The sequence below is a fragment of the Callithrix jacchus genome, chromosome 18 (genome assembly GCF_049354715.1).
Source record: "Callithrix jacchus isolate 240 chromosome 18, calJac240_pri, whole genome shotgun sequence".
In the NCBI taxonomy this organism is placed as follows: Eukaryota; Metazoa; Chordata; class Mammalia; order Primates; family Cebidae; genus Callithrix; species Callithrix jacchus.
The window spans coordinates 7,572,412-7,860,769 of record NC_133519.1 but is presented as its reverse complement, the minus strand read 5'-3'; the positions used below and the strand labels follow the sequence as shown (position 1 = coordinate 7,860,769).

At 44.6% G+C, this 288,358-nt stretch overlaps 3 protein-coding genes and 1 long non-coding RNA gene across 27 annotated transcripts; 2 read left to right on the top strand and 2 right to left on the bottom strand.

The window, feature by feature from the left end:
* Positions 1 to 67,521: 67,521 nt before the first annotated feature.
* Positions 67,522 to 112,291, top strand: ACP6 (acid phosphatase 6, lysophosphatidic). 6 transcript variants are annotated; one of them, XR_013529181.1, is made up of 11 exons: positions 67,522 to 68,123; positions 80,073 to 80,201; positions 80,322 to 80,452; positions 80,793 to 80,872; positions 84,533 to 84,620; positions 85,439 to 85,571; positions 87,149 to 87,249; positions 89,447 to 89,542; positions 90,838 to 90,938; positions 91,241 to 91,406; positions 110,660 to 112,291. XR_013529181.1 is itself a non-coding variant. In XM_035278940.3 (10 exons), exons 1-10 carry the CDS (start codon positions 67,905 to 67,907, stop codon positions 110,795 to 110,797), a joined length of 1,281 nt encoding a protein of 426 aa, XP_035134831.3. In that variant the 5' UTR covers positions 67,522 to 67,904; the 3' UTR covers positions 110,798 to 112,291. The 6 variants fall into 6 exon arrangements, 3 of the variants coding, with proteins under 3 accessions (XP_035134831.3, XP_035134832.3, XP_035134830.3); XR_013529180.1 differs by lacking the exon at positions 110,660 to 112,291 and adding an exon at positions 95,660 to 97,695; XR_013529179.1 differs by lacking the exon at positions 110,660 to 112,291 and adding an exon at positions 92,078 to 92,278.
* Positions 112,292 to 115,884: 3,593 nt separating this feature from the next.
* BCL9 (BCL9 transcription coactivator) lies at positions 115,885 to 206,884 on the bottom strand. Of its 15 annotated transcripts, none has more exons than XM_078355249.1 (10): positions 142,788 to 143,003; positions 138,470 to 138,536; positions 135,626 to 135,708; positions 130,464 to 130,775; positions 129,176 to 129,492; positions 127,777 to 127,966; positions 126,490 to 126,589; positions 121,015 to 123,256; positions 119,568 to 119,828; positions 115,885 to 118,243 (listed from the first exon to the last, which is right to left on the bottom strand). In XM_078355249.1, exons 4-10 carry the CDS (start codon positions 130,514 to 130,516, stop codon positions 117,126 to 117,128), a joined length of 4,281 nt encoding a protein of 1,426 aa, XP_078211375.1. In that variant the 5' UTR covers positions 130,517 to 130,775; positions 135,626 to 135,708; positions 138,470 to 138,536; positions 142,788 to 143,003; the 3' UTR covers positions 115,885 to 117,125. The 15 variants fall into 15 exon arrangements, with proteins under 15 accessions (XP_078211375.1, XP_078211382.1, XP_078211373.1 ...); XM_078355256.1 differs by having other exon boundaries at positions 129,398 to 129,492; XM_078355247.1 differs by lacking the exons at positions 138,470 to 138,536; positions 142,788 to 143,003 and adding an exon at positions 206,711 to 206,884.
* Positions 130,557 to 206,884, bottom strand: LOC128930109 (uncharacterized). Of its 5 annotated transcripts, XM_078355263.1 has the most exons (4): positions 142,788 to 143,003; positions 138,470 to 138,536; positions 135,626 to 135,708; positions 130,557 to 130,775 (listed from the first exon to the last, which is right to left on the bottom strand). In XM_078355263.1, exon 4 carries the CDS (start codon positions 130,761 to 130,763, stop codon positions 130,557 to 130,559), a length of 207 nt encoding a protein of 68 aa, XP_078211389.1. In that variant the 5' UTR covers positions 130,764 to 130,775; positions 135,626 to 135,708; positions 138,470 to 138,536; positions 142,788 to 143,003. The 5 variants fall into 5 exon arrangements, with proteins under 5 accessions (XP_078211389.1, XP_078211388.1, XP_078211390.1 ...); XM_078355262.1 differs by lacking the exons at positions 138,470 to 138,536; positions 142,788 to 143,003 and adding an exon at positions 206,711 to 206,884; XM_078355264.1 differs by lacking the exons at positions 138,470 to 138,536; positions 142,788 to 143,003 and adding an exon at positions 143,744 to 143,961.
* Positions 206,885 to 221,194: 14,310 nt separating this feature from the next.
* LOC108588975 (uncharacterized) lies at positions 221,195 to 222,986 on the top strand. Its single transcript, XR_013529051.1, has 2 exons — positions 221,195 to 221,490; positions 222,683 to 222,986. It is a non-coding gene; the product is annotated as an uncharacterized LOC108588975 (long non-coding RNA).
* The last annotated feature ends 65,372 nt before the right edge of the window (positions 222,987 to 288,358 follow it).

Sequence of the window (288,358 nt, the reverse complement as noted above, 5' to 3'; positions counted from 1 at the left end):
CTACTTCAGAGGAGCCAATTTAACTCATAATGTCACTGACTATAGTACCTTAACATTATAGAGCTCAAGCAACTTTTAAAATCGGATTCCAGCCGAAAAAGTCATTTTGCATTCCAGTATGAATGCTATCTCCTCCAAGTACAGCCCCAGCCACAGGCTTGAAGGTTCTCTCCCCTGCACAGGGCCCCCGTAGTGGCAGAATGTGCCCGCAGCCAGTATAAATGGCAGGGAAAGAGAGTTCCTAAAGTTTCTAGTGTTTGAAGTGGGTGCCTAAGTGTCCCCAGCAGCAAGGAGAGGAGCGTTTGAATGCTTCCTTCCTTCCTTCAGCGATGCAAGTCCTGGAATGGTCATTGTGTGGAATGGACATTCACTGAGCATGATTTGTATTCTGGGAAGGGCCTATTTACTTAATTTGATGAACTGGAGAATGCTAGAGCTGAAAAGATCATTTAAGGTGAACTAATCCAAGCTGCACACTTTATAGAGGGGGAGACAGACACTAAAGACTTGCCTCTGGCTACACAAAATGTGTGGCAAAGCCAGGGTATGAACCCAGATCTGCCATGGAGCAGGTCACTTCGTCTGAGTTCAGTTTCTTCATTTGTTTAGTGGGAATGACCAGGCCTCCCCAACTCCCAGGGTTGTTGGGAGGGTCAAGCAAGGACATGCTTATGAAACCTTTATAAACTGCAACATGCCATGCAAATGGAAGTTCCTTTTGCTTCTTCTATTCCCAACTGCCTCTCACTCCCCTCTACACACTTAGTGGTATAATACAGGAGCCAGGATGTGCGATGGCCGGATCCCAGGAGAGCCCAAATCCTACTAGCCCACCAGCCTAGGAAGCTGTGGGGCCTGTTAACACTTGACCTGTTTCCCTGTTTTTTTTTTCTGACCCTGAAGCTGACATTTCTCTTTGGACAGGCAGCAGAAAACATGCTTGCTCTTCTCACTCAGAGAGGGCCACCCTCCTAGAAAAAATTTGTAAGTTTCAAAGAAGATGTGCTTGCATAGGACAGCACCAGAAACAGCGCCAGGTGCCTGTCAGAGCAATGCTGGGAGGCCTTTGGCCTTACCCAGTAAGAGGCTGTAGAAAGCAAGGGGTTCTCAGCAGAAATCCCTCTTGAAATGAGCTTTCCTCCAGGTGCCACCTTTGTGCCTTCAAATACGCTGGTTTAGGTTGTATATACATGTTCCACCTAATCAATCTTGCAGATATTTTTGCAATAAATTTAACAATATTCTTCAATTGTTTGTCATTGATGGGTCATTTGTTTTTCAATTACTCGGTGCCATTTTTAGAAATGTCCTATCAACTACCAGCATTCAGTTACGGCATTCTATTGCTGGCGTGAGCCCACACATCTGGGTGTACTTTCTTATAAGAAAGGCTTTGGCCGGGCGTGGTGGCTCACACCTGTAATTCCAGCACTTTGGGAGGCCGAGGAGGGTGGATCACGAGGTCAAGAGATCGAGACCATCCTGGTCAACATGGTGAAATCCCGTCTCTACAAAAAATTAGCTGGGCATGGTGGTGCGTGCCTATAGTCCCAGCTACTCAGGAGGCTGAGGCGGGAGAATTGCCTGAACCCAGGAGGTGGAGGTTGTGGTGAGCCGAGATCGCGCCATTGCACTCCAGCCTGGGTAACAAGAGCGAAACTCTGTCTCAAAAAGAAAAAAAAAAGAAAAGAAAGGCTTTACTAAGTTTGGATTGGTTGATTTTCCTTGTGGTCCAGCTGATTACAACACCTCTCTGCACAGCACATTCACAAGACTGCCCATAACAGCAATGACTCTGACAGAAAAACCATGTGTCAATGTGTTACCTGTTTTAAAGCATCAAACAGCTGTGAGTGAAAATCATAATGGGAGATAACATTTATGAAGCCGTGAATGAATGTATCAGGCTCAGTACTGAGCATGCCACTTGAATAATCTCATTTAGTCCTCACAGCCTTCTAAGGTGGGTTGACTATTATTATAAATATTTGTATTTTACAAATGAGGAAACTGAGGCTTAGATAAGTGATCTGCCCACGGTCCTACAGCTTGTAAGCAGAGGAGGTGGAATTTGGTAACATTCATCTGGGTCAGTGGATTTTGTATGTGAAATTCCTAAACATGATTTAAAAATAAAGGTGCACTTAATTGCATAGTTGATAAAAAGTGCTCCTCAGTGAACAAAATGGAAAAATGTTCTGAGCTCTTGTTTTAGCCCAGGAAGGCATTTACTGTGATATGATATGAGTCTTGTGGGCCAGAGAGGACCTTGCATGTAGCAGCCATTGATGGTTACTCAGCTCTGCAGGACAGTCTGAGGTACCCCAAGAGGATAAAGCTGGGCCTCTACCCAGCATTACATGACTCCGAACAACAAGAAATTATGGAAGGACAGGTGTGGTGGCTCACACGTGTAATTCTAGCACTTTGGGAAACTGAGTCAGGAGGATCCTTTGAGCCTAGGAGTTTGAGACTAGCCTGGACAACATAGGGAGGCCCTGTCTCAAAAAACAAAAAACAAAAACACAAAATTATGGAAGAGTTCCAAAGAGCACTATCCTGCCCAAGTCACTTCTGTGTTTATTTGCATAGATGCCTGTTAGGTCTGCAGGCACGGGCTGCTTGTAGGTTCAGTGCCAAGAACAGCACCGGGTATTGTGTCACATACAACATTGTGCATTACCCGCTTCTTCACCCTCTCCTCCTGTGGCTTCTTCCATCTCCCTCATCTCTTCCAGGAGGCCTCCCTATAAGGTTTTTTGTTAATATGCTCAGTGAGTAGGGAGCAGTCAGGACAGGGAGGTGGGTTGGAGCCACGATCGTCTCCCTGTCACCACAAGTACAGCTGAGACTGTGCCCCATCCAGTCACACTCTGACAGCAGCTGCCACAGCAACCACACCCTCAGCCTAGTTTCCAAGAGTCAAAGTGGCTGTCCCCAGTGCCCCCTGGAATGTTGATAGAGCTGAAAACTCAGATTTAAAAATGACTCGATAAAAAATTGACTGAGTCAGAGCTTAAAGACTGTGCCTTGCTCAGCAACGCCGCCATTCTGCTTCTGCTTCCTTCTCTTATCCAGTACATGTTCTAGCCGTTATAGTCAGGGTAAGGACATCACACATGTGAGGTAATAATGTGACGGTCCTTTAGAACTTCTTTGGAAAGGATCTCAGTAGACATGTGTTGCAGACACACACGTACGCCCAGAAGATCATAGGCTCATGTTACACAGATTATGGGGTGATCGCATGGCTTTTGTCAAGCTTTGAGTTTTATTAAATACTAATCTATAAAAGTTCATCTTCTGCTTGAGGGATCCCTACATCTGGAAATGAAAGACAATATCTATCGTTATGAAAACACAAAGTTATAAAAATCACTGGTAGAGCCAACACATAAATGAGAAAAAAGATTTAAATGCTACCACTCCAGAAAAGCCACCAAATCACAATGATAAACAATGAGAGAAAAAAAGAAACAAAGGATATAAAAATCAGTAAGAGGAGAACAATCCAAGATAGCTGATCGCTAACATCTGGAGATTGCAGCTCCCAGTGAAAGCGCAGAGAATGAGAGGATGTCACACTTCCAGACAAATTTTTGTCGCTCACAGACCAGAAGATTCCCAGTGGAGGAGCCCCACGGGTAGCCAGTGCGACTCTTGTGGCCGGTGCAGCGGTTTAAAAAAAAAAAAAATCAGAAAACAATTATTAAAATGACAAGAATAGTCATCATCTGTCAGTAATAATCATAAATGTAAATGGATTAAATTAACCACTTAAAAAATCAAACTTGCCATGAATGAGTAAAAAATCATGACCTAGTCACATGTTGCCTACAAGAAACTCACATCACCTGTAAAGATACGTACAGACTGAAAGTAAAGGGATAGAAAAATATATCACAAGCAAATGGAAACCAGAAGCAAGCAAGAGTACTTATACTTGTATCAGATACAACAGACTTTACGTCAAAACAGTAAAAAGATGGACTTTTCTATACTGCATGTTAAAAAAAACCACTAAAAAGAAACAAAGTAGATCATTATATAATAAAAGTAAAGGGATCAATTCAGCAAGAGAATATAGCAATTCTAAATATATATGGCACCAGAGCCCCCAGGTCTATAAAGCAAATATAATTAGATCTAAAGGGAGAGAGAGACTCCAATATGGTAACAGTTGGCAGTTTCCATGGTCTACTCTCAGCACTGGACAGATCATCTGGAGAGAAAATCAGCAAAGAAACGTTGGATTTAAACTATGCTTTAAGCCAAGTGGACTTAATGGACATTTATACTTTTTTAAACTTTTATTTTAAGTGCAGGGGTACATGTGCAGGTTTGTTACACAGTAAACCTGTGTCATGGGGGTTCATTATATGGATTATTTCATCACCAGGTATTAAGGCTAGTTCCCATTAGTTACTTTTCCTGATGCCCTCCCTACTCCCATCCTCCCCCCTCCAGTAGGTGCAGTGTCTGTTGTTCTCCTCTATCTGTCCATGTGTTCTCATCATTTAGCTCCCACTTGTAAGTGAGAATATGTGGTACTGAAATTTCTGTCCCTGTGTTAGTTTGCTAAGGACAATAGCCTCCAGCTTCATCCATGTTCCTACAAAGACATAATCTCATTCTTTTTTATGGCCGCATAGTATTCCGTGGTACATATGTACCACATTTTCTTTATCCAGTCTATTCTTGGTAGGCATTAAGTTAATTCCATATCTTTGCTATTGTGAATAGTGCTGCAGTGAATCTATGCATGCATATGTCTTTATGGTAGAATGATTTATATTCCTGTGGGTTTATACCCAGTAATGAGATTGCTGGATTCAATAGTAGTTCTGTTTTTACCTATTTGAGGAATCGCCACAATGCTTTTTACAATGGGTTGAACTAATTTACACTCCCACCAATGATGTATAAAACCCCAGGTTGAAGTGATTCTCCTGCCTCAGCCTCTCAAGAAGCTGGGGTTACAGGTGCCTGCCACCATGCCTGGCTAATTTTTGTATTTTTAGTAGAGATGGGGTTTTGCCATGTTGGCCAGGCTTGTCTCAAACTGCTGACCTCAGGTGCTCTGCCCACCTCATCCACCCAAAGTGCTGGGATTGCAGGTGTGAGCCACTGCACCTGGCCATGATTTCAATATTTTAAAATTTGTTGAAACTTATTTTGTGTCCTGACATACGGTTTATCCTGGAGAATGTTCCATGTGCTGATGAGAACAATGTTTATTCTGCAGCAAAAAATTGACAAATGGGGTCTAATTAAAGATTCTGTATAGCAAAAGGAACTATCAATAAACAACCTACAGAAAGGAAGAAAGTTTTTGCAAATTATATTTCTGACAAAGGTCTAATATCCAGAATCTATAAGGAACTTAAATACATTTTCAAGAAGAAAAACCAAACAACTCCATTGAAAAGTGGACAAAGGACAGGGACAGTTTTCTTTTTTGTTTTGAGCTGAGTCTCGCTCTGTCACCAGGCTGGAGTGCAGTGGTTCAATCTCAGCTCACTGCAACCTCTGCCTCCTGGGTTCAAGCACTTCTCCTGCCTCAGCCTACCGAGTAGTTGGGACTACAGGTGCGCGCCACCATGCCCAGCTAATTTTTGTATTTCACAAACTACAAAAGATTATCAGCGACTGTGGTACAATAACTATACTCTGAGGCCGGGCGCGGGGGCTCACGCCTGTAATCCCAGCACTTTGGGAGGCCGGGCGCGGGGGCTCACGCCTGTAATCCCAGCACTTTGGGAGGCCGGGCGCGGGGGCTCACGCCTGTAATCCCAGCACTTTGGGAGGCCGGGCGCGGGGGCTCACGCCTGTAATCCCAGCACTTTGGGAGGCCGGGCGCGGGGGCTCACGCCTGTAATCCCAGCACTTTGGGAGGCCGGGCGCGGGGGCTCACGCCTGTAATCCCAGCACTTTGGGAGGCCGGGCGCGGGGGCTCACGCCTGTAATCCCAGCACTTTGGGAGGCCGAGGGGGGTGGATCGCGAGGTCAAGAGATCGAGACCATCCTGGTCAACATGGTGAAACCCCGTCTCTACTAAAAATACAAAAAATTAGCTGGGCATGGTGGTGTGTGCCTGTAATCCCAGCTACTCGGGAGGCTGAGGCAGGAGAATTGCCTGAACCCAGGAGGCGGAGGTTGCGGTGAGCCGAGATCGCGCCATTGCACTCCAGCCTGGGTAACAAGAGCGAAACTCCATCTAAAAAATAAATAAATAAATAAAATAACTATACTCAGAAAAACTGGAAAATCTAGAGGAAATTGATAATTTCCTAGACACATAAAACCTGGCAAGATTGAATCAGGAAGAAATAAAAAACCTAAATAGACCAATAATGAGCATCGAATCAGTAATAAAAAGTCTCCTGACACAAAGAAAAAGCCCAGGACTGGATGCCTTCATTGCTGAATTCTGCCAAACTTTAAAAGAAGAATTAGTACCGATTCTCTTCAAGGTATCAAAAAAATTCAGAAGGAGGGAATTTTCCCTAACTTATTCTTTGATGCCAGCATTATCCTGATACAAAAACTCTTAGATCTGATAGATAAATTCAGTAAAGTTTCAGGGTACAAAATCAACATGCAAAAATCAGTAGCATTTCTATACACCAATAATGAACTATCTGAGAAAGATATCAAAAAGGCAATCTCATTTACAATAGCTTTTTAAAAATACTGAGGAATAAATTTAACCAAGAAGATGAAAGACTTCTACAAGGAAAATTACAAAACACTCATTAAATAAATTTAAGAGGACACAAACAAATGAAAAAAACATCTTATGCTCATGGATTGGAATAATTAATATTGTTAAAATGTCCCTACTACCCAAATCAATCTACAGATTCAATGTAATCCCTATCAAAATACCAATGCCATTTTTTCATAGAAATAGAGAAAACAATTTTAAAATGTGTATGGAACCAAAAAAAAAAAGAGCCTGAATATCCAAAGCAATTGTGAGCAAAAAGAACAAAGCTGAAGGCATGACACCACCTGACCTCAGAGTGTATCACAAACATATAGCAACCAAAACAGCACAGCATTAGTATAAAAACTGACACATAGATCAGTGAAACAGAATACAGATCCCAGAGGTAAATCTACATATTTATAGGCTACTGATTTTTGACAAAGGCAACAAGAATGTACACTGGGGAAATGTGACCTTCAATAAGGTGCTGGAAAATTGGGTATCTGTGTGCAGAAGAATGAAATTAGACCCTTATATGTCACCATATTAAAAAATCAGCATCAGACGAATTAAAAACTTACACTTAAGGTCCGAAACTATAAAACTACAAGAAGAAACATATGGGAAACACTTCAGGACATTGGTCTAGGAAAAGATTTTATGGCTAACACCTCAAAAGCATAGGCAACAAAACCAGAAATAGACAATGGGACTATATTAACCTAAAAGCATCTACACAGCAGAGTGAAGAGACAGTCTGTTTTATGGGCAAAAAATTCACTAACCATTTGGCAACTGAAACAACTCAGCAATTAAAAAAACAAATAGTTATGCTAAAAAGTTGATAAAGAACATGAATAGACATTTCTCCAAAAAACTAAATGGCCAACAGATATATGAAAATTGATATACGTTATATACTATGAAAAAGTCTCAGTATTACTAATCATCAGGGAAATGCAAATTCAAACCACAATCGCATATCATCTTACCTCAGTTAGTATAGCTATTATTAAAAACACACACACACACACACACACACACACACACACCAGATGCTGGCAAGGATGTGGAGAAAAGAGAAATCTTATACACTGTTGATGGGAATGTAAATTAGTACAGCTACTATGGAAAACAGTATGGAGATTTCTCCAAAAAACTGAAAACAGAGCAATCCTTTATTACAATATGATCCAGCAATCCTCCTACTGGGTATTTATCCAAAGGAAAGGAAATCAGCATATTAAGGTGTTACTGTACCCCCATATTCATTGCAGCACTATTTCCAATAGCCAAAATATGAAATACACACAGAAGGGGTCTAGGTTGGAGGAGCCCAAATGTTCATCAGCAGACAAATGGATTTAAAAAGTGGTATGTATGCACAATGGAATACTATTTAGCCCCCAAAAGAATGAAATTATGTAATTTTCAGCAACATGGATAGACCTGGATGTTAGAAGGTTAAGTAAAATAAGTGAGGCACAGAAAGACAAATATTGCATGTTCTTGCTCATACATGAGAGTTAAAAAGTTGATCTGGTTTCATGGATGTACAGAGTAGAATGATAGACACCAGAGGCTGGGAAGCGGAGTAGGGGTTGAAGGGATGAGGGCAGGGCTTGGGGAGTAGGTGGGTGGAGGGAGATTAAGAAAGATTGACTAATGGATATAAATATACAGTTAGATAGAAGGAAAGTTCTAGTGTTTGATAGCAAAATGGAGTGACTATCAATGACAGTAGTATGCTGTATATTTCAAAATAGCTAGAAGATTTCAAATGTTCCCAACACAAAGAAATGACAAATGTTGGAGGTAATGGATATTCTAGAAACCTACATTTGATCATTACACACAGTCCTTTAGCTTTTTAATTGTCATTTGCTTGCCTCAACATATCACATGTACCCCATAAATATGTATAAATATTATATATCAATAAAGTTTATTTCTTCCTATCCAGCAGGTACAATTATGAAAATAATCTGGGAAGATACCCAGAAAGAACAATATTGCCAATTACTGAACCTTTCCCTAAAAAGTGAAACTGCAACCCCCTTTCCACTGGGCCAACCAGTCCCGCCCCAGTTGTTTTACTGGGTGGTGGTGGAATCTATAAAGATAGGGCTGAGAGCGTCTAAAGCACCTTTATCTCTAACCTTTGATCCTCCAGCCTCAAAAGGGATAAAAGGCAGTGAGTCCACAGTTCTGACGTCCTTTGAGGTTACAGTTCAGCTCCTCCAGCCTAGGCCCCCTCTATGTAATAAATATATGAAAAGTAAATGGAAAGGACATATATTAAGAACACAGGAGTGGGAACCTATGGGCAAGGGAGAAGGATCGAGAGGGGATAAAGAGGAAAATTGAATAAAAATTTAAAAGGTACTGGAATAAGCCAACAATTATAGGGAGTACCTGAGGAGTGTCCTCAACTCTATTCCTGAAACCTGAGGTCCAACAGAAACTAAAAATGAATAAATAAATAACATTGCATCTTTCAGAACTAAATTCTGAGAGAGTGCTCTGGACTGAGAAAAAAAGAAAATGGCGCTATCACTCAAGTTGACAGCCACTGGTTATTTTGGGAAAACTCACCCATAGTTACACCTCAGCTCTGACTTGATATATACCCCCCTGCAATTATTATATAGTGGAAGAAAATTCAAATCATTGTAGAAAATTCTTCAGCTTTTCTTTGTCAAATGCATAGAAATACAGTGGAAAATGCCAAGAAAGGAAGAAATAGCTAAGTGTGTTCCTGGCACATAGCAAGTCTTAATAAATAATTATTGCATAGCTACCCACATTCAGTAATGTATATTTTGTATAGGGCATGTACTATAGACACACTCTTACTTATGCATATTTCATTTATATTTAATTGCATTCTTTCCTAAACTGTTAAAATTGTATTTTCTTTCTTCATTTGTATAACTCATAAAATCTTCCCTCTTTGATATCTTTCTTCCTTTAGTTTTTTGTTTTGAGACGGAGTTTCGCTCTTGTTACCCAGGCTGGAGTGCAATGGCGCGATCTCGGCTCACCACAACCTCCGCCTCCTGGGTTCAGGCAATTCTCCTGCCTCAGCCTCCTGAGTAGCTGGGATTACAGGCACGCGCCACCATGCCCAGCTAATTTTTTGTATTTTTAGTAGAGACGGGGTTTCACCATGTTGACCAGGATGGTCTCGATCTCCTGACCTCGTGATCCACCCGCCTCGGCCTCCCAAAGTGCTGGGATTACAGGCTTGAGTCACCGTGCCCGGCCTCTTCCTTTAGTTTTTAAATTGTTATTTGCTTGCACAAAATAATGTCCCAGAAATTATTTCCCCAGCCTGTTTTCTTAATGTATCCCTGTCCATTTCCTCCCTTTTCTATATACACACACTCACGCATCCCACATAGCACAGTCTAGTCTCCTTTACTTTAACTTCCTACAGACAGCTGAACATATACCTTTTATCAGAATTTAATAGTTATCCATAAAACATTCAAGTATTTAATTTATTTATTTCATTGTAGACACAATTAATCGTGTTTTTCTTTATGCTTAACAAGCCCAATGATAAAAACCTTGAGAGGCAACATATAGGTATTAACACAAGAGTAAATGTATTTACAGCAAACATTGTTTGTATAAAATGAAAATATTGCCGGGCACCGTGGCTCACGCCTGTAATCCCAGCACTTTGGGAGGCCGAGGCGGGTGGATCATGAGGTCAAGAGATCAAGACCATTGTGGTCCACATGGCGAAATCCCGTCTCTACTAAAAATACAAAAAAAAAAAAATTAGCTGGGCATGGTGGTGCATGCCTGTAATCCCAGCTACTCAGGAGGCTGAGGCAGGAGAATTGCCTGAACCCAGGAGGCGGAGGTTGCAGTGAGCCGAGATCGCGCCATTGCACTCCAGCCTGGGTAACAAGAGCGGAACTCCGTCTCAAAAAAAAAAAAAAAAAAAAAAAGAAAGAAAGAAAGAAAGAAAAAGTTCTTTTATGCCTTACATAACTAAAAATGGGTGCTTTATGGAAATGCTAAGATTATTTTTAAGACAAATTAAAAATGCTTACAAATAGAACTTCTTACCTTTATCTCTCAATATCTAAAATAACAGGTTTTTTTTTTTCATTATTACTGAATGTCGGTCCAGTCATTGGCTAAATAGTCACCTGAGAGCCACACACCCCTGAGTCTTAGGGGAAATAAATATTTGTAAGTAAAATGATGGCTGTAACAGTGCCAGCTGCTTCTCACTCTGGCTCGTTACTAGTTTTATCGTTGTTTTCGCCTTTCTCCCACTCTTCAAGTCCAGCCACCTCTGATAATGAGCATTCACAGGTTTGTCATTTGGCTCTCTATGCCTTTGACGCTCTTTGTCATTAGGCTAAAGCTTCCTTCAAGGCCCAGCCTCAATATCAGTTCCTGTGTCAGGGGCCCCAGTAATCCACAACAGAATTAACCATTCTCTTCCCTGTGTTGCTTGGGACTCCTGTGGCACTTTCCCCCCAGGGGTGTGTATTTCCCTACCTGACTTCGGTTTCAGAACTCCTTGAAGACAAGGACCATGACTTATTTGCCATTGCATTCCCACACATGCTTGGCATATTGTAGGTGTGTAATAAATATTTCTTTCATGGATTTATTGAGTCATTTCTGGTCTGCATTCAGCGTATTTTTTGTATCGCTACTAACTAATGATGCCCAGCCTCACTCGGCGGAAGTGGACGCCAGCCTCACTCGGCGGAAGTGGACGCCAGCCTCACACGGCGGAAGTGGACGCCAGCCTCACACGGCGGAAGTGGACCACAGCCTCACACGGCGGAAGTGGACGCCCCCCTCACTCGGCGGAAGTGGACCACAGCCTCACTCGGCGGAAGTGGACGCCAGCCTCGCACGGCGGAAGCAGATTGTCCTCACTCTTTGTTAAGTCTGCTTCCTGGCAACAGCAAGCAGCCTTTACCTCCCATAGATCCCTTTGTTTCTCTGTTTACTGCTCCATCTCTTTTTGTGTTTCCCTAGAAGTGAGAATGAGAACAAAACCTCTTTAATGCAAACGATTTGCAAAGATTTATCTGCCGAAAAATGTTTTTGTAAAAATTCAGTTAAGCTTACCTCATATACTTGAGTAGCTCTCCCAGCAATGCCTAGCACAGCTTCTGACTCAAAATAGATTGGATCAATTGCTTTTATTGGTGCTATAAAATTTCCAAGGAAGTTAAGATAATTCAGATGGGAAAAATTATACATTATTGGGATATTATTTCATGGGTACATACATGGGGCTGGAGAGGTTAAATGATAGAAAATGCTGTGCTTCCCATGTCATTACCAACAACCCTCATAAGCTACTGAGAGTTTTGCTTTTTTTTTTTTTTTTTTTTTTTTGTAGAATGGGTCTTACTACATTGCCCAGGCTGGTCTTGAACTCCTGAACTCAAGCAATCCTCCTACCTCGGCCTCCCAAAGTGCTGGGATTATAGGCATGAGCCACCACACCTGACCTACTGGGAGTTTTGACATATGCTACTGTGGTAAACTTGTTTCATAAATTCAGTAAAGATAGACTTCAACTCAACCCCAATTTTGAAGGACAGCATCAAAATGGAGGAAAGTAGATTGTACTGAACACAGAGCTGCAGCCAGCCCCACATGCCCCTTTTGGATGGACCCCCAACCTCCAGCTTGCTTCGACTCACTAGTAACACAAGGAGAGCATAGATTTAGAACATTTTTGCAGTAGGAGGGACTTTAGAAATCATTTAGCAAAATTTCTCCAGCCCACAGACCTTAGAAGCTCAGGCTTACACTAAAGGGGCAATGGGAGAGCCAGTGCTATTTTCAATATTTCAAAAAAGTCTAGTGGAAATCATGCATTTGCCAGCAACTGTACAAAAGCTTTTGAAAGGTAGACTTATTTATGTTTGCTTTTAGTTAAGGTTTTGTCAGTTCCGTATTACAAAATTGTTTTTCTCTTGCTGACTTAAGTCTTTGAGTAATAAAGATGGAAAATAACCCATCTGTTGAGTATATACACAAGGGAAATGCAATCAGCACCTCAGAGGAATAGCTGCACTCCCATGTTAATTCACAAGAGGCAGGTTATGGAAACAACTTCAGTGCTCATTGATGGATGAATGGATTTTTTAAATGGATGCACACACCTGTGCACACACACAAAATGGAGTATTACTCTGTCTTTAAAAAGAAGATATTGCCATTTGTGACATATGGATAAATGTGGAGGGCATTATGCTAAGTGAGATAAGACAGACAGGGAAATGCTGTATCATTTTATATAAAGAACCTAAAAAATGTTTTAAGTCAGAAAAATAGAAACAGAGTAGATGAGTGGTTACCAAAGTGGGGAGGGAGGGAGGAAATGGGGAGAAGCGGGTCAAAGGATACCAGTTTTCAGTATCCTTTGAGAATGAATGAGTCAAGAAACCTAATATACAGCACAAGGACAATAGTAATAATGCATCATTAGACTGTATACTGAAAATTTGCTGAGAGTAGATTTTGGGGGCTCTTACCACTAAAAAAGGGTGAGGGAGGCTGAGGCGGGTGGATCACGAGGTCAAGAGATCGAGACCATCCTGGTCAACAAGGTGAAACCCCATCTCTACTAAAAATACAAAAATTAGCTGGGCATAGTGGCACGTGCCTGTAATCCCAGCTACTCAGGAGGCTGAGGCAGGAGAATTGCTTGAACCCAGGAGGCGGAGGTTGCGGTGAGCTGAGATCGCGCCATTACACTCCAGCCTGGGTAACAAGAGCGAAACTCCGTCTCAAAGAAAAAAGGGTGAGGGTAACTATAGAGAGTGGCAGATATATTAATTTGTTTGACTATAATAATCACTTTACTGTGTATATGTATATCAGAACATCATGTTATTTACCTTAAATATATACAATAAAAATAACTTTTTAAAAAGATGGAAAAATAATTTATTAAACAGCAGGGTATTTTGAGCAGATCAAATCTTTTAAAACTTAAAGTCCATGCAAAGAGAAATAGAAGAGTTTCGTGGTGGAGAGAAGTTTGCAAACTACTGACCTCTTCTAACCCTCTCACTTTATAACTAGGAAAGGAAACGGAGGTGGAGTGAGATGTTGGGTTACCTGACAAGCTAGAGGCAGTCAGGGTGAGCTGGATCCATAGCTCCTAGGCCCGTGATCTTAGGGCTCTATTTGGTTTCCTTCCCTGAACCTGTCTTTGGTTCCAGATCTTCCTGACATCCTTGGATGGCTCAGGGAAGCAGAGCACACCGCACCCTGGAGGAAGGAGACCACTGAGATCCCAAGAGCAGGAAAAGCTGGAGACCAGCGACACCCACTGCCCAGATCGTGCGAGGACCGCGAGTGTCCCAGGCAAAGGACCTCAGAACTGGGGCTCGTGGGGACAGTGTGGATGATGAACGGAGGTGGCTGAAGGAAAGCACACTGAACAGGAGTAAAAGATAAACAGCCTTGTTTCCTGGAGGCAAGCCTTTCCTCGTCACAGGGGCACTGGGAGTGTCAGACACTGCACTGGCTTGTGATGGTGTATCACTGGCCCTGCGGGGTGGGCTGAAAAAGCAAGTGAGTTGGTAGAGACCTCAAAGGGAAGCAAAGGGAAAGACGCAGAAAGACTCTCAGTTGTGCAGGGGACAAACTTGCCTCTTGAGATTTCCCTGGTCACCTCTCCCATAGTACCTGATTCCTGCCTCTGTGAAAGAAACCTGATGTCAGCCTCTGTGGCTGAACCCATGGCTGGGGTCACCCAAAAGTGGGGGCAGGGAAGTTCCTGCAAGAGACTGTCCTAAATGATTCTGGGATGGGGCAAGTTGGGATTCCAAAGAAAGAAGTACTAAAATGCCAAGGTGATTAGTTAAAAGTATTTGCCGTATCAGGTGAACTGTATATCATAGGGGGCTGCAGAGCATCCTCCCGAAGGACGGTGAGACAAGGGATGTCCTATCTAGGTGTGTCTGCAATGAGGTCAGGGCATGGAGTCTGTATGAGGGTTTAAGGAGTTTGACTCAGACTGGGGCTAGTCTCTTTCAGTGTTTTGGGCAAAACCTAAACCCCTTTATCAGTGCCTGGAAATGTTCAAGGGCCCCACGTGGGTTCAAGCCTGCAGGAGAAAACGTGCATCTGGCTGGGAGGGCTGTGCAGGTGCTCTGTTTCCCAGTAGGACCAGAGAAAAAGTGGGAGGAGTTGGAGGACCCTACAGTAGTGTTTGTTTTACTCCAGGTACTGGTTGAGGCACCTTGTATGCATATTAAGTCATTCTTTCATCACAAGAACCCTATGAGTATACACTACTATCATCCCTATTTTATAGACGGAGAAATGGAAACAGAGAGGTTAAGACTCTCATCCAAATCCATGCAACTAGTGAGTGGCAGAACTGGGATTCAGATCCAAGCAGCTGGCTCAACGTCCACACTTGTAATCACTGAGGTGATTCATACCTTCTATTGAAATGTGCCTTTTTCCTCACAGACTCAGACTGTGGATTCTTTTTTTTTTTTTTTTTTTTTTTTGAGATGGAGTCTCACCCTGTTACCCAAGCTGGAGTGCAATGGTGTGGTCTCAGCTCACTGCAACCTCTGCCTCCCAGGGTCAAGCTATTCTTCTGCCTCAGCCTTCCGAGTAGCTGGGACTGCAGGCATGTGCCACACACACATCTGGCTAATTTTTGTATTTTTAAGAGAGACAGGGTTTCACTACGTTGGCCAGGCTGGTCTCAAACTCCTGATCTTGTGATCCGCCTGCCTCGGCCTCCCAAAGTGCTGGAATTACAGGCGTGAGCCACCATGCCCGGCCTCAGACTGGATTCTTAAAGGTCAAGAACTTAGATTTACTCACTGCTATATCCACTCTGCTTAGCCAAGTACCGGACACATGGTATGTTCTCAACCAAAGTATTCTCTTTCCCCTCAAATCCTCTATATTTCTATTCTAGGAGCCCCCTGAGCCATCATAGATTTTATCCCATCAACCCCACTTCAATCCCTTCCACCCAACAGGCTTGCTCTCTCATAAGCAGGGTCCCCTACTCAGAGTATTTATTTCTCTTTTCCCTTTCTCCCCTCCCCAAACCCTACAGGGCCTTCCATCTGATGAGGTCCTGCCATCAGAAATACTAATTTATGCCAATGTTAATCACTTATAAGTTATTTCCTCTCTTGGTAGAATTCACTATCCCAAGTAGAAAAAATTCCAAATCCAAGAATTCAGACAATCCATCAGTTCAATCTGACTCATTACTGTCCCCTTCTGAGACTGTCCCCAGGTCATGGACTGAATGGGACCTGCTGCTTCCTTCAGTCAGTGTGATCACAGCCTCCTGTGGTGGTGTCCCACCTGGGAGCTTCCTCCAGCCCTCCTCCCTAAGGACATTCCCCTCATCTGCTCCCCTACTCACTGAGCAGCCGACAGAACTGCAAGGACTGGAATTCAGCTGTCCTCAGCAGCTGCTGTCCTCTCTCCTGATGGCTAAGCCGCCCACCTGCAGTATTCTGCTGGAGGCATGCAGGGATGTCTGGGGGGCTGACATGAGACAAGGTGGTTCCACAACCCCACCCTTGGGTGGCGCAATCAGCCTCTTTGAAGAAATCTGGCTAAGAAGCCATGTGGGGAGAACTGGTGAGGGAAAGTTTGACCCTGTAAGAACGGAAGCTCAGAGCCTTGTGTCTCCTGAATGAGCCATGAGATCTCTGAGTGGCCTCAAATGGCACTACCCAACCTCTGTCATCTCTCCTTGTTACCCAAGAACTCTCTGAATGTGGGAATTCCCCCGCCCCAGGCCTCCCTGATGCAATGGAATAAGCATGGGATTAGCAGCCAAGCGGGAGAATTTGCATTCTGGTCACACCATGTACTGAGTGTGTGCCAGGCATTGTGTCAGCACTGTACGTGTATGAACTCACTGAATCCCTGCACCAACCCTAAGAGGCTGGCAACTAGCATGTCAGTCTCTCAGCCTTGGCATTTCTCCTCCCACTCTGCACTTCCATCTAGCTGCGGCCTTACACTGCTCCCCCATCTCAGCCAGGCTTCTGCGAAATCATCTCTGCCTTCTCACCCCTTGTTTGCTTGTCGTCCCACTGCAGTCCTCTCCATTTTGATTGTATTGGCAAAGTCCCATAATGATCTTCATGCTGCCAATTTATATGTGTGTTTTCCTCATTTTATGTCATCTCTCTGTGGCAGTTGATGAAGTTGACTGCTCTCTCTCATTCAGCTTCCAAAATACTGTGTTTTCCCCGACATTCACCTGTTGTCCTTCAAAATCTAGTTCAGATTCCACATCCGTCAGGAAACCATCTTTGATTTCTGGCTCTCTTCTCTCTAGTTGATGAGTCTCTACTTTGTGTTATTATACATCTGAACACTGTACTTCCTTCTTTGCTGTACTTACCACATTACATTGTAATTTTTTTTACCCATTTATGTCCTCTGTGAGGCAGGGAACTCCTTTGAGGGAAGACCATCCTCCATCCCAGTCTGTTATTCATAGCAGGTCCTCAATACATTGCTTATGGCGTAAATTCACAAGTGGGTCCGTTGCTGAGGAAGGCCAGGCATATGGAAAGCTCATTTAATCTGTTTGCTGAGGACAGACAAATACAACTATAGCTATTGGTTGGGAACAGGACGACATGGTAGAGGAGTGTGGTTTTGTGTGTGTGGTTTTGTTTGTTTAAGGGACGCCTAAGACCTGAGAGAAGTGGTCTCAGGAGAGAGAAGGGGCTTTTAGAAAAGGGGAGAGCAGAGCACGTTTGCAGCCTGAGTGGGAAAGACCGTGCAGTAGGAGGAAACCTGGAATGAGTGGGAGAGTGGTTGAAGCAGGAGCCTGTGAGGATAAGCCAGGAGGGAGGATAAGCCCCGGGAGCACAGGTGAAGGGACGGCCTCTCCTGACCAGCTGGGCCCTGCCTTGTGCAGCTGCTGCGAGTGCTTGACCGCTCCCTCAGCTGGGATTGCCACTTCCTCAGGCATCAGCACGCCCATTACCACCTCAGCTGCCGCCTCTGCAGAGACCCAGGGAACAGGTGCTGCTTGTCCTCTTGGTAATTCCCGAACTCTGCAGGTGGCAGGGTCACACCCAGATGTTAAAAATGCCTCTCTGAGGCCACAGCACAGAGCCACCATGTGCCCCTGGGGTCCTTACAGCTGCCCCAGCGCCAGAGCTCCTTTGCTGACTTGCTCTTCCTGCTTCATGTCATTCTCTGCTTAGCTGGAGGGCCTGGCAGGGCCAGAGGACATCGTGGGTGAGATCCTGTTGCTACCAGAAATGGGTCCCGATCTAGATCCCAAGAGAGGGTTCTTGGCTCTCACAGAAGAAAGAATTCGGGCAAGTCCATAGCGTATAGCAAGTTTATTAAGAAAGTAAAGGAATCAAAAAATGGTTACTCCACAGGCAGAGCAGCAGCATGGCCACTCAGCTGCTTATGTCATTGTGACTTCTTGATTATATGCTAAACAAGGTATAAATTATTCATGAGTTTTCCAGAAAAGGGGTGGTCAATTCCCAGAACTGAGGGTTCCTCCCCTTTTCAGACCATAGAGGTTCACTCCCTGACATTGCCATGGTATTTGTAAAATGTCCTGGTGCCGGTGGGAGTGTCCTTTAGCATACTGATGCGTTATAATTAGCGTATCATGAGCACTAAGGATGACCAGAGGTCATGCTCGTCGCCATCTTGGTTTTGGTGGGTTTTGGCTGGCTTCTTACCACAACCTGTTTTATCAGCAAGGTCTTTGTGAGCTATATCTTGTGCCAACCTCCTGTCTCACCCTGTAACTAAGAATGCCTTAACCTCCTGGGAATGCGGCCCAGTAGGTCTCAGCTTATTTTATGCAGCCCCTATTCAAGATGGAGTTGCTCTGGTTCAAATGCCTCTGACACTATTACTTTTGCCTATCCTGGGCATAAAATGGTCCAAAGAAACACAAACAAAATGTGACTCAAACCTCTTGTAACTCTGCTGCTAAGGGACTTGTACTCAGCGCATTCCACTGTTCCGGGCAGGCACCCTGCTTTACGAGAGCGGATGTTTGTGCCATCCCTGTCCGGCAGGTGTGGTTACCCATGAATGCACCCATCCCGCTATCAGGTAAGCCGTCCACACGATGACTGTAGCCATCCTGCCACACTCCTACGAGCCCGAAGCGCAGCATGTGTCGTTGCTAACTGCTTTCCCAGTCCGAGGGCTGTTACCATGAATGCACCCATCCCGCTATCCGAAGGCAGCATGTGTCGTTGCTAACTGCTTTCCCAGTCCGAGGGCTGTTACCATGAATGCACCCATCCTGCTATCAGTAACTGCTTCTCTATTACGTAATACCAGAGCTCAGCTCCCTTCCACAGCTGGGACCAAAGGCCTGTTGGTGTTCTCAGGTGCTCTGTGTGCTGGCCGTAACAGAAACAAAGTGGTCACATGTACATTTAGTTCAAATGGGCACTCTGGCTAACTATCTACAGGGCTTGTGCCTGCTAAATAGCCTGCTTGGCTACCAGGAAGGCTGTCGCAGCTGCCTCATCCCAATCCAGGCAAGGGGGGTGTTGCCGCTTCTAAACCTATAAGAGAATCACATGAGGCCATGTGATTCCATGAGGCCATGACACATGGTGGGGCAGCAACACTGTGAAAATCTATTGTCAGCCTCCCATGAAAGTCAACTGTTCCTGACTCTCTGGAGCGATGTCGATGAAGAAGAATGCATTGTCCAAGGCCACCACACAGTGGCACCATCCCAGTTCCATTGTCATGCAGTCCATCAGATCTGTGATGGAAGGTGCAGCTGCGTGCAGAGGGGCTGTCACCTTATTCAGTTCCTGATCACCCACTGTCATCTGCCAGGTCCCAGCAGGCTTTCCCACTAGCCAAACCGGAGAACTGTAGAGGCTGTGGGTGCCACACACTATTAATACCTCCTCTAACTTCTTAATGGTCTCAGTCATCTCCGTATGTCCAGCTGGCAAACAGTATTGATGAATGAAGGTAACCTATGGGGGTTGTGGCAGAGCTTGGAGCTGGTGATGTGTCTGCCTGTGCAGATTTTCTATACAGACTCAGAGTCTGAATTCTCTGGCTGCCGTGTGCAAGTCCAGCCCATTCAATATGTCCATCCCCAGAATATATTCAGGCATGGGAGAGGCATACACAGTATATAGGCAAGGAGCCAAGCAGCCAGCGCCAAGATGCAAAGACACAGATGTCGCCTTCAGTGACTGGCCCCCATAGCCATCAATGAATGCACCTTTGCCCAGAAACAGATCTGGGTTCAGGGACAATGGACTGCCAAGTCCACACATGGCCTCTGGTTGTCCAGTGCTCCCCACAAGCTGGGCTCTTTGGCCCGTTCTCTCGTCCCATGGAAAAGGCTTTACGCTTTGGCCTGACTGCAGCAGGTGCTCTTTGAACTGAACCCTTGGTGGGACCGGGTTGTGTAGCACCGTCCTCCTCCAGAATGCCTTGCACTAAGTCTGTACCTGACGTTACCGGCTTAATTCCTGCAACTCAGTGAGGGCACAGGGACCATCGGAAATGTATTCCACCATAACGGGGGAGGGTCCCAACAGCTGTCCTTTCCGATGGATCACTGGGCAAGCCTGCCACAGAGGCTCTTCCTCCTCCCCGCACTGTGTCCTACAGCACAGTCACAAACGCCCATCTGACTCTGCTGGCAAAGGCACGTTCCTCCTGGGCGCTGTGCCCCTCCAGGTACTTCAGCTCCTTCTCTATACTTTCAGGAGACCTGTCCATTGCCTCCCACGTTCCCACTGGGACCCATCCAAGCAGCACCACTGCCACTGGGTACCACAGCCCATGCCGTGGCCACATAGCTGAACTGGGAGCCCTAAGGGGCTGACGTCACCAATTGTTAGGTCCAGGGTCAGGGTCCAGCCCATGCTTAGGTCTGAGGGGAGTGGATGGGTAGCTGAAAGAACACTTGGCGGGGGCCATAGGGAGGTGAAACAGGGTTTTATTCAACAGCTCTCTCGTCAGCAGCTCTCTTGCACTGTTTGCTCTGTTGCCGGTGCTTGAGCCAGCTGCTCCCATGCACAGCTGCATGGCTGCCTCTCTCCTGCTTTCGGGGTCAGCAGCTTAACTCTCTGGGCAAAAGCTGGTTGCTGGCTCCCCCCGCATGCCTGCAAGACAGACTGCTTTGACTCTCTCTGTCTCTGGATGCCAGCATGCTGAGCCATGTCAAGCCACGCCCAAGAGCCAAGCCCAGCCCTGTGCACAGCATCAGCAGGGCAGTTATACCTTTTCAAGCAGTAGTGGCTCCAAACCAGGCACGAGCTTACACAAACAGCTTATAGAACAAGTGGATATGCGCCTGCACCCTAAACTTTCTGAGTCACGCTAGCCCAGATATCTGCCTCTGCCTACTGTTGACCGAAGCACATCCATGTACCTTACAAGATTAGGTGTCAATCAGTAAAGGCACTCTGTATGTTGGGTCAGAAAACAAATATGGGGCCAGGTGCGGTGGCTCACGCCTGTAATCCCAGCACTTTGGGAGGCCGAGGCGGGTGGATCACAAGGTCAAGAGATCGAGACCATCCTGGTCAACATGGTGAAACCCCGTCTCTACTAAAAATACAAAAATTATCTGGGCATGGTGGTACGTGCCTGTAGTCCCAGCAACTGGGGAGGCTGAGGCAGGAGAATTGCCTGAACCCAGGAGGCGGAGGTTGCGGCGAGCCAAGATCGCGCCATTGCACTCCAGCCTGGGTAACAAGAGCGAAACTCCGTCTCAAAAAAAAAAAAAAAGAAAAAGAAAACAAATGCTCAGAAAGGTGGAAATAGCTGGCTGGAGCTGCAGCTCCTGCAATTTAAGAAGGAGAAACTGCTCCATCGCAATAATCAGGGAAGGGAGACAGAATTTCACAGAGCTCTATACTCAGTTATTCATTTCACAAATATTTGAGTCCTGCTATGTGCCAGACGCCGCGCTGGACGCTAAAGACAGAACGGTCAATAAAACAGACAAAATCACTGCCCTCAAGGAGGTTCCCGCTAGCGTGGGGGTGTCAGAGGTGTTTGAACTACAGCAACTCCGTCTTGAATAGGCTCTGGGTAAAATAAGGCTGAGACCTACGGGACTGCGTTCCCAGGAGGGTAAGACATTCCAGTCACAGGATGAGACAGGAAGTTGGCACAAGATGTAGGTCATAAGGACCTTGCTGATAAGACAGGTTGCAGTTGAGAAGCCAGCCCAAACCCACCAAAATCAAAAGAGTGACAAGAGTGACTTCTGATCGTCCTCTGCTACACTTCCACCAGCACCATGACAGTTTACAGATGCCATGGCAACGTCAGGAAGTTACCCTATATGGTCTAAAAAGGGGAGGAACCCTCAGCTCCTGGAATTGCCCACCCCTTTCCTGGAAAATTCATGAATAATCCACCCCTTATTTAGCATATAATGAATAAATAACCATAAAAATGGGCAACCAGCAGCCTTGGGGCTGCTCTGTCTATGGAGCACCCATTCTTCATTTCTTTACTTTCTTAACAAACTTACTTTCATTTTACTGTATGGATTCACCTCAAATTCTTTCTTGAGTGAGATCCAAGAACCTTCTCTTGGGGTCTCGATCAGGACCCTTTTTTGTAACAAGGAGATTAAAAATAAACATATTGTGAAAGAAAAATAAATCTCAGGACCCCAAGATCACGAAGCCAAAAAGAAAAGTGAAGCTGGGTGCTACATCGGGCAAGCCTGCCTCCCATTTTATTCCTAAATGAGACAGTTACAAATATAAGACAGCTGCGAACCTCCTTTATGATTTGGCCACTAGGAAATTCCTCGTGAGCCCCAGGGTCTTTACCCTAAAAGGGATCTGTTGAGTTTTACCCTGACCATGTAAATTGATAGCTTACCCTCACAGGTGCAGGACCAAGGACAGAACTCAGAGTCACCCCTCTGCTCACCTGAGACAAATGCCTATCTGAATGCTTCCTCTGATGTAAAAATGCAGATTCACTGAGCCAGACTCTTCTTCTACCCCACTCGTCAAGTGTAAATTTTATATCCAGTGAAAGACTGCTCAAAAAATAAAAAGAATACAACCGTTTGTCTCTTATCTACCCACACCTTTAAGAATATTCTTCTTTCCCCGATAGCCACCCTTTCCGCTTTAAATACTGATGCCCTCAAAATTGTCTTTGGAGAAAGGCATAGAGCTGCCTCCCAGGCACACATCCTTCACCTTGGCAGAGAAAAAACTTTCTGAATTGACCAAGACTTGTCTCAGATATTTTTGGTTTAAAATAAGTGGCTTGTATCATGTATTAGAAGGTGATAAATACTATGGAGAAAATCAAGTAAAGATGTGGCATCCAACCTCTAAGACGTCCCCCAGTTCCTCACCTCCTGGAAACACAACTTGTATTTCTTCCCACATTGAAAGGAGCTGGCCTGTGAGACCAATATGTCATGGCAAAAGTAACGGTGTATGACTTCCAAGGCTAGATTATAAAAGATACCGCAGCTTCTGCCTAGCGGTCTTAGATTGCTTGCTCTGGGGGAAGCCAGCTGCCAGATCATGAAGCACACTGAAACATGCCTGAGTGAGAGGTCCATGTAGGGAGAACAGAGGCCTTCTGCCAACAGCCACGTGAATAAGCCATCTTGGAAGCCAATCCTCCATCTTGGTTGACATGTGACTATAACCTGGTAAGAGATCCCAAGCCAGAACCATTCAGCTAAAGCACTCCCTAATTCCTAACCCCCGGAAACTGTGCAAGATAGTAAACGTCTGTTGTTTTAAGCTATTAAGTTTGAGGGTAATATGTTACACAGCGATAGTTAATGAATACAAAAGGGAACCAGGAGTGAAGACAAGGTGGGGCAGGGTGTGACATTTAATATAGGATGATCAGAGTGGTCCTCACTTAAAAGGTGACACCATAAGCAGAGGTTTAAAAGAGGTCTGGGAGCTAGGCCTGCACGCCTCTGGGGAGAAGGATCCCAGGCAAAGGAAAAAGCCAGTGTAAAATGCTTGAGGAGCGAGTCTGCCTAGATTGGAGGAACAGTAAGGACAGTGTGCTGGAGTGAAGAATACAGGGAGAGAAGTCAGAGGTAAGTCTTAAGAGGTCTTGAGGGGAAGGGCAGTGGCTGATCATAAAAAATGCCTATTGGATTGAGCTCCATAGACGTCACTGTGGACCCTGACAATGGCAGTTTCAGGGAAATCATGGAGATGAACACCTGCTTGAAGAGTTCATAATGGAAGAAAGGAATTGAAGACAGCAACTCTTTCAAGGAGTTTTGCTATAAGGAAGAAAAGAGACATCAGATGCAGCTACGGAAGAAGTGGGGTCAAGCAAAGATTTATTTTTTTAGGTTGGAGAAATAATGACGTGGGCGCGCTAATGGGAACCATGGATGATGCCAGATGATAGAGGCAAAGATAAGGAAAGTTCCTAAGCAATCTCCTTGAGTAGGTGAAAGGGGCTGGGATCGAAGACACAGGCAGAAGAGTCAGCCTTACAGAGGAGGCACAGGGTTCACCTGTGGTAGACGCAGGAAGGCAGCCTGAGGAACATGTATCGCAGGAGTGGCTGCAGTGGTAGAAGTCGGTGGCCGTTCTCGTCTAATTACCTTTGCTTACTGGAGGAAGTCAGAGATTTTCTTGGCAATATACTGATAAAAACTATGAATAAAATGAACCTCTAGCCAGTAAGTAAGAAAGACAGGAAAAACATACCTTAACATCATCTGAGTTTACCAAAAAATGGCCTGGCACACAGAAGAGAATCTACAGAAGTAGAATCAGAATTATGAATTAGACCAGAGCCCTGGTAAGCCACTTGCCAGACCTAAGAGTTTTTATCAGTTCTTTAGCATGTCTACTTTGTATCCTTTACAATGTGTGCATGCATTTATGTGTGACTTAGCCATATGGTAAAGGAATAAAGTTCTAACTTTAGAATATGGGCTCAGCTATTCTTTTTTTTTTTTTTTTTTTTGAGACGGAGTTTCGCTCTTGTTACCCAGGCTGGAGTGCAATGGCGTGATCTCGGCTCACCACAACCTCCGCCTCCTGGGTTCAGGCAATTCTCCTGCCTCAGCCTCCCGAGTAGCTGGGAATACAGGCGCGCACTAGCATGCCCAGCTAATTTTTTGTATTTTTAGTAGAGACAGGGTTTCACCATGTTGACCAGGATGGTCTCGATCTCTTGACCTCGTGATCCACCTGCCTCAGCCTCCCAAAATGCTGGGATTACAGTCATGAGCCACCGCGCCCGGCCGGGCTCAGTTATTCTTAATTAAGTCAGTCATCTTCATAAGGTCCCAAGGTAAAGAGATACTTTTCCTATAAAGAGGGATCTGGATTGGATGGACCTTACCCAACTTTCAAAGTGGTTCAGAGGCATCCGGAGTGGCCAGAACCAGCAAAGACAGACAATCCCTTGAGGTTTTTCCAGGAGGGCATACCGTATTGTATATAATCACTCAATGTTATATTCAAAATCATCCCTCCATTTACACCCAAACAGTGTGGAACTTTAAAAGGCATCACTCTGTCTACAGTTATTACAGTGGGCAATCATTAGCTCCAATTGGTCCTATTAAACCCCCATTCAAACAGAACCAGTGGCAGGGTGCCCTGCATACTCTGACATGTGTCGATAGGCCTGAACTCCCTAAACAGGAAGGCTGGCTCAGCTCCTCCACCCTCCCTAGGCTCTCTCTACCTCCCCTTTGTTTTGTTAACTGAGGGGAGCATAATTCTTTTTTTTTTTTTAAGACCCATCTAGGAAAAGTTAAATAGCCTGCTGATTTTCCCTAAACATCAGGAGTTATTTTCAAGTCTCTTTAGGTGGCACTGGGGGAGGCTGGTGGAGAAAGCGGTAGAGGGAGTGTTTGACTTATGTTTGAGAATTGTGCTACAATAAAGAGATTAAAAAAAAAAAAACAGATTCCTTCTGCATGTGACTTTTATTCAAACACAAAGCTTCTCTTTATTTAAGAAAGAATCCTCATTGTACTGACACTGTGTATTTCCAAAGCCCTCAAATTAAATTATAAGAGAACTGAGAAAACTGGGCTATTAAAATATTTGAGTTATTTACTGAAGTTGAGTGAGGAGAAAAAAAGACTGTTCCAGCTTTCTTCAACCCCCTACTCACTACCTTGCTTCCTTCTCCCCCTCCCTCTTTCTCTTGCTGTCACTTTCACTCTCTCTCTCTCTCTCCCAGTCCCACTCCGACAGGGGAAATAGCTTTTGGAGAGTGGTGTGAGGGGCCCTTGGGAACAGGGTCCTGCCAGGACTTTAAGTGACGGCCACGAGGACCCTCAGACGGGGAGTGGGATTTGTCCTTCATCCTGTCGTTCTATTCCTCCTTTTCATGACATTTCAATTGGAGTCACTCAGTCCATGGGCACTGCGTTCCCTCTATGCCCAAAGCACCATGATCTATAATTGAGAGGAGGAGAGGCTTAACGAATTGAAAGACAATAGTCTCTTTATAAAGAGAAATCATATATGAAATCAGTAAAGCACCAGATTTAACAAGTCTTTATTAAAACACCACATCATGTTAAGGGAGAGGGGAGGAGAGAGGGATGGAGGAGAACTAAGATTTATAAGTTGCCTCTTCTTTGCCAGGCCCACTGTGCTGGAGGATTCACATATGATCTCTCACGTACTCTCCAAAATATGACACAGATACAGACCCCACCCCTTTCTTTAGATACAGCCTGTTGCCCAGTCTTGAGTGCAGTGATGCAATCTTGGCTCACTGGAGCCTTGAACTCCTGGGCTGAAGCAATCCTCCTGCCTCAGACTCCCAATTAGCTAGGACTTCAGGTGTGTTGCCACACCTGGCCAGTTTTTTAAAAATTATTTTTCATAGAGGTGAGGTCTCACTATGTTTCCCAGGCTGGTCTTGAACTTCTGGATTCAAGGATTATAGGCATGAGCCACTGTGCCTGACCCAGATGATAGAATTTTAAAGATTGACAGGGACCAGGTGCTGTGGCTCAAGCCTGTAACCCGAGCACTTTGGGAGGCCAAGGTGGGTGGATCACCTGAGGTCAGGAGTTTGAGACCAGCCTGGCCAACATGGCAAAACGCTATCTCTACTAAAAATACAAAAATTGGCTGGGCGTCGTGGTGGGTGCTTGTAATTCCAGCTACCTGGGAGGCTGAGGCAGAAGAATCACTTGAACCCGGGAGGCAGAGGTTGCAGTGAGCCAAGATTGTGCCATTGCACTCCAGCCTGGGCAACAAGAGTGAAACTCCATGTTTAAAAAAACAGCAACAACAAGATTGACAGGAGAGGAGAGAACACTCCAGGCTAAGGGCAGAAATCCCTGGAGCCAGGTCAGAATTAAAGACTGGGTTGGCAGGGCTTAGGGAACAAACTCAAGTCACCCTACCCACAGTGCAGTGGCCAATTGTGGGGTAGGGTCCTGCACTTACTGGGAAAAAAACACTTAGATTTAGGACTTGTTAGGGAGAAGAGTCTTAAACTCACTGCCATCCAATATCAATTAAAATTGATATCAGTAGTCCACAGTGAACTGGCTCCCTGGAGAGCTGCTTTTCTTCCTTTTTTTTCCCCTTTTAATTAAAAAATTTTTTTTCCTTTTTGAGACAGGGTCTTGCTCTGTTGCCCAGGCTGGAGTACAGTGCCGTGATCTCCACTAATTACAACCTCCACCTCCCGGGTTCAAACAATTCTCCCACCTCAGCGTTCCTAGTAGCTGGGATTACAGGCGCACACAACCACACCTGGTTTGCTTTTTTTTTTTTTTTTTTTTTGTATTTTTTGGCAGAGACAGGGTTTTACCACTTTGGTCAGGCTTGTCTCAAACTCCTGACTTCAAGTGATCTGCCCACCTTGGCCTCCCAGAGTGCTGCGATTACAGGTGTGAGCCACTGCACCTAGCCGAGAATTGCTCTTCTTGAGCTTTGCTGTAATGAGTTCCATCCCAGTGGCTACCATGAGAACTGGCGCTGAGGACGCTTTTCACGGTATTACACAAGATCTTCTTTATGGCATGCCTTAAGAACATTTTCTTTCTGGTTTTTAACCTCATGACCCCTGTGGCTTGGGAATGTAATAAGCTGGAGAGGAATTCCTAGAGAGGAAGCTTGGTATCAGTCGGTGGCCCACCAACAGCCAAGAGTTGGAATCATTAGGGATACATTTTTGTAATCTCCTTGTTCCTCATCCTTATTTTCCCTTTCTTTAATTCTTCTACTTTTAATTTAATCTTAACTGTATCTGCATAAGCACTAAAACTTTTTTTTTTTTTTAAGCTATCTCCTACAGGAAGGAAAATCTTTTCTAGAATAAGGAAGAGAAGGAGGAAAAAAGAAAGAAAGAAGAAGGTAAAGAAGGTCAGAGACTACTAAAAGTCCAAGGAACCCATGAAGTCCTAAGTCCGATAGAATGACCAGTTCTTGATAAGCATGGGGCAGCAAAACAAACGTCAAGAATAGAAACCTGTTCAGATCAGAGCATCAGAGCTAGTTGGTTCCGGGAGTCACGAAGCATCATGTGCTGTTAGGAGGAGCTCCAGAGAGCAGAGCCCTGTAGGAACCATAAGCAAGGACTGTTTGATCCCCATCCATATTTTCAAGCTTAATGACAGAAAAAGAAGGAAAATAGGAGAGAAAAATGTCTTCTCTGTGTTGCTACTCATTATTAGGAATGTTTGGAAATGCTGGTTTATACTATTATCCTCGGACTGAGCTTCTGCTTCTAATAGTGTCAGTGATCTTGTTGCATGTATGGTTTTAAAACGTGTATGTTTATGGAGCCCAGAAGTACTCAAATTCTCTGGCCTTTTAATACACAAATAACAATAGCTGAGCCCCTAGCCTCCAGGGCTGCAGAAAATCCCTTTAATCAGGTTCTCCTTCTCAAGTACCTCCAGTGGTCACTGAGAAAAGCTCCCCAGTTCCATAAACCCTCTGTTTGTCACATGTCATCTCAGCCCAAGCCTCTGCTCCTCCATAATATTGAGGTGCCATGCTCCTGCTTTCACCTCTTGCTATCTTGTAACGTGCGGAATAGCACCTCCCTCCACATGCAGTGCCTTAAATACGCATATCGCTGTGTTCCTTAGCTCCCCAAATGTGGCTAATCTGAACCTGACCTGGGTGTGTAATAAATGTCCTTGGAACAAAGACATACAGCAGCGAGTAGCTGACAAATGCCATTATATCTCCATGCCCAGAATCTAGACCCAATTTCCACCAGACCCAAAGATCTCCCTCTTTATCAGTTCGAAGCCCACCTCATTTCTCTGTCTCTGTAGAGCACCTACTGTCTTCTGTACTAAATAAAACCACGTGGCACAACAAACAGTCCACACCCTCTCCTCTGTTATCTGGCATGCAGTAAAGAGACAACCAGGCCTGTGCGTCACACCTGCCATAACCTGGCCTCCTGCTCCTAGTGTGCAAATGCTTGAGCAAAACCCCTATGCATTTCACATACACAGAATGCTCAGAATACCACAGCTCAAATCCATGGGTAGAAAAGAATGTCCTAAATCTGCAGGTCACACTCCGATAATAGATCCAAATAGAATACTTAGCAGGTTTCCCCAAGGACAAATTAATTCCTACCTTATGTCTGCCTGGCCAAACAGATCACTTACAAGATTCTCTCAGAACAAAAGCGTCTCAGAGCAAAAGAAGGATCTTCTTAACACACTCCAGCATTCCCACCTGAGGGCAAATACTGTTTAGGGGCCTCTAGTTGGCGGTTTTCCAGCTCCATTCATGCTAAGATTGACCCTCTGCTTGAAAACCTGTTAATTACCGCTCTATGACACCTTCCTTGTGTCTATTCCCGATTCTGGTTCTAATATCCTTAAAGGTAGCAAAGTCTTATGCACAAAACTTAAATATATGAAAATGTCCAAACCAGCTGGTAAGCTGAAGCATTATTGTCAATGCACTGCCGTGATATCACAGGCCCTGTGATATCTTGTCATTCATGTTTTTTTTTCAATAACAACTTGATCATTTTAGTTTGAAGCTGCGTCTTCGTATATAGTTGAGTTGAATAGAGAATAAGTCGTTTTTTAACTTTCATGATAGGTAGAAACTGAATAATGAATCAGTCCTGACAGCAGTATCACTCCAGTCATCCTAAGACTAAAATACATCAGCCTTCTAAAGCTTGGACACTCCTGGGATACTGATGAAACAGATCCCATGAAGCTGAAGACCAGATTCCATATTTATAATGAGCTCCCAAAATGTGGCCATGACATGAAGACCTTCCTGGGCAACCTTCACCCAGCCTCCCTTTAACATGTCTTTAGCTACAGCAGCACATAGGTGCCAGGGAAGAGATACTTTTTGCCAAATAACGAGGATCTTGTCATCAATGTAGCTTGAATAATAGCACTCTCACCTGTAGAAACCCTACGACTTATTTTCAGCTCTTGATTACTTGTTGCTGCTGTTTCTGGCTATCATTTTTTGAGTTGTTACCAAGTGCTAATCTCTGTTATAAGCTGTTTTTGTATATTATCTGTAATCTTTAAGAAAATCCTGTGAGGTGGACATTATTTTCATATTTTAAAGATCACACGGGCCGGGCGTGGTGGCTCACGCCTGTAATCCTAGCACTTTGGGAGGCTGAGGTGGGTGGATCACCTGAGGTCAGGAGTTCAAAGATAACAGGCCAGTTCAGGAAGATTGAATGCCTTGTCTACAGCCACATAGAGGTGGCAAAACTGGGATCCAAATGCAAATCTGTCTAGCTCCAACACTTTCTTTCTTACTCATGTTCTGAGCATTTCTTGCTGGCTTATCAGAGAACAAATATTAGCAGCCATCTGTATAAATGGGAATCCATTAAAGAGAGGTACCACATCATAACATGAGCAGAGAAAGTGTAATATAAAGAATTATTTACCATGACAGAGAATGAGAGTAAGGAAGAATTATCTAGGAAAAAGTGAAGGCGAGCACTGATAACTCAATGATAAGAAGACAATTCATTTGTAAAAAAAATAGACAAAGGATTTGAACAGCTATTTCACCAAAGATTTAGGAATGACTAATAAGTGCATGAAAAGGTCATCAGTGCCCTGTCTGAAGCCAGCACTGGCTGCTTCAGTCCAGTCAACTGCAATGTGGAAATACAGGTATAGAATTGCCGAATCACCAAGTTCCCCCCCAAAAAGCTAGAAATTCAGATTTTGATCTAAGATTTTCCTTTTTTCCATGTTGGAAGCAAATTCAAAATATTTCTTTTTTCTTTTTCTTTTTTTTTTAAGATGGGGTTTCACCATAATTGGTCAGGCTGGTCTCGAACTCCTGACCTCAGATGATCCGCCCACCTCAGTCTCCCAAAGTGCTGGGATTAAAGGTGTGAACCACCGCGCCTGGCCAAAATATTTCTTAAAACATCACATAGTTGAAATAAAGCCTATCTCCAGGACTGGTACGGCTTGATTGTGACTTCCTCCATAGGGTCTCTATCTGGGGAAGGACGTGGGAGAGACAAAGTTTCAGGAAGATGATTCTGGCAGCAGTATGCCCGGTCTACACTGGAGAGGAGAGGGTGAAGCCAGGGAAGACTAGCAACAAGTCCAGGGATGGAGAGGAACAGACCTGACTAGGGTGGTGGCACAAACGAGAGCATGTCGTGCTCATTCTTCCCTCCACAAAGCAGCTGGACAAGACCCAACCAGAGACGGGATCTCTGCAGCATTGTTTTCCAAGGGAACCTAGCACAGTCCAAGTGCTGCCTCCGTTCTACGGACTGATTCACCTACCTGTCAGCCTTGATCCCACTCTCCTGAGGTGCCTGAGGATCTCGCCACTGTCCACATGGCACCGAGAAGGAAGTCTGCCTGCCAGTCCCAGAACTGCCATTGGCTCAATCTGTTACCTTACGCAAATGGCAGGCATGGGGAGCCTGTTGCTCCATCTGGGTGCCCAAGGGAAATCCTCTGGATCACCCAACCTTCCTCTCAGAGAAAGGAAAGGGAGCAATAAGGAAATATTTGCCAAGCCCTCCATACCCACCTGTTTACTGAGAGAGGGAGAGGTGTCATGTTAATTATTAAGGGCACCAATATGAGCCAAAGGGAGTCATGGAAACTTCATTATTATGCACGGTATGTGACTGTCTTTGGAATATTCTGCTTGCTTGCTTTCTAATTTCCTTTTCTTACGTGAGTCTTTCTCCCTCATAAATCTTTGCATCTCGGTGTTCTGTTCTCTCCTCCTCTGTGTTCTGAACTAGGAGTTCCCACAAACCCTCCGTGGTGAAATGGGCTTCTCCAGACACCGCAGGCTCCAGGCGGCACTGCACAGGGTTACTGCTCATGAAGGCGGGTGACAGCCTTCGGCCTCCACCCTCTGGAAGGGCCTGCTGAGTGAAGGCCCAGTCAGGGAGGGAAGGGAGGGGAGGGATGGGGGCTGTTGAGGAGAGTGAGGTGGGCAGGGAGTCCCCCCACCTCTCCCAGCTGCCCAAGGAAACACTGTCTATCTGTTTCTCTGGAACAAACCAACCAACAAGCCAGGAGCTTTCTGTGAATCCGACAGCGGGCTGAGCACAGAATCCTCCCAGAAGTGGCGCTTAGCCCAGAACTGGCAGCAAGTGCCCTGTAGAGGGAGTCAGATGCACCCTGCCTGAGAAGGAAACTCTAATGTCCTGCCTGAATCGGGTACTTAGAGGGGCTTAGCAAATGATGCCAAGGGGTTGGTGGTGGGGTGGGGGGAAGGAAAGAAAAGAAAAGCAGGGCAACTGATGTCTTCATCACTAAAAGACAGAGAGAAGGCTTCCTTTGGTATCAAGAGGAGTCTAACAGACACCATTCTAATTAGGCTGCATTTCTGTGGCAGACGCAGTGCGCACGGGCGGGACCAGCAGTGGGGTGTGCGTGTGGTGGGCTCCGTGTGGTGGGCTCCGTGTGGTGTGCGTGTGGTGGGCTCCGTGTGGTGGGCTCCGTGTGGTGGGCTCCGTGTGGCGGGCTCCGTGTGGCGGGCTCCGTGTGGTGGGCTCCGTGTGGTGGGCTCCGTGTGGTGTGCGTGTGGTGGGCTCCGTGTGGTGGGCTCCGTGTGGTGGGCTCCGTGTGGCGGGCTCCGTGTGGCGGGCTCCGTGTGGTGGGCTCCGTGTGGTGGGCTCCGTGTGGTGTGCGTGTGGTGGGATCCGTGTGGTGGGCTCCGTGTGGTGGGCTCCGTGTGGTGGGCTCCGTGTGGTGGGCTCCGTGTGGTGGGATCCGTGTGGTGTGCGTGTGGTGGGCTCCGTGTGGTGGGCTCCGTGTGGTGGGCTCCGTGTGGTGGGCTCCGTGTGGCGGGCTCCGTGTGGTGGGCTCCGTGTGGTGGGCTCCGTGTGGTGGGCTCCGTGTGGTGGGCTCCGTGTGGCGGGCTCCGTGTGGTGTGCGTGTGGTGTGCGTGTGGTGGGCTCCGTGTGGTGTGCGTGTGGTGGGCTCCGTGTGGTGGGCTCCGTGTGGTGTGCGTGTGGTGGGCTCCGTGTGGCGGGCTCCGTGTGGTGTGCGTGTGGTGGGCTCCGTGTGGTGGGCTCCGTGTGGTGGGCTCCGTGTGGTGGGCTCCGTGTGGTGTGCGTGTGGTGTGCGTGTGGTGGGCTCCGTGTGGTGTGCGTGTGGTGGGCTCCGTGTGGTGTGCGTGTGGTGGGCTCCGTGTGGTGGGCTCCGTGTGGTGTGCGTGTGGTGGGCTCCGTGTGGTGGGCTCCGTGTGGTGTGCGTGTGGTGGGCTCCGTGTGGTGGGCTCCGTGTGGTGTGCGTGTGGTGGGCTCCGTGTGGCGGGCTCCGTGTGGCGGGATCCGTGTGGCGGGATCCGTGTGGCGGGCTCCGTGTGGCGGGCTCCGTGTGGCGGGCTCCGTGTGGTGGGCTCCGTGTGGCGGGATCCGTGTGGTGGGCTCCGTGTGGCGGGCTCCGTGTGGTGGGCTCCGTGTGGTGGGATCCGTGTGGTGGGCTCCGTGTGGCGGGATCCGTGTGGTGGGATCCGTGTGGTGGGCTCCGTGTGGTGGGCTCCGTGTGGCGGGATCCGTGTGGTGGGCTCCGTGTGGCGGGATCCGTGTGGTGGGATCCGTGTGGTGGGCTCCGTGTGGTGGGCTCCGTGTGGTGGGCTCCGTGTGGTGTGCGTGTGGTGGGCTCCGTGTGGTGGGCTCCGTGTGGTGTGCGTGTGGTGGGCTCCGTGTGGTGGGCTCCGTGTGGCGGGATCCGTGTGGTGGGATCCGTGTGGCGGGATCCGTGTGGTGGGATCCGTGTGGTGGGCTCCGTGTGGTGGGCTCCGTGTGGTGTGCGTGTGGTGGGATCCGTGTGGTGGGCTCCGTGTGGTGGGCTCCGTGTGGTGTGCGTGTGGTGGGATCCGTGTGGTGGGCTCCGTGTGGTGGGCTCCGTGTGGTGTGCGTGTGGTGGGCTCCGTGTGGTGGGCTCCGTGTGGCGGGATCCGTGTGGTGGGATCCGTGTGGCGGGATCCGTGTGGTGGGCTCCGTGTGGTGTGCGTGTGGTGGGATCCGTGTGGTGGGCTCCGTGTGGTGGGCTCCGTGTGGTGTGCGTGTGGTGGGATCCGTGTGGTGGGCTCCGTGTGGTGGGCTCCGTGTGGCGGGATCCGTGTGGTGGGATCCGTGTGGCGGGATCCGTGTGGTGGGATCCGTGTGGTGGGCTCCGTGTGGTGGGCTCCGTGTGGTGTGCGTGTGGTGGGATCCGTGTGGTGGGCTCCGTGTGGTGGGCTCCGTGTGGTGGGCTCCGTGTGGTGGGCTCCGTGTGGTGGGCTCCGTGTGGTGTGCGTGTGGTGGGATCCGTGTGGTGGGCTCCGTGTGGCGGGATCCGTGTGGTGGGCTCCGTGTGGTGGGCTCCGTGTGGTGTGCGTGTGGTGGGCTCCGTGTGGTGGGCTCCGTGTGGCGGGATCCGTGTGGTGGGATCCGTGTGGCGGGATCCGTGTGGTGGGCTCCGTGTGGTGTGCGTGTGGTGGGATCCGTGTGGTGGGCTCCGTGTGGTGGGCTCCGTGTGGTGTGCGTGTGGTGGGATCCGTGTGGTGGGCTCCGTGTGGTGGGCTCCGTGTGGCGGGATCCGTGTGGTGGGATCCGTGTGGCGGGATCCGTGTGGTGGGATCCGTGTGGTGGGCTCCGTGTGGTGGGCTCCGTGTGGTGTGCGTGTGGTGGGATCCGTGTGGTGGGCTCCGTGTGGCGGGATCCGTGTGGCGGGATCCGTGTGGTGGGCTCCGTGTGGTGTGCGTGTGGTGGGCTCCGTGTGGTGGGCTCCGTGTGGTGTGCGTGTGGTGGGCTCCGTGTGGTGGGCTCCGTGTGGCGGGATCCGTGTGGTGGGATCCGTGTGGTGTGCGTGTGGTGGGCTCCGTGTGGTGGGCTCCGTGTGGCGGGATCCGTGTGGTGGGATCCGTGTGGTGTGCGTGTGGTGGGCTCCGTGTGGTGGGCTCCGTGTGGTGTGCGTGTGGTGGGCTCCGTGTGGTGGGCTCCGTGTGGCGGGATCCGTGTGGTGGGATCCGTGTGGTGTGCGTGTGGTGGGCTCCGTGTGGTGGGCTCCGTGTGGTGTGCGTGTGGTGGGCTCCGTGTGGTGGGCTCCGTGTGGTGGGCTCCGTGTGGCGGGCTCCGTGTGGTGTGCGTGTGGTGGGCTCCGTGTGGTGGGCTCCGTGTGGTGGGCTCCGTGTGGTGTGCGTGTGGTGGGATCCGTGTGGTGGGCTCCGTGTGGTGGGCTCCGTGTGGTGGGCTCCGTGTGGTGTGCGTGTGGTGGGCTCCGTGTGGTGTGCGTGTGGTGGGCTCCGTGTGGTGGGCTCCGTGTGGTGTGCGTGTGGTGGGCTCCGTGTGGCGGGCTCCGTGTGGTGTGCGTGTGGTGGGATCCGTGTGGTGGGCTCCGTGTGGCGGGCTCCGTGTGGTGGGCTCCGTGTGGTGGGCTCCGTGTGGTGGGCTCCGTGGGGTGGGCTCCATGGGCTTACTCCAGGAATCTGCCTCTAGCACACAAGGTGCCAGGCCTTAATTTGCTCTCCCTGTTGCTCCTGCTTCTGAAATGTGTTGGAGCAGATACAGCTGTTTAAACTGGCAGCCCTGTTTATCTTTGTGTTCCCAGTGTCTAATATTTGAGTACCTGAACTGAATTTAAATTGCCATCAGCTTAACTGCACAATAATAGAACAATTTCAGGAAGATGGTGGGTGGGGCCATATTTGGACCACTCTGCTCTCTCATACAGACCCCTGGCTCCCCAGGCCTTCCGCCAGATATCAGAAGAAGAGGGTCTGTGCTGGGCCTGGTTTTTTTGGCCCTGAGGAGCAACACAGTGTAGTGGGAAAATCCTGACTTTCAGAGTCAGACCCGACTGGATCTAAGTGTGAGCCCCTCACTTACTAGGTGTGGGACCGGCAGATGTTTTCAAAACTGTCTGCACATCAGTTCGCTCATCTTTAAAATGAAAATATTAGTACTTATCTCAGAACCTATGTATTTTATTTAATAATATAAACTATTTAAATCACACATAGACATTTAATAACATGGAAAATGCATGATATATTAAGTAAAAAGAAAAAGGTAGTTATAGAACATTGCTATAGACTGAAATAACACCATCGTGTGGCTGCCCCAAGTTTTCTGTGGTGTTTGGGTCCACTGCTACCACACACACATTGCACCTGTTGGAAATGTGTGGGTTGGAAATGCACATGTTGGAAATGCGTGGGTTGGAAATGCACATGTTGGAAATGCGTGGGTTGGAAATGCACATGTTGGAAATGCGTGGGTTGGAAATGCACATGTTGGAAATGCGTGGGTCCACCTACTACACGGGTCCCTATTCACTTCTGCTGGTTTTCGTTGAGACCATTCCCTCCTTATCGCTATTGCTCTCCAGGGAGGAATCGCTGTATCTTTAACCACCTGCTTGCTTTTTTCCTCTGGGGGTTGGCATTTCATGCCTGCGAGTAAGGAATACTGGTGAGCTGACGAGAAGAGCTTTAGACTTGACAGTTTCAGGTTTTATACACATATGGACAAAAGGGAATTAATCTCACCTAAGAAGCTAAAGACACAACCCTGTCACAAATTAATATTTAAACAGTAATTATCTCTTCTATAAAATGATAGGAAAATGCATTGAAATGGGCTTCCTGGTGCCCTGTTGTACTCTGTTGAGAGCAAAAACGGATTCAACCCTTTGGAAAACTATCCATCAAGAGCACTGAAAATGGCATAACTAGCTGGGCACAGTTACCCCTGCCTATAATCCCAACACTTTGGGAGGCTGAAGCAGGAGAAGTGCTTGAGCCCAGGAGTTTGAGACCAGTCTGTACAACATAGAAAAAAAAAATTAGCTAGACATGGTGGGATTCATCTGTAGTCCCCGCTCCTTGGGAGGCTCAGGCGAGAGGACTTGTTAAGCCCAGGAATATGAGCTGCAGTGAGCTACGATCACGCTACTATACCCCAGCTTGGGTGTCAGAGTGAGATTCTGTTTCTACAAAAACAATAACAACAAAAATCATACTCTCTAACCCAATAATTCTACACCTGGGTGTCTATCCTAAGAAAATAATTTAGAATACATAAAAACCTTTATTGCACAAAGATATTTATTGTAGCATTACTTAAACTAGTAAAAAACACTAGAAAAAAATACTAGAATAAGTACTCATTGTTCAAGGGGCAAGTATATTATGATATACCCAAAGGATAAAACAGTTACTTACAATTATGGCAAATGGTCTCCAAAGATGGCTGCCAACATTGGGAATGATGTTTTTCTTTCTATTCATCCCATTCTATAAGAAGTAAGACTAATTTTGAATTTGGAAAAAATAAACTTTATTATTTCAAAAGGATAGAGTTTGTGTTAGGTAATTTCTAAAATCACTTGTCACTGTTTGGGTTCTTTGGAGGCAGATGCTGAGTTGAAGTTTGGGTGTAAGATGTTCATTCAGGATCAACACCTGCGAAAGTTAGAAGGCAGAAGGAGGATTAAGCAGAGGAAGAAATTAAACTGTAGTACACGCCCGAGAGAGCTTTAGAACAAACACTGCCTACAATGGGTCAAAACGGCCTGGCTTTTATATTCTCACCTCATTCAGACACCAAATGCACCCAAAGGGGTGTGACCAGAGGTGAGGGGCTTTCTGTGCTGAGACCAAATCTGAAGGAGCTACCGCTAGAGGATGTCTGCTAATTGCACTCCTGGCAGCTGGGGCTGTAAGTGTTTCCTGGAAAGGAGACCTGAGTGGGGCCTTTCCATGTCTGTTACCTCCCTCCTAGGTCTGTGTTTCATGCTCCAATTTCAGACGCTTATGTGTTGAACAAACACATTAGCAATAATAATATAATCTTACATAGCGCTTTTATGATGCTCTCACACATGGCATGCTTCCCTAATACAGAGTGCTGAAACAAGGCGTCTGAAGGATAGTTTGTTTGTTTTTTGTTTTTTGTTTTTTTTTAGCAGTGGAAGGGATGGTGTCACAGAGTCTGCTGGAGCGGATCCCTTGTGGCCTGGTAGCCAAGTCAGGGACTTTGGAATCTGTACTGGGTGCACTGAGAAAACTCAATTGGGTTTTTTTTTTTTTTTATTGAGTAGAGGTGAGGAACTCGGATGTTGAAAAGTGAAAAAAGGAGAGAAGGAGAGGAAGAAAGAGGAAGAAAAAGACGGAGAGAGAACAGGAATATTGCTTCATTATAAAAATGGGTATTAATAATGGCCGATCAATATTTTGTGTATTTAAAATGGAGAACTCTATAAATATTTATTGAGTTTACTTGTTACAAATCTGAGTTGAAGTCCTGGATATCCTTATTAATTTTCTGTCTCGTTGAGTCTAAATCTCATTATGGGTCTTATGTATCTGGGTATTAAGATCTCTCATTGTTGCATTTGAAGGATAGTTTTTTAAGTACTGAGAGAACGATCCAAGATGGCTGATTGCTAACATCTCGGGATTACAGCTCCCAGTGAAAGCACAGAGAACGACTGCACTTTCAGACAAATTTTTGACACTCATGGAGCAGAAGATTCCCAGTGGAGGAGCCCCACGGGTCACCAGCGCGACTCTTGTGGCCGGCGCAGCGGTTTCTCCGGCACCTCAGTGCGGCAGCTCTTGGTGCAGAGTAAACAGGACTGGTTCCCTTTCTGACCGAGGTTTGGAGCTCCGGGAAGGCAGAGTCGCCTATTACGGACTCAAGAAGGAAGCCAGACTGCAGATTCCCGGGCAGAAAAGCACCATCTGTTTTGGCCAGTGCAGTGGGTTGCTCATATTTCGGCCCGGGGAATTAACAAGTTGGACATCCACTCAGAGACCTAATTTGAAAGTTGGTGATTACAAAGATGACAGGTGGATAAATTTACAATGATGGGAAGAAACCAGCGTAAAAAGGCTGAGAATACTCAAAATCAGAATGCCTCTCCCTCTAAAGAGGATCACAGTTCCTCATCAACAAGGGAACAAGGCTTGATGGAGAACGAGTGCATCCCGTTAACAGAATCAGGCTTCAGAAGATGGATAATAAGAAACTTCTGTGAGTTAAAAGAACATGTTGTAGCCCAATGTAAAGAAACTAAGAACTTTGAAAAAAAGGTTTGATGAAATCCTAATGAGAATAGACAATTTAGAGAGGAATATAAGTGAATTAATGGAACTGAAGAATACAATATGGGAACGCTGAGAAGTATGCACAAGTTTAAACACTCGAATTGATCAAACAGAAGAAAAGATCAGAGGTCGAAGACCAACTTAATGAAATAAAACGAGAAGACAAGATTAGAGAAAAAAGGATAAAAAGGAATGAGCAAAGTCTCCAAGAAATGTGGGACTATGTGAGAAGACCTAATTTATACGTTTGATTGGTGTACCTGAATGCGACAGAGAGAATGAATCCAAGCTGGAATATATTTTTCAGGATATTATGGAAAATTTTCCTAACCTAGCAAAGCAGGACAATATTGAACCCCAGGTAATACAGAGAACACCACAAAGCTATTCCTCAAGAAGGGCAACCCCGAGGCACATAATCGTTAGATTCACCAGGGTTGAAACGAAGGAGAAAATACTAAGGGCAGCCAGAGAGAAAGGTCAGGTTACCCACAAAAAGAAGCCTATCAGACTTACAGCAGATCTCTCAGCAGAAACTCTACAAGCCAGAAGAGAGTGGGGGCCACTATTCAACATCCTTAAAGAACAGGACTTTCAGCCCAGAATTTCATATCCAGCCAAACTAAGCTTCACAACTGAAGGAAAAATAAAATCTTTTATGAACAAGCAAGTACTCAGAGATTTTATCACCACCAGGCCTGCTTTACATGAACTTCTGAAAGAAGCATTATATATAGAAAGGAACAACCAGTATTAGCCTTTCTAAAAATATACCAAAAAGTAAAAAGCACCAACATAAAGAAGAATTTACATAAATTGATGGATAAAACAGCCAGTTAATATCAAATGGCAGTAACCCTAAATTTAAATCAACTAAATCCCCCAATCAAAAGACACAGCCAAAACCCAACGGCATGTTACATCCAGACCTGTTTCACATACAAGGATACACAAAGACTCAAAACAAAGGGATGGAGAAAGATTTACCAAGCAAATGGAGAGCAAAAATAAATAAATAAATAAATAAAAAGCAGGAGTTGCAATTCTCATATCTGATAAAATAGATTTTAAAGCAACAAAGATATAATGGTAAAAGGATCAATGCAACAACAAGAGCTAACGATCCTAACATGCAGATACATAGAGACTTAGATTCAATGAGACAGAAAATTAATAAGGATATCCAGGACTTGAACTCAGATCCGGAACAAGTAAACCTAATAAATATTTATAGAGCTCTCCACTTTAAATACACAAAATATACATTCTTGTCAATACCACATCACACCTACTCATAGGTTTAAATGAAATATTGATTGGCCATTATTAATACCCATTTTTTAGAATAAAGCAACATTTCCATTCTCTTCCTCTTTCTTCCTCTCCTTCACTCCTTTCTTTTCTTTCCTTCTCTAAAAATAAATAAATAAAATCAAAATTAAAAAAATAAAGTACTGTACAGATTTTTAATGACATTTGCTTTCACCACTCTTCAGTAAGACCGTTTCATCAGAGTAGTTAAAATTGTGAAATAGGTAACATTTTGCTGCTGCTTCTCAACACATCACTCTCCTCCTCATAGCAACTCTTCCCCTTTTCCCTGTCAGACAGTTATTGCTCTAATATTGGTAAAAGTCTCTTCACTCATTGTAGCACCCTACCCCAAACACTCCTTCGGGTAGCTCACTCTCTTTTCTACAACTAAACTTCAACTGGCTGAAATTAGAAAATGGCTAATACATTTATGAATACATGTTCTGTGACTAATGACAATGTGCTATTCTTTGAAACATTTCATGTTTGCTTTTCAAAAGTAATTCCTGGATATAACACCAAAAGCACAGGCAACAAAAGGAAAAAAATTGGTGAGTTGAACTTCAAAATTGAAATCTTGTGTGTCAGAGTGTAGCCAGATTATCAGGGAACAAACCTCTCGAATACCAAACCGAGAAAGGAAGTGGGTTTTTATTCAGCCGGGAGCTGTGGGAAGCTAATGCCTTAATCACTGAGCTCCCCGGGAAGCAGCTTCTTTCCCCTTTTATATGCTTCTGACTCTAAAGGAGAAACTGAGGCAAAACTGGGCAAAGCTGCCTGGGAGGCTGTCCTAGCCATCTGCCAACCTAAACACACTTCCCAGTCAGGGAACCAAAGGTAGCAGGATTGGTGAGGAACAAGCCTCTCGAACACTGAACTGAGAAAGGAGGTTACTTTTTATTTGGCCAGAAGCTGTGGGAGGCTACAGACTTAACCACTGAGCTCCCCAAGAAGCAGCTTCTTTCCCCTTTTATAGGCTTACAACTCTAAAGAAAAAACCAAGGCCAAAGTGTGTCACTGTCCATTGGCTGGACAATTGACCTCACAATCTTTGGCTTCATTGATTTGCTAGTTCATTCACAGTGCGCACAGGAATAGGCAGGGGAAGGGGCTTACAGAGACAAGACAAAGATAGTAAATCATTAGTTGGCAGAGGTGTTTCCAGAAGGGGGTCTGGATCGTGTAAACATAAAGAACATAACCCAGTGCCAGGCTCTGGCTGGTAGTAATAACATTCTTTGCAACACTTTCAAGGCTTATAAATAGTTTAGATGCTGCAAACTGAAAAGGAAGTTATCCTCCCAGTACTTGGGCCTCATTATGGCCTGGTTAGTGGCGTCAGCAAGTCGCTTAACCACGGATTCCAGTTCTTTAGTATTTTATCTCTCTTTATCCTCCTTCTCATCCAGAGGGAGGAGATGAAGGCCTGTGAGGAGAAAAATGGGGAGGGGATCTCCTCTCTCAAGAGGACACTATTTTAACAGAGTGAAAGGGCAACTTACACAATGGCAGAAATATTTGTAAGTCATATATTAAATATTTGATAAGGGATTGATACCTAGACTATATAAAGAGCTCCTACAACTCAACAACAAAACACTCACAAAATCCAGTTAAACACTGGGCAAGTGACTTGAATAGACATTTCTCCAAAGAAGATATACAAATGTTCAAAAATCACATGAAAAGATGCTTACTGTCAGTAATCATTATTAAATTCGAAATCAAAGTCAACAAGATATCACACCATACCCATTAGGGTGGCTGTTTAAAAAAAACAGCAAATAACAAGTGTTGACAAGGATGTGGAATAATTGGAAACCTGTGCATTGGGGCTGGGAATGTAAAATGCTATAACCATTGTGGAAAAGATTATGGTTGCTCCTTAAAGCTAGACATAGAATTACCACATGATCCAGTAATCCCACTTCTGGGTATGCACTCAAAACAATGGAAGGCAAGAAAAAAACAGACATTTGTGCACCCATGTTTACAGCAACATTACTTACAATAGACAAAAGGTGGAAAAAAAACCCAAATGTCCATCAACAAAATGTGATATTTACATGTTATTCAGCCTTAATAGGGAAATAAATTCTGATGCATGCTATAGCATGGATGAAACTTGATGACATTCTGCTGTATGAAACAATCCAAACACAAAAGGACGAATATTGTATGATTGCACTTAATATGAGATACCTAGAATAGTCGAACTCATAAAGACATAACACAGAAAGGTGGTTGCCAGAGTCTGGGGAAGAAAGGAATTGGTATAAAGGAAATTTCTGGAGCTGGAAAGTGGTGCCAGTTGCACGACAATTTTTTTTTAAAAAAGTGATTCCTACTGACTGGCAACGCTGTAAGGCCATTGGAGGATAAGCTGTCTGAAAGCACAGGCTACATGGCATAAAATCCAGAATTTGAAATTAGACAGACATGAGTCCTAGTCCTAGTCCTCTCTCTACTAATACATATGAGCAATCAGAAGTTGAGTAACATATGCCAACTTTCCAAGCTATCATTTTCTCATCTCTAAAGTGATGTTAGTGACATCTACTGTAATGGTCTCTGTCTATTCAGTATCCATTTTCCTTTCACATAGTAGGATGCCAGATTTCCCTAGAGAACTACACTTTCCTCACCGTTAGTCCATAAGGTTTGACTGCCTGAGTCCATTCCCTAGAAATTGAAGAGGGCATATGATTCAGGTCTAGTCAATCAATATACTCCCTCTTTCTGGGCACAGCAATTGGTTTAGGAATGAGCTTGAGATCTGAGGAAATTCCAACAGAGGTAATTCCAGAACTTTTGCTGGAGCAGCAGAAAAAAATTTTCTCTTTTGACAAGGGCTACCAACAAGATAGAGAGTAATCGTGGCAGTCCTGGCAGCCATTAGTGACTATGAAGGGAAAGCCTACCAGAGAATAAAGAAGACACAGAAAAAATAGAGCCAAGAGATGGAGAGTGAGAGCATCCAGATAGTATCATGTACTTCCTGGATCCAGTAGCACATGAAGTCTACATCTGTATGTTTGGTTACATGAGCCAATATATTTGATTTTTTTTTTTGTTTATGTCGTTAAGTTGTCTTTTGCAACCAGAAAAGTCCTAACACACTTATCTTTCTTTGTTATTGGAGGCAGTACATGTAATAATTATACAGCAGCCTGGCACATTGTACTCTGTCCTATTCACCTCTGAATCCCACCCAGGACATGGAAAGTGCCCAACACATTGTGTTGGATGGATGGAAAGAGCCAAGAGAACACAAAATTGGGAGTTCTGTGTCTGACCCACACTGTGCAAGCTCAGAGTATGAGTATAAACCCAGCAAAGCATTGTGTTTCCCTGGGGAGTGAGTTCCCTCTTTCATGAAGTTGCAACTGGCATGATGTGCTGGCAGACTAACACTTTACAAGTATACGGTCATCACTTCAGAACAATTAAACTGAATACTTATTCAGTGCTTAGTATGAGCAAAGCACTGGTGAAAACAGTGGAAAACAGAAGCAGGCAAATGCAATCAAACACATGATAAGGTTTATTAAGAGGATCACCTGTCATGGTTTGAATGTCTCTCCCAAAGTTGATGTGCAGCAAACTTAAACTCCAGTTGAACTATATTGAGAGACGAGATCTTTAAGAGGTGATTAAGTCATGAGGGCTTTGCTCTCATGGACAGATTCACGCCATTAGGAGTAGGTTTCTGATATAAAGGAACCTTCCTCTCCTGCTCTCTTTTGCATACTCTCTTGACCTTCAGCCTTCTACAAGGGGATGATGAAATACAGACTCTTCCCAGATGCCAGTGTCTTGATACTGGACTTCCCAGCCTACAAGACTGTGAAAAAATAAATTTCCTTTCTGATAAGTTAACCAGTATGTGGCATTCTGTAATACCAACCTAAAACAGACTAAGACAGCACCAAAAAGATTGGAGTGTAGTAAACGGAAGTCTGTCACTCTGCCTGTAGAACCAGGGAAGCCATTTCTCAGGGAGGGTGGTATTTGAGCTGGGTCTCAAAAATGAGTATGCAGACACACTAACATTGCCCAGGAAAAGAACACCTATGAGCAGATATAGCCTGTCCTGTTTTGGGATTTCAGGAGAGTGGGCCCATTTAGCACTCCTATGTAAATTAGTCTCTGGAAGGGGCTTGAGAAATCTCAATTAGGCATTAGTTTGTTTTAGTTTTTTTCCCACCGATTCTACCCACTTCCTCCTTTGAGAAAAAAAAAAATCTTCCCCTATAGCAAACAATATAATGTTAGTTTGAAAATCATCATATCAAAGTATGATGCTTGTAATTATTTGAAAAGGAGTTTAATCAACTAAGCACTGCAGTTGGAGGAGGGATAGGGATTCCTTTCCAGGTAATTTAAGGGATCCCAAGCTCATAACTATAACACGGCTGTTTCTAGGGTTCATGGAGAACTAGTCTTTCCAAGGCCAGCGTCCCATTGATTTATTCTGCCAAAAGCTCTGGGCTCGTCCATGAAGCAGTGACTGTGGGGTTAGATGAGTAACAATGAATTGGACACTTAAAATCACCACATCTCACCTCAAATGAGCCATAGCTGCAGAAAGAGTATTTCTTTAAAGAAAAAACCATAATTCCTACCAAAGAGGTAGAGTGATTTCATGGATTTCAAACCAAAAATACTAAAATGACATTATCTAACAGGAAGGCAGAGAGGGCTCCTGAACTTAGAGACACTTGGAATGACAGTCTGAGTGTCTTGATATAATAATGACCTAGGCTGCCATTTTCTCTTATTAGTCTGGTTACTAGCAAACTATAGATCCCTCAAAAACCAACTCAGTACCATATGACCTAGCAATTCTACTCCTAGGCATATACCCAAGAGAAGTGAAAACATGTGTATGCTATTATATATTAGATAATGCCACGTGAGTGCTATGTGAATAGCAGAGAATAATGTGCTATGTAAATAATGCTGTTCACAGTATCTGTCAACAGATAAATGGATAAATAAAATGTATATTATACTGTGGAATATTATCCAGTCATAAGAAAGAAGTACTGATTCATGCCACAACACAAATAAAGCTTAAAAACATTATGCTAAGTGAAAAGAGCCAGATACAAAATGTCACATAGTGTATGATTCCATTTATATAAAATGTCTAGAATTAGGAAATCCATAGTGACAGAAAGTAGGTTACTGGTTGTAGGGGTTTAGGACAGGGAAGAATGAAGAGTGACTGCAAAGGGGCTTCGGATAATAAATGTGTTCTGGAATTAGATAGTGGTGATGACTGCACAATTTTGTGAACATAATAAAACCAGTGAATTGTATTTTTGAAAGCATGAATTTCATGGTACATAAATTATAGCTCATTTAAAATACGAAATGATTCAGATAGGTCCAAGTTCCTGAAAATGTCCCTGAGCCTCATGATTAGAACTAACCACTCCCTCCTGTGAACAACCTTTAGATCACACTTTTATCGTGGATATATGCAATTTTTCATATATGCCAGCCTCCTATGAAAATAGCAAGCTCTTCGGAAGCAGAATTGTGTCTTGTCTATGTCTGTATCCTCAACTGGGCGCGGTGCTTGAAATTCAGCACATATATATGTTAAATTGAAGAGATTATTTTCCAAGATTTAAAAAATCTGCAGTAATATAACCAATCCATTTATAATATAATAAGTAGTACATATAAACTGTGTGTAAGTCTTTTGTGATATAAAAATGCAAGAGGTATGGTCTCTACCTTTGAGGAACTTATACCTTTTTGATAAAAATAAGTAGGCTGAAATACCTACATAACAAGGCAGAAAATAATTGCTATGTGAACAGCATAATGATCCATATCTAATAGTTCAAAGAAGTTAAAATTATACCTTGAGCATGATAGGGAAGATGTTTTTAGAGATGGTTGTATGAGAGTGAGCTTTAAGGATGTACAAGACATGAAAATGAAAGCTTCAGCTAAGGCACATTCAATAGCTAAGGCACATCCAATGTGTTGGACCAAAATGCAAACACTTTTATAGTAGGTGGTAAAAAGGGGTGGAGGGCTCGGTAACTCTTAAATGGTCACCCACATTGATGGCATGAAGGGGTGCTGAATTGGAGATCAGGAAGACTTTTGAAAAGGATTTCTTTAGAGAGAAGTATTGGGTTCCAAGAATTCTATCCTTCTCATTATTGGGGAAAAAGAGGAGAGGAGGGGAGGGGAGGGGAAACAAGAGGAGGGGACAGGAAGGGATTTTTCTAGTTTTGTAGTACATTTTCAAGGCAAGTAGTGTGATGCCTCTGGCTTTGTTCTTTTTGCTCAAAATTGATTTGGCTGTTTGGGGTCTTGGGGTGTTTTATGGTTCCATATACATTTTAGGGTTGTTTTTTCTGTTTCTGTAAAAAATATCATAAAAATTTTGATAGAGATTGCATTGAATCTGTGGATTGCTTTAGGTTTTGTCTTACTCTATTTATGTTGTTATAAAGGAATACCTGAGGCTGATAATTTATGAAGAAAAGAGGTTTATTTGGCTCATAGTTCTGCAGGCTGTACGAGAAGCAAAGTGACAACATCTGCTTCTGATGAGGGCATCAGGATGCTTTCAATCATGGTTGAAGGTGAAGAGGAGCCAGTGTGTGTGAAGATCACATGGCAAGAGAGAAAGCAAGAGAGAGAGATGGAGTGAATGCCTCTTTTTCACAATCAGCTCTCATGGCAACTAGTAGAGTGAGAATGCATTCACTGTTTGCCTATGACATAATCTTATATCCCCATAGCAAGGGCATGACTCTGTTCCTGAGGAATTCACCCTCATGACCCAAACACCTCCCATTAGGCCCCATCTCCATCTTTAAGGATCAAATTTCAACATGAGTTTTGGAGGAGGCAAACATCCAAACCCTAGGAGGCAGCATATAATTAATAATATTAATTCTTCCAATCCATCAACATAGGACATCTTTTCATTTATTTGTGTTTTCTTCTCTTTCTTTTGTCTGTGTTTTATAATTTTCAGTTTACAGGTATTTCACCTCCTTAGTTAAATTTATTCCAAATACTTATTTTTTTTCTAGTTATTGTAAATGGGATTGTTTTCTTGATTTCTTTTTTTGAATAGTTTGTTATTAGTGTGTAGAAACCTGCTGATTTTTGAATGTTGATTTTGTATCCTGCAACTTTACTGAATGTGTTAAAGTTTTTGGTAGTCTTTAAGGTTTTCTTCATATAAGATCATATCATCTGTAAACAGAGACAATTTAACTTCTTTTTTCTCAATTTGGATATACTTAATTTCTTTTTCTTGCCTAATTGCTCTGGCCAGGACTTCTAGTACCATATTGAATAAAAGTGGTAAGAGTGGGCATCCCTGTCTTAGTCCTAATCTTGGAGAAAAAGCTTTCAACTTTTCACCATTGAATATGTTATCTATGGGCTTATTGTATATGATCTTTACTGTATTGAGATACATTCCTTCTATTTCTGATTTGTTGGATGTTTTTATCATAAAGGTTTATTGAGTTTTTTCAAATAACTCAAAAAAGCATTTTCAAATGCTTTTTCTGCATCTGTTGAGATAATCATATGGTGTTTGTCCTTCACCTGTTATTGATTCATACATGTTGAACCCTTCCTGCATCCCAGGGATAAATCCCACTTGATCATGGTGAATGATACATTTTATTATTTATTTATTTATTTATTTATTTATTTATTTATATTATTGTTTTAAGATGGAGTGTTGCTGTGTCACCCAGGCTGGAGTGCAGTGGCATGATCTTGGCTCACTGCAACCTCCCTCTCCTGGGTTCAAGTGATTCTCCTGCCTCAGCCTCCCAAGTAGCTGGGACTACAGACATGTACCACCACACCAAGCTAATTTTTTGTATTTTTAGTGAGACTCAGCCTAGTTGACCAGGGTGGTCTTGAATGCCTGACCTCAGGTGATCCACCCATCTCGGCCTCCCAAAGTGATCAATGATCATTTTAATGTGCTGCTAAATTCAGTTTGCCAGTATTTTGTTAAAACTTTTATATCTATGCTCAGCAGGGATATTGGTGTGTAACTTTTTTTCTCATAGTGCCCTTGTCTGACTTTGGTATCAGGGTATTGCTGGCCTTGTACAATGATTCTGGAAGTTGTCCCTCTGTCATAGTCTGTTCAGGCTCCTGTAGCAAAATACCTTAGAGTGGGTGATTATGAAACAGTAGAAATGTATTGCTTATAGTTCTGGATGCTAGGAAGTCTAAAATCATGATGCCAGCAGATTTGATGTGTGGTAAGAACTTGCTCTGCTTCAAAGATGGTGCCTTTTGCTGCATTCTCACATGGTAGAAGGGGCAAACATGATCCCTCCAATCTCTTTTATAAGGGCACTAATTCCATTCACAAGGGCACAGCCCTCATGACTTAATCACATTCCCAAAGGCCCTACCTTTAAATACTATCACTTTGGGGATTACGTTTAAATGCATAAATTTTATGGGAAAGCCAACATTCAAATATAGCACCCTTCTATTTAATTTTTTGGAAGAGTTTGAGAACTGGTATTAGTTCTTCTTTAAATGTTTAGTAAAATTCAGCAGTGAAGCCATCAGGTTTTGGGCTTTTCTCTGATGGAGGACTTTTTACTACTGATTCAATCTCCTTACTCATTATTCTGTTCAGATTTTCTATTTCTTCAAGATTTAGTCTTAATAGATTATATATGTATAATAATTATCAATTTTTTCTAGGTTATACAATTTGTAGGCTTATAACTGTACCTAGCAGTCCTATAATCCTTTGTATTTTGATGGTATAATATCAATTGTAATGTCTCCTATTTCATTTCTGATTTTATTTATTTGACTCTTTTTATCTTAGCTAGTCTAGTTAATGGCTTGTTAGTTTTGTTTCTCTTTGCAAAACACCTGCTTAGTTTGTTTATCTTTCCTATTGTGTTTTAGTCTCTATTTCATTTCTTTCTGATCTGATCATTTCCTTCCTTTTACTAATTTGGGGATTCATCTATTCTTCCTTTGGTAGCTCCTAGAGGTGTAACATTAGGTTATGTATTTCTTCTTTTTTGATGTAGGCATTTATTGCCATAAAAGCCCCTCTTTGAACTGCTTTTGCTGCATGTATACATTTTGGTATATTGCAAGTCCATTTTCGTTTGTCTCAAGATAGTTTCGACTTTTATTTTAATTTCGTCTTTGACCCATTGGTTGTTTAGGAGCATGATGCTTAATTTCCACATATATGTGAATTTTCTGATATTTCTTCCCTTATAGATTTCTAGTTTCATAACACTGTCATTGGAGAAAGGTATTTAATATGCTTCTATCCTCTTAAATTTGCTAAGACATGTTTTATAGCCAAACATATTATCTATCCTGAAGAATATTCCAGTGGACTTGAGAAGAGTGTATGTTCTGCTGCTATTGTATGGAATACTCTATAAAGGTCCGTTTGTTCTAAAGTGTAGTTCAAGTTCAATGTTTCCCTATTGATTTTCTGTCTGGATGATCTATCCATTGTTGAAAGTAGGGTATTTAAGTCCCCTGCTGTTGCTATTACTATACTGCAATCCATTTCCCTCTTCAGATTTACAAATATCTTTGCCTTACCTATTTGGGTGCTCCAATGTTGGAACACATATATTTACAATTGTTATACCTTTTGATGATGTGATCCCTTCATTATTGTATATTGACTTCCTTCATCTCTTTTTACAGCTTTTGACTTATAGTCTATTTTATCCAATGTAAGTACAGCTACCTATACTTTTGGTTTCCATTTACATGGAAATTTTTTTTTATTTGCTAAGGGGCTTTTTAATTTATTTATCCTAATTATATTTTAAGTTCCAGGGTACATGTGGAGATCATGCAGGATTGTTACATAGGTATACACATGCCATAGTGGTTTGTTGCATCCATCCCCCTGTCATCTACGTTATGTATTTCTCCTAATGTTATACCTTCTCAGTACCCCCACCCCCTGCTATCCTTCCACTAGCTCCCCAACCCCCAACAGGCCCTGGTAATATTCCCCTCCTTGTGTCCATGCGTTATCATTGTTTGGCACCTACTTCTGAGAACATGTGGGGTTGGTTTTCTGTTCTTGTTTCAGTTTGCTGAGATTGATTTCCAGCGTCATCCATGCCCCTGCAAAGGACATGAACTCATCCTTTTTTATGGCTTCATAGTATTCCATGGTGTATATGTGCCCTACTTTCTTTATCCAGTCTATCATTAATGGGCATTTGGGTTGATTCCAAGTCTTTGCTGTTGTAAACAGTGCTGCAGTGAACATACAAGTGCATGTGTCTTTATAATAGAACTATTTATAATCCTTTGGATATATACCAAGTAATGGGATTGCTGGGTCAAATGGAATTTCTATTTCTAGATTCTTGAGGAATCGCCACACTGTCTTCCACAATGGTTGAACTAATTTACACTCCCACCAACTGTGTAAGAATGTTCCTATTTCTCCACATCCTCTTCAGCATCTATTGTCTCTAGATTTTTTGATGATCGTCCCTGTAACTGGCATGAGATGGTATCTCAATCTGGTTTTGATTTGCATTTCTCTAATGACACATGATGATGAGCTTTTTTTCATGTTTGTTGGCTGCATAAATGTCTTCTGAAAAGTCTCCGTTCATATCCTTCACCCACTTTTTGATGGGGTTGTTTTTTTCTTATAAATTTGTTTAAGTTCTTTGTAGATTCTAGATATTAGCCCTTTGTCAGATGGGTAAATTGCAAAAATGTATTCTGTTGGTTGCTGTTTACTCTAATGATAGTTTCTTTTGCTGTGAAGAAGCTCTTAAGTTTAATTAAATAACATTTGTCTATTTTGGCTTTTGTTGCCATTGCTTTTGGTGTTTTAGTCATGAAGTCCTTGCCTATGCCTATTTCCTGCATGGTATTGCCTAGGTTTTCTTTTAGGGTTTTTATGGTTTAGGTCTTATGTCTAAATCTTTAATCAATCTGGAGTTAATTTTTGTATAAGGTGTAAGGAATGGGTCCAGTTTCAGCTTTCTGCATATGGCTAGCCAGTTTTCCCAACACCATTTATTAAACAAGGAATCCTCTCCCCATTGATTGTTTTTGTCAGGTTTGTTGAAGATCAGATGGTTGCAGATGTGTGGTGTTATTTCCAAGGCCTCTGTTCTGTTCCATTGGTCTATATCTCTGTTTTGGTACCAGTACCATGCTGTTTTGATTATTGTAGCCTTATAGTATAGTTTGAAGTCAGGTAGCATGATGTTTCCAGCTTTTTATTTTTTATTTTTTTCTTAGGATTGTCTTGGCTATGTGAGTTCTTTTTGGGTTCCATGTGAAGCTTAGGGTGTTTTTTTTTTTCCGGTTCTGTGAAGAAGGTCAATGGAAGTTTGCTGGGGATAGCACTGAATCTATAAATTTACTTTAGGCAGTATGGGCATTTTCACAATATTGATTCTTTCTAGCCATGAGCATGGAATGTTTTTCCATCTGTTTGTGTCCTCTCTTATTTCCTTGAGCAGTGGTTTGTAGTTCATCTTGAAGAGATTCTTCACATCCCTTGTTAGTTGTATTCCTAGGTATTTTATTCCCTTTGTAGCAATTGTGAATGGGAGTTAACTCATGATTTGGCTCTCTGTTTGTCTATTATTAGTGTATAGGAATGCCTGTGATCTTTGTACATTGATTTTGTATCCTGAGACTTTGCTGAAGTTGCTTATCAGCTTAAGGAGATTTTGGGCTGAGATGATAGGGTCTTCTAAATATACAATCATGTCATCTGCAAGTAGAGACAATTTGACTTCCTCTTTTCCTAACTGAATACCTTTATTTCTTTTTCTTGCCTGATTGCTCTGGGCAGAACTTCCAATATAGTGCAATCAAATTGGAACTCAGGATTAAGAAACTCACTCAAAATTTCACAACTACATGGAAACTGAACAACCTGCTCCTGAATGACTACTGGATAAATAATGAAATGAAGGTGGAAATAAAGATATTCTTCGAAACCAATGAGAATGAAGAAACAACATACCAGAATCTTTGGGACACATTTAAAGCAATGTCTAGAAAGAAAGTTATAGCACTAAATGTCCACATGAGATGAGGATAGATCTAAAATCAACACCCTATCATCTTAATTAAAAGAACTAGAGGAGCAAGGACAAACAAATTCAAAAGCTAGCAGAAAACAAGAAATAACTAAGATCAGAGCAGAACTAAAGAAGACAGAGACACAAAAAACCCTTCAAAAAATCAATGAATTCAGGAGCTGGTTTTTTGAACAGATTAACAAAATAGACCACTAACCAGACTAATAAAAAAGAAAGGAGAGAAGAATCAAATAGATGCAACAACAAACGATAAAGGGGATATCACCACTGATTCCACAGAAATACAAACTACCATCAGAGATTACTACACCTCTATGCACATAAACCAGTAAATCTAGCAGAAATGAATAAATTCCTGGACATTTACACCCTCCCAAGACTAAACCAGGAAGAAGCTGAATCCCTGAATAGACCAGTAACAAGGACTGAAGTTTAGGCAGGAATTAATAGCCTACTAATCAAAAGAAGTCCAGGACCAGACAGTTCACAGCCAAACTCTATCAGAGGTACAAAGAGGAGCTGTTACCATTCCTTCTGAAACTATTCCAAACAATGCAAAAAGAGGGAATCTTCCCTAACTCATTTTATGAGACCAACATCATCCTGATACCCAAACCTGGCAGAGACACAAGTAAAAAAGAAAATTTCAGGCCAATATCTATGATGAACATAGATGCAAAAATCTTCAGTAAAACACTGGCAAACCGAATCCAACAGCACATCAAAAAGCTTATCCATCACGATGAAGTCAGCTTCATCCCTGGGATGCAAGGCTGGTTCAACATATGCAAATCTATAAGTGTAATCCATCATATAAATGGAACCAAAGACAAAAACCACATGATTGTCTCAATAGATGCAGAGAAGGCCTTTTACAAAATTCAACAGCCCTTTTTGATGAAAACTCTCAATAAACTAGGTATCAGTGGAATGTATCTCAAAATAATAAAAGGTAATTATGACAAACCCACAGCCAATATCATACTGAATGGGCAAAAACTGGTAGCATTTCCTTTGAAAACTGGCACAAGACACGGGTGCCCTCTCTCACCACTCCTAGGCATGGAATATGTTTTTTCTATTATTTTACTTTCAATTTATGTGTGTCCTTACAGGTGATGTGGTTTCTTGTAAGTTGTGTATATTTGTTTTTTTCTGATCCGTTCAGCCATTCTGTGTCTTTTCATTGGGTAATTTCAATGGAGTCATTTACATTCAAGGTAATTAATGACAGGTAAACACTTAGTACTTCCATTTTGTTAATTGTTTTCTGGTTGTATTGTAGATCCTTTGTTTCCTTTTTCTCCCTTGATGTCGTCTTTTATGATTAGATGATGTTCTCCAATGGTATGCTTCGATTCCTTTTTATCTTTTATGTATCTACTATAAGTTTTTGCTTTGTGGCTACCATGAGACCTACATTAAATTTCTTATAGTTGTAACAGGCAATAAGAAGTTAATGTTAATTACAGAAAATAACTACACTTTTACTTTACCCACCCCCACATTCTATGTTTTTGAGGTCACAATTTACATCTTTTTATACTGTATATCCCTTAAAATTATTGATGCTATTATTATTTTTAATATTTCTGTTTTTAACCTTCATACTAAAGATAGAAGTGATTTACATATCATTACAGTTTTAGAGTGTTCTGAATTTGACTGTATACTTACTTTTCTAGCAAGCTTTGTTCTTTCATATGTCGTGTTACTATTACTAATTAGCATCCTCTTTGCTCTACATGAAGAATTTCATGTAGAGCATGTTTTGCATTTCTTGTAAGATAGATCATTTAGAATGAACTCACTCAGCTTTTGTTTATCTGGAAAAGTTTTCATAATTCTTCTATTTCTGAAGGACAGCTTGTTGGATGTAGGTATTCTTGGTTGACAGGGTGTTTTTTTTTTCCTTCAGCACTTTTAATGTATTATCTCAATATTTCTCAGCCTACAGGATTTCTGTTGAGAAATCCACTGATAGCCTTTTAGAAATTCCTTTATAGATGATTTGCTTCTTTTCTTTGCTGTTTTCAGTGTCCTCTTTCTATTTTCGATGTTGACAGTTTGATTATAATATGTCTTGCAGTCTTATTTGACTTGAGTCTAATCAGAGTCCTTTGACCTTCCTGTACCTGGATATTTCTTTTCCAGATTTAATTTATTTTCTGCTCTTATTTCTTTAAATAAACTTAAATTTCTCTCTCTTTCTTTCTTCTTTTTTAACTCCTACAATTTAAACACTTGGTTTTTTGTTTGTTTGTTTTTTGAGACAGAGTCTCACTCTGTTGCCCAGGCAGGAATGCAATGGTGTGATCTTGGCTCAATGCAACATCTGCCTCCCAGGCTCACTGCAACATCCACCTCCCAGGTTCAAGTGATTCTCCTGCCTCAGCCTCCTGAATAGCTGGGATTATAGGCATGCGCCACAATGCCCGGCTAATTTTTGTATTTTTAGTAAAGACGGGGTTTCATCATGTTGGTCAGGCTGGTCTCGTACTCCTGACCTTGTGACTCACCTGTCTCAGCCTCCCAAAGTGCTGGGATTACAGGTGTGAGTCACTGTGCCTGGCCAAACATTTGCACTTTTGGTACTGTTCCACAAATCCCATAAGCTTTCATCATTCCTTTTCACTCTTTTTTCATTTTTCTCTTCTTACTGCATATTTTCAAATAATTGTCTTTGAGTTTGCAGATTCTTTCTTCTATTTGATCAATTCTGCTGTCAATGCATTCTATTGATTTTAGAATTTAATTCATTGTATTTTTCAGAATTTCAGTTCCAGAATTTGGTTGCTTTTTCATAATTTCAGTCTCTGTTAAATTTTTTGTTTTGGCCATTGTTTTCTTGGTTTCAATGAATTATTTCTCTGTATTTTATTAAAGTTTGCTATACTTAAAACCATTATTTTTAATTATTTATACAGCAGTTTATATATCTCTATTTCTTTAGTGTCAGTTACTCATGTTTTAATTTCTTCCACTGGTGATGACATATTTTCCTGATTATTCTGGATCTTTTGTGGCCATTGCTGGTACTCATTTGAAGAAGCGGAGACTTATTCCAATCCTTGCAAACTGGCTTTGTTTGGGAAAGCCTTCACCAGTCAGCAAGTCCAGAGATTCTGGGCAGTCCATCTAGTATGGCCTGTTGGCATACTTGCTGTGGAGTCTTTGGGCGAGCAGGCCTTGTGCCTGGGTCAACAAGTGGACAGACCTGGTGCCTGGGTCCACGAGGTTGAGCCTGGATGCTGGATCCACTGAGGTAGATGTATTGACTGGGTCTGCAGAGGTGAGCCTGGAGCATAGGTCCAAGGGCAGACCTAGAGCCTATATCCATGTGGGGTGGACTGTAGCCTGGGTTCATAGTAGTTGATGTGGCACTGGGGTGAGCCTTGAACCTGAGTCTGTAGGGGCTGGCTAGGCCCTAGGATGGGTCTGGAGCCTGGTCCACTAGAATGGGCCCAGAGCCCGAGTCCATGGGGGCTGACCTGGCACTGGTATAGACCTGTATCCTGAGTTTATGGGGTCCTGGGTTTTGGGTCCATGGGGCTGGCCTAGAACCTGGGTATTTAGGAGTAGTTCTGGAGCCTAAGTCCATGAGGATCAGCTTAGCATTGGGGTCTACTGGGACAAATCTGGCCCTTACATCTGCTAGAACATGGGACTACAGGGGCCAGGCTGTAGTGTGGGGCCACAGGGATCAGCCTGGCATTATGCAGGCCTGAAACCTGTGCCTGTGGTATCAGCCTTGTGCCTGAGCTGTACTGACCTGGCACTGGGATGAGCCTAAGGCCTTGGGCTGCATGGGCTGACATGGCTTTGGGCTGATCTTAAACTGGGGCAGGCCTGCAGCCTGGAGCTGCAGGAGCTAGTCTTATGCTACACAGGCCTGAAGGCTGAGTGCTGGCCTGATGATTGGTGCTGTAGGGTTTGGCCTAGTTCTGGGATAAGCATGAGGCCTGGTGCTATGGGGCCTGGCCTGATGCTAGGTTAGGGGGCATCCAGAGCCAGGGACCACTGGGACTGCTTTGACCCTGGAGTAAACATGAAGACTGAGTCTTCAGGGTAGGCCTGGAACCTGATCTATGAGGCCTGGCCTGTCACTGTAGTGGGCTCAAAGCCTGAGGCATGGCGGCCAGCTAAGTCTTGGGGCCAGACTGCAGCATAGCGATGTTAGGGTTGGTCTGGAAATTGAGACTGGGGAGCAGGCCTGCAGCTGGGCAATGTAGGATCTGTCCTGTCAGGATGGGCCTAGAATCTGGGGCCGTAGGGGCCTGCCCCGTGCTGGGTTTTATCGGTGGGCCAGTATAGGAGTTCGAGGCAAAGTCTGATGCATATTTTCCTCTTCTTCCCCAAAGTGAAGGGTATCTCTCTGCTCTTTGCTGCCTGGTATGGAGGGAAGGGTGATGTGGGTAAAGTTGTCCTTACTATCCTCTTCAATGTGTCTTTTCTTATTTCCGAGGTGCTATAATCTCTCACTTGGTTTTCTTCACTCTTGTGAAAGTATTTTTATGCATAGATAGTTTTTCAGATTGATGTTTCTGTGGAGAGACTAGCACTGAAAAGTTCTTTTCTGCCATCTTGCTGATTAAGATACTTAGTATGTTTTAAATAAAAAAATTCATAACCATAAGTAAAATGTAAATATACTTGCACATATTAAAATAACTTATTCCAATATAAAAATAAAATATTGCTTACATACCATATACAGTTTGAGTTTAAAAATAGAATTATGATTTCTTAATGTGTACTTAGTCCATCAATAATGTCATCACTGAGCTGTGAAAAGCTTTCCAGCACTGAAAATCTCTTTTTGAATCTATGATAGTTAAGAGAATGATAAAAATATAGTTACAAATTGCTCTTAAATATTTTTCTCAAGCCTGTAATCCCAGCACTTTGGGAGGCCGAGGCGGGCGGATCACGAGATCAAGAGATCGAGACCATCCTGATAAACATGGTGAAACCCCGTCTCTACTAAAAATACAAAAAATTAGCTGGGCATGGTGGCGCGTGCCTGTAATCCCAGCTACTCAGGAGGCTGAGGCAGGAGAATTGCCTGAACCCAGGAGGTGGAGGTTGCGGTGAGCCGAGATCGCGCCATTGCACTCCAGCCTGGGTAATACGAGCAAAATTCCATCTCAAAAAAAAAAATATATATATATATATTTTTTTTTTTCCTCGAATCCACTGCTGTGGTTTGAATGTGTCCCCCAAAGTTCCTATGTTGGAAACTTAATCCTTGGTGCAAGTATGTTGAGAGGTGGAACCTTTAAGAGGTGATTAGGCCATGAGGGCACCACTCTCACGAATGATGAATGGCATTATTACAAGAACCTGTTCCTTATAAAACGACAAATTCAGGCCTCCTTTGCTCTCTCTCTCGGATGATGCAGCAAGAAGGCCCTCACCAGATGCCAGTGCCTCAATCTTGGACTTCTCAACCTCCAGAGCTGTGAGCCAATACATTTCTGTTCATTATAAATGACCCAGTCTCAGGTATTATGTGGTAGCAGTACAAAATAGACTAAGACACCCATTGTCTACAAACAATCCTATCTCTTGGGTAATATCTTTGAGGAGATTTTTTGTGGGCCAGGGTTGGGGGAGTGGTGGGAAAGATTTCATTTCTTTGCAAGAACAATTTTTTTTATTGTTAACTGTTACAGTTTGAATGTTTGTATCCATCAAAAATTCATGTTGAAACATAATTCCAATGCAACAGTATTAAGAGGTGGGGTCTTGAGAAGGCGATTAGGTTATGAGGGCTCCACTCTCATGGATGGGATTAGTGCCTGTTAAGTGTCTGAATGAGGCAAGTGAGGCCAGTTATTGAAACAAAGAAATTTAATCGGCTCCTCGGCGAGGTTCCATGGTCCCGGGGAAAGGGGCCAGAGAAGTCGCACCTGACTCCTCTTGGGTGTGGGGTTTTATAGGGAGTCAAGGCGTTTGATTGGCTGTGGAGAAACAGGACATGGACGGGGCAAGCTGCTATTTGTAGGTAGGCAGGATTTCCATTGAGTGGGCTATGCTATTGGGCAGGTTTGGGCGGGGCTTCTTTTAAATTTTGGCAGGGTTTTCCAATGGCAGGCTAGGTGCCAAGTGCAGAGTTTAGTGTTGAGTGCAGATTCTGGTGATGTAGTTTTCAGGTGTGGAGAGGGATGGGCGTGTCTGAGCTCCTGGCAAGGCAACCCGCCTTACAGTGCCCACAAAAAAGGGTTTGAGGGAGTGAGTTCTTCCTATTAGCCCTTTTTGCCCTTTTGCCCTTTTATCATATGAGCATGCAACACAAAGACCACCTATAGAGCAGAGAGCAAACTTTCACCAGATAAGAAATCTGCTGGCAACTTGATCTTTGATTTCCTGGACTTCAGAACTGTTAAAAATAAATCTATATTATTTATAAATTATCTAGTCTTCAATATTTTGTTACAGCATCCTGAATGGACTAAGATGGCAACAGTTTTTTTTTTTTTTTTTTTTTTTTTGCTTCAGAGAAAGTATTTTTGGTTTGTCTTTAATTTTCCATATCATCTTCCATAAATGATTCTAATACAGACACACTTTATTAATACCAATAGTGTTCCGTTTATGTCTATTTGTTGGAAAGTCTTTGTGATAGGTAAGAATTATTCTTGTATCAGAAGCTTTGCTTTGTTTTCTCTTTTTCCCGAGGATTATAAAGGCATAGAAGACAGTTTTCTAAACACATTTGCCTATACTTGATTCCCAAATTTTAATAATACATGTCTTTGGTATGTCTCAGGATATAAATGTTTCAGATTTCAGATTTTTTTTAACTTTGAAATAATAGTATCAAACCAACAGAAATACCAGCATTCTAGTAGCCTTTAAAACAGCATGGAATATCAGAGTGGTGGAACATTGAAAACTGGTATTGTAAGTCACTCTTCTGTGGGCAACGGGAGCCATTAAAGATGTTTAAACAAGAAAATTACAAAGATATATAGACACAGACATACTCTGTTAGAGTTGTAGGAGTTGTAAAGAGTATTAAACCCACCTCCCTCTGTCTAAAGGTCAGCAACTTCGGCATGAGTCACCAACAATGCACACAGGACGTTGATTAATGAGGACAGGAGAGATTGGAGAAAGGCCTAGAAGACATCTATTATTCTCCCCTCGTCATTCATTTGCTCTCTTTTAAAAGTAAAAACAGTTATCTGAACTTCCTTTGAAGAATTGCCTGAACTCCCTAGTAACTCATTTAGTTTGGGTGGGTTTGACTTCTCCTTCAACTCCAGGGACCATAGGAAATGATTGGTTCCAGAATTGAACATATATCTCAATCTGGCAAAAAATTCTGAGGCCCAGAATTTCTGCTTGTATGGGGAAAAGAGCTCCAGTTAGACTGCTTGAGTCATTGTGTAATGAAGGGGTGAACTCTGAGTCACCAGTTTGAGTGGGAGATGGAGCTGCAGGCTGCAAAAGAGATCAAAAACCAGTATCATTGAGCTTCCATCCAGCTAAGCCTGAAGGTAGTTCTCCTGAAATTTTCAATTGTGTGGGCTAATCAATTCTTTTGTCTTTTTTCCTGTTAAACCAGCTTGAATCAGTTTTTCTGCTACTTGCAACAGAAAGAGTCCTAAGTGATATTAAGAAAAAAAACAGGAAGCCATTCATCAGGACTGAGGAAATGGGAGGAAAGAGACTTACTGGAGAAAAGTCACAAAGGAAAGTTTCAGTCTCTCATCTTAGAGGGGCATTGTCCATGCTAAATATCACACAGATTACCACCTCCTCCCTAAGATAATTAAGCATTATAATATCTGTAATATCTGTGGCTTATAGTGTGGGCCTAGATGCCAGACAAACATGGCTTCAGACTCAGTTCACTCAGTGTCTGCCACTTAAGATCTGCACCTTCTTGCGCAAGTTACTTCTCTGTTCTCTACCTTCAATTTCTTCCTTTACAAAATGGTGACAGCACCTACAACTTGCATTACTGTAAGGATTAAATGTCACATTACATAATGCCATGAATATGGTAAGCACTTAATTCAATTACTATTATTGATGATTTTTCTTTTTCCAAGCTTATTGGAGATATCATTTGGGAAAATAATTTGTTGGAGGTGAAACTACCAATCTTATCTGCTTCACCATCTACCTTTACCTCCTCCTCTTCATTTTAATAGAAGAGATGACCCTTAATGAAAGATGTGTCCCTTCTGTCCTGCTCAAGGGCGACCCTTCCTTCTTTATCACACCTCCTCTCAACTCCTTAGGAAGTTTTCTCTGCTGATTATTTCTTCTTGTTTCCCCTCCACTGGGAATTGTTCCCATTGTCTTAGTTCATTTTGTGTTACTATAAGAGAATATATGAAGCTGAATAATTTATAAAGAAACAGGGTTTATTTGGCTCATATTTTGGGATGGCTGGAAAATTCAAAGTTGGGCATATGCATTAGGTGAAGGCTACAGGCTGCTTCTACTCATGGTGGAAGAGGAAGGGGAGCTAGTGTGTGCAGAGATAATGAGATGAGAAATGAAGCAAGGAGATAAGGAGGTGCCAGGTTATTTTTAACGACCAGCTCTTGTAGAGTGAGAATTTATTCACTTCTGAGGGAGGGCACTATTATACTGGAGCGAGCATAGAAAGTCAACACCAAGACAAAAGTACGCCAAATTGCAGGGTCTTTATTGCAGGCAGCCACGGAGGACTTGTGTCTCTCCAATCCATGGCCCTGAAAGGAGGGCGTTAAGACCTTTTATGCCCGAAAACCACCTCGGGGGTGAGGGTGAGGGGCGGGGGTGGGGGTGAGGGGTTTCAGACATTCTGAAGGCCAGTGGATTCCGTAAATCACCTCCCGGGCAGAGATGAGGGTGAGGGGCTTTGTACATTCCGATTGATACTTAAGTGGTTTACATAAGTCAAGATAAACATTAGTTTACACATTGCCTGGGTAGTGGTGGAAATTACAGACCTCAGTTACTTATTACAAGTCACAGGGGCTGAGATGGCATGGGTTTGGACTGCTTGCCTATAACGAGGCGGGTGGATCACGAAGTCAAGAGATCGAGACCATCCTGGTCAACATAGTGAAACCCCCCCGTCTCTACTAAAAATACAAAAAAATTAGCTGGGCATGGTGGCGCGTGCCTGTAATCCCAGCTACTCAGGAGGCTAAGGCAGGAGAATTGCTTGAACCCAGGAGGCGGAGGTTGCAGTGAGCCGAGATCGTGCCATTGCACTCCAGCCTGCGTAACAAGAGCGAAACTCCATCTCAAAAAAAAAAAGAAAAGAAAAGAAAAAAGAAAACATTAGGGTTACAGAGAGCAGTTTCAACAGAAAGCCGAGGTATGGTTGAGGTAAGCAGTTTTATGGGGCTTTTACCATGTCACAGGCATCAGTCTGTCACTCATGAGGAATCTACTGCCATGATCCAACACCTCCCGTTAGATCTAACATTGGATCATATTTCAACATGAGGTTTAGAGGGGACAAACATCCACACTATAGCACCCACTGCATAAAAAGCATCTGCATACTAAAACTATCCCCTCTTTGACTGTCTATCCATAGTTTTCAATGTGTGATCTGAAGAGCTTCTGTATCAGAATCACCTGGGTGCTTGTTTAACATGCAGAGTTCCAGGCTCCACCCAGCTATAGTAAGACATATTGGTACTCTCGTACCTACATTCTAACAAATAAGCCAAGTGATGATGATGTACCATAAGATTGGAGAAAACTGTTCTCTATTGGGCTCTCCACGGTACCTGGCAATCCTCTGGCTACGTAGCTAGACCCTTTCTCTTGTGTATACTGTGGGTTTTTACTTTCTCACATTCTTCCAATTGACAAGAGTACCAATCACAATCCCTCTAAGTCATACTCTGATTTTGCACAAAAAAAAAATCAAAGAAAAAGCCCCATAAATCTTCATGCCATAAATGTATTTTACTCATGCCTGTTTTTTCTCCTTTCCCTGCTACAAACACGGAAATACAGACTTTTCCTTTCTAAGGCTAAGAATGCCATTTCAGCTTCTTTCTCATCTTCTCCTGCCCTTCTAACCACTTCATCGGATCTATTATCACATCTCTCCTTATCTGCAGACGTATTTCTATCAACATTTAAACATCTATACAAGCGTCTCTCATCTTCAAAAGAATTCTTCCTTAATTTCATGAACCAAACACTTCCAGTCACTGCATTTTTTCATTCCCTTTTCTCAGCTAAACTTCTTAAAGACGTTTACACTTACTTCCTGCTTGCATTCCATCTCTGCCCAACTATTGGATTAGGACGCCACTATTTCACTGAGCCCACTCTCACTTAAGCAAGGGAAGATTGCTTCGTTGTTAAATTTGGGGGACACTGAACCTTACGTTACTTGACTTCTCAGTTCCATTTGATACTATTGTCCATTCTTTTTAATTGTCCATTCTTTAAAATAAAAAAACAAAAAACCTTTTTTCTCTTGTCTTTCTTGATACCTATGTACCTTAGAACTTACATATTCAAAATTAACTTGTTAATTTCTGCTTAGTCTTCTTCCCAGGTGAATGGCATCATCTGCAAGTTGCCCAAGCCGGAAACGTAGAAGAGTTACCTTTGATTCTGTGCTCCTTCTCACTCGCCCAAGCCGGAAACGTAGAAGACTTACCTTTGATTCTGTGCTCCTTCTCACTCGCCCAAGCCGGAAACGTAGAAGACTTACCTTTGATTCTGTGCTCCTTCTCACTCAGCTGCCTCCTCAATGTTTCACAGCTGGATTGCTGCAACAGCCTCCTACTTCCTGCCCTTTCTCCAGTTTTGCTCGCATCCAGTCCAGAGCAGTACTCTGGAGGGAAAGATCACAGCTATACTGGCCACTAGATTCTAAATATTTGCTATAGATAAGTTTGAAATTAGGCACCAAGCTTCCTGACAACCAAGGCAAAATTGAAGGGAAAGTAATCCTCATACTTAGAGCTTGTTCTAATTCTAACACTCTAAACCAAATTTCTCAGAAGGAGATTTATAAAGGAAGCAATAAACGATGTAATGAACAGTGCCTCAACAACGTTCCTAGGATATATCCTGTAATTTTATTGGCAATTATTTATGGAGTACTTCCTCCAAGCCAGGCACCGTGCTCACCACTGGGGATCAAATAGTGAATGTGCTTGTTTCTTATCTAATCTCATTATTAAAACCACGTTTTTGCATAATATTAAATGCAATCCTCTGAAGACAATTTGGCTGGGAAAGGGCTTATTTCCCAAAACCAGGATCAAAATAACAGCCCCTTAGTGTTCCCCCACTTCCTCCAACCACCCTAACCCCCACCCCCCATTCCACATGGTCCTGCCCTAGGTCAAAACTTCCAGCTCCCCCGGCTGCTCCCCCACCCCTGTCTCTTAGATGGAATCTCACTTGGTCACCCAGGCTAGGCCCAGAATTTCTGCTTGTATGGGGAAAAGAGCTCTTTATTTCCAGTTAGACTGCTTGAGTCATTGTGTAATGAAGGAGTGAACTCTGAGTCACCAGTTTGAATGGGAGATGAAGCTGCAGGCTGCAAAAGAGATCAAAAACCAATATTATCTGAGCTCACTCTCAACTCACTGCAACCTTTGCCCCTTGGGTTCAAGTGATTCTCCTGCCTCAGTAGCTGGGATTACAAATGTGTGCCACCATACCCAGCTAATTTTTGTATTTTTGGTAGAGATGGGGTTTCACCATGTTGCCCAGCCTGGTTTCAAACTCCTGACCTTAGGTGATGTGCCTGCTTCAGCCTCCCAAAGTGCTGGGACTCCAGGCGCGAGCCACTGTGCCCAGCTCAGCCTCTTTTAAATCGTAGCTCACTACCACTACTATCACACACAAAATACGTCTGCGCTCCCCATGGTTTGTCTCAAATGTGTCCAACAGTGCTTTTAACACCACATGAAATCTGCTATTTTCCACCCTCACTTACTCTGGTTTATTCTGGAGATCTGCTGCTGAGTCGTTCCCCACACTCCCCACACTCCTCCTCCAACACAACACGTGAGCCCCAACAGGACCACTGCTGTATTAGTTCATTTTCATACTGCTATAAAGATAGTACAATTTATAAACAAAAGAGTAAATTTACTCATAGTTACACATGGCTGGGGAGCGGGGAGGCCTCAGGGAACTTACAGTCATGGTGAAAGGGGAAACAGGCACCTTTTTCACAAGGTGGCAGAAGAGAGAGAAGAAGGAAGACTTTCCAAACATTTATAAAACCATCAGATCTCGTGTGAACTCATTCAGTCATGAGAACAGTATGGGGGAAACTGCCCCCATGATTCAATCACCTTTCTCCCTTGACACATGGGGATTACAGGTCCCTCCCTCAGTATGTGGGGATTGTAATTCCAGATGAAATTTGGGTGGAGACACACAGCCAAACCATATCCATTGCTGTTGTTCATGCAGGCTAAAGGTATTGCTTGTGATGACTGCCCAGTCTGTGCTGAGGCTGCCAGAGTGCAGGATGGGGACTCAGGTTGCTTCGTCCATGACTGCAGAAGATATTGGCACCCAGAGGCCAATATTACATTGCCCTGAAGTTGCTCTGATGGACTAAAACTACCAAGGCTGCTGGAGGGCCCTCAGACACTACAACTGTACCATGTTTTTGCTGAACGTTCGAGAACAGTTCTTCTCAACCACTAGGGTTACATTTCATTATAGTTTCCAAAGCAGTGCTGTCTGGTTCTCCCTGACGCCCTGTTGAGACTAAAGTAAAACAGTGTCTTGGTCTGCTCGGGCTGCCATTACAAAATACTACAGACTGCATGCCAAAAACAACAGAAATGTATTTGCTCACATTGCTGGAAGCCAGAAGTCCAAGGTCAGGGTGCCAGCGTTGTCAGGATCTGGCGAGGCTCCCGATTTGCAGATAAGTTGCCCGTCTTCTCACTGTGCTCACATGGCCTTTCCTCAGAGCATGGGTGTGGAGAGAGAGATCCTTCTTTCTATTCTTATAAAGCCACCAATCCTACTGCATTAGGACCTCACACTTATGTCTTGACTTAACCAAAATTGTTACTGGAAAGGGGTCCTGATCCAGACTCCAAGAGAGGGTTCTTGGACCTCAGGCAAGAAAGAATTCTAGGTGAGTCCATAGAATAAAGTGAAGTTTATTAGAGAGAAAGAGAAACAAAAGAATGGCTACTCCGTAGATAGAGCAGGGGCATGGGCTGCTCAACCGAATATACTTATGGTTATTTCTTAATTGTATGCCTAACAAGGGGTGGATTATTCATGAATTTTCTGGGAAAGGAATGGACTTCCTGGAACTGAGGGTTCCTCCCCACTTTGGACCATATAGGATAACTGCTGACCAGGCATTCTTAAACTGTTACCGGGCGCTGATGGGAGTGTCCTTTGGTATGCTAATGCCTTACAATGAACATACTATTAGCAGTGAGTTTGACCATAGGTCACTTTCATGAAATCTTGCATTTGGTGGTTTTGGTCAGCTTCTTTATCACATCCTGTTTTATCAGCAGGGTCTTTTTGACCGTATTTTGTGATAGCAGTGCTGCTGATCTCCGACCTCATCCTGTGGCTGAGAATGCCTAACCTCCTGGGAATGTAGCCTAGTAGGTCTCAGCCTCATTTTACCCAGCCCCATTCAAGATGGAGTCACTCTGGTTCAAATGCCTCTGACAAAATCACCTTCTAAAAGTCCTATGTCCAAATACAGTCATTTAGTGGGTACGAATTTGGGGGAGACACAACTGAGTCCATAGCAAATAGTATTCAATTTTTCATCACATCAGGACACCCAATAAGACTCTTAAAAGTGAGTCCATTGGCTGTGCTAGGGAGAAAATTGTGACAATATGTAGTGTTCCAAAATGATCCTCCCTGCACGAGGGAACACTCAGGACCTTCCAGCTTGGTGAACAGAATTTGCTCTCAGGCCAGGAGCCATGCTCTGTAAGTATGCTGTCTTTACATCCGGGCCAGCTTGATCCGAGGATAGGAGTTAGAATGATTAAAGGAATGGCTGGATGGCATACATGGACTGTCCTCACGAACGTGTCTCCTCTGTTTGGCCTTCACCTTGAAATAGACAGATAATGGGTTCCAGATTGCATCCTCTTGTAAAGATCTTGGAACACAGGCTTGGGGTACCTGTATATTCAACAGAAATCAGTCTAGCAGGTGGTAAGGCTGGCATTTTTCTGTGTTTTTAAGTTCTTAGTCACTGGGACAACACCCACAGGCAAGGCCTGGCTTTTTCCACAAGAAATATTCTGGATGGAAGTAAACACAGCAGTGAGCTTAAAATTCTACATGCTTACAAAGACTTAAGCTTGAGAATTTTTTTAAAACAGAGAAGGGAGTAGTATATGGCTAAATATGAAGTTCCCAGTCTGTGTTTCGCAAATGGTAATCACTCGGCAGGTGTCTCAGCTCCTAGCGTCAGCAAGCAGGCTTCCAGGACTTGAAAGAAGTCTACATTCAAAACGACTCCCCTCCACCACCCAATTCTACTCCTGTGCTCGCATTTCTCCCTACCCCTGCCTGGCAAACTCTATGGCCTCACAGATTCACTCCCACTCCACCGTCTGACCAGGCACGTCCGTGGGCCACCCACGCCTGGAAACCCGCGGGCTGGCCGGAGGGGCGAGGCCTGCTGCCGAGGGGGGCGGGTACAAGCCACTGCCTGGGAGCCCCGGTGCGGCGCAGCCTTGTGGGAACTGTAGTTCTCGTAACTCTGAGTCTCCAGGCCAGGCGTCACCGCAGGACTCGTTTTCCCGTGCTCCTGTGCGCGGGTCCACTTGGGACAGGTCCCTGGGTAGGTAAGGAGGTGGGTAGGAGCTTGCTTATAGAAAAGTGGAATCGAGTCCTCTGTGTTAGTGGAGTCGCTGCCGGCGAGGAACTCAGGGCCGGCGCCGGTCCGTTGAAGAGTGCTGGAGGCCAAACTTGAAATACAAGTTTAAGGTTCCCCATCGGGGGAAAGATAAGATTCAGATCTCCCCCGGCCCGGTGTGCAGCAGGAGCGACCAACCCCGACCCGTGTGAAAGCAGGGAACCTTCGCTGTCGCCACCTCGTGTTCTCTCCCCACGTTCCCACTCGGGGTCTCCCTCAGGGCTGGGAGTCACAGTAGTCCCCGCTTGTGGAGGGGCCGGATGTACGCACCCGCAGGTTCCCGCTGAGCCCAGGCGCCCGCAGAGGTCCTGCGTTCGCCTCCTGCAGCCTCAGCCCGGGAGGACGGCGAGGGGCGAGCTGCCGCCATGATCACCGGTGTCTTCAGCGTGCGCGTGTGGACCCCGGTGGGCGTCCTGGCCTCGCTGGCCTACTGCCTGCACCAGCGGCGGGTGGCCCTGGCCGAGCTGCAGGGGGCCGACGGCCAGCGTCCGGTCGACCGCAGCCTGCTGAAGTTGAAAATGGTGCAGGTCGTGTTTCGACACGGGGCGCGGAGTCCTCTCAAGCCGCTCCCGCTGGAGGAGCAGGTGAGAGGTCGGCCATGGCCGGGGCTAGTGGGGCGAGGACTGTGTCCTGGTCAGGCGTCTCGCCCGAACACACATCTTCAGAGCTTTACTCGCCCGGAGTGGGGCAAGGGTTGCGTCCAGACGAAGGGAAAACAGTAGCCAGTACCTCCCCCGGCTCTGGAGCAAAGGACCTGCTGGGGGTAGGACAGCCCGGAACTTCCAGTTTTGCCCTGATGGCGCAGCCAGTAGTAAGCGCTTCTTAAGGCGCATGGGGGTCGCCTGGGGATCTCGTTGCAGATTTTGATTCCGTAGGTGTGGAGTAGTGCCTGAGGTCAGCATTTCTATTAAGTGGGTGAACTTTAGTACCGCGGTGCAGTGCGCTTCTGTGTGACCATTTTGAAGGTGGTTTCTCAGAGCTGAAGGGACTTTAGTGACAGGAACCACTCTTAACTGAGATCACAGTGGTTAAGAGGTCGATGCCTTTGGAAACAAACTTTAAAACAGCTTTTTCTTAGGGTTTGCTTGAGGCCATTTGAGATCTGAAGGTTTGTGTGTGTGTGTGTGTGTGTGTGTGTGTGAAATGTTGTATTCTCTAGGGTTCTCCTTTTCTATTTCACGTTACTAATCCTACAGTGGAAGGGATTTGAGGTCTGAAAAAATTAAAAATGGTCTAGGTTGTGGCTGTAATGTCTTAAAATCTGTCTGGTTTTGTCAGGATAATTATGACAGGCGTGAATAGTTTTTTTTTTTTTTAATGATTGTCTTTCCTGGATGTGGCTTTTCATAACAGAAAGGCCTAGTGAAGAGCAATAGGCAACCCGAAATCCCAGACCCCAGGTGTCACACCTGTGGAGTGCTTTGGTGTCATTGGTCTTCCAGGTTGATGTTAGAGCAGGTCAAACAGATTGTCCAAAATTGAGGTTACGTATACTCTTCATAATCACAGTTGCTTTCTAGAACCCTTCAGGATTGTGTCTTTACATTGTACAACTGGAAACCCATTTTTCTAAGTTGGCTGCAATGAAATTAAACTTCTTCTTTTTTTTTTTTTTTTTTTTTTTTTTGAGACGGAGTTTCGCTCTTGTTACCCAGGCTGGAGTGCAATGGCGCGATCTCGGCTCACCGCAACCTCCGCCTCCTGGGTTCAGGCAATTCTCCTGCCTCAGCCTCCTGAGTAGCTGGGATTACAGGCACGCGCCACCATGCCCAGCTCATTTTTTGTATCTTTAGTAGAGACGCGGTTTCACCATTTTGACCAGGATGGTCTCCATCCCTTGACCTCGTGATCCACCCGCCTCCGCCTCCCAAACTGCTGGGATTACAGGCTTGAGCCACTGCGCCCGGTCAAAATTAAACTTCTAAAGCATTTTCCACATTAATAAATACATTTGGAAGGCACTTAATTCTATTACCAGGTTTCTAGTTAGCCTTTCTCTGGCTATCCCACTTGCTCTCTGGTACTGGGATTTCTTGTTTCCTTTTGATTCTTTGATCTTTTTCAGTCTCTTACTTTGCCTTTTTATATTAGATCACTAAATTTTCCTTATAATTTTGTACACAGCCTGTCCCTGATGCCCCGCTCCCCCCAGTTCTTCTCTGTTTAGTCTTGGTACAGAAGGACTGGAGAATCATATATAGGTATAGATACTGCATTCACATACAAGACAAAGTTATCAGTAGTACTGGAGAGTAAAACTTGGCATGTATAGGCCTAGACCTAGTATGTACACTATGTATACACCCTGAAGGCCCTAGGAAAAGATTTAGATGATTTTAGAGGTTTATTCCTAAAGGAGAGTGGTGCTGTGGTGGGTGTCTTCTGCCTTTTCGGTTGAAGGGGCCATTGTAGCTTAGAATCCCAGCTTCATTCATTTTCAATCTGTGTAGCCACAAAATAGCATCCGAATCCAGGGCCTGACTTTGCAATTAGAGAAGGCATGTTACCTCTCCTCTCTGCTCATATTCTCCAGACTTCAGGCAGATGCTTTAAACATCTTTGGTTATCTAGTATAAAGTCTTGTGCATGAAAGTCAGGGGTGACCACCTCTCTTTCAGTTTGGGCTGTGAACAAATATTAGCCTCTTAAAACTTGTGTCTGGATATTCTCTGTCAGGTGTTCATTTCAAGATTCAATTTGACAGAGGTTGTTACCGGGATTTTTGTTTGTTTGTTTGTTTTACAGAGTCTCGCTCTGTTTCCAGGCTGGAGTGCAATGGCCGATCTTTGCTCACTGCAACCTCTGCCTCCTGGGTTCAAGCGATTCTCCTGCCTTAGCCTCCCAAGTAGCTAGGACTACAGGCCCGCGCCACCATGCCCAGCTAATTTTTGTATTTTTAGTAGAGACAGGGTTTCACCATGTTGGCCAGGATGATTTCAATCTCTTGATCTTGTGATCCACCTGCCTCAGCCTCCTAAAGTGCTGGGATTACAGGTGTGAGCCACTGCATCCAGCCATTATTGGGATTCTTTTAATCTTCTTGGTTCTGTCATTAATTATAGTCAGAAGGGACTGCCTGGTAACAATATTTTTGTCTTTGGTACATGTTTCCTGATTTCTGACTGGTTTATAAATTAATATATGTGACAAGTCACTTCAGTTATCTCACAAATTCTCAGAAAGTAGCATGGTTTAAAACTAGATGTTTTGGCCAGGTGCAGTGGCTCACACCTGTAATCCCAGCACTTTGAGAGGCCAAGGCAGGTGGATCACGAGGTCAGGAGTTCGAGACCAGCCTGACCAAGATGGTGAAACCCTGTCTCTCCAAAAATTAGCTGGGTGGGGTGGTGGGTGCCTGTAATCCCAGCTACTCAGGAGGCTGAGGCAGGAGAATCAATCACTTGAACCCAGGAGGCAGAGGTTGCAGTGAGCCAAAGCGAGATCGCACCATTGCCCGAGACTCCATCTGAACAAAGACAAAAAACCCAAAATTGGGTTGTTTTCTTATGGCTTGAATGGCTGTTGGTTTAACCTGTTTTGTTAAAAGATTGTGCTTTGGAAATAAAAATATGGAACTTGATTGGCCATTTTTTTTTTTCTGATCATGAGACCGGGTCAAAATGCATTATCAAAAGAAAAGACTTGGCACTGCTTTCAGGCTTCCCTCAACTCCCCTGGGTGGCAAGATGGCCTCCACCCAGGGAGGTTTCTCTGTTTTTATAAAGTCCAACCTACCTAGCTTCACTGTTGTTTAGGACATCTGGGTCATTATTTATTTGGTCCTATAGATGAGCTGGGAAACATAATGTCAGTATCTTTCATGGCTTAGTACCTTTCCAAACCTCAGCTAAGAAGTGGTATTCAAGAAGCAGCGCATGAGGGATGTGCAGTCCCCCCATTCTTCTGGGTCAATGGTTCTTAACTTCAATGGAACACTGAAGTCAACTGCGAAGCTTTAAGAAACACATTTGCCAGGGCCTCCCTCCCAAGAATTCTAATTTAATTGGCCTAGTGCATCCAGACAATGTAAAAGACTGTCTGGTGAAACATGAGAATTAGCTGGACTGAAGAGCATTAAAAAAAGTGGAGACCCTGCTTTTTTGGGGGATAATCTAGATGTGATTATCCCAGGGTAGGACTCAGGCATCGGGAACTTTTAAAAAATGTCCTAGGCCGGGCGCGGTGGCTCAAGCCTGTAATCCCAGCACTTTGGGAGGCCGAGGCAGGTGGATCACGAGGTCAAGAGATCGAGACCATCCTGGTCAACATGGTGAAACCCTGTCTCTACTAAAAATACAAAAAAAAAAATTAGCTGGGCATGGTGGCATGTGCCTGTAATCCCAGCTACTTAGGAGGCAGAGGCAGGAGAATTGCCTGAACCCCGGAGGCAGAGGTTACGGTGAGCCGAGATTGTGCCATTGCACTCCAGCCTGGGTAACAAGAGAAAAACTCCATCTCAAAAAAAAAATAAATAAATTTCCTAGTCATACCAGTGTACAGACAAGGTTTAATACGATTGCTTTAAAAAAAAACTGTATACCTGGTAGGTTTTTGTTTACCTTTATGTCGATTTTTTTCTTTTATTTGAAATTTAGCATATGAATCCCAGTAGAGAATTGCCTTCGCTGAAATGTGCTTTGGTAAGAGACTATCATTCTGTGCTGAGAAAACTAGGAGAAACAATCCCACAGAACTCATTTCTGTGACTACCGAGAAGATGTTCATTATATTACTTTATCGTCTTTATGTGGACCCTTGGGAGCAATTTGTTAGCATTAGAAATGGTGAGCACTGGTAAAGTGTGTGGAAACAGACTGAGGTCCTCATCAGAAGCAAATGCTGGCTCCACGCTTCTTGGAGAGCCTGCAGCACTGTGAGCCAAATAACCTCTTTTCTTTATAAATTACCCAGCCTCAGATGCTCCTTCATGGCAACACAGAAGGTCCAAGACATTATCGTAAGGTTTTTAGACATCTTACACTATGTATAAGACGTGGTGAAATACTAATTCAAAGCACAGACAGTCCGTGATTACAATAGTTTGACGTACAACTTTTCAACTTTACAATGAGTTCATTGGGATGATTAAATGCATTTTCAACTTAAAAAAAAATGGTGTGCTTCTCCTGAACAATTGGCTTGCTTTTGTCTTTAGCCTAGCTGATCAAGTTTCTTTCTTTACTTAAAAGGAAGCTGGATACCAAATCTGTGGCCCACCTATGGTAAGCCTAAAGATCTTCATGATATACACAGTTTAGTAACCGTGTTACTGCTTCTATTTTTTTTTTTTGAGTCGGAGTTTCGCTCTTGTTACCCAGGCTGGAGTGCAACGGCGCGATCTCGGCTCACCGCAACCTCCGCCTCCTGGGTTCAGGCAATTCTCCTGCCTCAGCCTCCCGAGTAGCTGGGATTACAGGCACGCGCCACCATGACCAGCTAATTTTTTGTATTTTAAATAGAGACGGGGTTTCACCATGTTGACCAGGATGGTCTCGATCTCTTGACCTCGTGACCCACCTGCCTCGGCCTCCCAAAGTGCTGGGATTACAGGCGTGAGTCACCGCGCCCGGCCTCCATTTTTTTTTTTTTTGGTCCCTACATTTGTTTGCTTTTGTGTTTGTTACCCACTTTGAATTGGTTGTTTTAGTATATTTTAATTTTTGCTGTATCTACTTTGTTACCTCTTGAAGATGGGGTATACATAAAATAAGTAAAATTATCAAGTTAGTTTTTGCTACTAACTGGAAGCTGAAGAGCAGGAACGAGAATGAGAGTGTGTATTTGGGGTGGACACTATTGTATGAACCAGACGTGTCGTCTGTCTTGAAAATCTGAAAGCTTGCACTCTAGACTTGATGTAACCTCGACTCCAGCCTTCTAGGAAACAGCGAAGGTCCTCTCTTGGTGAATGTGCCTGACAGGTTTCTCGGTGAGGCTGAATGGCTGTGCAGACCTTGTGTCGGGCCCTGTGCTGGACACTGGAACTACGAGGATGGATAATTCAATCTTGCCTTTAAAGGAATTTTCAGTGTGATAAAGGAGAGAGGCAGCAGACATCAATTAAGGGAGTATGCTGGGCGCACTGGGAGCGTGAAGGAGGTGTCTCCAAATGTCCAAAATGGAAATCAGCTTTCCACTTGTTTTTCTGTCTTGGTTTTAGTTTTAGTCAAGGAGTATCTCCATTACTAGGCTCAAAAATCAAAGTAGTCTTTTTTGGTGGTGTTCTTCTGTGTTTACCTACCGACACCCCCCATCCTGCCCCCAAATAAAGCTTTTACCTACTCACTTGCCAAGTCTAACTCAAATGTCTTACATCTACCTCCTCTATTCCTTCTGCCTTAGATGAGGCCTTAGGCTCTCATGTAGACTATTGATAACGTCTCAACATGGGCTTTTCTGCCTCTAGTCTTCGCATTCCAGTTGTGATATATGCTGCCGGCTTTCAAATTCACTGTGGAGCTCCTAGACTACGTAAGAGGATGCTGAGTGGCCGGGGCTGTGGGTTCCCACTCCTCCTTCAACTGGAGGAATTCTAGTTTTTGCCTTTATATATACACATCTAAAGTTAAACTTTACTTGGTATTTTCTGATTTAAAAATTGGATAACCATTCCCAGGTTGAGGCAAACCAAACCACTTATTTACCATACACATTCTTCCCCGTCTCTGCTTTGCTCAAGCTTTCTAGTTATTTTTGGAATTGTGAATGCCACCCTTTATAAGTATAGGTATTTGCTTGTCTAAATGCTATTCATTTGAAATGCCATTCCCTCAATGAGACTTCTAAATCCCCAGCCAGAAGAGAAGGTCTGTATTGCCTTTGAACTGCTGTGGCCTTCATATGGTTTCTTGCAGCACATGTCAGCTTCTGTTCCCATATTGCTGTCATTTACATTCTCAGCTTCCCGTTTTTCTTTTTTTTTTTTTTTTGAGATGGAGTTTCGCTCTGGTTACCCAGGCTGGAGTGCAATGGCGCGATCTCGGCTCACCGCTACCTCTGCCTCCTGGGTTCAGGCAATTCTCCTGCCTCAGCCTCCCGAGTAGGTGGGATTACAGGCGCGCGCCACATCGCCCAGCTAATTTTTTGTATTTTTAGTAGAGACGGGGTTTCACCATGTTGACCAGGATGGTCTCGATCTCTTGACCTCGTGATCCAGCCGCCTCGGCCTCCCAAAGTGCTGGGATTACAGGCTTGAGCCACCGCGCCCGGCCCCGTTTTTCTTGAGTTACTTGAGAACTCAGGAAAGGCAGGGTCAAGTTTCCTCAAGATGGGTATCTTCCACAGGAGCTGGCAAATTGTTGGAGCTGTTAATTGTACCTGCTGTGTGTGAGGCCCTTTGCTCAGAGGTCCATAGATGACCCAGGCTCTGTTCTCAGGAAGCCAAGTCTACTGAACAGGACAGACCAGTAGAGGAGCTCGTTTAATACCTTTGGTAAAGGTGACTAAAGAGAGCCACAGAAGCTGCTGTGAAAGCATACGGCCGTGATCACGATTTCTGGAAACGTTTAAGTTGAGTCTTATGGAATGAACAAAAGTCTTAGATGAATGAGGAAAGAAAATTCCAGTCGTGAAGAAACATGATGCTGAAAGGCCATGAAATATGAGAATGGTGTTAAAGGACACAGAGTTGTGTGACTAGAGAGTAAGTGTACAGAATAGGGAAGAAGTGGTGGGGGGCTGGGCTGTGAGAGGAGGTGGGGTCACATGAGCCATGAACCATCGTAGGGCTTTTTATCCAGAGGAGTTACAGGGTCAGAAAGAGGGAGCAGTGACTCACTGTGAAAGAAGGAAGAAAGCCTCTCTCTGAGCACCTGGTCCTCTGATGTGCAGAAGGAGGCTCAAGTGTTGGAGATCAGGTGCCAATGGGACTGCCACATGCCTTTGGGAAGAATGGAGGGCTGTCTCTATTGCAAAAAGAATCTCTGAGACTCCCTGCAGCATTCTCCTGGGCTAGTTCTGGGAGAGATGAAGATAAATACGATGATATGTGACATAGTAGATTTCCAAATGTTAGTTTTAAAACTAAACAAAGTAGTAGGAAATTGAGTTAAATATTTTTTTTTTTTATTGTAAGTGTTGTAGGAATTCAGATTTAGAAGATGACCATTGAAAGCTAGAGTGGTCGGTGATGGGGAAGTAAGACTTGAGCTATCCTTGAACATTGAAGACAACATAGATGGGCAGTTGGTAACAGGAGTCCCTCCAAGCAAGGGAAGCAAGCTGGAAGAAGATGCGGAAGCAGTGGGCAGGGTCTGGGTTGGAGGGGAGGAGAGAGGCAGTGAAGCTGAGGACAGGGGCTGGGCAAAAGAGTAGAAGTCCTTTGATTAGATTTATTTTTTTAAGAGATGGAGTCTTGCTATATTTCCCAGGCTGATCTTGAACTCCTGGCCTCAAGGGATCCTCCCACCTCAGCCTCCCAAAGTCCTCGGATTACAGGCATGAGCCACTGCACCCAGCCACAATGTAGAAGTCCTTGAAGGACAGATGCTTACCTCTGTCATTAGGAAAACACTATTGATATAATGAAAGTAACTCAGCAAGATTAGGTGATTTTGAAAGATACAACGCATTGTTATTTATTGTAGTCACCATCCTGTGCAATAGATCACTAAAGCTTATTCCTCCTGTCTAACTGAAATTTTGTACCCTTTGATAAAAATCTCTCCTTTCCCCATTCATCCCCTTCCCCAGCCTCTGATAACCACCATTCTACTCTCTAATTCTGTGAGTTTGACTTTTTTAGATTTAACATATGTAAGCATACTTGGAAGATACTGCAGGTTCAGGTCTAGACCACTGCAATAAAGCAAATATCGTAATAAAATGAATCCCACAATTTTTTTTGTTTCCCGATGCACATAAAAGTTATGTTTACACTATTCTGTAACCTATTAATTATGCAATAGCATGTCTAAAAATGTATATACCTTAATTTAAAAATGCTTTATTGCTAAAAAGTGCTAGTGATCACCTGAGCTTTTGGTGAGTCATGATCTTTTTTCCAATGGAGGGTCTTGCCTTGATGATGATGGCTGCTGACTGATCAGGGTAGTGGCTGCTAAATGTTGGTGTGGCTGTGGCCATTTTAAAAAATAAACTGATTTTATTTTATAAACATTTTATAAGGTTTTTTAAATACAATAAAAATTTTATTTTATGAAAATAAATTTAAAAAAGAAAGTGAAGTTTACCACATTGACAGACTCTTCCTGTGATTTCTCTGTAGCTTCTGATGCAGTTTCATAGTATTTTACCCATAGTAGAACATCTTTTGAAATTGGAGTCAATCTTCTCAAACTCTGCCACTGTTTTATCAATTAAGTTTATGTACTAAATCCATTGTAATTTCAGCAGTGTTCACAGCATCTTCACTAGGACTAGATTCCCTCTCAAGAAACCCCTTCTTTGAAGTAACTTCTCATGCATTCATGTTTTATCATGAGATTGCAACAATTCAGTCAAAACTTAAGGTTCCACTAGGTTCTAATTCTAGTTCTCTTGCTATTTCCATCACATCTGCAGTTATTCTTCCACTGAAGTCTTGAATCCTTCAAAGTCATCCATGAGGGTTGGAATCAAATCTTCCAAATTTTTCTTAATGTTGCTAATTTGACCTCCTCCTCATAAATCTTAATGGCATCTAGAATGGTGAATTCTTTCCATAAGATTTTCAATTTACTTTGCCCTGATTCATCAGAGGAATCACGATCTAGGCAATAATAGCCTTATAAAATGTATTTCTTAAATAACAAAGACTTGAATGTCAAAATGACTCCTTGGGCCATGGGCTGCAGAATGGACATTGTGTTAGCAGCACGAAAACAACATTAATCTTGTACATCTCCATTGGAGCTCTTGGGTGACTAGATGCATTGTCAGTGAGCAGTAATATTTTGGAATCAATTTTTTTTTTTTGAGCAGTAGGTCTCAACAGTGGGCTTAAAATATTCAGTAAACCATGCTGTAAATAGATGTGCTGCCATACAGGCTTTGTTGTTTCATTTATAGAGCACAGTCAGAGTACATTTAGCATAATTCTTAAAGGCTGTAGGATTTGCAGAATAGTAAATAAGACTTGGCTTCAACTTAAAGAAACCAGCTGCATTAATCCCTAATGAGAGTCAGCCTGTCCTTTGACGCTTTGAAGACAGGAGTTGACTTTTCCTCTCTAGCTGTGAAAGTCCTAGCTGGGATCGTCTTTGGATATAGGCTGTTTCTTCTGCATTGAATATCTCCATGTTATCAATAACTTTGTTTCACTTACTTATTGTTTGTGTGTTCACCAGCGTAGTACTTTTAATTTCCTCCAGTAACTTTTCCTTTGCATTCATAACTTGGCTAACTGGTGCAAGAGGCATAGGTTTTGGCTTAGCCTTCTACATGCCTTCCTCACTAAGCTTAATCATTTCTAGCTTTTGATTTAAAGTGAGAAACTTACAACTCTTCCTTTCACTTGAACACTTAGAGGCCATAGTAGGGTTATTAACTGGTGTAATTTTAATATTGTTGTGTCTTAGGAAATAAAGAGGCGGGAGGAGAGGGAGAGAGATGGGGGAAAGCCAGTCAGCAGAGCAGTCAGAAAATACACAACATTTATTGATTTAAGTTTGCCATCTTATATGGATGTGCCTTGTGGCACTCCGAAACAATTAAAATAGTAACATCAGAGATCACAGAGTTCGGGATCAGCCTGAGCAACATAGCAGAACATGTCTCTACAAAAAAAAACACACAAAAATTAGCTGGGTGTGTTGGTGTGTCTGCCCGTACTCAGCACTACTCGGGAGGCTGAAGTGGGAGGATGAGCCGAGATCCTGCCACGATACTCCAGCTTGGGTGACAGAGCCAGACCGCATCTCAAAAAGAAAAAAAAAATCACAAATCATAGATCACCTTGACAAATTTAATAATGGAAAAGTTTGAAATATGATGAGAATTACCAAATTTTACACAGAAACATGAATGAGCATATGCTGTTGGGAGAATGGCACTGATAGACTTGCTCCGTGCAGTTACTATAAACCTTCAATTTGTAAAAAATGCAATTATCTATAAACAGCAATAAAATAATGTGTGCCTATGTTGCTAAAAGGTTGACTTTACATATTTTCGCCACATAAAAATGAAAGTATGGGCCAGGCGCGGTGGCTCATGCCTACAATCCCAGTACTTTGGGAGGCTGAGGCGGGTGGATCACGAGGTCAAGAGATCGAGACCATCCTGGCCAACATGGTTAAACCCCGTCTCTACTAAAAATACAAAAATTAGCTTGGCATGGTGGCACGCACCTATAGTCCCAGCTATCCAGGAGGCTGAGGCAGGAGAATTGCTTGAACGCGGGAGGCGGAGGATGCAGTGAGCCGAGATCGCGCCACTGTACTCCAGCCTGGCGCCTGGTGACAAAGCAAGACTCTGTGTCAACAAAAACAGAAAGAAAGTATGTGAGCTGATGGATTTTGTTTACATTAGTTAATCATATATCAAATGTAACATATCAAAACATCACATTGTACTCCATAAATATATAAAATACACAATTATTTGTCAGTTAAAAATAAAATATTTAAATGTAACTAAAAAGAAATAAATTTTTCCAAAAAGGTTAATTAGGTGGCTATGGATGGATGGACTGTGCAGATACAAGGGAACAGTCTGTCAGGCTTTTGCCTGCATTAATAAGGTTTATGTGCTACAATAAGATCATGAAAGGACCATTGGGAGGGACTTTTCTTCTAGCCAGTGATCAACAGGGCTTGGTGTGGGGATGGTGGAGCCACAGGTTTGAGGTTTGGGGCCTAGGAGAACTGTGGTAACATTGAGAGACATAGTAGATTGGGAAGAGAAGCTGGTCTATGGGATTAGAAGAGAAGACTTGTTTTTAAAATTGAAATCATCGCATCTGACGCCATGAGTGTCAGAGCTTTATGGACAGTTGGAGCTATGAGACCTATGGCCACTAGTGAGGTTTTGAAATCAATACAGCACAGTTGGGGCAGGAGCCAGATTGCAAGGAATAATGGAAGATGATGAACAAGCCACGTTTTCTTAGATGGTAGCTTTTTCCGTGAATTGCATGAAGGAGGAGAAATCTGTAGTAGGTACAGAGATATTAAGTAGAATCCTTAAGCTGGGATAGGGCATAGAAACCTCCAGATTAACTCCTTATAAATTTGTTCGCACATATGGCCACCGATATATTTCTTTCATCCGTCTCTTCATTCGTTCACCACGTATCTGCATGCCCGGCATTCTGGCCACTTCTCCCCTTTGCTTCAGTGTGAGCAGCCCCTTAGCAGTCCTTACCAGGGTAGCAATAACAGGACTTGGCCTAAGGACATCTGGAATAATAAGTCACTGTCTTTTCTTCCCTTAATTTTAGCTAATGTTTCTTTCCTTCCTTCCCATGGGAAGGTTGTAGGCCTAGTTGTCAGTGATTCCAGCCATGTGTTCTAAGTGCTGCTAGATGTTAATGATGTGAGTTTCAAGAACCATTTTTAAACAATGTGTTTGTTGGTTTTTTGTGGTCATAACAGGTAGAGTGGAAGCCCCAGCTATTAGAGGTCCCACCCCAAACTCAGATTGATTACACAGTCACCAATCTAATTGGCGGTCCGAAACCACCTTCTCCTTACGACTCTCAATACCGTGAGACCATCCTGAAGGTGAGCAGTGCTTCCTTGCTCTGGGGAGCCCCACTGCAAAGCTTGGGAGGTTTTCTCTGGGCTGAGTTCAGCTGGCGGTCAGGTGTTTTCATTCTTCCTTCTCTTTCTTCCCTACTTCAGGGGGGCATGTTTGCTGGGCAGCTGACCAAGGTGGGCATGCAGCAGATGTTTACCTTGGGAGAGAGACTGAGGAAGAACTATGTAGAAGACATTCCATTTCTTTCACCGACCTTCAACCCACAGGAGGTCTTGTGAGTGATGTTGCACTTGATTTAAGGTCTTGAGCATGAGGATACCTGTCCTGACACCCCAAGATGGTTCCCACTCTCACCCAAGGTAGTCTGGGGGACAACTTGTCATGATGCAGTTACCCTTATGTCACAGGATCCTGTGAATGGGTGGTTCCTGGAGGTCGCATTCATTGGCCTTCGAGTCTCTTAGGGGCAGACATCCCACAGAGAAGTAAAGCATTCTTCCTAGCCCCATAGCTCTCCTATGTACTCTTGAAAGACACCTGGAGCCTCTGTGGAATAAAGTGTATATATTTAAATATTCCTTTTATGAGTGTCACTATCTTTTAATTTTTTTCAGTATTCGTTCCACTAACATATTTCGGAATCTGGAATCCACCCGTTGTTTGCTAGCTGGGCTTTTCCAATGTCAGAAAGAAGGTTCGTATCTGAGGTCCCAAACTCAGTCTCTGTCCTGAGGGGCTCTTGCTTCTCACTTTCAAAGCCCCTGTCTCTTTCTTGGTTCCTGTTCCATTGATTTTCTTTTTCTCCTGCATGTGTGACTTCCAGTGTGTGCCTAGTCCAGTGGGTCCTTCCCTGTCTGGCCTTATGCTCCCCCTGCTAGCCTGCCCTCAACAGCCCCAGCAGCGTACCAGCTGCTCTGATCTGCCTCTGGCTCCTGGCTTCTCCCGTCAAGCTTCTACACAAGCTGCACAAGGCAGTCCTAACCATGTTTTAGGAACAATCGAGGGGGCTTTTTGTTTAGGTGAGACACTGCTGAAAAGGAAGGACACTGAGCTGGGACCCAATACTGCTACCACTGTCCTAATCTTGGTGACCATGCATAACATAAACAGCCCTTCCTAGCTGAGAAAGTCCATCGAGTTTGGGTTTCCACACACTCAGCCCCTGAATGGTTGCAGTCAGTGTTCCCAACCTTTTCATCCCCAGGGACTGCGTTGATTATTTCCCCTTGTGCATCTCCTGTGTGGAGGGCCTTTGGTCATCACATGAAGCTGCATTGGTTCAAATTTACATTTAATCTCTGGTCTGAATTTCAGATCATCATGACCTCACTAAAAAGGTGCCATAAAGCAAAGGTTCTTGTTACTTTGCTTAGCTTTTTGGCAATATCTCAAATAGAAACCAAATTTCCATCACACTTTTTAAGAAATATGTAGAAGAGCAGAACCTTCAGGAAGGGGAGTCTGGTTTCGCCCCAGCTGGGTGGGATGCTGCTGCTAATTCTGGCTGCAGTTGGCTGCTGCACACCGACAGTGTGTGTCTAGGTAACAAGGCAGGATGGCTTCCCTCTTACTTCTTGGGAGGCCTTGAATTATCCACAGCACCCGATCTTCTGAAAGCTCTCAGTTGCTCAGCTTCTAAAAGACAAGATCTTTCAGACACATCGGAAGTGCTACTGAGAAGGAAAGATGTTTCTTGGTGGCAACATTCTCTTTAGCAGGTCCCAGACTGAGAATACCCCAGGTTTCTGGCAGGGAAGGAAATCTCTAGCGTCAGGCATGGCTGTCTGGGGAGCAGCTCCCTGCACTGCACCCATAGGTATTGGGACTCCAGTTTGGCTTTATTCCTAGCGACTTCCATGCCTTTCCTATAGGAAGGAACTTGAATAAGGAATCCCAGAAGGTGCCGCTGTTAATGGAAGTGGTGCAGCTGTGGGATATTGCTTTAGGGGTAAAATCCTAGAAAAATCCCAGAAGTTACATATGAGCTAGAGCGAATCAGGCTATGGGGAGAGCTGGAGATTGTTGGTCTGCCTACTCGGCCAGTCATTCGCTCTCTGTACATTTGTCCACTCAAGTGTGCCTTATTTATCATAAGCTGTGGGTCCAAAATCCAGACACCAATATCAGACTGCAGGCAGTAGAGGTGTCTAATATTATTAGTGTTATATTACAAGTTTAAGTCATAGTTATCCTATCAATAAAGGACTTAGTACAGTCATTCCACAGTATGCAAAAGGAATGGGTTCCAGGACAGCCCTCACCTCTGGCAGTTACCAAAATCTACGGCATCTCAAGTAGCTTATGTAAAATGGCCTAGCTTTGCATATAACCTACGCCCTTCCTCCCATGTACTTCAGATAATCTCTAGATTACTCATAATACCCAGTACAATATAAATGCTGTGTATTATCCTGTACTGTTTTCTAATTTATGTTATTTCTATTGTGTTACTTTGTATTGTTCTTTTTTTCTGAAATATTGTTAATCCATGGTTGCTTGAATCATCCGTGGATGTGGAACCCAAGGACATGGAGGACCAATTGTCTGCAGCAAACTCTGTTCTAAGAACTTCAGATATATTAACCTGTTTAATTCTTGTCATGATCCTATGAGTTAGGTATCGTTATCCCCTTTAACAGATAAGAGAACCAAGGCACAGAGAGGCTAAATGACTTTCCCAGGGACACAAGACTGGTAAATAGTAGAATTGGGATTCAAACTCTGGCAGTTTTGGGTCCGAATCCTGCTTTTTCCCTTTATGCTCGGCGGTTTCTTTGAGGACATGTATATCTGGAGGCAGCATTTGATTTGTCCTTTTCACAACGCATGCTGCAGAACTGCCGGGATTCTTCAGAGGGGTCTCAGGAAGTACAGGAAAGGAGGGGATGGGACACACGATGGACTGCCTTGGATCTCCACCTTGCAGCCTCTCTCCTTTTATTATCAGACTTTACATTGTAGTTGCAGGGTGGGGAGGTTCTGTTGCTTATATAGTTCCACCCCTTCCATTTACAGACGAACCCCAGAGAATGGTAGTGACTTCCCCAAGCAACTCGGCTGGTTCGTTGTAAACTGAAGGCTAAGCTCATGACTTTCAGGCTGGCTTCTTCTCCTGTCCAGACCAATGATGTGTGTGTGAATTCTGAAATTCTAGTAAAGTTATAGGATACTTTTAAAGCCCTTCGTTCTGACGATCAATAATTTGGGAATATATATCTCTTTGGGACTTCGATTCAGCTGATCACACTTGTAGAGTGATCTCAGTGAATCTCAAATTGCTGCTGGGAAGCTATTTCTTTTTCTTTTCTTTTCTTTTTTTTTCTTTTGAGACGGAGTTTCGCTCTTGTTACCCAGGCTGGAGTGCAATGGCGCGATCTCGGCTCACCGCAACCTCCGACTCCTGAGTTCAGGCAATTCTTCTGCCTCAGCCTCCTGAGTAGCTGGGATTACAGGCACGTGCCACCATGCCCGGCTAATTTTTTGTATTTTTAATAGAGATGGGGTTTCAGCATGTTGATCAGGATGGTCTCGATTTCTTGACCTCGTGATCCACCCGCCTCGGCCGCCCAAAGCACTGGGATGGGAAGCTATTTCTTTTGCCATCAGGCTTGAGAGGTGTGGAAAAAGAACCTACCGCAGGCACTTGCCATCTCTGGCACAGAGCAAAGCATGGAAAGGTGTTAGAACACCTTCTTTTGGCATCGATGGGAGGAGACAAGAGTACCGAGGAGCTCTGAGCAGCAGTGAGCTGCTTCAAGTACAGAAGAAACATTGTTTGAAGTTTATTTGGTTAGATCTTTGGTTAGACCAGCAATTCATCTAGAAACCTGGCATTTTATTTTGGGCAAGGCTATGAGGTCTGGGAGGATCTGTGGTCTTGTGTCCACCTGTCTCAGTTTGTTATGTGATAAGTCACCATACTGACCTCTAAGATCAGGCTTCAGGAAGCAAGAAAGTATTTTAGTTCTGATAAAGTTTTTCTTTATTAGAGGGCCCAAGTGCTGGCAGTGCTTTCCAGCAGGGATTGTTTGGAAGGGGTCAGGGAGTTGCCAGTCTGATTCAGGTCTATCACCTGTGCTGGTCTATTTGTGGCCCAATAGAAGGGCTTGTGCTAGGCAGAACAAGCCTGCTGCGACTTACTTTTTCCATTGCTCAGAATATAGGAGACCCTCTACGGCAGGGCCAGGCCGTGTTGAAGGCATTCACTCTCCTTAAGGAGGAACCTTGATGATCTGCCTCTCGGAGCAGATCTGTGCTCCGTCTCTGTAGACAAAGAGAGAGAAGAAGCGGGTGGAGATGCTGGAAAGAACAAGCTGAAGCTTCTGCCTGCCTGTGCTCCCTGCATTTCTTCCAGGACCCATCATCATCCACACTGACGAAGCACACTCGGAAGTCTTGTATCCCAACTACCAAAACTGCTGGAGCCTGAGGCAGAGAACCAGGTAACTGCCTCTGGGTTCTTGCTCACCAGCAGGGGACAGCCTTTTACCACTTTTGCTGGCAGAACTCTGTACTGAGGGCCTGCCCAGGCTAACCCTACTGGTGGATAATGGACGGGAAGGTTTAAATTACACTTAGGTGTGACATCAGCTGTCTTGGAAGGGAAGAAGTCTTGTTCACAGTAACAGACGTGTGGTGAAGGTCCGGAATGCTGGGAAGAGCTGCATGCTGGGCTAGAGAGACCATACATACAGCCACAGGTGGGGCTTTGCCATGTACAAAGTCTTATCCTCCTGACAACCCCTCTCAGGTGGGGCAGGTGAGGAAACCAGCAGGTTAAATGAAGGAGGACTGAGACTGTCTTTGACCGGCAAACCAGGTGCACAAGCCCAGGAAGGCACAGACTGCCCTTTTCTCACCAACATGTTTCTGTGTAGGATAGATCAGTTTGGGCTGACGACATTTTCAGTTATCAGGTATCTCTAGGCTACACTAAGACTATATGGTATTTATTCCATAAAGAAAAGAGAATGTTGTTTTCAGACAGAAGGGCCTTGCCTGCATCCTTTTTGATATAATGCAAATGCTAGAGGGAGATCTGGAAAATTCGTCCTTGTATCCTCACCATGGTAGTTGCTAACGTATGTTTACAAGTCATTTGACCTTGTAGAGCCTTGGTTTATTCTTCCATAACACTGGGATAGTGCTGGCTAACCCCAGCGCGTTGTTACAGGGACTAAGTGATATCCTAAGTGTGAAGCACATTTTGTAAACTGTTAAATCACTATAGAATATAAAGCATTACTCTTTTTTTGGTCAGAGGCCGGAGGCAGGCTGCCTCTTTACAGCCAGGAATCTCAGAGGATTTGAAAAAGGTGAAGGAAGGGATGGGCGTTGGCAGTAGTGATGGCGTGGACTTCCTCATCCTCTTGGACAATGTGGCTGCTGAGCAGGTGAGACCCGGGGTTGGGGATCCTGCGATAATATGTCCCTTGGTGGGCTGACTCCTGAGTTAGAACTGGGTGGAGAGAAGTGGGCAGAGGCCTGGTTTGGAGGCAACTGTAATAGCACCTGTAGATAGAATGGATGTGGGGACTGAGGGATAGGGAGCAGTGGAGGAAGACTCCTCATGCAGTTAGGAACACAGACGCTGAACTCTCTCGAGTAGAACTTCTTGAGGCGTGTTCCCCAGAACACCTGATATGCAGGAGTGTGTTTGGGCAGGTGGGGGTAATGGGTTGGGGAATGGGTAGGGTCTAGGAATTTTGGAATCCCTTTGTATCCTATCACTTCTTGAGAGTACTATATGTACATCAGCATATTTAAAAAGTATGACATGCCCTTAATAAAGAAAACTGGTTGATTTTTAATCTGTTTTCCTCAAGCTTATTTAGCCATGTAATCTTTTTTCTGTAATAAATACATAAAGAAGACTAACAATGGGAAATGTTTCTCTAGATACAAAAGTTGGCAGTGGCTCACACCTATAATCCCAGCACTTTGGGAGGCTGAGGCGGGTGGATCACGAGGTCAAGAGATCGAGACCATCCTGGTCAATATGGTGAAACCCCGTCTCTACTAAAAATACAAAAAATTAGCTGGGCACGGTGGCACGTGCCTGTAATCCCAGCTACTCAGGAGGCTGAGGCAGGAGAATTGCCTGAATCCAGGAGGCGGAGGTTGCGGTGAGCTGAGACTGTGCCATTGCACTCCAGTCTGGGTAACAAGAGCGAAACTCCGTCTCAAAAAAAAAAAAAAGTTGGATACCCAAAGATGTATAGGATCCTTCCTCTTTCTCTTGTGAAAATAAAATGACAGTGTACCCTGAAGGTAGAAATGCACCTTGCTCTTATGAGTAAAACAGGTTTAAGGTTAGAAGTAAAGAGTTCGTATCATGTATTTGTAGGGCATAGTTTTTAGAAGTCATTTTGGGGAAAATGAAGGTCAAGTAGGAATTTATGAATTTCTTGCTTTGTATTTTATTCATATTTTTTTTAAGTTAAAGAATACAGGCCAGGTGCGGTGGCTCACGCCTGTAATCCCAGCACTTTGGGAGACTGAGGCAGGCAGATCATGCTGGTCAGGAGTTCAAGACCAGCCTTGCCAATGTGGTGAAACCCGTCTCTACTAAAAACACAAAAATTAGCCAGGTGTGGTGGCGCATACCTGTAGTCCCAGCTACTTGGGAGGCTGAGGCAGAAGCCTTCACTTGAACCTGGGAGGTGAAGGTTGTAGTGAGCCATGATTGCACCACTGCATTCCAGCCTGGGCAACAGAGTGAGACTGTGTCTCAAAAAAAATTACAAATGCTTCTCATTTTGGAGTGGATGGGGAGCCATCAGAAAGGGAAGACACCCCCTTTTTTCTTCCTGGCCATCAGATATCTAGTAATAGCTTTGGAAGAGCTTTAGAGACATAGCTTCTTGAGCTAGGAGAAGATAGGCTCCTGCAGGTACCATGGAAGTTGATCAGCTGCTAGAATCAGTATCTGAGAAGCGTTTTTTTCTGAAACTACCTGTGGCCCTTTCAGGCACACAGCCTCCCAAGCTGCCCCATGCTGAAGAGATTTGCACGGATAATTGAACAGAGAGCTGTGGACACATCCTTGTACATACTGCAGAAGGAAGACAGGTGAGGGGCCTCTCATGGCTGGCATGACCTCAGGCTTGGTCAGACATCCAAGTGTACGGGGCAGAGGAGTTCATCAGGCCCACTCCACTCTGTGCATAAGGAGGCTGAACCTCACTCTGTCCGCCTGCCAGTGGGCCCCGGTCCTCGCCCTTCTGCAGCTGGGACTAGTGCCCTAGTGCTTCTGTTTCCTGTTATGTGGAACCGGGAGCCACCCGCCTCCTGACTTTATCACTTGCCCTTTCCTTTCACTTTAAGGTTTAAAGGATTTGGGTGGGGGGAGCTGAAGAAAGAATATTTATTTCTCTCTTTATTCATCATGTTACAATTTACAAATGATTTTCACATTCTCACTGTGAGGCGAGTGAGATACCTTTCCCCCTGGCTTTGTAGATAAAGAAACTGAGGCTGGGAGATACTGCCTACCTGGTCTAGGCCCAGCTAGCAAGTGGCAGATCCAGAACTTGGTCCCAGATCCACTGACTGCCTGTTCTGTGTTTTTGCTGTATTACTAGCACTTAGTAGGGTTCTATTTCTAGAAGGTCTGTTTCCTGACTACCAGAATGGAAAGTTTTTTTTTTCCTGATTGATTGAATGCGTTCAGCTTGCACTAAAGATACGTGACTTGATAGAGGAGGGGAGGTAGGAAGTAGTCCTGGGAAAGTCGGGGGAAGGCACCTAACAGTTCAAGAATCTGCATGGCTGGTTGCCTAAGGATAAGAGCCCCTGACTGCATTCTTTCCACTCAGTCAGTATGTCCACTTGCGTGCAGGCCTAGGGCATCCAGAAGGTTCCTGCCAAGCTACATAGCTTCCTGCCACTCCCTGGCACTTGCCAGCTTCCCTTTTCTGTTTGTGAAGGGGCTCCACCATACCTAAAGTATTACTTGCTGCTCTCTCCTTTATCAACAAGAACAACAACAACGACACACACACACACACACACACACACACACACACACACACTCTCTCTCTCAGTAAATATTTTAAGCTGTGTAGATCATCCAGTTTCTGTTACAACAACTCATCTCTGCCCTTGTAACATGAAGCAACCAAAGACAGTATGCAAACCAATAGACACGGCCGTGTGCCAATAAAATTTATTTACCAGAGTTGGTCAGAGTTGGCCCGTGGTGTAGTTTGCTTTATTCTGGTGTAAATCATTTTAAACAGGACCTTGTCTATTGTCTTTTTCATTCCAATTAGCCCTGGTTTTGTAAAACTAACATAACTTCAGGGACAAATAGTTACAACCTCATGATGCCATCCAGCTTGGCTTTGCCTGTGTACGTTCTTCTGAAAAGCGTATGTTGCGTAGTGTGGGTCGCCTGCTCTTCATCCATTGCTGAAACACCCTGACTTATAAAGACGGCCGTTTACCCAGTCACCACGAATAGGGATTTGTCTAAGCCAATCATGGCAACCTTGTTTTCATTGGTCAGTGACTGGCTTCTGGGAATTCTGGGAGGGGTCTTTTTTTCTCTTTGATAAAAAAGTAAGAAGCACAAAAAGAGAAGACAGGCCCCTGAAGGCTCCGTGGAAGCTGATCAGCTGCTCTGATGAGTAGATAGATGAGAAACATTTCTTTCTTCTATAGTAAGTGGACTTTGCTCACTATGTGAGTGAATGTGCTTTCACCTGCGGTAGTCACCTGTGGTCGTGATGTGACAGGCCTGAGAATGGAAGTGGTGGAGCCACAGAGCCAACCCAGGGAGCATGACCGCCGAGCGTCTTCTGCTAAATAAATCAGATGTAAATGAGAAATGTCCCTATGGTCTAAACTCCAAAAGGAAGAAGGCTGGCACAGAGGAAACAACATTTAGAATGTTCTTGTTCCTTCTGATTATTTTTCTAAGGGCCTTCTGGAATTCCTGGAAATTATTATCCCCTCTCCTTCCCAGCTTTGTCGGCTTTCTTCTTTCATTCCTCAAGGCCTAGTTGGTTTATCCGGGTCTCCCCTCCCCGCTCCCGAGCCCCTCCCATCTCAGTTGTTCACAACAGGTCTTTGTGCTGGTGCTTGTGTTGTTGAAAGCCTTTGCCCACAGAGGACCCCCGACTGGACGCACTGCCGTTTCTCTCCTTCTGGCCCCTTGCTAGCCCTTATGCATTACTTGCCTTTTTCTCAGCTCCGTCTGATAGAACTTAGAGGTCCTGGGGGAAGAATCAGCTGAGTGCCCTTAAACGTTGTTCACTTTTCACAGGGAAAGTCTTCAGATGGCAGTAGGCCCATTCCTCCACATCCTGGAGAGCAACCTGCTGAGAGCCGTGGACCCTACCACTGCGCCGGACAAGATCAGGTACCTGGCACAGCAGCCCTGCTTTGTGTACCTGAGGGCCGTGGGGACTTTGGCTGCAGACAGGGAGCCCAGATCTTAGTGAGGCAAGAACCAGGTTGCCAGTGACTGAAGGGAGATGTTTAACCGGCCCCAGTCTCAAAGAGGTTCACAACCTTTTGACCTTTTTTCCTGCTGTACCCCTCCTATCATGTTTTCAAAATTTTATTTTAGTGAAAAGAACCTCAAATTTATTCTTGCTTTCTCTCTTGTTTTTAATTAATTGAACATATATCAAACAGTAGGCAATTATGATGTCACACTGGTTTGTTATTAGTCCAAAACAAAGATAATTGCTTAATGGATTGTGTAGTTTGAACCATTTTCATTGAATGTAAAGAAGGTATGATATCCATAAGGCATTTAAAAATGTTGGAAGTGTGCTTTGGGAGGCCAAGGTGGGTGGATCATGAGGTCAGGAGATTGGGACCATCCTGGCCAACATGGTGAAACCCTGTCTCTACTAAAATATGAAAAATTAGCTGGGCGTGGTGGCATGCACCTGTAGTCCCAGCTGTTTGGAAGGCTGATGCATGGGAATTGCTTGAACCCGGGAGGCAGAGGTTGCAGTGGGCTGAGATTGCACCCCTGCACTCCAGCCTGGCGATAGAGCGAGACTCCGTCTCTAATAATAATAATAATGTTGAAACTGGCTCACGAGCCTCCATTGCCACTCTGTAGCCTTGAATCCGAGGTTGGGACTATGGCTGTGGAGTATTATGTGTCCTAGGCACAGCCTCACCGTTGTCCAAGAACTTGTCTGATTCTCAGGCTCCAGACTGATCTACTGAATCAGGAGCTGCAATTTAACAAGATCCTCAGGTGATTGATATTCAGCTGAGTTTTGGAGAAACGCTGTTGTGGGATTACGCGTCGCTAGAAGCTCATGATGGTGTAAGAGGTGTAGGGACAGTGAGTTGAAACGGGAACTCTGGGCTGAGATTTACCGCAGCAGATCTTCAGAGCGCCGTATCCTGTCCTCCGCGGCACCTGCACTGACAGCACATTTTTGCTGGCTTTGCTGCCTTGCCACCCTCCACCTTGGATCTTTAGAGTACACAGGATCCAAGGCCAGTCTTCTACGCTGGGGGTCCGTGGATAAAATCCTTGATCTTTCCTAAGAGATGGCTACTGGTGTCAGGCAGATGTAGATTAAATGGCACTCTGATTACTGATGAAAGCCATTTGGAGGATTTGTTGTGGGCCAAATGGGCTTATGAATATTCTTTTGAAATAAACTTAATTTCCCAAAACTTCAGGCGTCCCCAAGAAGGAGCAGACCTTGCCCTACTAAAGTCGTCCATGGCTGAGAGTAGGAAGAGCACTCCCGCAGGCTGCAGGACCCACAGAGAGAAGGGAGGTAGGGCGTAAGCCACACACGCGCAGTCTCTTTGAAACTCACCAGGGAGGAGTGGGTGGGTGGCAAGGAGGAGGCCTGGAGAGTTTCTCTGGTGGGGACCCTCCTCATGAAGACATGGGGAGCGAGACCAAGGGTTCTTCCCACGATCTACGACAAAGGAGTTTGCTGAGTCAGGCTCAGCTGATTTCTAGAGGTCACCTGGTTTCTGAGGCAAGCGTGTCTTACTTAAAAAGGAGGCGGGCCGCATCCTGACCTTCAGAGTCCTGAGATAGGGCATTGTGGAGAGCTGTTTCCTCTTGCAGAAAGCTGTACCTCTATGCGGTTCATGATGTGACCCTCATACCGCTCTTAATGACCCTGGGGATTTTTGACCACAAATGGCCATCGTTTGCTGTTGACTTGACTATGGAACTCTACCAGCACCTGGAGTCTAAGGAGTGGTTTGTGCAGCTCTATTACCATGGGAAGGTAAGTCCTCTGAGGTGGGCTTGGCTGGGGGTGAGGCCCCTCCCTCAGAACCCCCCCACCTGAGTTAGCACCAAGTCTCTGTCCTCAGGCCCAGTGGAGTCCTCCTTGGCACAGTCAGCTCTCTGAATCCCATAGGGCGACTCCTGGCTGTGCCCCAGGGGTCAGTCAGAACGGGGCAGGATGGGGCTTGGGCCTGATCCCAGTTTTGTTACAGACTCCTTCGAGGAGCAGCGTCCCCCTCCTCTTCTCCTGAGCGTCCCTGTCAGGATGTAGCCTCCTGGCTGTGAGGCCTGTTTTGGAGATTGTTGATGGTGTCCTCGGGAAGTGATGTGTGCTGTGGGCACCTGTGGTGTTGGCCCCTTCATCAGGGCTGGCGTCCAGGGCAGAGGCCAGCACGTGCCCCAGGGATGAGCCTATTGGTTCTCCCAGCTCAGGGATATAACTTGACTGTCTCTTCCCAGTCAATTCCACAAACACTTTTTGAGTGACTTTTATAAGTAGGGCATAGTGCTTTTATTCTGGAAGCTGACCAGGTAGTGGGGCCTTCCTGTCTGTACAATATATGTGCACACTTATACCACGTGGGTGAGAGCCTCTCAGAACTTTGGGCTCAGCTGGAAGTAGAAGGACAGGCTCCTCAGTGGAGCTGCTGAGTTACGTCTCTTCCGCAGGAGCAGGTGCCAAGAGGTTGCCCTGATGGGCTCTGCCCGCTGGACATGTTCTTGAACACCATGTCGGTTTATACCCTAAGCCCAGAAAAGTACCACGCACTCTGCTCTCAAGCTCAGGTGATGGAAGTTGGAAATGGAGAGTAGCTGATTTATACAAGCAGGATGTGCTGATTTTAAAATAAAGCGCCTTTATGCAACGCCTCCTGCTTTGTGTGTTTGGGAAGAGGAGGGAGCAAGGGTGATGCACTTTAATATAAGGTAAGTATGTTTCCCTTCTGTGGGTATATTAAGGTTTCTTCCTGAAAGCAAAGGGGGTATAATATTGAGACCAAAAGGTATTTCTCTCTTTTGTGAGTTGGTTTCTAAGGTTAGACGCCAACCTGTGTGTGACACGGGCTGGGGACATCATGACCCTGTAGAACTGCGTTGGTTTTGGACTTTAGTTCTTTTCTCCTAAGTCAATTTCACATGTATTGCGCTCCCTACTAAGTCGTGGTCATTATAAAGGTGAAAACATTCTGCCCTCAAGTTGCTGCAGTCCAGTGAGAGAGGCAGCTAAGTAAATCAGTGACACGGTGCAGTATGTTTTAGGCTGTAATAGGTATTCGAGGGGCTCTTTGGATACGAGAGGAAATCTCTGGCTCGCAGGGCAGGGGATGTGGGGAACAGTGAAGGAAGGCGTCTGAGAAAATCCCGCCCTGATCTGAGTAGAGGGAGGTGGGTAGGAGTTCACCAGGAAAGCAAGGAGGAAAGCGTGATGCGTGTAGGGAAAGGACAGGCTTCAAGGCCAGGGAATGTGGCTGGCTGGTGAGAGGGAACCCTGGGTGGGGAGGCCCAGCAGGAGAAGCAGGAGGGACACTGGGCCCCAGTGGTTGTAGTTCCCATCTCAAACTGAGGGCCAGTTATAATGCCCTCAAGGTCTCATGGCACTGTGGGCCCTGGGACTCTGCAGTGGTGGGACTGGAACCACCCAACATAACAGCTCGTCCCTAACTGTGCCCCTAAGAGCACCTGACGACCCTCCTCCCCTTGTCAGTGTCCCATTCTTCCCCAGGATCTATTTCAACCCATCTCTGACTTTAAACCACCAGTCCCTTTACCTCTCAGAGAAAACAGAAACACAAAAGCCTCTCCACTTCCTCCTACCTTAACATTGACAACTGCAGATCAGGGAGCCGCATATCTCAGGCTCAGCTTTCTCTTCTGAGCTTCAGACACTCTTGTCCGCTTGGATTTCACTGGCACAAGACGTTCCATGGCAGAATCAAACCCCTTTCCTCCTGGACCTGCTGCTCCCACGCACTCCACTATCCACTCAGTTGCCACATCAGGAATCTGCCTTTGTTTTCTTTGTCTTACATTTTCCTATGTCTAATCAGTTACATTTTATCAATAATGCCTGTTTATTTATTTATTTATTTATTTGAGGCGGAGTTTCGCTCTTGTTACCCAGGCTGGAGTGCAATGGCACGATCTCGGCTCACCGCAACCTCCGCCTCCTGGGTTCAGGCAATTCTCCTGTCTCAGCCTCCTGAGTAGCTGGGATTACAGGCACGCGCCACCATGCCCAGCTAATTTTTTGTATTTTGAGTAGAGACGGGGTTTCACCATGTTGACCAGGATGGTCTCGAACTCTTGACCTCGTGATCCACCCGCCTTGGCCTCCCAAAGTGCTGGGATTACAGGCTTGAGCCACCGCGCCCGGCCTGTTTATTTCTTTAATCTGTCCACATATCTTCATCCTCAATCTTCAGTATTCCTTCTCATCCTCAGTCTGCTGGTTGCTGTATTTCTTATTTTACTATGAAACTAAAAGAGATCAGAAGGAAACTTCCATATCCCCCCACCCCCACCCCCTAAATCTGCTCAGTCGCACTGGTGCTTTCATGGCCTGCCTTCCTTCCTCTTACTAAGAATGAACCAGTCCTCCGCCATCCAAGCCCAGCCCCTGGCTTTGCATGGATTCCTACTATTGTCTGTTTTCCGGATGTCGATTTTTTCTCCTGACCGGTTACTCCATTAGCATGCAAATATGCTGCAAAGTCTCCTGTCTTCAATTTTTTTCTCTGCATCTTTGAACGGCTGTGCTCTTTTCCTTCTCTTCTTTATAGCAGAACTCCTCAAAAGAGTTGCCTCCTCTGATTCTTCCCTTCGAGTTCTCTCATGAACCAACTGCCATTAGCTATTCACCCCCACCGCTGCATGGAAACTGCTCTTGTCAAAATCATCAATGGCCTCTGCATGGTAAATCCAATAGCCAGGTTTTATTCTTCTTTCTAAGCGTCTCATCAGTATTCCTGGACTATTTCCTTCTTTTGGCTTCTAGGACAAATACTCTCTTGGTTTTCCTCCAGTTTCTCAACTTTGTTTCTGTTGAATCTACTTTTTTCTAATCTGTAAGTGTCGGGGGGTCCCAGGGCTAACTCCTTGGACCTTTTTCCCACCTTTTCCCCTACACTCACCTACTAGGCGATCTCAAGAATTTCCAGTTTTAGGCTGGGCGTGGTGGCTCACACCTGTAATCCCAACACTTTGGGAGGCTGAGGCAGGCAGATCACCTGAGGCCAGGAGTTCGAGACCAGCCTGGCCAACATGGCAAAACCCTGTCTCTACTAAAAATACAAAAATTAGCCGAGCATGTTGGTAGGTGCCTGCAATCCCAGCTACCTGGGAGACTGAGGCAGGAGAATTGCTTGAACTTGAGAGGCAGACTGAGGTTGCAATCACACCATCGCACTTCAGCAATGGTGTGCAATTTCTGTGCCTGTTCAAATCTACACCTTCCACTGGCTTTCCTGTCTGGGTAAATGGCACCACCATTCACCCTGTCGCTTTGGCCAAGAACGTTGGAATTGCCCTTGACTCCTCTCTTTTTCTCATATTCTACCTCTATACATGGGTAACTCCTGTTACATGTATAGCTCTCTTCACATTATATCCAAAATTGACCACGTCCCAAGACTTCCATTGCTACTGTCTTCTTTCACCTGGATTATTGTAAAGGCCTTGTAGCTAGTCTTCCTGTTTCTGCCCTTCCCGTCTGCCCATCTATTCTCAACGTAGTGTTGCTAGTAGAACAAAGTCAGATCATGCCACTCTTCTGCTCAAAATTCCCCATTGGTTTCCCGTCTCAAACTAAAGGTCAGTCGTAATGCCCTGAAGGCCCTGTGACATCTCACTGCATCCCAGCCATACTAGCCAGCTTACCTTCTTCTTCTTTGCTTGTAATAGAAACTTTTTATTTTCTTTGTAGTTGACAGGTAATAATTGTATATATTTATGGAATACAGCGTGATGTTTTGACAGGTGTATGCATGAGAGAATGATCAAATCAAGGTAATTCACTTACCTATCATTTCATCTCCTTACCACTTTCTCGTGGTGAGAATGTTGAAGATTACTCTAGTAGTTTTCAGGTATACAGTCGCTGTGGTTTGAATGCATCTGTCTTCTCCAGATTTTATGTTGACACTTAGTGGGAGGTGGAGCCTAACGGAGATATGTAACAGATTAATGCCGTTGTAAAAAGGGCTTGCTGGAATGGGTTCCTTCTCTTTGCTTTTCTGCCGTATGATGACAAAGTGATTCTCCTCTCTGGAGGATGCAGCCATAGGCACCGTCTTGGAAGCAGAGAGACCAGGCCCTAACCTGCTGGTGCCTTGATCTTGGACTTCTCAGCTTCCAGAACTGTGAGAGAAGAAATTGTTCATTGTAAATTACCCCATCCGTGGTATTCTGTTATCGCAACACAAAATGGACTAAGACAACAGTATACTGTTGTGAACTGTGGTCACCATGCTGTGCACTGGATCACAAACACTTCTCGGCCGGGCACGGTGGCTCAAGCCTGTAATCCCAACACTTTGGGAGGCCGAGGCAGGTGGATCACGAGGTCAAGAGATCGAGACCATCCGGGTCAACATGGTGAAACCCTGTCTCTACTAAAAATACAAAAAATTAGCTGGGCATGGTGGCGCACGCCTGTAATCCCAGCTACTCAGGAGGCTGAGGCAGGAGAATTGCCTGAACCCAGGAGACGGAGGTTGCGGTGAGCCGAGATCGCGCCATTGCACTCCAGCCTGGGTGACAAGAGTGAAACTCCATCTCAAAAAAAAAAAAAAAACACAAAAAAAAACCTTATTTCTCCTGTCTAACTGAAACTGCGTACCTTTTGACGAGCATCTCCCTTTTCCCGTCATCCCATCCCCTCCTTACTGTCCGTGAAGACGGAGTATGCCAAGTAGCCCTTAGCCACGTCTGCACCTCACGGTGAGCGCAGTTGACGCTCTGCCTGGGATGCTCTCCCAGGCCTTTGTGTGGCTAGCTCTCCGCTTCATTCAGATCTCAGCTCATCATCATCATCTTAGACATGCCCTCCTTTCATCTCCTGCCTTAGGCACACTCTGTCACCTTCTCTCCTGGGCTGAATTGTGTTCCCCCAACATTCCTGTGCTGAGGTCCTAACCCCTGGTGCAGTAAGCCCTCACTCCACGCAGTCAGTAGGCTCTTGGACACGTCGACATTCAGCGGAAGGACAGATCCCAGGTCTTTGAATAACACTGCTTTGTTCAACGTCGTTGTCCTGTAACACTGATGAGAAAAACGTTGGTTTTCTAATATGTTGTTTTACTTAAAGTTACAGTTTCCAAGAACCTATCAATGATATTGAGGACTGAGTGTACCTCAGATGTGACTGTATTTGGAGATAGGGCCTCTTAAGAGGTAGTTAAGGTAAAGAGTTAAGGTCATATGGGTGGGCCCTAATCCATTATGACTGGAATCCTTATAAGAAGAGGAAACAAGGACACAGACACAAGACAGAGGATGACCAAGGAGAGAGGCCAAGGAGAGATGCCTCAGAAGAAACCCGCCCTGCTGACATGTGACCTGGGACTTGGAGCCTGTAGCACTGTGAGGAAATACATTTCCATTGTGGAAGCCACGAGTCTGTGATACTTTGTTACAGCAGGCCCTAGCAAATGAATACACTTTGTTCTGTCTTTTTCCAGCCCCCACCCCCGCGATATTTGTCAGTGCTGGATATTACATATTTGTATATCTACATGCTTATTTCCCTGACTAAAATGGAAGCTCCATGAAGGCAGGTTTCTTCCTGTTCACTGATGTGTCCTCAGCACCAGGAAGAGTGCCTAGTGCATGCTAGTGCTCAGGCATTTGGACATGTGAATGACACATCTGTCACTTCTCTCCGGGGCCCATGGCCACCCTTCTAGGTACCACGGTGGCTTCCTAAGGGGCCACATTTGCACGTGCTTTCCATCACCCGCTGAGACCTGGCCCCTGCCTACCTCTCCAGCTTCACCCCTCACATGCCTCCCTAGCCAGATCCATAGTATGTTTTAAAAAAAAGTCCCACTTCTCTGCCCTCTTTACCTTGGCGCACATTTTCGCATCACCTGACCCTGACACACATTCCCTTTTCCCGTTTAATCCCTGATTATCTCTAGGCCTTCCGTGTTTCTGTTTGTCCCTTTTGTCCTGCAATAAAAGGCTGTTTGTCTTGTCTTTTACTGTATTTCTAGAACCAGGAACAGAGACTGTACAAAGTGAACCTCAGCAAAGATTTACTGAATGAATAAATGAGTTCAAAACTGTAAGACTTAACTCTTCTGTCGGCACCCAGGACGCTTCTGTGCACTTTCCCTCCACTCACCACTAGGGGGAAGCATGGAGTAAAGGAAAACTAAGGCTTTCACCGGGTTCAAATTTTGACAGCGTTATTTATTTCTTTGCAGCGCTTGGATAGGTGTTTCTGAGCCTGTTCTTCCTCTCACGTAAAAACGGGCTTAATGGTACGTACTAATTAGGTTGTTGTGAGAATTAATTGAGGAAACGTCTAAGTGCCTTCAAATGTTCTTGTTTTCCCTTTTCTCTTTCATCCCACTTCCCAGGAGATTCTGGACTGCGGCAGGTTTCCCAGGCGGAAGGGAGCCTTTGGGGATGCCCCCCTTGCAGGCAGCGCCCCGTCTCCGCTGGCCCTTCCCGGGGCACTGTTCCTGTGTGCAGATTTGTACGGAAAGATCCCTGGTTCCCTTGCTCAGCAGTTGTGTGACTGTGGGCGTGCCACTTAATTTCTCTTAGATTGTCCCAGCTGTAAAGCAGGGAGGTTAATGTTTATCTGCCTGAGGATAGAAAGTACAGTGTGAAACGCTCTTCCCAAACTCCCACCCTCTCCTTGCCTTGACTCCCTTCTGTGAGGGGCCTTAGGGTGCTGTGGAGGTTTAAGAATTCCCATGGGAGGCTCTCACCCGTGTATGGCAAAGGAAAAGGCTTCCCCGGACAGAGGAGAGTGGTCATTCCCCTTCACCCACGGAGCCGGGCTTGCCAGGGAAGTCTGACTTCATCTGCGGCTCCCCGATAGCTCTTCCCAAGGGTCTTGTGGCTCATCTTACAGAGATCCTGGCTCTGGCAGGCCCTGGGATGAAGGACTGTCACTCGACAAGACCCTTCATTGCCATGTGCCGATTTCCCTGTAACACTTTCACGTGGATCATTAAAAACAATAGCAAGGGGACAGAAATCCTTGAAGGGCCCAACTGAAGAGGGAGGAGGAGAGGGTTCCCGTCCTACCCTCCCCTAGTCTTCGGCGCCGGGACCTGGTGTGCCAACCTGTTTATTTTCATTGTAGGAAACTCACTCAGGTCTTTGTCAGTGGCACCTGGCACCCCTCTTCCTCAGCTGGAATCCTCTAGGGCACTGCCATTTACCTGCAGAGGAGGCTGGGCAGGCTGTGGTGGACAGTGGCGGGATCTCGGCTCACTGTAACCTCCACCTCCTGGGTTCAAGCCATTCACTTGCTTCAGCCTCCCAGTTAGTTGAGACTACAGGTACCCACCACCACACCCAGCTAATTTTTGTATTAGAGACAGAGTTTCACCGTGTTGGTGTTGGCTGGGATGGTCTCGATCTCCTGACCTCGTGATCCACCCACCTCAGCCTCCCAACGTGCTGGGATTACAGGCATGAGCCACTGTGCCTAGCGGGGATCTTTCTTCAGTTTGGGAGCTAGAGCATGCCCTGGGGCTGCTAGGCAGCGAGGAGTCCCTTCTGCTGGGTGGGGAAATCCCCCTCAGAGACCACTGTGTGTTCTTTTCAGACGCTGCCCTCTGGTGGCCAAGAGGACCTCGCAGTCCAGTCCCTCCCAGTCCATCCTGCCAGCTTCGGGAAACCTGGCCCCTGTTTAAGGCTGGCTGGAGACAACTGAAAAACACTTTCCCCAGTAGGAATCTTCTCAGGATTCCGCTTTCCATGTGGCCTTTAAATCAAATGTACCTTTTCCTGAGGAAATTGGGAGGGGGGCAGTGGCCCACAGTCACCATGTCTGAGAACTCAAGAGACCATTGGCCTTGGAGTCGTGTGCTTTGAGTTGAAGTCCTGCCTATAGCTATGACCTGTGTGACTCTGGGCAAGTCCTTTAACTTCTGCTGATGAACTGTGTGTCTTCATTTGTGCAATCGGACTCTCATGTAGCATCTCCCTCACGGGATTATCCTCGGACTCACATAGATTAGGTATGGCAAGCACTTCCTAATATGAAAAGTGTTATGCACATAGAAGGCATTGCCCCTGCTATGCCACAGAAGCCTCTTTGTGGCTTCTCTAGAACGTTCCTCAGGGCTGTGGGCAGTGGATGCCTGGACCTTGACGTCTTGCCCCTGGGAGGTAAGATCTTGGTGGCTGAAGACTAGGCTGTTTGCAGGGTGCTTAGGCCACATGAGGGATAGTGAAAGAAGCACGTACCTTGGAGTTAAGAGCCAGGGATTTGGATTCCAGATTTACCACTTTCCTGGGCCCTGTGACCTTGGGCAGCTCCTTTAGCATTGCAGAGTTTCTGTTTATCCACATGGGAGGATGGTGATACTATGTGCTGTGGGTAGTGGAGGGGGATGTAAGCAAAATAACCACATGAAAGAGTATGGAAGGTGGTAGCACCTCAAATACAAATTTTGAACATGCATCTTCTTGTATTTGGGCTTCAGGAAACTAGAGTCCAGCAGCCTACTGTGTGCCAAGAAGTTCGAGTCGCTCTGTGTTGTACAGAGATTTTTAGAGAAGGCCAGTATGTGCTTTGAAATCAAAGGTACAGCTCGGTAAACCAGCAAAGGGAGTGTGCTGGGAGGTGGGGGCCAGTGGTGATAGAGCTGTTTATATTGGTGGTAAAGCAGGGCATTTTTCTCTGAGGCAAGCCTTTCACAAAGGAAAATCTGGATTTGAGAGAGGTTAAAAGTCTCACAGGTAAGGGAAACATGTAAGGAAATGGCCTGCGCTGAATCACTGCAAGGGACAGTATTCATCAGAGAATTAATTTGGAAGGAAACAGAGTGTGAAATAGCAGCAAGGCTTTCAACTTTGGGCACCGTGGCCTTAAAAACCCAAGCAGTGCTTCAGAAGCTTGCCAAGACCCAGTCTGGGAGCTACCTCCGGAAAAGCAGCTGGGGGATGCCCAGAGACCACAAATTGCTGAGCTTGGGAGGAACTGATTGAGTGTGTAATTAAGGGGAGGGTTGTATAACACTTGGGTGAGTAGAACTTGATGGGGTCAAACCAGCAGGGCTTCTGGGAGATGACAGGGCAGTCCCTGGAGCTGGTTCCAACTGAAGCCAGCTGCATAAAGGTAGGCACGGCTTACCTGAGCCTTGCAGAGAGAAAGATGGAAGAGATCAGGAAGGGGAAAGGTTGAGGGAATGGTTGTTCTCTAGGTCAAATGTTCCAAAATGCTGAATGAATACCTCAGGGGTTCAGTTCTAGGAGTAAGATACCATTATGGAGCAGTGGGGAAAAATCCCTAGAAACTGAAGATCAGAGAGGCTGTGGCTTGGCCAAGGTCATGTAGCACCATGGAGATTTAATGGATTCTGAACTGCGATTGTGCATCTGGAGTGCATCTTGGCCAGGTGGCTGACACCTGCAATCCTAGCACTCTGAGAGGCCGAGGTCAGAGGATCACTTGAGCACAGGAATTTGAGGCTAGCCTGAGCAACATGGCAAAACCTCATCTCTCAAAAAATGTAAAATTTAGCTTGACATGGTGGCCAGTGCCTGCAGTCTCAGCTGCTCACAAGGCTGAGGGGGGAGGATGGCTTGGGCCGGGAAGTCAAGGCTGTGGTAGCCCGTGTTCACGCTACTGCACTCTAGCCTAGGTGACAGAGTGAGACTCTGTCTCAAAAAAACAAAAAGAGGCCGGGCGCAGTGGCTCACACCTGTAATCCCAGCACTTTGGGAGGCCGAGGAGGGCAGATCACGAGGTCAAGAGATCGAAACCATCCTGGCCAACATGGTGAAACCCCGTCTCTACTAAAAATATAAAAAAAGTTAGCTGGGCGTGGTGGCATGCCTGTCGTCCCAGCTACTCGGCAGGCTGAGGCAGGAGAATTGCTTGAACCTGGGAGGTGGAGGTTGCGGTGAGCCGAGGTCACGCCACTGCACTCCAGCCTGGTGCCTGGTGACGGAGTGAGACTCTGTCTCAAAAAAAAAAGAAAAAGCAAAAACAAAACAGTGTATTTGTATGTGCCACGCTGATATTGAAGACAGAAAGGGAATGGTTTGGAGTATAAAGGGGGTGTCCTTTGATCATGTATGGGGATCAGGAAGGGAAATCTTTTGTAGTATATCTGTGGACAGGATGGGTGTGTATGGGTAGGATACTGAAGCACTTAGGCAGGCTCACCACTGCTTCATTACTGCAGCCCCAATCCCGGGTGTGTGGAACAGGCCCCGCCCACCTCGCTAGCCTCATCCTCTGCCACACTCCCTTTTGCTCTGCCCCTAGATCTTGAGGAGTCGGTGCCCTCTTGATATTAAGATCTCAGCTTAAATACCACCCTCTCTCACACGGGAATGTTTGCTCGTATGTATATGTGTATATTTAATTGAGTGTGTATTTCTGCAGAGACAGTAGAGTCCAGTGGTGAGACACACAGGCTCCACAGACAGACTGCCCAGGTCGAGGCTCTGTCCTTTAGGGTCCGTATGACCTGGAGCAAGTGACAACTTCTCTGCCTTTTAATCTGCAAAATAGGAACAAGAAGAGTTCTTATCTCATAAGGCTTAGTGAGGAGCATACACATGAAGCATTCGGAACAATGGCTGGCACACAGGCAAGCTAAAACATATTAGCAGTTACCTGTTCGTAAGGGCTGACTGTACTGTGTCCTTGTCTGCAGAAGGCAGGAAGCCTGTCTGGTTGGCTCACTGCTGTGTGCGGTGAGCATGCTGTACGCTATCTGGAGAGCACGACCTGGCGTGGAGTAGGGGCTCAATGTGGACTAATTGCATTAATTTGCTGAATTCATGAAGAAACCAATTCAGTGGTCGGTTGTTCTTCAGGGAGGGGTTCGTGTTAGGCCTTTGCCCTGTTGGACTTGTTTTTTCAAAAAAACTTTGCAGGGCCGGGCGCGGTGGCTCACACCTGTAATCCCAGCACTTTGGGAGGCCGAGGCGGGTGGATCACGAGGTCAAGAGATCAAGACCATCCTGGTCAACATGGGAAAACCCTGTCTCTACTAAAAATACAAAAAATTAGCTGGGCATGGTGGCGCGTGCCTGTAGTCCCAGCTACTCAGGAGACTGAGGCAGGAGAATTGCCTGAACCCAGGAGGCAGAGGTTGCGGTGAGCCGAGATCGCGCCATTGCACTCCAGCCTGGGTAACAAGAGCGAAACTCCATCTCAAAAAAAAAAAAAAAACGGTGTGGAGACTGGTCACATTTACTGAAGACATAAAACTGGAGAAAATCACTTCCTGGATGACTGAATGAAGGAATAAGTGATAGATGTCTTAGATATGTTTGTGCTGATACCACTCTTGGATCCTAGGCCAAATATTTTAAGATTCAACTTAATGGAGAAAAATGCAAAAGGCTGATCTTGGGTCCTCACATTCAATTGCCCACAGCTGGAGAGGGTTTTAGTGAAGCATCTGTTCAGTGTGAATCAATAGTATGCTGTGTTCCTCGAAATTCTAAATGTGTAATGGCTCTCCTGGTACTGGAATGAAGGAAGTGACATTCCACCCTGCACAGCTCAGAGCACAGCCAGGGAACCGTGCTCAGATCTGAGAGCCAGACTCGATAGCAGAGCTAGACAAGCTTGTCAACTGGAGAAAGAAAGGCCCTCAAGAGGGAGGGATTAAAGACACTGAGGGCATATCAAATCTTTGATTCATGTAGGACTGAGGACCACGCGTAGAACAGTATTGTATAAGTTACAGGGATATATAGACTTGAAATCAACATAAAGAAAATCTTGAAATAATCAGAGCTGACCATGGATGAATTGGGCTACCTTGGAGGGTTCTTTTACTGGAGGATTATAAGCTTATACTGGCATTTAGTATCGTAGAGGGTCACACACGGGCCAGTCCCTGCCTACCATGAGAATCTGAGGTTCGAGGATTCCACGGCATCTTTCATTCCCTGTGAACGGTTTGACTAAGGGTCCAGCCTCATTTTGTTTTTCATGTGGTCAGGGATGGATTTGGTCCTCTAATTAGATGATTCTGAACTTTAAGAGCAGGAGAGAAGTGCTTGAGAATCTGGTGACCCCAGTGTAACCCTATGACAATGTTGCTGTTACTCCCACCTTGGGCTGGCTGTGCTTGGGAACTCCAGGGATTAGCAGCTCTTGAAAACACCTTCCTGCTGTGGCCACCACCATCCCATCGTGGAACTTCCACTGTGGAACTTCTTTCGCTATGGCTTTTCTATGCTGTCTTTCGGCGCCCAGGAGAGCAGCAGGAGGGGTCCCTGGGTGTCCTTTCTGAAAGAAGAATCATGATTTTCTGTTCCAGCTAGAACCCCCTTACTGCCATCGCGATTTTCTGTCACAGCTAGAACCCCCTTACTGCCATCGCGATTTTCTGTCACAGCTGGAACCCCCTTACTGCCCAGCTGCTGTATCTTGTGAGCTTTCCTGTTTTCTGACCAAAGCAGCCATTTCAGATGTTTTTGCATTGTAGCCTCAGGCACCTCTCAAAAAATGCGCTGATAACTCGCTAGCCATACTCGCATGATGAAGCAGCCAGCTCCAAGATCCAAGTCAAACATCCAGGGAGAGGCAGAGGCAGGAGTCAGACTTCTCCGTTTGACCTGGGGATCAGCGTGGTTTTCCTTCCATATCTGCACGCCTGTCCTGCGAGATGTATCCCTTTGTCGCTTTGCTTTATCTGCTTCACCACACATGGTACCTTTCTCCTCGCACTCTGGCATCTTTCTTTCCCCAGAACTCACCGCTACGTGTGCTTTGGTTCCTGTCCTGCTTCTTGTGATCTTTCTGCCAAGGATGGCAGGACCTTTTTTGTGTCTTCAATCCTGCCCACTCAATTGGTTCCTTCCTTTCTGTCTCAAATTAGTAGTATTTCTATTGTCTTAAACTTTGCTTATTTCTACTTTGCTTCTACCCACTATCCCATTTCTCTTGCCTGGTACTACCAAACCTACCGAGCATGTACAACGCGGTATCTCTTTGTCTGTTTCACACTTAAACCCCTCCCCTTGCCAGCTTAGCTTTCCCTTTCTTCTGCTCGACCACAGCTACACTCTAGGAGACCAATACGTCAGTTTCAAGAACCATCCTTAGTGCCCTCACCTTTTTTGATTGATAGCAGTATTTGGCCCTGCGGACCACCTCCTATTTCTTGAAAGCCACTCCCCCAGCCCCTCAGGACTTACGCAACTCTATACTTTCCCAGCTGCCTTAGTCACTGATTCTTATTTATCTGGACACCCATTTCCTCGTCAGTTAGATGGGAGAGGTGGGCTAGATCATTTCTGTTTTCTTCCTGTTCTGTGAGTTTCAGTTTCTTTTGCTGGAACCCCTTCCCACCTGCAGCCTGTGCCAATTCCTCATGACTGGGTTCTTGGCCCTCCACTTGGCTGTCTTATTCTCTCACTCCCATAGAGAAATAATCTATATTCATCTCCATGTGGAGGAATTCATATCTCCATAGCTAGTCCAGCCGCTCACTCATCCCTGACCCTGAGCTCCAACTGTCCACACAAAGACACCACCTTGTCACTTCAGACCCACCCCTCCCCCAACCCCAAACAAGGACTTCTCCCCAACTTCCCCCACTTTTATTCATGATAACACCAGAGGCTTGGGCAAGATAGGGACAAGGAGGGGAAGCTAAGGGCCCTTAAGCCGTATTCTGAGAAGAATATAATGGAGAAGTAAAAGACAGGCTCGGTGTCTGGGGGAGAGCATTTAATAGAGGAGAGAGAGAAAATGAAAGCATTTAAATCCAAATCCCTCTTTCCTCACAAGTCTTTCCTAACAAGGAAATCTACTTTAAGCCATGAATGGCCCAACATTGCTGGGAGGGACTGAAACCTTAGAGTGGTGAGGACAGCACCTGGTGGCTTTCAGTGACTTCAGATCCTCCTATTCGGTCTTGCCCCGAGGCAGATAAAGAAGTTATAGATGTCACTTCAGACAGTAATCTGAGAAATGAAGATACTCTCAGATTTCTAGTCTCAAAGAACCAAAGTAAAAGGCAAATGTGGCCCTAGTTTTTAAACCCCACTGATAGACTTCAGAATTTGAAGACTGGAGAGGCTCCTTGTTCTAGAGTGGACCTTCAGAAAAGGAATAGTCTGAGAGCACTTATGAAAGAAAGCAGTCATCACCTTTAGGAATCAGTCCTTGGCTGAACTATTTCCTTTCTCGTTTGGGTTAACAGGCCAATACACAGAAGAGTCTCAAGTCCCAAAATCTTTTGGGTTAGGCTGCATTTCCCTGTCTTCAGTGTGGGCAGCTTCCTTTTCTTTCATGTCGTGACTATGCTTGTAATCGTGTATTCACTGTTTGACTTCAATAGACTCTGGGTTAATGAGTGCAGGGTGTGACCACCCCCGACCAGTTCACTGCTGCGTCCACAGTTCCTAGCCTTGTAGAGACTGATGAATCAATCAAAGAACCAGTTACACAATGGGTAGATGGAGAATGTGAGCTGGATGATAATAGGTAGAATGATAAGTGAATACGCAAATACGTTTTTTAAAAATTTAGAAATTAGTGAATTGATGTCACTCTGAAGATTAACTCCAAGAATAAAGTCTTAGAACAGGGGAAAAGCTTTACGACAGTGGGTTTCACAATAATTTCTTGGATATGATACCAAAAGCACAGGTGAGGAAAGAAAATATAGATGAGATCGATTTTATCAAAATTAAGAAAAACCTTTTGTGCATCAAAGAACAGTCATCAGCATGAAAAGGCAACCCATGGAATGGGAGAAATATTTTAAAATCATTTATCTGATGAGGAGTTAATATCCAGAATATATAAAGAACTCCTGCAACACAGCAGCAACCAGAAATCCTAATCAGAAAACGGGCTAAAGACTGGAATACACATTGCTGCGTGGAAGAGATACAAAAGGCCAATAAGCACATGAAAAGATGCTCCACATCCCTAGTCATCACGGAAATGCAAGCTAAAACCACAATGAGAAAACAAACAAATTTAAAAAAAAAACAAACGTTGACAAGAATGTAAAATGGCGCAGCCCTTGTGGAAGACAGTATGGCAGTTCCTCCAAAATTTCAGCATAGAATCACCATGTAACCCTGAAGTCCACTTCCGGGAATCTACCCAAAGAAGTCAAGGCAGGGACTCATGTTCGCAGCAGTGTTATTTACCATAGCCAAAACATGAAAGGAACCCAAATGTCTATCAGCGAATGAAAGAAAAAATGAGGGCCGGGCACTGTGGCTCACGCCTGTAATCCCAGCACTTTGGGAGGCCGAGGCGAGTGGATCACGAGGTCAAGAGATCGAGACCATCCTGGTTAACATGGTGAAACCCCGTCTCTACTAAAAATACAAAAAATTAGCTGGGCATGGTGGCGCGTGCCTGTAATCCCAGCTACTCAGGAGGCTGAGGCAGGAGAATTGCCTGAACCCAGGAGGCGGAGGTTGCGGTGAGCCGAGATCGCGCCATTGCACTCCAGCCTGGGTAACGAGAGCGAAACTCCGTCTCAAAAAAAAAAAAAAAAAAAAAAGAAAGAAAAAATGAAATGTGGTAGAGACCTACAATGGAATATTTTCAGCCTTAAAAAGACAGAAAATTCTTTTTCATTTGCTTTGTTGGTGTGAAAAAAGAATTCTGGCTCAGGTTATACCATGGATGAAACTTAAGGATATTATAGGAAGTGAAATAAGCCAGGAGTAAAAAGACAGTAATAATAATCATACGATTCCACTTATAGGAAGTACATAGTCAGATTCTTAGAAATAGAAAGTAGAAAGGTGGTTGCCAGGGTCTAGGGGGAGGGAGAATTGGGGGGTTATTGTTTAATGGGGCCAACCTTAGAATTTTACGTGATGAGAAGTTGTGGAGGTGGATGGCGATGATGATCGCACAGCAATGTGAATGTACTTAGTGCCGCAGCACATTAATGTACACTTAAAATGGTTAAAACGGTCGGTGTTTTGCTATGTATTTTTTACTGCAATTTTTTTAAATGGGCAAAAAAAGCATCTCGATTATAAGCACTGGGCCTTTATCCTAGGTCCTTACGTCAGTTTGATGAAAATATTCCCAGCTTTGCTTTTGATAGAAAAGTTAGAACCAATGTAAAGATGGTTAGGATATGTTTCTAAGGACTTTAAGATTCTGGAAGAGCAGATCAGAATGAATGTTGAAATTAAATAGGAATCATTGTAGAATTGTGAACAGAGGATAACAATAGGCAAAATAATATACAGGATTGGGAGTGATGACTGTTTTACATGAAAAATCTGTTGAGGTTTTCATTTCCTAAAATTCCATTATAACTCCATAGCAGTCAAAAAAAAAAAAAGAAAGAAACTTTTGCCTTTGCCTATTAGTGAAACTGTGCTCAGATAAAAGAAATAGTCGGCCGGTCGCGGTGGCTCAAGCCTGTAATCCCTGCACTTTGGGAGGCCGAGGCGGGTGGATCACGAGGTCAAGAGATCGAGACCATCCTGGTCAACATGGTGAAACCCCGTCTCTACTAAAAATACAAAAAATTAGCTGGGCATGGTGTCGCGTGCCTGTAATCCCAGCTACTCAGGAGGCTGAGGCAGAAGAATTGCCTGAACCCAGGAGGCGGAGGTTGCGGTGAGCCTAGATCGCGCCATTGCACTCCAGCCTGGGTAACAAGAGCGAAACTCCGTCTCAAAAAAAAAAAAAAAGAAAAGAAATAGTCTCACCATGCTCTCTGCTGATCAGATAGTACTGGGGCACCAAACACTTTATTTCTTCTTTGAAGGTATGTGTAAATGGTGATAACACAAGATAAAACTGTGAGGGCAGTTAGGAAACTCAAAACCTGATGCCACTGGCCTCGATTGATGGACCAGGGCGTTTAGCTCGGGAAAAGGAAAATGCAGAAGGACGTAAACAACCGTTTTCAACTGTCCGAAGCGCTGGGATGACAAAGAAGGACTGCTCCTATTCTGTATTTACTCCTGCAGTCAGAATCGAGACAAATGGGCAAAAAGCTAAAAGAAGCCTGATTGATTAGGCGGCAGAATTGTCTAAATATTAGAGCTAATGATGTTCAATGGAATGGCCTCCATGTTGGATGGCTGAGGTGGAGGTGCTGGCCACCTGTCAGGGACACTGTAGGGCAGGAGGTGGCCCCTTCCAGCACCACGATTCTCTTTCTTTCAGCTTCTCAGTCTCAAAATCACTAGAGCGTGTTTGATTCCTACCTCTTCTCCACATCTATCTCCATCATTGCCCCCCTATCTAATGAAGTCTTGGGGTTCTTCCTTCACAGCTCTCTTCGCTTCAACCTTTAGTCTCTATGGCATTGCCAGGAGCCTCACCCCTCAACCCCAGAACACGTGCGTGCTTCCAGTCAGCTCTTCCAGCCTGTCCCTTGCTTCAATCCATCCTGCTTGCCCCTGCCAGGCTCATTTATAAAATACTTAGCATGTAAGTCCTCTGACTAAGTCCAAAGAGTGGGTCCCAATTGCTTCCCATGTCAAGATGAAATTCTTTTTCTTGGCCTTTGGGGCTATTCATTCTTCCCTCCCTTCTCAATTTCATTCTATTGCTCACGTGATGGGTTTTGTGTAAGCTGTTCCCTTTGCTGTCATCTGCCCTGCTCGTCTTTATCCGTCCATTCCCGCTGCTATTCCCTCATTTGTCTTGTCTCATGTGTCCTCTGCCCCCAGCCTCATTATAGGGTTCATCTCATGTACCACAACCAACATGAACAGCATGAGATCTGTGCTGGCCCCCTAAGCTCAGACAAATCCTTCTTCCCTCTCAGTTATTTAACAGCTATTTACTGATGCTTGATAGAGTGCAGGCGCTATGCCAGATGCTGGTAAACAGGTGATGGGGAAGAAAATTTTGGCTCCTGACTTCACGGAGTGGACATGATAAAATACATAATTGCTACGAGGGATACAAACAGGGCATCTGATACAAAATGATGGTGTGTGTGTGTGTTGGGGACAGGTAGGTATTTGACAGGGTACTCAGGGAAGGGCTCTCTGAGGAGATGACAAATAAACTGAGACCTGAGGGGCATGGAGGAGCAGCCATTGGGAATGGCTGGAGTCAGCTATGCCAGGCCAAGAAACCGGTGTGGCTAAGGTCCTCCAAGAAGGCCTCGGCATGCTGGAGACACTGAAACTAACATGGCTCGGCTGCAGCCTAGTGAGCAGGCGGAGAAGAGCATGAGGCAAAACTGGGGAGCCACCAGGGCCTGGCAGGCCTGCTAAAAATCTTGGGTTTCATACTTATTACATTAGGAAGCCATGAAAGGGGCTTAAGGAAGAAAGTGGTGTATGTGATTCATACTTTTTTTGTTGTTTGTTTTTGAGACAGACAGAGTCTCACTCTGTGGCCAGGCTGCAGTGCAGTGATGCGATCTCGGCTCACTGCAGCCTCAGCCTCCCGGGTTCAAGCGATTCTCCTGCCTCAGCCTCTTGAGTAGCTGGGACTACAGGCACGCACCACCACGCCTGGCTAATGTTTGTATTTTTAGTAGAGACGGGGTTTCACCATGTTGGCCAAAGTAGTCTCGATCTCCTGACCTTGTGATCTGCCCGCCTCAGCCTCCCGAAGTGCTGGGATTACAGGTGTGAGCCACTGTGCCTGGCTGATTCATACTTTTTAAGGTTACTTCGTTTATATTGTAGAGAATAGATGGAAGAGCTAGAGTGAAAATACTGGTTAAAGAAAAGCTAATGTAATAAACAAGGTGAATGATAGTGACTTCATCTAGAGTGATGGGAAGTACATGGGTTTGAGGTATATTTTGGAAATTGTCAGGAAAGGATTTGCTGATGGTTTTATATGAGGAGTAAGGAATTAGGAGTGACTCTCAGGTGTCTGACATGAAAACCAGGAGTAGACATATGTCATTTACCGTGCTGGGGAAGTTGCATATGGAGATAAGATTTGGGAGAAATTTAGAAGTTAAGTTTAAGACATGTCAGTTTTGAGGTGCCTGTTAGATAATTTCTCTCCTGGGCCAAGCGGTGCCTGGTTCAGCCTTTGTATGGATGTGAGCCTTGTATTTCCTCATTGGTATTATCACACTTTTAAATAATGACGATTATATTTTAATGGGTTTGCAGGCACCAAGTATAATAGAAATGAAGAAAACTCTAGGGCTTCTCCAGCCTCACTTACAAGGAAAAAGCAAACTCCTCTTCATCGCTGTGTTGACATTTCAAAACCGGCATTTATCGAGACCATCCTGGCCAACATGGTGAAATCCCGTCTCTACTAAAAATACAAACAATTAGCTGGGAGTGGTGGTGTGCACCTGTAGTCCCAGCTACTTGGGAGGCTGATGTGGGAGAATGGCTTGAACCCGGGAGGCGGAGGTTGCAGTGAGCTGAGATCGCGTCACTGCACTCCAGCCTGGTAACAGAGTGAGACTCCATCTCAAAAACAAAACAAAATAAAACAATCTGGCATTTAAGTATTTACACTCTTTCATCTATTAAAGGTACATATACATGTATATAAGTAAATCTATATATGTATATGTGTGTATAAAGGTTTTCAATAGCTCGACTACTCGAAGCTATCCTAGAGAACTTGACCAAAGCCCCAGGAGACCATCTGCAGTCTGGAGAACAGAATAAATCACAGTAATCCACCATCCCCTGTAACCAAATACATTCTGACTGAACCCAATGGCAATGGCTCAGTTTCTAGCAAGGTGCCAGGCCCAGCCCTTTCTTCATTTGACGTGGAGAACTGAGCAGCCAGAAGCCAGTACTCCAGAGCCCTTACAGCGCTGCTGAAAGCATGGCCTCGATCACAGAGTGATTCATGGCGATGGACAGGCGTCTCCAGGGAAAACAGCTCACGTTGTAGCTGCTGAGCTTCCGTGTGGGAAGTGAGGAAAATGGAGGCTCCTGGAAGCTTGGCAAAGATGAGAAACAAACATGAGCTCCCGCGGTCTTTAATAAAAGGAACTTTGGCTGTAGAAAAAAAATATATTGAAAACGTAAATTCACCCTCAACACTAATTAATTGGACACTGGATACCACTGAGATTTGTAAGCTGTTTCTGCCCTTGACCCTGCCTCCAGCCTCTGGAGAACGGAAGAGTGTGGCTAGCACAGAGCTGCGGGTCAGACCCTCACGGGAGGGGTGGCTGGTCCAGGTGCAGGTGGTTAGGGTGTGAGAAACCCAGCCTCCCAGATCCGGACAGCAGTGCACACAGCCGGCTCCAGTGAAGACATGCTTCCTAGCGCTGGGTTTCTATAATCTGTTCTTTGGAACCCCAGGGCATCTGCATAATTGTTTGGGGACACTAAGGGGGTATTTTGCAAGAGACGTCTTGAGTTATTTCACGTTTGGTGAAATCACGGAATTTTCCCATGCTTTAACTATGTGTGAGGAAAGAATGTCTGATTCTTCTCTTTATGTTCTCTTCCTATGGTTATACGTACACTCAAGGTCTTCCTCTGGCAGTGCTGGTTACCAAGCACGATTAAGCACTGGACAGAAAGTTAACAGCTGAGGTGGGGTCACCTATAGGCAGAAAACAGATTCACGTCCATTTAAGAGTAACCCAGATAAGAAGCCATGGTAGATAGAGACAACTGTTACTCCGACCCTCATAGCATACCTTCCTTTTAAGATTACTTGTATGATTTAGCCCCCTCCAATAGGAAATGTGTGGCCACACACTGGTCTTGTGCTTTATAAACTTATTGCTTTAAATGCGTTATTAAAATCTTACCAGCCAATTAGGATGCCATGACGTTTCTTAAATGTAAGGGTTTGTGACTTCGAAAAAAATTTCAGGTCTGAGTTAGAGAAAAGATAGTGGCAGTGAGGCTCAAGTTGTCTAAACAGCATGGGAAATAAGATAGCATTCGATGGTATTGAAAGGATTTTGTTGAGTAAGCACATTTTTGCAAGTGATCTTCCTGTAGTTCTCCCGCCCACCCTCAGTCTATCTTCCACATCCCAGCCAATAAGATCACCTGATCCCTTGCTTAAAACTTGGAAGTTCAAACTCTTTAGTGGGCCACGCGGGGCTCTGTGTGACCCACCCTCTCTCTGGGCTTACTTCTCACTGCTGCCTCCCTTAAAGAGGCCATCCCATCAGCTCCCATTTCCTCTGCTTCAGTGCTCACCACCATCCTCCAGGAATGCTATCTCTTTAAGAGTCAGTTCAGGCCGGGCGCGGTGGCTCACACCTGTAATCCCAGCACTTTGGGAGGCCGAGGCGGGTGGATCACGAGGTCAAGAGATCGAGACCATCCTGGTCAACATGGTGAAACCCCGTCTCTACTAAAAATACAAAAAATTAGCTGGGCACGGTGGTGCGTGCCTGTAATCCCAGCTACTCAGGAGGCTGAGGCAGGAGAATTGCCTGAACCCAGGAGGCGGAGGTTGCGGTGAGCCGAGATCGCGCCATTACACTCCAGCCTGGGTAACAAGAGCGAAACTCAGTCTCAAAAAAAAAAAAGTATTTTACATTGTTTTAGGGAAAATGCTACATACTCCTACTTAGTCCTAAAAAAAAAAAAAAAAAATGCGGCCCGGCGCAGTAGCTCAAGCCTGTAATGCCAGCACTTTGGGAGGCCAAGGCGGGAAGGATCACGAGGTCAAGAGATCCAGACAATTCTGGCCAACATGGTGAAACCGCGTCTCTACTAAAAATACAAAAATTAGCTGGGCGTGGTGGCCTGCGCCTGTAGTCCCAGATACTCAGGAGGCTGAGGCAGGAGAATTGGTTGAACCCAGGAGGTGGAGGTTGCAGTGAGCCGAAGTTGTGCCACTGGACTCCAGCCTGGTGCCTGGCGACAGAGTGAGACTGTGTCTAAAAAAAAAAAAAAAAAAAAATGCTATGGGCTAGGCACAGTGGCTCACACCTGTAATTCCAGCACTTTGGGAAGCTGAGGTAGGCGGATCACTTGAGGTCAGGACATCGAGACCAGCCTGGCCAACATGGTGAAATCCCGTCTCTACTAAAAATACAAAAAATTAGCTAGCCAGGTATGGTGGCAGGTGCCTATACAATCCCGGCTACTCAGGAAGCCAAGACAGGAGAATCACTTGAACCTGGTAGGTGGAGGCTGCAGTGAACTGAGCTGCGATCGCACCGTTGCACTCCAGCCTGGGCAATGAGTGAAACTTCGTCTAAAAAGAAAAGAAAAATGCTGTGACCGACACTCCCTCCACCAGTTACCCCTGAAGCGAACAAGTCATCACTGCATTCCCTCCATTCAGTCCCCAAATTCAGGAGAGGAAGGAGAGGAGACTGGAGGGGCTCTCACAGGATTATGTTAATCTGAAACATCTTCATCACTTGCACTGATTATTATTTTTTTTTTGAGACGGAGTTTCGCTCTTGTTACGCAGGCTCGAGTGCAATGGCGCGATCTCGGCTCACCGCAACCTCCGCCTCCTGGGTTCAGGCAATTCTCCTGCCTCAGCCTCCTGAGTAGCTGGGACTACAGGCACGCGCCACCGCGCCCAGCTACTTTTCTGTATTTTTAGTAGAGACGGGGTTTCACCATGTTGACCAGGATGGTCTCGATCTCTTGACCTCGTGATCCACCCGCCTCAGCAAAAAAATCTTGAATCATAACAATCCTGCAGGATGCCGGATGTGCACATGTACCCCAGAGCCCAAAGTACAATTAAAAAAAAGAAAAATCTTGCATCAGTTCTCCATACAGTCCAGCTTCTCAAAATGTGATTTTATTTTATAACAATCTTAGTAAATGAAAATTATCATATGTAGACCCTAAGTAAATCTGGCTTGTCAGAGATTATCGTCATGAAATGCTGGCATATGCTGATAAAGTGAAGGAAGATTTATGATGGGGTATTTTAGAAACTCAGGTGGGGAAATGGATCTGCACTGCCGCAAGTTCTCCAGCAGGGGGCTGCGGGGGAGGGCCGCACATCCAGCTGCCCGCAGCCACAGCCAGGTTTCTTGCTAGCCCTCTAAGTGGGTACCCGCTCTGCTCTGTGGGTACCTTTTATGCCTTGACTCCTGGCGCGGGAGAGTAACAACAGGACCACGCACCATTAGTGACTCCAACACTATTGGGTACAGCAAGGAGGGGAGCTACCCAAGAGCCAGACCAGTAGACAAGTACCAGGTGGGACCCTTTCTTCAGGTTCTCATCTTGTGCTGCCCATGCTTGGCTGTTAGTCTGTTCTCATCTAAATACTTTAAAGCCAGAGAACCCAGAAACATGGCTAGGATTGTGAAACAAAATCTTCATTTTACTCTCCTGATTACCACATGAAAATTTCACCACCCGGCACCAACAGATCAGATTGAATCAGAATTCTTAAACTTGGGAGCTCAGTTTCCTCATCTGCAAATGAGCTGATTACCACTAATTTCACAGGGCCCCTTAAAAATCAGCGAGATAAACGTGCAAGGAGGTGACTGGTGGAGTAGGTACTCAAATGTTCATCTCCACATTTTTTGTTGTCTGGGGCCCCTGTGTTACTGAGAAGACAGTGCTGTTGAAAAGCAAGAGAAAACGGCTCTCCAAAACCGTTGTCAGAGAGAAAAGCCCAGACTGCGAAACTCCAGCGGAGCCTAGTTTGTACAGGTTCGTCTGCAGTGACTGTGCACCTGCTGCTCCTCGCTGAGATGCTCTCACCTAAGAACGCCCACTCACTGAGCTAAAAACACCTACAACAACTCAAAGAAATACACACGCCAGAACAGAAACAACTGCACAGGAGCACAACAGCGAGTCCATGAGATACATACCTTGCAGGGTACACACGGATGTGATGAAGATGTGTGTGGCGGGAAATGAACAGTGCACAAAAACCGAGCAGGGTTAGCAGAGGTGACGGAAGCGGGTGAGGAGGTGGGAAGGCAGAAAGGACCGTAGAAACCCCTAGACTGTGGAAACCCATAATTTGTAGGTATCGTAATAATATTACGATACCCCTCAACGAGACCCAGGGACAGCTCATAGCTTATTCAAATAACTAAACATGCAACCTTTGGCCTTTGAGTTACTTCATACCACTAAATTGGTTCTCACAAACATTCCTAATAAAGACCATTACTTGCCCTAGAGGTAAAGTTCAGCAATGGGATCACAGCTGCTCTTCTGCTGTACCTAGGATTTCATGACTGAGACACGAACAGTACAGGATAAACGGGCATGAGGAGTTAGTCCTTAACAGCATGGAATATGGTTTATTTGAGAAGGTACTTTCATTTGCTCTCCCTAACCATCACCTTATTGATAACTCCAATACAAAGAGTCTACGCCTCTGGGTCACATGGTAACCGGTATGCCCAGTATTAAACTACCAGGAATCCAAATGATCAGAAAAGACAGTTCAGTTTTGTAAGAAACAATATATTTTATTTTTCTGACACCACAGCTCTGGCGAGTGGTTTTGTACCAAATTTAATGGAGGTTACACAGAACGTCTTACGCATGGGAGCGGGAGGAAAGGTAAGGAACCACAAACTTTAAAACGAACAGAAACAAAATCCTGGATAGCTTTTAGCATCTGTTCCACTCCCACATTGATAAAAATTCACTCGGGACCTCCTCATAAAAGGAGAACAGAAAAGAAGGTGGGCCGGGAAGGGTACGACGGGGAAGAGAAAGACTAAGGGAGAAAAAGATCAGAGAGCATCCCAAGGACAGACCTTCCCTCCCAGAGCCAGGAGGACGCTCGGCACAGAAGGCGAGGCTTTGCTAGATTTATTTCCCCAAAATAACACTGTGTATTGCAGCTGCCAAAGGGAAAGAGAGAGGGAAGCAGAGGGTCACCAGCGGGGGGCACAAGGGAAGGAACCACTTAACTGAGGAGACAGCAACATGGGAGAGAAAACAGAAAAACGTGCCAGTGGGTTGGTATGTGGGGAGACAGACGGTGCTGAAGAGCACTTGAACTGAAAAACAAATGTCCTAAATGTCATTATTTTTAAAAAGAAAAATCTCCCCCCTCCCCCCACCCCTCGCTGAACTTAGTTCCTTTTTTTGTGCTTTTCATTAATACTCTGCTCTGAGGTCATAGTTTGGTTTGTCTATACACTGGCGTTGAAAGAAAATAGTCCAAAGGTCTGAAGATGGATTCTCCACCTAAAGTAAACAGCCCAGCATTCCTGTTCTCCTGTTGCCCCAAAGACTAAAGTCTCTGCTAAAATCCCTTTTACAATATAGTACAGTACACAAAAAAATAAAGCCCAAATCGAAAAACAAAAACAGCAAAGAATCCTGGGAGAAGCCAGTCCAAAGGACGTAAACATACGGGGAACGGTGCAGCACATGACGGATGGCAATTCTCAAAGCACGGCTACAGATTCGCAAAAGTAGGTGCCGTCATGGGATACCCAAGTCCACAAAAATAATTTTTAAAAAATAAATCTTAAAAAAACACACACCTGTTGATTAAATGAATAATTTGTTTTCAGGTAAATCCATACATTCTCGAGTTCCCCCCTCCCCCACAGCAGCCCTCGGGTCTCTGTTCTCCTATTGCATGACCAATTGGGAAGTACTCCTGGAGCTCCCTCCAAGCAGGACCTGGAATCTCATCTTGACAAGGATCGGCACATCCAATCTTAGCAGCTTAAAACATCATGTTTCCTGGGTTGCCCGGTCCTTGGCTGAATCCAGCCATGCCCACGTCAGCAGCCATGCCCCGGGGCCTCATCTGTGGGGGGATCATGATGTTCTGTTGGGGTCCCATCATGCCCTGCATGGACATTATCATCCCTGGAGAGCCCACAGGCCCAGGGTGGCTGTAGAGCCCAGCAGGCCCCCGATCCTTGCCAGGAATCATGCCCACGGCAGCGGCTGGATTGCTCATCAGGGTGGGCTGGCCGGGCATTGTAGATTGTGCTGGTGACATCATCCGATGGTGAGGTCCCATCATGCCTTGCTGGAGAAAGGCTGGTGGTCTCATGGGGTTGTGGCCTGGCATGGATGGAGCCGTACCAAGAGGGATGTCCGGAGTTCCCACTGGCCCTGGACCTCCCATGCCAGGTAGTGCTAGTCCCATTCTGGGGGCTTGGTCGCCCATCATCCCCTGCATGTGTGAAAACCCAGGTCCAGGACCCTGGGGCTGTTTGCGGCCTGGAACTTCCCCTCGAGGGAAATACTGCAGCGTCTGGCTGGGCTTCTCAGATGGAATAATGCGGGAGAGATCGAACTCAGGTATGCCGGTGGCTCCAGGTCGGATGACCTCCTGCAGATCTGGGTCTGTGAACACTGAAGGCATGCTGTTCCCCAGGACAGTGAAGGAGTCAGGACCCCCGGGGCCTCCAGGCTTGCAAAGTGCTGCATCTGCGGAGCTTTGGGGCAGGTTGCTGGGGCGGCCCAGGGGGCCTTCTCCTGGGAAACCCATCCCTCCTGGGAAGCTGCCCTGACCCCCACTGGGGCCATTGTGAGGGAACGGAACCTGCTGTGGGGGAGACTGTACTGGAGGGAAGCCCTGGGGGAAGCCCATCCGTCCTTGAGGTACCATCGGTGGCTCCTGGGACCCATGCCCCATGATAGGATTGTGTGACATCAAGCCAGGCCCCATTGGGACCCCATGAGGAGGTATGTTGGGTCCCATGGCATTTGGAGAGGGCATCTGATTGGAGTGAGAAAGTGGCTGGGTCATTCCCATTGGGCTGAGGGTTGGCATCGGAACCACGGGGTTTGGACCTGAAATTCGAGGATTCTGTGTATTAATGCCCATTCCTAGAAAAATAAAGATACCAAAGGAATCAACTTAACCCAAAATCAACTCAGAAAAACTGTAATAGATTAACAAAAAAAAACCCATTGTGCATCCAATGTGCATAGTACAATGCTGGGGAAACATAGCACACACGACCCCTGCCGTGAGTAAGATCATAATACATCTGGGGGCATAGGAACCAAGAGCTCTACAAGACATACATTATTGCGTCTTAAACCGTGATTCAGGAATGTGTAGAGGACAGCAAGGGAGAAACTCTCATGTGTGAAAAGTTATAAATTAGCACACAAATGAGCTTCATCTTCCTCACTGGAGACATTTCACACAGGAGAAAACAATTTGCCTGAATGACTTAAGTGCGTCCTTTTGGAGACAGGATTAATCAGTTCTACAATTCCAATGATGGGAAATCGTAACACAGAAACTAAACAGGTCATTTTTCGATTGGCATTTGGCATTATTTTATGGGGCCTTAAAGAGAAAGCATTTAAAACTCGAGATTACATAAAATGTTCAAGAAGTAACTTTTAATAGAAACGGAAAGTAACACATTCTGTACAGTCTCTGGGACATCGAAGTGCTTGGTCCCTGTGGAATTACCACTGGGGGTGGTATAGGGCTTATGCTGTGCCTGGAACATGTGCTACCCGGGTTAATTAGAGTTCCTGATAAATCAATAGCATTTGTAACAATCAGAATAGAACTGGAACCAGAAACTCATGGCTGAAAAGTCACGGTCTCTGCTGATCACTTTCACCATCCTGAGGCTGTTCCCTAGTCAGGGGGCAGAGGTCAAGGGGAGGGGTGAGTACAGGAATGAAGGTGAACAGAATGTATAGGGAAGGAAAGGATTTCATCATCTCCCGAGCCCTCAAAAAAAGGCTGCTCTAGGAAACGGGGGCTTTCCGCTGTCTGAAATCCTGTGCCTGCTTGTGGTTTGAGGCTACTCTTCCAGGAAAAATACTTGAGAACTAAAGACATTCCAATCAGCCTGTTAGAAAGAAACTGCTCTCAATATTGCTACAGGAGGACCAGAGGAGAAAAAAACGAACAAAAACACGCCCTCAAAACCACCCAGGTACACAGAAGCATCAGAACTATAAAGAAACCTGCTTTCTCACAAACAAATAAGGAATCAAGCTAATAAAAAATTATCTTCCTCTAGCCAAGACACTTCCATTCTGCTGAAACTACTTTAGACGGGACATTTTTTCTACTCGTTGAACTTCCACCTATTCAGGTGTACAGCTACTGAGAAAATGCTTCCAGAGGTTTCTCTCGGGTCTAGCACTCACTCCACACCCTGCCTTTCTGATTTCTTACCTGGCATATTATTGATTGATGGCAAGTTGGGAGAACGTGCTGGAGGGGAGTCGTCGTCTGAGCTGGCCACGGTCTTGATGGCGTCATGGTATAACGGGGTGGAACTGGGCATGGCAAACTTGGACATTCGCGACATCATGATAGAGAGTGGGTTCTGGGACAGGGTGGGCTCTGGAGGCATGGTGTAAGGCGTACTAGAGGGAAGACTTCCAGGGACATTCACAGAGGCAGGCTGGCTGGCTGCAGGAGGCGGGGGGCCACCTAAAAGGAAGCAAAGTAAAACGGGCAGGGAATTAGATTCCTTTCGAAGGCTACTGGGCCCTCTGATATGAACTAGCAAGGCCAGGAATGAGACAGATGAACAGGACAGTGTTATTAGACCCCAGACACAAATCATTAATCTTCTAGTCAAGCTTCATGTGAGTGCAGAGGGAGACCGCAGCGTGATACGGGGCGACAGATCAGCAGATGTGAAGACGAACACACCAGGAATGTGTTAGAAATATTAGTTCAAGCTTGGGGAAAATACGGTGTGCAGACGACCATTTCACTGAACAAAATGTGAAACAAATGGATCTCTTGCCAATCACAATTTAGAAACTGACTGAGGTGTTAGTGTGCCACAAAGCCAGACTAGTGATCTAACCCCAGGTACTAATGACATCACGCTACACACATTGTTAATTTCCACAACCAAGACGTTTGAACCAAAAAGGTCCGAGGGGGCTTTTCCGCTGTACTGCTTCGGTGAACTGCTCCCCCGCAGGGAGACACTTTAGCTTGGTAGGATAAACCTTCTGTCTTGCTCTGATCCTAGTCCTTCTCAGGTAGACACAGCACCAACGTAGTATTTACATCTCGGCGCTACTGCCACTGACCACCTCTAGTCCCATTCACAAAACCATCATCATCAGAATCTCTCCCAGGAAGAAAGTACTCCTAAATTGTAGCTGCTCTGTGAAAACAGCGTTCTACCAAGGAGAAGATTGTGGTAACTGTTTTTGTGGTCGGCAGAGATTTACGAGACCCACACAGGTCTTAGAGCAGCTTCCTCTCTCTCTGTTTAGGATTACACCCAGAATCTCTCGATCCAGGGGAAGCCCCTTGCAGTGGGTCCGGTATTTAAAGAAGCCACATTCATCCACTGTCAAGGCATATTATTTATACTCACTGTGCAAATGTAGATACTGGGTTGAACCCAACACATATTCCCCATTTCCCTCTTTTAGCAATCCCATCTGACAGACGTATTTTTTGCTGAGATTGGACACTTCTGCATAACCCCGTGGAAGCACTAATTATGCACCTTGCCACAGATATGTCCATTTCAACAAAGGCTGCCTCCTCTGGCTACGTACTCAAAACACCGGTTTTCTTAAAGTAACCACATCAGGCTCCAGTGGTCTCCAGCTACAAGGTGCAACTGTGAGGATGCAAGCATACTGACCTGACTCTACATTCCCCAGCATGGCGGGGGAGGCCATGGTGAGGGGTGCTTTATGGTTTGGAGGGATCCCAGGACTTGGAAGGGGAGGTTTTGGAGAAGAGGTCCATCCAGGTGATGGGGCAGGAAGTGATGGAGACTTGAGGTGGACAGGTGAAGCAGCAGCAGACCCCAAAACAGGGGGGGACTTAATGGAAGCAGCGGCAGCTGGGCCCGCCAGCATGCCTGCCAGCTGCGATGGAGTCTGGGGGGACTTGAGGTTCCCCGAGGGTGAGCCCAGCATTGGTGACTGGACTTGGTGCATCGTGGGAGACTTCAGAGGGTTCATGCCTGGGGAATGCACCTGGCTGCCTGCCACAGATATATCCAAGGGCTTCCGCCCCAGGCCGCGCTGAACTGAAGGAGCTGTGTTGAGGCTGGCGGGGTTACTGGGAGGGTTGAGAGGTAGTGGTGGCATATGACTGAGCCGGCTGTTAGTCCTTTGGTCGGGCCCAATTGGTTCTCTGAGATTCCGCAAGCCACTGTTGCTGCCTGGACCCTGAGACATGGGGAGGAATGGTCTGGGGCCCATGCCATACTCCTGCTGGGGGTGCTCACCAAATGGCAGTGGCACCATCTTTTGCTGAGCAGGCAGCATGTCAGAGCTGCCTGGGCGTAATTTCAGTATCTCCTCTGGGCCCGCCCCGGCCTCTCTCATCTTCTGAGGTATCATCTGAGAGTTGGATCCCATGTTGACAGTTAGACTGACATCTCCCTTCATCCCACTAGGAACCATCCCAAACTCAAGTTCCCGACCAGGGCCCATCTGCGGAGGCATTCCTTTTGGAAAGTCTCCCCTAGAAGGACTCAGAGGGCCCTCTACGGGTATTCGAGGGAAAATGGGGTTATTCCCAGGCTCCATGTGGCGCTGGGAGCCTGGAATCATCCTGTTCATCTCCATGCTGGGCCTGATGCCTTCCATGGTCATCCCTGGGGGGAGACCCAGCTGTTTCTCTGCCAGCTGCTGCTGAAACATCTCTTCAGACAATCCTTGGGGGTTTGGGAAGCGTTCCCCTCGGCCAGGACCACTGAAGACGCCCTGGCCAGGAGGAAAACTTCGACCGTCTGGGATTTTTGGCACATCATCTGGCCAACTGACTCCAGAAAGACCTGGTCTAGATGCAGGGTTGGGGACATTAGGCCCTTCCATTTCAGAGTTTATCATGCCTGCAAACCCAGGGAGGCGCATCTGGCTCCCTGGCATGTTGGGGTGGGGAGCCATGCCCCTCGGGGGCAGAGAATGTGGCATGTTGATACCATCAGAAAACGGCTCTGCACCCCCAGGTGCCCAGCCTTCACTAGGGGTCATCTGGTAAGGAGGGGGGGGCCCTCGGACCACTCCCCGAGGCCCATGCTGATGGACCATCATGTCCTGGAGGGAACACTGCTGGACAACCACTTGTTCCTGCTTCCTCCTCTTCTCTTCATAAAACTCCTGCTGCAGTTTTAGCCACGCTATCTGCTCGGGAGTCATATGGTCAAGGTGGTCGGGTCCTATGGTCCCAGACTGGGAGTTCATAGAAGGTGGAACCATTTCATCTGGAGAAAAGGGCACATCTCTATGTCCTTGAGGGCCGAATGGAGCTCCCACATCTGTCCGGGGCCCGGGTCCCTTACCTAGGCTTTGGGACTGGGCCATCATGGCCTGTATCGGCCCTTCTGGTTTTTTCTGAGGCCCATCTAATACCCCAGGATTCTGCTGGGGTCCCCCACTTTGTGCTCCTGTGAATTCTTTCTCATCAGGAAAAAGCATGCGCTGGATATCTCTGAGAGTTTGTAAGGAGCGCTCCCGGTGCTCCAGCTGCTCCTGAGATAGGCCGTCGGGATTCTCTCCCAGGGTTGGAGGCTCGCCACTGGACACTGGTGGAGGCGGAGGGGCTTTGGGATCTGCTGAAGAGCTATTGCTTCCCTGGGAGACAGGGGTCACTGCTCGATTGTTGGGCGTTGAGTTGGGCCCGGTACCGTCTGGGGGCAGTGGAGTGGAGCTGGCAGGACTTCCTACGGAAGGAATCAGTTTGTTTTCTACGCCGGGACTCTCCCGGTCCAGGGGACGCGGGGCTGCGGCAGGCTTGGGTGCTGGTGCCGGAACGGGTGGAGTTGGCTGCAATCTGGCATTCTGGGAAGAATTCTGGTCCTGGTTGGCTGGAACCGGGGGCTGTTGTGGGAGAGGTTTTGGATCATTCCGAAGGGCCGATATCTGTGTGTTCTGAAGACAAAGATTTTAAAAATCATTGGTAAACTGAACAGGAGGGTAATTTAAAAAGCAAGATACGTGATGAAGGACTTGTCCCCAGTCACACAGGTCTACGCTGACACTAGCTGCAGAAACTGCTCATGCACAACCCCCTTTTGGACAGGAAGACATGTTGTTTTTTTTTTTAAGGTTACTGTCAAATGGCATCCTCTTTCCCTTGCTGAAGATTAGGTTTCAGTAACTTAAAAAGTATGCCAGAGGAGAGCCACTCTGCCAAAGGGAATACATTTGAGTATCTATTTTGAGGAACAGGTTTGAGATCACATGTCTACTATGCGTTTCTGATTCAGAGAGAGATTAGTTTCTCAGTATGTGGGAGGCTGTACCTAACACCTTTTTCTTTTCCCTGAGTACAACTGGGTATGTAGACTTCTCATTGTCAATCAAAAGGTCTGACGTTGCCATGTGAAAGAGAAAGCGAACGTCACTTGCGGCTCCGTACTCCACCCGTGAAGGAAGCAAGGAGAGGGCTGCTCATGTCAGTGTCTCCTCTGGCAGGATGACTACTGAGGCGCTCCCCTCCTGGAGTTTCCAGGGGGGCCTGACATCTCCGGTTTCTGTTTCGGGTTCGTGATAACTGACTGCCATGTTTCATAAGAATCTGTATATTACCTGTAGTGAGATAATCTGCAGGCAGGAAGCTTCTGTGGAGAAATCTGAGGCTATCTAACTCATGGTGTCTCTTGATCTGCTCTTTGCAATAGACAGCTGACTGCCCTTTTTTAACATGCTGGATGATTGCCTCCAATGCTATACTAAGTGCAAGGTGAAGCACGCTCACCTATAATAGGTGACATGGACACCCTGAATGTTTGGAAGAGGCATGCATATGTTCCGTGTCTAAACCAGCAGCACTGCTAAGATGTAAGAGGGCACTGAAGAACAGAGGGCTTGGTCTACAAACGCTGTCTCAGAGACCTTTCACCAAAGACCTTTCTCCAGACCTTTTTTTTGGTGTTCATCTGCTCCTTCTTGTTCCCTTAATCCAGTCCGTATTTCCAAACCCTTAAGGCTCTTATTTTCCGCCTCACCTACTCTCTGGAATGTTTTTACCTGTATGCAAATATGTAAACAAGTAACTGTATCTCTGCATATGGACAATTTGTATTATATATACATGAAAACATAACTTTGCGTACTTACACTCTGGAATACATATATAAATGTTTGACTTGGAGGTATCCATGTACTCCTGTCTATAGGTAGCGAGTTGTGTGGGTAAGACTGGCTGAATCCTGTATGACTCTGCACAGTGAAAAGTGTTATTTCACGTCCACAACTCCTAACTGGGGTGTAGAGGTCACCGTGATTTTCCTTCTAGTGCCATTTTCAGTTTGGTTTTGTTGGTCAGCTTTTGTATGCTGCAGGTGGGTACTGATTTCATATAAGGAAACCATGACAGCAGAACACATTTAGATGTGGAACAACGGATTATTCCAAACTCCCTTTTAACTCCTTTCCTGATTTCATTTTAGTTCCAGAGAAGGTACAGGTGATAACTGTACCATTGGCCGGGCGCGGTGGCTCACGCCTGTAATGCCAGCACTTTGGGAGGCCGGGCGCGGTGGCTCACACCTGTAATCCCAGCACTTTGGGAGGCCGGGCGCGGTGGCTCACACCTGTAATGCCAGCACTTTGGGAGGCCGGGCGCGGTGGCTCACGCCTGTAATCCCAGCACTTTGGGAGGCCGGGCGCGGTGGCTCACACCTGTAATCCCAGCACTTTGGGAAGCCGGGCGCGGTGGCTCACACCTGTAATGCCAGCACTTTGGGAGGCCGGGCGCGGTGGCTCACGCCTGTAATCCCAGCACTTTGGGAGGCCGGGCGCGGTGGCTCACGCCTGTAATGCCAGCACTTTGGGAGGCCGGGCGCGGTGGCTCACGCCTGTAATCCCAGCACTTTGGGAGGCCGAGGCGGGTGGATCACGAGGTCAACAGATCAAGACCATCCTGGTCACCATGGTGAAACCCCGTCTCTACTAAAAATACAAAAAATTAGCTGGGCATGGTGGCACGTGCCTGTAATCCCAGCTACTCAGGAGGCTGAGGCAGGAGAATTGCCTGAACCCAGGAGGCGGAGGTTGCGGTGAGCCGAGATGGCACCACTGCACTCCAGCCTGGGTAACAAGAGCGAAACTCTGTCTCAAAAAAAAAAAAGAAAAGAACTGTTCAGTCAATAAAAGGTTGGTTTCAGTTGCACTGTACCAGGACAATGAGCATTTTAAATATAATTGTACGCATCTTCTACCCTTGGGTGGTTAAGAAGCGTGGGGAATGTAAAATTCCTTTTCTAAGTTTAGAAAGGCCTAAGCTCTGCTTACATCTAGAAAGATGGAGACTTTTCTGATAAACGAAATAGGAAAGATGTCACCTATTTTATCTTGAATTGTCGCTTTGATCATTTATTGTCAATTAACTTTTCCCATGTTTAAGACTGATCCCAGTGTTAGATTTTTGTTCCCTGAAAGCAGGGACTGTGTCTTGAACCTTTTAGTATCCCCCACCCGGCATCTGGTGCAATGGCTCGACAATGCTAGATGGAAGAAATCCCTTTTGGATCAATTTGGCAAACTCCATGCTTTTAATGCATGTACTATATGCATCTACTGTATACTTTTCCTAATAGAGTTTACAGCAGGTGCTGATGATGCAGATAGAACACAGACTAACAACTATTACAGTTTTACAAATATCGAGCAATGAAAAGCATTCAATGGTCTTATCACTTTGAAATAAGTATGAATCCTTTTGAAAGTCGCTGAGGCTCTGATCACGATAATCCATCATGTACTCCAGAAGTTTTAGTTGTTTTTTTTTCCTCTGTTCTTTCTTCGTAATTCAACTAGCTCAAGAGTGTTATTTTTTAAAAAACCTGTTCTGTACACAGGGTCCGAATTTAGATTTTCCCAGAGACAGTTACGTGAAGGAAACCCTAAGGTATCTGTACGGCTCCTCTTTAGTTAGCTTCGTCTTCTCCCTAGTAATTCACCCATCTACTAGCTTTCCGTAGAAAGGGCTAGTATAGTGTGACATGCCTAACGCCCCACAATGCCAGAATTAGGTTAAATGCCAAGAACGTAGCTCATACCATCAAGACCACCTTCCTATCAATTAAATTCACCACCTCCTCTCCTTTGCAGTCACTGTAGAATCATTAAACCATTATTCAGTTTCTGAAATGAAATACCAGAGGGGCTGTGCTTCTCTCTGTCTTGCTGTTAGAAATGTTCTGGATGTGGAAAGAGACGATAGTTTCAACCTGGCCCTTCAACACAGCTTCTGCAGCTCTGCAAAGACAGAAGAGACGGCACACACTAGAACTTCCTTCTATTTCACTAGTTCTAACTCCAAAGCACTTTAACCCCACACTGAACTTGTAAGGAAGAGGAAGGAGTATAAATAACCACCAGAAATGCTGAAGAAGAAACGAAGAGAAACATTTTCATTATGTATATTTACCATTTACCATCAAACTGCTAAAATGAAAAGACAGCCATTAGCAAATCCCAAAAGAGGCATTAAAAACAGAAACCAAGATGTTCTTGTTAAACCAATCCACGATGGTAGGTGTTTTATACAGAATCCGAGTTCAAAACCTCAACCCAACAAGGGGAAGACGAAATCACATGACACCTAGTGATCGTTGAAGGCTATCAAGATTCACTTTTTATCTTAAGTAAAACAGGTCAGAAAACATATGCAGGGTAAAAATCACAATTTTGACAAATAAAAACCAATTGGTTCATCCATCCACTAGAAACTTATATACGGAAAGGTTTATAGTGGTTGTCTCTGTGAATTCCAGAGATATTAATTTTTAGTTGTATTTTCTAATTATTCTAGAATGGACATGTATTACTTGTGTTTAGAAAATAATAATAAGTAGGCTGCAGAAGAGTGTGTATTGCTCAGTCCATTTCTTCTGTGTTTAAAAGAGGTATATATGGCTGGGTGCGGTGGCTCACGCCTGTAATCCCAGCACTTTGAGAGGCCTAGGCAAGCAGATCACTTGAGGCCAGGAGTCTGAGACCAGCCTGGCCAACATGGTGAAATGCCATCTCTACTAAAAAACACAAAAAATCAGCTGGGCGTGGTGACAGGTGCTTGTAATCCCAGCTACTCAGGAGGCTGAGGCAGAAGAATCACTTGAACCCATGAGGTGGAGGCTGCAGTGAGCTGAGACCCACCATTGCACTCCAGTCTGGGTGACAGAGGGAGATACCATCTCAAAAAAAAAAAAAAAAAAAGAGGTATATATGTATATTTGCATAAGCACAAAAAATTTCTGAAAGGGAAGCAAAGCATGTAATATCAGTGGTTGCCTCTGGGGGAGTCTGTGTTGGGGAGGTTTTATGTTTTCTTTCTTTCTCTACTGTTAACTTTAGGTGATAATAATGATCAATCTGAAATAGGAATAAGAACTTAGGTCCCCAGACAAGCCCTGCCCAACAGCAAGACAGGAGCATCAACTTACTTATTGGCCATCTCAGTAGAAAACACATACACCACTTTGGCTGGAGTCTTCTGAGCAGGTGTGGGCTCTGGGGCAGTAGTTTGGCCATGGGAGGGTGTGGAAGACCTGGGAGCTGTAGCATTTGATGGGGTCATCGAGTGTGGTGTGTGCTGGGAATCCTGGGACTTTATGTGGTCAGCAGAATTACATTCTAAAAGAATAAAAAGACTCGTCATAGAAAGAAGACAATTTCCTTTCTTCTGCCAGCATTTATAGCATCACAACACAAACCCACCTTGAGAATTTCAAGGAAGTACCACCTTGCTAAGAAGAAACCTTCTCTTCTACTCATAAAATTTCAAACGCTCTTCTCTCTGAAATGACTAATCATAAAGCACTCCTCCCCCACTTCCTTGCCTCTCTATTACGCCACCTTCATATATTAGCATACATGTCCCTACTTCCTGGTAACTTTTTTGAAACCTTCTAGACTGAACTGGGGATGGATCTCACAGCCTCCATAACTTCACTTAGTCCAGCATTCATCATATTTTACTGTAACTGTTTAATGATCAGCTGTCTAGGCACATTCAAATCTTTGAGGTCAACAGCTAAATCGATCTTACTGACCATGCCCCACCCCAGCACAGTGCTGGCATCCATGGCAGGCCTGCCAAAAGCACCTGAGGGAGGAGGGGAGGAACTGGGCAGGAACAATCACCCAGGTTTTCATTTCTAATTTGAGTTGGAAAATCATACTTTTACTCCTTGAATATCAACTTCACGTTCTGGCCTACGGTGAAGACTTTTGGTCTTATACTAGGAGGAAAAAAGACTACAACCCCAGCTGTTGGTCCCATACCCTTCCTGGCTCACTCCATTTTGGTGTCTGTCAAATCTCTACACATCCGGTAGCCACTCATTCCTGCTACACTAAAGTCAGCGGTGACAAATGTGCACCACTGCCAGGGCTATTAAGGCTTCCTCTTGTGTCTGCAAGCCTGGCAAAATGGCCACTGCAGGATTCCTCTGATGGAGAAGAGAAGGGGACACCAGAAAAACTACCCCAGTGGGGGCCACTGGCACAGACAAACTAGAGCAACTGGCTTGGAACTAAAGTACAAACAGCATGGAGGTCAGAAACATGCAAAAGAACAGGGTTAGGCCTGTGAAATAATCCTACCACAACCTAAACCACTGCATCCTCGAGGGCAAGAACTCCTCAACTAGGAGGTTCCAAACCATTCCTCAGTTAGCAAAATGAGAAGAAATAGTTCCATCATAAATGGTGAGAACTCCTGAATCTGACACCTACTCTCCCCATTCGTCTGATATTAGGCTCTGGCCTCTGCCAAATGTCAGAGGTCTTCCCTCAGGAATACCTACTTCCCTCTGAGTCTCAAAGATCTTATAGACATACCTTTAATGTCAGAGTCATCGTTTGGAGTCCCAGGATCTCTCTGATCAAAGGAGTCGGCGGAAATACTTCGCTCCCTTTTCCCCTTGCCCTTGGCACCATTTCCAGCCCCATTCTTCAGCCCCATGCTCCCACCTGGGCCAGGGAGTGCTTTAGGGGTATGGCCCCCACTCTTGGAGTCACAGGGGGATGGCTGGGATTGGCTGGCTGAGCCCCCCTGTTTACCCTGATTGGAGAATTTGGAATCCAGCTGGGGGTTTCCAGATGGGGACATCACTGTAGGGGGACGGACCATCACCTCCTGCTTTGACTTAGGGCTACTAAAAGAAACGAATAACAAAGGAAGATCAGACACCAGATACAGCTGGTCAGCACCAATCAGGGAGAGGCGGTTTCTACTGGGGGTCAAGGAGACCCTTAGGACTAAAATACCACCCCATGATTCGCCTCGGCTCCCGCCACCCCTGCTCCTATCTCAGAGCTATCAACAGAGAGAAGGATCCAGCAGAGCGGCCTGCCAGGTCTCGGGAACCCTAGAGTCACATGGGGACCCACCTCCAGGGCTTCTGTCAATAAAGGGCAACGGTTTCTATGTACATAGAGAAGTGACTCTTACACTAAGACTAGCTCAGAGTTAACAAACAGGCATCGTTAAGATCAAAAGACCACCCACCCCCAGGCTGACGACAAGGAACAGCTGTAGGAGAGCCTCACTTCCCAGCTGGAAAATATAAGCAGGTCCCGAAGAGCACGGGAGCTGCTGACCGTCAGGTTAGGGAAATCCTCCAGGATACTAATCCCTCCCAACAAGCAGTATTACACCAAAGCCGGGAAACCCAGCACTGCCCTCAGGGAGTGAGGATAAAATTCTGTGAAAGTCAGTTTGCGTACTGTGAAAAGGGAGAAAGCCTCACAGCGGGAGTCCTGGGAATGTTTTAGTTCTAAGAAGGGAGGCCTCCTTCACCATTCCAGGCCTCAGTTTCCTTGTTTGCCAACTTGGGCAGATTGGACTGGTTGGTCTCGACAGAGTCCTTTTGTTTGTGCTTTGGCAGGGAAGTGGGTGGAGAGGTCAGGGAATGAGGGACAAAGAATAACAAAGACAGACCCTAGGGCGAGCTTTGATTACACTGTATCCCGCTCACTCTTCCGTCACTATTTACTAGTCTATTTTCTCTTCCTCTCTTACTTGGGTTTCATTCGCTTCTAATTCAACATGCTGTTTCACCAACGAGTGTCCATGGTGTGCCTGTGGCATCCCCAAGGGGCTGCAGGAAGAGGCCCTTGCCCTTACCTCTGTGTGCTTCCTGACGGAGAGTTCCTCACTTTAGGGTTACTAGAATGCATTGATTGAAATCCTGAGCTTGCAGTCACAGACGGGACAGGCTCACCGAGCTCCTCTCGGGCTGCAGCAGAAAGGGCTGCTAGGGGCAGTGGCACTGGCCCACTGCTTGCTGGGTGCGTCCCTTAGCGCTGGCTGCCTGTATGTCTTTTTCCTCTTTGTTTTTCTCTGCTGTGGAAGTGGGTCCTTTCCCCTTGCAGCTCCAGCATTCTCCGGGGGCGTGCGTCCTGCTGCCAAAGGAAAATCTCGCATCTCCAGGGCACGCTACAGGAAAAGGCCACCCAAAAGAAGTTGGGAGCAAAAACAGAGACATAAAACACCCTTACAACAGGATCAAGGTGAAGCACTAGCCAAGTCAGCAAAGCAGCTAGACCATGCCTCCATTCCATCAGGGCGAAAGGAGAGGGTAATGCTCCCACTGTGGAGAAAGGCTCAGGGGCCACACCAGCTGAAGGGTGACTAGGACTTCCTGCCAAGCACGCACACCTCCCACCCAAGCAGCATGGACCAGGCAAGGGTGAGCAAGTGAGAAAGGCAGTGTTCTCTTTAGCTACGTACTCTCCCTTACAATTCTGTACTTTTGAAGACAAAACCCTCAAAAACTTGGGTCTTTCTGTTTTCAAAACAATGCTTTGAAACCCCTAGGTACTGCAGATCCACAGTGACGCTCTGATGGCAAACAACGGCACTGAAATGTCACAACTCCCAGTTTCAAACCATGATGCAAATTAATCTATGTTTATACTCTCAGGACCATGGGGCTGGGGGCACATCAGAGGAGGTACTTCTGACCTCAAATATTGAGCCAACACCGAATACAATCAGTTCTGCCCCGATTTCCATGATCTTCCTATTAAATTATGCCAAGTATGTGTCCCGTGTTCTCACTGCCTAACAACAGGGGCTGCAGGCATGGGTAAGCATGGGAATGATCCATCATTCTGAAAGTAAAAGAACATCTTTGAACGCTAAGATATTTTTTGAGCCAATTTGCAAGGCTAATTTGAAGCATAAAGGTCAAGAATATATTCCCAAACCTAGCTAGAGAACAAATGAGAAAGTCCTTTATTTAGGGAAGCCTAGGTGAATTCAGGTAAAACCAAGACATAACTAAGTCTCTGCTCCACCCCAGGGCAATTCCACTACGGTTTTCTTGTAACCACTATCCCCTTACCAACTCCCTTCCAGCTTCTAGTATTTTACTGGCAAAGTATAGGAATGAAGGAGGAGGGTGTTAGGGGCACAACTTGTGACTACAGAAACATAGGGAGTTAGAAACAGCTCTGGTGTTGCCGCTTACATGTACTTGGAGAGAATGGAGAGGCTGGGCTAAAATGGAGAGGATCCGTTATAATCTAGGCTGTGGCACTCTGCTCACTGTCAAGCGTTAAAGCTCTAGTTCCTTGTTTAAAAAGCTGCAATAATCCCAGCTATTTTACCTGGGATGGTGAAAGAAATTTACGGAAGTTCTGAGGACACCCAATTAAATTTTTCCCTCTTTAAATAACAAAGTCAGGAAAAAGAACTAGAATAAAACATTATGAATGTTTCTATGCTGACCTGAGGAGAGAGCATTTGGGTCTTGATTTTATTTAAAGTTGTATTTTTTATCCCCCACCATCTTCCAGCTTTTTTTTTTTTTAGTTTAGACTAAGAAGTGGATTGTGGTTGTCAAGTTTGACATATATAATCATAAACCATTTTGTAACCTCTCACTGAATATTAGAAATCACTGGGAAAATAGAAGTAGGAAATGAATCTTGCATGGATAAAGCCATCAGAAAACATTTACTCAGGAGAAGAAAAGCAGTTCCCACCTCTATAACTTCTTCTGGAACTTTCTGTAACTTCCCCCTCTGTAATTTCTTCTGGAACTTTCTGTCTGCATTATGTGTTCTAGCACTCCATCACATGTCGTATTGAATCATCCTAGCTGTATATTTTATCTCCCTGTGAAGACCACATTCTTGGAAGACAAGAACCTTGTTTTAAAGTTCTTTGGTTTTTCTGTAATACTCAGCATGATGCACTAAGAATGTAGTTAGACCCTCTGTGACTTATGTTACACACGTCTTCCAAAGAAACTCAAAACATTACAAATATCAAATCACCTCATTAATCTGCCAAGCATTTATGATGAGCTGGTAGCAAAGATTGTTTCTAATAATAATGCTGTGAACATAAAACGCTTTTATTTTTGAATTACTTCTACATACAGCTTCATTTGCTCACAATTTGCCTGACTTTGATGGACAGGCATTTCAGAGATGAATGAATGGAGCCCATGGGGTGTGAATGGCTTCTTTCATGTGTCCAGTCACTGCCCTCAGACCCTGGCTCTTTCCTTGAAGCCATCTTCCTTCCCATTACTTTATGGAGGGAGAGACAGCACAGAGGTTGAAATAACCATGTGGGCTCACCCAGCGACCCAGCGACTGGGATCCGGGTTCTTTAATCCCTAATCCAAGGAAATAAATGGTCCCTACTTTTAGCCTTTCTGATGATAAAAAAACGACTGAGCAAAAAACATCTGACAAAATATACTTCCAAAGAATAAAATTAGGCTCTTCAGGAGGTTCGTGTTCAACTGTTTAACCTTTTTTTTTTTGAGATGGAGTTTCGCTCTTGCTACCCAGGCTGGAGTGCAATGGTGCGATCTCGGCTCACCGCAACCTCCGCCTCCTGGGTTCAGGCAATTCTCCTGCCTCAGCCTCCTGAGTAGCTGGGATTACAGGCACGCGACACCATGCCCAGCTAATTTTTTGTATTTTTAGTAGAGACAGGGTTTCACCATGTTGACCAAGATGGTCTCGATCTCTTGATCTCGTGATCCACCCGCCTCAACTGTTTAACCTTTAACGACTGGAAAGGATCTTCCACAGAATCATTATAGCCAGAGAGAGATTTTTTCCCCCAACATAACTACATCTCCTAAGACCTTAGGTCTACTTATACAATGGTTTTCTCTTCTATTCTTAAATTAATGCTTGAAATTTTTACTTTGTGCCATGCATTGTTCTACTGTGCTAACATGTTAACCCAGTCACAACAATCCCAGGAGGCAGGTGCCGCTACTATTTCTATTTCAGAGATGAGAAAACAGTCTCTGCAATGTTACCTTGCCCAAGTTCACATCCTGGTAAGTGGTAGAGCGGCCATTTAGCCAGCGCTCTGGGCTGCTCTGGCCCCAAAGTCTGCGCTCTTCATCACTGTAGTGCCTGTCGAAGTGAGTCTTGGTGGGCCGGGTGAGCTGGCTCATGCAAAGTGCTCAGCAGTGTAATGTAAGCACTCCAGTGTTAAGTATTGCCATGACTACTGCCACTCTCCAGCAAGCACACTGGCTCATCATGCCTGAAGCCATTTCAAAATCCCTCCTACATCTCCTGAGCACCACGTTTCTTCCCTCCCTTCCCAGGCCCAGTACCTGGACTTGCCCAGCACTTAACAGAAAGAGATGTCGCCAGACAGAAAGTTCTCATTGCTAAATACACAAACCAATTTCCATCAGTACCCATCCCCTCTTTCCTTTCTGTTACAGAAACAAAAAATAACCCACTTTCTCCCAAAAGTCAGTCCAGCCACAGACGGGCTAGGCACAACCCTTCCAGCCTTCGGAGAGCTCTCACTCTCCCCTTTGGCCATTCCCTCTGTCTACTGGATTGAATCAGCATTCAGACAGGCTGTAGAATCTTCCAGTGTTTAAAAAGAAGCAGAACAAAGCCCAGGTCCAGCACTCTATTACTCTTTAGAACCAAATCTCTCCACAGAGTTGACGAGACGCAGTGTTCACCCCCTCACCTGCTGTTCATCCTTCAACCACTGTAAACCGACTTCCACCACCGACTATTTTTGTTAAGGTCACCACTGTCCACTTTTCTAATCTCATCTTACTCCATCGCTCAGATTCTGCCAGTTGCTCGCTTCGTTCTTGTAACTCCTTTCCTGGTTTCCCTAACACCTCATCTTCCTAGCCTTCCTCACACCGCACTCCAGCCTTCTCTTCATCTGCTTCCCTTGCAGGCCCGCTTTTCACCTGATCTCTAAGCTTTAGAGTTCCTCTGGACTCTATTCTTGGTCCTCTTCTGTTCTCATTCTCTGAGTTCTCTCCGTGCCAACAACTCCCAAATCTATAAGTCCAGTCCAGATCTGTACACACCTGCGTGACATCTCCCTGGATGTCTCAAACTCAACAGGATCAAACAGAAATTCTTCAATTCTATATATAACCTTCCTCCTAAAACTTTTTTCCTTCAGTTTTTTGTATCTTAATAAATGGCTCCTTTAACCACCCAGCTGCTCATGCCGGAAATCTGGAAGTCATTCTTGACACCTCTCTCCCTCAACTTCATCATGTCAAGTTTGAACTGTTCTGTTGAACGAATGAAGTCTTGGCTTAAGTGTTTCTTTTTCAGAAGAGAAGAATCCCTTACTGCCATCAATCTACATGAAACTTTCCATTATATTCTTTTTAAGACATCTAGGGTTTTTCTTTTATAACATTTTTCATGCTTTGTAATTATATATGTAATTTATGTGATCATCTGTGTAATATTCATCTGTCCCACTAGACGATAAGCTCCATGAAGGCAGGGACCGCAACTGACTTATTCATCTCTGTATACACAGCAATTACTATAGTGCCTAGCACGTGGTATTTGCTTAAAACAAATCTGTTGTTATCCAAAGGAAATGAAATCAGTATGCGGAAGTGATATTTGCCCCCCCACATGCACTGCAACATTAGTTACAATAACTAAGATAGGAAATCAACTAAGTGTCCATCAACGAGGACTGGATAAAGAAAATGTGCTATATATGCACAATGCAATACTATTCAGCCTTTAAAAAGAAGGAAATCCTGTCATTTGCAACAATGTAGGTGAACTTGGAGACAGTTCCTTAAGTGAAATGAGCCAGGCAAGTTAAAACAAACACCAAAGGATCCAAAGTTGGCAGCAGAAATAGACAGTAAAATGGTGGTGACCAACCGCAGGGGCTAAGGGTTGATTGACGTGAAGAAAAAAAGTCATTCAATAAAAGCTGAAGCTTTTCCCTAGGCTCATCCTTCTAAGCCAGGCGTGTGCTCCAGTGCTATCGGCCATCAGTATACTCACCAAAACCCCAAGGGTCACGACACTGCAGTGCTCATCCTGGAGGTGAGGCGTCCAGGAACCCCCTTTTCAAAGATGACCCTCGTCTAGAGGAGGAAAAAAAAATCCTAAGCAGGTTTTTTAGAAAATCAACAATATCAATTTGTCAATGAACATCTTAAGAGAAAAACAGGTTTCTTATTTATTCCAGAATACCAGTTAAAGAGGAAACTGTCATCCCCCATACAAATGGAAACAACTCCCAATTTTTAAAGGGTTATATCCGATCTCCAGCCAGTTCAAGGCTCTGTGGCTTTTCCTCCTCGCCAACTACACATTTGATTTTTAGAGGCTGGAGAAATATAAAGTACAAAGCAAGTTTTCTATGTTTTAGAATTCTGGGAATCTAGGAAAGAAACCCCTCATAACTTTGCTTCTTCCCACTCCTTATTAGTATAGAGATATGAAAATTGACTGTAAAGGTGAGAAGAGACAAAATTCCAGATATCCCTCTGAATTTTCAAATGAAGACCATTCACAGCTCCTCCCTGCTCTCAACCATAGCCCTACATCCAACAAGAAAATCTCTATTCATACACTTTTGTGGGAACTTAGAGCTGAATAGTGCGGCCAGATGACTTCCTTTTATTCGGTGTCTACTGCGTGTGATGTGCTGGACTGAACCGAGCTGGCTAAGTCAATAAAACACTAAGTATTGGCCAAGCAGAACAATTTCCAACATTAGTCCTTGTAAACTAGAATTATGACACCGAGCCTCCCTCTTTGCCCAGAATTGACAGTTTTGAAATGGCAAGGGAGAAGCACGTTGCAGACTGTCTTAGGGCTAAATTATTTAGGAATATTTAAAAGGATTCCTAGAGAGGCATGCCATCAGGTTGTTAAGTAAATTCACAAATTAACCCAGCTCAGCGTCCCCTCTACCATTCCAATTTCGACTCTTCCAATGATGCTTTCCCATTTCCCTGCTCTAAGGCGTCCAGTTTATTAGGACGATGTCAGGTCTAACAAATTTCATTTCCATGCTATGACCACTACTCCATAAAAGGCAGAGTATCAAACTTAGAATGTGGAGCTACAAGGCCTCAGGATTCCGTTCCTAGCTCATTCTTCACTTCTGGCATACTGACTACTAAAAGGAATTCTCTCAGGAAAGTACACAATAGGAAAAACCAAACCAATTTTTCCTCAACGTGGAGAAAAGTAAAGTATGCAATGGGCATGTAAAGAAAAACTTGGTCCAAGCAAAATATTAATGTACATTTTAGTACGCATGGGGTAAAAATATATCTGTCACCTTTTAATAGCTAACTTTAAGCAAATACAATTTTATATCAAGCTGAAGAGTTCTGACAAAATTCAAGGATTCAAAAATGAATTTCGACTATCACCATCTGGAATAATGGCTGCCCAGAACAGTATTTCAGCACAAACGTGCCTTCTCTGTGAAATTCTCCTTGATCAACAACTCTCCTCTGTATGTCCATGCCCCCCGCCCCCGCATTATAATCATGTCCTCCATGCCCCCGCCCCCGCATTATAATCATGTCCTCCATGCCCCCCCGCCCCCACATTATAATCATGTCCTCCATGCCCCCCGCCCCCGCATTATAATCATGTCCTCCATGCCCCCGCCCCCGCATTATAATGTCCTCCATGCCCCCCGCCCCCGCATTATAATCATGTCCTCCATGCCCCCCGCCCCCGCATTATAATGTCCTCCATGCCCCCGCCCCCGCATTATAATCATGTCCTCCATGCCCCCCGCCCCCGCATTATAATCATGTCCTCCATGCCCCCCGCCCCCACATTATAATGTCCTCCATGCCCCCGCCCCCGCATTATAATCATGTCCTCCATGCCCCCCGCCCCCGCATTATAATCATGTCCTCCATGCCCCCCCGCCCCCACATTATAATCATGTCCTCCATGCCCCCCGCCCCCACATTATAATCATGTCCTCCATGCCCCCCGCCCCCGCATTATAATCATGTCCTCCATGCCCCCGCATTATAATCATGTCCTCCATGCCCCCCGCCCCCGCATTATAATCATGTCCTCCATGCCCCCGCCCCCGCATTATAATCATGTCTTCCATGCCCCCCGCCCCCGCATTATAATGTCCTCCATGCCCCCCGCCCCCGCATTATAATCATGTCCTCCATGCCCCCCGCCCCCACATTATAATCATGTCCTCCATGCCCCCCACCCCCACATTATAATCATGTCCTCCATGCCCCCGCCCCTGCATTATAATCATGTCCTCCATGCCCCCGCCCCCGCATTATAATCATGTCCTCCATGCCCCCCGCCCCCGCATTATAATCATGTCCTCCATGCCCCCCGCCCCCGCATTATGTCCTCCATGCCCCCCGCCCCCGCATTATAATCACAACACTATTATAACACAAAATTGTATCCTGGTACGTGTAGACAGAAAACTCCCTAAGGGCACTGTTGTTCCTCCTCTCAGCACCTGATACCTGATAGAAACTCAATCAGTGCTGTTTGATCCATGTATTATAATGAGCTTGGGGCTCGTGTGTTGCTACCTTTACCTTGCATTCACACAAACCAACGATTACATAAATACCGGTTTCACTTCCCACCACCTGCCTTTCCCCTTGGCCCTATGAAATGAGTGTGCACAAGTGCCTGCTCCCAGAAAGGTGTAAGGTAACTGCTCTTAGATTTTTGACTTGCATTTAGTTTGATGACGTTGCCTTGAGAATTCTTAGAATAATGAATAAATGTAGTTTTGACTTACAAGAGGCCCTACAGAAACAGACACCAAAATCCGAGGTATTCAGATCGCATCACGAGTAATTAACTCATCGTCATGTTCTTTACCTTTCACTATGTCCAATGTGCTATTTCTTCTACATCGCGACACAGAAGAACTTTCCAGAAACGATCTCTGCCACCCAAACAGATGAGAACGTTTAGGGCAAAGTAGAAACGACACCAACTAGTCCCACATTCAGTCCCACAGGGATAAGAGGGAAGACAGCCTTATACCCCAATGATTCCAAGGAAAAGCACCCGTTCCCCAGCTCTGCCACCAAAGCAATGTTTGGAAGAAGAAACAGTCAGAAAACAATTAGGTCAGAAATGGAGAAGGTGGGCAAAACCACTAAAACTCAAAACACCAGAAGTCCACAAGAGGGTCGCTGCAGTTCAGGCCCATCCCGCAGAGGCCTGACCATGCTAACAGGTGACTGAGAGTTTAGAAAAGCAAAAGCCACCAGATAAAAAGCCTCATTTTACTCATCGTTTTTAACGTTTCCCACAACCAACAACAGTCACCGCTGGTTGTGAAATGGACTTTTGTTTCCTGTCTTCTCTGTGCTCCTGTTCTTAGCGTGACGGAGATGCTAAAAGATACTGCAAAGCCTAAAGGGCTTTAAAGTCATCAGATGTCATAACTTTCCAGCTGGTCTAGAGTAAGAGTTCTTCTTATTTTTTATTAAGCTTTAAGTTCTGGGATACGTGTACAGAACATGCAGGTTTGTTACATAGGTATACATGTACTATGGTGGTTTGCTGTACCTATCAACCTGTCACCTACATTAGGTATTTCCCCTAATACTGTCCCTCCCCTAGCCCCCCATCCTCTGACAGGCCCCGTGTGTGATGTTCCCCTCCCTGTGTCCAAGTGTTCTCACTGTTCATCTCCCACTTGTGAGAGAGAATATGCGGTGTTTGGTTTTCTGTTCCTGTGTTAGTTTGCTGAGAATGCTGGTTTCCAGCTTCACCCATGTCCCTGCAAAGGACACGAACTCATCCGTTTTAACTTGGGACCCACTGACTCCCAAGAGGTCTGTGGATAGACTTGGGGGAGGGGAAAATGTTTGTGAACTTGCTGGGAAAAACTCATTTGTTCATTTTGACTAACCTCTAAGTAAAACTTAGCATGGCCTTCAGTTGTGAATGGAAGTAACCACCCCTGATAGTATTAGCGATTCTGTGACCATGTCACCAACAGAAGTCACAGGCCATGTTCCTATCACATAGCTGTTGCAGATACCTTAGCATAACATATATACTAACTGAAAAATTACAGTATCATTAGAGCTGCAGCTACATTTATTATTTAATGTGTTATAAAGAAACATATACTGTATACTGTGTTATGATTAATATTTTGATGACTGTTTCCATTTCATTTATAATTCAGTGTATTTTATTTTGTATATGTGCTGCCGAGGCAAGCACTACAGTGTATTTCATTTTGTGCATTTAAGCAACATCCTCAGAAGGGGGTCCTATGTGTCACTAGACTGCCAAAGGAGCACATGGGATGTCTGAGGTTAAGAACCTCTGATCTAGAGCAAGTACTCTTCCCCAAGGCAGACGGGCAGTTATTCCACCAACACTATTTCATAGCTGAAGAAAATTAAGCTGCCAGGAAGCCAGGAAACATATCGAAGGCCAGACATTTGGGGATGGGTTAGCCCAGGTCAGCACTCACACCATCTATCTTCCTACTCTCCCGTGGGGACCTCTGCATACATTTCTACAACTGTCATCGCCGTTACTGTCTTGACACTAAAGGCAGAGAGGCACATTACGTTTCAAAACTAATATAAAACAAAAACCCATACAACAGAACCAGACAGATGTACAAAATACTCCTTTTTGTTCCTTGATCAAGCACATTACAAAGGCTGAATTTGGTCTGTTAGAGGGAGACTCGTTCTGTTAGAGAGAGAGTCGTTCTCATATCTGTAAGATATGAGAAGAGTTGGGCTACATGATCTCTCATTCTCAGAGATGTTCAGAGCACTTCGTGGTTAACCTGTTAGGCTGAAACACCATGATGAGTGGTTAGGGCAGGTGGTCTTACTACTTTATAGATGGGAGAACTGGAGAAAAACGAGGGATTTGTTCAAAGTCGCACATAAGTCTATGGGAAAACTAACTCCCTGATTTTACATCCAAGGTTCTACCTACTGTACCATATATTTAGTTGATTATAATGCTTGTGAAACCTCTGTATTCTTTTTCCTCACAAATCAGAGCATTTTCTTTAGATTCACAGGAGCAGACACTTCTGAACAGCCAAGTGACATGTACTTGCCTTATTCAAAGAGAATTCCATGGAAATTGTTCTTTTATCTTTTAGCCAATGACCTCCCTGTCTATCTATCATCTTTTTTGAAACCATTATTATCTTATATTCAACATGGTTATTACCAAAATGTTTTAATGGTTCAATTTCAAATCTTTAGGTCATAAAACTCCAAATTTCATACTCCCCTCCCTCATCTCAACTTTTCTCAAATTTACATTAAAATTTCTCTTTTAGCTGGGTGCAGCGACTCACACCTGTAATCCCAGCACTTTGGTAGGCCGAGTTGGGTGGATCACCTGAAGTCAGGAGTTCGAGACCACTCTGGCCAGCATGGTGAAATGCTGTCTCTACTAAAAGTACAAAAATTAGTTGGGCATGGTGGTGTGCACCTGTAATCCCAGCTACTAGGGAGGCTGAGGCAGGAGAACCGCTTGAACCTGGGAGGTGTAGGCTGCAGTGAGCCAAGACTGCGCCACCGCACTCCGGCCAGGGCAACAAAGTGAGACTCTGTCTCAAAAATAAATAAATAAATAAATAAATAAATAAGATACAATTTCTCTTCTTGTCCAAACCCTCAAACAACTAATGGAACCTTCATTTCTCAAAGCATCCTATGCCATTTAACTAACACCTCCTCTTACAAACCCATCGCTGTCTTTAATAGTTTGGGTGTTTTTCAATAATGAATAAGGAGGTCTTTCTTAAATTTTTATGTAGGGCCATCACACCATTCACACGAACATCTCTTCCTTGCTAAAACTTTCCAATCACTACTATTCAGTAAAAAACAGAAAACAGGACAATCACGTCGCACAATTTCCACAAAGGTTCCAAACCCACATGAGTCTTACCGCAAACGTCCCTTGCCCCTCTTCCCATCGCTCAACGATTTTACTGTTTATCCTTACTATCTGCTAGTTCTAATTCATCACTTTGCTTCGTGCGCCAAAGTCCAAATCTGTGCCCCAAGAAGGAATATTTAATTCCTGAATATATCAAGTGCTAACTCCAATACACATCACTGACCAAAATGTAAGTCTTTGCGTAGACAAACATTTTCCCACTGAAGTCACTGCCAGGGATTTACCTAAGTTTGCTGTAATCAAAGTCTAATTTTGCATCAATTCTATCCTGTCTTATAGACTCTCCAGGAAGAGATAGTTGCGTCCATTTCTCTAACTTATCTACTAACTTTATTAGCCCCCAGCTGGACTCCCAATCTAGGCGCTAAGTCTCTTCTATCACCAAAAACCCATTCTTCTTTACCCTCCTGCAGACCTGCTGGAGGACAGATTTCTGGCCTCCTCCTTTATGCTTCCCCTTCTTCCTTCCCCTAAAGCCCCCAGCAATACTATTACAGGCCTCTGGCCCCTCCCTCTCCTTCCCTCTGGACAGAATAACCAACCCCGCCGCCGTAGGTTTTTCTGAGGACATCTCCATTACACCAGCCCACCCAGCACTAATCACTGACATCTTAATAGGCTGCAACTTTCAAAGGCCAGTGACTAGGGCTCCACTTTGGAAATTGCCTGTGTGTCTCACGACCCCCACAATGACTCAGTGACCTAGACATCACCAACTCACCTGCTTGGGCCCTTAACCACTCATACATTCTTCTCAGCTTCCACCTCCCCCCACCCTTCAACAAGTCACTGGGCTGCGAAGTCCCCTTTACCTCTATCCATCTCAGGGGTCTTACAGACCCCATCAAACTCAGTCCCAATTCCCTTATTTAGCTCTCCATCCAACGCCCTCCAACACCCCTGCCTCCCAGGACCCTGGGACCGTCCTCACTCTCCTCGTTTAACGTCTCCAAGCACAGCTTGGGACACAACCTCTAAAAAATATGAGAGATGCCCCCGTCTGTCCCCAACGCCCGTGAAGCACCCCCACCTCCCCCCACAGGTTCCTCCAGACTCGACTCACTAAACCCGCAACCCTGGCCCCCGCCCCTTTGCTGCCCCTCTCCTCCCTGCTCTGCGCGGCTGTGGCTGCCCCTGCCCCCAAACCGGCTCAGAACACGCGGACGCGGACCCGGCCCCCACTACCCCCGGCTCCGGCCCTTCCCCTCCCCCTCCCCCAGGTGCCGCTTACCCCGGAGGCAGGAGTGGGGGAGGGGAAAGGAGGCGCGGAGCAGGGGAGGGGGCTTAGGTCCCGGGCGGCTCTCAGCCCCGGGGGGCCGGGGCCGGGGCCAGTGGCAGCGGCGGCGCAGCGTCTCCCCCCGGCGGCGGCAGCGGCGGCGGCGGCGGCGCCGTCCCACTCCCGCAAGCACACATAGGCTCCATTGTCCGCCGGCGCCTCCCCCTTTCCGGCTCCCCCCTCCCGGTCCCGCCCCTTCCCTCCCTTCGGCCCTCCCCCGCCGCACCGCGCCACGAAAGGTACAGCCGGCCCCGCCTTGGACGCGAGCGGAGGGTGCCCCTCCCCGCGGCCCGACGTCCCGCCCGCGGGCAACCAGGACCGCCCCGCCCCGCCCCTCCCCAGCGTCCGGCCCCACCGCCGGGAATGGCCCGCCCCTCCAGGGAAAGTCACTCGTCCCCCTCCCCGAACGCGCGCGATGGTACCAACCCGTCGCGGCCTCCTCCCGCCCCCGCCTCCCCGCGAGGCCCCGCCCACCAGGCAGCCGCACCCCCCGCCTCCCCGCCCCTATATTTTACTACGGACCCGCCCACCGCCGGCACCACCTCCTGGTTTGCATAGGCACGCCCGCCAGGGCCCGCCCCCGAACCGTCACTCCCTAGCTTAAAGCGGCAGAGCCCTGGTCCCCAGCTCCAGAGCCTCCCCAGGGGCCGGCGGGCGGGAGCTGCAGCCCGGGAGGGTCTCCCCTTCCCGTCCCCTCCTCCCCACGCGCGCGCTCTCCCGGACCTCCCCGGCGCCTCGCGCAGCCCTGGGAGCAACCAAGGCGGGGGCTAGGAAAGGCGCGGAGGGGGAAGGGCAGCGTGGAATTTGGCCATCTTTGACAGAAAGGAATCGAGGAGCAGGTCTTTCCCTCCCTCCTCCCTGCGTCCCAGGTCCCGGCCTAGCCCTCAGCCTCCAAGGCCACCTCCTCACACCTCCAGGACGCAGTTCCGCCGTGCTTTCCCGTCTCTTCTCCCCACCTCCGAGTCTGCCCCGCCTGGCCGAGGCCGGCTTTCGCCCCTCGCAGGGGAGCCGTCCCCACCCGCCGCCCTCTGCGGAGCGCAGGGGTCCCGCCGGTGCGCTGCGGGCGCAGGGTCTCCTTCCACCTCGGGCCCGGCCCAGCCTGGCTCAGGCATCGCGGCCTGGTGCCCACAGAGGGCACCTCTGCCCAGGACCTCACGTCGCTTCACAGCTGGGGTAGCTCCCCTGATTGTTCGGACGACTTCTGCCCTAGAGGGCTCAAAGCCCGGGGGTCCCGGCGCTGTCATGAGAGGGTAGCCCATTAGGTTACACTTTTTCTCAGAAGGAAAAATGACGGCTGCATGGTTAGAGCATGTTGCTGAATCAAAGCTCGGATTCGAGCTACCCCTGCTTTATCTGTGTGGCCCGGTTGCTGCGGTGAACAACCGTTATTACAGACCTGTCTGCTCCGCACCCTCCCCAAAATACACTGTTGTCACCTCTGTACTCGTGCCTGTGCTTCTGCAACTGTGTGCACCGACCCCGCAGCTCTTCCGAATCAGTTAGGTGAAGACTGCCCATGTTACAATGTATTGCGTGTTCTCCCTGGAGACAGATGAAGGCAATATGGCCAGGAGAACAAGATATATCTTCTGCCCTTGCTTCTGTCACCCATGGTTTTAACCAGGGTACTCATTCCTGTGTCAGTTTCCCTTGCTAAAGGAAACCTTCCTTGGGCAACCTTTTAAGGAATGGTGCTAGTTGTAAAGGATGGTACAAGAGAGCCCTAAATGATAAAGCTGCTTTCGAAATCATTGAAAACTCTTAACTGGTCAATGTAAGTGTCTACACCCTGTCTCTCCTGCTTAGATCCTATGAAGAACTGGGGCAGGGTATTTTCTCTTTGTCTTCTGTCATGGAGAAAGGCACAGTGGGTATAGACAATATCAAGATCACTTGAAGGATTCCAAATAGAAAATAATGAACGAAATGCCTTTTGCCAAATTCTGGGCATAGAATATTTGATTTAACATAGCTAAGAACCCCTGTGAAGGAAGGCAGGAGGAAAAAGTCAGGTATGGACTTACGGACTTTTCTTACGGTATTAGAAAAGACAACCAAATCAGAAATACGCAAGGAATATTTGGAATTGTTAATGTAGGTAGAAAGAAGGAACTCAGATTTTATCTATAAGAGAAAAACACTACCGCCGGGCGCGGTGGCTCAAGCCTGTAATCCCAGCACTTTGGGAGGCCGAGGCGGGTGGATCCCGAGGTAAAGAGATCCAGACCATCCTGGTCAACATGGTGAAACCCCGTCTCTACTAAAAATACAAAAAATTAGTTGGGCCTGGTGGCGCGGGCCTGTAATCCCAGCTACTCAGGAGGCTGAGGCAGGAGAATTGCCTGAACCCAGGAGGCGGAGGTTGCGGTGAGCCGAGATCCTGCCATTGCACTCCAGCCTGCGTAACAAGAGCGAAACTCTGTCTCAAAAAAAAAAAAAAACAGAGAGAGAAAAACACTACCAAAATAAGCTCTGTCCTGGTGGGGGTGTCCCAGACCAGATCACCTCTGCTCAGCAAGCTCAAAACAAACTCATTATAACAATAATACACATGTTAAAAGAAAGTCTGAGCCATTTTACTAAGCATTAAGCCCTCATGCAGCCATATGTATCAAAGTTCAAAATTATTACTGAATCAGAAGAAAAGTGCAAATGAATATTAAACAGACAACACTAGGGTAAAAGAATAAGAATATTGAGAATTTAAGCATGCTAAAAGTCATGAAATCTAAAGCTTAGAGGTCTCATAGAAATGAGAATTTAGCTACATAGCACATGGGATAGAAATGGGTTTTAAAATAGGATTTATTCTATTAAATAGTTTATTTTACTAGAATTTTTGTCTTCTGAATTTTCTATCTTGTATGCATTTTCATGTCAGTTGAGAAAGAATCCTATTTTGGTGTATAAGGATTTAACACACTGTATGTACATAAACATTAATGGATAATGAAATGATTTTTTAAAAGCGTCCTGTGAATAAAAGCTTCAAACTGTTACTGCTACTCTAGAAATTTTAAGATAAGAAATCATTTTTTTAACCCAAATGGTAAAATTACTAAAAATAAAGGATTTTGATGCGAAAGAGACTTGGTTTTGATTTTCTCAGTTACTGAAATTTCCTCTCACAATGATGAGCCCTCGGTGTGCTGCAAACATAGATGATCTAGGTTTCAGTTCCCAGTTCTTCAGCTAATCATAGCATTTATGTTAGGTTTGCTTCCAGTTTTTCCACCTGCAAACTCCACTTTCAAGTTGAGGCAACAAGTGCTTTTGTTTCCTCAGCTCTTGAATAATCTTACACCTAAATTTTAGGATTGGAAGGAATTCCATCCTATCTTACAGAATTCTAAGGCCTAGAAGTTCAACGATTTGCCAAGATTATGCTCAGTTTTAGGGACTAGAATTTGAGTCCAAGACTCCACAGCAGTATTCTAAATTCCAATGATTGTTCATTCCTAACAATAGTTATGATTGTGGGAGAGAATCTGAAAATCTATGTTAGAAATGATGAAACTGGCCGGGCGCGGTGGCTCAGGCCTGTAATCCCAGCACTTTGGGAGGCCGAGGCAAGTGGATCACTAGGTCAAGAGATCAAGACCATCCTGGTCAACATGGGGAAACCCCGTCTCTACTAAAAATACAAAAAACTAGCTGGGTATGGTGGTGCGCGCCTGTAGTCCCAGCTACTCGGGAGGCTGAGGCAGGAGAATTGCTTGAACACAGGAGGTGGAGGTTGCGGTGAGCTGAGATCCTGCCATTGCACTCCAGCCTGGGTAACAAGAGCGAAACTCCATCTCCAAAAAAAAAAAAAATGATGAAACTAAGACTAAGAAAAGTTGAGCCCACTCATCCAGCTGGTGTCAGGGTTATGAGGGCCTAACAAATTCCTGCCTTGGTCGAGGCCCTCAGCTTGTCCATAGGTTCCTGCTGCTTGTACTAGTAATATTTATTACCGATTCATCTACCTCATTGTTCACCAAAACTGGTGAATTTCAGCTCCAAAGGAACACCACCAAGAGAGTCACTAATGACTGAAAATGAAGGGTTAGAATGGAACAGCATGTAACCATTAGAAAGTCAATCTAATCTCTTCACTCTCACAGTGCTGTGCCCCAGTGCTGAAATAACATGGCCAGGAAATTATTTCTTCTTTAGGTTTCCCAGGAAAAGAAACAAATCTCCCTATCCCACCTTTCACCAGTCTACTGAAGTCAGTGGGGGAGTCCCAGAGCTTCATCCCTGGCTGGAAAATTTAGGACTAATTGTCTCCTTTGTTAGGTCGAAATCAATATTCCCACTTCCTTTCCTCCTGCAGCTTCACCTGGGGCCCTTGGCAGTCGATGAGAGCGTGAGTCTTGTTCTCTGTCACCACAAACCTGCTCTCCACAACCTGGGAATCAGAGGCACCATCCTCATGAAGCTTTGAAGTGACACTCACATCCCACAAGAAGGCACCAGCAACGCGTCCCCTTTTTTTCCATGCTCAAACTTATATGGTTGTGCCTCCTACTTTGATTACCTTCTAAAATTCAAGTTTTGTGACATTCTGCCTGCCATTTTCTGAGCTCTACATGATTGACATGATGATCCCGATGCTTCCCCATTTTTCCAGTTTAACCATCGTCCATCATGCCTTACCAAGGGACAACCTACGTGTTCCACATGCTTTGACCATTTCTCTCCAAATCTCTTGGTCTTTGTACCAGTTCTTCACGTCCATCCTTAGAATCCCACTTCTCTTTTCCTCCTCAGTTTCCACTAATTTCTTACTTCATTTCTTATTCTTAAATTATTTTCTTTTTGAAAAAACAGAATGTTGCCCAGGCTGGTCTCAAATTCCTACCCTCAAGCAACCCTCCTGCCTTGGCCTACCAAAGGGTTGGAATTATAGGCATAAACCACCGCACCTAACCTCATTTCTTATACATACTGCTTTCCCAACAATAATTCTGGGTGTTCCTTCTCCTTCATTTTGTTTCATTCCCCTAGACATTTCCCTAGGAATTTTGCCCTCCAGATGATCTATTTCGTTTTTCCTGACTTCGGCCTTTGCTACTGGACTCTTCCTACTTCACACAATCAACATCTTCCCAGTTTCTCTAGAATTACTACCCAACTATTTCAGCCTTGATTTCACCTTCACGGTTTGCGTTCAGGTTGTACTCACTGGCCACGTGGTGTCCACGGAATCCTTGAGCATCCGCCATGCTGGCAATGGAAATTCCTAATGCTAAGATGTACCTAAACTTCCTTTTTCTGACATCTGATCAACCAGACATTGTTAGAAAAAGCATGAAGCCAATAAAATGGATGCCAAGCAAAACTCAGGTAACGACAGAACTTCTTTATTATCACGTTGTAATCTTTTTATATATCCTCGTTGTTGTCTCTATCACTTCTCACAGCAGTTACTCCAAATTTTCTCCAAACTTCTTCTTTTTTTTTGAGATGGAGTTTCGCTCTTGTTACCCAGGCTGGAGTGCAATGGCGCGATCTCGGCTCACCGCAACCTCCGCCTCCTGGGTTCAGGCAATTCTCCTGCCTCAGCCTCCTGAGTAGCTGGGATTACAGGCACGCGCCACCATGCCCAGCTAATTTTTGTATTTTTAGTAGAGACGGGGTCTCACCATGTTGACCAGGATGGTCTCGATCTCTTGACCTCGTGAGCCACCCGCCTCGGCCTCCCAAAGTGCAGGGATACAGGCTTGAGCCACCGTGCCCGGCCCCAAACTTCTTCTATAGTGCAAGACCAACCTGGTCCCCTCCTCTCACCCTGAAGTGTCTCGCTCACTCTTCTCCCTTCCATTGGCTTCTACTCTTTGCTGGAAATCTTCAGTAAAATTTTTCTTACATTAGTACTCCTTTTTTCCCCTTTCTTTTTATTCCCAATTTATCCAAAGGGCAACCTACATTCTCTGCCACAACAATTGTGTTTCCTCCTCTGTAATTAACCCAACCATTCTACCAAAATGCTCTGTCCAATACGGCCAAACCTAATTGCCAAACTCCTGTAATGAATATCCTTTCCTCCTTGAATCTCTTTTTAGTTGTTAATTCCAAGATGTGATGATATTACAGTTTTGTCTTCTTTACTGATTTAAATTCTTCCCGTTGTCTTCTGATTGTAGATGTCCTTTAAAGTCCTTGGTTCTTTGATCTTTTGTCTGTCCAGCTTTCCCAAAGTCATTTCACTTTGCCAACTTCAGCTATCAATTCTTTGAAGTTTAAAGAACTTTAGCTATGACCAGCCCATCTCCAGGTCTAGCTCAGGCCTCTCTTGAACTTAATCCTGAATTTCTATTTACTCAGCTTGCTCATCTAGAGGGACTTAACATGTTACAAAGCAAACTCACCGTCTGTCAAAATTAAGTCTCTCCTTTGAATTCCCTGTATCTTTCACTTAGGCTCAAAACTTTGTGGTAATCCTGACTCCACATCTTCTGTCTTTGTCTCTTCTCATCACCAGTGTCCACAAATTCCTCCTTAAATCAATTTTTTGTTTTCTGTTTCCACAATGAGACTGTTGCCATAGATATTCCTGCATCCAGCCTCTCCCCTCATCAGTCAATTCTACATGCTCTTCCCGGATAGATCTTTCTTTAAAAAGGGGTTACATATACCACCATTTTTTACATAGTTCATGCAGTGTCTATTCCTTTCTAATTATTTAAGCGCTACTGGTCCTTCTGGACCGAAGAGGCCCCTCTACCTACCTTAAGATCACAACAATGTTGTATAACAGAAACAATACTGGTTTGAGAGTCATATGGACCTGGGTTTAGATATTAAACTATATTTTTGTAGTCAAGTAATTGTAGTCAAAAACAATGTTTTCTTTCTCATCTATTTCAGTGGTAGATGTTTATTATCATCAACTTAAAAACGTAGCCTAGATATGCAAACTTTTCCTCTAGGTGCCACTCTTCCCCCATATCCCAAGAGCAGAATCTCACATCTCTTTCGTTTTTCCATTATTTATTCATTGCAATATTTATTGAGCATCCACTAAGTGCAGGGCATCTTGGGGGATACCAGAAATGAGTCAGACATTCAATTCTGTTTTCAAAGTGTAATCAGATTTGTATGGAGGGTTCATTCATTAAAAAGGGAAAAAGAGTTTACTAAGTGCCTACCATGTGCTAGGTATTGTGCAAAATGCTGAAGATTCAAAAACGTATAACTTAACTCCCCTGATGTTGCGATCTGGGATCTAGCTTGTTAAACATACTGACAAGTAAACACTTATAATCACTTATAATAAGTGGGATGATATTAATACATACCAAGTGTTTGGGGCATACAGAAGAGAGGTATCCAGTCCAGACAGGAGAGTCAAAGAATGCAATAAGACCTGAGTGGAATCTTAAAGAATGTCTACAAGTCAGCCAGGCAAAGGACTCAGCAATGTGCAAAGGCTCAGATGTGTGACAATGTGTATATATAACCACAATGCAAGATAAAAGGTAGTAAATAAATGGCAGAGAAGAAGTAAAAAGTGAACGAGCAATCAGAGGGGATACATTATTTGAGGGGAAAGAGATGAACAGAAACTGCTTCATGGAGGTGGAGGCATTTGAGGCAATCTGAGGGTCAGGCTGATTCAAGCATGCAGTGGGGCCGGGTGCCTCTTTGTCTTTTCAACACTTCATGCAGTGCCCTGCACACACCAGGGACAGCAACTTGTCCGTTGTGATGATGATGGCGATGGTAATAATGATAATATCTAGGTTTGTTTCTCATGATTTTTGTTCCTCTGTTATCCCAGAATGTTTACGAGGGGGAACACAGGATTCAAAAAGCCAGTTCTGGGTGGAAACCACCTGATTTTGAATCCCACTTCTACCACGAGCAGGCTATATAAACTTGGAAAGATTACTTAACCTCTCTAGGGTCCCCCACCCCGTAAAGTGGAGTACTGATAATAGGTATTTTTCTCCCAGAGTAGTGTGGGAATAAATGAGTGACTGCAGACATGGAGAAATAGTGCCTAGCACATAGTTAAGAGCCCGATGAATGTTGGTTCTTATTATTGCATTCGGTCGTCTCTGGATTGTCCAAAATAGAATTGGCCTGTGGGGAGATTTCAGGGACACTGAAAAGGCTGTCCCCTCAATACCTCACTCATCCTCATACCCAGCCTCACTTACTGGTATCTCTTCAACTCTCCTGACACATCCTTTTAAATTCTGCCATTAGAAATGCATAGTTTGGATTTAAGATGTCACTTCCCCCAGCCCTTGGGAGGATAACACAATAGAAGGTTAGCCCTGTTTCATTTTAACATGCTATCTGGCCAGACCTCTATCCTCCGTAACTGCTAACTGCACTGAGGGGATATTGTGGGAAAGACAGGAAAGGCTAATTCTGAAGCTTAGAGAACTTTCCCCCGAAACTCAAGAGAGAAGGAAAGATACTCAGAGGGCTTTCTGAGGGCAGCAAGTCCGCTGGGATTGAGAGAAGAGGTTGAGATGGGCAAGAGATGCCAAGAAGTGACGAGGAAAACAAAAACAAGGTCATCTGTGCCAGTAAAGACAGGCTTTGCTAACTGAAACAGTGCTGACCTTGATTTTGGGGTTCTGCGTCAACCACTCTTTTCTCTGTGCTGGTGTTTTGTAATAACACTGCTCAGGATCACTCCTGATTCACAGTCACTTAGGACACTATCCAGGTGGTTAAGGAACCCGTTTGTAACATCTCATAATGACTTTTACATGTTTGCTTTCTAAGTTATTATCAGTCAGGCATTAATAAGCACCTCCTATGTGTCTAGTGCCAAACCAAGCAGCTTCATTAGAAGCTGAATAAATGCCCCTCCTCAGGAAACTTCAAGTCCAGTTGAGGAAACAACGACAACAGAAGATGCTTCATCATTAATTCCTAAACCGAATTACAGACAGGACACAAACCACAGATTTCCCGGGAGTGGGAGGGCGGGACCGGAAGCAATGATTAGAATCTGCAGTAGTGTGTGATGATTTTGTGAAGGATCAGAAGCTGAACTGGCCTTGAAGAATAGCATTTGGGCAGTTCCAGGAGGGAAGGATGACCAGGAGGGAGAGACAAGGAGCCAAGCCAGAGTCTTAAAGGAGCATGGCATATGTGGGGGCAGTGAATCAGAAAATGACAGTGGGAAAGGTGATTGGGAACAAACATAATGGCAGCCGCTGTTCACTGAGTATTTAGTATGTGCATGTGCCAAGCTATTCTAAAGACTTTTTTTTTTTTTTTTTTGAGATGGAGTTTTGCTCTTGTTACCCAGGCTGGAGTGCAATGGCGCGATCTCGGCTCACCGCAACCTCCGCCTCCTGGGTTCAGGCAATTCTCCCGCCTCAGCCTCCTGAGTAGCTGGGATTACAGGCACGCGCCACGATGCTCGGCTAATTTTTTGTATTTTTAGTAGAGACGGGGTTTCGCCATGTTGACCAGGATGGTCTCGATCTCTTGACCTCGTGATCCACCCGCCTCGGCCTCCCAAAGTGCTGGGATTACAGGCGTGAGCCACCGCGCCCGGCTAAAGACTTTCTATGATCTTATTTGTTTATATACACAATCACCCCATGAGGTATGATTTGCTCCTCCTCGACTGTTTTGCAGTTGAGGAGCCAGATACTTAGAAGGGTAAGATAACTGTGCTGAGTTGTGTGTCTAGAGAGTGGTGGACCTGAGATGAAAAGCAGAGGCAGCCTGAGGTGAGAAGGTGTCATCTTTCCACGTTATAGCCTCTCCTCAATGCGTGTGTTGGGATCAGTGTGGAATACAGAGAGATAAATAAAGTGGGAATTAATTACGAAGAATATAATTTAGAGAAAGTATACAAGAAGAATACACTGAGTTATTTTTCTAAAAAAGCTACAGTTTACAGAATATTGCCTATGGAATAGGCACAATCCTGACCGCATTATCCTGAATGTGATTTATAATTGTACCCATTTTACAGGTGAGAAAACCAAAATGGAGAGGGTACATGACTTGTCCAAGCCTTGCAACAGTTAAAAAACACAGCCCAGATTTGAATGCCAGGCTAATGGCAAAGCCTGTGTTCTTGCTGCTATCCTGCCCTGACTTTCTCCTTATGCAAGGGAAAAGCCTGGTAAAAATAACACCCTTGCAATTCGCATGGCATTTTTTATATTCACAGCCACACTTGATCCTTATGACAGCCGTCTGATAGGCCTAGCAGATTGCTCCCATCATCATGATTAATAATAATAGTCATAATAGTCGTTAAAATAACAACATTCGCCAGAACTGATTGAGTGCTCTTCATACATCCGGGCACTGTGCTAAGGGCTTTGCATGCATTATATAATAAGTCTATAAGAAAGGTTCTATAATTATCCTTAATTTGCATATGAGAAAACAGGGGCTCAGAGAGGTTAAGTACCTTAACAAAGGAGCTGGGCTCAGGTAAGTTACAAGGCTAGCTCAAGGTCATGTGACGATGAGTGGTGATTCCTGACTAGAACACAGATCCCCGATTCTATATCCATGCATGCTCTTTTCATGTAAGTATTTTAACAATTAATCTGCAGCTACAGGATGGAAGATTTGAAGAAAGAGCTACAATAGGCAAGGAGAGAAGCCAAAAAATGGCAGAAATTCGGGTGTGAAATGATGCAGATCCAGGTAGGGCAGCATAAAGCGAAATGGAGAAGTGGGTATTCAGGTTGCTTGCTGAAGAAGGCTGTAGCAGCTTACTTCTGCAGCATATAAATATAAGAAGAAAGACGGATAGCGTAAGTTTGCTTTCTAGCCATAAAATTGGTGGAAAGTGGAGACAGTGTGGTCAGAAGTGAGAGGAATTCAAAAGTGACACTGGGGAAGATGTGCTGGTGGCTCATGTGATAATCTCAGCACTTTGGGAGGCTGAGACAGGAGGATGGCTTGAGCCCAGGAGTTAGAGACCAGCCTGGGCAAGATGGCAAGACCTTGTTTCTATAAAAATAAAATACAAAATGACACTGGTCTACAGTGAGATACCACTACACATCAGCTAGGAATGGCCATAATAAAAATGAAAGATAATGCCAAGTGTTGGTGAAAGTGGGAAGAAACTATCACTTTCATACATTGCTGGCAGGAAGGTAAAATGGTGCAGTCACCTTCAAAAACCGTTTAGCAGTTTCTTAAAAAGTTCAATATAAGTTTACCATGTGACTCAGAAATTCTACTTCTGGGTGTCTATCTAAGAGAAATAAAAATGTATGTCTACACAAAGAATCGTATGTGAATGTTCATAGGAGCATTATTCCCAGTAGCCAAAAAGCAGAATCAATCTGAATGTTCATCAAGCGATGAATGGGTAAATAAAATGTGGTCTATCCATACAATGAAATATTATTCAGCAATGGGAAATGAACTGCTGATATGCAGTCCATGATGTACCTCAAAATCACTATGCTAAGCAAAAGAAGCCTGAAAGAAGTCAGATGCAAAAGACTACAGATTGCACGATTTCATTTACATGAAACATCCAGAAAAAGCAAATCTATAGAGACAGAAAGGAGATTAGTGGGGTGGGAGTGGGGATCCACTGCAAATAGGTAGAGGGATCTTTTTGGGGCAAAGTAAAAGTTCTAAAAGTGGATTTTAAGTGATGGTTGCACAACACTGTAAATTTACCAAAAAAAAAAAAAAAAAAAAAGAAAGAAAATCATTGAAGCATACACTTAAAATGGGTAAATTTTATGGTTTGTAAATTATACCTCAATAAAGCTGCATTTTAGAAAAGTGAAATGGATTTGTAAAGGACGAAAGAGAGTCAAGTTTTAGAATTATGGGTGACTGAACACCAAAATGGATATGTCTTGCCAGGTGGGAGGGCAGGCTGGAGGTGCAGAGGTGAGAGCTGAAGCCAGGAAAATAAATGAGCTCACCAAAGGAAAAGTGTTCAGTGTCAATACCATTAGGGTATTGGATGATGGTTTGCCTGGGCTAATATGGTGCTCACCCTGGTAACACTATATACAACTAATAGTAAAATTCACTGGTATCCTCTAAGCAGGCAACCGCTGAGAGCAGAGGTGTGAGCCTGGAGGCATGGCAAACAGTAGGGTCAATCTGTCTGGAGGAAAAATTGCCTCTAAATAACTAAAATATACAAAGATAACTGGGAATGGATTGAATGTGTTCCCTGTACTTTGGGACTAAAACGAGAACTGCACAAACACTTTAACCTAAATTAGAAATAACATCAGCATTAGGGAGTGCAGGGTCTCAAAAGCAATATATCACTTAGTCACTAACCACCAAGCTGAATTTGATGCTGGACCACCCCTAGAATCACGCTCTTGGGTCCCAATATTAACTTCTGAATTTAGAAAGAGACAGCAGAGACTCTCAGGTAAACTCTGCAACTGCTTTCCACCTCTGAATTTGGGACAAATCCTCCTCTTCCTTCTGGCCTGGCCCCACCCCGCCCCACAAATAGCACTTCTGGGAGGGGGTGCTCCCAGGCTAGGAAACTAGTGAGCTTCTCTTTCTCCCAAAGTCTGACATCTTGACGTCTTGGCTGATGGAAGGAGAACCCAAACAATCCTTTTTGTTTCTCTTAATTTCATATTTCTGTAAATAAAGTAAATGCATACTGTCTTTTTTGTTAAATAAAGGATAAAATATAAGGATCTGATAGTTCAAGGTCAAAGTATTGGAGCGTAGATAAGGAAGCCCAGGGTCTGAAATGACACTGGCATCAGGACCACCGGTTTCAGCAAAGTAGGGCCTCTTAACCCAGGTCCGCAACAGAAACTAAGGCTAGAACTTGGATGGAGGAAAAAAACCATCTTTGCTTCCATTAATTTCTAGCTGAAAATTGTCATTTCCTTCAAGTATGCATCTAGGCAACAGATCAAGGTGCTATGAGCAGCTCACAACCCTTTAACCCGCAGAATCACAGATATCCCAATATCGCCTACAGTCATCACTATGGCATTACAATAATTATAAGATCTGCCAGTAGACTTTTTCGTTAATGCTCTAATGAAGAGGCACATATTACTATATCACAAACTTGATGTTTTTAATATTTAGATCACTGTATTTCATTATAAACTATTTTTGTAATCCTATGTAATTTATGTGTCTAAAATCATTACTCTGTTCATAGGTTTCATGAGACTGCTCATGGGGGCACAGAAAAGTTTAAACCCCCCTGGGCTGGAGGAGCTCTTCCCTAATCCCCATCAAACACCGCGCACGCGCGCACGCACGCACGCGCACACGCGGACGTATGTACGCACGCACGCACGCACGCACGCCTTCCTACAAGGCCTGAAATCTCACCGTTAGAGAACATTTCCTTTGGGTTTTTAAGATTCCCATTAAAATGCAAATGCCCCCTAAGGAGAAGAACTTCTCTGAGTGTTATTAGTTAACCCCTTAAACGAGGTTGTTTAGCAGCTAGCTGGGCACAGCATCCTGCAACGCAATTAAACAAACGTTTACTGACCTCCTGCCATGGTTAAGGAGCCAGACTTGGGGATAGGGAGCAACGTCCCACGAGGTTTCTCCCCTCAAGGGGCTTGCAATCTAGTAGGGTGAGTAAAAGAAGTACAGAAAAGATAGGAAGAGAAATGCAACGGCAGAGGTGCAAGAGCAAAGCCTGTTCCGGGGGAGAGGCGGCTGGGCAGCAAGAGATGGATTCCTGCGTGCGTTCTAGAAGGACTGACTGTCTGTGGACCCCGGGCTGGTCAGAACACAGCCTGAGCCAAGTTCACGGCCTAGTGTTCAAGTTAAACAGATAAACACGAGATACTGTTGTTGGGTTCTCTCTTGGGCGGATAAAGTCTGGGGGAGCACAGAGGAGGGAGTGACTTAGCGGCTCTGGGGGCGGGGGAGAGTCCAGAAAGACTGACGTTGTGATGAATGTGGCACGGAGTAAGTGACATATGAGCCGAGTCTGTGTCAAGGACCTATGCTGAGAACCATTTCGGTGAGGTGGGAGCGCTTAGGGATAGTGGAGGAACCAGGCAGGAAGGCAGGAGATGGGCCTGGATTTGTAAAACAGGGCATCTGAAATTTAAGGCTAAGGAGTTTGCATCCTATCCCTTTGTAACAGCTAGAAAATGTTCGCGAAGGAGAAATTTGAGCTGCGCCTTAAAGCATGAGAAAAATTTCAACAGGTGGAGATAGCGTTTCAGGGTAAAAGAACAGCATAGCCGGCACAGGGGCTGAAGACTTCCAGCTTGAGAAGAAGAGCCCGCGAGAGCAGTGTGTGGTCCAGAGGGTCCCGAGCGTGGGATGACATGGAGGCCTATTAAGGGCGGACCCCTGGCCCCGGAGCAGACAGGCCAGGTCAGAACCGCTCACGGCAGGCGCCTGCTAGCCAAGCGCCTGATGTGCAGTCAAGTTGTTCAGTGGCTTGGTAGGCAAGAAGGCCAAAAAGGAAGATGACCTCTGAGTGCAGGGTAAGAATCTGCACTTAAATGGGAAGGCTCCTGAGAATGGACCCAGTGGGAGAGTGCTATTTATCAGAGCCTTACTGAGGAAGGTTTACCAGACAGACTTAGGATGGAAAGTGTGGAGACCCAGTTAAAGGCTATTACAGTAGTCCAAATAGGGGGTAGTGAGGACTGAATTTTGGAAGTGGGAGGGGGAAGAGGAGGGAAGGGACAAATGTAAGACGTTTGTGTGGCAGAATCTACATGGCTCCCTGGGCAACTGAAGTGGGTGGAAAGGCTGAGTCACACTTGACTTCAGGGATCCGAGCCGGGTGATGGGGAAAACAGCAGAGCCTTTGAAAGAAAAGCAGGCGTTAATAAGGCAACTTTATGGGGAGGGTGATCGGTTGAGATGTAAAGTACCCAGCACAGAGAGGCCAATAATAGTGATGGCTTTTATTTTGGATCCCACCGTAGTCAGTGGGATATGGGATGGAGCACAGGGGGTACTCCTGGGCTGAGAGTGGGCAGAGCAAGGGCTGAATTTATCACATTTATCCCCAACAAGGTGGCAGGAGCTCTGAGCTATAAACCCAGGCAAGTCCCTTCTCTTCTTAGGAGCTCCTGTTTCCTCCTTGGAAAAGCAGGTGATCATAAAACTTATCACCCACTCATCCCTTGGGAGCGCTGCGAAGAGCAACCAATATACATACATAAATACGTTTAAAGCACTCAGCAAGAACAAAGTGTTCTAGAAATGCTAAACAGTAATAAATTCAGCCACCCCCAGTTCACCATGATAATAAACAAGGTGTCTTTTTAAAAAGCAGGTGTAGTTAACCAGATACTAACTTTGAGGCTGTCTTATATATCCTCTAACAACAGGTAATTAAATCTGAACTCGATTTTCAAGAGTACCCCATCAGAGGGTCTGAGAATGACCCTAATGCCTCCGTGACACCGAGGCCTGGACTACATAGCAATTAATTAACATGAAAACTACTTCATCGTCCCCTCTCCATCCTCAGCATCATGTGTGGCTAATATCAGCATCCAAACTACAGGCAGTCCCCACCATCCCCCCAAGCTGTACTGTTTGTCACATGTCACACCCCTGAGGTCCGTCTCTTGGCAGAATGGTGCCATATAAAATATTCAGATCCGAGGTAGGATGTGTGCAACCTACATGGAAAAGAAGGTTGTCAGAAAAACAGAAAGCAAAGACTGCACTCCTAAAATGACAAAGATTGCAAATCCAGTTATAAAGGAACACATCTCTAATTATATGTTCCATGCATAGCAAATCTCTTTTAATAAATCCCACCACAATCTCCGCTCCCCTAAAGAGCAGACCTGATAGGTAATAACTCCCCTCCTCTGTGGTAAAATCCAATTTTCACACCTGGTAAATGAAATAACTCCACTGTGAACCAAGGTTGGGTTGGGGTGAGCCGTTAACAGAAGGTTAGGGGCTGTGCATCATGTAACAGCTCTTCTGGGAGCCCCGTCCAGAGATTTGCTCTTTTTATGCCAGTTGATGCTATTTGGCCAGAAAACCTCCAACCTCCGAGGTTACAGAGCTAAAGCCTTTGTCACCTGGAGTGGTTATGAATGAGCACCACAGTTCATGGTTCACCTATGTGCAAGGGCCGGCCCTGGCCCTCATCTCTTGTTTCGTAGGAAGGTTCCTTACCATTTGTGTACTTTAGAAGTTAAGCTTCTACTGCATTCCTGACAAACTGACCGAAAGAAGGAAAGATGCTACTGAAATACACAGTCGGAAAGGCGTAGTACATGCGAGGCGCACACAAGATATAAATCTGAAAATCCAGCAAGAGTCTGTATTCAATGTAGGCCTAGTCAGGAACAATAAGATACACATCCACAAGGAATCATCAACAAAAACAAGAGACACGCGCACCACCAGACATAACTGGAAATTAGTGAAGATGACATCACAGATAACTGGATTAAAATATATATGGGAATAATTATTCTACGGTCTGGGAGCACATTTAAGATCCTCATCTCATACCACACAACAAATAAGGCCGGAGGTTCTGTAGGCCAGAGTTAGAGAAAAAGCAACGACAGAGGGATGAAAGAGGGAAATATAAAACTGAATTCATTAAAGAAATGAAAGAAAATAAAGGCGAGTATTTATCTGAACTTGGGGAGCTCTTGTTACCCAGGCTGGAGTGCAATGGCAGGATCTCAGCTCACTGCAACCTCCACCTCCTGGGTTCAGGCAATTCTCCTGCCTCAGCCTCCCATGTAGCTGGGATTACAGGCACGCGCCACCATGCCCAGCTAATTTTTGTATTTTTAGTAGAGACGGGATTTCACCATGTTGACCAGGATGGTCTCGATCTCTTGACCTCGTGATCCAGCCACCTCGGCCTCCCAAAGTGCTGGGATTATAGGTGTGAGCCACCGCACCCGGTCAGGGAAAGATATTCTTAAAATAAAAATTTAAAAATATTGAATAGACTTTACTACATACAAATGTAAAATTCTCCATGTTAAAAAAAAATCATAAAATTAAAAGGCAAACAATCTAGGCCGGGCACAGTGGCTTACGCCTGTAACCAGCACTTTGGGAGGCCAAGGTAGATGGAATACCTGAGGCCAGGAGTTTGAGACCAGCCTGGCCAACATGGTGAAATTCTGTCTCTACTAAAAATACAAAAATTAGCCAGGCATGGTGGCACAAGTGTATAATCCCAGCTACTTGGGAGGCTGAGGTGGGAGGATCACTTGAATCTGGAAGGTGGAGGTTGCAATGAGATCGCCCCCATGCAATCCAGCCTGGGCAACAGAGCAAGAATCCGTCTCAAAAAATAAAAAATCTAAAAATAAAAACAACAGGCAAACAATCCAATAAAAGCAAAATATTTCCAGCAATTATGATTTCAACAAATGACTGAAAAGACATTAATATTCTTAGTAAAGAGCTCATACAAAGGGATATGAAAAATGTAAATGCCTGAGTTGAAATGTAGTATTTTATATACAAAGAATATTCATAGAAAACATTTTACAGGGGACTTACGGAAAAACTCATCCTAACTGGTAGTCAAAGAAATACTAAGTTAATTGTAGTTTTCATCAGGGCCTGGCACATGGCAACACTTGGCAAATATTTGTTGACTTGCTGAAATTAACAAAGGATAAGAACATCCCAGTGTTCAGTGTCAACGTGTGTGTGGTCAACTGCACACTCTCACGTGCAGCTTGTGGGATTTCGTACTAAAGCAGGGATTGGGACATGACTGCTGTAAAAGGGAGATGTAAGTATTTTTGGATTTGCAGGTCAACAGTGTCTATTGCAACTACTTTGCTCTGCCACTGTAGGGTGAAAGCAGCCATAGACAGTATGTCAATTAATGGGCATAGCTTCGCTCCAGAAATGCTTTATTTATGGACACTGAAATGTGAATTTCATATAATTTTCACATGTCATGCAGTATTATTCTTTTGATTTTTTTCCCTAAGCATTTAAATATGTAAAAACCATCCTTAGCTCATAGGCTGCACAAAAACAGGCCACAGGACAGAGTTGGCCTTTGGGTCTTCGTTTGCCACCCTGTACTAGAGGAATATTTGTGGAAATCAGTTTGGCACTAATAGCAAGAAGCTTTTAAAAGGCCATACACAGGCTGTCTGTATTAAAATAGCCAGGTATAAATACGTTTTTAAATACAAAATGAAATGGTCATATTCTTGGTCCTAATTCCCTTAATAATTCCGTTTCTAGGAATAAGTTACAAAGCAAAAGGAAATGGGGAAACTTGGAGAGAAATTTATACAAAGAAACATCTAAGCATAGAGCAGAATGGGAGTGGTTAAATAAACCTTGGTACATTCATACGATGAAATATTATGCAGACATAAATCTTTCACAGAATCATTTTATCACATGCAAGCAATGCTCACGATATAAAGTTATATGAAACAGTAAGATACAAAATGCATACATGGTCTTCTCCCAATTTTGCAAAACATATACATACATACAATTTACATAGATAAGCACATATGCAGGCATAGAGAAAAGATGGAAGGAAATGCAATAACATGTGAAAAGTGCTCTGGATGCTGGGTTTGTGGGTAATTAAATTGTTTTCTTCTTTTGTTCTAATTCTCCACAACGAAAAGTTATTAATTTTGTAATCGTGAAAATATGTAAATATTATGTTTAAAATAAACTGGAAAGAACTCCAGAATCAGAAGTTCACATAGACTCGCCAGAGAAGACAAAAAGAAAAGCATTCCAAATGCAACCTAGATGTAAAAACCTGACAAATGTCCGCAATGAAAAACAGACTCAGGCAACTGAAAGTCGCCAGCATCTAAAATTCGTGCAAAATCACCACAGGAAGAAAAAAAAAGCGTTCTGATCAAAAGCAGCTGAGACCTGGAATCTACAAGTGACCCTACACTGAATGTATCCAGAAAAAGAGGCATGAGATTAAAGAGCTGCCGTAGGTCCTGTGCACAGTGTGGCTGGGGGGCTCGCGGGTTTCCTTTTTCCTACCCTACAGCAACCCACCTTCCCCCAAACAAAAGACAAAACCACCACCTTCCGTTCACACGTTCGAAGGATGACGTTCTACAGCTAACACTTGCTTCTTTTGCTTTATTGTCAAAGAAGTATGACTTCTCTTTTCCAAGTGTTCACAGCCGCTTACACCTTGATGCATTTTTCTAGAAACTGAGAGTGATGGGAATGGGGATGGGGAGTTTACAAAAACAGAGGGTTCCCTTAAGTAGAGTTCAGCTGTTTCATAGTTTGGGCTAGAACCTGACCTATACACAATCAGCACATGGCTGTCACTTTGGGAGTTTACTGTTTGCCAGTTACATGATTTGGGAGTTTACATGATATGCCATGTCTTTACATCTGTTGCTTCATTTAATTCTAAGAAGATGCCAGTAAGAAAGCCTGTTCCCAGTGTTACCTAAGCAACTGTCATACCGGACAAGACATACCAACTAAGACTTCAGAGTCAAATAATTTGCCCAGGGTCACCTTGACAATTAGAGGCGGAGCCAGGTTTCAAACCCACTTTCAAGTTTGTGACATCGATGGCCGAAATTTACTTGTGAAGTCAGATCTGAAGGAGAGGCAGGGAGGGGCACCAGTGTTACGGTCAAACATACCTGGATACAAGCTTAAGGTCAGTGCCGGGCAACTGATTTTTCTGAGCCCCAGTTTTTTTTTCACTTAAAAAAATGGTAGTCATAAAACCTATCCTTTAGAAGTTTTGGAAGTTCAGAGATAATACAAGGGAAATACCCAGCACATAGTAGGTCCTCCATTATGGTGGCTATTAGAGGAAAAGAGCTACTAATAATTTCCTGTGCTAAGTCAAAACAGCCACAAAGTCTCTGCCTGGAAAACAAAGGAAAATTTAGGTGAGGTGGGGAAATGGCTCAGGTGACTTGGGAAAGGGGCTTTTCCTTTCCTTCACTTCCCAGAGAGCTGTAATTCTTTGCTTTTCTATTTACAGTAAGAGAAGCAGGTTTGGGACAATGGAATTAGAAATGGAGGTGCTTTGTGGCTTGTTTATGCTTTCAAAATTAAGTCTAAAGTCTTTAAGACCACAAACCACTGTGCGCTATGCTTTTCTGAAAGGGTAGGAGGGATAAACATGTTCCTATAGGAAGACTCAGTCTCACAGAGCCCATTAGATGAGCCAAAGGAGAATCTTCTACCCACAAAGAGGAAAGTGGTAACGTCCTTCACTTCCTTTGTGGTTTTAATCTAAACCACAGCTCCTCCCTTTTAGTTATAAGTCTTTTCTTATGTACATTCAGATGTGTGTTAGCTTTCTTCCATCTCGTCTGTCACTCCTTTCCCTGCCACATGGGAAAATATCATATGCTTCTCTTCGCCAAGCAAAGCTTCTCCAGCACGCAGGATTGGTTTTGAGGTGCTTTCACAATCCACGTATTCAATCCATAGCTGCCTGCAATGAAAGTCTGTTCCCCAAGACCTTTGGAAGACTGCAGAGTTCTTCCAATGCTCAGGCCTGTGGCATGGAGGCAGGGAGGATGAATAAAATATGTTGTACATCGCTTAGGCAAAAGAGGGAAAACCTTCTGCTCTGAAATGAATGAGAACATCATAGTTTCCAGTCAGAGATGAATGGAGGAAATGTAATGTCTTGTTTTTGCCTTTGAAGAGAAGAGGACGAATGAATGAAAGGGGGAATAAACACAACACTCAAGCCAAGGAAAGCAAAATCAGAAAATACCCCCAAAGTGATAGGTTCAGGATGGTGGGGAGACTGCTTGCTGCCTCCTAACTGCCGCTGTGGTTTGAGTTAATATTTACCAGACTTAGCATTCCTGTGAGTGCCGTTGGGATAATGGGCCCCACTCAGCATCACGTGAGTTCTCCATCTCAGCCGAGGGACAGGATTTCAACCATATCACACACAGCTCTCATTACTTGCAAGGAAATGATCTTACTGAGGAAAGCAGCACAAACCATAAACACATTTACTTAAAAAGGCAAAGCTGTTAGGTGTGCCCCTATTCGTGACTCATACAGAGTGCCAGTAGTCTCAGCTTCTGATGTCCTGGTCCGGAATAGCATTTCCCAGCGTGGGTCTGAGAGCCTCTTCGGGACACGGGCTGTAAGGGGGCACTGTAAGGTTTAACATTCCTGGTAGCAGGAGTAGAACAGCAGTTTTCTAAGGTAGCATTTATTAAGTACCATCTGTGTCAAGCAGTGTATATATTCCATATAGCAGAGAAAGGAAATTCTCTGCATTTGAGAAGTCTGTGATTTTGCCAGGGAATGAATATGTCAAAAATCAAACTGCTAAGGTTACAAAGAGCCCTACGAATCATTTGATCCATTCCTGCCTCACCTCTCCTTCCATCTTTTAGATTAAAAAATTTGAAACTAGGAAGTTGAATGGACTGTCCTTGGTCACTCAACCAGCATATTAGCAGAGATAAAAGCCAAGTTTCAGCCAGGTGCGGTGGCTCATGCCTGTAATTCCAGCACTTTGGGAGGCTGAGGTAGGTGGATCACTTGAGGTCAGGACTTTGAGACCAGCCTGGCCAACATGATGAAACCCCATCTCTACAAAACTACAGAAAAATTAGCCAGGCATGGTGGCATAGACCTGTAATCCCAGCTGCTCGGGAGGCCGAGACAGGAGAATCGCTTGAACCCAGGAGGCAGAGGTTGCAGTGAGCTGAGATCGCACCATTACACTCCAGCCTGGGCAACAGAGCAAGACATCATCTCAAAAAAAAAAAAAAAAAAAGAACAAGAAAAAGAAAACCAAGTTTCTTAACTCCAAGTCTGGACACCTTTCCCTTACATTTCACATATAATTCAAAAGGAATCACAAGAACAAATAACTACACAAGTTAATACGATACAAACCATGTGCACAGAAGTGTTATAAAATGCAAATTCAGGGAATGCGAGGTCTGAATTGAGTTAGTCCAGAAAGATTTCTCCAGAGGAAGGGCTGGAGGATGCCAGGGGTAGGAAACTTTCAGAAATTCAGTTTAATTCAACAACATTTTCTGAATGCCTAGTAGAAGATTGAGTATCCCTTCTCTAAAATGCCCGGGACCAGAAATGTTTCAGATTTTTTCATATTTTGGAATATTTGCATATACCTAATGAGATATCTTGGAGGTGAAATCCAAGTCTAAATGTAAAATTCATTTATGTTCCAAATACACCTTATACCCATAATCTCAAGGTAATTTTATTCTGCTCTTGGGGATGCTGAATCAACTGCTCTTTGACTGTGACCTGTCACATGAAAGTCAGGTGTGGAATTTTCCCTCATGCCGGTGCTCAGAAACTTTTGGATCGTGTATTTTTAGGATTAGAGATGCTCAACTTATATATGCAAACACTTGACATGGGAGGAGGAGGAGGCCCAATAAGATGAATATCACATGGGTCCTGCTGTAAAAGAAAGCAACACTCACTAAATTAGTGGGGAAAGGGGAGTAATTGAAGTCAGTCATCTGCCAGCAAGAGAAACGCAGACTTTGGGGAAATGCCGTGATGGCAAACGGAAGCTGGCCCATGGAGGGCTACACCTTGAGAGGGAAACCTCATTGTATTCATGTTTCAGAGGGGAAGTTTCCCTATATTTAAGCTGAATAAAAGGGGAAATAATAAATTAACTCATATATCAAAACGAATTGGAAATTGTCTTTACAGGCATAATGTCTTCATTTGTCATATCAATTATAGCCACATTCATTCAGAGCTTGATATCATGAAGACATTTTAACACAAAAACACACAGAGACAGACAGAGAGAGAGAGAGAGAGAGAGGCAGAGAGACATTGGTAGAAAAACTTTAGAACCACTGCTCCAAAGCTTGTATGGTAGACTCAGAGAATGCCAAAGACAAAAGGGGCCTTAGGAATCAATTGATCCAACATATTATTACAATGGAAAGATCGAGGTCCAGGAAAACAAAACACAAAATTATCTTTCCACTAAGGAAAGTCAAAAGCATTGGGCCCAACTCTAGAGACGCTTTGTTCCAGTTCTAGTGGTTATATTTTGTCAGCCAAAAATTGAGACACAAAATACAAGGGCACACAATGGAACAGAGTACTTAAAATAAAGACAAAAGGTTACTGCGGTCTTAGATGATACCTTCAGAACATTCCATGGCATTAGTCCTTTTGTTTGCCAAAGGCACATTCCGGAAGAAAATCACCCTCTACTCAGTCGTGAGTGCCTTCCATCATAGTCTTAAAAGAAGAGCATCAGAGTCTGTGTCCATCCAAGGCAAACCCTTGGTGAAAAGAAAAGCCACGGGGACTGCAGGCAAGTCTTCGATAAGCAAAATGAGATGATAAATAACTGAAGGCTATCAGTTCACAGGCCACCAAGTTTTCTGCAGTGCTGAGCATGTGCAGGGCTCCATACATTCTAAATACAAACTATCAAAAGCTGATGATGACCTAGGCTAGTGTACTCCTTGAGTATCGTGAGACATTCATGCTGCAACTACTTAAACCCAGTGTATCTGTAGGCTTGTCCAAATGCAATTCGATTGTTTTAATTTCTTGGTTAGATCACTTCTGATTATTCAAAAGCCAGAAACAATAAAAAGTTTTACTGTACTAACTGCAGGAAGCTTTGTGAATTTTCTTGCACTAAAATAACCATCCAAAGATTCATCAAGCCCTGTCCACACAAAATGACATAATGATGATACCTTTCATATCGACAGACATTTCTCTTTTGATGGTAATATATTTGTAGAATCTGTTCTCGTCTATCATGCCACAATGCATCATGTGGCATGCTTTCTTTTAAAATCCAGCACTTTGGGAGGCCGAGGCAGGTGGATCACGAGGTCAAGAGATCGAGACCATCCTGGTCAACATGGTGAAACCCCATCTCTACTAAAAATAAAAAACTTAGCTGGGCATGGTGGCACGTGCCTGTAATCCCAGCTACTCAGGAGGCTGAGGCAGGAGAATTGCCTGAACCCAGGAGGCGGAGGTTGCGGTGAGCTGAGATCGCGCCATTGCACTCCAGCCTGGGTAACAAGAGTGAAACTCTGTCTCAAAAAAAAAAAAAAATCCAGCAAAGTTAATGTGAAGATTTTGCAGAATCTATTATCATCAATAACTTAATGAAGGCAACTTAACTAAGGAAACTTACGGCTGGTCTCTTGTCACTTTCTCACCCACCTCCTCTAGTGACAAGAGACCAGCAGTAAGTTTCCTTATGTAAGTTGCCTACAGTGACCGAAACCTGCCGCTTTGGCTTCTTAATTGCTGGTATTGAGATAAATCGCCATACAGAAACATCATCTAATAGTTAATCAGAACAGAAAACCCAGGGAGATTCAGGACTCTTGCTCGAAACCATTATTCCCATTAAGTCAAGCAGCATTTCTCCTTCGTTAGTATCGTATTTCAGATTTCAATACATCATCACAATGTCTAGTGATAGTTTTACAAGAAAATAGACTTACAAAGCTTTGTGCTTTTGGTTGCTACGTAGTGAATTTCTCATCATCACTTCTTGTCTTTGCTTAAACTGAAAAGTGAGCGAATTGATCTCTGTGAGCCAGTGTGCACTCTGGTGTTTTACCAAGAAATAATACCATTAAAATGATATCTTTGCATATGCATAGAATGTTCCAGAAAGATGTGCAAAACTGATTATCTCTAGATTTGCTGAGAGATGGGGAAAAGTGGAAGGGGCCTTTTCACTTAGACAATTTTTGTTAATTTTATACTTCGTGCAAGTATCATCTACTAATTTTTTAAATTATGTTAAGAAATTTTTAATGAATAAACAAAAATTCTTGGTAAGGGTCTTAATCCCTAAATATATTTCAGCAGTGGCCAAGACTAAATAGCAATGATTTCCAAAGGATCAAAGGCATTGGCTCCATTCTGATCTAGCCTGTTTGTGACTCCCCCACAACGCATCATGTGGTATGTTTTCTTTTAAATAACCAACAAAGTTAATTTGAAAAAAATTTCTGAGAATTTTATGTCACTATTCAAAATAACTGGAGATTCTTAAGGTGTGTCAAAAACCACAGCTGGGAATCACTGAAATATAGATTCTGAAGGTGTTACGTACATTTAAAAAAATTTTTTTTTTTGAGACGGAGTTTCGCTCTTGTTACCCAGGCTGGAGTGCAATGGCGCAATCTCGGCTCACCACAACCTCCACCTCCTGGGTTCAGGCAATTCTCCTGCCTCAGCCTCCCGAGTAGCTGGGATTACAGGCACGCGCCACCATGCCCAGCTAATTTTTTGTATTTTTAGTAGAGACGGGGTTTCACCATGTTGACCAGGATGGTCTCGATCTGTTGACCTCGCGATCCACCCGCCTCGGCCTCCCAAAGTGCTGGGATTACAGGCTTGAGCCACCGCGCCCGGCCCGTGTTATGTACATTTTTAAAGATTTGCAGAACCCGGTGATATGTAAATGCACATAAATTCTATCTGGTTTCCTCTAATTCTCTTGGGCTTATTAAACCCAATGACCAATTATTTGAATATGCGCACAAAGATCTAAATTGTAACGTAAGGTTGAAGCGTTAAGTAAATGAATATAGTGAATGGTTAAGGCATCTATTGCAAAATTTGAAAACAGCACTTGGAAATGAGAGGAAACAAAATATTCCCCTATCCTTCCTCAAAGTACATATTTATTATACTTGTACAACCTAGAAACTTTGGAGTTTTTAACATTAAAAAGAAAAAGGAAGCATGATGTAATGGAAAACGCAGACTCAAAACCACACAGAGCTGGGTTGGAATCATTTAACTTATCAGTCGGGTAACTTCTGACAATTCATCTGGCTCTTACTCCCTGAACACCTGCTACATTGCTAGCTCTTAGCTTGGTGTTGGGCACTGGGCAAAAGCAGTGAACAAGGCAAAAATGAGCTTATGGTTTAGTGGGGAAGGCAGACAGCGAAATTATATTAAAGCATGTGAAGGAAAATTACAAGGAGGTATGTCAGGGAACTAACATGGTCTAGGGATCAGAAGCAGCTTCCTAGAGGAGTGACGTTCAACGCAAGACCAGAAGGGTAACAGAGACCTAGTGTGGTGAAGAAGCTCCCTCATCTTCAGGTCCTTATTTGTACACTTGATCTTAGCCAAAAGGCCAAGAAGCGATTCAGGTCCTTATCCGTAAAACAGGGACTGTAATAGCTGCCCCAGAGGGCTTTTTGAAGTTCTAAGGAATTATGTAAAGCATTTAGCACAGCATCCAGCACATAATACATGCTCAATAAACAGTAGTGATCATTATTTGTTCTTCTGGTAGTCTTCTCTGGTTATATATGAGTCAGCCCTCAAAGGTATAAAAGTTACAAAGTGGCCCCTCAACCATATCCTTGTGTTTTCCTATACTTGCTACATGGGAGTCAAAGGGTGAAATAGACCACATGCTCACCCTTTCTGCAAAAATGCCTTTGGCTCAGAGCTGTACACTCAGTTTGGCCACCGAGATAGGTCCCTATATCTTTTTTGCCACAGGGTTAACATGTTATGTGAGTCAGATCTAAAATTCTGGCCCCCTCAAAGGCTGCTGGGTCTCCCTGTTTAATCAGACATGAAACAAATCGCGTGCTGTGGCAGAGGCGCACAAACACGCTTTAATTACAATATTGTAACACCAATTAGAGATCTATCTAATCGAGGACTCGGCACTTCCTGCTCGGATATTACTCCCATGTTGGGATAATTACTGCTAATTAAGCTTGGAACTAATTAGGCTAAATGATCTCATTTATACCAACAAAGATGACTTCTAGGAGTTCATAAGAAAAACTAGGGTGATTTTATCATTCCTGGACTATTTGGCATTTCACACTGGAAATAAAACACCTTCCCCTGACATCGAGGTGCACAGATGGTTGGTTCCTCTGGAATTCTGGTCCTAAATGGCAGTAGGCTCTTCATTTGTCTACACAGATTCTCCTATACAGTGAAACAAATGCTGTAAAAACACTGTCCACTCAAATTGAACTGTGTTCTTTCACAAATGACAATTGCAGTCTCAGCAAAGGGCTGCCGCTGAGAGCGGAGACAGTGGCAAAGCTGACCCCCACACCGCCTTCTTCAGAGTGGCTTTTGCCTTGCAGTTCCATTTAAGAGACCTCAATCTTACCACAGTCATCACAGCACAGAGTGAACGGTTTGAGGGTCAGACAGACCTAGGTTGATGTAAATTACTTAGTCCACCCACGCCTCAGTTTTCTGTCTCTAGGGTGGGGGTATAATAATGTCATATAGTGATTCTGGGAGGATTTAAGAGGTAACATATATAGAACGCGGGACAGTACTTGGCACATAGTAGCCCTCAATGAGCCCCCAGTAGGATTATTTTTTCCCTTCAAGGCACCATAATGTCCATCTCTGAACTAAGTCCCACATCTCACCTTCTTGCTCCTCTTTTCAGCATAGAGCAGTGATGGTGGAAACAAACACGTGACTGAGAGTTAGGAAATCTAGTGATGTTCAGGTTATCTCTAACTGACTAGCTGTGTGACTTAAAGGAGTCACTTCTCCTTCCTGGAAATTAACAACATTCACAGCATGTAGTGAACCAGATACTGTGTTGAAGGCATTACATACATTTTCTGACCTAACCTTTACAGTAATACTCCCCATTTTAGAGGTAAGCAAATTGAGACCTAAATAAATAAACAATTGAAAACAAAACAAACTCTCACTTCTATTAAATGACAAGGTCAGAAAGTGAACCCAGATCTCACTCCGGAGCCCATCCTCTCAATAACTGTCCCACTGAATTGCCCCCACTCCCGTTTGTAACTGAAGGAACTGGAGAAGATGTTTTCAAGGTTCCTTCTGCCTCTGAGAATCCAGTTCTGTCCTACAGGGTGAGCCTTTTTTTTTTTTTTTGACACAGTTTCACTCTTGTTGCCCAGGCTGGAGTGCAGTGATGTGATCTTGGCTAACTGCAACCTCCGCCTTCCGGGTTCAAGCGATTCTCCTGCCTCAGAATCCCAAGCAGCTGGGATTACAGGCATGTGCCACCATGCCCAGCTAATTTTTTTGGTATTTTTAGTGGAGACGGGGTTTCACTGTGTTGCTCAGCCTGGTCTCGAACTCCTGCCCTCAGACGATCCGTCCGCCTTGGCCTCCCAAAGTGCTGGGATTACAGGAGTGAGCCACCACATCCGGCCTCAACCTCCTTCTTTATTTTTTATTTTATTTTATTTATTATACTTTAAATTTTGGGATACATGTGCAGAACATGCAGGTTTCTTATATAGGTATACACGTGCCATGGTGGTTTGCTGCATCCATCACCCCGTCATCTACATTATGTATTTCTCCTAATGCTATCCCTCCCCTATCCCTCCATCCCCTACTATCCCTCCCCTAGCCCCCCAGCCCCTGACAGGCCCTGTTGTGTGATGTTCCCCTCTTTGTGTCCATGTGTTCTCATTATTCAACACCCCCTTATGAGTGAGAACATGCGGCGTTTGGTTTTCTGTCCTTGTGTCAGTTTGCTAAGAATGATGGTTTCCAGCTTTATCCGTGACCCTGCAAAGGACATGAACTCATTCTTTTTTATGGCTGTATAGTATTCCATGGTGCATATGTGCCAATATTCACCAATTGTGAAGTCTTTATTGTGTGTCTAATAAGTCTTCCATCCTATGGAGAGCCAGATGCTCACCCTAACACAAACACCCTGACGAATAAGGCTAATAAGACATTCCACAAATATGTGGGTTCACAAACACGTGTGAGTACACACATACACAAACACACGTAGATGTTCTTTGCTGGATTGTTCCATCTGAGAAAACAAAAACAAATGAAAAAATTCCCAGCTTCTGACCTTAAACGTTACCACAGAGGATTGAAATCTTTTCCTTGTGGCCAGGTGTAGTAGCTCACCCCTGTAATCCCAACACTTTGGGAGGCTGAGGTGGGCGGGTCACTTGAGTTCAGGAGTTCAAGACCAGCCTAGGCAACATGGCAAAACTTCATCTCTACTAAAAATACAAAAATTAGCCGGGCATGGTGATGTGCACCTGTAGTCCCAGGTACTCAGGAGGCTGAGGCAGGAGATTCCCTTGAATCCAGGAGGCAAAGGTGGAGATGAGCCAGTATCACGCCACTGCACTCCAGCCTGGGTGACAGAGCAAGACTCTGTCTCAAAAACTTCTACCTGTGAACCTTTCCTTCTAAAGAGGTGTGAAGGTGATCGGAATGCATACTGGCTGGTCGCCTATGGTCAGCTCAGGTCAAAAGTTTTCCCAGCCAGCAGAGCTCCAGCCTGTCCTAGAAGTGATGTCAATCAACGCTGGGAGAGGCTGAAATGGAAACACGTGGTCACTTGCCTCTTAGGAGCCTTTGCTGAGAAAGCCGGTTCCACACCCGGCCTTTAGTCTTATATCCCACAAGAATGTCAACTCCAGAAGGACAGAATTGTGTTCAATGGTGTTTTATACTCGAACAGGGCCTGGCTTATAGTAGATGCTCAATGAATGTATGTGGATGGGATGCATAGAGAAATAAATGGAGTCCTGTGTTCTGGTGTAGGAGTTTGGGGCAAAACCAAGGAAACTTAGATGCTTCTTCGGGTATGCAGAGGTCTGGGAGGGCGCACATTCCCTCCTCTTCCTGTGTTATCTATCTCTGCAGGAGGCAAGCCTCAGCAGGTGTAGCTTTTCTGACGGACTGTCTGGACGCTTGCCCGCCTCCACACCTCACTGTGAGGCCAGTTCCTCTCTCTGATTTCCATCACCCTGGGGTCTCTCTGTAGGAACATGGGAGTGGGATACAGGGAAAAGGGTGCTTTTTCACCATTTGAGGAAGAACTCAGGGTCTTCAACCAAACCTGGGGAGGGGCTAGTGGTAAACTCTACCCCAAATTCCCAGGTCATTGAGCCCCTCCCAACCCAGGATTTTGCTTTGATGAAAAGGAGGGTCTCTGGCGGCAGCTAATTTTTTGGAGGTTAGAAAACCCAGAACCACCTTTGCCTCTGTCTGAAATACACCACCCAAGGGTGGTGTCGGCTCGGTCCTTCCCTGCAGAATGGGAGTATCAGTGATGGTTAGCCAGGAGGTTCAAGAAGGAAGGAAGGATTTAGAATCAGAAGACTCAGATCTGAGACCAGATGGTCTCCCTTTTTCTTTCTATGTAAAATGGGGATAATCAAAACAATCCTACACACCTCAGAGCTGTCAGAACAAAAAATGAAAAGTTCTGAGAACAAATGCCACAACCAATTACGTACTGCAAATCCCACAACAACGTTATTGCCCCCTGACCACGAATTGTCTCTATTGATGAGACATGCCTTGGAATGTGTGTGCCCCACTATGTGTTCAGGAGCACCTGGTGGGTCCCAGGGTGTACGGCCTGGTGGATGGGAGATGCACGCAAATACCCTGATAGCAATCTTCCAGAGATTAATTCTGGCTGCTTATCTAGCAGGGTGGCTTCAAGCCCTAGATCTAAGCAACAGACAACAAACTTACTTACGATCTTGCCTCCGTACCTTACTTTGCTGGGGATAGATTTACATGGATGAAGACCAATGAGAGCTAAGGATTCCTTCCTCATTTTCTACCAGCCACAAGGATTGGTTCTTTACCACCCCTAAGAGTATGAGCAGCTCTGGCAAGCGAGGGCCCCCGGGAAAGGCCCTTGATCACAGGAAACCCCAGTGTGACATATTAGAAAAGCACACTTTGAAAGAGAGAAGAAACCTCCTTCTTAGAAGCCGTTAAAACACAACAGGTGATTTATTTAAGAGGATGAAAAATAAATAAATAAAGGTTTTGGCAAAATTAAGAAACTTTTTTATTTTTTGCAATACAGGGTCTTGCTCCATCACCCAGGCTGGAGTGCAGTGGCTCGATCTCGGCTCACTGCAACCTCCACCTCCCGGGCTTAAGCTGTTCTTCTTCCACCTCAGCTTCCTAAGTAGCTGGGACTACAAGAGTGCACCGCCACATCTGGCTAAGTTTTGTATTTTTAGCAGAGGCTTTCACCATGTTGCCCATGCTGGACTCGAACTACTATGCTTGACTTGGCCTCCCTAAGTGCTGAGATTGCAGGTGTAAGCCACTGTGCTTGTCCAAACCTTTTATAAGAGAATTCATCATGTTATTGCCCTGATTCTCATTTTATTTTTTATGTAAATACAGAGTTTTAATATATCACTTTGGTTTCCTTGATATAATTGAGATCCTCAGCTTCCTGTGCCGCTAAGATACATCAGACAGAGAGACGAGAGCTGCAGTGGCTAGGATACAGAGGAAACTATTATGAACCCCTGAATCATGGCAGAGCAGATCCGAAGAAGAAGTTAAGTCAACCACTTCCTTACCTAACAGATGAAAAAGCCGTGGCCCAGAAAGTTTATGTGATATGCCCAAGTCCACCCTATGCCCCTCTCAAGACGGAATGTTGGAATAGTTGCCTGAGAAAACAAACCAGCTTTCCTCATCTGAGACAAAAGGCAATAAAAAATGTTTTACAATTCTTGCTTTAAGGGAAAAAGTCAATAAAGTTGCCAAAAAATAAGGCCTCTTATTTAATGGCATCAGAGAAATACCCCAGTGAATGTGGGACTATCAGCAATGCAAGACTGACTTCTACAAACAGCAAAGGGGCTTGGAAGTCACCTGGGGCAGAGGTGTGAGGGAGCCCAGGTCCTGTCTACTCCTTTCCCTCACACAGCCAGGATGAGCCCCAAATGGGGTTGATTTCTTCGGGACTATGTATGCCCAGTTACTCCCTTTTAAGGAAAATGCCTATCCCCCCAAATATCATACACTATTATTTGAAAATATTTGTGTGTATTGTTTACACACACACACACACACACACACACACACAATTTGGGTGCTGAAGGGTTAGAATCTTCCCAGTAAAAACCTCATGTAAAGGTCAACCTTTAAAATTGGTCTTCCTAAAAAGTCTTGAAAGCCGGTATCCGCTGGTGGTATGGAAGTGGTTCTTTGAAGCTACGGATCTGATTCACAGTTCTCCTCTGCAGTCAAGCTTTTGCTCATTCACATATTTACTTGTTCAAGTGGCACTTTCTGGGTTCCTGTTCTCAGCTATATTAGGGTAGGCCTTGGGAAGACCGTCTCCCTGCAAGAAAGATTAATTGATTTCTAGTAATCACCCCCCACCTCCACGCCTTGAAGACCGAATTACCTATCACTTTCTATCTGGAAAGTATTTTCCTCTGTGGGAAAGGCAAGAAAGGGAAAATTCATAACTTGTTGGTCTAATGCATCTGATGTTTTCTAGGCAAAGGTCGGGTGACACCCAATCTGATGTTTTCTAGGCAAAGGTCGGGTGACACCCAATTAAAAGTAAAGTGGGCGGGCTGGGCGCGGTGGCTCACGCCTGTAATCCCAGCACTTTGGGAGGCCGAGGCGGGTGGATCACGAGGTCAAGAGATCTAGACCATCCTGGTCAACATGGTGAAACCCCCTCTCTACTAAAAATACAAAAAATTAGCTGGGCATGGTGGCGCGTGCCTGTAATCCCAGCTACTCAGGAGGCCGAGGCAGGCGAATTGCCTGAACCCAGGAGGCGGAGGTTGCGGTGAGCCGAGATCGCGCCATTGCACTCCAGCCTGGGTAACGAGAGCGAAACTCCGTCTCAAAAAAAAAAAAAAAAAAAGTAAAGTGGAGGAGTTGGGTGCAGATCACGGGGCAGAAACGGTGGAGCCACAGGCAGAGAAATGGTTCCATAAGCTTCTGGATGGTAAAGCAAATGTCAGCTACGAAGAGGTCTTGTTCATTCATGTATTCATTCAACAAATGTGTGTGAAGCATCTGCCAGGTGCTGGGTCCTGTACTAAAGGCATGATTATAAAATCAAGTGAGGCAACAACCTTATTCTCAAGGATCTCAGGCTTTAGAGGAGGAGACACGCACGTAACAAAACTATGATGCAATGAAATAATTCCTAATATAAACATGTACACAGTGGAAAAAGAAATGCTACACTTGGAGACGTTTTCAAGGTAAAGGCAGTAAATCCACATGACTATTTAGATGTAGAAATTAAGGAGGAGAAAAAATTTGGTGAGGCCCCTTAGGGGACTGGATGAAAGGTTAGATATTATGTAGGAAAGGGCATACAGGAGAAGATTCGGGCTTTTTGCATGAAGTGAATGTGTTTTGTTTTGCTCAAGGTGCCCATGGAAGATCAAGTTTGGGGTGTCCATTGGTAACTGAAAATGTGTCTGGAACTCAGGAGAGAAGTGAAAATGTTAAAGAAATAATACAGGCTGGGCGCGGTGGCTCAAGCCTGTAATCCCAGCACTTTGGGAGGCCGAGACGGGTGGATCATGAGGTCGAGAGATCGAGACCAGGATGGGTCAACATGGTGAAACCCTGTCTCTACTAAAAATACAAAAATTAGCTGGGCATGGTGGCGCGTGCCTGTAATCCCAGCTACTCAGGAGGCTGAGGCAGGAGGATTGCCTGAACCCAGGAGTCGTAGGTTGCGGTGAGCCGAGATCGCGCCATTGCACTCCAGCCTGGGCAACAAGAGCGAAACGTCTCAAAAAAAGAAAAAAAGAAAGAATACAGATGGATGGTTTTGAAGCCGTGGGAAATCCTAGGGAAAGTAAAGGAAACATGAATTAGAAAATCAGTCAGGGAGCCAGACCTGGTGGCTCACGCCTGTAACCCCAACAGTTTGGGAGGCTCAGGTGGGAGGATCACCTGAGGTCAGGAGTTCGAGACCAGCCTGATCAACATGGAGAAATCCCCTCTCTGTTAAAAATACCAAATTAGCTGGGTGTGGGGGTCCGTCCTGTAATCCCTGCTATTCCGGAGGCTGAGGCAGGAGAATCACTTGAACCCAGCAGGCGGAGGTTGCGGTGAGCCGAGATCATGCTATTGCATGCCAGCCTGGGCAACAAGAGTGAAACTCCCTCTCAAAAAAAAAAAGAAAGAAAGAAAGAAAAGAAAAAAGAAAATCAGTCAATACTTTTGTGTTAGGAAGAGTAGGAATAGGGGCAAAGGGATAGGAGGAGGAAGAGAAGCAAAAGGCAGAGAGTATAAATAGACAAGGATTTGAAAACATGACTTTTGCCCCAAACAAGATGATACTGTGAAGCTTCCACCTGCCCTGCTTCATAGAAACTGCTTTTGCCAAGGTCACAAATGGCTTCAAATAGTCGAATCCAGAAGGCACCTTAATGCATACATCTTGCCCAGCCTCTTTGTGGGATTTGCACTGTTGACTCTTCAATGCTTCCTGAAGTTCTCTTCCTGGTATGGTTTCTGTGACGCCATCGTTTTCCTTCTCTCACCTCTTACTTTTCCTTATCTAGTTCGTCTACCTTTTCATTAAATACCGTGGATCGCGGATCTCCAGAGTCCCATCCCAAGACTTTCTCTTTTCATTCATCATGCTCCTTCCAGGTGATTTTCCACAGTTTCAGTTGCTGCTTACAAACAGATGGCTCTCAAACCAATACCTCTAGCTCAGACATCCTGTTAAACATAATATTTAACACACAGAAAAAAAGCAATAAATGTCTGATGAGACTAGAGTTCTAGCTAGATTTTTCCAACCACAAGCTCCATCAGACATCACCAGCAGGGTGTCCCACGGGGTCTTTATATTCAACATAAATAGAACTAATCTCCTGTGCCTGATTCTTCCTTTTTAACTCCTTTTTTTTCCCTTCAGAAAATGGCCTCTTTAGTATTCAGATGCCTAAGCCAGAAACCTGATTCATCTTAGACTCTTTCCACTCCCTCACTCCAACATTATCCTACAAATTCTGCCTCCAAAATGTTTTACACACATCCCTGTCCCTTCCTCCTCTTTCTCTGTCACAGGCCCTCTCCACGTTTTACCTGTTTCACTGACAATCTACTAGTTAATATCTCTGTCTCTAGTTTTGCTCTATTCCAAAGTACTATCAAAATAATTTTTTTTTTTTTGAGACAGTCATACTGTGTTGTCCAGGATGGAATGCCGTGGTGAGATCTTGGTTCACTGCAACCTCTGTCTCCCGGGTTCTCGTCCCTCTGCCTCTGAGAATCCAGTTCTGTCCTGTAGGGTGAGCCTTTTTTTTTGAGACAAAGTTTCACTCCTGTTGCCCAGGCTGTAGTGCAGTGGTGTTATCTTGGCTCACTGCAACCTCCACCTCCTGGGTTCAAGTAATTCTTCCACCTCAGTCTTCTGTGTATCTGAGATTACAGGCATGTGCCATCACACCCAGCTAATTTTTTTATTATTATTTTTTTTTAGTAGAGACAGTGTTTCACCATGTTGCCAGGCTAGTCTTGAACTCCTGAGCTCAGGCGATCCACCTGCCTCACCTTCCCAAAGTGCTGGGATTATAGGCATGAGCCACCGTACCCAGCCAATTTTAAATTTCTTATCATGAGACAGACCTTTCCTCTTCTGGCCCCTTACTCATTTCTTTTTACTCTCTCCAAAAACAATCTTTCTCAAGAAAATACCTATTTATTAAAAAGGCTTTTAGTTCTTTAATTGCTCCACGGCCTGACACATTCTGCTCCCTCTTCCTCGCTGCCCTTCCTCTGCTTGCCTGCTTTGTCCATTTGTTTACCCAGAAGCCTCCTGCAGACCTTATAGCTCATTCTAAGAGTTTTCTCTTTCTCCTGCTTCCGCCACCTACTACCTATTGGTTACATCCTTCTTCCTCCACGCTTCTGTTAATAATTTTTGTCACTTTATATTGGACTGCGTATTCATCACTACTCTATACAGTGTGATCTCTGAAAGGAAGACATTTATCTTATGATTTCTAGAGATACCTAGCACTTTGCATTATGGTAGATACTCAGAGAATGGCTGACTGACTGACTGAATGAATGAATGAATGAGAATAGTAGGAAAAGCAGGATATGCATAAACTGGGGAGAAAACTGTAAGAACAATATAATGATGCCTTTAAAGACATGCACTTTCTTTTGGAATGCCCAGTGCGTGGGCCTAGACACAGTCAGTTTTTCAAAGATGGCCTCGTGTCTTTCTACCTAGCTTGCTGTGTGTTTTAGGAAGATCTGTAGGGACAGAGGGACGCAGGTAAGAGAAGAGATTGCTAATAGTCCTCTTGAATCAGCCCTCCTATTTCATCGAACCCCTTTCTATATCTGAAAAAGAGGGAAAAAAAATCCCTTCAGTGGGTGTACAGAAATCAGAGTATCCATTTTTGTAACTAAGAAATTTGTTCTTTTTCTCTCTTTTGCTTTTCCTTCCAACAACCTTTCTTTTTGAACAGTGCCCAAGTGTAAAATTTAATGATAGAAGGAATGTAAGCCTTCAGTTAGAATACACTGTGATTCCTTCAAACTCAGAAAGTTGGGAATTCCAGTAAATGGAGCATTCTAGGTTGTATTGGGCAACAGGGCATTTTTTTTTTTTTTTTGAGATGGAGTTTCGCTCTTGTTACCCAGGCTGGAGTGCAATGGCGCGATCTCGGCTCACCGCAACCTCCGCCTCCTGGGTTCAGGCAATTCTCCTGCCTCAGCCTCCTGAGTAGCTGGGATTACAGGCGTGCGCCACCATGCCCAGCTAATTTTTTGTAATTTTAGTAGAGACGGGGTTTCACCATGTTGACCAAGATGGTCTCGATCTGTTGACCTCGTGATCCACCAGCCTCGGCCTCCCAAAGTGCTGGGATTACAGGCTTGAGCCAGGGCGCCCAGCCGGTCAACAGGGCATTTTTTAGGAGAAATTTGCTGTTAGATTTTAAAGCCTCTCAAACCTATAGAACTGCCTTTCTTAGGAGATGATCTGACTGAAATACTTCCCCCTAAAGAGCTTCAAACCCTAGGACAGAGCCTATGGGAGAAGTACCAAGACTAGGACTTTCTTGAGAATAACAGGGTAGCTTGGACATTTCCAAAGGGATGAGGCATTGATTACAGAGGTAGGTGAGATCATTCGCATTTCTAAAGCTTGATATGCAAGGGCTTCCATAAGAAAGGAGTTAGCAAGCGTCGTCACAGAGGGATGTAGCCACAGGAGGTTTGCTAATGTTTGTGTGTGCAGGTGAGCTGCTGAGCAGTAAGGCACACGATTTCAAGGTGTGATTGTTAAAACTGCAGTGGAATGTAAAATTTGAAATAGATAGCCAGCCATGGAGCAGAAAGGCAGTCAGACCTGCTGGGTCACTAGCAAGGCCGCCCTGGAAGTAGATAAGGGGATCTGTACTTTAGAAGGAAAGGGAGATTGGTTCCTGGCAGGGGGAGGGGAAGGGGCGGGCCCCTAAGACAAGAAGCGTTTGAAGCTTCCTTGTGCACGGACACGACTTGCTTTCACCTCTCGTGGTCTCATTGTTTCCCCACATATTTTCCTTCAACAGAGCTGGGCATGATTCTCATCGAAGGTCAGTTACATGCCAAATCTGATGCTTTAAAGACAGTGAATTTTGTGCCATTAATTGTGGAGCATACCTGTTTGATAAGCGAAATATTTTCTTCTTGCTTTTGCTTGACTTGAAAATAATGACTGGGTTCCATTGTATCTTTCTCTCCCAAATTTCCTCTAAGCGTATATACCAAGTATGTGTGGAAATGTCAACTCAAATAGAATATTTGGGAAATAAGCTCTCTGTGGTTGTGAAAAGCAGGCCAGAGTAGAGTTCTGTTACTGAACTTACTGATGATGTCACTGTTGAAAGGGTTAATAAACTCCATGAAGATGATTTCAACAAACCAAAAATTCTCTTCTGAAAAATTTTACTTGATGTCCTTAATTCTGTACAGTCCATGAATTCACTTATACAAGAAAATATCACCAAAGCCAACGGGCTTGTAGAATGTTCTAGATGGAACTGTGTGTGGGTCGGCAGAAGGATGATTGGGAAGGGGCCGCTTTTCTTAGAAAACAAGAAATTATACACAATCCCTTCACTAAGTAACATAAAACCGTAAACAGATCGTATCCATATTGGAGTGAAACTCCTTACTCACCGTGGAAGAGGTTCTTGTCCTCCTATTAAGCTTCCCAACCACCTAGACTCTGTTTCCCACAGGGCCCAATTTAATGCTTTTTTTTTTAGCTTCCATACAAGATCAGTTAGTAAAAGGTGCCTGATGCAATAACTCTATATATTCAGAATCTTTCTGTGATTAGCTTCCACCTCGCAGTCGCTTCACCCCAAATGTGGAGTATCTTAAGCATAAAGAAGCACTCACGGTTCATCCTTTACACAAAAGCCAATGAAACTTTAGCTTTATGGCCCATGACTTCCACCGCCTCCTTCCAAGGGCCCTGCATCTAAGTAATTTTGAATATTCTTTTCTTCAGGAGGGGCCCCTGAATTGACTAAGCTTCACACGCCACAAAACCTGGACACACTCCCGCCTACACATACATTTTGCTCTCAGGTACCCAGCTAGCCTCTTTCCCAGTAAGGCCCCAGCATTCAATTTTCACCCAAAGAATAGACCGACCCTACAGTTGCTCAATCCAGACACATGTTGGAGAAATAGAGCAATTACACAGAGAAGTTTCTGGCATATTTCCTGCCTCAACTGTTGTGCCCTATTGTCTTTAGAAATGCTTTCCACCAACAAGATCCTCTGTCTTGATGCTAAATGTCTTCACGATAAATTTTACAAATATTGCCCCCTCCCCACCAACTTTACAACTGTTAGGTATGCTGTGCCCTTGATTACAGGTTGTCAATGAAGATTAATCAAAGGGAAAATAATTGTAAGAAGCAGTAGTTTGGAGTTCTATCGACAAGAAGACGGGAATTGTAAGTGTTGTGTTGGTTATCTAGAAAAGGGCTGGCCTCTGGTAAGGGGATGGGGGTGGAAGTGGGTAGATCTGGAGGGGAGGAAATTAAACATCTACCAAGCACCTACTGTGTCCCAAGAGCTATGTCAAATATCTACTGGGCACTTACTACATACCAAGAACTGTGAGCAAGAGTGTTTTATATCTGAATTGCATGGAATCCTGGGAGACAACAATCTCCATTCCACTTTCTCTAGAAGTTTGCTTAAAGATTCGATATTTCACAATTTAAATGAGTGTGTAAAGAAGAGGTAAGGCCTATCCCAGGGGATTTGAGCTGGGTCTGGAGAATTCTGAATCACAGAATAGGTCCCAAAGCAACCAGCCTTTTAGGACACGTGTAATTTAACAGAGGTCGAGGTGGAAAGGTGGGCTATCAAACTTTCAGCATATCTTCACTGTGACATAATGAGCACTCACCAGGAGGAAGAACGCACACTGATAATAGCCAGCAACTTGTAAGTTCTGTCTCAGGGCTATTTTCTTCTGAGATGGATGGTTTTAGCGGTTCTGCGAGAGGAATGTAAGCCTTCTCCATTACTCATGTATTTGTAGTTACACTGTGAAAATAGTAGTGGAAATCCATGGAAGAGTTGTATGGGCTTGAGCAAGTGATCTCGCCTCTTTGAGCTTACATTTTCTCCTGTCTACAATTAAAAGGTTAGAGTAGAGGGTGGCTAGCAGCCTTTAGATTCTTGACAGTCTGTGATGTAGTCATTGGCAAGTGCACTGGGTGATTAAAGAATAACTAGCTTGGTTTGATCGTGGCTGAAGATGGGAGACAAAGCGTGAAAAAAAATGGAATTCAAGAGAATCAACAGCAGTGTTTTCCACTCGAATGTTCTGCAGAGATGGAAATGTTCTCTATGTGCGCCATCCGATATGGTAGCCACCGGTTACATGCGGCCACTGAGTACTTGAAATTAAGCTAGTGTGACTAAAGAGCTGGATTTTTAATTTTTTATTTATTAATGTAAATTTAAATGGCCACATAGAGGTAGCGGTTACCATACTGGACCAGATAGATCTCAACTTTAGGTAAGCCAGACTTCAGATATAAAGATAAAAGAGGAAGGAGTGGTTTGAGAACTGTTTCAATAGAAGAAGAAAGCAAGGCATAGGTTTACTTTAGGCAGTTCACAAACAGAGCACGTTTACTCTTTTAGACCTTCTAAACAGAAGGATAGACTCTGCTTTCGTAATGCAGGCAGTGATAACAGTACCTTACAGTTGTGTATAACTTTATGCTCTTTCAAAGTCTTTCACAGCTACAGTCTGACCCTCCAAACAACTCTCAGGATGTAGAAGAGAAGTAATATTTTCTCATTTTACAGATGAGGACATTGAGACCCAGACGTTTTCCCCAAGGTCTCAGACTCCAAGCATAATAAAGCAGTAATTTGAACCAATCACTTCAGATTTTATTTTTCCACTTCCTCTCACAGACAGTACAACCTCCGATCCCTCACCATGCCTGACTTCAACATGGAAATGGTAACAATTTATAAAATACTAAATATGATCATAGGAAAGATGAGAAAATGCCAGGGGCTCTGTAATCCACCAACTCGATAATCAAACCCTGATCGAATCAAGAGCTACCTGCATCTCTTATGCAAAACAAAAAGGAGCAAAAACTTACTTTCCCACAATGTGCCAGGTGTTTTCCAGATGACGCTCACCAGAACAACCCTAAAAGAGCGTTCTTAGCGTCATTTTATTGTTGAGAAACTTACTAGTGAGATCGCAGGCCTGTAGGGGGCGCAACCACGATTCGGGTCTGTAGCTTCTGGCTGTTTGCAAGCCACCTCCACGTACAAAGGAAGTGAAGCTTCTCTCCCTTCACCCCTACGTCTCCTAGAATGCTGCAAAGTGGTTAACATGCCAGCTTTGGAGTCACTCGGACTGAACTTGAACCTCAGATCTGCCACCATTCAAAGGATTTAACATTTCTGAGTCTCAGCTTCCTCAACGGCAACATTGGAGAATCATTTCAGTCATTTCGCAGGATGACAAAGCGGATTAAATGAGAGAATGTGTGACCGCACTTAGCATGGTGCTTGGTACAAGCGTGTAATGAGTAGTAGTTGTTAATATTCTACATTATTAAAGTGGTGCCGACTCTATAGGCAATTGTAAAATAGGAATTCCAACAATGAGTTCAGTCATGGTAGCATTTCTGCTAAAGTTTACCAAGTAGATGATCTCAGGAGGACAAAGTGGCTCACGCCTGTAATCCCAGCACTTTGGGAGGCCGAGGCGGGTGGAACCCGAGGTCAACAGATCGAGACCATCCTGGTCAACATGGTGAAACCCCGTCTCTACTAAAAATACAAAAAATTAGCTGGGCACGATGGCACATGCCTGTAATCCCAGCTACTCAGGAGGCTGAGGCAGGAGAATTGCCTGAACCCAGGAGGCGGAGGTTGTGGTGAGCCGAGATTGCGCCATTGCACTCCAGCCTGGGTAACAAGAGCGAAACTCCATCTCAAAAAAAAAAGGAGGACAAAGGACACTCACTTGGACACTGAAGGTTAAGCTGATGGATATCACAGGTTTTAGAAGTCATTGATGTCTACCTGAATGTTATTAGACCTACATGAGAAGCCAACACCCACTCATTTATTCACCCATTTGATGAGTATTTATAAAGTACCTTGTATGTGCTAGTCTCGGTTCTAATAATCAGGGCACAGCAATGAGCAAGACAAACTCTAGGGACTTATTTTGGTGAAGAGGAGCTGACATAAACAACGTAAACCAATAAATAAGATCATTTCAGATTTTAGTAAGTGCTGTGAATAAAAAGCAGGACTGTGTGATAAAGAGTGGCTGTGAGCGAAGGATATCAGAATTGATTGGTCAGGAACCACTCTCCGGAGAGGTGACATTTAAGTTAAGGCGTGATTGACAAGAAGGGGCCAGCCATGTGAAGGCCTGGGAGCAGAGTGTTCTGGGCAGAGGCTACAGTGAATGCAAAGGCCCTGGGGTAGAAATGAACTCAGTGCATTTGCGGAGCTGAAAAAAGGCCGGTATGGCTAAACCTGAAGCAAAGGGGAGCGTTTTAAGAGATGAAGTCAGAGAAAAGCAGGGACCAGATCATGTAGGGCTTCTAGCATGCCATGGTGAGGGGGCTGGATTTTACTCTAAATACAGTGGAAAGCCGTTTTGATATTAAGTGGGACAGCAATGAGATTTGATTTGCCTTTTAAAAAGATTACTCCTAATCCTGCCACCCCCCGTCCACGCTCCTAAGTACAGATGTGCACATGCATGCACCCGGTTTCTCGAGCAGCATTATTTGCCAGTTTCGGAGTCACATGTGAGTCTCTCCCAGCCTCCATTCAGTCTGTGCCTAAACCCCATCGTCAGCCTCAATAGAGCTTACGAAGCTCAACTCCCCTTCGCCTCTCTATCGCCATCACTGTAATTCAAGTCCTCATCTCTTCCCAGAATCACTTCATAACTCTCAAACTGCTCTTCTGACCCTTATACCATCCAACCCACGCAGCACTGCCAGATTATGTCTTCCAAAAATAAAGGCCTGCGTATGTCACTTTCCTGCTCAAGAATGTTTAATGGCTCCCCAGTACCCAAGAAACAAAATTGGAATTCTCTAACCCACTGTTTAAGATCCTCTACCAGGTATCTTGACTTGCTCTATATTTCTCCTCCACATTTCCCTATATATATCCTACGTTCTGGCCAAGCTGCTTTACTTCCTCTCCTTGGGACATGAGTCTTTTTATTTATGCCGTGTTCTCGGTCTGAATTGACATTTCCTCCAATAGCATCTGTTGAGCTCCTATACGAGTCAATCCCCAGAGTGAAATGATACCATCTCCATGACACTTTCTCTGCTCTTTCTGACTAGATGCGAACCTCCCACCAGGATTCGGTCTGAACCTTTTTGAAGCATTTATTGTATTCTTTGTATTACAGTGATCTGTGTACATGACTTACTCCCCTATTAAATTATGAGCTCCTTAAGGATGGGGACTGAATCTTATTCATTTTTTATGCCTATTAAGTTCCTAGCAGAGAACATGATGTGAAGGAGGGGCTTGATAAACATTTGTTAAAGACTAAATGAACAAGTGAATACATAGACACACAGATCCTAAGATTCATCGTTGTGCTGCATCCCTCAATAAGATGGTTTTAGAAAATTATGAATAATCATAAGAGGGAATAAGGAGGGTCTAGCCCTTTAATCTTCACAGAGGCATGTAAGGGCCCCTGGGAAACACAAATAAGCCTGGAAATAGGTTTCCATTGTTTTACATGGACGGGATGTCAGAAAAAGTCACTTGGGAGTTGCTGAAAATTATGCACGGTGTTAACAGTGCCCTAGGACATAGGTTCCATGTCTGTGCCTCTCCGCTACCCATGGTCCTTCATTCCCCATGGTAGGTTTACGGGAAATAATGTAAAACCATTTCCCTTAGCAATTAATTCTGAGTTGAGCAGTTCCTTTTCAGAAAAAAAAGATAAAAGTTTCAGCTAATTCCCTAATTCTTTGTACTATATTAGCATTCCAGAAAGACTAAGCTGTGTGTTGGGGTTTACCTCAATCAACTGCTCTGGTAACTTCATTTATCTTAAGTGACTTTGCTTTGGGACAAAGATAGTGAAGGAACTTCCGCATGGAGCGAGGACTTCTGTTTACGGAGAAAATGGGTAGCCGTTTGTTTTGAAAGCAAGAAGGAAACTTTGCCTCATTCAGTATCTTTTGCTTCAGGCGCTGATCTTGACTCTCCTTATGAGTAAAAGGATACCTAGATGTCCCCGTCATTTAAATGACACATATTGTGAGTACATTGTAAACCATCTGTTAATTATGTCTGAGAATTATGAAGCTCCATACAGTAAGGATGCCTTGTTTTTGTTACTTTAAAAAAACTATGTATGTATGTCTGTATTTTTATAAAGACAAGGTCTCTCTACGTTGCCAGGGCTGCTCTTAAACTCCTAGGTTCAAGTAATCCCCGCAACACACCTTGGCTTCCCAAAATGCTGGGATTACAGTAGTGAGCCGCCACTCCCGGCCTTATTCCTTTTAAAAAGACTCCTCCCAAAAGCTTAAGGAATCCACCAAAGATCAGCCCCTCAGTGAGAGAGAAACACGGCATCTGCCACTCACCTTGGGCGACTGCTCCCCATGAACTGCATCTATCCCACACACCTTGCCTAGCGACAAGCTTGGTAACGGCTGTGGTCTGAAGAACAGGAGTGGTTCCCCGCATCGTTTATGTTCTTTTCCTGTCTGTTCTTTTAACTTTACAACAGTCTGTACTTATTCTGTAATATGAAGTCCTAGAGGAAGAGAGTGAAAGCCAGGCTTTTTAAGTCTGCTTTCCAAGAGTTTTGGTAACCAGCATTTTCCTGGCTTCTGAAAGTCTCTGTTTTCTTTTCTTTTTTTAAGACAGGGTTTCACCATATTGGTCAGGTTGGTCTCGAACGCCTGACCTCAGATGATCCACTCGCCTCAGCCTCCCAAAGTGCGGGGATTACAGGCATGAGCCACCATGCCTGACAAGTCTCTGTTTTCTCTGGGTCTTAGTTCCTGGCCTTCAGGACCCAGCTATTGTTCCATTGCTCAGACAGCCCAGAAAAAGAATCTTCTTTTTCAAAGACTGTTTTTCTATCTGTTTCTAAAAGAAGTCAGTGGGGAAGGTAATGGCGTGACTACTGTTCTTAGACTAGAATGAGGTATTGACTCTCTTGCTTGTGGTTCCCTGAAGGAAGAAGGAAGAGAGTACATTTCTATTATACCATTTGGCTCATTGGGGTCCAAAGCACTTTCTCGCAGCCCAGGAAAATGAGGTAAAAAATACCATCTCTGCATTTCATCAAAGCAATGCACAATGGGTACAACCGTGACAGAGGAGAAGGGACATGAAAACTTGGGTACAAATTCTGATTCTGCTTTTAACAAACAAGAAAATTCTGAGCAAACTGCTTCACAATCTAAAGTTTGGTTTGCCTAAAACAGGAATGACAGTACTCGGTATGTGAAATTTTTCAGTTTAAATGGAATGGCGCATATAAAGCAACTGCTATTTTTATAGACAAGGTAGAGAAATACAGGCTGATGACAGAGGAATCTGATGGATTGGTAACGAAACAACTGAAAGATTGCTTATGACCTCCCAAAGAGCTCTGTCTTTGAGCCTGTCCTGCTCAATTTATATAGCAATGATTTGGTTAAAGCTATAGAAAATACTTTCAAAAATCTCATTTGAGGATGTTACAAAATTAGGAGATCACTGACTTTCCTGGTAAAGAAAAAAAAAAATTAGGAGGGATGACCTAAAAAAAAGAAGAAGAAAAAACAAAAGAAAAAAAAACCCTTCAAAATATCAATTCTAATGAATTTCAAAAGTGATAAAGCAGAAATAATTTAAGCCCAACAGAAAAATTACAAAAGTCCAAGGTGCCTACATAGCAGATGTGTTTCAAAGGAGGAGGAAAGAAGGCAAGGGTGAGGGAGATGAAGCAGGGGGAGGAGTTTACACTTATGTGATGAGGTTCTGGAAAAATCAAATGCACTCTCAGGCTGCACCCAGAGAGGCGTGGCCTAAAGCAGGAGGTGATAGTTCACCTGCTCCGTGTGGCGCCACTCAGTCAATTTTGAATGCCTCTCTGTACAAGGACCACAGGCAAACTGAAGTGCATTCAGTACAGTAGCTGGAGAGAAAGAGATCTCTATATCACATCCTGTAAGGAACTCAGAATGTCCCACCAGGAGAAAAGAAGTCTTTGGAGAGAACCTCACACCTGTTTTCAAATACAGGAAGAACCACGTCATGGTACGATGGGCAAGGCTCGCTATCCATGTCTCCACAGCTACAACCCGGACCCACAACTAGACAAAAGCAAAGCCCACTTGTCCTTCCATGGAGCATGCGTGGCTCCTTGCGGTTGCTGGGGGCAGCAGGCATTATCAGACACCAGAGGGAGACCAGACCAAGGAAGTCAAGATCTCCTGCTCTTAGAAATCCATGGCGGCCATCGACTGGAGAGTCAGCCACAGTTTCCTCTGAGGAAAGGTCTTTGGGAGAGAAGTCCAAAGATAAATGCTTTTAGTGGAATACCATGCATTTATTGATGTATGTATTTAGCTCTGAGTTCCGGGCAGGTGCTGATTTCAGTCAGCAGCACGGTACTAAGGACAGCATACTGGACTTTGAGACAGGCTGATCTGGGTCAAACCCCAGCTCTGACACTTACCTGCTATCTGACTTTAGGCAAATTACCTGACTTCTCCGAGCCTTACTTTCTTCATCTACCCATATTATTACTTAGTTTAGGGTTGTTGGGATAATTAAATGACAGACCACATCTCACTGATTCTGAGATGCACATTTTTTCACATCTGAAATGAAGATGCATTTTTTTTTTGAGACGGAGTTTCGCTCTTGTTACCCAGGCTGGAGTGCAATGGTGCGATCTCTGCTCACCGCAACCTCCGCCTCCTGGGTTCAGGCAATTCTCCTGCCTCAGCCTCCCGAGTAGCTGGGATTACAGGCACGCGCCACCATAGCCAGCTAATTTTTTGTATTTTTAGTATAGATGGGGTTTCACCTTGTTGATCAAGATGGTGATCTCTTGACCTCGTGATCCACCCGCCTCGGCCTCCCAAAGTGCTGGGATTACAGGCTTGAGCCACCGCGCCCGGCCCTGAAGATGCATTTTTAATATTGGTGGCATGTACAGTATACACACAGTTTGGGTGTGTTTTTTTTCTTTCGTAGTGGCACATAAAGTAATGTGGGTCTTACAAAAATCAGTGGCAACTTATATTCAAAGGAGTATGCTGACATATTAAATAATTATCATAATGGCTGGCACACGATGAGTGCTCAGCACAATGTTAATTTCATCTTCCTTTTCTAGATAACTGCTTCCCAACCTCTAGAGGAACAGGGAGGTCCTAAATAATTAATAATTGGAAGGAGCTCACAGATTCCCGAAATGGAAAATTAATGAGAAAGTTTGCACGCATCGGATCCTATGGAAGATTATTTCTATTCTACACATACATATATAAAAAGTATATGCGTACATTTTCTTTCTATCCCATTTCCTATGGTCAGGTAAATATTCTACAACTTTCCAACTCTGCTTGCTCGCTGTATTTTAGTTCAAAGTGAACTTCATTTATTGAGCACAGGCTAAATGTGTTTGCCTGCTTTATCTCAGGAAGAGGATATCCCTGCAATCACCCAGCCTTTACTCCTATCTTCCAAACCAATCACTTACCACAGAATGTCTCTGTCAAGCCGAATATCCTTCAGATCTGACTTCTTTCCTCTACTGGTGCTCAATACAAGATGCGTTTCTTCGTCACCAGAAGCAGATAATGAACTCAAATCTGCAAGGATATATCTGTCGGGGAAACTTTTTCTTGATCTGCCTGGCCTTGAAATAATCATCAGAAAGACTTTTTGTGCTCAGATACTATGGTTGTAAATGAGGGTTTTGCTCCTCACATAAGAACGTATCTAACCTATTGTAACATGTTACCAAACATGTTGTCTACTGTTACTTTGTGCTGGTGAGTTACCCAGGTTAATTACATATTACTACAAAGTCATCTTCCTTACAGCTGCCTTACATTGTTAAACTATTTGACGTATATATCATCTTATCCTGCAGCAATATTAGAAATTCATTTGCTAGGTCTGTCTTGTCTCTTTCTCCCTTGTTCAGCTTCTAGACAGTGGACTGCTGCTTGGTACCCCCACCAGAGGATGCGCGGTGGCAAAGCCCAGCTTTGTTTTTGTTGGTATGGCCAATTAGCTCATCAGTCAATGGTCACTGAGGGCTCACCGTATACCCATCACTGCTCTAGGTTCTGGGACTAACTAGAAAGATAAAAGCTAGACCCTCAAGGCATTCATCTATGGCAAAGACATGAAACGAATGTCATATTGAGCAGGCTCAGGATGTCATATTGAGCTGTCTCAAGTGACCAACACTTAAGTGATTAATCTGTGATTTCCATTCCCTCCTTAAATGTAAAGGTGGACAGGTGCAGTGGCTCATGCCTATAATCCGAGCACTTTGGGAGGCCGAGGCGGGTGGATCGCGAGGTCAAGAGATCGAGACCATCCTGGTCAACATGGTGAAACCCCATCTCTACTAAAAAACACAAAAAATTAGCTGGGCACGGTGGCGCGTGCCTGTAATCCCAGCTACTCAGGAAGCTGAGGCAGGAGAATTGCCTGAAGCCAGGAGGCGGAGGTTGTGGTGAGCCGAGATTGCACCATTGCTCTCCAGCCTGGGTAACAAGAGCGAAACTCCGTCTCAAAAAAAAAAAAAAAATTAGCCTGGTGTGGTGATGTACCCCTGTAGTTTAAGCTACTCAGGCTGACGTGGGAGAATTATTTGAGCCCGAGAGGTCAAAGTTGCAGTGAGCCATGATTGTGCCACTGTACTCTAGCCTGGTCAAACAAGACCCTGTCTCAAAAAACACATTAAAAGAATAAACGAATAAATGTAAAGACATAAGGCCCACGATGTGCTGAGCCTCACTGCTAGTGGTGGATACTCTAAGACACCTGCGGGCCATTGCTCCCACCAGTGGGGCTGTCTGCTCACCAAGAGTCAGTGTTTGCTCCCAAGCCCATTTATGCTAGTTCTTTCTACTATTGTAATTAAACTAACTTAAAGTACTGAAATAGGAGTGCAAAAGAGATGTTGTTTCCATAAGATCTAAAGTGAATGTTCAGAAAAGGCTTTAAAAAAGTGAATTTCTAAAAATGTGCTGTCAGCTTAGGCATGAGCAATCCAACCATAAAACATCACGAAATCTGGAAAATCTGATTGCCTCACAAATGTCTTTAAGATCTTGCTCCACTTTAAAGAACCCAGGACAATGATTGGGAAAGCCTCCGAGGTATGACTTATGTAAGGAAAAAATTCAGAAGTCTAATGGGAGACCTTCAACTCCAAAGATGAGGTCTTAGCTCAGCATCAAAAACTTGAGGCATGTTTTAGGTTAAAATAAAAGCTTAAGGTATGATTCCATCATTTTGTATGATTCCTGCCTTAACTAACTTGTTCAACTAAATCGCGAATTATTAATTGAATTGGGTACAAGGGTTTCTGCTGTCGTTAACCAAATAATACATTAAAAGCTACAATACGGGGTGTGAAGGCAAACGAGATGATCTCTCACAGGGGGAGAGAGGGCTTGGGACAACCTCCATGGGGGCAGGTGAGTCCTGAGTTGGTGCCAAAGTATAGAGTAGGAGTTCCTTGGGAAATAAGGAAAGCCGGTCACTTCCCAGAGGAGAAATCAGTACAGTCACGTAACTCAGTTTTCTAGACTTTGCAAACCAACTCAGAGGCATGGTAGCATAAATTTGACTCTTTTGTCGGCCATTCCTGTGTGTTCTTAAACAAGCCCTCTATGCCTCGGGGTCTGCATCTGAAAGATGAGGATAATAGCAGTACCCACCTCCAGGGGCTGCTGTGAAGATTACACTCGATGACCTCTAATTAATCGTGCATTAATAAAAATACGTGCAAAATTATTTTCAGGCTTTCTGGGAGCAAGGGAGTAGAAACGGTGGTTCTGGAGACAAAGAAAATGTTTTATGCTTCTTCTGAAATCTCTTGCCAAAACAGAAGAAGTAGGATGTTGAAGAGAAAGAAAGGTGGGGTGTAAGCACCAGAGACCGGGAGCTGTGTCAGCTCCTGAGGCTGCATGTGGAATCACTCTCAACAACCAGTACTCAGCATCGTCCAGCACAGTCCAGCCATCACTTCCCGCTAGCTCACTCAGTTCTCCCAACAATCCCGTACCGTAAATATTTCCATGAGCTCCATTTTACAGATGTGGAAACTGGTCTCACAGAAATTAAACACTTCATTCAAGGTTGTGCAGACAGTAAATAGGAAGCAAGGACTAGAACCCAGATCACCTGTTTCCAAATTCTGTGGACTTCCCGATGGCCCAGGCTGCTGTTCTCATGAGCTGTTCGCTTCACAAACCCCGAGCTGTCGTGTCTTGTATTCCATTTGTTCATTTGTTAAAACTACTGGTAGGATAGCTGCAACTAACAGCTGAAATGAGGATTGGAGATTATCAGGGATTCCAATTATCCTGCCTATCTCTGACCTCCATTACCAAGGATAAACACAAGCCAGCTCTAGCAATTTTCCGAAATTTTCATTAATTTTAAATAAAATTATACAATGTCATTTTTCCCTTTACCCAAATTAAAATGTCCTTGTCTTTTCACTTTCTCATTACAGGCAAATCCCTGTATGTCTCTCAGACTGTCTGTTGTTTTTCTCTGGGTCCTTTGTATTTCTGCTTTGTTTTCTTTGAAATGAAAGAACCCAATGCTGAATTCCGATTTTAAGGTGAAGTCATAACATCAATGTATATCATTAAAATGTTTTATTGTAATTACAGAAATAGTCAATGCCAAATTATGCACACTATATTATTTTCTGCATTATTCTTTATCCCATTCTCAAAGTTAATACAGCCTATTATATCTCATTCATTCTTCCGACTGCTGCTGCACAGTGAGCAGATGTCTCCATTGAGCAACCCACAATGAATCCGAGATCTTTTTCCCGAGCACTTACAAGTAGAGTAATTCAGAGCCCATCAGTGAGTATGAGCTGTTTCCATTGTTCCTTCCAGTGCACATTAGCTTGCACTTGTCTACATAAAATTTCAAAAAGTCGTAGATGTTGAAGATGGAAAAGACCAGTTAGTTTATGAAGCCTGCTAACTCTACCACCAAAAGCAAGCAAAGGAAGTAACCCTATCAGTTCATACTATTTTATTGATGCTTATTAATAATAATTACAATTACTGTTTATAGGACATGGTGTCTTTCAACCCAAAATCAGTTACGATGCTTTTATTTATTTATTTATTTTTTCAAGACGGAGTTTCACTCCTGTTGCCCAGGCTGGAGTACAATGGCACGATCTTGGCTCGCAACCTCCACCTCCTGAGTTCAGGGGATTCTCCTGCCTCAGCCTCCCCAGTAGCTGGGATTACCGGTGTGTGCCACCATGCCCGGCTAATTTTTGCATTTTTAGTAGAGACGGGGTTTCACCATGTTGGTCAGGCTGGTCTCAAACCCCTGACCTCAGGTGATCCACCCACCTGGGCCTCCCAAAGTGCTAGGATTACAGGTGTGAGCCACCACGCCTGGCTGATGCTTTTGATTTTTAAGGCAGCATTTCTTCTCCAAAAGGGAACTGGGGCACAGTAATTATTGTTACCATACTTGAAGCAAATCCGGTGAAGCCAAGAATTCAGTTCAGTTGAGTTCAGTAAACGTCACTGAGCACAACCACTTGTAAGGAGAGGGACTCGGCTGGTGCTCTAGGGGAAGCAGAGTGAATAGGACCTAAATCCCTACCCTCGGGTTTATTGTCTATTAAGGGATTTGAGGTAGTGAACAGGTACAGCTAATGATCGTTCTAAGCAAAGTAGAAGATAACATGGACACAAGACTCCTAGCCCTAGGAGTTGAGGAAGACTGTGAAGAAACTGACATTTGAGCGACCTCGAAAGAAGGATGAGTCCTCTGGTTGTCCATTTGCAGAGTGTGGGAAGACACTTTTGCTGAGCAAAGAACCAGACCAAAACAGAACCAGAGATCTTAGCTGGGGTTTTACCTTACAGTGGAAAGACGAGTATGCACTTTGTCACAGCAAGGGAATAAAGTCCATAATTCAGAAGATGTCTATTAGGCCCTCTTTAAACAGGATTAGGATGTGGAAACTCAATACAATGAACAACCTGAAACAACCACTCAAATACCTTGACTACCAGTCATGGATGTACTTACGGAGACGAGGCAGACTTTTAAATTATGACTGTTTCCAAAAAACCCACCAAATCCAGAAAGCCTGGAATTGTACGTAAAAAAAAGGAAATTCCCAACCACAGACGAGAATCTCGAATCAAAGATTCGAGAATGAATAAATGACCCATCTGTCAGCACCTTAGAACTCCGTGGTACTACACAAGAGCTCACAGTAGTGTCCCATATGGTCACACCAGGGATTCGCAGGCCCTTGTTAGATTTCAGTACAACCCTAGAACCCAAACCTAGAAAGCACAGGAAAGGGTACTCCATTTCATGATTCCTTCAACAGAACTCTGTGTAAGTACAGACTAGGAAAATGCCAACATATTCTTAGAGTTAGTAAGAGTAGATATTTCTTCACTTTCACTCAAAGAAAGTAATCTTTGAAAGCATTGTTATCTGTCAATCTATTTTTTTGTTTTTTTTTTTTTTCTTTTTTCAATATTTTGAGACAGTTTCACTCTTTTTGTTTGGGCTGGCGTGCAATGGCATGATCTCTGCTCACTACAATCTCTGCCTCCCGGGTTCAAGTGATCCTCCTGCCTCAGTCTCCTGAGTATATAGGATTACAAGTGTGTGCCACCATGCCCAGGTAATTTTGTATTTTTTTAGTAGAGACAGGGTTTCACCATGTTGGTCAGGCTGGTCTTGAACTCCTAACCTCAGTTGATCCGCCCACCTCAGCCTCCCAAAGTGCTGGGATTACAGGCGTGAGCCACTGTGCCTCACCTCAATCTATTATTTAGTCATTATAATGCTGCTTTATAGCACCCTTTACAAAACCATGGCGTGAAGAAAAAGCAAACTCTAGAAGACTTCCAGTACTTCCACATTCATCCCTCAAGGACCATTGAAAATGTCATCTCCTTTGTGACGCCTTTCCCAATTCCTTCCGCCATTATTCCCTTCACCACCAAATTAATTGTTCTCTCCCGTGACGCACCGTTCTTTTGATCCATTGCTATATGCTTTATAATTAGTTCTGTGAATATCTGTCTCTTTCCACCAGGATGAAAGCACATTAAAGGTAGGGATTCAAGCCTCCATCATCTTGCACCCCACAATGCCAAGCTCACTTTCATTGCCTAACATGCAACAGATATTTATCATGTTTGTTAAATCACTTCCTCAGGTCTCAGAGACCTTCTTTTGACATATTTAAATTATTAAAACTTTTTAAAAAGTCTACACCTTAGTCCGTTTTCTGCTGCTATAATAGGATACCACAGACTGGGTCATTTATAAAGAAAAGAAATGGCGGGGTGCGGTGGCTCACACCTGTAATCCCAGCACTTTGGGAGGCCAAGGCGGGTGGATCACGAGGTCAAGAGATCGAGACCATCCCGGTCAACATGGTGAAACCCCGTCTCTACTAAAGATACAAAAAATTAGCTGGGTATGGTGGCGCGTGCCTGTAATCCCAGTTTCTCAGGAGGCTGAGTCAGGAGAATTGCCTGAACCCAGGAGGCGGAGGTTGCGGTGAGCCGAGATCGCGCCATTGCACTCCAGCCTGGGTAACAAGAGCGAAACTCCATCTCAAAAAAAAAAAAGATCAAGGGACCGCATCTGGTGAGGGTCACTCCATAGCAGAAGGCATCACATGGTGAGCGAACACATGGCAGAGGGAAAATGGGGGCCAAAGTTATCCTTTTATTGGAAGCCCACTCCCAAGATAACAGCAGTTATCCATCCATGTGGGTGAAGCCTCGTGACCTCACCACCTCTTAAAGGTCTCATCTCTTAATACTGTCAAATGGCAATTAAATTTGAACATAAGTTTTGGAGGGGACAGCCAAACCATGACAGTACCCTATCCAAAACTCCTTACCCTTGTCTCACCATGGCACTCAGATTCCGACGCGAGACCCTTATAGGGGTAAGCCTGCCACTACCCTTCATTCACTCAGCATGTGCCTCTGGCTGTGAATTGAAGAAATAACTGCCCTTAACAAGACCTGAATCTTGACTCAGCAACTACGTGACTCTGGAAATCCTTTGCAGTCAGACCGACCTGGCTTTAGACAGACTTATACTCTAATGTCAGTTACTAATTGTACAATGTTGGGCAAGTCACACTCTCTAGACCACAGTGTCCTCAACTATGAGATGAAGGTATTACTAGCACCTGTCCGTTTGAATGAGACAACGCCTGAAAGAGTTTAGCTCAATGTGTGGCACATAGGAAATAATTATGATTATCGTCTCCTCATTTATAAGGTAGAAATAATAATACAAGTCCCTCAGCATTGTTATAAGGAATAAATGCTATAAAAAGTGGAACTTTACCCAGCACATTGTTCTATCCACATTTCCTTCCTCCGTAAGTTCTAGAATAATTGCTACAACTGATTGAGTGCCTTTTACATATCAGGTAATGTGTATCAGTCACTTTAAATATATGATCCCATCTAATTTAATTCTTAAGACAAGCTATTTAAATAACAATTATTATCCCTAGTTTACAGATGGTGAACTGAGTTTCAGAGAGAACAAACAACCAGCCCAAGGTCACATAACTAGTTCAGGACAGACTGTTCCAGCAGCTACAGATAAGTTGGGTCAAGTACGGAACAGGGAAGCATAGGAAGAAAACACAGGAAGAAAGCAGGCTTTGACCTCCCCTGTGGAATTCAGTGCCTCTGTGTATCCTCATGCAGTCCCCAGTTCCAGTACTAAGCTTGCTTTTTAAACTAGCCTCTGAGATCCATGTCAATGTGTTCTCACTCTCACCACTCACCTACTCTTGCTTTTTGATAAATACATGAAATGACATCCGTCACCTAAGAACTAACCCTGATACACTTCCCTCTCCCAGTTTTTAATTTTTTTGTTACATATTTGCTACTGTTCCCATGGTCTTTTTATCTCCGTTATACTAATTGTCACCCATGAAAATTTTAATTTTTCATAATCTAGTTAGCCTTAATTTCCTAGACTTCCATAATGGGCTTATATCAGCTATGGCAAATATAGCCCTTCCATGGTTCCTACTAAAAGACAATCCGGTTTTATATGAAGGGACAGTCCCTCTACCCCTACCCCTCTCCCTTTACCACAGCATCCTAGACTAGAGGTGAGCTTCTGACTCGAAGGCAGCTCCAGCCTTAAGCTGGCTAAAAACCTATAAAGCATGGCAAGGAAAAGATGAGTTGGGTTCACTGGATCCTTTCTTGGGAATCTAAATTAGGGAATTCTGAGAGACGGAAGCAGTTATTGGGGAAAATTAGGAAACCTACAGCTGAAAGAATGTTAAGGAAAGAAAGAAGCCACGAAGCGGGGAGAGTAGAGAGTAGATTCTGGACACGGGGGTCTTGACAAGTCAAAGAAGCAACAATGAGGGGTTGAGACTTTTTTATTTATTTATTTTTTATTATATAGACTTTTTTTAAAAAATAGAGATGGGGTTTCACCATGTTGGCCAGGCTGGTCTCGAACTCCTGACCTCAGGTGATCCACCCGCCTCAGCCTCCCAAAGTGCTGGGATTACAGGTGTGAGCTACCGCACCCCACCAAGACTTTTTTTTTTTAATTGTTGTCATATTATTGTTATGACATTAAGCAAGATATTATTGTTTGAAAAAGCTCCGAGATTGAGAGACGTTACTCAGAAAAAAGCTAGAAGACGAAACCAGTGAGTATCAAAAGGAGCCTGAGTAAGGGAAACACAGAGGGAGAGAATTAGACTGATATGAAAGAGAAGGTTGAGCCTAGAGCTGCCTGAGCACCTAAAAGGTTTCCAAGTCTGATTGCAGGCTCTCACTGTGAGCATCTTCACAATGAATGTCACTTTTCCAGAGGAAACCTCAGTGAGTCAGTTCTTTGCAACCAAAAGGCCTTTTCTAGATGGTTTAGCACTTAAAGCCTTTTTTAGAAAATGAAAGTTAAATTACAGTGACTCCTTTGTTTCAGATGGTCACGACTACAGATCCCTGGAAGTCGGCATTCACCTTACTATCCTCTGATTGTCCAGACTTCCTCAAAGATCTCTTGATTTTTCCTGTTTCTGAGCTAGAAGAAAATCCTCTTTAGCTACTACCTAATTATCAACAAATAGACGGTAAAATAGGCAAACTTAACGAACTCATTTATCATCTGTGATTCTTTGATGTAAAAAATAAACTCTTAGGAAATCACAAGGTCCACGAATGGGAAACATGAAAAACAATAGGTTTAGGGGAAAAAAACCTGGGCATAAGGAAGGAGAAGAGGCTGGGTTGGTGGCTCACGCCTGTAATCCCAGCACTTTGAGAGGCTGAGGTCCGGAGTTTGAGACCAGCCTGGCAAACGTGGCAAAACCCTGTCTCTACTAAATATACAAAAATTATCTGAGCCTCATAACGCGTACCTGTAATCCCAGCTACTCAGAAGGCTGAGGCAGGAGAATCGCTTGGACCCAGGAGACAGATGTTGCAGTGAGCCAAGATCTCATCACTGTACTCCAGCCTGGGCAACAGAGCAAGACTCTGTCTCAAAAAAAAGAAAGAAAGAAAAGGAGAGGATTTGGGAGTATACAAAATGCTTTATTATGATTATGTATTTTATTCTTTGCAACAGGAGAGAAGAAAAATATCTTATAAGAAATTTGCTTTTTTTTAATGCAACATAAAGTTGCAATTTAAGATTCTTCTTGTCAATTCATATTGTATTTATACTTTTTTTTTTTTTTGAGACAGGGTTTTAGTATCTTGCCTAGGCTGGTTTCAAGCAATTCTCCCACCTCAGCCTCTGGACGTATATTTAGTTGAATTTATTAATAAGCTCTATCTCAGTGTGAACTGTTTATTCATTCACTAACATTTATTGATTGCCGGTTCTGTTTCACCCTACGCTAGGGATTAGGAGTACAAAAACCACAGATAATCCCAACCTGGCCCAGTGCAGTGGCTCACGCCTGTAATCCCAGCACTTTGGGAGGCCGAGGCGGGTGGATCACGAGGTCAAGAGATCGAGACCATCCTGGTCAACATGATGAAACCCCGTCTCTACTAAAAGTACAAAAATTAGCTGGGCGTGGTGGCGCGAGTCTGTAATCCCAGCTACTCGGGAGGCTGAGGCAGGAGAATTGCTTGAACCTGGGAGGCAGAGGTTGCGGTGAGCTGAGATCATGCCATTGCGCTCCAGCCTGAGTAATAAGAGCGAAACTCCGTCTCAAAAAAACAAAAACAAAAACAAAACAAAACAAAAAAACAATCCCAACCTTTGAGGGGCCACAGCCCAGAGCAGGAGGCAGACGATTCTAGTGCAGTATGATAAGAGCCACATAAGTGCACACCCAGTATAGGAGGTGGTGGAGCAGGAACGACATGATCGGGGTCCAGGAACCTTCCCAGAAGAAATGCCCAGGTTAATTCTTGAAAGGAAGAGCTGGAGCTGGCTTGGAAAAAATAAGGCAAATAAACATTCCAGGCAGAGACAGCAGCCTGGGCACTGGCACAGGAGTTAAAGTCCTGAATTCTTTTCTTTTTTATACGATGTTTTGCTCTTGTTACTCAGGCTGGAGTGCAATGGCGCGATCTCGGCTCACCGCAACCTCCGCCTCCTGGGTTCAGGCAATTCTCCTGCCTCAGCCTCCTGAGTAGCTGGGATTACAGGCACGTGCCATCATGCCCAGCTAGTATTTTGTATTTTTAGTAGAGACGGGGTTTCACCATGTTGACCAGGATGGTCTCGATCTCTTGACCTCGTGATCCACCCGCCTCAGCCTCCCAAAGTGCTGGGATTACAGGCGTGAGCCACCGCGCCCGGCCAAGTCCTGAATTCTTTAGACTGTGGTTGCCTTAAGCATTCCAGTGTGTCACAAGGTAAACCACCAATCCGGGGATCCTCAGAGCAAGTATGACCTTAACCTTAACTCAAAATGTCCCTTGTCCACAGACTCTCAGCAAAATTTCTCTCCTCAAACATATATTTACTACACAAGCCCTAAGGATAACAGAAAGTCCTGTATACCTAGTATTATGCAAGATAAAAGGCTACCTCAAGGTTTGTAAGTTTCTCTTCTGAGCAAATGACAGCTTGGCTTCCTTCAAATGCCGTTAATGGTAGTTTTGAGTTTGTGCATTTTTCAGGAAAAAGTGATTGTGATTTTCATGCAATTACTAACGCTCTCCAAAGTTTGAAACTAAAGGCATTTTGAAACTTTAAAATACTTTGGATAACTGCTTAATTAAAAATTAGATTGGCAACAATAATACCTAGAATATGCTTTTCTTTTCCTTTATGATGTTTAGAATTTATCAGTAAGCAAACACTTCACAAATTTCTACAGGGTACATTCTTATGTTCTAAAAGTCTTACTGGCAAGTCCACTTCACTAAACTATTTCTGTTTTCCCGTCTTTAAAGTTAATAATACATTTCTCTATGTGTCTACTTATTATTACTGCTGTGACATTAGCAAGAGATTCAATGTCAGGAATTTTAAGCAACCCCGAATCAAGGAACGATGTAAGTGAAAAAATTATTACATCCAGCGTGCAAAACCCCTTTTCCCAGCTAGAAAGTAATTATATCTTACATACTATTTTTTTCCAGATGAAAAAACTTAAAACTAATTAAAACAGAGTCAATGGCTTACTAACCATCAAAGCAACTTGAACCGTTTTCCCTGCTCCAAGCAAGATGATATTCCTAAAACACGGCAGGAAGATTTGCTCTGGGGTTCTAAAAATTGCATTAAGAGCCATTGTGTAAAATTTTTAAATTACGTCTTTTCAAAGGTTTAACCAATTTCAAATGAATAGTGCTTGGAATTACTCATAGAGATGACATGATTAATGAAAACATCATTCATTCTGTACCCTCTCTGTCTCACCCTCAATCACATTTCAGAAGCAGCGTATTACTCATATCTTAAAGGCATATATAATCTATATGTACACACGTTTTATACACATACACATACATATGTAACATATCAGCAAGTCTTCAATAATCTCTTTCAGGAGTTGCATGTCATAAAGATTGTCAAGAGTCCTATCAATCCAAAAGCGTAGTGTTCAACACATGTATCATCAGCACTACAATGGCTTAAACTGTTTCTTTGCATCCTCAAAACGACATATGAGCACAACACAAAAAACCAAACACAATTTTAATGAAAAAGCCTGTGAGAACAGCAAGGCTAGGAGACGCACCCAGTGCCCGTCCATTTTAAATTCATACTTATACAGGGAGACGTGCCTTCAAAACAGCCTATTCTTTTGGAAACGGTTCTTCAGCCTCTTGCACGTGTGCCTGCATGCTGACTGGCAACTTCTCCTAAAAGATATAAATTAAAACCCCACTTCTTCCTATTGAGCTTTTCACTCCAAAATATTCACATAGGCAGTACGATAGATGCATAGGAATGAATTCTACATGTCCACAAAACCCAGTACCCTTTCCCCTCTGGTAACCCTAGTTCTTGAATTGGGCTTCATATAAGGTACCAAAGACCAGATTCATGAAGTTTCTTATTCTCAGAATGAGAAAAATACTGAATAGCAGAGCTGGAAGTAAGCTTAAAGACATTCAGCCCGATTACCTCATTCTAAGAGGTCCAGGGAAACAGAATGGGGATTTCTAGGCAGTAGACTGGCAAAAGCAAAGCTTAGAAGCTGGTCCGTTGCACTTTGTAGGAAACATGTCATTGTTAAACTAGAACTAGGGATCCCTTTTGTTTGGATCAACACTCTAAATCCGAGTCCTTTTTTAAAAAAGAAGGGGGAGATGGCAAAACTAAGGCAATTATTTTAATGCCACGTCAACACAGTACCTTTAATCTGAATGTCAGGTGATTGCCTCTGTTCTCTGCTTCTCGTCTCTTGCAGAGATGGTCTAACAGGGAGATTTAATTAGCTAACGGTTTCATCCCTCATTTTCTTGTGAGTCCTTGGGTGAGTCACACAACCTTACTCAAATATAACAGAGGGATAACAATACTATTAATTCACAGAGCTGTTATAACGGAGGACTAAGCAGATATTTTAGAGTGCATTAAAATGTCAAGGTTCAAAAGGAACGAAGAACATTTCCATTGTACATCTTATATTGATGTCTCTTGGGAACAGAAAAACTACAGAATCCCCTTCAGTAAAGCTACATGCAAAAGCGGTATTTGTAACTGAGTTTTGGGAATGTCCTGCATGTTGTGTTGGTTTGACTTTCAGCAGGACTAGAAACCCTCGAATTTTTATTTATACAGAGTACCTACACATTGCACCCTTTCAAATGTCATGACGATCTTCAGTTTTCTTCCCCCGGAGTTAAGGATGCCCTGTATCACTGCTGTCCGGCTCTCCAGTTCTGTTACACCTTTCCTCTGACTGGATCCTCCGTTTCCTCACTCCTCAACTCCCCGCTCGCATTACCCATTACCCCTCTTTCTTTCTGGATGACTCTCCAACGCCAACTCAGACTGCCTCCCCAAGAGGCAGCTCCCCAGTGAGTAACTCACTTGGGGTGGGGGAAGAGTGTGTCGGAAGTGATCACAGCCTTGCAAATGAAATGCATACCACTCAGAGGCTCAGAGGAGGAGGCGTTGGCCGCAGGTGCCAAATGCAGACCATGGCAAGCTGGCAAGCTCCGGTTTACGTTCCCGCTACAACGTGGGCTGGGCACATCCCTGTGTAACAATGCTGGGTACGTAGAAATCACTCTTATTTTGCTCATGACACGACTTAACCACACAGTGTGTGGGATCCCAAGGTATAGGCATCAAACCTATGATTTATGTGTGGGTAGGCATGTCTGTCTTCTAAAAAAACTATTAAATTAATCTTAAAAAAAAAAGATGGGTTGACAACAGTGAAGACAACACTCCTCTGAGTAGTACAGAAAGACATAGTGTGGGCTGGGCGCGGTGGCTCACGCCTGTAATCCCAGCACTTTGGGAGGCCGAGGCGGGTGGATCACGAGGTCAAGAGATCGAGACCATCCTGGTCAACATGGTGAAACCCCATCTCTACTAAAGATACAAAAAATTAACTGGGCACGGTGGCGCGTGCCTGTAATCCCAGTTACTCAGGAGGCTGAGGAGGGAGAATTGCCTGAACCCAGGAGGCGGAGGTTGCAGTGAGCCGAGATCGCGCCATTGCACTCCAGCCTGGGTAACAAGAGCGAAACTTCGTCTCAAAAAAAAAAAAAGAAAGAAAGAAAGACACAGTGTGGAAAATAGTGATGCCAATATTAACACCAATCTGCCTCCATGGAAATGACTGGCATTTCAACCATACGCTGTATTCTTTCCAAGAACAACCACAGATAGGAAGAGAGAGAGGGAAAAAAAGGTTCTATCTTTGATATCACTAAACCAGTAGGATTTTAGTAACTCAATCAGCGTGAGGTCTGCTGAAAAGGTATTTAAATTTTTTCCCTGTATGTGTCCTTACTGGGAGGGGTAGGAAAGTTCATTTTGTTGTATTGTCTTTGAAATTTCAAGATGACACTGATAATGGTGGTGGTTGTTACAGCCGAGTGTTTAGTGTCAGCCCTAGAAGAACTATGGAATCAGTAAAACAAGATCAGAATCTCACTAAGCACAGCCAACATGAATTACCCAGGTAAGTGTTTCACTGCTCACTGCAAGCGTGAAGTTACTTCACAGTGCACGTGTAGAGGATTAGCAGATAGTATGTGGTGTTCTGTGTGCTGGGAAAAAGAGAGTGAGGGAAGGGGAGAGGCAAAGAGAATGTTCTGCTTTTTGGAGTTGCTGCGCTCTGTGCGAATAGGAATGCCAACAGTGGAACGGAGGTTGGCTGGGCCTAGAAGAGCTCAGCCACAAAGAGAAAGAGAGCAGTTAGCTCATGTCTCGTTATACGCTTCGAGTCAACAACTTACACAACTCCGTGCACCCTGTCATAATGCCTGCATCCTGTTCAATATGTGTTATCAATATTATGACTACTGATTTGTGTGATCACGTGGTTAACGCTGACCATACCAACAAGACTGTAAGCTCCCTGAGGGCAGTGGTGTATCCGCCTTTCTCTTTCCTACATCCTCAGTGCCCAGGATTTGCCTGCTGTAAAGACCCCCAAAATAGTAGTTGAAAGAACACATGAATGAGTTTATGCAAATTCATGTTGTGGACCCATGTCTGCCATATTGGTGCCATCTTATGACACGAGCACTGTAACCCAGCACAGCAAGCAGAACTACAAAAGCCATCTCTCTTTGGTTGGCCAAGGGCTAAAGTGTATTAAAATCAAATGCGGCTGTGAGGTCAGGGGAGCTGGTGTGAAGACCCTCAGGGTACTCTGCGGCCCAGGGTGTGGTCCGGATGCGACCACAGCATTGATGAGCCCCTTAGATCAGCACTCCTGTCTCCTGGACCTTAGCATCCTCAAATATAACATGATGAATAAGCCTTCTTTTTCCTTGCAGTCCTTAAATTCTAACATTTTAGGAAGATATCTGGACCCTGAAATCTTGTCAGAAAAAAAACCATGGTAAGTAAGATCTCTGCGTATAAAGTAAAAAACAATTATGTTTCCATATATAGATCAAATACGGCTTCACTGCAAACAACATTAAATGCAGGGGGAGCTTCTTGCCAGACCCAAGCCAACCAGTGGCTTTCCTTCAGCTTTTCCCAGACTCAGAAGTCAGGTTTCCAGGCCTCTGTGAGAAGCACATAAATATTCTCAGCCAGGGCTGGTCCTGTGCTTCAATCTCCAGCTATCATGGGGAGTCAGTCTGATAAACACTTGCAGTTAGAATGGAAGGGGGCACAGCCTCCTAGACTTTTACAGATTTTTTTGGACAAGTAGCAGAGTCACAGAAAACCTAGAATTAGGTAAGAAAGCAGAATTCCCCCAGAGAATTCAGAGCGAGCTACAACCGAGAGCCTTTAAACAATCACTGTGTAAGAACAGAATCAAGGAAATCCACAATTCAAGCAAATAAGCAGACATTTTTTTCTTCAAAAAAATTTTGAAGATGAATGTTAGGCAGTGATTTTAGCCCTCTAGTCCATCCCTCAAGATGTCACTTTAAAAAGCAAAAGGTTTTATCCACAAAACCACCAGCGAGTGAGCAGCCTTTACGTTCTTAGCCTCATACACACACAGTAAGATATTTACTCTCTGATAAACAGCAATTGTAAATAAATCTCATTTAATCTCTAAAAGCCACAGTAAAAATCTTTAACCTCCAAGGTAGAGTTTCCAGATGTGTCTGCACGCCCTGCCGGTGCCAGAAAACACAAGGTCTTGAATACACTATGATAGCAGGAGGCACCTTTTCTCGCTCAAGCATCTTACACTGACCTTCTTTAAAAAATATATGTACGAGGAGCAGGAAAGGGGAAAACCCAACCCCTCCCACCCCATTCTCTGTACAAATCGGCCAATAAATCTAACGAAAAGACACAAGCGAAAGGGACAGAAGCCAACAGGTGGAACAAGGCTTTTTGTCTCCTTAGAAATGCTCAGACACTTGATCTGTGCTCCCCGGTCTATTTGTCTCCGGGTGTCTTTAATGATGGTTTTATTACCCTGATGATGATGATCAAGAATAATGATAACACTTCTACTCTGATTCCACAGCATCTCTAGCTGACGATTTCTCGACGCGTTTCAGGCACAGTGATCTGTTCTGTTTCCCTCAGTCCCAGGGAGGCATACAGCATCCCTGATCGCCTCCCTCGATTTTACAGGTGGGGAAACTGAGGCACGGGGCACCCCACAACTCTACAGTCTCTGCGACCAGAGGAATCCCTGAGACTGGAAAAGTTTCTGGATCGTCTAGCGGCAGAGTTCCCTTGCTCTCCCTTGGTGCCGGCCCCGCCGCTCCTCCTCGGAGTCTGGGCTCGGGTGCTAAGGATCGGGGTGCCTCCCCTTCACGGCGAGGCACGCCAGGGCAGTGTGTGGGACGTCCACGCGCACACGCAGACCCACGAGCACACTGGCACACACAAAGCTCGATGCAATCTCTGCAGTCACCCGGCGGAGCCCCGGCCGGCCCTCGCTCAGCCTGGGAATTAAGCGCTCGCAGCCTGCAAGGCCTCCTCGGGCTCCGGGCTGGGGCTTCCCGGAACGCAGGCTCTGCCCTCCTCTCCCTCTCTTTCAGGCTTCCCTCTCTTTCGCTCCCCCCCCTTCCCTCCCACCCTCACACCCTCCTCCCACCCGTCTCCATCCACCCCTTCTCCCCCACCAACCCAGAGGCACAGATCGTGTTACTGGGGTTCCCTCGAAAGAGGGGCCATCCCCAGCCCTGGGCGCCTTGAACGACTTCCAGGGGCAACGCAGGAGCTTCAATCGCGGGACCCCAGCGCTCCTCCAGAGCAGCGCAGGAATGAGACCCCCACTTCCAGACACAGGCGAACGAGCCTGCCACCGAAGAAGGAATTGTTAGGGCTCTTACCTTTTTTATGAGGAGAAATTCTGGAGAATCATTTCAGAAACTGAGGGGGGAAAGTGAATGAAGACAAAAAAGACCCTTTTCCTGCAATCCCTGGCCTCCTGGTATCAAGACACCAGGACAACATCAAAGCAACTTAGGGGGAACACTTTAGGGGCCTATTGTCTGCTCTGGTCTGATCTGTTTTTCTTCTGACTCCCCCTCTTGCTGCGGTGACACTTGGTACGGCCCAGGCATTCATGCCAAGTAGCTTTCACACATGGAAGCTTGTCTCAAGCAATTGCTGACAAGCCACAAACAAGACATTCTCCCTCCCTTCTCTGCGCCCCCCCACTCCTCCCCCCTCCACCTTTTCCTCCTCCCCTCTTGTCTCCCCTCCTCCTTTCTTCTGAATGCAAACTAAAACTCTCCAGTGACAGGCAGGCTGGCAGGCTTGGCCTAGCTGTGCACGCAGACACACACACACACACACACTCTCTCTCTCTCTCTCTCTCTCTCTCTCTCTCTCTCTCTCTCTCTCTCTCTCAAGCAGCTCAGCTCGTTGCTGCTGCACTGGTGGAGTTAAGAGACAGGAAAAAGCCCAGGCTGAGTTGGGGGAAGGGAGAAAAAGACAGAGGGAGAGCCAGAGCAGACAGCCGCCTCCTGTGTCCTAGTAAAATGGCAGAAGAGAGGTGAGCCCTTTGGAAGAACAGCGGTGGCCACACACGTGTGCACACATCCACAGACTCAGGCCATCTGAGCACCAGGAAGAGTGAAATAAATAACCCAACAAAGTCCCATTAGCTCCAGATTGGGGGAGTAGGGAGATAAGAGGGTGGGTGGCCCCAGGCCTGAGGTTTCTGTTGAGTATTTAGGTGATTTTTCTTCTTTACAATAGAGAAAAATTGCTTTCCTGAGGATCCAGCCTTCCTTCACTGCCTCATTGAGCATGGACTTGAGCTACTAGTTAAAATAAAATCCTGAAATGTGTAAATGTGTGAGTAAACTTAACTGTAGGACTGTAGGTTCAGGTTGTACCCAGGATATTTTCAAAGTGAAGCTTTTTTTTTCTTGTTCTTGTTTTTTGTTTTTTTTTTTTTTTAGTAGAAGCCCTAGAGAGCAGTAGCAAGGAGAGTAGTAACAAGTAGTGTAAAGTAGGAGAGCTGTGAAGTGTGATGCTGAAGCTACTGATTGCCGGGCTGCTGGAATTTACGGAGGGTGGACCTGAGAGTTGGAGGAGGGGAGGCTTAGTCTCTGCTGTTTTCTAGGAATAAGAGGGGAATGAGGTAGGATAGTGAATATGGCAAGAAACAAGCAGGAATTTGATTGGTGTGGAGGGAGGAGGTGGGGGCCGTGAAGGAGTGGAGCGAGAGGGAGAGAGGAAGACAGAGAAATAACAGTGCCTTAAAAAAAAGAAGAAAAATGGAAGCCCAGAGAGATTGAAACTTGCAGAGTAAATGAGATGGTAAAAGAAGGCATAAAATGTGAGCAAAAAGGAGCACAAAGGATGTGCAAATGTGCAGATGGCAAGAAATCAGGAGGGCCAATTGAGACCAGGGAGAAGAATGACAGGATGATTATATGACATTCGTATTTTTAGAAACTGTGGACTCACAGACCTAAGAAGGTCTCCTCTGCCCAGGCCAGAAGAGTTACCCCTGTATAGCGGGATCTGAATGGAAGCTCAGCTCCTAACTGGTGCTAAATCAGACCTGTACTTTTTCATGAAGATTATTTAGACTCTGTTCCTCAGAATCTTCCTCTACAAAGTGGAAATTATATGAACACACACCACTCATTCCTTCATAGGTGTGCAGTAAAGAATAAGGTATGACTTCTTTCACACTGACTACTAGCTAAATGACGTGTCACTACCTATTACCCACCACGTCAAGGACACAGTCTTGTCCCTGTTATCTTCCCCCAATATGCTTTGTCATTATCCCCGATCCCCAGAACTGTCTGTCTCGACACCCAGTGATAATGATGATAATAATTGCTTTTTAATAATCACTTTTTCAAAGTATTTACTTGATGCTTGGCATTTTCCCAAGCATTTAAACCATGAAGTCATTTCCATAAAGATCATTTCCATTTGCAGATGATAAAAAATGAGGCACAGAGAGGTTAAGCAGCTTGTCTGAGGTCACACAGCAAGGTAGAGGTAGATCTGGAATCCAACTGAGGTCTGTGTGATGTTCAAACCCCAGCATTTACACACCCCATTATGCCTTCTAAACTGGAGTAGTCCAGGCTCTCCATGGCCCTTCAAGTCCAGTCAGCCGTACAAATACACTGCTTCTTTCTGCACCCGAGGGCTGGGTTTGGATCCTTTCATTTTGAGCCAAGGGAGCTTCTGATCTCCCCTTAATAGGCTACTGACTCACCGTCCACTCCTAAGCGGTGGTGACTCACTATACCCAATGAGGCCTCCTAGGCAAGAATTGCATAAAGGGTCTACTTACCCTTCAATGACTACACTCTTTTCAGATTGCCAGGCAATGGAGAAAGACAGCTAAGACCAGAGAGCTTCCTTTTCTTAAGTATAAAAAACTTTTTAAATAAAAAAGCAAACTAAAAGGGTCCATAGATATGAATGATATCGATGATGACAACACTAACATTTATGAAGCATTTCCATGTATGTGTAAACCATTAGTGTTTCTGCTTCCTGGATGAAGGAGCTGAGGCGCAGGGGTGATTACCTGTTAAGGTAATCCAGCCTGAAAGCAGTGGCTGAGATATGGCTCCAGGCGGCCTGCCTTTCTAGAGGCCAGGATTGCCACTGCTAGGCTGTACTACTAATGCAGCAAACATACTTGTTCCAATTGTTAGAGTGAAAATCTAAACGCTCAATGAGAGAAAGAAGAAAGAGGCAATACTGATCCTAACACGACCACATGCATTTTAAAATCTAGTGACATCTCCTCTAAGTATCTAATGAAGAAGAAAGTGTGTGCCTGGGTCCCCGAACAACCTTTAATTTTCCATTTCCTCCACCGTCCCACTTGGCAGAGGACAGAGAATGCCAGGCCTCCAGGCCAGAACATGTTGGTAGGAACACCAGGTCAGACTATCTTGCCTCTAGCACTGATGGCTTCCACCTGCCAGCTCCAAAGAGAAAAAAGAAATTCCGAGTGGGTAAGTGAACAAGGTCAATGCATGAGCATTTCTGTTTATCTTACAAAACATCTGAATGCTAAGCATGGAGTAGAGATGAAAATGTACTAGATTCTTAGGCAGAAGACCTGGCATTCTAGTGCTGGTTCTACCGTCATTGGTGGGTGAACACGAGCCTTGCTGTCTGAACCGTATTTCCTCAATTATAAAATAAGCTAATGCCATTAGCTCTAAAACCTTTTCCAGTTCTGAAATGCTATCCTGCTAATAGTTGTCTGGTTGATGAGGAAAAGACTAGAAGCCAAGGTGACTGAGAGATGTGTTGGGCACGTGTGTGTAAATGTGCTGGAGAGAGCAGTGGCATTAGGGGATGGAACAAGAGAGACCCAGTTGGGCTGTCCTGTCCTACCCAGAGATTACAACACACCTCTTCCAAAATGCCTTCTACATAATATCAATTTTTCACTTTATTTTGTTTCACTGCTAGAGTTCTCACCAATTACAAATTCACTTGCATTATTAAGAATCTTTTAGCTGGGCACGGTGGCTCACACCTGTAATCCCAGCACTTTGGGAGGCCAAGGCAGGTGGATCACGAGGTCAAGAGATCGAGACCATCCTGGTCAACATGGTGAAACCCCGTCTCTACTAAAAATAGAAAAAATTATCTGGGCACAGTGGTGCGTGCCTATAATCCCAGCTACTCGAGAGGCTGAGTCAGGATAATTGCTTGAACCCAGGAGGCGGAGGTTGCGGTGAGCCGAGATCGCACCATTGCACTCCAGCCTGTGTAACAAGAGCGAAACTCTGTCTCAAAAAAAAAAAGAATCTTTTAAACATGTAAACACCTCTATAAGGGATAAGGGAAGTCAGCCTCTCCTACTTTAGTTTGAATTATTTCATTAGCCTACTTTTCTGCAAATACCTAGATCATATCAACAGCCATTTAGAATAGAGGGAGAAAAGGAAAAAAAACAATAGAAGCGGATAGATAGTTTTGGCACTTAGAAGACTCTTTGGTTTAAGGCAGGCCTGAGTTGGGGCCTGCACAGGGCTGTAGAAGGAGAAGGGACACTAGGAAATGAGACAAGCTGTAGGAGGTGAGGAGACGTGAAAAGCAAAGACTTTCAGAACTTCAATCTAGCCCAGCCCGAATGAATTGAAGGAGCGTCACGATTTCCCACGTTCCCTCTCCCTTTTCCTGCGTCTGGCACAGGTTCACAGGGGATTCCTGCAGGTTCCCTATGGGACTTCAGTTTCATTCAAAACATGGGAGAAATGCTCAGATTTCTAAACTTCCAACTTACAAAATAACCTCAAAAACTACAGCCCATTCATGATTTGATATCTTCCTACATGTATATATTTAACCGTGGAAAGGAATGTGGGAGGAGGACAAATGAGAGACCTCCACATTTCTGGAAAGGTGAATTGTCTGTGACATAAAGGAGAGAATCAAGCAGAAAATCAAGAAACAGATTTTGAGATTTACCAAGATAAAGGAGCAATTTAGAGGCAGGCAAGATTAGAACTCACCTCATCTGAAAATAGCCACCTCTTCCTAATAGTAAGTGAAATAAATTCTAGAAAAACGTAGCCCTCCTCAATGATTAAAAGGCAAGGAAAAATTGCTGGGTTTTGGAATGAAAAGATCCAGGTTCTGATATCAGCGTGCTTACAAGCTAAATGACCTTGGCCAAGTCTTTTAACTTTTCTGAGACTGTTTCTGATGAGTTATCATGTAAATGAGCTTTACAAGCAGCGAAGTGCTATACACATTTTAGCTAGTAGTATCTAATAATATTTAGAAAGAATAACAGCACTATGTGCTAAGCATGTGACTTACATGCATTGACTTACATGCACTTGCATGTGACTTACATGCATTACTTACATTGAATCCTTGCAACTCACCCTGTAAGGGGAGTCTTGCTATTGGGAGTATTTCTAGCGGTGTTTATGTATTTGGTCCCTAGAGCCAGACTTTGAGTTACAACTCTGCTACTCTGTGACTTTGGACAAGTTACTCAATCTTTCTGATCTTCAATTTCTTCATCTGTAAAGTGAGGATATTAATAGTACTTTCCTCATGGGATTATTCTGAGGATGAAATGAGATAATGACATAATTAGCACAATGCCCGGTACGTACAAAGTAATCAACAAATGTTAGATGTTACATTTGTTCTCATTTTACAGGCTTGCTGAGATTAAGCATTTTGTCCAAGGTCACACAGTTCATAACTATAAGGGCCTAAAACCTCGTTCTGTTTGACCCAAAGCTCCTGCTCTTTCAGCTCTTTTATACTGTCTATCTTGCTATGGATTTTTCTGACCCACAAATAATTGAAGGGACATACTACTTATCATCATTCATTTCATCCGTATTAACTTCCCATTTGAACAGTTGGTCTGTAAACAGACATTCAAGGAAAATATTTTCTGTACAGGACACCTTAGAGAAACGATGTTACTATTTAAAAATACTATTTGAGGCTGGGTGTGGTGGCTCACACCTGTAATCCCAGCACGTTGGAAGGCTGAGGTGGGAGGATTGCTTGAGACCAGGAGTTTGAGACCGCTGTTGCCAAATAATGAGACCCTGCCTCTTAAAAAAAAATTTAAAAATACTACATCAACTTAATGCAGGAAGTTAAAAAAAATAAAAGGTCAAAAAATTAAAAAATGGGAAAAATAAAAATACTATTTGAAAAGACCTCTCAAAGTGACCTATGGTAGAGTTCAAACATCTCAGAAAAGCATGGTGACAAATTCTTGATTTAGGACTTCAAAAATTATTCATTTAAATTTCATCTTTTTCTCTTTTCAGCTAAGCTTCAGGTCAATAAAGAGTATTAAGTGGAGCTGGGCGAAGTGGCTCACGCCTATAATCCCAACACTTTGGGAGGCTGAGGTGGGCAAGTCACAAGGTCAGGAGTTTGAGACCAGCCTGGCCAACATGGTGAAACCCCATCTCTACTAAAAATACAAAAATTAGCTGGGCGTGGTGGTGTGCGCCTGTAATCCTTGCTACTTGGGAGGCTGAGGCAGGAGAATCACTTGAACCTGGGAGGTAGAGGTTGCAGTGAGCTGAGACCATGCCATTGTACTCCAGCCTGGGTGACAGAATGAGACTCTGTCTCAAAAAAAAAAAAAAAGGAGTATTAAGAGGGGGAAAGCTCCAGTATAGAAGAAAGAACAAGGCATCTGGGTAACGTACAAACTGTAATATGTTTTCCCCAAACTTTATGAGATGGGTAGAAAATAGAGAACTACATTTTATATAAGCAAAAGTATTTAAAGGAACATAACTAACTTATAAATATGAGATTACCACTACTGAACTCTGGTGAGAGGTGGCAGGTAAAAATAGACCATCATTGTAGTGAAGAACAGAAATTTCCCTATCCCGCAGAGTAAATGAACACGGCTTCTTTGTTCTTTTTAAGCAATACTAAATCAGAATGATGGACTCACGTGTGGGTAGGCTAACAGGGTGACCATTCTGGATTGGCCAACAGACTAAATGCCCAAGATATTAGCACATTTTGTGTGTGTGTGTGTGCAATGGCGCGATCTTGGCTCACTGCAACCTCCGCCTCCTGGGTTGAGGCAATTCTCCTGCCTCAGCCTCCTGAGTAGCTGGGATTACAGGCACGCGCCACCATGCCCAGCTAATTTTTTGTATTTTTAGTAGAGACGGGGTTTCACCGTGTTGACCTGGATGGTCTCAATCTCTTGACCTCGTGATCCACCCGCCTCGCCCTCCCAAAGTGCTGGGATTACAGGCTTGAGCCACCGCACCCAGCCTATCACATTTTTTTAAAGCATAGCTGTTTTTTTTTTTTCTGGACCTCTTTTAATAGTTGCAAAAGACCTAAGAAGGGTCCCGATTAACTGATAAAGGACAGTCAAAGAGATTTGCTGGAGTTCGTATGCATTTGATTCCCATTTGTAATTGTTATTTAAATGCATTGACTAATGATAAATCGGAGTTCTGTGCATTTCATGAGAGATGCGGCACATATATATGTGAACACTCGCACAGTGCCCTCTTGCAGAAAGATCAGCCAGGATTGTACCTCATTAGAACCCCAGATAAGAAAGTCCTAGAATGTCTTTTGTGAACATGGTATGTGTGTCATAATACAACTGGCACTTCAGTAGGATAGAAAAGTCACTTTGTCCTGTCCCCAGCTCCTTCTAATGAAGATGTGGAAAGGAGCTTCGAACACTCTGAGAAAGCCCTTAGGAATCTATATGAGCCAATGCAAGGAAGGCCCAAAACCAGAACGAGCTGCATTTGCTGTGGGCTGTGTTTGCAACACCCCTTTCCTGAAATATGCTTCTGCCTGAAGCTGGCAGCTCATCAGAGCAGAAAGAGGCAGCTGAGCCACCAGTGGGAGCAACTGATTTTGGTAAACAATGGACCAACTTCTCCCCAAGGGAAGCTGATCAGAGGAGATGTAATAAACTACGGAGAGAAACTCTCCAGCCATTCACAGAGACCAGAAAGAGACTGCTTCTTCTGCTTGAACTTGACTGCTGCAATGGTGTTGAACATGAGCTTAAGCTGGCCTTGGTTAATGGGCGGAGGGTTTCAGGTATGACCTAGGGCACTCGGCTGTTCTCAGGGCTGCTTAGATGCCTGTAGAGGCAACAGCTACCTAGGACACTGGCCATGGCTAAGTAGATCCTCTGCTGAAACTAATCCTGAGTTCAGTGTGGACTGATTCTGAGAGGGCTATGTATAAAAGGGTTTCTCAGCAGCTGAGCTCCAGAGTTAGAATTGTTCTGCCCTCCAGAGCTGGACAGAGATAATTGCCCTGAAACTATTATAGTTGCATTCATGGTACATCTGGATCTGAGGTTGTGTGACCCCTGAAAACCCAAAATGGAAATAATGCAATTATCTGAGCTAAAGACAATTTAATAAAAAACAGTACTGAAGCCAGGAAAAGGAAATTTATCTTTTAGACAATGTCTTTTGCCTAACAATGGAATGTGTAGCTTTCATAAAGATGAAAGATACATGAAAGGCTGAATAGAAGGTAGTGTTTTTCGTTTAGCTGAATAAGTATTTGCTATTACCTGTTATGTGCAAAACACTGTGCTGGGACTGGGGACACCAAAATGAGGAAGGCTTTTCCCTGTTCTAAAGGAGCATTTCATAAGAAAGATGTCCACTAGTAACCATGACACAAGCCATCACGAAATAATGAAGCCAGCAAGTATTACGGGCATTTGAAATGTCTGCACAACACAGTCTCTCCATTTTTGGAAAATAATCCCTAGATTACCTGGTCAGTTAAGCTTCTGCACTTCTGTTTATGCTGTGCGGCCAGCATCTAGCTCTGTCTCTCAGGCTGGAGTACAATGGTGCCATCTCAGCTCACTGCAACCTCCGTCTCCGGGTTCAAGTGATTGCCCTGCCTCAGCCTCCAAGCAGTTGGGATTACAGGCACGGCTAATTTTCGTATTTTTCGTAGAGATGGGGTTTTACCATGTTGACTAGGCTGGTCTCGAACTCCTGACCTCAGGTGATCCACCCAACTCGGCCTCCGTAAGTGCTAGGATTACAGGCATGAGACACTGTGCCTGGCCTTCTCCCAGAAATGTAAAAGTAGGGCTCATGGAAGCTAGTTGATTTGTATTAGTTATTGAACTGATAAAATGCTGAGGGGAAAAAAAAGAAATAGACCTACTCAGAGAGATGAAGAATCCACGTGCCCCAAGACAGACAGACAAAGAGAAAGAGAGAGAGACAGTGAGTGAAAGAGACCGAATCCAGAAATGAAGCCAGCAAATATTATGGGCATTTGAAATGTCTGCACAACACAGTCCCTCCATTCAGGAGGTTTCCTGAATTTAGACCCTCTAGGATGTTCCCAGTTCTAAATAACTCCCCTTTCTTTCTTCCCCTACACTGGTTCTAATCTTTTGCTTGCACCAAGAGAGTGAAAGGGAAGCTTGGTGGCTCAGCCCAACCCTTCCAGTTGCCAAGCACTAGTCTAGCTCTGGATGGGGAAGCTTGGTGGCTCAGCCCAACCCTTCCAGTTGCCAAGCACTAGTCTAGCTCTGGATGGGGAAGCTTGGTGGCTCAGCCCAACCCTTCCAGTTGCCAAGCACTAGTCTAGTTCTGGATGGGGAAGCTTGGTGGCTCAGCCCAACCCTTCCAGTTGCCAAGCACTAGTCTAGCTCTGGATGGGGAAGCTTGGTGGCTCAGCCCAACCCTTCCAGTTGCCAAGCACTAGTCTAGCTCTGGATGGGGAAGCTTGGTGGCTCAGCCCAACCCTTCCAGTAGCCAAGCACTAGTCTAGCTCTGGATGGGGAAGCTTGGTGGCTCAGCCCAACCCTTCCAGTTGCCAAGCACTGGTCTAGCTCTGGATGGGGAAGCTTGGTGGCTCAGCCCAACCCTTCCAGTTGCCAAGCACTGGTCTAGCTCTGGATGGGGAAGCTTGGTGGCTCAGCCCAACCCTTCCAGTTGCCAAGCACTGGTCTAGCTCTGGATGGGGAAGCTTGGTGGCTCAGCCCAACCCTTCCAGTTGCCAAGCACTGGTCTAGCTCTGGATGGACAGCAGTAAATTGAACACACAAAGAGTTTGAGGCTTTGTAGGGATTTTGTTATGGGGGGACATCCAGTGTTTAGTATATACTATAAAGAAGGGCTGGGCCGGGCGCGGTGGTTCACGCCTATAATCCCAGCACTTTGGGAGGCCGAGGCGGGTGGATCACGAGGTCAACAGATCGAGACCATCCTGGTCAACATGGTGAAACCCCGTCTCTACTGAAAATACAAAAAATTAGCTGGGCATGGGGGCGCGTGCCTGTAATCCCAGCTACTCAGGAGGCTGAGGCAGGAGAATTGCCTGAACCCGGGAGGCGGAGGTTGCGGTGAGCAGAGATCGCGCCATTGCACTCCAGCCTGGGTAACAAGAGTGAAACTCCATCTCAAAAAAAAAAAAAAGAAGGGTTGAGAGGACTCTAAGGAGGGAATGACTTTTAATTCTTCAGGGGAACTTTAATAGGTGTGCTGGGATCACGAAGAGGAAAAGGTGCTTCTCACTGAAAAGGCAGAAATGTTATATTAAGATGTTACTTCTACACTTCATTGCCCAGCTAATTTTCAAGCAGGCTCCAAAATGGCAAGCTAGTTCGCTCCCTGTGACCCACAGGTCAAATCCAGCCTGCCATTTGTTTTTGCACAGCACAGCCTGCAATCTCAGAATAATTTTTACATCTTTAAATAGTGGTTGGAAAAAAAATAAAAGAGTATTTCATGACATCTGAAAATTATAGGACATCAATTATCAATCTCCATAAAGTTTTACTGGGGCTGGACGTGGTGGCTCACACCTGTGATCCCAATGCTTCAGGAGGCAGAGGTGGGAAGATCGCTTGAAGCCAGGAGTTCAAGAACAGCCTTGGCAACATAGTAAGACTGCATTTCTACAAAAAAAATTTAAAAATTAGCCAGGTATGGTGGTGCATGCCTGTAGTCCCAGCTGCTCAGGAGGCTGAGGCAGGAGGATGGCTTGAGCCCAGGAGTTTCAGGTTACAAGAAGCTATGATTGCACGACTGCACTCCAGCATGACAACAGAGCAAGACCTCGTCTCAAGGAACACAGCGACTCTCATTTGTTCACGTATTGTTAATGGGTGCTTTTGCACGACAAACACAGCATTCAGTAGCTGCAGCGGAGACCATATGGTCTGCAAAGCTTAAACTGTTTCTATCTGGTCCTTCACATAGAACGGTTGCTGACTCAGCAGGCGCAGTGGCTCATGCCTGTAATCCCAGCACTTTGGGTGGCCGAGGCAGGTGGATCACCTGAGGTCTGGAGTTCAAGACCAGCCTGGCCAACATGGTGAAACCCTGTCTCTACTAAAAATTTTTTAAAAAATTGCCAGATGTGGTGGTGGGCACCTGTAATCCCAACTACTAGGGAGGCTGAGGCAGGAGAATCGCTTGAACCCTGGAGGTGGAGGTTGCAGTGAGCCAAGATCACACCATTGCACTTCAGCCTGGGCAACAAGAGTGAAACTCAGTCTCAAAAAAGAAAGAAAGAAAGAAAAAGGTTGCTGACCCATGCCGCATACTTCAGTCTTCAGAGGTTTTCTCTGAACATTGGGAGGTGAAGATGAAGCCTTAGAAGAAATATAATAGAAACAAACCATGTATCAATAAGGACTTTGCAAGATTGTTTTAAGAATCATCCATAATATTTGTCAAATGAACAAAGACATATAAATCGTGTATACGTTTTAGATCTCATAGAATGTACATATAGATATACATATAGATGGTCTGAAAAATATGCAATGAGCTATCAATATGGGTTATTTCTTTTCTCTTTTCTTTTTTTTTTTTTTTTTGAGATAGAGTCTTGCTCTGTTGCCCAGGCTGGAATGAAGTGATGTGATCTCGGCTCACTGCAACCTCCGCCTCCCTGGTTCAAGCGATTCTCCTGCTTCGGCCTCCCAAGTAGCTGGGATTACAGGTGTGAGCCTCCGCGCCAGGTCAACATGGGTTACTTCTGATATATGGATGGTGGAGAATTTTGTTTATTAAAAAGTAACATAAATAATAACCGCTTCCTATGGACTGCTTACTAGGTGCAGAGCGCCGTGCTCCTGGCCTTGTGTATATAGCATCGTATTTAAATTTCCCAAGAACACTAAATGTTAGAACTATTATTGCTCTCATTTAACCAATAAGAAAACTGAGGCACAGAAGAGTTCAATAACATGCCCAAGCCCACCCAGTGGGTATTAGAAGAACCAGAAAGTAAACATGGACAGTTGGCCCTGAGTTTTCTATGACTTGAATATAGAGCATGGGTCGGCAATCTTTTTATGTGCTTTCCCTCTTTCTAGTGCACCACGCTTGGATTTTTTTTTTTTTTTTTTTCTTTTTTTTAGACAGAGTCTCACTCTGTCACCAGGCGCCAGGCTGGAGTGCAGTGGTGCGATCTTGGCTCACTGCAACCTCCGCCTCCCAGGTTCAAGCAATTGTCCTGCCTCAGACTCCCAAGTAGCTGGGACCACGGGCGCGCCCCACCACGCCCAGCTAATTTTTGTGTTTTTTAGTAGAGATGGGGTTTCACCATGTTGGCCAGGATGGTCTCGATCTCTTGACCTCATGATCCACCCGCCTCGGCCTCCCAAAGTGCTGGGATCACAGGCACACGCCACCATGACCAGCTAATTTTTGTATTTTTTAGTAGAGATGAGGTTTCACCATGGTCTCAATCTCTTGACCTAGTGATCCGCCCTCCTCAGCCTCCCAAAGTGCTGGGGATTACAGGCGTGAGCCACCGCTCCCGGCCCACACTTGGATTTTTTATGTTATGCATTTCTTGTTAGAACTTTTAAATACCGGTTACTTTTGAAACCAGGAAAATATATACTTAAAAAATATATAAAGTACCTAGTGTGGTGACTGGCACACAGTGAAGATGGTGATGATGAGAAGGAGGAGGAAGAAGAGGAGAAGGAGGATGACGGCTTACATTGGTTGACTTCTTCCTATGTATGATCCAGGTTTTGGCATGATGTGCCAGGCACCTTATATGCTAATTCAACTGAGGAGGCATTTGATAAATTATTATTGCTGTTATCATTTCTTTTTTTTTTTTTTTTTTTGAGACGGAGTTTCACTTTTGTTACCCAGGCTGGAGTGCAATGGCGCGATCTCAGCTCACCGAAACTTCTGCCTCCTGGGTTCAGGCAATTCTCCTGCCTCAGCCTCCTGAGTAGCTGGGATTACAGGCACGCGCCACCATGCCCAGCTAATTTTTTGTATTTTTAGTAGAGACGGGGTTTCACTATGTTGACCAGGATGGTCTCGATCTGTTGACCTCGTGATCCATCCGCCTCGGCCTCCCAAAGTGCTGGGATTACAGGCGTGAGCCACCACGCCCGGCTGCTGTTATCATTTCTATCACTATCAGGTATTTCTTAGAGCCCCAGAGATGCAGCCCTCCCTTGCAATTACAGATGGTCAGAATATGAGTGGGCGGATGACGGCCAGGCATGAGGGAAGCAGGGTTCTAAATCCGGCTCCAGAACCTATCAGCTCTGTGGCCTCGCTGTAGTTCTTACGTCGTCACAGTTGGATATATTTATCCCATTGTCCCAATTCCACCTTGCATAGCCAGGCAACAGGTATTCAAGGCGCTGGGAAGGCCCTGCTGTCCCACTGGCAGGCCTCTCATAGCCCAAGAGCCTCTCATGAAACATTCATTTCCTTGGGTTAATGCTCTGCCAGGAGAGGTGACATATTAAGCCTCTGACACCGTGGCAATTTAATTTCATGGAATCACAAGATGTTAGGGCTGGGAGTCACCTACTGTTGAAAGCCTCATTATTCCTGCATGGAACCATCTTTTCCTTTTTCCATCTACAGTGGGAGAGGTGTCCCTGCTCCTAAGTGGATGCTTCTCCCTGTACTGTGGATCCCACCTGTCATTATTCCCTCATTCCCACACCGGCACCACCCTGCCCTCCGCTGGCTTCTCTCCATCAGTATATAAATAAGCTCAACAACTATTTCTTAACTTAATAAAATAAAATAAAAAGGCATTCTGGGGCCTCACACCTCTTGAAAGCTAATGCCTTACCTAACTTCTCTTCTTCTCAGTCAAGCTTCTTAGGAGAATTGCCTGTAAACTTTGAGGGACAGATGCGAGCGGTCTGTGTATTTAGGGCAAGTCTATGTGTAGGGGGGTGTGGGTCGGCTTGGAGGAGGAAGAGTGAGGGACACAGAAGTTGGCTGAAAAATGGAGGAGGGAAAGTGGAAGTTTCCCGTGGACAAACTACTGTCTTCCTAATTTTACGCCAAACCAATACTGACTTTTCACCACAATGAATACATGATATTGGGTTTGGTACTTGCTCTGAGTATGCTAGCTAGGTCCTGTGGGGGGTACAGCCCGCTACCCAGCACATCATCGCCTCTGAAGTGTTCACAGCTGCATCTGGATACTCAGTCGCAGTATCAGCACAGGGCAATGCCTGATTAAGCCTAAATGAATGGTACACGTGAGTGGTTCCCAGACAGGAAGCGTCAGCTAGCATCATTTGCGAACTTATTAGCAAGGTAAATTCTCAGGCCCTGGCCCAGATCTACTGAATCAGAAACGCTGGGGGTCCCGGCAACCTGTGTTTTGAAATACCCCCGGGGTGATTCTGACGCATGCTAGGGTTTGAGAACTGTTGGTCCAGGCAATAAGAACCATCGTGGGCTGGAGTTTCAGGTCAGACTTACAGGGCATCCGACACTTAAATTTGACCCTGATCAATGCAGTAGAGCCAAGGGTAGAGAGTGATCCAGAACGAGAGTAAACCAGACGAACAAATGTACAGATATTTAGTTGCATAAGCTAGAGAAAGGGTGGAGCGAGGGTGCTGAAGGAGGAGTGGCCTGGTTGACGTGGAGATCCCTGCGGAGGACGACAGCGAGGCCAGGAAGCCTCGACTACCAGCTATCATCTGGGGAAATAGAAACCTCTTCTGTGTGTCTCTATAGAGAGGGCTCCACCTACCACAGCCAATTTCTTTCTTTCCTTTACCTTCACAGCATTCTCTTCCGGTCTCTCATCTCCAGAGGCGAGGCTGACCCCTCTCCTTTGACCTTCGAAACTCTGATCCAGGATGGCATTTCTTTCCCCGCCTCCACCATCGGTACGTCCTCCTTCTTCCTCTGAATCCACCCCCTCAATACTGCTACCGATGAAAAATTATAAAGCACTCTTTGGAAAAACTGTTCCTGGAGAGGGTACATGATTTCAACAAGTTCCTATTCAAAGCATCAGCGGAGTGACACCTGCCTCTTAAATTCTGACAGTGTATACCAGGGATTCATTAGGCGTGAACAGAGGATGGTTTTTGGAGCCGGCTTGCTGCTGTGCCTCGACAGTTAAGTTACACAGGGACCTTGCAGAAGGCTCGATGTGTTATGATTGGAAGCAGTTCTCTGTGGGAAGTCCCTTCCAAAGCCCAGAGGAATCCTTTAAGGTGGTGCAGACGTGCTTCCCAGTGGGATCTTCTCTGAAGACAGAGCCTCCAAATGCACGTTTAGGTCTGATGTTTAGAACACCTTATTCCTGAGAGGCAGCCTGGTGTCGTGGGATGTGCAGTGGGTGATGAATGCACTGGAAGAAGGGATTCTTTTTTTTCTCTTAAAGGTTTTTATTGGAAGACCAAGGTATTAAGCCTGAGCTTTTTTTTTTTTTTTTAGACAGAGTCTCTGTTGTCAGGTGCCAGGCTGGAGTGCAATGGCGCGATCTCAGCTCACTGCAGCCTCTGCCTCCTGGGTTCAGGCAATTCTCCTGCCTCAGCCTCCCGAGTAGCTGGGATACAGGTGTGTGCCACCATGCCCAGCTAATTTTTGTATTTTTCAGTAGAGACGGGGTTTCACCATGTTGGCCAGGATGGTCTCGATCTCTTGACCTCATGATCCGCCCGCCTCGGCCTCTCAAAGTGCTGGGATTACAGGCTTGAGCAAGCCCAAGCTCTTGTATTTTCTAGCCAGATGATTTTGTTTCATTGATCTAACTTCTCTTGGTTGCTCTGTCTATAAAATGGGCCTAGGAAAGCCACCTCCCAGAGGCACCGTGGGGATGAAAGGAGTGGTAAAAGTGCACAGTAAGTTACAAAGTCCCACACAACACTGCCGTCATGGCAACTGTCCCCATGCTGGCCCCCCTGTTTCTCTGTCCTCCCCCTCCTCCGTTAGACCTTGTCCAGTGTTGTGACCTGGTTTTCCCAAAATATGATTTTAATTCAGGGGCAGGATAATATTCAGGATATTATTATTTCCCACCTCTCTTTCACCTCCCAGCATTCCTTTTCTCCTTCATCCTTGTATCCCCAGGCGACACAAAGGACAAAGCAGAGACAAGTGCTTGTGAATACTGGGGTTCCAGACCAGGGAGGACCTTGTCACCATCACCAGGCGCTGTGGCTGCGGCCCTTGCAGAGCAGACCCACAGGATGAGGATGTCCCCGGGCACGAGGGGAAAATGGTCAGGAACCAGCTCCCTCCCCCAGTGCCTGCCAAGCCCCGCAGAACTTGGGCTCCACCTTGAGCATGGGGGACCGGCCCATCCTTACTGAGGTGCTGCTTTCACCAGAGAATGGAATGAGGTCAGAAATAAAGTTCCATGTCACTTCTCGGATATTTGAGTTTGAGGCTTGACATCTGAAAAGCTGTTATTGACCATGCTGCTTCCCTAATTAAAAGGCCTCCGCAACTCCTTGCAGTCTTCAAATTCAAGTCCATACGTGATCCTTTCATCTCAGCTTTCCATGGCCTCATCAGCCCCCCTGCCCCGGCTGATCCCTCAGCTTTCCTAGTCTCTCTTTCCAGCCCATTCTTGGCGCCTAAGCTCCAGCTGCGTCTACCCCACTCCACACTAGGATCGCTGCCATGGAGACCCACAGCTTCCTCAACTCATCGTCTCCCATCTCCTCACCTCCTTTACTTCCCATAGCTCCTCTCAACTGGTGCCAGCACCAGGAGAGACACACTCAGAGAAGCAGGACCTGGGAACTCCAGTCCTCCTTCCACATTTCTCCCCACAAACATACTCGAAATCTCGGGATTCTGCTTCTTTCCCTGTATTCTCACCCCTACTGCTTTAGTTCTGGCCTCTTTATTTTTCACTCTGACTTCGGCTCCTGCCTCTTTCCTCGCCGTTCCCTGGCCTCCCTCCTCCAGGCTGCAGAGGTAGCAGGGTGTAAGGGTGAAGAGCTTGGCCCTGGAGACGGGGCGTCTTTCTGCTCCAGTACTCAACGGACTTCGGGCGAGTGTGCATGCAACTTTCCAGAGATGCTAAACGTCAATGCGAGGTGTGATGTTTAAATCATAGTGGGCCCTAGATAGTGCAAATAATGTAAGACAAGGCTAGTATTATCTTTTCAAAATGCAAATGTCATATGTCCTTTCCTAGGAAAACTTCCAGCGATTGCCCTGTCCTCTGAAGAAAGCCCAAATTGCACAGAACGTCCTTAACGTGCCTCTTATGATCTGACCTCTACCCATCTACCTACCTCAGTTCCCATCACTCGCCGGCAGCCCCTGCACCCTTTTCTCCACGGTGCCTCCTAAGGGGCCTTTGCAGCCCTTTCTGCTTGTGCGCCCGGGCTCCCTCCTCACCCACTGAGCCCCCAGCTCATTCCTGGGAGAACCTTCTGCCTGCAATTTTACACTCACCATGGCTGACACACTTCCCACACTGTAATAGACGTTTTTCTTTGTGTGTTTGCCTCCCACATTAAACTACAAACTGTTTCAGGAAAAGAGTGATGACATGTTCGTCTGTCAAACACATAAAAAAGTGTGTTCGGTGTATTGATGAATCACTGTAACAGACACGCTCATCCCTGCTTCTGTGAGCTTCCTCCTGTGTCTTCTTGCTTGGGGTGCCATCCCTTACCCCCATCTGTTTAGATACTAACACACCTTCAAGGTCCAAACCAAGTTCCACCTCCCTCAAAAAGCCATACCAGGCTACTCAACCAGGCAACTCTGATAATGCCCACACCCAGCGCCTTTGTGGCCTCGTGAAGCATGATCATGTTCTGCCCTATACTGGAGCTGTTCTCATGCAGATTGACACCAACTCATGGAAGCTCAGCTTCCCTGAGGGAAGGGAACCCAACCCAAGCTCCCTGTCTCTTACGGCCTTTGGCGCAGTGGGTGCTTAGTGTCTATTAAATGATGAGTCAGTAAATGAACGCATGTGACCGGGAACAGATGAACCCAGGTCTCCCTTGTCTTAACTCACTGTAGCAGTTACTTGTTCTGCACACTTTGAGACGTGATCGTATATGATCTTGCCTCATGATTTAGCATCTTCTCTCCGCAAGTTATGGCTGCCTTGAAGAGCTTTCCTTTTTTTCATAACCCGGATGACAGTGCCAGAAAACAAAAACACAAAAACGAAGTTTTGTAAATACTTCTTGAGGAATTGAACCAGTTCCTCTGACTAGGAACGGAAATAAAGTGTAAAGAAGAAGAAATTGGTCTGGTGCGTTGCAGCTAGTTCCACTCACTGTATGTGCTTCTTCCAGGCACTGTTTTTCTCCCGTTCAAGTCTGTTTCTCTAGCCTGCGGCTAAACATTACAACCAGCTCAGCTCCCAGTACTCTCATCCTATTCAATGCCAACAGCAGTTTTCCTGGGGATCCTTCTTCAGTGAAAGCCTGCAACTGCCTGCTCCTATTCTAAGTTGATCCCGAGGACAAACTTTTGGCTTTATCATCAACTGGCAGACTTGGTAAGATCAGAATGATTTTTTTTTTCAGTAACAACAACAGCAGCCAGCATTTAGTAAGAGCTTACAATGTGGCAGGTGATGAGCTAACCGCTTAAAAATATTTTTATATTAAAAATATTTAATAAGGCTGGGCGCGGTGGCTCATGCCTGTAATCCCAGCACTTTGGAAGGCCGAGGCGGGTGGATCACGAGGTCAAGAGATCGAGACCATTCTGGTCAACAAGGTGAAACCCTGTCTACTAAAAATACAAAAATTAGCTGGGCATGGTGGTGCGTGCCTGTAGTCCCAGCTACTCGGGAGGCTGAGGCAGGAGAATTACCTGAGCCCAGGAGGCGGAGGTTGCCGTGAGCCGAGGTCGCGCCATTTGCACTCCAGCCTGGGTAACAAGAGCAAAACTCCGTCTCAAAAAAAAACAAATTTAATAATAATTCCTGATTACATTTTATTATAAGAGACTTGAGGCCAGGCGTGGTGACTCATGCCTGTAATCCCAGCACTTTGGGGAGCTGAGGTGCGCAGATCATTTGAGGTCAGGAGTTCGAGACCAGCCTGGCCAACAGGGCGAAACCCCATGTCTACTAAAAATACAACAATTAGCCAGGGATGGTGGTGCATGCCTGTAGTCCCAGCTACTCAGGAGGCTGAGGCATGAGACTTGCTTGAACCCAGGAGGTGGAGGTTGCGGTGAGCCAAGATCATACCACTGCACATCAGCCAGGGGGGCTGGCAGAGCAAGACTACGTCAAAAAACAAAAAAGAAAAAGAGAGAGAGATTTGAATAGTTTAGAAGCATTAGAATAAAACATAAAATGCTGAGCATTTTTTTCTGGATGTAGTCAATGAATCCTTATAACAATAGCCATAGTGAGCTAATATATAAGCAGGCACTATTTTATGCATTTCACATTATTAACTTGTTTTAACCCTCACAATCACCTTTTGATGTAGGTGTTCTGTTACCACCCCCATTTCATAGACAAGGAAACTGAGGCACAGAGAGGCTTAGAAAGATTCCCTAACCTGCCAACGTGGCAGTAATGGAAGTGTCTGAGTCCGGATTCAAATTCAGGGAGTCCGGCTCCAGCATCCATGCTCCTTATCGCGATTTTACTGCCTTTGGTGGAGTAATAAGGTTATTTTCATTTTATAGATGTATTTATTCATTCAGCAAATATGTCTTTCCTGGTGCAATGCAAGGCTCTAGGGCTGTTGTAGAGAATAAGACAGACTAAGTCCCTGTCTTCATGGAGCTCCCATTCTAGATGAGGAAACCGTGGTCCCGGAAGATAAGTGCTCTTTGAGCAAGGGTTGTTCAGCCTATAAACAATGCTGGGATGCTTGCGTCTGACTCCAAGGCCGATGTTCTAAATTCTAGGCCACACTGCTTTCCTGAATATAGTTCCATATTACAGGCCCGGGAAGACTTTGCAAGGATTCCTGCAGGTGGGCGGCCTGCGGTGACACTGGAGTGAGCCCCAGCAACGACCAATGTCATTCTCTCACCTTTCCTTCTCTGCTATCCTCTCTCCCTCCTTTTCCTTATCACTTTCATGTGCCTTCAAGTATACAAGGGTGGAATTTGACGGGGGCACTCAGAGCCAGAGAGATTGCTGCGAAGAAAAAGCCCACCCATATCGCTCTCTTCGAGCATTGCCTCAGCCATCTCTAAACTACCTGAACTTTTAAAAATGCTGCCAGAAAAAACTACTTAGCAATCCTTTCTTCACTCTCTCCAATTATCTTTCTACTCTCACCTCCCCACCAAATCCAAGGCCTTCCACAATCTTCGCAAGGGGAAAGTTCTGTTCTACGCGGTCTCTCATATCATGTCCTCCTCTGGGCTGAGTGGGCATTCTTGCACTTTCTGCTTTTTTGAGAAAGTATGTTACGTCCACTTCTCTGAGGATGCAGCCTTGAGCTGTTTCTCAAACTCATATCCCTTTGGTTGCTTAATTTTAATTTTTATTTTTGAGATGGAATCTCACTTTGTCGCCCAGGCTGGAGTGCAGCGACTCGATCTCAGCTCACTGCAACCTCTGCTGCCCTGGTTCAAGTGATTCTCCTGCTTTAGCCTCCCAAGTATCTGGGATGACAGGCTTCTGCCACCGTGCCTGGCTAATTTTTGTATTTTTAGTAGAGACGGGGTTTCACTATCTTGGTCAAGCTGGTCTTGAACTCCAGACCTCGTGATCTACCCAACTTGGCCTCCCAAAGTGCTGGGATTACAGGCGTGATCCACTGCACCTGGACTATTTTACTTTTTTTATTTGTGTTTTGGAGACAGGATCTTGCTCTGTCACTCAGGCTGTAGTGCCATGGCATGCTTGTAGCTCACTGTAACCTTGAATTTCTGGCCTCAAGCAATCCTCCTGCCTCAAGCGTCTCTCCCACCTCAGCCTCCCAGAGTTCCGGGATTACAGGCACCAGCCACCATGCCCTGCCCTTTGGTTGCTTGAGATCCTCTCCAAGTTCTTGTTATCACACTTCACTTGTGAGGCATGAAACTCAGCATGTTCAGAAAGAGTCAGAACTATTACCAAGCTCAGGCCAGTTTCTGAGCAGGGCTTCTGGTGGATACACTCTGGGGCTGGGTGGGCTGGTGGCCCTGGGAAGATCCCAGCCCAGTGCCAAGGTCTGAGAACTCAAAGAGGTGGTAGGGACGGGAGTCCACAAAGGATGTTTCAGGGATGCTGAGGGTCAGCCCCCTCCCTCCCTGCAGTCTTGTATTCCCTGAGTCTGGGAATGCAAGAACCCCTTTTAGCTTTCACAGAGGCTTCAGAGAGCTCTCTAAAGACCCTGGTGGTTCTCAGCGAAGTCCTCATAGGATTGATCAAAAAGCAGGAGCCAGTTGGAGGCTTGGGAGGTGTGGAAAAGAGAATCTGCACCCGCTCCCTATGCCGTAGTGCTCAGTTTTCTCCAATCTCTGAAACAGCTACTTTTCAGGGATATAGGGAAAAAGCAACGAGCCCATTTTTTAACTTTAGTCAACGTTCCGTCCCAAAAAAGGACTTGTTCACGTGGTTGATTTGGGGCAGTTAGGCTAAGAAGTAGGATTGGGACGTTTGGGGTCTGTGAAAACCGAAAGAAGGGAGGAAGAGAAGCCAATCCATGATGAGTTTATTGCAACCAGAGCCCTGTCCTACTCAGGAGGCTGTGAAGACCCTGTAGGATGCGTCTCAGACTTGACAGCCTGCAGGGTGGAAGAGGGAAGGGTCAATCTGCCAATGTCTGCCCCCATTGATCAAGTATTGTCCTTTGGAGGTTAACTTCCCCATGCTCTCAGGTTTGCACATGTATCAGAATTGCCGAGCAGGTTCCTGCAGGCAGATGTGGCACAGAAACCGGGAACAGAAGGTGAGCACTGCCTTCTGCATCCAAAGATATGGTGCTGCCAGGTTTCACTTGCTCACAGCTGGTGGCTACAGCAATGGCTAAAATAGCAAGGTGGGCCCAAAAGAGGCATGTGGGGCATTGGATTCAGGGGATGAATCCTCTTTTCACCTCCCTCCCCCTTCAGATTCAGATCCTGACAGTTCTTCAGAGACTAACTCAGTCGTCTCCGGAGAAGCTCTTCCAAAGGCATCTGACCATAGCCAACTTCCCTTTAAACTCTTAGAACGGTCAGTAAGTAGCACTGATTTTTTGCTTGATCTGTATAATATACTACAATCATTTTACTCCTTGGATAATAACTTACGGTCAGAGGCTTCATGAACCCCAACCCAGGGCCTTCTACAGCAGCGGATGCAAAACAGACCCGTTGGTGTTTATTGCGCTGAGTGGTGTAGCGGTTGTGTTCGTTGCGCTGAGGAGTGGCGTAGCGGTTGTGTTATTGTGCTGAATGGCGTAGCGGTTGTGTTTGTTCGTTGCGCTGAGTGGCGTAGCGGTTGTGTTTGTTCGTTGCGCTGAGTGGCGTAGCGGTTGTGTTTGTTCGTTGCGCTGAGTGGCGTAGCGGTTGTGTTATTGCGCTGAATGGTGTAGCGGTTGTGTTATTGCGCTGAATGGCGTAGCGGTTGTGTTATTGCGCTGAATGGAGTAGCGGTTGTGTTATTGCGCTGAGTGGCGTAGCGGTTGTGTTATTGCGCTGAATGGAGTAGCGGTTGTGTTCATTGCGCTGAGTGGCGTAGCGGTTGTGTTCGTTGCGCTGAATGGAGTAGCGGTTGTGTTATTGCGCTGAGTGGCGTAGCGGTTGTGTTATTGCGCTGAGTGGCGTAGCGGTTGTGTTATTGCGCTGAATGGAGTAGCGGTTGTGTTATTGCGCTGAATGGCGTAGCGGTTGTGTTATTGCGCTGAGTGGCGTAGCGGTTGTGTTATTGCGCTGAATGGAGTAGCGGTTGTGTTCATTGCGCTGAGTGGCGTAGCGGTTGTGTTCGTTGCGCTGAGGAATGGCGTAGCGGTTGTGTTCATTGCGCTGAGTGCCGTAGCGGTTGTGTTATTGCGCTGAATGGAGTAGCGGTTGTGTTATTGCGCTGAGTGGCGTAGCGGTTGTGTTATTGCGCTGAGTGGCGTAGCGGTTGTGTTATTGCGCTGAGTGGCGTAGCGGTTGTGTTATTGCGCTGAGTGGCGTAGCGGTTGTGTTTGTTCGTTGCGCTGAATGGAGTAGCGGTTGTGTTATTGCGCTGAGTGGCGTAGCGGTTGTGTTTGTTCGTTGCGCTGAGTGGCGTAGCGGTTGTGTTTGTTCGTTGCGCTGAGTGGCGTAGCGGTTGTGTTCGTTGCGCTGAGTGGCGTAGCGGTTGTGTTATTGCGCTGAATGGCGTAGCGGTTGTGTTCGTTGCGCTGAATGGCGTAGCGGTTGTGTTATTGCTCTGAATGGCGTAGCGGTTGTGTTCGTTGCGCTGAGTGGCGTAGCGGTTGTGTTATTGCTCTGAATGGCGTAGCGGTTGTGTTCGTTGCGCTGAGTGGCGTAGCGGTTGTGTTCGTTGCGCTGAGTGGCGTAGCGGTTGTGTTCGTTGCGCTGAGTGGCGTAGCGGTTGTGTTCGTTGCGCTGAGTGGCGTAGCGGTTGTGTTATTGTGCTGAATGGCGTAGCGGTTGTGTTTTTTCGTTGCGCTGAGTGGCGTAGCGGTTGTGTTCGTTGCGCTGAGTGGCGTAGCGGTTGTGTTTGTTGCGCTGAGTGGCGTAGCGGTTGTGTTTGTTGCGCTGAATGGCGTAGTGGTTGTGAAGGACAAGGGCTCTGCAGCTTTTAAGTATTTGCTTCTCTGTCAGCACCACGGGCCGAGTTATAGGAATGGAAGAAGAGAACCTGGGTGAGGTTTTGTTTGGGCTTCTTTAAATTTAGCCTCCAAAACCATGACACCTTCCTACTGCTCAAACTCTTCAAGTTATCTCTAGCAGAAAATGTCCCCTGCAGCCTTCTGTTTGAAGACCTTGGCAGTGCTGGACTGGCGTTTCCAGCTGGTCATTTTTTTTTTTTTTTAAGAGACAGGGTTTCACCATGTTGGCCAGGCTGGTCTTGAACTCCTGGCCTCAGGTGATCTGCCCGCCTCAGCCTCCCAAAGTGCTGGGATTACAGGCATGAGCCACCGCGCCTGGCCCAGCTGGTCATTTCTTTCCAGCCCTTTTTCTCACTTCAGCCTGGAATGGCCCCTCCTCATGAAGCCTTTCTGGGTCAGATTCACTCAAGTCACTGAATTCAACTCCACATATATCAACCCAGATCCTTCTGTGGCAAAGTCCAGTGATGCACTATCCCTTCTCCTGGGTAAAAATTAAAGTAATAAGATTTTCTTCCCCATGTCTGTCTAGAATTAGTGATGAACTTCCCCTTTTCTGTCCAAATCCTCTTGCCATTCTCTAATGTTGACCGTGGCACTCATAGGCAAAACGAGTGATTAGGGCGGTAGCCTGTATCAACGGAACTGAGCTTACTGCCCTCTTGAGACAAAGGTAGTTCGTCTTTTGGGAGTCGAACCAATGACCTGGACCTCATTGGCACAATGTTTAAGCTGGCACAGACCAGCCCATCATCTACTTTTTGTTATCTATTCTAAAGAAGGGGTGCACTGGACATGAATAACAGAAGCCATAGGGAATTCAACTCAACAAAAGCTAATGAGGGCATATGGCAAGCGAGGCCTTGTGTTACACAGCAGGGTACTCTACAAAGACCCTCATATTTGGCATCAGAAATTCTGGGTCTGAATCCTGGCTCTTCCATTTGGTGGCTATGTGATCTTACACGAGTCACTTCTGGATGTCTCGGTTTTCTCATGGATGGAATTTCTTTGAGGCTAAGATGAAATACTATATGTGAAAGCACTTTTAAACAGTTGAATGTGAGATATTACTAGTTTTTATTCAAACAAGAACAGGACCCGAACTCTACCTTTAAGGCTCTTACCTTTTGCCTGAGTCTGATTGGGTTGAATTTCCTCCGGAGAGAAAATTTCCTTGAGGAATGAGCAGAAGGGAACCTTCTTGTAGGAAGAAGTCTCTGTCCCTCCATGTGGTCCAGCATCCCAATCAGAGAGGAGGCTGCTGGTGTCCTTCCATCTGAGCAGGTGGCGGCTGACTGCCATAGGTAAGGCCACACAGGCCTGGAATATACACGCACAGATTAGAAAGAATTCACAGATCTCTCTGGGTAGATCCCCCCCCGCCAGAAAGGATATTTGGAGTAAATTGTTCTAGACAAATGGTTTAAAAATCAAAATTTCCCATAATTGACAGAAACCTTTTCCCCATAAGTCCCACTCAATTTGAGAAGATGTGTATATTCTGACTGGTAACCCGTCAGACCTCAAACAACTAATGAATTTGTAGAAATATTAATGGCCATGCTCACGTTTGTCTAGTACTTAACAAAGCACCTGAGATGATAAACTAGACTTACCCAGTTTGGAAATCTTATACAATGTTTAATGTTTAGGAAAGGCTTAAAAAAAAATAAAGACTGGGAATATTAGAGAATCTTATCCACTAGAAAAACCATTCATTTGTGAACAAATGAGAAATAGAGAAATGAACGAAAAAGTTCTATCATTTCTTTCTTTGGTATGTATTGAGTATGATGTGGTAGTTCTCGTGGCTGGGATATGAAGTAGACCCCTGTTACCCGGTGGAGCACCCATCCCCCAGCTACTAAGGACTCACAGCTGCACCCTTCTCTGGAGCCCTGCAGCAGGGAAGCACTCCCCCCAGCGATGCCCAGCTGCCTGGGAGATCATGCTGCCTTCATCCCCACCCACCACACAGTCTAGGGGCAGCTTGGAGCCAATGTCCCGTTGTTAGGGATGGTGGTAAAAGCGTAGTCCCCTTGTCTCAAGTGGGCCGACTCTGTGGTGTCATCCAAGCTGCAAAGCTCCTCCTGGAATCAGGCTGAGGCTAGACCTGTAGCTTGGCAGATCTCCCCTGCCCTCTCCAGTTTCCCTCACTCATATGAATTTCACATTCAGTAAATCACTCGAGTAAGAATTCTCATCTCAGGGTCTGCTTCTAACGAACCCAGGTTAAGACAACGGGCAATGCTGAATAAATCAGAAATAGTCTCCCTCTGGGAGCTTGTACTGGGGGAGGATATGGACAAATACACGAGCATTTATAATATAGAGTCACAGTGGGAGCTTCAGAAGATACACGGTGCTCTGGGAGCAGGAATAGTCAGAGTGTTTCTTAGAGTTGAACATTTCTGAGCTGAGAACTGAAGTATAACTAGGAGCTGGCTGGTTAAAGAGGTGAGGGGTGGAAATAAAGAATTTGTCAAGCAGAGGAAAAAGAAGATATTGAGGATGACTAGAAAATACTGCAATATATGCCCCCCAAATTACAAATGGTTTAGTATGACCGAAGCCAAGGGTGACAGCACCAGTGAAAGAGCCCAGAGAGGTACAGATTATGAAGGGCGTAGTGCGATATGAACACATTTCTATTTGCATCCCTGGGCAAAGAAAAAATGATGAAAAATATTAAGGGAAGGACACATGATAAGATTTCCATTTTTTAAAAAATCCCTGGGCTAGGGAAAGGAAAAAAAGACTTAGAAGGCAAAGCTGAGAGTAGGGATACAACAACAGTTAATATTTCAATTATAATATAACAGTGAAGGGCTAGCGTATTGGCATTAGAGAGACAGGGATTAAGTCTCAGCTCCAACCCTTACCAGCTTGGTGAGTTGTTTATTCCCTCTAAACTTCCATTTCCTTAGTAGTAAAATGAGGCTACAGTAATAATCAGAGTAGGTATACACATTGAAGGATCTAATGTATGAAGAGCATTTGATCATTAGTTTTGCAACACTCGGCACCCTGGAAGCACCGTCAGAACGATCTGTTGTTATCCATGTGATCTGAACTTGGGCAAGAGTAGCGGAAATGGAAAGACAAGACGGTTGGTGTTAGCCCCAGCTCCTCAGGAGGCTGAGGCAGAGGCAGGGGACCACTTAAGTCTGGCCTGGACAACGCAGCAAGACTCCATCTCTAAACAAAGTGTAGATGGAGTCGAAAATTCTGTGAGGTGGAATTAAAGGGTTGGATGTGGAAGTGGAGCTGCAGGAAAGTGAGGTGTCAAGGATTTCTGATCTGGGCAGCAGGTGGTAGATTGCTGCATCTTTCCTTGAGATGGGACGTCAGGAGGAGGTAAGATTCTGAACGGAAGCTGTGGGACTGGATGTGTTGCTTTGGAAGATCCTATGAGATACCCAAATGGAATTGTCTGGAAAGTGGTTGTGCATGAGAGACCAAAGTTGAGGAGAGAGATCTGAGTGCAACATACATACATAGGGTAGAGGAGAGAACTCAGATAGTGTGTACTGAGAACAGAGGGCCGGGCACTGCGCTGGACCCGGGAGACAAAGGTGAGAAGACACCACTCCCACTCTTGGGCAACTCACGGTCTGGTGGGGGAAGCAGATCATTAAACAGATCGTTAGAATACAATGGATATGTTTTGGACTGAACCTGTGGGGTGGATCCCAGCAGTTGAAGGGACTGAACATGGGACAAGGACTCTAAAGGTCAGAGCTAAAATTGGAGATAGTCAACAGGGTGGGGATGGGGCAAGGAAGGAAAGGGTGGAACAACTTGGAAAAGATTTTGAGTGCTGTAAAACCAGCGACAGAGTAATTGAATGGAACATCGCAGCACTAGGAAACATGCTGGTGTTCTTGGAATCCATACTTCTCAGACTGTGCTACCATGGAATCCTCACTGTTCTGAGGGGCCTGTATAATTAGCGCCCGCCACTGTAGCGGAGCAGTGGAAACCAAGCAGACACCCTGCTACACCAGAGTGGTTGTCTTGTTTTGCAAATTAAAACTGTGTGCAAGCTTTCTTTTGAAAACAATAACAACAACAAAACTGTTGTGTCTGGAAAAAAATTGAAAGCTACTAACTTAAGGTAAATCAATGTACAAGTAAAAATACGAGGCCCAGAGACTCCAAGTCACTTGCTTAAAATCCAAGCATGCAGACGATCAGGGATCAAGCTGGGCCTGGAGCCTAAACGGTTGGTTCTCTGGCTGGTGTTTTCTTGCTATGTCTGAGACCTTGAACTTCTAATTTGGCTGGTCCATATTCATTTGTATCTTCAGATTTTTCTGAACTGTAGTAAGAGACGTGTATTTCAAACATCATGGGAACAAGGCGTGGGAGGGATCTTACAGTGCAGCAATTAAAATCGTTGCTGGCACGTGGTCTTTCACAACGAAATTCTCCCCATCCTTTTGATTCCTCTAGGCAACAGCACAAAGTTAAACCAGGAAGTCCCTCTGCCTTGCGAAGGATCCAGGCTTGCCTTCCTGTCGAGGTATCCCGTTTCATCACAGTTGACCTAAGTTTGAACAAACACTACCACCTGATGTGTGAAAGCTCTACTGCAACCTACGTTTAAAAGGTAATTTTCAAAAGAAAGAGAGAATCATGACTCAGACAGATTTAACATGAACATGTGTTAGAGACTTAATTTAACTCTATCAATGAGAAAACTAGGCGGATATTATAACTGACTCAAAAGAGAATACAACGAACATGGATAGATCAAGAACATTGAAATGAACGCACAAAAAAAGGGCAAAACTGACTTCTTCCACAGAGGGAATGGGAGTCAATTGAAACTCCGGCTGGGCGCAGTGGCTCATGCCTATGATCGCAGCACTTCAGGAGGCCGAGGCGGGTGGATCACGAGCTCAAGAGATCGAGACCATCCTGGTCAACATGGTGAAACCCCGTCTCTACTAAAAATACAAAAAAAATTAGCTGAGCATGGTGGCGCGTGCCTGTAGTCCCAGCTACTCATGAGGCTGAGGTGGGAGAATTGCCTGAACCCAGGAGGTGGAGGTTGCAGTGAGCCAAGATCGTGCCATTGCACTCCAGCCTGGGTAACAAGAGTGAAACTCCGTCTCAAAAAAAAAAAAAGAAAGAAAAGAAACTCTACCAGAAGGGACAAAACTTGAATGTTTACAGACAATAATTATTTTGCAGTGTTATCAGCTAGCTACAGTGTAGAGTTGTGAAACAGCTCCCACAGAATCCAAATCAGGTAAACGATAGCAGAAAGGTGTGATATGGACAACACATAGTTTTCCAAAGATACGTAGACATTTTTCCCTATAATTATTAGAAAAGTGGAAGTATCTTTTACAACAAAACACGGGCATCCCAGGTTCCTTTTTCTGTTTTATATATATGCAAAAATATACAAGTGGGTATGTATATGTGTGTATGTGTTTGCATATACTTTTTAAAATTAAAATTTCACAAAAAAGTACTTGATCCTTAATTCATGCACTGCACTCTGATACTTTTCATTCTATTCTTTTGTCAATGCTGGTATCCTCACGAATGAATTTCATGACTCCTCAATGGGTTACCACTCACTGATGAGTCAAGGATTCACAGTTTGTGGACAGCGGACTAGATCAGTGCTCCTCAAACTATCTGTCGTGAAGCACCAGTTTTTAAATATTTGACAATTTCCAGACCTTCATATACTGACTGATGCTTGTGTAAAATGCAATAAAAATAAATTACTAGAAAAACGAAGTGAAAAATACTCCCAGAGACCTACGAAATGCAAGCTCAAGGTTTTATTTTTAGATTTAATAGGCATAAAATTGGATTGTTGAGGCAAGGTCAAATTCCTATTTAAAGGTTTACAAATGCTTATTCTGTTTTTATACTTTGTTTCTGCACACTGGTACAGTGGTGGATTCCGCTGGTCCTTGGACCACACTTTGAGTAGCACTGATTAAATGACTACCTCTGACAGTATAGTGATTTTTTTGGAATTGACACTCCCTCAGGCTACCTTAGTCAATGGGGGATTGTTGCAGCATACCTGTGGCAATGAGAGAGAGGCACATCACAGGAGCATCTGGCAGCAGTGGCCTCCCGGTGAGTGAAATGCCATATGGACCCTGGAAGGATCGAATGTGGAGGTGGCCCTTCCCCTCTGTGCTGTTCACCGTGAGCATGCCCGGCTTCTCTTCCGTGTTCTTCTTCCTGATGCTCCTCATGATACTGATCGATTGCTTTTTGGAATTTCCTAGTTCACGTTCCCAAGAGAACCTTATTGTCCCATGTAATCATTGCTTCTGTTGCTGCAGAGCTTTGTGCAGTACTGGGGTTCGTTGCCATAATTCCGACTGGCTGCCTTAATGTCAGGGGTTGGCCAGGCATCCAGTCACACAGCAGAGTAAGCTCTTATGGCATAGAAATGGCCACCCTCTTTCAAGGAGCAGCAGGTCCTCTTTCTCAGCATAGGAGGCAATGGTGAGGAAGAGGTCAGATTTCCTTTGAAGAGGATTTTGAGAAAAGATTGGCCCATCTAAAATACCTTTTACAATTCTCTATTCCCAAACCCTGAATAATCCTTGGAAGTCACTCCCTGTGCAGGAGGCTAAAGAAAGGTAACACCGTCACCTCTGCAGACATGGACCCTTCCACTCCACCTCTACCCTACCTTCGAACTAGATCAGAGAGAGACTCTGGAGAACTTACTCATACCCAATGGGGTGCTTGTACATTTCCCTAAAGTCAGGAGGCACTTTCCCTTTGTGAATACTTTTACTTCTGAAGACATTTGCAAATCTTCAAACTCTTGGTTAAACAATAGTTTATACTATTTCCCTATGATTCAGTAAAGTGTGACTTCAAAAGAATGGTGCCAGACTCAGTGAAACATATAGAGCAATCGAGGCATGCTGAGATGGGGACGATGACGGGGAACAATTTTCTCCCTAAAGCTGAAAGAGAGTCACTGCCCACTATAAGTCAATCTAAGTCTCAGAAAATAACAGCTTAACGCCTTTACTCTCAGGGTTGCAGGAACAGCCACAGCCAGTATGTCAAATCCTTGAACGCTGGAGTCCGTTTTTACATCTCTACCCATTCCCGTTCATTTATTTCATTTCATATAGAAATGAACAGGCCTATTACATGATGTTTAGATTTTCCAGGCTTGTCCACACATCCCATATATAAGATGTAATGTGTATAGAGTGCTTAATACAATGTCTGCTGCATAGAAAGCACTCCATAAATGTTAACTCTGACACACATATATATTAAATCTATACTGGCTAGATTGCTTGAGTTATTTTTTGTGCATGTGGCTGAACTGACGCCTGCGTAGGCAATAGAGATCTTCATTATGCAGTATGATTCTGTTTTCCTCTGAAGTTTAGTGAGGAGTGGTTTTCTGTGATGGTCTCCTCCACTAGTTTTCAAGCTCATCTGGAAGGTCTTTTACAACCTCGATAACACGCTGCAGTTATTAGTACCCAGAATGCTCTGTACGCTGTGGGCACCAGCACGTGCTGCTGGCTGGCTGACTGATTGATTTACTGTGCCTCCCCGTTTTCTATATCTCCTGCCATCCAGAACAGTCTTTGTAGATCTACCTGCCTCACTGACTCACTATCTCATTTCACCCTTTCTTCCTTTTTCTGGACCTTCTAACTTTGTTTTTCTCACCAGATTATCATTTTTTAACTCAGCATGCATACCTTATCTGGTTTTGGAAAATACTCCCTATTTGCTCCTATGTGTTTTTTTTTTGAGACGGAGTTTCGCTCTTGTTACCCAGGCTGGAGTGCAATGGCGCGATCTCGACTCACCGCAACCTCCGCCTCCTGGGTTGAGACAATTCTCCTGCCTCAGCCTCCTGAGTAGCTGGGATTACAGGCACGCGCCACCGTGCCCACCTAATTTTTTGTATTTTTAGTAGAGACAGGGTTTCACCATGTTGACCAGGAAGGTCTTGATCTCTTGACCTCGTGATCCACCCACCTTGGCCTCTCAAAGTGCTGGGATTACAGGCGTGAGCCACCGCGCCCAGCTTGCTCCTATGTCTTATTTTGGCTTTCCCCATTTCTGTGCTGCCTGCTAGTAGAAATGAGACAACAGCTCAGAGAACAACTAGTAAAACATGGAACACTCCATGCAGCCTTTCAGGGAAACTAAACATGTACTCTAGACCGGGAGCTGAATCTATGGCAGAGAAAGCTGCCTTAGTCGTCTTCTCTATGAAACTGTGATTGGGGAATGTTTTCAAAGGAACTCTGAATATGAAACGGGGTTGGAGTGGATTGAAGCCTTGGCCATCTGGATGAGAAAGATTCAGATGCTGAAACAGATCTCTGGAGTTAATGAATTTCACAGTCCTTTGCCCTTACTTTGCTTGTCTGAGTCTAGAAACAGACACCTGGTGTGAGCTTGTTAAATGGCAGGAATAAGTGAGGAGTGAAAAAGAAGTAAAGCAAACTTCTTTGCAAACTGCTCTCCTTATAAAACTAAGCAGGTAGCGCTACACGTGATGGTAACTCTCGCAGCCTCTTGGCTCAGTGTTGAATACAGCACCCAAGTTCACGTGCATTTACACACCTGCAGGTTTTTCTTGTTTTGTAAATCAAGTCTGGCCTAATTACAGGATCTCATTGTATTTTTACACATATAATAATCTAGTTTCCCCTGTAAATGATTCATTTACAATTCAATTAAACAGCCAAGGAGAATCAAATGTTAAAATAAACATGTTTTTAAATAAGATACAATGTGTATAATTAGACAGAACACATATCCCTATGTTAGCGTTTCATTTGCATGATAATACAAAAGAGGTCATTTGAGGCTATGCCAAATATCAGGGATTAGATGACCTTTAAGTCGCAGCCAAGCTGGAGAGTCTATGATTTTGTGATCTGAATGAAAAATGAAACATGGAGTGCGTCATCCAAATGTTTGCAAGAATCCAGCTGTGTGGTGTCAGGTAGACAAAACACCCGGACGACTGACAGAGGTTCTTCATTTTCATCCGTACGTTTTTGCCTTGCATGGATTTAGCCTGATGCGTAGCAAAGCTAAGTCACTTACTCAAGATGTGGGACGAAACCTTCTGAATATACTGGCAATACAATTGTTGAGAGATTTGCCATTTTAGTATCAGTGGCGTGAATGTTTTGCTGCTGCCTCACTGACAGCTTCTGAATCCGTAAGATTTGAAAATAGTCAATTCAGTTCTCTCCATTCTCTAGCTCTGTGCTCTCCTCACCGTCTCCATCCCCCGCACCCCCAAAGGTCTGTGTTAACCTGAGCTCTGACCCATGACAAAGTGGTCTCCTCGATCACAGGGCTGGTGCATGTGGCCTTTGTCATGGGAGCTGCTTCTGTTCCCAGTGATCACTGTGTCTTGGGGACATTGCTTTCTGAGCCAAGCGCTGGCCAGATCAGAATTTCTAGCCATCCTGAAGGTTGATTACAGTAGGCAGGCACAGCCACCATTCATCCTCCCATTATCATGGTCCAGAGTACCACTCGTCTAGACTTGGCTGTGATTCAGGGACCTGGCTGAGGTGACTGATGCTGACCCAAAGTCTCATCCACACACCCGTAAATCTAAACACTGTCCTTGGATTTGCAGCTGTAGCTACTATATGGAGAGTCCTATGTTGTTTGCAAATCAGTCTCCTTGACTCAGCTTCTTCTGGTTGCCTTGACTCCCAGTGAATTCCCCTGTGCCTGACTGCCAGGCCCATCTGGTACCTCTCATGCCCCAAATGTTGCAAGCTTGACCACTTAATTTGAAGTTGTGCTTCTAAAGCATCTTCCTCTGTGATCCTTCCAGGCTTCTTTTCCCCTGGACCCCGTGACCTCACTTTCTCTACCAATGCCTCCCTCCGGCTCTCTGCACAGGCCCTGTTGCTGCTGGTCAAGCCCTGCCTGAATCTGAATAGTGTTGCCTGGGGTGCCCAGAGGGCTTGTTGTAAACCAAATTCCCGATGCAACCTTGAACAAATCACAGCACTTCCCTGGGCCCCACTGTCCTAATCTTAACATGAGAATGTTGGACTCAATCAGGTCTGAGGTCCCTCCAGTTCTAAAATTATATTATCTCTCTAATACTGTTAGACTGGCTGCCTTCCAAGGTGCCACTGCTCATCATTCTATCCAGTTGTTATGCAGGGATTTTGGGAGGAGGAAGAAATAAGGCTCCAGGAGTACGATCTTGAAAAATTATAAAATGTGTCTGCTACCTCTCTCATCTTCATGAGCCCCTTCTTTTTCTTCTGTGTTGAATTTAAAACTCAGAGACTGAAACCTACACATTATGACAGTTCTGTCACTTCCTTAAATTACACAGTAAAAACACATAAAGGTGCTGGTAAGTTTAGCACCCTGAGTGTTATACAAGCAATGCTGGGCTGGGCAGAGGATGGAGGTGCATGGTAGAAAGAGGTGCCACAACAGAAGCCAGAAGCGAGGGAGAACTGACAGGGGAGGGATTCACTAAGGGCCTGAGGGAAGGGAAGATGCCTGAGCTCACGTGACTGTAAAGGGGGACTGTTCGCCTTGGGTGTCCAATCAGCACTTTCTCTGGAATTTAAATATGTTAATTCCACATGAACATATTGCCTAAAATAAGAAAAGAAGTTGAGTGTATAAACAGTCCTTGGATGCTTCCAGTGTTAGCATTTTCAGATAAACAATCTTCCACGGTCTCAAGAGCTTGTCCTTCTCTGGCAAGGATGGTCCGGGACACATCACCTTGAGTGCTTTCCTCTAACATATTTATATTGGTTACATCAGGTTAATGAATACCCAAGGCATTTTTCGAGAAGTCCCAAGGGGGTCAGTCTAAGGAGCAGGTGCTGAAGTAGAAAAGAAACCCCATCTTCTACACACTCTCCTTACGTGAATGAACCAGAGGCTTCTGCTGTTGCTGTTGTGCTTGTTTTCATAATTTGAAACCACTAACTGATACGGTGATTGACTTTCCCAAAACATATCCCTGGTGGTAACTAAAGAAAAAACAATCCCTGAGATTATCCCTGATTTGGGCCTCTAAACTCAGGGATGGTTCTGAATAAGAACCCTATTTCCAAGTGTGTCTTCGGTGATGCTGGCTGAGAATGAGACAGCCCCTCTGTTTGGAGCTGGCTAGAGAAGTTCCCCTGCTTTGCAGAGATGGGCTGTCATGGAGGGAGCAGTGATGGAATCCACGCCCCTCCTCCCCCAACAGTTCTTGTACCCCCATGGATACTCCTTGTTTCTCCCTGTCTCCCGTTTTTCATATCCATGTCAACCTCCCTCATTCAGTAATCCATTGATCGAGGGTTTGCTTAAAAAGTCTATCAACATGGCTGGGCATGGTGGATCATGCCTATAATCCCAGCACTTTGGGAGGCCAAGGCAGGTGGATCACCTGAGGTCAGAAGTTTGAAACCAGCCTGGCCAACAGGGTGAAACCCTATCTCTACTAAAAATACAAGAAATTAGCCAGGCATGGTGGCACATTCCTGTAATACCAGTTACTTGAGAGGCTGAGGTGTGAGAATTGCTTGAACCTGGGAGGCAGAGGTTGCAGTGAGATGAGATCGTGCTATGCAGCCTGGGCAATGAGAGTGAAACTATGTCTCAAAAAAAAAAAAATCTATCAGCATCTTAATCTTCCCCAAATCAGCCTCTCCATGGCCAGGAGAACCTTAGGTTGGGATGTCCTTCTCTTATAATATTTCTGTGGTGAGTTAAAGCAAAAGGCACCATCGGGGTGGTAGGAAAGACACTCATCCTCAGTGCAAAGGCAGTCACTAAGTGTCCTGGCAGATTTGAGGGTAAAGTGAGTGGGGAGAGTCAGCCTAAAGAACCAAACTGGACTGGACTAGAGCAGAGATGTAGGTATGGAAGAGTGGTTTTGGCTCAATCAGCAGCTTGGCAGCTCAATCAGTAGCTGCTGATTGAGCCAAGGTCAGCATGGAACTGACACAGATGATAGGGAAGACAGCTTACCTAGGTAGCTCCTGGATCAGAAGGGAGCCTCAAAGTGAGAGAACTTGGGGCGAATCTCAACTGGAGTCCCCTGATGGGAATCGGACATCATGATCTCTTGGCCTTTGAGGAGATAGTGGGTCCAGAAAGGGGATGAGGAATCTGGAAAAATGTGGGAGATCAACCATACATAATTTTTTTTTTATCATTATGGAGTTTGTTCTAGAATTTTACAGTTTACAAAGTATAATCACATATATTATTTCATGTGATGTTCACAGTTACCTAATATTACTAAGAAGTACTTTGAGCTAACCCTATTTTATAATTCGTTCATTTGTTCAACATATTTTGAAAGCCTTTCATGCACAAGGCACTGTGCTGGATACTTGAGACACTGCAACAGACAAGACTATATCAACCATTGAAAGTAATTGCTGTGTGACAGGATTTGGCTTTGGTTAAGGAAGGGTAGCTGGGCACAGCCAGCAGGAAGACCTGATGTGGTCTAGGCAAGTCTCTTCAAAGAAGTGACATTTAAGATGAGACCTGAATAATAGGTAAAGATGAGCTAGCTTGGGGGAAGGGATGGAAGCATGTTACAGCTAGAGGGACAATTTACAGAAGACCCAGAGATGAGAAAGTCAGAGAAGGTCAGAGAAAGCAAGCAAGTGGATCTGGCTTACTCTAGAAACCACACTGCAGCAATCACAGCTGGGTGAGGAACGTCAGGGGATGAATCGGAAGAAATGAAACTGGAAAGAGGAAGGAAACCTGACTTGAAGGGTCTTGGAAGCCATGTTAAGAAGGATGAATGAGAGGTAAAGAAGACAACACTGAGCTTTCTCACTTGGGCAGTTGGTCGATGGCTCATGTGATTTACTGAGGTAGGAAGCCTGAGGGGAAAAGCAGGTTTTGAGGGAGATGACCAATCCAGTTTAAGACATGTCATGTTGGACATACTATGTTGTCACTGTCCAGTAAGTAGTTGAACAAAGAACTGGATCTCAGGAGCGGAGCATGGGCTGAAGGTGGCGATATGGAACTATTGCCACCTGGCTGGTTATTGAAGACAAAGAAGCAGGTGAGACTACCAGGGAGAGAAGACAGAGGAGAAACAGGCCCAGGATAGAGCCCCAAGGAACTCCAAAAGTAAAGAGAAGAGAAAGAGAACCCATAAAGGAGTTTAAGAAGCATGTTGTTCTGTTGAGAGAATCTATTCTGGCCATATGTCTCTTGGCAAGTTAGGTCACCTGTCTGAGCCATAGTCTTTTCATTTCTAACAAGAGCAATATGGCACCTACCTTATGGAGCAGTACCTAGAAAGTTTATCACAATTCTGGCACAGTGTAAGCATCAGTTAAGGTTAGCTAATATTTTAGTAAGAAGAACGATAACAACAAGAAATATCAGACACCAGAGAAGTCAGAAGAACATGAGATGAAGGTGATGGCACGAAGGAAGAGTGTTGAGACGAGGAAAAACGGATCAGTAAGGACAAATGGGCCAGGTGAATGGCTCGTGCCTGTAATCCCAGCATTTTGGAAGGCTGAGATGGGTGGATCTAAAGCCCAGTGTAAGGTCTTTTAGGCCAACTGACTGCACCATGGATAGCATGGTAACCTCTGTGACCTACACGTACACTCCAGATGAGTTCCTGGAACCAGAAAGTCTAAAGTAACTGGAAAACCACAAAAGGAGAAGAAATGTTCAACTCCTGTGGCGCCTAATTAACTCTGAGACATTCTTCTATTGTTCCTTAGTCCTGCCTCAACTGATAAGGCAACTTGACTTACTTTGTAACCGACCTTGGTCAACCTCATGACTCCAGACCCTATGACCTCCACCCAGTTTGCAAAAACCACCCTGAACTGTAACTCCTGTCACTTTCCACAGCCCACCCCAAACCTATAAAATCAACGCCTATCCCACCACCCTCCACTGACTCTCTTTTCAGACTCAGCCCAACTGCACCCAGATGAATAAACAGCCATATTGTTCACACAAAGCCTGGCTGGTGGGGGGTCTCTTTATTCAGAGTGCGTGTTTAACACCCAGAAGTTCAAGACCAGCCTGTGCAACAAAGTGAGATCTTGTCTCTGCAAAAATTAAATACATAAATAAACAAACAAATACAAATGTGCTGAGGTCAAAATAAAAAGGTTGAAAACAGTCTATTGGATTTGGCTGTAGGTAGGACATTGATGACTTTGCAAGGTGCGTTTCAGGAGTATGGTCTGAGATGAGGAAGACCTGGAGATAGTAGTTGTGGGAGAAGTGGATTTTCAGAAGGGTTCAGTCGTTAGGCTGAGGTCACACAGCCAGTAAACTCCATAATCACATAGTGACCCAAACTCAGATGGTCAGACTCCAAATTTGATATTCTTTCCACCTATAGGACCCAAGGAAGATAATTTAACAAATAAGCATAACTCCATGACTTCTGCTGAGTTAACTGAGGAGAGGAAGGAATGAAAAAGTAAAAATAGAAAGAAAGGATGGGGTATGAGGAGATAGGAATATATAGCAAGGCACAGAATTTGTCAGGAAGGGTAATTAGGCAGACCCATTCACAGGAAGGGGAGGAAATTGAATATGAAATCAACAAATGTTTCTTGAATGCCTCTCACGTGTCAAGCATGTGGAGGCTGCAGATGAAACAGACATGTAAGACACGACTCTTGCTTCCAGGAACAAGTCATAGACATGAACAGTTGTTTAAGGCAACAATGGAAGAGCTGCCACAAAGCAATATGTGATTTATTGTCAAATGAATTGTAGCAAACCATGAAAGAAGAAATTTCTTCAGAACTTGCCAAGGAAGGCTCATTCAGTTTCAGGTAGACCAACTGGCCCTCTAAGCAGTGCCAGGTACTGGGGTCCCTGGGAACTGTGCCAGGAGGTGGGCTGCCCCTTATTTCCCTGCTAGTGGAGGGAAATAAGCCTTGTGGGGTAGACCCAGAACTGCTGGGTGCTCCATAACTGGGCTGTAGGATGAGAACATTGGTCCCTACCTGGCTCAGGGTGTGTGTGTGTGTGTGTGTGTGTATCAGAGACCAAAAATTGGAGAAAGACACTTAGAAACAGGTCTGTAGACACAGAGACATAGGAAAGGGTAGATGATGGAAGATAAGAAAGAATGCCTGGCACATAGTGGCTGATTGGGAAAATGAACAGACAATCCAAGGACATTCCAAGCGGAGTGCACGAGTGAGGCTGAGCCACAATGGGAAATCTTTGAGTCAGACTCAATCCTGACTTTTACCGGTGTGTATTTAGGCAAGGTTACGTGACATTTCTGGCCTTCCTTTTCTTTGCCAGATGGGAACAGCAACGCCTACTTTACCAGGCTGTTGAACCAGGCCCGAATTGGATAATACGTGTGTAGATCACCTGGTACACAGTCTAATCCAAAGCCGATGCTCAAAATGTCAGTTGTCAATGGCAGTTCAAGGTGTAAGATTGGCACCTTTCACTGAAGAAGTTTGAGATGCTTTATAAATATTAGCAGATGAAGTCTCATGAGACACGGGAAAAGTGGCAAACAAATGTTATCATCCTTATTTTATGCATGGAGAAGCTTGGCGCTGAGAATCAGGGTTTTGCCAGAGGAATAAGCAGTTCTATGGGAGGATGGGGGAGGGAGGAGGATGAAGCAAAGCCTCAACAAAGATTCTCAAACATGGCTCACTCCCTACCCGCCCTCCAGCCAGCCCTCCAGTGGCCAGCAGGTGGTAGGGTCGGATTACATTTGCTCTCCCCGGCCTGGTCTCTAGCTCTGCCTGGGGTTGGCTGGTGAGTTGTGATGTTGTGGAGTAACCCTGGGCATTATTTCTCAAAAAATCAGGCAGCGTTAAAGAAGATGAGCTCTGATCAGACCCAGAATCGGTTCCTTCTGAGAGCAGTCTACGAATCAGACTCTCTTTGACAGCCTTTTCCCACCTCGGCCGTGACAACTTGATAATACTTCTTCCTGGTGGAATTTTCTCCCCCAGGACATTCCTGCAGCCGAGTTGCTTCGCCCTTTCAAAACACAAGCAAGCGGAGCCCAGAAACTGAAACCGCCTTCGCGCTACGTTTCCCTGTTGTTCTGATTTGTTGTGGTGGTTCCTGGGTGTGAAAATGATCACTTGTTAAAGTGGCCTATTTATACGAATCTTCTCTTTAATTTACCTCCATTTGTCAGCACCAGAGAAATAGACGGAAATCGGGGCACCGTGCTAATGATTTCTGTGGCTCTGGTTGCTAGGTGCCAGGGTGGAGGCCCAGACCCTAAGGAGGCTTCAATGTCTGAACCAGTGTCACTGTCACCTCCTCCAATCCATCCTTCGGTGCACACAGCAGGGAAGTGCATCAGCCTTCCGGCTGACTCCAGTATGAGTTTGTGAGTAGGAAATCAGCACCTGGGAGAAGAGCAGGAGAATTAAGCTTGAATGGGGATTGCACGCCCATGTACACAATTGTGGTGCTTCAGAAAGGCTGGCTGGGAGCTCTGGGATATAAACCAAGTGTGAGGCCTTGGAGGGTGCTTGGCACACAGTGGGTGCTCAGCAAGTGGGGGCTGAATGTCACAAAGTAGAACCAAAGCTATGGCAGGAATGCCAACAATGCTAGGTTCTCAGGCCTGGGGCTTGGGAAACTGATTTCATTCCAACTCCCCCATGGCCTTAGCTAAGTCCTCACTTCAGTAGGTAAGAAGGTATGCATTTCTAAAGCTCCAGAACATGTTTTGATTTACATTATAAAGCTCCAAAAAGTAGGAAACAGGCATCTTTCTTCCTCCTTTAGAACTCTGTTCTCAATTTATTAGGCCATTCTTCCCTCTGTTTGGAAGCAAACTCATTTCTTCTGGACCTGCCCTTGGAGGAGATGGAGAGCTCCATTTCGCTGGCGTTTTTAAGGAGCCCTTTATGCACCAATGAAGCAATGCTGCAACCTCCCTGCTCCACAATGCCTAGTCTTACTTCCTTCCATGTCTGTCAGTGATCTCATTCACCAAATGTTTACATCATCCTTTACCCCGTCACAACCTCTTTCAAGGGGAAATCAGGCTGGACACGATGAGAAGACACCAATATCAGTGCAACCGATATTTCCTACTTGTCTGTCTCACTCGTGCCAATTCAGAATTCATAACAATGGCTACATTAATAGTGCTCTATACATATATAACTTCAATTTATCTTTCAGCAACTCTATGATGAAAATGCTAATATTATTCCTGATAAGGAAAACAAGGCCCAGAGATTGAGTGACTTGCCCAAGGCCACACTAAAGAGTGGCAGAGTCTGGATGTGAACTCGAAGTCGTCTGATGCCAGAACTCATGCTCCTGGCAACCCTGCCATGAAGCCACGGGATCAGTGTGTGTTTCCTCCTCAGCAGTTCCACCGGGGGTTCTTTATAAACACAGCGTTTACATTTTTTTCTGCTATACTCTATGGCATCAACCTTTTTCCCATCTCCGAGCGAAGATTTTATTTTCCCTTCACGAGTTATTCCCTTCATACATTCATTTTGTTCAACGTACATTTCCTGACCACCTACTGGGCATCGGTTCTATTGTACTAACTCTGCTGCAGTTCCAGTGGCACTTTCCAAAGCCCTGGTGGCTCCAGTCTGCTTCCCACCTTTTCTCATCAAGAAAGAGTTTCAAGTCTTGAAATTGAAAGTCTCAGACATTATCTACTAACCCACTCACTCTACCCATAAAGAGCCAAATCTACAGAGCTAATTGGAAGAGTCTTGTTCTAATGAAAGCTGGTTCTGTTCCTTCTACTCCTTGCTACCTCATCTTAGGATCAGTTCCGTAATAGATAATAAGTGTTATGTGGCCATCTGTAGCCATCTGTGAGTCAACTTTTAGTCTGTAAAATGGGAATCATATTGATATGCATCCCTTAGTGTTCTATTGAAGCTTAAGTGAGTTAATACACATAAAGAGCTTGGAGTGGTACCTGAATGAACAGATGTTAGTGATATGGTTTGGCTCTGTGTCCCCGCCCAAATCTCATCTTGGATTGTAATCCAAATTATAATCCCCAGGGGTAGAGGGAGGCACCTGGTGGGAGGTGATTGGATCATGGTGGTTCCCCCATGCTGTTCCTGTGATAGTGAGTGAATTCTCACAAGATCTGATGGGTTTATAAATGGCAGTTTCTCCTTCTCTCCTACCACCCGCCATCTTGTGAAGAAGATGTCTGCCTCTCCTTCACCTTCTGCCATGACTGTAAGTTTGGTGAGGCTTCCCAAGCCGTGTGGAACTGTGAGTCAATTAAATCTCCTTTTTTTTTTTTTGAGACGGAGTTTTGCTCTTGTTCCCCAGGTTGGAGTGTCTGTCTCACACCAATTCAGAATTCATAACAATGGCTACATTAAGATTGCTCTTACCATGTGCCAGGGCTATACATACATTACCTCAGCGTATCTTTCAGCAGCTCTATGATGAAAGTGCTAATATCATTCCTGAATTATACATGAGGAAAACAAGGCACTTAGGGTTCTAGTGAGGCTTAAGTGAGTTAATACACATAAAGAGCTTAGATTGGTGCCTGAATTAATAAATGTTAGTGATATGGTTCAGCTCTGTGTCCCCGCCCAAATCTCATCTTGGATTATAATCCCCAGGTGTAGAGGGAGGGACCTGGTGGGAGGTGATTGGATCATGGTGGTTCCTCCATGCAGAATGGCATGATCTTGGCTCACTGCAACCTTTGCCTCCCAGGTTCAAGTGATTTTCCTGTCTCGGCCTCCTGCATAGCTGGAATTACAGGCACCCACCACCATGCCTGGCTAATTTTTGTATTTTCAGTAGAGATGAGGTTTCATCATGTTGGCCAGACTGGCCTCAAACTCTTGACCTTGTGATCCACCTGCCTCAGATTCCCAAAGTCCTAGGATTACAGGAGTGAACCACTATGCCTGGCCCAGGGATTACAGGAGTGAACCACTATGCCTGGCCCAGGTGGTAGTGTTTATAGCAGTGTGAAAATGGTCTAATACAGTTAGTTTATTATTTTTTTATTCCGCCTCAGCATATTTCATTATTTATACATCAATATTTCTAAATACTTGTGTTGACTTTCTTTTTTTTTTTTTTTTTGTCTTAAACATGGACAAAAATGAACTTCTTCATCTTATGTTGCTATTAATGAGCTAATAGAAGATATTATGTATAATTTTAAAAGCACAGTGAAGTCTTCCCAGCCCTACTTCCCTACTCAGGGACTTGTGCAGGATCGATCATGTGCTTTCCTTTGCTTCCAAAATGCCCTTGGATCATAACGATTTCCCACTGTACCCCTGCTACACCGTGGGAAGCTTGAGGGTATAGCCTAGTCCCAGTCATCCTTTTATTTTTTAATTTTTTGTTAGTTCTTCAACTAAGAAGAAGAGGTCATTTATTGTATGATTGCTACACTTGGCCACAAGTGAACATAGAAATCGTCCAGAATGTCACAGGTCCAGGGCCGAGGACAGACATGGACAGTTTTGGTTATGAGCAAGGTGGGTCTCGGAGGTAGTCTCAGTGATCAGATGGAGAGGAAGTTGTAGGTCCATTGAGAGGAACTCTAGGCAGTAGCATGCAGTGCGACAACTTGTCCTGGCATTTCCAGCCTCTGACATTCCACGTTTCTACTCCTGTGGCCTCCACCGGTGCACAAGCTAGTGATTTACTTGAAGCTTTGAATTATCTTTCCTCTTTTGCTCTGCAGCCTACACATTCACTTCCTCCTCTACTTGATTCTCATGGCACAGAGGTTTCCAAGAAGATGGCGCTAAGGCTGAGATGTCATCTTTTTATCGTCAGTTCCAAGCATTCAGTACGCAGCGCACAGTAATGTCCCACACGTTTAATGTTGAATGAATGAATGTAACACCTTCAGATTTGCATTCTGCCCTCTGCTACCTACCTGCCCTTTTACCAAAATCCCCAACTTCCTTCTACTATTGTATGTGTGTCTGTCTATATATATGTAGATCTTTTTTTCTGGACTGAGTCTTAATTCTTAACTTTAAATCATTGAGTTTAAAACAAACATATACACTCGCAAATGCAGCCAGATTGGTGGATTACATAGAGACTACAAAAGGAAAAAGTAAGCAAAAATGACTCAGAGATGTTCAGTGCTGCAGAGGGAGACGGTACGGTGAGTGCAGACACAAAATGCTAACTTTTTAAGTACCTCTAAAGCTACAGAGATGGGACGAAGCAGGCAGTTGAGAGCATCAGCTTTGTAGATAGACAAATCTGGAGTTGAATGAGGGTGCTGCCCTTCCTAGGCTTCCGCCTCATCACCCGTAAAATGAGAGACAGAACCCGTGCAGGACAGAGTGAGATCCTTGTTCTCCACCGTTTGCCACCTGGAGAGGTCCCCATAAGCATTAACTCTAGAGTGAGGCTGTGGAGGGTCAGCATACACAATCATGTCGCCGCAAACGATGACTCTTACTCTTTCTTTTCCAGTTGCAATATGTTTTGTTTCTTTTTCTGACATGAGCGCTATATTGCACAGGCTGGTACAATGTTGAATAGAAATGATAATGGTCAGTATTTTTCCACTGAATATGATTAGTTTTCATTTGTTGATGGATACGTATTACCAGAGTGAGGACATTCCCTTGTATTCCTAGTGCGCTGTGAGTTTTTATCACTAAGAGGGAGCAGTATTTTGTCATATGCATTTTATGCATTGATTGAAATAATCACACTGCTTTTCTCTGCATGGTTTCTGAAGGTCATCCCATGCTCTTTATTTCAAATCTGTGATCATGAAGTGTTTGCTCTATTGAGGGGAACTGATAATTAAAGGGAAGTATCCCATTCATCAACAGCAAGTCTGGGACCTGGTGGGGCATCTCTCCTTGTCTGTGTGAATGTGTTTGCCTTTGGTTTACCAATCATTTTTATAAGACATTTCTCACTTGAGACTTGGACTCCAACTGACTGAGTTCAGGAGCCGACCCTGGGCCTGTGGTGACTTTCCCTCTCCCTTCCCTCCAAATACTCATACAAGATGCAGCCACCTGGGGAGAATTCATCAGAAACAGCCAGGCAACTCTTACTGTGTAAAGAGCAACAGCAGCCATTCCCATCAGGACCATCATCATCATGACAGGTTAATAGGGCACTTGTGCATTGAGGACAAATGCGAGTCATAAATATAAAAATGATAATTTAAAATAAATAAGGTCATTCATTTTAACTCTATTCTCCACTCTCCTTTGCTTTGCCAAAATCATGTAACCAATCAAGCCACAGACAGACACCCAGTTGGACGTGGTTTCCAGAAACACTCCCTGCCTTTGCCTTGTGATTGGTTGAGTGTCTCCTGAGGGCCAAGAGCTTTTTAAGCAGTTGGGGAAATGGATGACTTTCTGGACTTAACCTGCTGATGAATGTCACAGCCATCAGGCTCCCCTCCAGCCTTGGGCCAGACAGTGCTCAAGCTGCACGTTTCCGTCACAGCCTCCAGGTTCTGCTCCACGACTAATCGGAAGATGAACGGTCCAGGGGATGGGTGGGGAACCAGTTCAAAGGCCAGTGCAGAATGCTCAGCCTGGAGGACTGGTGTTTCTCTCTGTTGTACATCCTTGGGTCTATGTATGACCTCCACCATGTCCACAGTTCCTGGATGTTTGTTTAGGACTGGGATCCAAGAGGAGGGACTGATGTATGTGGTATGAAGACCCAGACTTGACCCTGGATCACGTGCTTATAAACTGTGGGAATGTGGGCATGTTATTACCCACTCTGAGTTGCACTTTCCTCAACTGTGTAAGGAGGAGATAAGACCTGCTTCACATGAGCATGAAATGATACATAAAGCCTGTTTCCCAGCCCCTGGAACATATCGGGTGCTCAGTAAACGGTAGGTAGATGGTTATTATGATTACTACCACTGCTATGGAAGGAACCAGGAAGGTCAGCTGAATCCAGATATCACAGACCATGTATGCTGTTATCACAGACTTATCTCTTTGGATTTTTCCTCCCGGTGGATCATCTTTTAAAAAACAGATATGGAGGCCGGGCGCGGTGGCTCACGCCTGTAATCCCAGCACTTTGGGAGGCCAAGGCAGTGGATCACAAGGTCAAGAGATTAAGACCATCCTGGTCAACATGGTGAAACCTTGTCTCTACTAAAGATACAAAAAATTAGCTGGGCATGGTGGCGCGTGCCTGTAATCCCAGCTACTCAGGAGGCTGAGGCAGGAGAATTGCCTGAACCCAGGAGGCGGAGGTTGCGGTGAGCCAAGATCGTGTCATTGCACTCCAGCCCGGGTAACAAGAGCGAAACTCCGTCTCAAAAAAAAAAAGCAGATATGGAGTTTGCATATACTGAGGTGTTAGTAACATACATTAGTAACCCATCTAAGTACTTTCCTCTTGACCTGAAAGAGGCGAGGGGTTATGACACTACATTTGCTTTCACTGGGATTTTGCTGAAGGTTTGACCCATGCCCAAAGGCCGCTAACGGAGTCTGGTAACTGCATTGCTCTAGTTAGCACTGGGGACTGAATCTACACAGGCAAGTGGTTGATGGTCCTGCTGGTTTCTGTCCTGACAGAGCACTGGGGTGGGACCAGGAGACTGGGCTGGTCCTAGCTCTGTCACTTTCTATGCGGCTTTGGCCAGGGTCTCTCTTCGTACGTCAGCGTGTTCATCTGCAAAATGGGAGGGATGCATTTTATTGGTGATTCCAAGTGGTGAATAGGGAAACCGTCCCGTATGAGCATCAGGAATGAGGAAGAAGAGGGGTTGGAAGAGCAGACAGAAGAGCCAGATCACAGTTGCTGAAAAGGGCCGGGGTGGAAAATCTGTTGGAGAAAAGTAATTCCTGCTTCCCAAAGGACCGGCACTTGGGAAACTAGACTAAATATCTCTGAGGCCTTGAGAATGTACAGCCCACTTTGGGGTCGGCAAAGCTGTCTATGTAACCTGAAGAGGCCAGGGTTTATATAAGGCTAAACAGCCACCCAGAAGGGAATCGGATTTCAAAGCCTCCGAGTTCTGGCCCATTGCTCAGCCACAGCCTACACCTGATTCCCTTTTTCTTTTCACTAACATGGGCTGTCCCTCTAACACCTATTGACCATTAACTAATGGACAATGAATCAGCTGCCAGACTGTACCAAGTACTGTTCACAGTCTAAAAATTCATGCAATAAATTGTATTCTTCTTAGAGGGTTGTTAGCATATCCCAAGGCCAACTGTTGAGCCTGGCAAGGTGATCTTTTAAGTATCTGCTTAAAATTCTGCCCACAAGGTTCTGTTGCCTAGAAAACTCTTAATGAGAAGAGTTGGATAAACAAGCAGTTGATCAACTCAGGCACAGTTTTAGGAATGCGCCTGGTCGGTGGACATTAGTTACGGCAGGTGGGTCCACGTAAGACCCGCCTCGATCTATTCCTTTGGTTCTTGACTCTTGCCACGCTGCAGTTATGAAGTGCTTTGAGCTCTCCTCAGTCTGATTCCTCTGTATGTTGCTCTGTGATGCGAGAGCAGCAGTCATGGAATCAGAAAACCTGGTTTTTGCTCTCACTTGCTGCCTACCTACTGTGCAATACTGGGCAGCTGTATACTCTCCCTGCTGTGCAATATTGGGCAACTGTATACTCTCTCTGAGTCTCAGCTGCCTCATTTGCGAAACAGGCAATGATAACACCCTCCCAGACTGGTTGTGATGATCAACCAAGGTCACCTGCAGGAAGAAACATATTGCAAACGGCAGGGCTCTGTGAAACAGTGAGCTCCTTGAGGCCTGGTCAGCGACTCTGTTTTTTTCTTGTATGTAATATTTAACGCAGTAGTTCTCAGCCACAAAAGAATCACCCAGAGAGCTTTAAAAATATACAAAGGCCTGGGCTCCACTTCCGGATACTCTTACTTAATTGTCTCAGGGTGGAGCTGTGGCATTGGTATTTTTAAAAGTTCCCAGGTGATTCCAATGTGCGGTCAGAGTCGAAAATTACATTTGGCTGTTTGCTGGAGGCTCAGTTCTGTTGGATGAATGAATGATTCCAATTATGACTTCCTCTCCCCTTCCCCCAGAGGAGTGTGCTTTGTACCAGCTGGAAAGATGCTTCCGGTGTCAGGTTTTGCTCAGGTGCCTGGCTAATTCTAGAACTGCTTTGGAAGAGCAACTGGACATTCCCGCTCAGAAGATGCTCACAATGACTAACCTGCTGGTGGGCAGCGTCTCGGGGGTGGGGTCCGGGGCGGGGCGGGGGCGGCCCTGCAGCTGCTGCACGTGGCTACTGGGCTAGTATTTTTAAGTGGCAGTCGGCCAGGCCTCTCGTAGGCGGAAGGGAGCTGGGATTCCCTGGCCTCCCTCCTACTTCCCACCAATTAGGTCAGGTCAGCCTGTGGCTGAGTTAAACGCTTTAGGAAGTTCCTGGACCCTTTCCCATTGTTTACCTTGTGAGGACATGTCAGCCAGAGTTTTAAAATAGAACAATGCAACATGAAATTAATTTTCTGGGCAAGCTGGTAGTGAGGCACACTGATGTTACAACTCCAACTTTAGGTTTTTACTTTCGTTTTTGACCCTACTTCCTTTCAGGAATTCAACCAGCCCTAACGTGTGTGTGTGTGTGTGTGTGTGTGTGTGTGTGTGTGTGTTCTCCTTCAGCCCTGTTTTGATACACACCGTGTTTTGATACATCAGATTTACTGTATACAGTTGTGGCAGGAATTTTTTCTTCCCACCTCCCCTGAAGCCAGCTAGGATCCCCTCAGATAGGAGCTACTGCTGCCTTCAAAATTCCCAGCAGCCTTCCTATTGCGACTTCCCACGTCCTCACTCCTCACAGCCCCAGGAAGAGGGCGCAGGCAGTGCCGCGAAAGCTCAGGCAGAGCTGGGCTTAAACTGCAGAGCTTCCTCCTATTTTCTGAAAGACCTCGGACAAGTTATCTCACTTTTCGGAAACTCAATTTTCTCAACTCTGATATCATTAGGGACTGTTGATGAGTCAGTCCTTAATGACTAATAATCACTAGCTGACTATGTGGGAGTCCATGAGGCAAGATAAATGAAGTTATGGGGAAATGCCTGGCATGAAATGGTGTTTCTTGCAGAGGGTAGGATTTGTGTGTGTCCTCCTCAAATGCCCAGCTCCCTCCTTCAACAAACATCCACTGAATGGGGGTGCATGAAAGGACATGCTGGAAATCTGGACGCCAGGATAGGGCAAGGAAGCCCCTTTCCTTCCCACACCTCCTTGTTCGACTAAGGCTACATATACCTTAAACGGCTGTGTTTATTTGCTGTGTGTTTTGAAGCAATATATAGTTCTCTTTATGTGTACTCCAACATGCAGTAAAATGCTGTATGCAGACTGCGTCATCTGGGTTCATTCCTGAAAGCTGCTTCATGAGGGTGAGCCATCTCAGAGAGGAGCCCGGCCTCAGCAGAAAGCGGTGAAGGGCACAGCATTGGATGAGTGCCCGATAAATGCCAGGTCCCCTCAACTACGGCAGCGCACCAGCAGAACATGGCACGGCAGAAGCGCTCACCACCCATCCAGCAGATCGAGAAACTGAAGTTCAGAGAAGTTAGGGAATTTCACTGAGCACCCAAGGTAAGGCACAGCCAAAGGGGATTCTTGGCTCTAAAGCCCATGTACTTTCTATTCTATCACACTGAATTTTGCATCAGAGGAACTGTGGTGGAATTGTGACTTTGCCACTAACCAGCTGGGAGGCCCGGGGAGAGCCACTTAGTATTTCTGAGGCTCTAATTTCCTCAGCCACAGAGAGGGTTGGACCCGTAGGTGATGGCCGGGTTCTCCAATTCTGTTTCAGTGGCCGTCGGTGCCAGCCACTGCTGGTCTCTGCAGCCCTCTAGTGGTGCTTTGCAGGAACCAAGCGCTACCTAACCGTTCCATGGCCGTTATTCACAAAGGGTTTGACGCAGACTGTCGGGGCGCCTGGGGCCTCGGTGCCTGTTCAGCATTCCCCGACCATGAATTAAAGATAAGCAGGGCTTGGAGGAATCTTGGAGACAGACGTGAGCTCATTGGTCCTCAGAAGGCATTATTATTATTATTATTATTATTTTGAGATGGAGTCTTTTTTTTTTTTGAGATGGAGTTTCACTCTTTTGTTACCCAGGCTGGAGTGCAATGGCGTGATCTCGGCTCACCGCAACCTCCGCCTCCTGGGTTCAGGCAATTCTCCTGCCTCGGCCTCCTGAGTAGCTGGGATTACAGGCACGCGCCACCATGCCCAGCTAATTTTTTGTATCTTTAGTAGAGACGGGATTTCACCATGTTGACCAGGATGGTCTCGATCTCTTGACCTCGTGATCCACCCACCTCGGCCTCCCAAAGTGCTAGGATTACAGGCGTGAGCCACCGCACCCAGCCGAGATGTAGTCTTACTCTGTCGCCCAGGCTGGAACTCACTGCAACCTCTTTCACCTGGGTTCAAGCAATTCTTCTGCCTCAGCTTCCCGAGTAGCTGGGACTACAGGTGTGTGCTACCATGCCCCGCTAATTTTTGTATTACTAGTAGAGACAGGGCTTCACCATATTGGCCAGGCTGGTCTTGAACTCCTGACCTAGTGATCCACCCACCTTGGCCTCCCAAATTGCTGGGATTACAGGCGTGAGCCATGGCGCCTGCCCGGCATAATTATTTTTAAAACTTTGAGTTCTGTTTGTTCTGTACCATGCCTAGAACTCTCACTCACCCTTGAATGATAAAGAATAACCCACCCCATAGATTAAAGTTGTGATTTTAAATATAGTCATGGTGTGTGCACATACCTGACTGTGTTCGGCCATCTTGGCGACAACAGGATTGCTGAGGGGACGCTGTGCTATGGACCAACACATCAGGTTCAGGCCCTGGTTCTGCTGTGCACTGATGCCACTGGATCTCACTTGGCCTCCAGTCCCACATGTGACCTCCTCTGAGGGGCCGTCCCTGCTCCACTTACCAAAGCAGCGCTGGAGTCACAGCCCCATATGTTACCTATTTTTTAGCCCTTACTCCTGCCTAATTTTAAAAATGTATTTTTCTAGGAGCTTAATAGCACTCTCGACACTAGAATATAACTTCTTTTTGAGCAGAGAAGGTAAGCGATTCCCCAGAGCTTTGAATTATGCTGGTCACATTGTAGGTCTTCACAAATATTCCGTGATGAATTAACCGACAGCTGATGATCACGGCCTGCTTCATTAACTCGACTCTGTCCAGCTAAGCTCATCATTGTAGCACACAACTTTGTCACTAGAAGAAAAAAGAAAGTTATGGGTTTAGTTACGGATTTTTTGTTTTTGAGAGGGTCTCTCTGTCTCTCGGGCTGGAGTGCAGTGGCACAATCTCGGCTCACTGCAACCTCTGCCTCCCAGGTTCAAGTGATTCTTGTGCCTCAGCCTCCAGAATAGCTGGGATTACAGGCGTGCGCCACCATGCTTGGCTAATTTTTGTATTTTTTTGTAGAGATGGGGTTTCACCATGTTGGGCAGGCTGGTCTCGAACTCCTGACCTCAGGTGATTCACCTGTTTCGGCTTCACAAAGTGCTGGGATTATAAGCGTGAGCCACTGCCCCTGGCCTGAAGAAAGGTTTTCAGTTACAGTATCTTTGTCCTATTCTCTAGTCTTAACATAGTTTTCAATATTCATTTCTGGCTATCATGGCAGCATTTCTTCAAAACATGAAGAAATGTCTGCTCTGGGCTAGTAGAGCTAGAGAGAATGAAGCAGTGTATGTATGTATGATGAGGGTGTATTTGTGTGTGTGTTGGGGGCTGGGATTTCATTTTATAGTTGAATGTGATAAATGACTTTAAGCTGTGTTACCTGCAATTCTGAGTGTAACTTAGTATAAATAAAGCACCAGGTGGCAGCAGGGGAGTATTGCTACACATTTTTTTAAAAACACTTAAGGCATTTTCCCAGTGGATTAGCTGCTGTACAAAACGGACAATTAGACACAGGCCCTGCACAGAGAGCTTACAATCTATAGATGGATCAGTTGTCATTATATAAAGCTCTATATCTTCATTATCAAAACCAGCTATGCTGAATGCTCTTCTTTGAAAGATCGCAGGCAAGGTCTGCAGAATCTGAGCAGGCCAGGGTGAGCCTTGCTCTGTGGAGATTATAATAGAAAATAAAAAATAAAGGAAATATAGATGGGTATACATGCTCTGAACAAGTTAAGGAATGCTTATGTATTGTAAATTATTTGTTAGCTTGGCTTTTTACAGTTTATTGTCTGTGACTTCCTCTAGACTGAAAGGCCTTTGAAGGCAGGGACCAATCTTTTTAGTCTTGAAATCTTGAAACACTTAGCAGAGAGCCCATCACACGAAGGGGGCTTAATAAATGTTGAACAAAGGAGAAAAAAATTAAGAAATGAAAGAATTAAAATGAGAAGGAAAAACTGAACATGACTCTGCAAAAGGGAATTCAGAGCATGCCTTGTATGAAATTATGAGTTGCACGTTCTTAGTCCCAGTGTATGGCTGTATTTATCTTTCCTTCTTTTTTCTTCAGGAAGAGGTAAGAATCCTTCCATGCCGGACTTCAGTGGAAAATTGACCTCTTAGGAATTTTCAGAGTAGGAAATCCAGGTAAACAAAAAAGGTTAATAGCCAGAGAAAACCATTACGACGTATTCCCGTTTAGCGGAACCAGAGTTGCCCACCATTTTTATAGTTAAAGATCATTCGTGTGGACCTGGAGACCATGTTCTGTGTTTTGTAATCTTCAATGTCAGTACGTTTATTATCATCCCAGAGTTGAAAGACAAAACACCAAGCACCTTATTTCTTAGGAGTTGAGCTCCTCTTGAGATGAGGTTCTTTTCGTTTCTTCTCCATGCTAGCCCCCACTTCCCAGTTCCACTGAAGTGTGGTCCTAGAGGAATTTCTTCCTCCTTGGGTGGGAAGGCTGAAGGGTGAGAAGAAGGGGAGGACAGAGGGAGCCCTAGCAGAAAAAGGAGAGGGAAGCAGGGAGAAAGTACCAGGCTGGAGCCGACTCTGGTACAGGGGACAGTACACTGTGAAAAAGGAACTTGGAATGTCTTGTGGCAGATCACAGGCCCTACATCTGCAAATGCAGGGTAGAGTTCAGATTAGATTAGCATTAGCTTAGATTTTATCCCTAACTATAGCTTAAATTCTAAGGAGAAAAATCCCACCTCCATATCTTCTCCGCTGCAAATCCAGAATTCTCCACCAGTCCAGGGAGTCTGAACTTGACTTTTCTTTAATGAGAGGAAAAACCATTCTTCTACAATAATAGATTAAAAACTTTACAAATTCAAGTGAAAGAAACACCTCGGTGTGAGGAATGTAAAAATATACCTGACAGCTTTCTTTCCTGTTTGTTTTGGGCAGGCGGGTGGGTGGGTGGAGAACCACGGAGGAGAAAAGGGAAGGCTGGAGAATTCAGCTGAGCTGTTTCTCTTCGTCCCTGTGCAAAAAAGAGAGGCTGCCAATCCACTCTGTCTGCAAAAATCAGCATGGACATTTCAGCAGCTCCTCAACTCTATTTTCCCATGATTCGTTCCACTTTTATAATAATTTGTAAAAATAATATAAAGATGTTCTGGATGATAGAGAATTATCTCAGAACCTGAATACGGTCACCCAGTTTTAGTGCCTGAGTTTGCATCTGGTTATGACGATGTTTCTGCCAAGTGAAGTCTCAATAATATCCTAGAGTCATCTGTGAATGAAGCTTTGCACTAGGTCAAGAAAACAAAAGCACTGGGAGAATTGCTATCACGACCATGTGACAGAGAAGAATAGAAATGTCAGACTTGAAAGCGTCTCAGCACACACTGAGCATATTCATATGGTATTCATATTTTAGATGTTTTCCTTGTATTCTTTGTTCATATCAACTTGCTGCAGTTCAACAGAAGAAAATAAATATGCAATACTTTTTTTTTGTTCAAAGAATTATAGTATTTTATTTGGGAGCAGCTCCTTAAATTGATTGACCTACCCAAAAATAATCTGCAGTTCCGACTATCTTTAAAAACCTGAAATGCTCAGTAATCATATAATAATGATTCAAATGCAAGTCTATCATGTACAAAATAAAAAGAATCAAGGTAATAATGATATGTCATTATCAGTAAACTCTGCATTGGTGGTTTTATTTAAACAAAGGAAGATTACATGTCACATGAACAATGTGGTCAATTTGAAGTTCATTTGTTTTACTTATATTTATTTTATAAATTGATTTGGCTTTATGGTTGCTTATATAAGAATTATAAGCGTAAGGAGTAGCATTAACACCTAGTTTTATGATTGTGCATATTTATGTAACTTTATAATAAATGTAATATAAGCTAGCATTTTATATGTCATGTGTTAGTTAAGTTTAGGAAACATTTTTCTGAATGAGCGTTTCCCAAAGATTATTTTGCGGAATGCTGGTCCTGGGAAATGAGCAGCAACAACCACAAAATGCTTTTGTTGACAAATACATTTAGGAAACGCACCACAGCGATCTTTCCGGGAATTGATAGTACATGTAAGCTATTTCAACACGAGAAAACTGTGCAATGTTGACTCTAGTTTTTCAAAATTATTTGCCTGTGTTAAACCAGGTTTAAGTGAAACAGTCATTAGAATCTCACAGGATTCTACAAAAAGCAGTAGAGGAAAATTGTTCTAGACTAGAAAAAAGCAAATTATTCACTTGTCTCTGCAGAAGCAAGCAAAGTAACAAAGTCAGAGACTTTAACAAGAATGTAGCTCCAGGGGGTGAAAGTATTAACAAATAGACAGTGTTTTCTTTTGCAAATGCAAAGGACGCTGATAAGGAAGGAAAGCTTGGAGGGTTTATTGAAAGGGTTCAGACTGGCTGCATGGAATGCTGTGTGCTCTACAGTCAAACATGAAGAGGACCATTTGCAGGAGAGATGGACCCACAGACAAGGATGATTTCTTCAGTGTGGCCCAATGGGTAGGTTCTGGAGAAAGTTACCACGGGCCAAATTTCACTGTAACAGAGGGAAGACCATTCCAGTTTTTAGAGATGTCCGAGGATGAAATGACTGCTTTGAGACAGAGTCTGTGCCCTCCTAAGCAGCTCAGACAAAGGCTGAAATCAAGGTAGTAAGTAATTGGTTGGACGTGACGATTTTTAACCTTTAGTTCTATGAGTGATCAGAATAGCGATATGTACACAAGATAGCAACATACTCTACAGCATAATAACTAACGCTCATTAGGTGACGTCCTGTGCAGACACGTTACCTACTGTACTAAGATGTTTAATCCTCACATCCTCCCACAACCCGGGGGAGAAAGGCACTGATATCCCCATTGTATAGGTGAACAGCTGCAGTGGTGAAACACAACCATGCTTATCACTCCCATTCACAATTAATGACCACAAACCTGAAGTGACCCTAATGCTGCCCACCTATCATACTCTCTCTCTCACTCTTACTCTCTCACTCCCCAAGATGACCGTATACTCTCTCCTCTCCTCAAATCTCCAACACCTCCCCCTCCTCACTTTCAGCTGATCCTAGTGCTACTAAGTGCCGTACATTCTGTCTCCCCCCAGTGCCTATGCCCCTAACTGGACCAACCCCTCCAAGTATGCTCCATCTCTCCCTCTATCCTCCACTCAACGCCATCACCATCGCATTATCCCCTCTTTCTCCCACATTCAATTTGTTTCTTTTGACTAATTATTTTCATCTGTTACTTCTCCTATCTTTGAAAAACTTCCTTTCTTAACCTTGTTCCCCTTCTAGCTACATCTCATTTATTTGCTTCCCTTTAGAGCAAATGCCTCAATCAACTTATTCCTTTTTTTTTTTTTTTTTTTGAGACGGAGTCTTGTTCTGTCTCCCAAGCTGGAGTGCAGTGGTGTGATCTCAGCTCACTGCGACCTCCACCTCTTGGGTTCAAGCGATTCTCCTGCCTCAGCCTCCAGAGTAGCTGGGATTACAGGTGCCCACCATCACGCCTGGCTAATTATTTTGTATTTTCAGTAGACACAGGGTTTCGCCCTGATGGCCAGGTTGGTCTCAAACTCCCGATCTCAGGTGATCCATCCACCTCAGCCTCCCAAAGTGCTGGGATTACAGGCATGAGCCGATGCACCTGGCAGTTTATTTATTCTTAATGCTTCCAATTCCTCTCTTTTCATTCTCTTGGAAACTCACTCCAAGCAGGCTTGCAACCCCACTGCTCGACCAAAGCTGGCTTGTCAAGATTGCCAGTGACTGTCACATGTCTAAGTCTAACGGTGTCGTTTGTTTCAGTACTCATCTGCTTTGACCTGTCTGCCACATTTGACATCACCGATTGTTTCTTTTTTCTGGAAACACGTGGTGCACTTGGCTTCCCGGCCACCGTACTCTCAGCTTTCTTCCTGCCTCACTGGTTCCTCCCTCTCATTTACCTTAGGTGGCTCCTACTCTTCCTTAACTCTTAACTTTGAAGCGCTCCAAGGCTCAGGTTTTGAAATGCTTCTCTTTGAATTCCCTTGTGATCTCACCTAGCCATAGGTTTTAAAAGTGTCACCCGAATATTGTTGACGACAAATTTGTCTCTAGCCCAGCCCTTTCTCTTGAGCTCCAAGTTCTTATACTCAACTGGCTACTTAACATTTCTAGTTAGATGTTTAATAGGCATTTCAGGCCCAGCGCGGTGGCTCACGCCTGTAATCCCAGCACTTTGGGAGGCCGAGGCGGGTGGATCACGAGGTCAAGAGCTCGAGACCATCCTGGTCAACATGGTGAAACCCCGTCTCTACTAAAAATACAAAAAAATTAGCTGGGCATGGTGGTGCACGCCTGTAATCCCAGCTACTCAGGAGGCTGAGGCGGGAGAATTGCCTGAACCCAGGAGGCGGAGGTTGCGGTGAGCTGAGATCACACCATTGCACTCCAGCCTGGGTAACAAGAGCGAAACTCCGTCTCAAAAAAAAAAAAAAAAATAGACATTTCAGGGGGTCCAAAGTGGCTCCCGCCAGAGGTCATGGCGCTCGCGAAGGCGAGGTCATCAGTTCAAGGCTAACCTGAGCAACCTCATAAGTTCAAACTGATTGGCAAAAAAAAAAAAAAAAAAAAAAATAGGCATTTCAAACATCATAAAGCTAAACTTCAGATCTCGTGGTGGCTCCTGTGATGTGCTGGCCACCACCCCCTCAGAACTGAGAGCCTTCTCCAAAAGCTTGCAGCAAAGTCCCTCTCTAAGGACTGCCCTCAGCGGAAGGGACCTGTCTTACTCAAGATAGCATTCTTACTGGAGGCATTTCCTCTGCAATGCCTGGTTGACGTGACAGAGCAGAGACACAGCCCCGTTGCCTCAGTTTGAGACAACTCTGACGAGTCGTTGCAGTTCCGTGTGGGACCAGCCGAGGCCTCTGCCACAGCGCTGTCGGGTGATGCTCAGCAATGCACCTCTGCCTGCCCAACTCTACCTCTCTCACTGGCTTTACCGCTGGTGTTCCCGAGATGGGTCTCTGGGAGCAGCAATCGCTGTCTGACTCTGTTTCCTGAGGAAACTGACTTAAGATAGTAAATACTGAGTATGGTTCTAAGAAAGAGACGAAAAGGTTTTGGAACTGGATCACCAGCCCATTGCTGCCGATAAAGCTCCACTGCTGGTTTGTAGGTGGAACTGTCACAGCCTCTGGTGTTCAGTAGGCATTTTTAAAGCGATCATAACCTGTTATTCCAGCAATGATTAGCATCGATGTTAAAATCTCCATTATGATTGTGGATTTATCTGTTTCTTCATTCAGTTCTATCAGTTTTCGATGCTCTTTTAGGAAGTACATACACGTTTAGGCTTAGGTATGACTTCTAGAGGAATTGACCTTTCTATTATCATAAATACCCTTCTTTGTTCCTGGTTATATGTTTTATACTGAAGTATACTTTGTTTCCCTTTTGCTAGTTTACGGATGTGGTTCAGCCCCAGTCATATTTACATGTTTCTTTTGTCCTCTGTTCAAGCATCTTTTAGAAGCATCTTTTCTATGAAACTTCTGAAGACAGAACTTGTGATTATTTCTAGTGTTTGTACTGAGCGTGGATCCACTGGCACAAATTGCTTGTGTTTACTTTCATGGTACTAAGAATGGATTACATGTATTTGCTTTAATTACGGATAGGCTGCTCTTGGGTCAGACACACATCTACTGTCCAAAATACATGGAGGGGGAAGAAGGGTCACGTGATATAATACGGTTGTTCAGGGCTTGTTAGGGCCTATGAGGTCCCACTCCTTTCATTCAAAAGTAGAGAACTTTATATGCTGTGTACCACTGGAGAAGAGGTATAAGGTGAACCTGAAATATCACATGATCTCTTACGTTTGTAGACTGTATCTGTATTATTTCATGTAGCTTTGGTCTGTTCACATCTTATTTAATATTGCCTTGTATGAAGATACCACAATTTATTTATTTTTCTGTAGGAACACTATTACTTTTTGAAGTGATCTTTAAAATGCTTTTTTTTTTTTTTTTTTGAGACAGAGTTTCTCTCTTGTTACCCAGGCTGGAGTGCAATGGCGCAATCTCGGCTCACCTCAATCTCCGCCTCCTGGGTTCAGGCAATTCTCCTGCCTCAGCCTCCCGAGTAGCTGGGATTACAGGCACACGCCATTATGCCCAGCTAATTTTTTTGTATTTTTAGTAGAGACGGGGTTTCACCATGTTGACCAGGATGTTCTCAATCTCTTGACCTTGTGATCCACCCACCTCGGCCTCCCAAAGTGCTGGGATTACAGGCGTGAGCCACCACGCCGGGCCTAAAATGCTTATTTATACTATCATACAACAGTTAAAATTATGAGGTCATGTTTCCAGGAAAAATTACGAAATCCATGAATAATTCTGACTTTCGTCATTTCAATCTGGATATTTCTTAGACATTCAAATATTATTTGTTTAATATTATTTAAAGATAATCGTCTTCCGTCAAATGTACTTGGCAGTTCAGAATATTATAGAAGAGTGTTCTGTAACATGAGTGACTTTGCAAATATCTGTCTTTTCTGAGTGACAGTATTGCAAGAGAAATGAAAAATGTGTTCCCAAAAAACTTATGCACAAATGTTTATTGTAGTTTTATTTGTAATTGTCCCAAACTGGAAATGATCCAAATTTCCATGAAAAAAAGTGAATGGATAAATATACTATAGTTTATTTAAACAACAGAATACTAATCAGCATTAAAAAGTAACAAGTTATTGATAAACAGAATCTCAAAATTGTTCGGTTGTGTTTGGAAGATCTGTATTTACCTTTTCATCTTCATGATAGTGAAGGCCAGGCAAGGCATTAAGAGGAGTGGTGTGGGGCAAGGAGCGGCTGTACTAAAATGGCAAAGAACCTCTTTGAGAAAAGAATCTTTGAGATGAATCTAAAGAAGGAGAATGAGCCAGCTACAGGAAGAGCTAGGGGAAAGCACTCCAGGCTAAAGGAACAGGAAGTGCAAAGTCCTTGAGGCGGGCAAGGCCTTGTTTGTCAAAAAAGAGAGACCTTCTGTGACTGAAACGGAAGAACCAAGAGAAGACCAGTATGAGATAGAGAGTGGCAGGAGACGGGAGTGGTTGGAGACAGACGCAGGAGCCAGGTTATATAGAACCCTACAACCTAAGGTAAGAAGCATATAGGCCGGGCGCGGTAGCTCAAGCCTGTAATCCCAGCACTTTCGGAGGCTGAGGCGGGTGGATCACAAGGTCAAGAGATTGAGACCATCATGGTGAAACCTCATCTCTACTAAAAATGCAAAAAAAAAAAAAAAAATTAGCTGGGCACGGTGGTGCGTGCCTGTAACCCCAGCTACTCAGGAGGCTGAGGCAGGAGAATTGCCTGAACCCAGGAGGCGGAGGTTGCGGTGAGCCGAGATTTTGCCATTGCACTCCAGCCTGGGTAACAAGAGCGAAACTCCATCTCAAAAAAAAAAGAAGCATATAATACGTTGTATTTTATATTTTATATTTATGTAGACACACACACACACACACACACACACACACACACACACACACTCTTCTGTTGCCTAGAAAGCTCCCTCCAAGCTCCCTCCTTCCTCTTTCTAGTCAATCTTCCCCATTCTCAGCCCTAGGCTTTCTGATTTTTGTCACTATGGGTTGGAGTGCACACAAAAAGGAGCTCTGATTGGTGGAACACAGGTACGTCAACCATTTATAATAAGGAATATTATCTGCCTAGCTTGAGAGGCTTGCAGACACCAGACAGGAAAAACAATAACCTCGGAATCACCTGGTATCCCCCCAGAGCCGGGACATATCTCAGTTACAATCATGCTGAATTTCACTAACTGACCTTGTGAGATAATAAGGCTGCTAACAGTCTAAGTGTTTCTGAGCTTCATCTCCAGGACAGAGCCCACACGCCTAAGTATGGACGTCCAAATATCTTCTACGAGAGCTCATAAAAAACTCACAAACTTCTTATTGACCAGCAAATGAGATGAATTGGGGGAAGTGCTTTAATTGTATTTGACTCATTAAATTACAGCTAATAGTGCTGTATTTTAGTATTAAAAATGAAAATATTTTAAAGTAAAGTAATTAAAAAGCATGACAGTCTGCACACGTAAGATCGTGTTGTTTTCTTTTTTACTCAGTAAAACAAAATCTGCTGGGTCTATTGTGAGAGAGAAAGATGGTCTGTGGAGCTGTAGGTTTAGTAGGCTACAAGGTTTTACATACGTGATTTCACCTAAGTATGCACGTTCTGGGCCCAAAACCAAAAATATAAAGTTCCAAGTAAAACTCACTATAGCTGCATTTCTTTTTGTGGTGGAGTCTTTGTGTTGCCCAGGCTGGAGAGCAGTGGCACAATCTTGGCTCACTGCAACCTCCTCCTCCCAGGTTCAAGCTGTTCTCCTGTCTCAGCCTCCCCAGTAGCTGGGATTACAGGTACATGCCACCACGCCCAGCTAATTTTTGTAGAGACAGGTTTTCACCGTGTTGGCCAGGCTGGTCTTGAACTCCTGACCTCAGGTGATCCACCCGCCTCAGCCTCCCAAACTGCTGGGATTACAAGTGTAAGCCACTGCGCTCGGCCTACAGCTGCATTTTTTGCCTGCCTTTAGATACAAGCTTCAGAATCAGAAGAAACTAAACAACAATTTTGGAATATATAGTGATATATACGTATATAAAATAAAATGTGCTCATTTTATGTATACAGTTCAATGAGTCTTAATGTCATTTATGGTTACTTTGAGAAACTATAATGAAGATAAAGATAAACAACATTTCTATTACTCAAAAAGTTATCTCCTTCCTCTTTCTAGTTAATCTTCCCCATAATCATCCCTAGGAAACCACATTTATAGTAATACTTATTTTTTAAAATTTCTTTAAGGGATGAGGTCTCACTATGTTTCCCAGTCTGGTCTCAAACTCCTGGGCTCATGGCTGGGCACGGTGGCTCACGCCTGCAATCCCAACACTTTGGGAAGCTGAGGTGGGCGAATCACGAGGTCAGGAGTTCAAGATCAGCCTGACCAACATGGTGAACCCCCATATCTACTAAAAATACAGAAAAAATTAAGCGTGGTGGTGCGCACCTGTAATCCCAGCTACTAGGGAGGCTGAGGCAAGAGAATCACTTGAACCCGGAAGGCAGAGGTTGCAGTGAGTGGAGATCATACCATTGCCCTCCAGCCTGGATGACAAAGTGAGACTCTTTCTCAAAAAACAAACAAACAAAAACAAAAACTCCTGGGCTCAAGCAGTCCGTCCTGCCTCAGCCTCACAAGTAGCTGGGACCACAGGTGCACGTCACCGTCAGCTACAACCATGTTCTCATTTCTATTACTATAGATTGGCTTTGACTGTTCCAGAATTTAAGAGAAATGAAATCATACAGTATGTACTCTTTTGTGTATCGCCTTATTTTGCTCAGCGCAAAGGTGCCAATACAGTTCAATTGGAAAGGGATAATCTTTTCAATAAATAGTGCTGCAATTATAGTACATCTTTATAGAGAAAAATAAACCTTGACCCAAGGCATGGCAAAATCGAAGGCCCCACCAAGTGTCCCCCTCGCAGGAACACAAAATTCAACAACTATTTACTCACAGGAGCATCTTTATAAAAAACAAATCACATGCGCACTCACAATACCTGCTTTTAACTTCATGTAACTTAAAGAGGCACTGAAGAGGGTGGGAAAGACAGTCTTGAATTGCTGAACCCACCTCTCCCCCATCCCCTGGCAGTGGCCATGTGGCACATGGAGAGAGAATCTGTGCATTCGAGAGAGGGAGAGAGCAGTGATTGTGAGACTTTGCATTGAACTCAGTGCTGCCCTGTCACAGCGGAAAGCAAAACCGTGTTGAAGTCAGCTGACACCTGCCCATGGAAGAAACATTCAGAGCAGCCATAGTCAGAGGGGAATCGACAAAAATGGCCATGGTTAGAACTTGACTTCTGGCAAGCGCTGTCACCACAAGCTGAAATGCTCTGGGGGTCTGAATAAAGTGGGCCCAAGGACTGCAAGTCTTAGTGCTGACGTGGGTTTGGAGCAAGCAGGGCTTGGGGGATACATGATCAACAGATACACAACCTGGGGCAGCTAAGGGAGTGCTTACACCACTTCTCCCCCAACCCCAGTCAATGCAGCTTGTGGCTCCAAAAGAGACCCCTTCCCTCTGCTTGAGGAGAGGCGAGGGATGAGACCAGAGGACTTTTGTCTTGCATCTTGGATACCAGCTCAGCCACAGTGGGATAGAGCTCCAGGCAGAGGCGTGAGGCCCCCTAGCTGCCTACAGCATTTCTACACACACCCTGGGCCAGAAGGGAATCTACTGCCTGGAGAAGGATCCAGCCCTGGCAACATCCATCACCTGCTGACTAAGCCCTTGGGCCCTGAATAACCCGCACTGATACCCAGGTAGTACCCTCGGGCCTTGGGTGAGAGTCTGAGATGTGCTGGCCTCAGGTGAGACTCAGTACATTCCCAGATGCAGTGGCTACAGTAAGAGACTCCTTCTGCTTGAGAAAAATCAGAGGGAAAAGTATAATTTGAAGTCAGTTTTTGTTATTTTTGCTTAGAATAACTTTGGCTATGCTGGGTCTTTTGCAGTTCCATATAAATTTTAGGATTGTTTTTCTATTTCTGTGAAGAATGTCATCAGTATTTCAATAGCAATTGCACCCAATCTGTGTATTGCTTTGCATAGTGTGGACATTTTAACAGTATTTAATTCTTGATTCTTCCACTCCATGAACATGGAATACCTTTCCATTTTTGCATCTTCTTCAATTTCTTGCATCCATGCTTTATAGTTTTCATTGTATAATCTTTTATTTTATTAATTCCTGTGTATTTTCTTTTATTTGTAGCTATTGTAAATAAATGGGATTACTTTCTTGATTTCTTTTTCTGATTGTTTGCCATTGGCATATAGAAATGCTACTGCTTTTTATAAGCTGATTTTGTAGCCTGCAACTTTACTGAATTTGTTTATCTGTTCTAATAGCTTTTTGGTGGATTCTATAGGATTTTCCCAATATAAGATTATGTCATGAATAAAATCACATAACAAGATCAAAGCCATAATAAGAAGCTATCAGCTTCTGGGCTTTTCTTTACTGGAAGACTTTTCATTATGGCTTCAATCTCATTACTTGTTATTAGTCTGTTCAGATTTCAAATTTCTTCATGGTTCAATCTTGGTAGGTTGTATGGGTCTAGGAATTGATCCATTTCCTCTGGGTTTTCCTTTATTGGCTCAGGGTAGCCACTCATGGTCCTTGAATTCCTGTGGCATCAGTCGCGATGCCTCCTTTTCCATCTCTGATTCATTTATTTGGGGCTTCTGTCTTTTTTTCTTAGTCTGGCTAAAGGTTTGACATTTGGATGGCATTTCTGGACCTGCTCTAGGTCAGAGGGAGCTCACTAACCTGAAGGGTGAGTTCCAGGCCTGGCAGCATTTGCCATAAACTGACTGAAGAGCCCTGTGGCTTTAAGTGAACCCCAGTGTTACAGCCTGGCAGAATGGCCTATGGACCTGCGGTGATGGTGGCCACGGAGTGAGGCTTCTCTGTGATTTTTCTTTCATAGGAGCATTGCGATGAGCATTTTAAAAAGATTATTGTATGCCATCTTTTGCTAATTTCCTTAAGATAAATGTTTGAATCCTGTGTTTTTTGTTGTTGTTGTTTGTTTTTGAGATGGAGTTTCGTTCTTGTTGCCCAGGCTGGAGTGCAATGGTGTTATCTTAGCTCACTGCAACCTCTGCCTCCTGGGTTCAAGTGATTCTCTTGCTTCAGCCTCCCAAGTAGCTGGGATTACAGGCAGGTGCCACCAACCCCGGGTAATTTTGTATTTTTAGTAGAAATGGTGTTTCACCATGTTGCCCAAGTTGGTCTTGAACTCCTGACCTCAGGTGATTTGCCTGCCTTGGCCTCTTAAAGTGCTGGGATTACAGGGGCGAGTCCAGCAAGTTTTACACTTTTTTTTTTGGTTTTCTCTAATCTTGTTTATTCTTTTTTTTTTTAATTGTACTTTGGGCTCTGGGGTACATGTGCACATCCTGCATCCTGCCATGATGGTTTGCTGTCTCCATCTCCCCACTCCCCAGCTGTCCCACCCTTCCTTTCCCTCCACCCCCCCGACCTAGCCTAGTGAGTGTTGTTCCTTTTCCTGTGCCCAAGTATTCTCATTGTTCATCACCCGCCTATGAGTGAAAACATCCGGTAGTTGGTTTCCTGTTCTTGTGTCAGTTTGCTGAGAATGATGGTTTCTAGATTCAGCCATGTCCCTACCAAGGACACAAACTCATAATTTTTTATGGCTGCATAGTGTTCCACGGTGTATATGTGCCACATTTTCCCTGTCCAGTCTATCATTGATGGGCATTTGGGTTGGTTCCAGGTCTTTGCTATTGTAAACAGTGCTGCAATGAATATTCGTGTGCATGTGTCTTTATAATAGAATGATTTATAATCCTTTGGTTATATACCCAGTAATGGGATTGCTGGGTCAAATGGAATTTCTATTTCTAAGGCCTTGAGGAATCGCCACACTGTCTTCCACAATGGCTGAACTAGTTTACACTCCCACCAACAGTGTAAAAGTGTTCCTTTTTCTCCACATCCTCTCCAGCATCTGTTGTCTCCAGATTTTTTAATGATTGCTATTCTAACTGGTGTGAGATGGTATCTCAATGTAGTTTCGATTTGCATTTCTCTAATGACCAGTGATGATGAGCACTTTTTCATATGTTTGAACAGGCTTCTTGAGAATTTTTTTTCAGAAAACTTTTTTTGTTTTCTATAGACTTTATTTTTCCTAATATTATTTTTTGAGTGTGTAAGTTTGTAGAAATTTTAATTAACCAATTAATTTTATGCCCATTTCTTTTGGAATACTTTTCCATTGATATAAACTGTTACTAACCCCAGACATCCTCTGTGAAATATTTTCTCTTTCCTAACAGAGCAGTCAGAATGAGCACGGACTTTCCACTAGTTTACTAACTTAAACTCTGAACCCAGGCTGGGCTACTTTGCAGTGTATCTGTTCTAGAATTAGAGTCAGCGTAACTGTGGTAGAAAGGGTGGGTTTTGATGCCAGGTAAGTTCGAATCCTGGCTTTGTCACTGTATCTTCTAGAAACTGTCGTCCATGAGTCTCAGATTATTTGTCTGAATGATAAAGATCATAGGATCTAACTCTTCAGTGTTTTAGAAGGATAAAATTAGATTCTGTATCAGTCCATGTGAAAAGCTCTTACAGTACAGTATTCTCACCAGAAAGCACTCTCTTCCAAGTGCTTGCTATGTATTTTCTCACCAGCTCTGCGGCTAACTCCCCAGTCCAATCTACCACCTTCTTTCCCATGGGCTATGCAATAGCCCCTTCACTGACCTCCTACCGTCTATCCTTATCTCTGTTAGTCTTTAATCCTCACAGTAGTCAGGGTGATTCTTTATAGATATAAATATTTTTTATAAAAAAAAAAAAAACATGTGCTCAGGTTTTCAATACATTCTTATCACATATAGAAAAAAAAATCTTTCACCTACTGGAAATAGCCTGCCATTTTCTATTATTTCACCCTCGCTCTATTCCCGTGCTTCCCATAGGTTGGAAAGGGGAGTTCTTGGCTAATACCCTTTTAATATCTTTCCACATCAAGCAGAGTAAAGTCCAAAGCCCTAAGATACTGATGGCTAGTTTTCTGACCTCGTCCTAAACCATTCCACCTTTTGCTCACTCTGCTGCAACCGCACCCATCTACTTTCTGCTCACACATATCTAGCACGCTAGATCCACCTACCAAAGCAGGTATTAAATTTTATCCAGGTTAGCTTTTGTAATAAGCAGAGGAGAGACTAGGATTTACCTGGGAAAGGTATATGGGCCTACCGTTGCGACCATGCACAGTTAGAGCAAGATTTAGTCAGGGCAGAGAGAAGTATGCAAAAACACTGCATCATCCTCCACCTCCTAGAAAATCAGCTTTCTGGCCGGGCACGGTGGCTCACGCCTATAATCCCAGCAGTTTGGGAGGCCGAGGCGGGTGGATCATGAGGTCAAGAGATCGAGACCATCCTGGTCAACATGGCGAAACCCTGTCTCTACTGAAAATACAAAAATTAGTTGGGCATGGTGGTGCATGCCTGTAATCCCAGCTACTCAGGAGGCTGAGGCAGAATAATTGCTTGAACCTGGGAGGCAGAGGCTGCAGTGAGCCGAGATCATGCCACTGGACTCCAGCCTGGGCAACAGAGTGAGACTCCATCACAAAAAAGAAAAAAAAAGAGAGAGAGAATGGTGTGTGATGTGAAGACAGAGGTTTTGGAGTTTGGAGAGAGTCCTTGAAGCAATAGTTCGGAGTGTGGAAGCCATTTTTTGAGCATCCTAGAGTCCGTGGGTGGATACGAATCTGTTGAGCTGCTTTGGACAGTCTAGGAGTAGGCTGTCATTAAATGATGTAGTAGGGAGTTACTGAGAAAGAACAGGTGTTGGAAAGAAGATAATGAATTCATTTTGGAAATTTAAAGTCTGTAGGACTCCAGGAGGAAGTGCCCAGTCAGTAATGGAAAATGTAGGATTGGTACTCAGGAGAAAGGCTGAATTATTAATGTCAGCGTCATCGGCATGAAGGTGAGTGTTGAAGCCATTGCTGTGTATGAAATGTACCAGGGAGAGTAGTTACAAGATGAAGAAGTTGAGGATGGGGTCCTCATATATTAAAACAGTAGAAAAAGTTGTCAAGGAAGGTCTGTGATGGGTTTCTAGATACTCATCTCCATCTCTAGAGTTGGCTACAGGCACTGAAATCCCCAAGGCTCTAGATACTCATCTCCATCTCTAGAGTTGGCTACAGGCACTGAAATCCCCACGGCTCCAGATACTCATCTCCATCTCTAGAGTTGGCTACAGGCACTGAAATCCCCAAGGCTCCAGATACTCATCTCCATCTCTAGAGTTGGCTACAGGCACTGAAATCCCCAAGGCTCCAGATACTCATCTCCATCTCTAGAGCTGGCTACAGGCACTGAAATCCCCAAGGCTCTAGATACTCATCTCCACCTCTAGAGCTGGCTACAGGCACTGAAATCCCCAAGGCTCTAGATACTCATCTCCACCTCTAGAGTTGGCTACAGGCACTGAAATCCCCAAGGCTCCAGATACTCATCTCCACCTCTAGAGTTGGCTACAGGCACTGAAATCCCCAAGGCTCCAGATACTCATCTCCACCTCTAGAGTTGGCTACAGGCACTGAAATTCCCAAGGCTCCAGATACTCATCTCCACCTCTAGAGCTGGCTACAGGCACTGAAATCCCCAAGGCTCCAGATACTCATCTCCACCTCTAGAGTTGGCTACAGGCACTGAAATCCCCAAGGCTCCAGATACTCATCTCCACCTCTAGAGTTGGCTACAGGCACTGAAATCCCCAAGGCTCCAGATACTCATCTCCATCTCTAGAGTTGGCTACAGGCACTGAAATCCCCAAGGCTCCAGATACTCATCTCCATCTCTAGAGTTGGCTACAGGCACTGAAATCCCCAAGGCTCCAGACACTCATCTCCACCTCTAGAGTTGGCTACAGGCACTGAAATCCCCACGGCTCCAGATACTCGTCTCCATCTCTAGAGTTGGCTACAGGCACTGAAATCCCCACGGCTCCAGATACTCGTCTCCATCTCTAGAGTTGGCTACAGGCACTGAAATCCCCAAGGCTTAGGCATTGGTTTTTCAGGAAATACACCCCTTAAATGGGTTAGGAATCTGAGTATACTTGTTAAAAATTTCTCTGTAGTGAGGGTGCTGCTTTTTGTGATTCTTATCATCTCTGATGATAAACCTCAAGTTCCTCCTCTCTTGGGAGCTGATATATTACTTTATTTCATGATATAGAAAATCGCAAATAAAGATCCTGACTTGATGTAGGTGTCTTTATAGAAGGAAAATCAATCACTTATGAAAGGACACTGCTTACATAGTTTCTCTGAGAGACACTTGCCTTGTTTTTGAACAACCAAATTAACGAAAAGGATAAAAATATTCAGGGGTCAAAATTGGTTGTCTTTTTATTTTAAATGTCTTGATATGCGACTTCTATTTACTTGAAGGTACACACTGAAAAATAACAGTAGACATAGTAATAATGTAGTAAATCTTTATATGGCATTCACTTCTCTTCTGTATGTTAATTCAGTTATCTTTACAACAACATTAGAAGACAGATACTATTATGACCTTCATTTTATAGCTGAGAAAAATGAAACATAGAAAGTTTAAATAAGGTGCCCGAGTTCACTCAGCCAAGTGTCAGAAGTGAGCTATAAACCCAGCTCGTAAGACTCTCGAGTCTGTGGTGTCAATACTGTGCTGTGCATCCTCTGTCCTCACTTGTCACATCTAGATTGAGCTCATTATAAACTGACAAATCCACAAGCTAATAAATAAAATACAGGCTAATCATTTGAAAACATACACTTTGACATGCCGGAATTTAACCAGGATGTTCCAAATTGTGTGTGTGGAGACATATTAGACAGTATTATAATAATAATAACACCTATCAGAACTTACTAGATGCCAGAATTTGTTGAAATTGCTTTATATGTATTAGCTGTTTAATCCTTACAAATGATGACTGAGGCCATCATTTTATAGATGAGAAATTCAAGTCATAATGGCTTAAGTGGCTATAATAATGGTATGAATTATTAGATAATATGGTATATTATCTAATTATAAAATTATGTTATAAAAATACTTTGAAATATTTAAAGGAAATGAAAAATATCGCACACTATTCTAAGGATTCAAGACACATGATTAATAGGCAGACATAGCTTTTATTAAAAATTGCAAATCTCAGAGTCTTGAGAATCCTTTAAAGTATTTATTTTCAATAGAAACTTGATACTGAAGTTAAAATGCAACAATTCCTAAAGCTACATTTAAGTGGTATGGCTATAATAAGTCTAGAGGCCCTAAGAAATACAGGCATGCCTCTCCTGTAATCACAGCTACTTGGGAGGCTGAGGCAGGAGAATCACTTGAATCCGGGAGGTGGAGATGATGGCGAGCCAAGATGGTGCCATTGCACTGCAGCCTGGGAAACAGGAGTGAAACTCCATCTCAAAAAACAAACAGGTATGCCTCAAAAACGTTTCAGGTTTGGTTCCAGAACACTGCAACAAAGCAAATATTGCAATAAAATGAGTCATATGAATTTTTTGGTTTTCCAGTGCATATGAAAGTTACGTTTACACGATTCTGTGGTCTTTTAAGTGGGTAATAGCATTATGTATAAAAACAGTGTACATACCTTAATTTATTGCTAAAAATGCTAACAATCTTCTGAGCCTTCAGCAAGGTTTAATGTTTTTACTAGTGAAGAGTCTTGCCTCAGTGTTGATGGCTACTGATTGATCAGGGTGGTGGTTGCTAAAGGTTAAAGTGGCTTTGGCAATTTGTCAACATAAGAGACAAATCAGGTTTGCAACATTGATGGATTCTTCCTTTCACAAAAGATTTTGCTATAGCATATGATGCCATTTGATAACATTTTACCCACAGGATAACTCCTTTCAAAATTGGAGTCAATCCTCTGAAACCCAACTGCTGCTTTATCAACTAAGCTTATATAACATTCTAAGTCCTTTGTTTTCACTTAAACAATGTTCATAGTATTCTCACCAGGAGTAGATTCCATCTCAAGAAACTACTTTCTTTGTTTATCTATAACAAGCAACTTTTCATCCATTCACATTTTATCATGACATTGCAGCAATTTGATTACATCTCAGGCTCTACTTCTAATTCTAGTTCTCTTGCTACCTCCACCATGTCTGTGGTCACTTCCTCCATCAAAGTCTTGAACCCCTAAAGTCATCCGTGAGAGTCAGAATAAACTTCTTCCAAACTCCTGTTCACGTTGACATTTTTGACTTCCTCCTATGAATCACAAATGTTCTTAATGGCATCTAGAATAGTAAATCCTTTCCATAAGCTTTCAATTTACTTTGTTCAGATCCATCAGAGGAGTCACTATGGAAACTATAGCTTTACAAACTGTATTTCTTAAATAATAAGACTTGAAAGGCAAAATTACTCCTTGGTACATGGGCTGTAAAATGGTTACATTAGCAGGCATGACAATACCACTAATCTCCTTGTATATCTCTATCAGGCTTTTGGATGACCAAGTGAATTGTTGATGACTAATATTTTGGAATATTGATTTTTTTTAGCAGTAGGACTCAACAGTGGGCTTAAAATATTCAGTAAAGCACATTGTTAACAAATGTGCTATTATCCAGGCTTTATTGTTCTATTTACAGGGCACAGGCAGGGCAGATTTATCATATATCTTAAGGGCCCTAGAATTTGCAGAATGGTAAATGAACTTTGGCTTCACCTTAAAGTTACCAGCTGTAATAGCTCCTAGGAAGACTTTCAGTCCATCCTTTAACGCTTTGAAGCCAGGCATTGATTTCCCCCTAGCTATGAAAGTCCTAGATGGCATCTTCCTCCATTTTCATCAATGTAGGTGAAGGTTGTTTTATCTACATTGAAAATTTGTTGTTTAGTGTAGCCACCTTCCTCAATTATCTTAGTTAAATCTTGACAACTTCCTGCAGGGTCCACAAAAAGACTGGCTACTTCATTTTGTACTTTTATGTTATGAAATGCTTCTTTCCTTAAACCTCACAAACCAAACTCTGTTAGTTTCAAACTTTTCTTTTTTCTTTAATTTTTAAAAAATATATATATTTTATTGCATTTTAGGTGTTGGGGTATATGTGAAGAACATGCAAAATTGTTGCATAGGTACATACAATGCAATGTGGTTTGCTGCCTTCCTCCCCATCACGTATATCTGGCATTTCTCCCCATGTTATCCCTCCCCAACTCCCTACCCCCCACTGTCCCTCCCCTAGTTCCCCCCGACAGACCCCAGTGTGTGATGCTCCCCTCCCTGGGTCCATGTGTTCTCATTGTTCAACACCCACCTAGAAGTGAGAACATGCGGTGTTTGATTTTCTGTTCTTATGTCAGTTTGCTGAGAATGATGGTTTCCAGGTACATCCATGTCCCTACAGAGGACATGAACTCATCATTTTTTATGGCCGCATAGTATTCCGTAGTGTATATGTGCCACATTTTCCCTGTCCAGTCTATCATTGATGGGCATTTGGGTTGGTTCCAAGTCTTTGCTATTGTAAACAGTGTTGCAATGAACATTCATGTGCATGTGTCCTTTTAATAGAATGATTTATAGTCCTTTTGGTATATACCCAGTAATGGGATTGCTGGGTCAAATGGAATTTCTATTTCTAGGTCCTTGAGGAATTGCCACACTGTCTTCCACAGTGGTTGAACTAATTTACACTCCCACCAACAGTGTAAAAGTGTTCCTATTTCTCCACATCCTCTCCAGCATCTGCTGTCTCCAGATTTTTTAATGATTACCTTTCTAACTGGTGTGAAATGGTATCTCAATGTGGTTTTGATTTGCATCTCTCTGATGACCAGTGACGATGAGCATTTTTTCATATGTTTGTTGGCCTCATATATGTCTTCTTTTGAAAAGTGTCTGTTCATATCCTTTGTCCACTTTTGAATGGGCTTGTTTGTTTTTTTCTTGTAGATCTGTTTTAGTTTTTTTGTAGATTCTGGGTATCAGCCCTTTGTCAGATGGGTAGATTGCAAAAATTTTTACCTATTCTGTTTGTTGCCAGTTCACTCTAATGATTGTTTCTTTTGCTGTGCAGAAGCTCTGGAGTTTAATTACATCCCATTTGTCTATTTTGGCTTTTGTTGCCAATGCTTTTGGTGTTTCAGTCATGAAGTCCTTGCCTACTCCTATGTCCTGAATGGTATTGCCTAGGTTTTCTTCCAGGGTTTTTATGGTGTTAGCTCTTATGTTTAAGTCTTTAATCCAGCTGGAGTTTCAAACTTTTCTTCTGCAGCTTTCTCCCCTCTTGAAGAGAATTCAGCCCTTCATCTGGATTAGGCTCTGGCTTAAGGGAATGTTATGGCTGGTTTGATCTTCCACCCAGACCACTGAAACTTTCTCCATGTGACATTTTCTTATTATTCACATGTTCACTGGGGTAGTGCTTTTAATTTCCCTTAGGAACTTTTCCTTTGCACTCACTACCCGCTAAACATTCAGTACAAGAGGCCCAGATTTGGGCTTATCTCAGCTTTTGACATGCTTAATCATTTGTTAATTACTTAGCTTAATCATCTCTAGCTTTTGATTTAAGATGAGAGACATGTGACTCTTCCTTTTACTTGAACACTTAGAGGCCATTGCGTAGTATTATTGGTCTAATTTAAGTATTAGTGTGTCTTGGGAAATAAGGAGGCCTGTGGAGAGGGCGTGAGATGGACGCGGGAATGGTGAGTTGCTAGAACGGTCGGAACACGCACAACTTTTATCCATGAAGTTTGCCATCTTATGAGAGTGTGGTTTTTGCACCTCAAAACAATTAAAATAGTAACATCAAAGATCAATCATCACAGATTAACACAGCAGACAAAATAATAATGAAAAAATCTGAACTATTGTGAGAATTACCAAAATATGACACAGAGACATGAAGCGAGCCCATGTTGTTGGAAAAATGGAGCTGATAGACTTGCTTGATGCTGGGTTGTCACACACTTTCAATTCGTAAAAAATGCAATCCCTGCGAAGTGCAATACAGTGAAGCACAATTATGCCTGTCAATAATTTGCTTCGACAAAATATGAAATATCTGTTGAGTAACCTTAGCAGATTAAGCTTTCTCCCCATATTAATGTCAGAGTGTTCAGGTTCTAACTCACAACTTACTTTGCTTACTTGTAAATCCGCAAGTTTTCCCAGTGAACGTGTGATTAGCCTTTGGAGAAGTTGATAAACTCTTAGTGAATTGTAATAATCTCATTCTCATGTTCAGTTGAGGCGAGTTAATAGAGGCTTGGTTTTTAAAGGTTGTCGTTGTTTTGCTGTTGTTGTTGTTACTGTATTTGTTTTTGCTTTTCAATTCCTTGTTTTACTAATTGGGAAAGCATCTTATAGTTTTTTGGGAGTAATGAGCTCCTCCTCACTGAGATACTCAGGCAGAGGCTGGACTGCTACATCCAGTGAGATCATCCTTAGCAACTCCTACCAACCATGAGTTTTTATTGTTGTGCTCAGACGCTTATGTAATATAAATATGATATTATTTATAATACCATGAGAGTTCAAACGTTTCTATTCAGTGGACTAAATCAATCGCTGCTCATCCACTGATGAACAGTAGACAGTCCCTAGGTGTAGGGTGTTCCTGACACTGGTTTCAAATCATCCTCTGGTCTGTAATTTTCAGGGTTGGGAATTTTCTGATTAAATCTTTGCATTTGTAAGAAACACAAGAATTTTTTCAGGTTGGTCATCCTACACACCCAGTGAAAAGATTAACTCTCCATCTTAGCTCCCCTGGAGCTCTCTTCTGTGCTCTAGGAGGGCAGAGATAGTAAAAATATGCCACTCTCCATAACTTAAGTTTCAAATTAGACTCTCTGTGAAAGGCTGATTGTTGAAGCTCATTAGTATAACCTTGGTCAGGCCACCTAAATTGTCATCGTTTCTTGACTCTTTTCCTAGTTTATGCAAACTTGCACCCTTACTGCATTTTCTGTTTATCTTAATCACTGTTTATCTCAATCACTGTGTTTCTGACTTTTGAGTATTGATAATGAGTACTTTTCAATGGACTAAAGTCAGCCCACCCGGTAAGCAATGGTCTCCAACTTTAGCCATCTGCAGAGTCCTTCCCCTTTGGAGACTTGTGTATACCCAACAACCTCAGACATCCACAAAAACAACTAAGCCTAGGAGCAGACAACTTCCATCCTATTGTAAACATTCACGTAGTCATTAATTCCACAGCAGGCACTGAGCCCTTGTTTTATGTCAGGTTCATTTTAGGCACTAGAGTAACAGAAATGAAAAGACACATTTCCCAGCCTCAAGAAGCTCACAGCCATAATGCTGGTTATGCTGCTCTGTGGTTCTACGATCCAAATTGCGATGTCTTGCTTTTTTTGAATTCTGCTCCTTACCTGTTTCCCTCAAGGCCAGTCTGAGTACTCTCCATGTTCTTCCCATGGTTACATGCTAGCAGACCTCACTACCTCAGTCTCTATCTCTATCTCTCTTTTTCTTTTGAGGCAATGTCTGACTCTATCATCCAGGCTGGAGTGTAGTGGCACAGTCTCAGCTCACTGCAACCTCTGCATTCTGGGCTCAAGTCATCTTCCCACCTCTGCCTCCCAAATAGCTGGGACTACTGGCATGCACCACCCTGTCTGGCTAAGTTGTATTTTTTGTAGAGATGGGGTTTTGGCATGTTGCCCAGGCTGGTCTTGAACTTGTGAGCTCAAGCAATCCACCTGCCTTGCCTCCTGAAGTTCTGGGGTTACACAGACCCCTCTGATGTATTGATTACCTGGATTTCAGTACACCAACCACAGCCCATGTGCTAACTTAGACTTCACACGTGGACTTTTTCTTCCACTTGGGCTGGTGTCCTTGGACACAGAGATTTGTGGACTTCATATCACACCTTCCCTTTTCTTCTGACTTATCAACCTACACTGACCTGTGCTTCAGCACCAAAGCTATGGTTCCAATAATACACCACTTTCTTAGTAACAACCCATGCTCTGATTGACAATGGTTTCTTAAATGCTGTGCCTTCTGGCTTTCTCACAGCTTCCTGCAGTTCATAGGTCCCCTGATATTCTGCTTGCCATTTCCCAAACCTGGTATTAACAGCAATTGCCTCTGGGATACAAGAAAAGAAGAAGAGAACTAGCAGCTCTTCAGGGCAAAGTTATGCCTCCAGGTCAGAGGGAAGGCAATAGGCTTGAATAATTTTGCAATATTTCACTGCAACAAAACTAGGACAAAAAACATCTGACAGTGTCAGATTTAGGTATCAAAAATGCCACTAATAATTTATGTTATTTCTACTCACTAAGAAGCAATAGTGCTTATTAGGAAACCTTAGAAATGTCATAATATAGACATGCAAATTGTATGCAATCTGGGCATAGCCAACAGGCATACAAAAGAGGAATATTGTAGTGAGATTCAACTTTTGTAGCCCAGCTGCCTATTTTTAAAAAATGTCAGCACCTGAATGAATGGTTCATTTTACTTACACATACATTTACTAGTAGATTTTGTGAAGAACAACCCTCCTTGCCTGCTTCCCGAAACAAAAGCACCAAGGCAGTTGTTTGACATATTTCTATTCACCACAATTAATATCAAGGTGAATCTTGTGTTATTCAAAAGGTCATGTGTTATAGGCAATCTCCAGTTCATAAGTTTCATGAGTTTTGTTTACAGAACATCATTTGTGGGATTTGTAAGTAATACACATAAAATTAACTTAAAGTGGATCATAGACCTAAATGTACAAGCTACAACTATGCAACTCTTAGGGAAAAAAATACTAGCCTAGCAGCTCTTCAGGGCAAAGTTGTATCTCCAGGTCAGAGGGAAGGCTCCTGGGTCTCAGGAGCCTGAGTGGCTGCTATGCCAAGACTCCACATAGCTCTGTGTGTCAGACTGAGATTTATTAGAAATAAATCCCTATGACCTTGGGTTTGGCAGTTGACTTTTTAGGTGTAACACAGAAAAAGCATGCAACAAGAGAACAAATGAATAAATTTGGCTTCGTAAAATTAAAATATTTTGTGCTTTAAAGGACATCATCAAGAAAGTGAAAAAGCAGTCAACAGAATGGGGTAATACATTTGCAAATGTATGTATGTTAATGGACTTGTATCTAGACTATATAAAGAATTGTTACAACTCAATGAAAGCTCAAATTTCTCTGTTCAAAAATGAGCAAAGTTCTAATAGACATGTCACCAAAGAAGACACACAAATCGAGGAGGCGGCCAAGATGGCTGACTAGAAGCAGCTAGTATGCATGGCTGTCAGGGAGAGGCAAGTACATACAGCGCCTTCAACTGAAACATCTAGGTACCAGCACTGGGACTAATCAAGGAAACGACTTGACCCACAGAGAATGGAGAAAAGCAAGGCAGGACAGTGGCCCTCCCAAGAAGGACATAGAGCCAAGAGAGCCTTTCCTTCCTAAGGAAGTGGTGAGTGAATGTGCGACCCTGGGAACGTGTTTCTCCCATGGATCTTTGCAACTCTCAGATCATGAGATCCCTTATAAACCCACTCCACCAGGCCCTTCAGTCCAACACACAGAGTTACATGGAGCCTTGGCAGAGCAGCCACTCAGCACTTGCAGAGACCCAGAAGCCTTAGACACTCAGGCTCTTTGGGCTTCCCAGCAAAAGTAGTTGAAACTCCAGCAAAGCGGGAGGTTAGACCCCCATGTATGCCCCTGGGAAAGAGGTTGAATCCAGGGGGCTGATTAGCTACAGTCTGCAGGCCCCACATCCACAGCCACCTCACAGGATAAGACCCGCTGGCTTGGAATTCCAACCAGCCACTGGTAGTAGTTTTGCACCTCCCTGGGATGGAGCTCCCCAGGGAAGGGGCAGGCTGCCATTTTTGCTATTTGGGTGACTTAACTTTTCCAGCCTTTGGGCTTTGGAGACTCCAAGCTGACCAGGGTCTGAAGTGGACCTCAACACAACACAGCTTCCCTACAAAAAGATGGCCAGTCTGCATTTTCCAGCAGGTCCTCAGACCCATTCCTCAGCACTGGGTAAGGCCTCCCAACCAGGGTCTCCAGATACCCTCACCAGTGTTCTCTGGCTGACAGAGATTTCAAACCTTGCAGGGACGGAGATCCCAGTGGGAGGGGTAGACCACTACCTTTGCTGTTTGGGTGGCTTTGGAGTGTCTGAGGTGACTGGAAGCTGAAGCAGAGCCCCAGAACAGCACAAATGCTCTATGAAAACATAGCCAGTCTGCTTTTTAAACTAGGTTCCTGACCCTGTTCCTCCTCACTCAGTGGGACCTCCTGACCAGGGTCTCCAACCACCTCCTACAGAGCATTTGGACTGGCAACAGGCCCACACCTTCCTAGGATGCAGCTTCCGAGGTAGGGGCAGGCTACCGTCTTTGCTGTATTGCAGCCTTCACTGATGATACCTCCAGGTACTGGAAAATTCAAGACAACTGGGAACTGGAGAGGGACCCCAACATACCACAACAGCCCTATGGAAAATTGGCTAGACTTAATGGGTTCCCATTCCCATATCTCCTCACTGGGCAGGTTCTCCAGGCCTGGGCCTCCAGCCACCTGCTGCCAGAGCTATTGAGTCAGTAGCAACTTAGCAACTTTCTGGACAGAGCCTCCAGGGACAACTGAAAGCTTCTCTGTCACTGTCTCTGCAGTGGAACTGCCCTTGCTGCCTCAGACCAATGAAGGCCTTAGGTGCTTTATCAGCATCGCCAACAAGCTGCAGTCATTTAAGAAGAGGAGCCCAGTTCTTCTTCAGGTGGAGCCCTCAGGAGACAAGAAAAAGACGCTTGGTCAAAATCACTACTAAGAACCCTTCCTCTGCTGCCTCTGAGTTGGGGAAGGAGCATAAATGCTGAAATCATCCCAGGGCTACGGTGGGCAGTCCAGGAGTGACAAGCCATGATCTACAGCCAGCGCTCAAGTGGGAGAGGAACCCACACTTTCAGAGGATTGAAGGAAACATAGCTGCAACTGTGGGGAAACATAGGGGAGCCACACAACTGAGCAAGTCTACCAGCTGATCAGTAAGCCCGATGCCACCTACTAGACCACACCACAAAGCTTTAACATCAAAAATACCTCACTAACATATCCACCTCTGAAACCAGAGACAAAAATATCAGCTTCAAATAGAGATCCTGCACAAGGCCTTGGCCAGGGGAAAACACCCAGAAGTCTATTGACGGTACTCGATCTATACTGCAGTTGAAGGAACATCCATATGCAGAAATGAGAAACAAACAATGCAAGAACTCTGGTAATTCAAGTGGCCAGAGTTTTGTATGTCCTCCGAACGACTGTATCAGTTCTCCAACAAGAGCTCTTAACCAGGCTGAACTGGCTTGGATAACAGAAATATAAAATATCAAACATGGAGGGGCATGAAGATCATTGAGATTCAGGAGAACAGCAAAACCCAATCCAAGGAAAGTAAGAATCACAATAAAGCAACATGGGAACTGAAGGAAGAAATAGGTGGTATAAAAAAGAACCTAATCGGTCTGACAGAGCTGATCAACACAATACAAGAATTTCACAATGCAGTCACAAGTATCAGCAGCAGAATAAACCAAACTGAGGAAGGAATCTCAGAATTTGAAGACTAGTTCTCTGAAATAAGACAGACAAAAATAAAGAAAAAAGAATAAAGATGAATGAACAAAACCTCCAAGAAGCATGGGATTATGTAAAGTGGCCAAATCTACAGATCACTGGCATTCCTGAAAGGAACAGGGAGAAAGCAAACAACTTGGAAAACGTATTTCAGGATATCATTCATGAAAACTTCCCCAACCTTGCTGGAGAGCCAACAGTCAAATTCAGAGAATTTCTGCAAGATTCTATACAAGAAGTTTATCTCCTAGATACATAATTGCCCGATTTTCCAAGGTTAAAATGCCAGAAAGAATGCTAAAGGCAGCTAGAGAGAAAACGGCAGGTTACTGACAAAGGGAACACTATCAGGCCAACGGGAGATATCTCAGCTAAAACCCTGTAAGCCAGAAGAGATTGAGGAACCTATATTCAACATTTTTAAAGAAAAAAAATCTTCAACCGAGAATTTCATATCTAGCCAAACTAAGCATCCTAAGCGAAGCAGATTAAGATCCTTTTCAGATAGGCGTATGTTGAGAAAGTTCATTGCCACCAGACCTGCATTACAAAAGATTTTGAAAGTAGCATTAAACATCAAAAGGAAAGATCATTACCAACTAATACAAAAACAGTTTTAAACACATAGACCAATGTTACTGTAAAGCAACAACAGAAACAAGTCAGCATGATAATTGGCTAACAGCACAATTACAGAATCAAATTTTATTATTATATCAATAATAACCTTCAATGTAAATGAGCTAAAACACCCCCACTTAAAAGGCACAAAGTGGCAAGCTGGATAAAAAAGCAAGACCCAGTGGTAGCTGTTTTCAAGAGATCCATCTCACAGGAAATGACACCTATAGGCTCAAAAGGATGGAGAAAAATCTACTAAGCAAATGGAAATCAGAAAAAAGCAGGAGTTGCACTCCTAATATCAGGCAGAACAGACTTCAAACCAACAAAGATTTAAAAAAAAGACAAAGAAGGGTATCACATAATGGTTAAAGGGTTCAATTCAACAAGAAGACCTAACTATTCTAAATATATATGCACCCAACCCAGGAGCATCTGGGGTCACAAGGAAAGTTGTTGGAGACCTATGAAGAGACATAGACTCCAACACAATATCAGTGGGAGATTTCAACACTCCACTGACAATATTAGACAGATCATTGAAGCAGAAACTAACAAACATATTCAAGACCTGAACTCAATGCTGGACCAGATAAATCTGACAGACCTCTATACAACTCCCCACCCCAAAACAACAGAATATGCATTCTTCTCATTGCCATATGGCACATATTCTAAAACTGGCTACTTAGTTGGACATAAAACAATTCTCAGCAAATTCAAAAGAACTGAAATCATACCAGACACATCTTGGACCACTGTGCAATAAAAATAGAAATCAAGACTAAGAAAATTGCTCAAAACCATGAAATTACATGGACATTAAGTAACATGTTCCTCAATGACTTTTGAATAAATAACGAAATTTAGGCAGAAACCAAGAAGTTCTTAGAAACTAATGAGAACAAAGACACAATATAACAGAATCTCTGGGGCATGGCTAGGGCAGTAGTAAGAGGGAAATTCATAGCACTAAATGCCTACATCAAAAAGAAATACCTCAAATTAACAACTTAACATCACAAGAAACAGATTCAGAGAATCAAAAACAAATCAACCCCAAAGCTAATAGAAGACAAGAAAAAACAAAAGTCAGAACTGAACTGAAGGAAACTGAGACATAAAAAAAAGTCCAAAAGATCAATGAATTCAGGAGATGGTTTTTTCTTCTTTCAAAAAACCAATAAAAATCTATGAAACTAATAAAATGAAAAACTAATGAAATGAAACTAATAAAAAAATTTTAAAAATGAATAAAAAAGAAAAGAGAGACGATCCAAACAAACACAATTAGAAGTAATGAAGAGAATGTTACCACAGATTCCACAGAAATAAAAATAACCACTAGAAACTACTATGAACACCCCTATGCACACAAACTAAAATATCTAGAAGAGATGGATACATTCCTGGACAAACGCATCCTCCCAGGAGTGAACCAGGAAGAAATTCATTTTTTAAATAGACCAATAAAAAGGTCTGTAATTGAATCAGTAATAAATAGCTTACCAACCAAAAAAATCCCAGAACCAGATGGATTCACAGCCAAATTCTACCAAATATACAAAGAAGAGCTGGTAGCATTCTTACAGAAACTATTCCAAAGAAAATTGAGAAGCGAGGACTCTTCCTCAACCCATTCTATAAGGCCAGCATCATCCTGACATCAAAACCTGGCCAAGAGACAACAAAAAATAAAACTTCAGATCAATATCCTTGATGAACATTGATGCAAAAATCCGCGACAAAATACTTGCAAACTGAATCCAGCAGCGATCAAAAGCAAATCCATCACAATCAAGTAGGCATCATCTCTGGGATGCAAGGTTTGTTCAACAGACACAAATCAGTAAATGTGATTTATCACACAAACAGAAATAAAGACAAAAACCACAAATTATCTCAATAGACACAGAAATGGCTTTCAATAAAATTCAACACTCTTTTATGTTAAAAACTCTCAATAAACTAGGTATTGAAGGAATAGACCTCAAAATAAGAACCATCTCTGGCAAACCCACAGTCAACATTATACGGAATGGGCAAAAGCTGGAAGCATTTCCCTTGAAAACCAGTATAAGACAAGGATGTCCTCTCTCACCATTCCTATTCAACATAGGAAGTCCTAGCCAGAACCATCAGGCAAGACAAAAAAATAGAGCATCCGAGTAGGAAGAGAGGAAGGCAACCTATTGCTATTTGCAGACAACATGATTACATATCTAAGAAACCCCCAGCCTCTGCCCAAAAGCTCCTTCAGCTAATGCACAATTTCAGCAAAGTTGCAGAATATAAAACAATGTACAAAAATTACTAGCATTCCTGTACACCAATAACAGCCATGCTGAGAGCCAAATCAGAATGGCAATCCCATTCACAATTGCAACAAAAAGAATAAAATAGCTAGGAATACAGCTAAACAGGGAGGTGAAAGATCTCTGCAATGAGAAATACAAAGCCCTGCTCAAAGAAATCAGACAAGACACAAACAAATGGAAAAACATTTCATGCTCATGGATAGTAAGAAAAATGTCAGTAAAATGGCCATACTGCCCAAAGCAATTTACAAATTCAATATTATTCTTATCAAACTACCAACACACCATTTTTCACAAAACTAGAACAATTAAAAAATTTATATGGAGCCAAAAAA

Coding starts and splice junctions, on each gene's coding strand:
- LOC128930109 (XM_078355262.1), bottom strand. CDS start 130,763: ATGCGAGATTTTCCTTTGGCAGCAGGACGCACGCCCCCGGAGAATGCT.
- ACP6 (XM_035278939.3), top strand. CDS start 67,905: ATGATCACCGGTGTCTTCAGCGTGCGCGTGTGGACCCCGGTGGGCGTC. Junction 87,250..89,446: donor ATACTGCAGAAGGAAGACAG/GTGAGGGGCCTC, acceptor CACTTTTCACAG/GGAAAGTCTTCAGATGGCAG. Junction 91,407..92,077: donor AGCTCTATTACCATGGGAAG/GTAAGTCCTCTG, acceptor TCTCTTCCGCAG/GAGCAGGTGCCAAGAGGTTG.
- BCL9 (XM_078355247.1), bottom strand. CDS start 130,516: ATGCATTCTAGTAACCCTAAAGTGAGGAACTCTCCGTCAGGAAGCACA. Junction 119,829..121,014: donor GCTGGGGAATGTAGAGTCAG/GTCAGTATGCTT, acceptor GCTTCCTTTTAG/GTGGCCCCCCGCCTCCTGCA. Junction 118,244..119,567: donor ATCAATCAATAATATGCCAG/GTAAGAAATCAG, acceptor TTATTTTTCTAG/GAATGGGCATTAATACACAG.